The sequence below is a fragment of the Coregonus lavaretus genome (assembly GCF_964263955.1).
Source record: "Coregonus lavaretus genome assembly, chromosome: 33".
NCBI lineage: Eukaryota > Metazoa > Chordata > Actinopteri > Salmoniformes > Salmonidae > Coregonus > Coregonus lavaretus.
The window spans coordinates 12977550-13221665 of NC_140020.1; the positions used below are offsets into that span (position 1 = coordinate 12977550).

The 244116-nt window shown below is 42.5% G+C and overlaps 3 protein-coding genes across 3 annotated transcripts; 1 reads left to right on the forward strand and 2 right to left on the reverse strand.

The window, feature by feature from the left end:
• Window positions 1-6215: 6215 nt before the first annotated feature.
• Window positions 6216-11142, forward strand: LOC311108604 (protein LEG1 homolog). The gene is made up of 6 exons (XM_084151267.1): window positions 6216-6544; window positions 7331-7414; window positions 8113-8294; window positions 8449-8570; window positions 8829-9067; window positions 9427-11142. The coding sequence occupies exons 1-6, from the start codon at window positions 6250-6252 to the stop codon at window positions 9576-9578; spliced, it is 1074 nt and encodes a 357-aa protein (XP_084007393.1). The 5' UTR covers window positions 6216-6249; the 3' UTR covers window positions 9579-11142.
• On the reverse strand, window positions 11042-15261 carry LOC311108603 (protein THEMIS-like; the record flags this gene model as incomplete). The annotated part of the gene is made up of 6 exons (XM_084151266.1): window positions 11042-11232; window positions 11875-12007; window positions 12165-13210; window positions 13749-14210; window positions 14497-14646; window positions 15162-15261. 6 exons carry the CDS (start codon window positions 15259-15261, stop codon window positions 11042-11044), a joined length of 2082 nt encoding a protein of 693 aa, XP_084007392.1.
• Window positions 15262-15870: 609 nt separating this feature from the next.
• LOC311108605 (receptor-type tyrosine-protein phosphatase kappa-like) lies at window positions 15871-219691 on the reverse strand. The gene is made up of 33 exons (XM_084151268.1): window positions 219554-219691; window positions 172357-172479; window positions 163984-164255; window positions 124611-124692; window positions 121649-121764; window positions 120708-120882; window positions 113650-113943; window positions 70987-71289; window positions 57101-57210; window positions 54106-54307; window positions 52981-53086; window positions 50543-50816; window positions 50273-50309; window positions 45431-45566; window positions 44117-44152; window positions 40624-40653; window positions 38462-38622; window positions 31582-31769; window positions 29424-29511; window positions 29061-29194; window positions 28909-28926; window positions 28134-28170; window positions 26190-26287; window positions 25894-26010; window positions 25537-25691; window positions 24684-24819; window positions 24374-24523; window positions 23932-24105; window positions 20332-20463; window positions 20066-20191; window positions 19064-19227; window positions 18735-18870; window positions 15871-17052 (listed from the first exon to the last, which is right to left on the reverse strand). Exons 1-33 carry the CDS (start codon window positions 219624-219626, stop codon window positions 16999-17001), a joined length of 4437 nt encoding a protein of 1478 aa, XP_084007394.1. The 5' UTR covers window positions 219627-219691; the 3' UTR covers window positions 15871-16998.
• Between the last annotated feature and the right edge of the window lie 24425 nt (window positions 219692-244116).

Here is a 244116-nt window from a genome sequence, read left to right on the forward strand (position 1 = left end):
GACCACCCATACGTAAAAATGCATGCGCACATGACTGTAAATCGCTTTGGATAAAAGCGTCTGCTAAATGGCATATTATTATTATTATATTATTATTATTATTATAAATAAAGTAGTCAAACGTTGAGTATTTGGTCCCATCTTCCTAGCACACAATGACTACATCAAGCTTGTGACTCTTGTTGTGTTTCAGATTATTTTGAGCACAATAGAAATGAATGGTAAATAATGTATTGTGTCATTTTGGAGTCACTTTTATTTTACATAAGATTTTAATATATTTCTAAACACTTCTTCATTAATGTGGAGGCTACCATGATTACAGATCATCCTGAATTAATCGTGAATAGTGATGAGTGAGAACGTTACAGAGGGTCAAAGATCATACCCCCAAGACATGCTAACCTCTCACCCGTACCAATAACAGCGGAGGTTAGCATGTCTTGGGTGTATGATCTTTTGACCCTACTTATAAGTGTCTTTAGGTGTGTCAATAATTTGGACCCCTTAAATTTTTTTGAAAAAAAGTATTACTTGTTAAACAAAATCTCTTTCTCTAAGCAATTGTACTAGTATAATTTAAAATAATTTCCCATTTTTTTGGAGCTTACAATATACTGTAGCTCAGCATTTTCATTATTAATTTTATACAGTAATTTTTGCTCATCTTTATCATTTCGAACCCCACTGTATGTACTTGACACCCCTGTTTCGGACTTCTTCTATTTAAGAATGATGGAGGCCACTGTGTTCTTGGGGACCTTCAATGCTGCCCAAAAAATATTTTACCCTTCCCCAGATCTGTGCCTCGACACAATCCAGTCTCGGAGCTCTACGGACAATTCCTTCTACCTCATGACTTGGTTTTTGCTCTGACATGCACTGTCAACTGTGGGACCTTATATAGACAGCTGTGTGCCTTTCCAAATCATGTACAATCAATTGAATTTACCACAGGTGGACTCCAATCAAGTTGTAGAAACATCTCAAGGATGATCAATGGAAACAGGATGCACCTGAGCTCAATTTCGAGTCTCATAGCAAAGGGTCTGAATACTTATGTAAATAAGGTATTTCTGTTTTTGATTTGTAATAAATTTGCAACATTTTCTAATAACCTGTTTTGGCTTTGTCATTATGGGGTATTGTGTGCAGATTGATGAGGGAAATGTTTTATTAAATCAATTTTAGAATAAGGCGGTAACGTAACAAAATGTGGAAAAAGTCAATGCACTGTATGTTAGTGAATCTCAGTGACCCTATAAGTAACAGTTATATACAGTATGTCACAGTTACATCATTATTTATGCTGTACACCAGTACCTGCCAAAGACATTGAACAAAATGTAAAAAACCTTCAACTATTGATATGTACAGTATATGTGTCCTGCTTCATATGATATTTTGAAATAAAGGTGTTATGTATTATTTTTTGTCTGTCAAAGTTGCGTTAATCCTTAAGAGTCTATTGACGCATCTGTGCGTCAATCTAAGTAACACAATACAAATATCCCCCATAGAATTCGTCAGTTCAAGCTAGAGATATCAGTTTTTTTGCATGGGCTGCATCTCAATCCGCCTATGTCGGCCTTCTGCATCTGTTGTGGAAGGTGGCCGAGCTACAGCATTGTTTGTCAGACCATGAGACATCCCGAAAATCGGTCTTCTCATGAAAACGTCTGTAGCGTTTTCGTGAGAAGGGGAGACTCTCACGAACACGATTCTGTTCTCCATTTTGCTCTAAGACCCCTACAAGTTTCACGGGACTCGTCTGAAGGTAACCCATACAAACGAATAGAAGTATGGAGGTAGTTTTGTGTCAACAAAAATAAGGGGTTAAATATGTCTAAAATGTATATCTATATTTCCTGAGCTTTCTTATATCTCCTAGATATAGGACAGGCACTTCAAAACCTTATTCCTTATTAATTCGTTTTTGCCTGTCTTTTTTGCCATTTATGAATGTGTTATTTAATGCGTTTCTATGGGCTATAGCAGTAAAGGCCAAATTCAATACTTTATCAAATCATTTTTTATATATATTTTTTATACCAAAAGGGGTCCTAAAATTCTAAATCAAATAGCTAAATGATCCATGGTATGACCACCTTAAAACCATTCCATGTCAGCTTAGTACCCCCAAATATGTGTTTGTTATTCAAAGACGTATGTAATGGTGTGATGCAATAGAAAGTGTCAAATTAGAGACTGTTAACTTGAGCCCACTCATTATGTCAGTCCCTGTGTGCAGTTCATCCAATGGTAAACTCTACCTCTGGCCCTCACCAGTCATGATGTTCACACCTTCCCAACCAGGGGACTCATTATCTCCTAACACAGCCAGATGTCTAACTGGCTGTTTTGACAACCAGGTGCATTAGCCACGTTTCACACAACACAGTTGAATGAACAAACATCTAGTTTTCCTTTTGAAAGTGTTGCTTCCCACAGGCTTTTTTAAATTTGTTTCGACAACTTTGTGTATATTGCATCACTGAAGAAATAAAGTTAAATGTGGTTAATCTATGGTTAATCAAAAACATGATCAATCTACACTTGATTTGCCTAATACAACAGAGTGTTTCCCTGTTAAGTAAATGTTCTAGGCCTATGTTTTAGGGTCAGGCAGCCAGTCAGTTCACTCTGGGAACCCCAAGACCACATGCAGGAATTTGGCTCAGTTCATCCTAGAGACAACAGTATCTACCCTCATCTTTATCTTAGTCTAGCCTACTGTTGGCTGACCTTGGAGAATATTGCAAAGTAAATATAGACAAGCATTAACAAACGGGAATCACACAGGGGAGTAAAAATCAAATCAAATCAAATTGTATTGGTCACATACATATATTTAGCAGATGTTATTTCGGGTGTAGCGAAATGCTGGTGTTCCTAGCTCCAACAGTGCAGTAGTATCTAACAATTCACAACAATACACAAAAAGCTCAAAGTAAAAGAATGGAATTAAGAAATATATACTGTAAATATTAGAAAGAGCAATGTCGGAGTGGGGGAGACTCTCACTAGAATACAGTAGAATACACTATATACATATGAAATGAGTAAAACATGATATAAACATTATTAAAGTGACAGGTGTTCCATTATTAAAGTGACCAGTGATTCCATGTCTATGTACAGTGAGGGAAAAAAGTATTTGATCCCCTGCTGATTTTGTACGTTTGCCCACTGACAAAGAAATGATCAGTCAATAATTTTAATGGTAGGTTTATTTGAACAGTGAGAGACAGAATAACAACAAAAAATCCAGAAAAACGCATGTCAAAAATGTTATAAATTGATTTGCATTTTAATGAGGAAAATAAGTATTTGACCCCCTCTCAATCAGAAAGATTTCTGGCTCCCAGGTGTCTTTTATACAGGTAACGAGCTGAGATTAGGAGCACACTCTTAAAGGGAGTGCTCCTAATCTCAGCTTGTTACCTGTATAAAAGACACCTGTCCACAGAAGCAATCAATCAATCAGATTCCAAACTCTCCACCATGGCCAAGACCAAAGAGCTGTCCAAGGATGTCAGAGACAAGATTGTAGACCTACACAAGGCTGGAATGGGCTACAAGACCATCGCCAAGCAGCTTGGTGAGAAGGTGACAACAGTTGGTGCGATTATTCGCAAATGGAAGAAACACAAAATAACTGTCAATCTCCCTCGGCCTGGTGCTCCATGCAAGATCTCACCTCGTGGAGTTGCAATGATCATGAGAATGGTGAGGAATCAGCCCAGAACTGCACGGAAGGATCTTGTCAATGATCTCAAAGCAGCTGGGACCATAGTCACCAAGAAAACAATTGGTAACACACTATGCCGTGAAGGACTGAAATCTTGCAGCTCCCGCAAGGTCCCCCTGCTCAGGAAAGCACATATACATGCCCGTCTGAAGTTTGCCAATGAACATCTGAATGATTCAGAGGAGAACTGGGTGAAAGTGTTGTGGTCAGATGAGACCAAAATGGAGCTCTTTGGCATCAACTAAACTCGCCATGTTTGGAGGAGGAGGAATGCTGCCTATGACCCCAAGAACACCATCCCCACCGACAAACATGGAGGTGGAAACATTATGCTTTGGGGCTGTTTTTCTGCTAAGGGGACAGGACAACTTCACCGCATCAAAGGGACGATGGACGGGGCCATGTACCGTCAAATCTTGGGTGAGAACCTCCTTCCCTCAGCCAGGGCATTGAAAATGGGTCGTGGATGGGCATTCCAGCATGACAATGACCCAAAACACACAGCCAAGGCAACAAAGGAGTGGTTCAAGAAGAAGCACATTAAGGTCCTGGAGTGGCTAGCCAGTCTCCAGACGTTAATCCCATAGAAAATCTGTGGAGGGAGCTGAAGGTTCGAGTTGCTAAACGTCAGGCTTGAAACCTTAATGACTTGGAGAAGATCTGCAAAAAGGAGTGGGACAAAATCCTTCCTGAGATGTGTGCAGCCCTGGTGGCCAACTACAAGAATCGTCTGACCTCTGTGATTGCCAACAAGGGTTTTGCCACCAAGTACTAAGTCATGTTTTGCAGAGGGGTCAAATACTTATTTTCCTCATTAAAATGCAAATCAATTCATAAAATTTTTGACATGCGTTTTTCTGTATTTCTTTGTTGTTATACTGTCTCTCACTGTTCAAATAAACCTACCATTAAAATTATAGACTGATCATTTCTTTGTCAGTGGGCAAACGTACAAAATCAGCAGGAGATCAAATACTTTTTTCCCTCAGGGCAGTAACCGGGTGGTAGCCGGCTAGTGACAGTGACTAAGTTCGGGGCAGGGTCAACAATGGCAGTGCAGATATAGACAATGGTCGCGTTCCCATGCTCACGTTGCATGCATCAACCAATGGTTGCGTGCCACGTCATCGACTGTGTCATCGACTGACAGATTGCTATAACATATGATCAGTGGTGTAAATTACTTTAAGATGCACTATGCAGAAATCGCTCCCCCATTTTCTGGTTGCTAAAATTCTAAAAGTTTGCCTAATTTCAGTTTATGTGACAAAACAAGCAAGTATAGTGTAGAGAATCATTGTACCATCTAAACCAATGTGAAATATATTTTCCATAAAGCTGGTGTACAAAACTGAAAGTAAAAGATGCACAAAACGAAACTTAAAGCTGCACTATGTAACTTTTTGGGCGACCAGACCAAATTCACATAGAAATGTGTGTTATAGATCTGTCGTTCTAATTGAAAGCTAGTCTAAGATGCGGTAGATCTGTTCTATGTACGCTATTTATAAGCTTCCCATTCTTTACTTTCGGTTTTGTACACCAGATTCAAACAGATGAAATTGCAATATTTTTTATTATGGAAAATGTATTTCACAGCAGTTTTTACTCCATACATTTTCCCTGACACCCAAATGTACTCGTTACATTTTGAATGCTTAGCAGGACAGGAAAATTGTCCAATTCAGTCACTTATCAAGAGAACATCCCTGGTCATCTCTACTGCCGCTGATCTGGCTGATTCACTAAACACAAATGCTTCGTTTGTAAATTATTAGTTTTGTCTGAGTGTTGGAATGTGACCCTTGCTATCCGTAAATAAAATAAATAAATAAAAACGTGCCCTTTGGTTTGCTTAACATAAAGAATTTAAAATGATTCATACTTTTACTTTTGATACTTAAGTATATTTTAGCAATTACATTTACTTTTGATACTTAAGTATATTTAAAACCAAATACTTTCAGACTTTTACTCAAGCAGTATTTTACTGGGTGACTTTCAATTTTACTTGAGTCATTTTCTAATAAGGTATATTTACTTTTACCAAGTGTGACAGTTGGGTACTTTTTCCACCATTGCATTTGATGCGATTAGCTGATACTTAAAATACCTATGCAGGCGTTGTAAAATCAGGTATGCGTCAGCAACCCCTGGGCAGAGGAACGCGCCCATGCTCTTTTAGAATTATGAATGATGCAATCACTGATGAATGAATGAAGCCTCTCCCATCTCTATAGATCATGTTTGCTGATGTCTCTGTCTCTGTCCATCTGTGAAAATTGATTGGTTGTTTCTCTGACTTCTGTCCAATGGCTCTTCAAAAGTGCAGAGTGGACATTAAACTGCATGATAAGAAATACTGATTACAGTGGATTTACCCCAACTGATACCCTTCTCTATCATGTGGCATTGTAAGGCCAAAGTGCATTGGCCACTCCAGTACAAAAGGGGAGATCTGTTACTTATTTAGGTGTGTAGTTAATAAGTTAGCCAGCATGCAGTGTATCTGGACCCTATCCCTGCTTCAGCTAATTGCCCTGTGGGCCAACGCAGCAGTGGTCACTGAAAATGGCCTCCCCATCCTCTGGGACCAGGCACCCAGCCAGCTGTCGGAACTGCCTCAGGTGGACAACGTGGTCACAATCAACCCCTGGAACTACCTGCAGAGGATGAGTCTGTATAGGATACTGGTGGGATCCACAGACAAGTACATGGCCTCCATGGGAACCAATGAGACTGACAGCCCGTTCTGGGGCCTGCCTCTGCAGCTGGGCTGGAAACTCAGATCAGGTATGTTGGGCAATCATTAAGTAGCTTTGGAGAGTCAAATACAGTGGTCTGAAATTACTGACACCTTTGATAAAGATGAGCAATAATGACTGTATAAAATAAATAATTCCAATACTGAGCTATATTGTATGCTCAAAAAAATTGGGAAATTATATTATTTAATACTAATGCAATTGCGCAAAGAAAGATATGTTGTTTAACAACTAATATTTTTTTTAGCTCAAAAAGATATGGGTCAAAATTACTGACACCCCTAAAGATTCTTGTAAATAAAGTAGTCTGAATTTTAGTATTTGGGTCAAAGATCATACGCCCAAGACATGCTAACCTCCCCTGTTATTGGTAATGGTGAGAAATCATCATGTCTTGGGGTATGATCTTTGTGCCTCTGTAACTTTCTCACTCATCATTATTCACGATTCATTCAGGATTATCCATTATCATGGTAGCATCCACATGTAGAAATGTTCAGAAACATATTATATTCTTATTTTGGAGTCACTTTTATTAGAAATGACAATACATTATTTACCATTCATTTCTCAGCATTTTAATTATTTATTTTATACAGTCATTATTGCTCATCTTTATCAAGGGTGTCAATAATTTCGGACCCCACTGTACATGTACAATGTTTTGTGAACACTATATGCACATTCTTTTTGTGATGCGTACACCAATCATGTTGACTTTGTTCTGGGGCAGGAGTGAATACGTTTCTCAAAGGTTTTCATGTGGAAATAAAAAGCAAAAGTGATGTGACCGGATGCGCTTCTGTTCCTATAGGGCGGTTGGTTGACCCCACTGGCGCTACAACATGTGGAGAGGAAGGAGATCCCATGTGCATTTCCACTAATAGCTGGTGGGCATGTAAGTACTGTTACACATATTCAACCATGCAGGCCATGTGTGTGGCCCTACATGTGCAGTTAAAGGTCCAATGCAGCCATTTTATATCAATATCAAATCATTTCTGGGTAACAATTAAGTACCTTACTGTAATAGTTTTCCATTAAAATTGTCAAAAACAAACAAAAATTGCTTTTTAGCAAAAACAGTTGCTAGGACTGCCTAGGAGTGGTCTGAGTAAAACTAAAAACTAGCTGTTATTGGCAGAGAGGTTTGGAACTCTCTTTGCTATTGGTCTATTAACTAATTTACCGCCTGGTGATGTTACTATGAAAAGCCGACACTCCCACACATGCAAAGGTCCTACGTAGATTGTATTTTCAACCAGCAACTATCAGGAAATAACACTTTTTATTCACACCTTTACAGTGTTAGTTTTATCAGCTATCGTACAATATAATACAAAAAAAATAAAAAATCTCACTCCACTGGGCCTTTGACATTCACAGCTTGTCAATAAAATACCATTAGTAACCTCTCTCTCTCGCTCGCCCTCTCTCTCTCTCTCTGTGTCTCTGTCCGTCTCTCTCTCTCTCTCTCTCTCTCTCTCTGTGTCTCTGTCCGTCTCTCTCTCTCTCTCTCTCTCTCTCTCTCTCTCTCTCTCTCTCTCTCTCTCTCTGTGTCTCTGTCCGTCTCTCTCTCTCTCTCTCTCTCTCCAGGTGTGAACTACTACCTCTCAGTGATCCCGTTCCTGGCTGCTGTGCATAAAGGTGTGATTGGAGATGGTCTCATTCAGGTCCAGGTACAGGCACCAGCTGAGGCAGCAGACTACTGCACCTCCTACACAGACTGCTCTACTAAGTACCCAGGCCTTATGGCCAAGTGGGAAGAATTCTTCCAGGTATTTAATAAGCTTCTACTTTCCTTTTCCCCATAGGAGGCATTTTCCTTCTTGCCATAGTTCCTTTAGTTGTGTAAGTCACTATTCATATGTGACTGATTGCATAGAATTACTTGTTGTTCTTGGTTTTTAACATGCTACCATTCCATTCTAGACTCTGAAAGACGTGAGTGCATCTGAAATTTCTGACTTTGAGAAAAGGGACCAGATTCTGGGTGTCTATTGGGCAGGTCAACAGCTCTCTTTGAATTCTGCCTCAACCAGCTGCAAGGGAAAGTGAGTATTAACATACAGTATCATTCTGCAGGTCATCACCATTTGTCAATGCACTGTTTTTCTTCCTTCATTGTTGGAACTCTGACACCTCATTTTCAGTTTCATTTAAACATATGACTCTCAGTTCAAACTGTATGCTCTGTCCTCCAAACAGCTTTTGCCTCAATATAACAAAATAAAAACATTATTGGATGCAATCACTTTGAGTCACAATTGAGTCCTTACTGTATGTCCAAATTGAACCTTTGAACTTTATAGGATGAGCTACTATTCCAGCCCAGAGGTTTCATTCGCCAACAACTGGATGAACTCTGCAGACTACGTAGCAGCGACATACTTCCAGTCCAACCTGAATAACTCTGTGCTGTTCATGAGCCCTCTGCCCAGCAGGGTGCTTCAGGAGGGGGATAGCGCCCCTAACATTGCTGACCTCAGCACGGAGGAGAACCACACCCTCTATATCTTCGGCTGGATGACCAGAATGAACAGGATTCTGAGTGAGTACTTTTACTTTTAGTCCCCCAAGACAAATATTCAGAAAATATAATGATATTTTGAGATGGTAGACAGACGCCAGTCTGGAGAGCTACCATCCTGTAGGTTTTTATTCCAACACTAATCTAGCGCACTTCATTCTAATAATTAGCTGGTTGATAAGCTGAATCAGGTTAGTTACAAATGGGGTTGGAGCAAAAACCTACAGGAGGGTAGTTCCCCGGGAACAGGGTTGGAGAACCCTGATGTAGTCTGTAGTCTCCCTCTAGTGGGGAAATGTATGAAGTGCATTAGTACCATCTCAGTTGCAGCAAGTTACGCCACATCCTTACACATTTTCCTGTTGTTTTCCTTATGACAGTGGGTTCTCTGGTGAGGATGTGGCGCTCGGCCATGTGCTCTGACAAGGCTCGGGAGAAGGGCCGGGAGCTCCTACAGGATCTGGTCCATGATCCTAAGTTCGCTGCTTCCACCTTCGTCTCCATTCTCAAAGAGATGATACGCAGCTGCTGAGGATTCAGCAAATCAGTCCGACACTAGCCTAGTTTCAACCTGTCCCTATGTTAGCATCATATGCCATTCACAATGATTAATTGTTAAATGTTTCTGAATACAATTCACACAGTAGTATTTACACATCCTGTGTTTTTGTAATTATTCATTTTCCACAGTAGGCAAATGTCCTTGTTGATTAATGTACAAACAATGTATTTCTTGTATCATGAATATAATAATACATTTAAATGGAAGAGTGGCTCAGTATAAAGAGCATAATAGTACATAGAAAAACATTTTGCTTGAAATATGAACATTACAGTGCCTTCAGAAAGTATTCACATGGACTCACTATGTGTGCAATAATAGTGTTTAAGATGATTTTTGAATGACTACCTCATCTCTATACCCCACACATACAATTATCTGTAAGGTCCCTCAGTAGAGCAGTGAATTTCAAACACAGATTCAACCACAAAGACCAGGGAGGTTTTTCCATGCTCGCAAAGAAGGGCACCTATTGGTAGATCGATAAAAAAAAGACAAAAAAGAAGAAGAAGAAAGCAGACATTGAATGCAGCCTGTACAGAATAACAAATATTCCAAAACATGCATCCTGTTTGCAACAAGGCACTAAAGTAATACTGCAAAAAAATGTGGCAAAGCAATTCACTTTTTGTCCTGAATACAAAGTGTTATGTTTCAGACAAATCCAATACAGCATATTACGGAGTACCACTCTCCGTATTTTCAAGCATAGTGGTGGGTGCGTCATGTTATGGGTATGCTTGTAATCATTAACGACTGGGGAGCTTTTCAGGATAAAAAATTAATGGAATGGAGCTAAGCAAAGGCAAAATCCTAGAGGAAATCCTGGTTTAGTTTGCTTTCTACCAGACACTGGGAGATTAATTCACCTTTCAGCAGGACAATAAACTAAAACACAAGGCCAAATTTACACTGGAATTGCTTACCAAGAAGACAGTGAATGTTCCTGAGTGGCCAAGTTACAGTTCTGATTGAAATCTGCTTGAAAATCTATGGCAAGACCTGAAAAAAATAATAATGGACAAATATTGCACAATCCAGGTGTGGAAAGCTCTTAGACTTATCCAGAAAGGTGATTCTAACATGTATTGACTCAGGGGGTTGAATACTTATCTAATCAAGATATATTTGTGTTTAATTTTTCATGAATCTTTTACAAATGTTAGAATTTTTCTTCCACTTTGACATTACAGAGTATTTTGTGTAGATCTTTGACAGAAAAGTGACAATTAAATGTATTTGAATACCACTTTGTAACACAACAAAATGTGGAAAAAGTCACAGGGTGTGAATACTTTCTGAAGGCACTGTATAGTATATCTCACATGCCAACATTTGTATTGATCTTTACACTTAAACAATATGGGGTTAAACTTTGAGCTTGGGTTAGATATGTATTAGATAGTCATAAAAACCATTCATTCACTTCTATACTAAACCTGTTTTGCAGTCTGCATGGCATATGTGTTTCTTGATTTCCTCTTGTCTGTGCTGTGAATACTTTGGTCATTAAATGTTCTCCTGATTCTGTCAAGTTCATCCTCATCAATGTCTTCATAATCATGAGTATCACCATCATCCTGTTTAATTGTCTTGTGCTGAGGTCTGTTTTCTTCAACGATGGCTGAGGAGAGAACCCAAACACAGCAAGGTGTAAGAATCAAAGTCAAGATTTTGACAGAGAGATAAATATATTACACATTTATAAAAAATAAAAATAAACATGTTGCAAAATCTAGAAATGTTTTTATCTTGTTGACGCCCAGCAATTCATTTTTGTCCTCTCTAGTGGATATCAGTTCTTGGTCCATATCGCTCGCTGCAGTAAGAATTTGCAAATCTTATGGAAATGTGATATTCAAACAGTTTCTATTAAGTGAATATCTCAGGAATAGTTAGGTGAGTTCTCAGGACTTCACATGATATAATAGGTAAATAAGAGCTTATCAAGAAGTGTCCTTTGTAGTGCACACCCGGATGCCGCAACCATGTTTTTCACCTACTGTACCCATTGACTGTAATGTTTTTAAAAATATATTTTTACGTCCTTATGACCCCTACAGAGGACAATTTTGCACTGAAATACAATCACAATTTCTTGGTAACAACTTTTTGGGAGGGGTCTTAGAAGGATATTGAAGGTTGAGAATTAAGTTTAGTTGCAAAATAGTCTGCTGCAATATTGCATACCACTATCCCTCCAGCATGTTGAATGACATAATATTCAACAAAACTATTTTGATGGAATATAGAAACATAGACAAACCTTTTTGTGGGCCTGGATCTGGCACTGCGACTAGACTTGTGTTGGATGTTTCATTTCTTGGTATAAAGGTGTTCTGTTCTGCCCAACCAAATGAACTAGGGCTCGGCATGGCTGGTTTGGCTGTATGTGGGCTCTTCAATATAATAACACAGACCACACGCAAAGCATTAGTACCATAATCAACTGAATATAACTTTTCAATTAAATAAATCTGATAGCCAATGTTGTTGTTGTGTTATAGATATTTTATTATTTATTAATGCATAAAATATAATGGATGAATGACTCACCTTTGGAGAGGGGGGGTCTGGTTTCTTTGGCCTGGGAGGCTGCAGTTTCAATGTGTCTTCTGAGGGCTGTTGATGTCTCTTGGGTGGTCGAGGGGGAGGCAGCATGCTGGCGTTGACGTACCTCCTCAGGGTGAAATAGCAGTCCTCTCCTATTTCCTCCACAGCCGAGCAGACGGCCTGGCTCTGGGTCGGCTCTGGGCTGCTCCACTGCTGCAGGAGCTGCAGGGCCATGTTGGTGCGGTTGACAGGCACCTCCCAGCAAAGGGCCAGGTCCGGGGTGGAAACAAGAAGGTATGGGTCAGTGATCTCCTCCTCCAGCTGCAGTCCTGTGGCCCCAGCCAGGAGGTCCTCCTTTACTGAGAGGTCCCTCATAGACACCTTGACGTTGAAGGGCAGGGAGAACCTGTGGCAGACCTCTGAGAGCATGTACTGCTTCTTGTCGTGGACCACCTCCACAAAGCCCCCTTCCAGACACATGGGGATCAGCACGGCCTCGTACTTCTTCCCCACCATCTTCTCACAGGCCAGGGCCTCCACCGTCTTTCTCCTGCCTCCGTAGATCACCTCGCTGGTCTCCCTTTTGTGGACCAGGTACTGGTCTCCCACCAGCACTGAGGACAGCCCCTCGTAGTCGGTCTCAAAGGCCCTGGTGGCCACCACGTGGAGCAGCTCCATGTCACTCTTGGCGACCTCTAGGTCATACGCTGTGGGGAACGTCCGGGGCCTGCGCTTGAACCTGCCGTTGTAAGACACTGGGATGAGGAAGCGTCTTTGGGCTTCGCTGCGGATCTCAGACGCTAGGATCCTCTTGGCCTGGTAGGCACCATGGACAATGACTTGCTTAGAGGACATCAGGAAACTCAATTCCTCCTGAACTTGTGATGGTGGCTCTATGATCTCAGCCATGAAGGGGAAGACCTCGCAAGGCTTGGCAAAGACATCACGGAGTGACAGAGGCTGCATGAAACAGGCACCGTCACACTCCTCTGTTACGTCCAACACCTCAACATCAAGGGTGGACGGGATGAAAACAACGTTATTCCCAACTGTGAACAAAAATGAGATTATTTCTGTTTAGTATGACGGCACAAGCAAGGATGGTCTACTATAGGCTAAATATTCAACTTTGTAAGACAACATTTCTTATAATTTCTGCCAAAAACAAATACCTAATGTATTATATATTTTTTTAAATCAGATAATAATAAAGGTCTGCCATTAGTACATCTGTTTAACTGCTGGTTTGAATCGTTTCTTTATTTTTATTTTTATACAAAGTAGAAATTCATTGTGATTCCCCGACCAGCATGATGGCTACTACACTTCAAAACATCCTCTATTTTCATGTCTGTGCTTCTGAAACAAAAAGTGAATGGCCCAAGACCAGTGTACTGTAGTTGTCATGTTCATTTGTTGTCAGTATTACAATTTGTTCTCTTTAACTTGAAAAAATAAATATAAATTATATAATGAAAAATACAGAGCATCATTGTGTGACTTTTTTTTATCACGCAATTAAAGCGTCCTTCATTCCACATAACTTTGACGTAAAGTGAGAATATTAATGGGCTGTTTGACACTCACACTTGGACACAGTCTGAAGCTCGTAGACAGGTGTGAGAACCAGCTCTCCACTGTAGTCCTCTGGCAACTTAGACACACACTTCTCCTTTGACAGCAAAGACTTGGCCCAACTCACTGTCCTTTTCCTTCCTTTGAGCATTTTCCATTCCACCAGCTCCTTGAGGGTGTAGAATTGGTCGTCGGCACACTCATAGAACTCCCCAGTGTGTGAGAGCTTCACAGTGAAGATGTGCTTGGAGTCTTTCCGCGTGACCTCACAGTCAACATGGCTGTCTCCATGCTCCGTCCTAAGAGCAGTGAGTTTGAAGCTCTCCTCAGCCTGGATAGTCCCCTCAGCCAGTTGTAGCTCCTCAGGGCAGTGGAATTCTGGCTGGCCCAGGCACTCAGAGCTGATATGCACTGAGTCAACAATCTCCTGTATACAAGTGTATGGCCTCTTGTCGGCCACGATCCTGAAAAGGCCTGAAAATACAGACAGGCAAAGCAATATCTGACATTATATGTATTGGTACAATGCACAAAACCACATGTTGATAAGGTCCCTTTCTAACCCGAGAGAGGGGTTTGGACATTTACATGTATAATGTAAACTGCAGTACATGGTAAAGGGCAAGAATTAAGGCAATTATTAAAACATTTACATTTGAATATATCAATCAACATTACATGTCTTTATAAAGGTACAGATTTGACCACAACAATTTTCGATTTCATGTTCAAGGTACAGTTTGGATGTTTCGGGACCCACCTGGGTAGTCGAGAGATAGATCTATTGTCATGGATTTGGATCCCTCAGACTGAAGCTCCACAATGAGTCTGGTGACACTGATCCCAATGATCTTCAGGAGCTCTCCATAGGAGAAACTCCACTCTCTTCCAAACAGCTCATACACAGAACCTGGTAGAAAGACATTTCAATGGATCGATTATTTTGGCACTGAATGGACCTAAGTACAGTCGTCGATGGTCTATTCTCCTTGTAGAGTAATGGATCCAAGTACGTAAGTACATAAGTAAAGGGTGGTAACTCTATAATAATTATCATGAATAAGCATGAATAATTCATGCATTATTAAGAATTTATAAAAAATTATTCATGACAATTATTACGTTTCACCAAACAATATATTTTCAAAGCCCCAGTTAAAAAGAATAATCTCGACATCAGTTTTATGTTGAATTTTGTAACGTGAAATACCTTTTGTTTATATCATTGTATGGTAAGATACTGCATAGCCATGAGCCGTTACTTTAAACTGAAATTATATATATATATATATATATATATATATATATATATATATATATATATATATATATATATATATATATATATATATATATATATATATATGTTTTAATTCCAGTCCAGTGAATAAGGACTTAAGTTAGGGCTAATGTCTTCAGTCTTACCTTGGAAATAATATCCAGATTGTATCTGCAGTACTCTAGGGAGAGACTTGGCATCAAGAGAGCGGGTGAACTTATCCAATGTCATAGCCATCCTTTCCATTTGGTCTCTGGGTGACCCAGACTATTTATACACTGAAGGAAACCTACAGAGGAGATGCCATCTTCTCAGCAAAAGGTTGATCAGAGGTTTTGGTATAACCTAAGAGCCAATGCTTCTATTTTAGTGTGAAGACTCTTTTTCTATACCATACTAAGGCACAGTGAACAATGCGACTCAGTGACACAGAGAGAGCAGCCACATACAGTATGAGTCACTAGTGCTGCAGCAGGGGTTACAGGAGCCCACACTCTGCAGCCGGAAACCAGAGATAACTAACTAACCACAACTCACTAAGTAGCTAGGAGAACAACGCCACAGAACAATAATATATCAGTCACAATACCCATGATTCACATTAAAAATGACACTTGTAAGTCTTTAGTGACTTGCACTTCTGCAAAGCACTGGATTAGAGTGGAACTGACAGCACAAAAAACAGTATCTTCAGACAAAAATATCTGTTGGTATCTAATATGTAGTGATCAGATAAAAATAATCAGGTGAATAGTTTCTGAACAGCTAACATATCACACATATGACCAAACTAAACATCATCTCACCTGTACCGATACTAATGATGTCTTATACAATTACATTTTATTCAATTTTTTAAATGTTTTTATTACAGCCAATAAGCCAACAGTTACAGACAAGACATTTATGAAACATGACTAAACTCCACATGATAATGACTTGCTTCCTTTTCTCCAGGAGGTCCACTCATGTCCCACATCAGTATGGCTGGCCGTACACCTGCCTCTGCTGCGTTGGCTTACATCCTAATAAGCTGTATCTAATACTGATTAGAATTCCTGTTTTTTTCTCCGCCATGTTCCTTTTGTTTTTCCAAATTCCAATACAGGTTGAGAGATCATCAGAAAAAAATATAACTCTTTTATAGTCGCCACATGACCTTCTGATATTCTATCTGCATGGGTAGAATTCACAAGCATTTTTTATACAAATAAACCACTAACATCACATAGAGGATAAGAAAAAATTGAAAACAAGATATACTACTGAAATTTATCACAATACTTAAAAACAACATTAAATGTTTAGGGTTTAAAGTCATATCTAGGTAAAATGGAATGAAGATGATTGTTTTTAGCCTTCAAAAAATAATACAAGTAAACAATAAATACAAACAATATGCTTTATCCATATAGACATATTTACATAAGTCTTTGGCTTATGATTAAGATTTGCTACAAAATAAAACCAAAATGAGTCAGCCATCAGTGCACAATACAAACATTACCAAGCCAATGTCACATGTTAGCACTTCTATTCATGTATAGAGTGCAGTATCTTTTCTTTCACATTTGTGATGGACTTCTATAGATATATATTGTTCGTTGACAATAATGCTGATAATATAGAAGACATTTTTTTTGCTTTTTTTGCATGCAACACCTTGGCATTAGTGTTACCCTTTCTACAATGGCTGCACATAAAAATAACTAAATCTGCAAAAGACATTGAAGCAAATGTGGCCTAAGGGCCGACACTTGTTTCTGTGGCACTGAATACGGTGAAGTACTGTACAATGGAGACATTTACAAACCACTCACATCATACTCCCAGTACAATTAGAAACATTAAAGATTTCTAAAAAAATCCCAAACCATCTATAGCAGTCTGTATGGGCTTAGTCAATGATGCCCGCCTCCACACAATCTGTAGCGGTGGAATGGTTGCCAAGATCCAGAGTTCTGTTCCGTCCCGTCTTCTTGGTTAAGACGTCTCAATGAATTCCAGAGCAAGGTCATAGCAGAAGCGGTACTGATCCTGTTCAGATGAAAACACATCTTGTATTAACCGCTCTGTGGTGCTAAACATGATGCTACAGTACAACAGTATATGATGAACAATACAGTAATAACATGGTTTAATCACTACTGAACGGTATATTCAATTCTTAATATTAAAATATGTTATCTCTAACTATTCTCTGGCAGTGAAATGAGGAGGTAACTTTCACACATGGCTGCATAGGATGTGTAAAGGATGTGGCGAGGAGTCTCATGTTAGCCCACAACAGTTTATTTTATAAACTCAACAGACTTCTGTTCACGTCTCAGTGATCCATAACATTACCATTGTTGTATATTTTTTACAATATCGCTTGGTTAAAATGTATTCAAACACAATCTGCAAAACAAATCTAACGTGAGGTGTTCCTATCTGTTCTCTTAATACCTTCATATTATTGACTGGGTTCTCTCACAATTTCTCAAGAAAATATCATAAGTGAATATCACCAGAAATTAGAGGTGATAAACTCAGCAAAAAAAAGAAACGTCCTCTCACTGTCAACTGCGTTTATTTTCAGCAAACTTAACATGTGTAAATATTTGTATGAACATAACAAGATTAAACTGAGACATAAACTGAGCGACGTTGTTGCCGGTGATGTCTGGTGAGGACCTCCTTACAACAGGCCTACAAGCCCTCAGTCCAGCCTTTCTCAGCCTATTGCGGACAGTCTGAGCACTGATGGAGGGATTGTGCGTTCCTGGTGTAACTCGGGCAGTTGTTGTTGCCATTCTGTACCTGTCCCGCAGGTGTGATGTTCGGATGTACCGATCCTGTGCAGGTGTTGTTACACATGGTCTGCCACTGCGAGGACGATCAGCTGTCCGTCCTGTCTCCCTGTAGCGCAGTCTTAGGCGTCTCACAGTACGGACATTGCAATTTATTGCCCTGGACACATCTGCAGTCCTCATGCCTCCTTGCAGCATGCCTAAGGCATGTTCACGCAGATGAGCAGGGACCCTGGGCATCTTTCTTTTGGTGTTTTTCAGAGTCAGTAAAAAGGCCTCTTTAGTGTCTTAAGTTTTCATTACATTTACATTTTAGTCATTTAGCAGACGCTCTTATCCAGAGCGACTTACAGTTAGTGAGTGCATACAATTTTTTTTATTATTTTATTTTTTTCATTTCATACTGGCCCCCCGCGGGAATCGAACCCACAACCCTGGCGTTGCAAACGCCATGCTCTACCAACATCCCTGCCTGCCATTCCCTCCCCTACCCTGGACGACGCTGGGCCAATTGTGCGCCGCCCCATGGGTCTCCCGGTCACGGCCGGCTACGACAGAGCCTGGATTCCAACCAGGATCTCTAGTGGCACAGCTAGCACTGCGATGCAGTGCCTTAGACCACAGCGCCACTCGGGAGACATACCTGTGACCTTAAAGCTGTTAGTGTCTTAATGACCATTCCACAGGTGCATGTTCATTAATTGTTTATGGTTCATTGAACAAGCATGGGAAACAGTGTTTTAACCCTTTACAATGAAGATCTGTGAAGTTATTTGGATTTTTACGAATTATCTTTGAAAGACAGGGTCCTGAAAAAGGGACGTTTCTTTTTTTGCTGAGTTTATTAGCACCATATAATGAGTCAGAGATGCGTCTGTCTGAAACTCAGTTGGACTGATCTGGAGTCAGTCAGTTGGCCTGTCTTACCGGGCTGTCCACCATGTTGGGCTTGCTGTTCCTCAGGCTCTTGACTGCATGGAACACGTCCACCACATTCTGCCTCTTGATCATCTCACACACAATGCTGATAGCACAGAACATCCCACTGCGCCCGCCTCCGTTCCTACAGCACAGGAACACAAGGGTGGAAGTGTGAGGTTGATTGGGTGACTTTTCCACTGAACTATCAAACTTGTGAAATATAATAGGTGGGTGCAGGTGGAAGAGAGGTGATAGGATTTGTATTTGTATGCATGCATGTAGGTGTTAGTGTGTGGGAGTAGTGGTGGTGGTGGAGGGTGTGTGTGTACACTCACAGGCAGTGGATGATGGTTCGTCCCTCTCCCTCTTCACACTCCTCCTGCCACTTGTCCACCTGCAGTATGAGCTTGAGGAAGGAGCGCTTTGACGCTGGGACTTCTCTGTGGGCGGCCCAGCCCAGGTACTGGAACTGCCTCACCATCAGATAGCCCTCCTGAGGCTGTGGGGAACACAGCAACACACATCAGCAATGGCAGCCATTTTGGCATTATTCTCATCAAACCATCCTAGTATTATAACCTTGACTGGTATTAAAGGGATAGTTCAGGCAAAATCTATATTTGGGTGGAATTACCCTTACCTTGAGTTGTGTCTGAAGGCCCATAGTGACAAAATCCACAATAATTAAATTGTTTACTTCTGCCAAAGCCACACACTAGCATAATTAGCATCGTCCAAATGCATGCATGTAAACAGACAAATAGATGTTAGCAAAGCTGCATTGCAAGCTGAAACTTCCTCAAAAGCACTTCAAACTGAATTCGGTAGTTGGTGGAATTTGCAGGGATCTTCTTTACGTGCATACTGCTGAAATAATCGCTGGAATTTTGTCACTCAAAACTCTGTTGTTTGCTTTAACATGGACAATAAAGTTGTATTGTATTGTATTCCATTCCATTGGGCACTCAGACGTGGATTGATTTAGCAGATGTGAACAAACTCACCGGTGGCTTGATGGAACTATCAGAGAATTGGAATATTCAGATATTAATGCAAAAGTAACCACATTCTTGCGGGGAAGAAAACATGGACAGGTTCTTCACGAGTATTGACGCTACCAAACTTAGTCTGAAGTGCTTTTGAGGATGTTTCTGCATCCAATGCAGCTTTGCTAACATCGCTCCGTCTGTTTACATTCATGAATTTGGACGATGCTAATTATGCTAGCTCCTGGCTGTGGCAGAAGTAAACAATAGATTATTGTGGATTCTGTCACAATTGGCCTTCAGACACAACTTAAGGTAAGGGTAATACATTATGGGATACTAGCTACTTACTCTAGTGAGGTTACATATTCTGAAGAGACGGCTGATGACGTCACAATCCATGGAGCAGGACATGCATTCAACTTGGACAGGACCGTAGCGGAGCATCCCCTCTTCAGGCCAATACTGAGGACAGCCCTGATTGAAAACAACAACCTTAGCAATGACATGTACCTTCACACAAACTTTAGGAACCGTATTCGAAAATGTACAATAATGACATTTGGAATCAGGGTTCACAGCAGTGAATGCAGGAGGGTGAGGTGGTCAGGTATTACCTGCGCTAGGTCAATCTCGTTGAGCATCACCAGGGAAGTGCAGCCATAGTCATAAACCAGCCTCCAGAAGTCCTTGACTGTGTTGGGCAGAGGGTGCTGGGTTACGATGAAGGCTGCTGGCTGTCTGTAGCTCTGCAGTGGATGAAAGTCAACAGGGAACCATGTAACATCTCATAGCACTGAATCTGCAGACATACAGAGAACACATACTAGAAATTATACAACGGGTGGGTCTAATCCTGAATGCTGATTGGTTAAAACTGCATTCCAGCCGGTAACTATTTCACAAATTACCACCGACTAAATCTATGACGTTGAAATGCCTATTTACTCTGTTCCATCTCACTGCGCAATCCACTGTCTCATCAACCCTGCCAGGAAATGTATCACCATAATCTCCACTATAAAAAGCATCAACAACAGAGATTTGTATAAACCTTGCTGTCTTTCTCTACGACCTTTTCAATATTGTTTCAATATTGAATTGCGATCTCGACCGTCCCATATAAAGTGAATGTGTCCGAACGAGACAGACAGCAAATTGAGCTGGTTGTCATAGCAACATACACAACTTCTTCTCAGTTGACTGGCTAAATCGATACTTTGTTGCGAAAACTAAAATGTATTTTGATCTTTTCGGCGGCATGACTATGGATGAATGGGAAAAAGAGATGGCAATAATAGAGAACGCCCTTGCATTTTATCTCCACCCAAGGAGAGGAGAGTGTATCGGGGACTCGATCTGGTACACGTCAGAGCCGATGGGCGTGAACTATCTGGCAGCACTTCAGGATCTGCAGGGCAGCGGGAACAACTACATACAAAAAACACAGCATCAGGACCACGACAGTCCAGAAACTGGCCAATGCTGGTTTAGAAGCGAGGGAGATTATGTCAGTGAGTGGGCATCGGTGCGAAGGTTCGCTCCATAGCTACTGGTGTCCCTCACTGACAGACAGAAAACGCTGGAGCAACATCCTGGCCGAAAACAAAGAGAACACTGCAGCACCATCAACCCCCAAAAGGCTGAAGCAAGGCAGCAGAAATAGTAGCACAGACTCCAATGCACAACCCAGGGGAATGTACAGAGAATTGTGACATACAATAAGTAGCTATAGCTTTTTCAGCTGTGGTGGATAACAAAGAGAATGTATGATTTCATTTATTTAAAATCAGCTCAAATGAATGTAATGGATTGTCTTTCTTTTGTCTGAACAGTGTCCTGACAAGCGAGAACATTTTCTCTGCCAGGCAAATTCGCGCATCATAAGCTCATTGTTATGGATGTATCTAAATAAATCGAATTACAAAACAGCTTAAACAAATGCAAATGCACTACTTTGCTATTATTCTGACTGCACTTTTTGACATGACTGTAAATTAGCCGTAGTTGGCTGGCTAGCAAGCAAGGGATAAGAACGTTGCAAGTCAGTATGGCAATGGAACATTTAGAATGAACGACTGGGTCGCGTCTATAGATACAGAACAAAAAGAACGAACGACCGTGTCAAGTCTCTAGCAACCCTAGATTTGTGTCGGGACTATATCTCGTGGAAGGATGAAATGGTACGAATAAATTAATCAAAATAACGTTTTTAATGAAAATCCTTATTTGAATATGTTGGAAACCCGTTGTATAAAAGTGACAATGCCCTCAAGGCCGGTGTTTGTTGGATATATTGGCACGGTTTGTCGGCCCTCAACTTCTTCTAGGGCCTAACAACACCCGTGCCAATATATCCAACAAACACCGGCTTCGAGGGCATTATCACTTAAATATGGTACATCTCTCACAATGAACAATGTGTGGATATATGACCATGCAAGGAATGTGGAGAACTTTCACGTTTGAATGACAAGTGTGTTCTTAAAACCAGGGCAATCCATGGGGTGGGCATGCGTCTATCAACCTTATATAAATTAAATGAAGTTCTGCTGACATACACCTTAATTAAGCCATGAAACAAATCCAGTATAGTTAGAAGCATTTAATTATTGAGAAGTGAAAAGTTCAGAAATTACCTGGTATTCTTCTGACGGCTTGGTTAGAAAAAGTCCAAAAGTTTATAAAATGTACGAGGAAGTGATTTAAAATTACCCTCCAAATAAAAAAGCTCATAATCTGGCAAAAATCTGCTTCTCTGTGCACATGAAATACCATCTCCCAAGGTCTATGTCAAGACTCATAGGTTTGTATTTATTCATCCAGGTTTGTCTCATTCAGATACAAATTTCAAATTTCTATTGGAGTTCTACAAAGGACTGAGAAGAGGATTTGAATTCAACCTTTGTATAAAATATACTGTATAATATAGAAGAAAAACAGCATGGTCATGTTTAGTAAGGTGTCAAGTCACCAACCACATTCCCTCTGCTATATGCAATGTATTGCAAGGAGGGTACAGCTATGGGGTAGCTTCTCACCCTTCTATCAACTACACATCTATGACAAGATGACTCCCAGAAGATGGATTCACTTTCTGGCACAGATCCTGATATCAAACTAAGATAAACCGGATCCAAGAGGTCTAGTAGTGATGCATACTGTTGTAATATGAGGATCCTGTTGTAATATGAGGATACTGTTGTAATATGAGGATACTGTTGTAATATGAGGATCCTGTTGTAATATGAGGATCCTGTTGTAATATGAGGATCCTGTTGTAATATGAGGATCCTGTTGTAATATGAGGATCCTGTTGTAATATGAGGATCCTGTTGTAATATGAGGATCCTGTTGTAATATGAGGATCCTGTTGTAATATGAGGATACTGTTGTAATATGAGGATACTGTTGTAATATGAGGATCCTGTTGTAATATGAGGATCCTGTTGTAATATGAGGATCCTGTTGTAATATGAGGATCCTGTTGTAATATGAGGATCCTGTTGTAATATGAGGATCCTGTTGTAATATGAGGATCCTGTTGTAATATGAGGATCCTGTTGTAATATGTGGATACTGTTGTAATGTGTGGATAATGTAGTAAAGTTACCAGCTGGACTATTGTTTGAACTAATAATAAAATATAATGTAGTTACACTGTACTTGTTTCACTTACCCCGCCCTTCCATCAAACGGGTCAAACCTTTTGGGGGGACTTTTGTTTTATTTGAAAACCCAAAATTATTAAAAGCGCAAGTGTAATTTAGGACCACATGAATAGCCATCTTGAAGAATAATGTCAACGTGATATAGTTGAAGAGTTAGATTACCAAAACTTTCTAAAAAAAATTATTAAAATGTAGCACATTTTAATTTGGTATTTTCATTAACATCACTACTTGCACTGCCAGAAAATAATAGAAGGATTGCCAAAAAAAGAACTAAAAGCCTTGAGCACACATTAAATATACAATGAATATCAGTCCTTCATTTAGAGTACAGAAAACAGAAGTATACACCTGGATTTGTCTCTAGCTTTCTGTCTCTACTATACATTCAGACAACATCTAGTGCACTTAGTGAGCCGAGTGAGTGTGTATGTGTGTGTATGTGTGTGTGTGTGTTTGCGTGTGTGCGTGCGTACATGCATGTGTATGTGCATTTCTATACTGTGTGTGTGTGCTTACGCGTGCATGAGGGAAGAGGACACTTACATCCATGAGGGCAGCGTTGATGTAGTTACTGCTCTCCCCGTCGATGGTGATGAGGAAGGGCAGACAGCGGTCTGGAGGCAGCATGTCCATGAAGCGGTTCTTCTCGTGGTTCCTGGGGAGCAGGGCGATGCTGCAGTCCTCTGGCTGGGGCTGAGGGGTCACCGAGTTCAAAGTCTGAAAACAACACAAATAACATGAAACCACAAGTCAGGGAACATTGTTTGTTAGGAGACATGGGATGCATCCCAAATGGCACCCTATTCCCAGGTCAAAAGGTCAAAAGTAGTGCACTCTATAGGGAATAGGGTGCCATTTGGAACACAACCATGATCTATTTCCCTGTTTTTATTGTTGTTTTTTATTGTTGTACAAGACATGAAAGCCTGAGGAGTTAAACAGAACTTTGTGCCCCAATAAATATGAAAGGATAGTCCTCCAGTACCTGGAATTCATCTTTGAGGTGTGAGGAGTTGCTCTGTGAGTCTATCCTGATCATGTCGTAGTAAGCTGCTTTGTACTCGCAGGCAGGGATGGCCGTCTCTCCACACAGACAGGCCTCTAGGATGGCGTCATGGATGAAGATGTACTGCTCCTGTGGCCAGACCACAGACACACACTCAGCAAGGGAACGCACTGCATCTCCATACAGTCAATACATACAGTAGCATGAAATGCACAGACAGACAGTAATGGTGAATGGTGTTAATGTTAATTGGTGAGGTGTGTGGCGGTGGGGTGGGCATAGTAGTCACCTCAGTCTGTACCATGTTGATGCGTCTGGAGCGCAGGGCCTTCACACAGTTGTAGATGTCCACCACGCCCTCCCTCTCCGCCATGTCCAGCATGATGTCGATGACGATGTAACAGCCTGTGCGTCCGGCTCCAGCGCTGACCAGGGAGAGAGGGCAGCGAGAGGACAGGAAGGTGAGCATGGCTGCACAGCACTACACTTCAAATCAAATCACATTTTATTTGTCACATGCGCTGAATACAACAGTGAAATGCTTACTTACAAGCCCTTAACCAACAATGCAGTTGTAAGAAAGAAAAAAAAATCACAGCCATTGTGCAGTACACACAACAATGATGCAATGATGCTAAATTTATACACTTGCCCCCTCCCCCATCCCCCCTCCACTGATACATGTGAAAATATTGGACTATAAATTGTGCCTTCCTGTATTATACTTATGCTAAAATGTCTATTCTATTCTACTGAGCCATTTACTTTATGTTCCTATTCTTATCTTATTTCTTATTATTGTTGCATTGTTGAGAAGGAACCTGCTAGTAAGCATTTCATTGGACAATGTATACCATGTGTATCCTGTACATACGACTAATAAAACATGAAACTTGAACTATGCACAAGACTAAATTGACAAGCGTGTGCATTGTTCAACAACATCCATAGCAACCACATCCTGTCAAGGGGCAAGGTGAAATCGTATCTAGCGTAGCTGTGGTTGATATTGAAGCATGCTAGCTAGTCCGTGCGCACACATTTCACATGTGAGAGATCAAAGAAACGTGAATCGGAAGCACCTGTTTTCTCAGAAGATCTGGCTATGAGAGCGTAGAGGAAGCATCGTGTTAGGGGCTTACCTGCAGTGCACCACGATGGGCCCAGCGCTGGGGGGGTTGGAAATCTTGACCCGGCGGATGAAGGAGAGGAGGCCCGTGGCGTGGTAGGGCACTCCGTGGTCAGGCCAGCCGGTAAAATGAAACTGCTTCACCTCGCGTAGCTCGTTAAAGCCTCTCTGATGACAGAGAACATACAGGTTATTAGTTCACAACTGGTCTGGGTTCAGTCTGAATTCCACATTTGCAATATGTGTTGATTTTAAGGGCCAATCAAACAACAACAAAGGAGTGGATGTACCAATCCCAGATTTCCCCTTTAACTGTTATAGATCAAACTGTTGAATACAGAAGTGAGGGGTGGATAAAGGATTGACTCACCCTCTCCAAGGTAAACGTTCTGACCACATATTCAGCAAGGGGTTCCACCTCCACAAATGTCACTTTGAAATCACCATAGACCTCAGCATCATCGGGCCAGTACTTGTAACACTTCACCTACAAGAACATGAGTATTTAATTCATTTAAAACAAAAGATGTCTTTAAATAATACACACACATAAATACACACAATAGGTGCCCAGGTATACAGTATGTAAGATTAATATATGAAGACTGTTCAAGGGCCTACAGTACATTGGCCTCCTGATCTGACAGTAATGACACTATCACCTACCCGTCCAACTTCCACGAGGTTGGTGACCATGACGATACAGGCAGACTGCTCTTGCCAGACCATCCTCCAGAAATCATAGACTGTCTCATGGACAGGCCCTGGAGAGGATAACACATATTGATCAATCAATCAATCAATCAATCAATCAATCAATCAATCAATACAAATACAGTGGGGAGAACAAGTATTTGATACACTGCCAATTTTGCAGATTTTCTACTTACAAAGCAAGTAGAGGTCTGTAATTTTTATCATAGGTACACATCAACTGTGAGAGACGGAATCTAAAACAAAAATCCAGAAAATCACATTGTATGATTTTTAAGTAATTAATTTGCATTTTATTGCATGACATAAGTATTTGATCACCTACCAACCAGTAAGAATTCCGGCTCTCACAGACCTGTTAGTTTTACTTTAAGAAGCCCTCCTGTTCTCCACTCATTACCTGTATTAACTGCACCTGTTTGAACTCGTTACCCGTATAAAAGACACCTGTCCACACACTCAATCAAACAGACTCCAACCTCTCCACAATGGCCAAGACCAGAGAGCTGTGTAAGGACATCAGGGATACAATTGTAGACCTGCACAAGGCTGGGATGGGCTACAGGACAATAGGCAAGCAGCTTGGTGAGAAGGCAACAACTGTTGGCGCAATTATTAGAAAATGGAAGTTCAAGATGACGGTCAATCACCCTCGGTCTGGGGCTCCATGAAAGATCTCAACTCGTGGGGCATCAATGATCATGAGGAAGGTGAGGGATCAGCCCAGAACTACACGGCAGGACCTGGTCAATGACCTGAAGAGAGCTGGGACCACAGTCTCAAGGAAAACCATTAGTAACACACTACGCCGTCATGGATTAAAATCCTGCAGCGCACGCAAGGTCCCCCTGCTCAAGCCAGAGCATGTCCAGGCCCGTCTGAAGTTTGCCAATGACCATCTGGATGATCCAGAGGAGGAATGGGAGAAGGTCATGTGGTCTGATGAGACAAAAATAGAGCTTTTTGGTCTAAACTCCACTCGCCGTGTTTGGAGGAAGAAGAAGGATGAGTACAACCCCAAGAACACCATCCGAACCATGAAGAATGGAGGTGGAAACATCATTCTTTGGGGATGCTTTTCTGCAAAGGGGACAGGACGACTGCACCGTATTGAGGGGAGGATGGATGGGGCCATGTATCGCGAGATCTTGGCCAACAACCTCCTTCCCTCAGTAAGAGCATTGAAGATGGGTCGTGGCTGGGTCTTCCAGCATGACAACGACCCGAAACACACAGCCAGGGCAACTAAGGAGTGGCTCCGTAAGAAGCATCTCAAGGTCCTGGAGTGGCCTAGCCAGTCTCCAGACCTGAACCCAATAGAAAATCTTTGGAGGGAGCTGAAAGTCCGTATTGCCCAGCGACAGCCCCGAAACTTGAAGGATCTGGAGAAGGTCTGTATGGAGGAGTGGGCCAAAATCCCTGCTGCAGTGTGTGCAAACCTGGTCAAGACCTACAGGAAACGTATGATCTCTGTAATTGCAAACAAAGGTTTCTGTACCAAATATTAAGTTCTGCTTTTCTGATGTATCAAATACTTATGTCATGCAATAAAATGCAAATTAATTACTTAAAAATCATTCAATGTGATTTTCTGGATTTTTGTTTTAGATTCCGTCTCTCACAGTTCAAGTGTACCTATGATAAAAATTACAGACCTCTACATGCTTTGTATGTAGGAAAACCTGCAAAATCGGCAGTGTATCAAATACTTGTTCTCCCCACTGTATATACAATATCTGAACTGAATACAATACAATCTAATAACTCTTTATTAGACCATTATTGCTCATTACTGAAAATAAAAATACTATATCAGAATCAAATCATTCTTTAGAGGTGGTGGGGGGGGGGGGGGGGGGGGGGGCGGGGGGGGGGGGGGGGGGTACTTTGTCTTACCTTGAGTTGCAATGTAATGACTTGGCCTCTGATACCCCTGAAAAGTGCAACAATCACAATACTTTAAGATCATTGTGTAAGACGTTTATATAGTGCAGCAACAACAGCAGACTACTACATAGCACACCGTGCCTCAACCCCAGCTTGGACTGCATGAGATTCATCTTCAGGAAAGTCAATGGCTTTATGCGCTAATATGCACAGAGCTGTTCTCGTGTACCAATTAATTCACTAATATAAACTTTCAATGAGAGAACATTTCCTACTTGTGCTTTGAGTATGTGTCAATTAAATGGACATATATTGCTTGGTAAAGCTCAACTCTGGTGTGTTTTAATGCCAAGAATGTTTCATTATCGATTACTTCGTAGGAATACTACATTACTGTAATTGGCTGCTTACTAGCAAGTTCCTTTATAGAGTCAATAGGTCCTAACACTCCAAATGATCCCTATCAGATTTGATCTGGCTGGGTACAGGCACAGTAGGGGAGGCAACAAAGGAAAAACACAGGCGGCCACCATCTTGTAAATATGACAACCATTCCTATTGAGAACAGTAGCACACGGATCAGGGATGTACACGTCGGGCATGAGGACATGTGAAATGAGAGAAGCTGATGAACAACAGCATGGTAGGATCAAATCAAAAAGGGGGGAGATGGGAGAACATCTCATGCGTTTCCGTGCAGATGTTGTTAGAAGTAACCAGAGGTGAACGAGGAGGGAGAGTGGAAAACATGAGGTGTGGTGAGGTCCCCTACAGTGATACTTACATCCCTGTACAGCCATATCTACAGCCCAAATCATAGGCAAGAGTGAAAGAAAGCACAACAATGTCAGTGAGTACAAGCACTTTGACTGAAGGAGGAAAATAAAAGCTGTATTCATATTGTTGACAAAGGCATGCATAGAAGGCCTCACATACGAGAGAAGGACGGTTGTGTCGCACACGTTCGCCAATGGAGGAGGCTGCGCCACTTACGTCAATGTAGTTGGCGTTGATATAGTCAGAGGAAGGGTCGTCTTCCATTGGTTGCAGGATCACTCTAGAATGATCGTCTGTAATATAACATGGGTTAGTAGGCTGGCTAGTTTTATTTGACTAACAGCAAGTCAAATCAAAATGATTCTTCCAAATTTCCTGAGAATAAGAGGAGTCAGGTAAGGATATGATAACATATTGATTTTATGGTTTGCCATATTTAATGAGCTAATTCCTAAAAGTACACAAGCCAAAAGGAGGCATCAACACCTAGCAACTTTATTAGAAGTTAAATACAAGACTTACATGCAATGATGTTTCCATAGCGGTTCTTGGTTCTGTTAGTGTCTTTCTTTGCCACATCCCAGGAAGCGGACTGGCCTTCAAAAAAACTCTGCACACCAAACAGAATGGAACAGAGTGAGTGAGGCTGATAAGAACACACGTTTAGCAAGTATGTACACCACTACTGTCTAGACGGTGGGTAAGGCACTGCAAAATAATCAAAAGGCAGTTTTCTATGGACTTTTCTATTGTATGTCTGTCCAAGAACCATCACTTCAAAGCTTCGATGTCTAGCCTGGTGGGTCTCAGAAAACAATAGACACACAAGGTGGCAAATGCGACACATTTTCTGGCAACAATGTGGCCAATTAAAAAAGTGAAATTAATTATTCTACTGTCCATTGAAGTACAAAGGGCTGGAGAGTAAATGCAGTGTGAGGTTTGATGCTCAAAACCTCTACGTTTGGTCTTCACCACTGTGATCATTATCTAATACTAATGGGGAGATGACTATCAGAGCTGAGCCATATAAGTCTATGTCTGTAACTTTTTTCACAACACTTCTATACTAAACCCTTGAACTTTCAAATGCTGCAGAGCAAGAAACTGAACGTCTCTAAACCCCTGCAGGCAGTGTGGAGCGACTCACGGGCAAACCGCCCCCTGACAGGAAACTCTCTCTCTGCAGGGCTGTGGTCGCCCATCCAGTCGACACAGTGAGCATCGAAGAACCACGACAGGATGTGACATAATCCCTATGACATTTTAGCTTGTTCTCCACTGTAGGAATATTGTATTTTTTTAAGAACCTCCCAATAATGTTGTATATTTCATTTGTACCAGATTAGAATTTTATGAAGTTAAAGGTGTGTTGATGTTTCGAATAGTGAGACTATCAGTAAGACTGTCTTGAGGGCTGAGGAACACATAGATTTATCTAAAATGTACGGTGGCCCTAAGGGTCTGTCACTTCATTTTAAAAGCTACTCTGCCATTTAGGACCACCGTAAATATGCTATGTTATAAGTACAGAATAGAGTCTTAGGGCCTTGTGTTATGTTATGGGTGTACTGTAGACTCGAGTCTTAGGGCCTTGTGTTATGTTATGGGTGTACCGTAGACTCGAGTCTTAGGGCCTTGTGTTATGTAATGAGTACTGTAGACAAGAGTCTTAGGGCCTTGTGTTATGTTATGGGTGTACTGTAGACTCGAGTCTTAGGGCCATGTGTTATGTTATGGGTGTACCGTAGACTAGAGTCTTAGGGCCTTGTGTTATGTTATGGGTGTACCATAGACTAGAGTCTTAGGGCCTTGTGTTATGTAATGAGTACTGTAGACAAGAGTCTTAGGGCCTTGTGTTATGTTATGGGTGTACCGTAGACTAGAGTCTTAGGGCCTTGTGTTATGTAATGAGTACTGTAGACTCGAGTCTTAGGGCCTTGTGTTATGTTATGGGTGTACCGTAGACTAGAGTCTTAGGGCCTTGTGTTATGTAATGAGTACTGTAGACAAGAGTCTTAGGGCCTTGTGTTATGTTATGGGTGTACTGTAGACTCGAGTCTTAGGGCCATGTGTTATGTTATGGGTGTACCGTAGACTAGAGTCTTAGGGCCTTGTGTTATGTTATGGGTGTACCGTAGACTAGAGTCTTAGGGCCTTGTGTTATGTAATGAGTACTGTAGACTCGAGTCTTAGGGCCTTGTGTTATGTTATGGGTGTACCGTAGACTAGAGTCTTAGGGCCTTGTGTTATGTAATGAGTACTGTAGACTCGAGTCTTAGGGCCTTGTGTTATGTTATGGGTGTACCGTAGACTAGAGTCTTAGGGCCTTGTGTTATGTAATGAGTACTGTAGACAAGAGTCTTAGGGCCTTGTGTTATGTTATGGGTGTACTGTAGACTCGAGTCTTAGGGCCATGTGTTATGTTATGGGTGTACCGTAGACTAGAGTCTTAGGGCCTTGTGTTATGTTATGGGTGTACCGTAGACTAGAGTCTTAGGGCCTTGTGTTATGTAATGAGTACTGTAGACTCGAGTCTTAGGGCCTTGTGTTATGTTATGGGTGTACCGTAGACTAGAGTCTTAGGGCCTTGTGTTATGTAATGAGTACTGTAGACAAGAGTCTTAGGGCCTTGTGCTGTGTAATGGGTGTACTGTAGATTAGAGTCATGGGGTCTGACCTCATACTCCTCCTTGAAGCCATAGCTGTCGGAGGTCTTCATCAGGTTGATGTGTTGGAGCAGGTCAGCCACCCTGATGGCTGGGTGCAGTTGACCGGTCTGGTAGGGCGAATCTGTCCCCTCACAGTGGTACCGGGGGACGTCCAGCAGCCGACTGGACTCTGCAGCAGCTGCAGTGTGGTTCTCATCTGTCCAGGGAAATCACACGTTGGTGAGGAATACACAGGCTTGTGAAGGAGCATTATCACTCAACATCACAATCACAAACACTCACAGAGCACATATCTGGCCTGTGTGCAAATCATGACGAATCCCCTATTATAACCACATTGGGTGTGTTTCTCTTACAAACCTACATGTTTTTCTAGCAAAAATGGCAAATAAAAATAGCATTTTCTTTCTGGCAAATAACATGGCTCCTGCCAGTACACTATCTATCTAAAGCAACCCCCCAGTGAGGCCGCTAAGCTGTGAGGGATGTAAGCCACATGGCACCTGGCAGTCACTGACGTGTCGAGTCAGCTTGGTGAGTGGGCAAGACGGAGCTTGATACAGCCGAGGAGTGGTGTGCCTGCCTTTCCCAGCAGACAAACAGACGGACAGACACAGGGGCCTCTCAGTGAAGACTGTGTGAGGGCAGGACACTTTCAGGGGAGAGATGCTGGACTCACAGGCCTGACAGGCACCATATGTGCCCTTTAATGTCTTATCTGAACCATGTCAACCCCTCAGACACACAACCATTTAACAGCCTGCCCGGGAGACAGGAGATGAGTGTGTGTGTGTGTGTCTGTGAGTGCGGCGTGAGTGTGTGTGGGCGTGCGTGTGGGAAAGTGAGGTGGTTGGCTGTTGAGACCCAGGTTCTCCTTAGGAAGAATCTACACCCCTCTAAAGCCCAGCCTGACCTACTGGCAATCACATGACCTACTGAGCCATGAGCTCTACATCCTTCCTGCTTGGCTAGCTCCTGAGCTACTGCCACCCCACAAATGTAGGTTTAGGGGAATGTTAAGTCACGGTTTAAGGACCCCGCACAATTTACTGTCAGTGGAGGGGAAGTCAGCTACTGTTACTGAAACATACATCCATTTAATGGATAAATCATTAACACAATAGCATTGAGATCCAGTATATGTTCTCTGGCAATCAATTTCTTTTCATTTCATTAAACACTTTGGGACACTTTCCACACACACTGGTCACATGCACTTACCGGTAATTGGCACTTTATAATAAGGACAGCAAGAAAAGAAAAAAACAAGAGCTTTTAGCTAGATAAACAGTTAGCACACAGGGTTTGTAGTACATATATAATACAAATGTATACACGCACACACACACACACACACACATACACTACCGTTCAAAAGTTTGGGGTCACTTAGAAATGTCCTTGTTTTCAGAAGAAAAGCAATTTTTTTGTCCATTAAAATAACATCAAATTGATAAGAAATACAGTGTAGACATTGTTAATGTTGTAAATGGCTATTGTAGCTGGAAACGGCTGATTTTTAATGGAATGTCTACATAGGCGTACAGAGGCTCATTATCAGCAACCATCAGTCCTGTGTTCCAATGGCACATTGTGTTTGCTAATCCAAGTTGATCATTTTAAAAGGCTAATTGATCATTAGAAAACCCTTTTGCAATTATGTTAGCACAGCTGAAAACTGTTGTGCTGATTAAAAAGCAATAAAACTGGCCTTCTTGAGACTAGTTGAGTATCTGGAGCATCAGCAATTGTGGGTTCGATTACAGGCTCAAAATGGCCAGAAACAAATAACTTTCTTCTGAAACTCTTCAGTCTATTCTTGTTCTGAGAAATGAAGGCTATTCCATGCGAGAAATTGCCAAGAAACTGAAGATCTCGTACAACGGTGTGTACTACTAAACTAGACACCTCAAAGGTCCTCAACTGGCAGCTTCATTAAATAGTACCTGCAAAACAAATTGACAACTAGAATGCCAAAGGTCTGCAAGGCTGTAATTGCTGCAAATGGAGGATTCTTTGACGAAAGCAAAGTTTGAAGGACACAATTATTATTTCTATTAAAAATCATTATTTCTAACCTTGTCAATAACTACATTTCCTATATATTTTGCTATATTTCCTATTCAAACTCATTTCATGTATGTTTTCATGGAAAACAAGGACATTTCTAAGTGACCCCAAACTTTTGAAGGTAGGGTATATATATATACACACACAAACACACACACACACACAGACATACACACACACACACACACACACACACACACACACACACACACACACACACACACACACACACACACACACACACATATATACAGTACCAGTCAATAGTTTGGACACACCTACTCATTCAATATTTTTTCTTTATTTTTTACTATTTTCTACATTGTAGAAGAATAGTGAAGACATCAAAACTATGAAATAACTCATATGGAATCATGTAGTAACCAAAAAAGTGTTAAACAAATCAAAATATATTTTAAATTTGAGATTCTTCAAAGAGTCACCCTTTGCCCTGATGACAGCTTTGCACACTCTTGGCATTCTCTCAACCAGCTTCACCTGAAATGCTTTTCCAACAGTCTTGAAGGAGTTCCCACATATGCTGAGCACTTGTTGGCTGCTTTTCCTTCACTCTACCGTCTGACTCATCCCAAACCATCTCAATTGGGTTGAGGTCGGGGGATTGTGGAGGCCAGGTCATCTGATGCAGCACTCCATCACTCTCCTTCTTGGTCAAATAGCCCTTACAGAGCCTGGAGGTGTGTTGGGTCATTGTCCACTAAGCCCAAACCAGATGGGATGGTGTATCACTGCAAAACGCTGTGGTAGCCATGCTGGTTAAGTGTCACCAGCAAAGCACCCCCACACCATAACACCTCCTCCACCATGCTTTACGGTGGGAATTACACATCCGGAGATCATCCGTTCACCCACACCGCATCTCACAAAGACATGGCGGTTGTAACCAGAAATCTCAAATTTGGAGACCAAAAGGACAAATTTCCACCGGTCTAATGTCCATTGCTCGTGTTTCTTGGCCCAAGCAGGTCTCTTCTTATTATTGGTGTCCTTTAGTAGTGGTTTCTTTGCAGCAATTTGACCATGAAGGCCTGATTTACACCGTCCCCTCTGAACAGTTGATGTTGAGATGTGTCTGTGACTTGAACTCAGTGAAGCATTTATTTGGGCTGCATATTCTGAGGCTAGTAACTCTAATGAACTTATCCTCTGCAGCAGAGGTAACTCTGGGTCTTCCATTCCTGTGGCGGTCCTCATGAGAGCCGTTTCATCATAGCGCTTGATGGTATTTTCGACTGCACTTGAAGACACTTTCAAAGTTCTTGACATTTTCCGTATTGATTGACCTTCATGTCTTAAAGTAATGATGGACTGTCGTTTCTCTTTGCTTATTTGAACTGTTCTTGCCATAATATGGACTTCATCTTTTACCAAATAGGGCTATCTTCTGTATACCCCCCCCCCCACCTTGTCACAACACAACTGATTGGCTCAAACGTATGAAGAAGGAAATAAATTCCACAAATTAACTTTTAAGAAGGCACACCTGTTAATTGAAATTTATTCCAGGTGACTATCTCATTAAGCTGGTTGAGAGAATGCCAAGAGTGTGCAAAGCTGTCATCAAGGCAAAGGGTGGCTATTTGAAGAATCTCAAATATAAAATATATATATATTTGTTTAACACTTTTTTGGTAATTACATGATTCCATTTGTGTTATTTCATACTTTTGATGTCTTCACTATTATTCTACAATGTAAAACACCAGTCTCAACGTCAACAGTGAAGAGGCGACTCCTGGATGCTGACCTTCTAGGCAGAGTTGTAAAGAAAAAGCCATATCTCAGACTGCCCATCTTAATATTTTATTTTTATTGGCCAGTTCTTTGGAACGCTGCCTAGAAGGTCAGCATCCCAGAGTTTCCTCTTCACTGTTGACGTTGAGACTGGTGTTTTGCGGGTACTATTTAATGAAGCTACCAGTTGAGGACCTGTGAGGCGCCTGTTTCTCAAACTACACACTCTAATGTATTTGTCCTATTGCTCAGTTGTGCACCGGGGCCTCCCACTCCTCTTTCTATTTTAGTTAGAGCCAGTTTGCGCTGTTCTGTGAAGGGAGTAGTACACAGCGTTGTACGAGATCTTCAGTTTCTTGGCAATTTCTCGCATGGAATAGCTTTCATTTCTCAGAACAAGAATAGACTGACGAGTTTCAGAAGAAAGTTATTTGTATCTGGGCCTTTTGAGCCTGTAATCGAACCCACAATTGCTGATGCTCCAGATACTCAACTAGTCTCAAGAAGGCCAGTTTTATTGCTTCTTTAATCAGCACAACAGTTTTCAGCTGTGCTAACATAATTGCAAAATGGTTTTCTAATGATCAATTAGCCTTTTAAAATGATAAACTTGGATTAGCAAACACAACGTGCCATTGGAACACAGGCCTGATGGTTGCTGATAATGGGCCTCTGTACGCTTATGTAGATATTCCATTAAAAATCAGCTGTTTCCAGCTACAATAGCCATTTACAACATTAACAATGTCTAAACTGTATTTCTGATCAATTTGACGTTATTTTAATGGACAAAAAAATATATATATACACACACACACACATATATACACATTATTACACACATATATACACACATACATATATGTGTATATATATGCATATATATACATATATATGCATATATATACATATATACACATATATACCTATGTGTATATATATATATGTGTGTGTATATATATGTGTATATATATATATATATATATATATATATATACACACATATATACACATTATTACACACATACATATATGTGTATATATATATGCATATATATGCATATATATACATATATATGCATATATATACATATATACACATATATACCTATGTGTATATATATATATATATATGTGTGTATATATATATGTGTGTATATATATATATATATATATATATATATAATGACGTGACATGACTGGAACGTTAGGGTGGTGGAAGTGATCACCAAACAATGACGACAGATTTGACTGTACTACATGACCAAAACACAACATTGACTTTCTTACACATTTGCAAATGGCTTTCTAGAAAGCTATGGCGAGACTGACAGACACTTCTGCAGTGGGCGGGATCTAGGAGGAGTGACACTAAGCTTGTGAGAGAACTGCTGCACTCTAGAGTATAGACTATCTAAGCTGACATTTTTACTCATTAGCAAATTCGTATTTCTTAATTCTGTCCTAACATGATAGATTGAGTCACGGTTTGAACTGCACCCTTCACTTCCTATTACCAAGCCCAGCGACAACACAGAGCTAAAATAAGACATTTTCACAGCAAGCACACTGGCCTGAGGGGGCATTTTAATTCCCCATCAAACTCAGGTTTTCAGTGAGCCGTAAAGACCCTCAGCGGTTGCTTGCTTGTTCTTTCAGTGTGGACTACACCGTGTCTAGTGTCACCGTGTCTAACACTCTCCTTCCTGATGCCATGAGTGAACACTGAACTCCATTACATAGAAACTGTCAGATGTGTTTTTTGACTCTCCACAGACAGAGACAAGTCCCAGGGGGGCTGAGGGTGTTGTAAAATGGCACCCGCTCACAAAGTCTGTCTGACGCTATGGACTTACACACAATGACAGGATGACTGGTTTCATTCTATAACAGTGTTATGTAGGAGGTTGATCTTCAGGTTGAGGCTCAGGTGAATGTATCCGTCATATATCAATCTTCACTTTAGTTTGAATTTGTTTTCCCTCTTCATCTCTTAACCAATGCCCTGAGCAGGATATGGAGCTTGTAGACAGTTGCAATGCATACAGTGAGTCTCTGAATGGGGTTTAGCTTCAATCCAACGGCTCATGGGTAGGTTCTAAACCCTGAAGGGTTAGCTCATCTGTTCACTGGAGGACTACCACATCTCCACTCTACCATGGCTGAGGGCCAAGTGCTTTATACTGGCAGCCAGGGGAAATCTACAATCTGGAAACAATTCCTATTTTATCCCCCTTACTGGATAAGTGAATGTGGAGGCCAGTCATTCTGACAGTGATAAATTCTCAAGGCTATCGTGAATTGTGACTGACTACACAGACTTAATACAGAGACAATGGAACAGCTACAGGTTTACAATGGACGGCTACAGGACTGTGACAACGACATATGCATGAGGAACACAAGCCATGGCAGGGCAGATGACATAGCACCAGGGCCTCACCTAGCACTGCCGTTGGCACAAGTGGATCATTAGGCACTGTAGGGAAAAAAATCTTATGAGGAACATTCCAGAAGGCTTGAGTAAGCTGCAGCACACTACTGAATGATAAAGTACCAGGGGCAAGATGAACAGAGCATAAGAATAGAAGTAATTCTACCAAAATATCCTGCACCAACGGTTCAAATCATTAAAATGCATAAAAGGAAATTCCCAAGATATGAATAAATGCCATTAAAGTAAAAACATGTAAGGTATAACTTAACGCCTCTCGTCAGAGCCTGTCTTATAGGACACTTCTCTGTAATAAGGCCTTTTCCATTGTAAGGCAGAGGGGTTATCTAACTGTCAGAAGGCTGGTGGGAGGAGCTATAGGGGGACAGGCTCATTGTAATGGCTGGAATGGAATCAATGGAACAGAGTCAAACACGTTGTTTCCATGTGTTTGATGTGTTTGGTACCATTCCATTGACTCCTTTCCAGCCATTACAATGAGCCCGTCATCCTATAGCTCCTCCCACCAGCCTCCTCTGATCTCACTGTCAGGAGGCTTTCTTACATGTATCATGTGTCTGTTGAGGGAGGTGTTTCCCAGGGATCTGTGGAGGGACTATTATACTTACATCTGTTGCTGAAATTGTGGGAGTCCATGAATGTGACAGCCATGGGATCCTCAGCATGTAGTGTGCTCTGATCAGCATAACTGCGGTCCATGGCATTAACCATGTGGGTCATTTCCTGACGAGTATTCCCGATGGCGTCTTTGCGCTTCTTGGCCAGTTTCCTGAAGGATCGGACAAACCGGTTTAAATATCACAAAAATACCTTGTCGACGATTATTTACAGGAAAGACTAAAGAGAAAGAGATGAAAGAGAAAAGCTTATCTCCATGACAACAGACCACTGGTTTGGCTTCCACATATCGCCTTTTTTAAATGGTGTTTTCATCCAATAATATGTGCAAACCCCACAAATACTGTATTCTTAGGGTCAAATATCCTTCGGTACATACTGTAGAAGAAATATTGCCACATGGCATCCCCAATCTGGGCTCTGACAAGACATTCTGAAAAATGGGGACTCACTGTTTGGTTGATTGTCTCATTATACTTTCATCTGGACAGGAATAGATGGGGTTAATGGGGTTTGACCGATTTAACTGATTGTGTACGCACTCCCTCATTGGCCCCTGGTTGAGAAAAGCTGATTGAACACCTGCAAGACTGGGAGGCTTTTATTTCAAGGGCAATTACGACTGTGCCGGTTTCTCTACATTTGTATTGTAAAAAAGAGTACTGAGATGAAAACACATACCCACTCTATTCTATTCCTAGTTCCTAATTCCACTTTGCGAGCACCCTGAAGAAAGGTGCTGCAGTACAAATGATCCTCTGATTGCAGTTTGCAGTTAGATGAAAGCACTGAGATGAGGTTATTAAGCAGCCGCTCTAGTGAAATTGAAAGGAGGACTCTTTGTACTAGAGAAGAGACAGATGGGTGGACAGCAGGAGAAAGATACCAAATTGTTTAATTTCATACAGTTCTAGTAAAATGACAATTATAGGCAGAATATACTCATTTCTGCCCATCATAAATTTGAAGTGGGACCAAAATAGGTATGCACAGCAGGTTCCAATTTATCAAGAGCCATGAGAAAATTATCTGGTTTCCATGTTTTACCTTTCAATGACCTTTGATAGCGGCAAACTGTGGGATACCTCTCTTTCCCGTTGGGAAAAACAGATTGACAATTTTAATGTAATTATTGGTAACTTTCAGCTGTTCAATTATTCCAATTTAACAGGATATAATTGGCTAAATGTCCCCCAGCGCTAAGAAATTTGATATCCTAACATCGCTTTAAGGGACTATCCGAAGCCAGCATAAGATGGTCACTGCGAAGCTGATACAGTATATTTCATTTTCATGAGAGAAAAATAAATAAATCATACAAAATTATCTTGCATCGGGGGAATCATCTCCGAAATGCTGAAAAGACTCATTCACTTGAATTCACTTGAGATTGAGTGTCACTTCTAGGTATGAAATGAAACATGATTGTGAGAAATACAAAAATGAGAGGAGTGTGGAGGTAAATGCGAGGCCTGTGTAGCATAAAACATCACTCTCACAGAGGTGAGGGTGAAATGGCAAGCATGTCGAATGGGAGCGCATGTGAGAGCATCGGCAGACTTGTCAGGACAACAGATTGGGGATTATTATTTTTTTGCTCTTAGGAAGTGGAAAGCACCACAGTGTGGAGATGATTGTCTACTGTCTACAGCGGAAAAATAACCTACACCAACCCAAAGAGGAAACCTTCTGCAACCAACATTCAGAGCAACCAATTGGAAAGGGCTTATGAGATATTTAAGACATACAACACAAGCAGTGTGCACGTGTAGAGGCACACAGTTTACCCCGTATATATCCTTTCAATGGATAAAGGAGGCCCAGGAGATGAAGAAGAGTGATGAAATACATGAGTTACTGACATACAACCACATGCACACAGATAGAACACAGGACACAAAGTGCAGCATTCTTTTTTCAAATAACACCGCTTTTGGTCATCATGACTTTGGTTTGGAGAGTGTTTCGAAGCATGTTTGAGCTAGTCAATGGCAATGGCAATTGGTTCTGAGCGATATGCGTTTTCACTTGAAAAAAGGATACTGCATCTTTAAAACACTACATAACTAATCAAGGACAAGTGCACTCATTGTATTTTGGGTTTGTTTGTTTCTGTTTTGTTGTTGTTGTTGTTGTTTGTCTGTTTACTTACAGGTAATATGAGTAAGAATAGTAGCTCCTCCTGGTACGCAAATCAGAGACAGCAGGATAAAGAAATATTGGTGAATGCAAAGTGTGAATCAGTCGGATCAACAAAAGCAGAAAAAAGTGCAAGACAACAAAATTAAATCTATGAATTAACTTCCTAATGTTAGAATTTCATTTTTACATGCATTCAAATTGAGCTGCATGCAGTTTTATGTTCCAGTGTAATTGAAGATAGTGTGCAAGAAAATTATTTTAATTACAAATATGCAAATAGTTCATATTTTGTTCTGGTTGAATTTGGAATTGGGCGGAATCATTAATGTCATGCATTAAATACTGTCTCATTCACATGGACAGTCAGACAGTCTTAAGATTGACTGTTGGTGTTATGGACTCACAAAACTATTATCATTAGATTTAGGCTATGGTGTTACATATGAAAAGAAAAGTATTGACAAGCATCGTGGATAAACACAGCTGCAAAACAAATTGCGCCATACTAAAGAACAAGCTTCTTGCTACCTGGAAAACAAGCAATGTCATGGACCACCATTTTAAAGATGCAGTATCTTTTATAGGTTCAGTTCAAAAAGGGAACCACAGATTCATTATTGTATTAGATCAATGAGATGTGTCTTGCCCATAAGTATTGATCTCCTCAGTAACTAGTGTTTGTAATGTAATCATCAGATATCAACTTTCCTAAATGAAAATGAAAATAAATGTGTAATTGAAGATAGTGTGCAAGTAAAATGAAAATAAAAGAAGCATACAAATGTTGCCACTGCATTTATGTTTTGGCTTCAACCTCGATTGTTTCCGTGCAAAGCAACTACGAGATTCCAATATCCACTTCATTAACTTGTATTAAACTGGGTGGTTCAAGCCCTGAATGCTGATTGGCTGACAGCTGTGGTATATCAGACCGTATACTACGGGTATGACAAAACATTTTTTTACAGCTCTAATTACATTGGTAACCAGTTTATAATAGCAATAAGGCACCTCGGGGGTTTGTGGTATATGGCCAATATACTACGGTTAAAGGCTGTGTCCATGCACTCTGCGTTGCGTCGTGCTTAAGAACAGCCCTTAGCCGTGGTATATTGGCCATATACCACACCTCCTCGGGCCTTATTGCTTAAGTATATCATTGAGTTCTACTCTACTGGTCACCTGATTTCGGAAGAAAAGAAACTCGGTGCAACTAACAAGAGGAAGAGAGATTGAGACACAGTGTGTGTGTGAGAGAGAGAGAAATAGACCTCTAATTATCTGTAGAATAGACCGACTGAGAGGATGTCTAGTTGATTACTACACCTTGTTGACTATTACACCAACACCATTAACTACATTCAAGACATCCACAACACGTTAAGCTAACTAGTTCCAAAACAAATCCATATTTTATTGATTTTCACAAGCTTTCTCTTTACTTTGGGGACAAAGGGACATTAGTCATATTTCAGAATTCAATTACCATCAGTACTTTTAATCCATTCCAATGGGATTAGGAGTTTATGGCTCATTAGCACTCAATGTGCCCTATCGCTCCAAACACCAGTCCTTTTTCAGGCTGAAATTACAAACCAGGAAGCCATCCAAAAACTCAAAAGCAGGCGCTGCAATTAATGCCAATGGCTTATATGAAAAGCATTCAATGAAATGAACCCCCTCCCACCTCTCTGAAAAATATTCTAAACCACAGGGAATAGATTCTATTACAAAACATGAAATACTGTGCAACTACAATAGTACACCAACACCAAACCAACACAAACCAATTGTTTGTAATACTGAACAAAGGGGTTTGAATATGCCAGACTTACTGTAGCATACTTAACTATAATTCAAAAGTCACTCCTTTAGTTTTGATCCAGAAGAGCATCGATGAAAAGTAACTTTCTTTCAATATCAGAGAAAGGGAAACTTTGTTATTATCACTCAACCCATGTCTGTCACTCATGACCAGGGAGAAAAGACTCACTTTATAACCTGACCTTTTCCTTTTATCTCCACAAAGCAAGCCTGGACCAGCTCCACTAAATCAAAAATACCCGGTGAAGAAAATGGAGGAGAAAAAGCGTGAGGGAAGGGAAAGAGGGGGAAAGAATGGAGCTAAGGAATGACCTGTGGCAGAATGAGATTTGGCAGAATGAGATTTCTCTGAAGTTGAAAGGTTATGGATCGGGGTATGGAAGGGGGATGGCAGGGGAAATTAGGAGGGAGACGGCTGTAAATGAGCAGTGGTCGTTAGGAACGATGCCCTAATTGGCAGAACATCTACAGAGACACAGAGGCTGCTCTGCCAATTAAGATTCATTTGAAATCCTCACTCATCAGCAGTCACAGGCACCGCTTGACTGTCCAACACTGTGAACAGAACCACAACGTTACAGATATCTCTATCAGGAACAGGTGTATAAACACCTCTCATTCATCAATCTCATTCAAATACACTTCTCCTGAACCCTACAGATGATAGGCACTAATGTCATTCAAGTTAATTGGGATGTGTTTGTTTAACCTGGATGATTAGATATTGTGTAGCTCACTTCTGTGTAAATCTAACCTGAAAACACATTGGTTGAAAAAGCTTTCATCAATGACCCATTCATTGTATGTGGGTGTCAGAATCTTTGTTAAATATGTGAGATAACAAATAAGTATATTCTTACTTACAGTACATGGTAATAGGGTTCTATAGGGTGAATTTCAAACAATCATTCTGCTAAATGGCCACACGATGGTGCCATGTGTCATACAAAGAGAGACAAAGGGTGTGCAGGGTAACGGCTCCTCTCCACACATCACACATCGTTCCTGCTAAACCTGATCAGCATGTAGAGATGTGCTCCGACTGAGGATAAGTTATTTATTTTTTCCCTTTAAAACAATATCAATTTCTTTCCAAAGCATTCATCACAGGTGCTGGAGACAGTTCAGTTTGCCAGTGTTCATTATAAAACCTTATCTGAAAAACTGAACAAAATCAATAGGAGGTTCACAAAGTAATTACAGCACGACATAATTTGCTCTCTCAAGGCCCCAGACTCACCCTGATCTCTGCAACCTGCCTCCTTTGCATGACCCCAACTGAGTGTGAGTGTGTGTGTGTGTGTGTGTGTGTGTGTGTGTGTGTGTGTGTGTGTGTGTGTGTGGACATGTTTAATTATACTTGTGGGGACCAGAAGTACTCACAAGAATAGTAAACTAACAAACAAACATTTGACCAACTGGGGACATTTTGCCAGTCCCCACAAGGAAAAATTATATTTCTAAGGGTTAGGGTTAGAATTTGTGTTAGGGTTAGAATTAGGTTTAGGAGTTAAGGTTAGGTTTAGGGTTAAGTTGATGTTTTGGAGTTAAGGTTAGGGTTAAGGTTAGGGTTACGGAAAATATCATTTTGAATGGGAATCAATTGTGTGTCCCTACAAGGTTAGTAAAACAAGTGTGTGTGTGTGTGCGTGCGTGTGCGTGTGTGTGTGTGTACACACCTGACTGACCAATTCTTCGTAGTAAAGCCTCCATGACTAAAAAGAAAAGTAGCATTTAGACAACATCAAAGGTTTCGGATTGTATATTAGCCCATAACCTTCCAAAATACAGTCCATTCCCCCATAACTTGTCCAAGTAGGGAAATGTTTATGAATACTAACAGAAAAGTATAGTAGAGTAAAATTATGTTGAGCTTGGACTTAATCAATTCCACTAACAGTTAATCCTAGATAGCACAGGAATTAATATAGGCTCAATCCACTGTCTGCATCAGTAGTTATCTATTAGGAATAGCTGGGACCTGTTAGTTAGCCAATTATTGACTTTGATGAATTTAGATGGTCACCATAGTCAAATCCTACAAAATAAAGGCCAGGAAAGATACATATAGCTATACTGTACCAAGCAGTAAACAATATTCTGAATAAGTTTTGAATGAAGCAGCTCCAAGCATTACTGAGTGGGATGAGGTAAGCGAGTGACAAAATGAATGAACTTGAGGCAAGCACAAACTGAGCACAGCTCAATATTGTTGTTACAGTATGTATCCTGAATGCAACCCTCAACAAAAAGCTGTCCACTTTCTTTTGTAAAAACAGCATAAAAGCAGCAATCTTAATAAGCTGCAGTGAAAAACCACAGTAAAACACATCGGAATACCTATTAAAGTATAAGACACCTCTCAAAGACTTCAAAGAAATGTTCCACTTCTCAGCAAAGCAAAGTCTATTAGCATTGTTCACCACTGGTATGCACTTGTGTGAGTTCACATCACCTCCAAAATTCAGCAAAGCCAAATAATCCTGGGTATGTTACATGGCTTTTCAGATCAGCCACTTCAGATATAAAGATGAAATTCTCTGAACATTTTAAGAAAACCTGGGGAAATCTGTATGCTCCTAAATTCACTGTGCTGCTCTGAGAGATAAGCCTTATGGGTCCTCATCTAATTCAAGTCCAGTACTCTGCCTGCCTCCCCTTGAAACTCAATCCAACTCTCTACCAAACCCTGTTATGACAAACCCTGGTAAAACAGCGTTACACATAGTCTTGGCACTCCATAAACAATAACATACAATACTGTAGTCTCTTGTCTCCTCCTCTCACCCCTCTCCCATCCCTCCTCTCACCCCCCTCTCCTCCCTCATTGTGTAGGCTGTCTGATAGTCCTGACCCAGCCTCCACTGTGAGTCATGGTTATGCTGATGGCATGGGATGGAGTACAGCGTTCTAATGGTGTGTATGTGTGTAGGTATGCTATGCTCGCATTGAGCAAGTAACACAGTCTTTACTGTTTACGATGCTCCACTCACCTCTTCTTGACCAGAAGGATGGCCACCAGCACCAGTAGGATGAAAACCAGCACCCCAGCACTGATGCCAGCGATCTTCACCACCCTGTCTGTCTGCTTGGCTGGGTCCGGGATCACCTCTGGTTCCTCTGTAGCTCCTAGGTGACAGGTTAGAAACAAAGGTCAATTAATACAGTGTATGATTGTTGTAGTTTTGACCGTGAAATACAACACTTGAAAGGGCATAGTGCAAAAGTGAGTCTCTTCCAGCAGAACTATACTTTTCTTTGATCATAATGTTTGACCATAAAGTTTGACCATAATGATTACTTCAGTTGACCAGATGGTGGTCCACTACACAGACATTGTGTTCCCATCACACATGATGATATATACACTTCACCATTTACTGAGGACATCTTCCAGATTGAGCCATACCACCTCATGTCACAGCAATGATTTGAGCACAAACACATAAAAAGACAAAGACCAATAGCCTACTCATATTTAAATACATTCATAGTCCCATTACCGTTTAATATCTTTGTGCACTGGTTCTACACACACTAATGTCCTGATTAAATTGGGTTTTCTTCTAAATGCCTTCAGAATTTAATTTCTAATTATGTTTCATACCCCCATGGTCCCACAAGATATTACAAGCATAAATTCGCTATCTGCGTTCTTTTAATATTTTCAAAATCTTCAAAGCCATTAACTTCTGTAAAGCATTGGGTTTGAATACTATAATCGAATATGATATCCTAGTACACAACGTTATTTGCTAAACTGTTTACAAATAGGGGCATACGTAAATACTGTCAAAGGTGAACCAACACAAAACTATGTACCAAATCATAAAAGCAAGAAAAAAATCTAAATATCTCTACATTGATATTGTTGCTGATATACTATGTTATTTTGCTTTTGAGATATTCAAACACAATAATCCTCTTTCTAATGCAAAATACATAAAAACCCAAGTAAAGCATAATCCTTCCTTTTACAGTCCCCTAGCACTTAGTGAAATGCCCTTCCTACAGTAGACTGAGACCATTGTACAATTTCAAAAATATATGTATTTTCCTGATGCAAGTCGAATATCTCCTGACCCCTGCACTCCGACCTTCAGGGCAAATATGATGTCAAAGGATAATTATATCCCTATACAACGCTGAACCTAGTAATTCATTAATATAATAATGTAGCCCTTTTATGTCAATAGCTGAATGATAACCAACAGATGTAGAGTTTCCTAGCAGTGAAAGGAATGGAAGATACGACGACTCCCATCTCATCCATCCACAGATCAAACGGAAGGTCTTTACGGAGACTGATACAATGGCACAGAAATGTATGCCTGGGCAAAGCCCATCTTCAGCCAGCACTCAAGCCATTATTCCTCAGGGTCAATTCAATGGCCTAGTTTCTATCAAGGGAGAAAACAACAAGCTGGCATCTGTGTCACTAGATGGACCACTATTCTGTATTTCACTAACTCACCACCCTGGGGCAAGAACAATCTTCCTCAGACCACATACTAAGACAGACTACCACCACTACCACACTACCAACCCTGCCCCCCTCCCCCACCCTCGGTGAGCAGGTTGCGATAACCTTTACAAATAGAGCGAACCGACTATTTCAGTCGGAAAGACTGTGTTGGAGTGTTTGGTGGTCCCATAGCCATCTTTTTTCCTGAAACTAATCTGTTTTGCTCGTAAAACATAATTTGTGATCAGAGTGATCCCTAACATGTTGTGGATGGATGAAACCACCTTAGAGAGCATATCTAACAGCCACTAAAACACATCTAGGAACAGAAGGCTGGATGTATGTAGCAGGAAGGAGGTCGTCTCTGGGGCTTAAACCCAGATCTCTGTCAGTGTATGGGGGGCTATAGAAGCGAGGGGGGCAGGCCCTTTGGGACTGTCTGTTGTGCTTGACAGTGAGCCCCCCGACTCCCGTGTGCCTCTCCAAATATCTCCCTCTCTCTATCAGGTTGGAAGGCAATGGACATCTACAGAACATGTGTCCCAAAGGAGCAGGACAAACTGTCCTTGTCTCTCACGTTGTCATCCACTGGCCACGCCGCTGGCTTCAACACTTAAACACCTACAGCTCCTCTCCCTTCTCTCTGTTTGACAGCTCTTTCACCCTCACTTTAGCCATGCTATTGTACCCAGGAAAATGATGGTACAGAAACCATTTTCTGGTATTTACAGTCAGTTTCAAACACATTCTGGAAAAGATCTGTGAAATTAACTGAGCAGACTAGATTGTTTGGATCTGCTCAGAGTATGCTTGAACTTGACCCCATGGTGATAAAAAACTAACCAAGTCATTGCTATAATAGAGTTATGTGTTTTTCTGTCAATGGTTGCTTATCATTGCAGCAATATTATGGGGCAAAGAGAAGATGTCACAGAAATATGTCACTCTTTCTCCTGTTTCTTTACTAGATTGTAAAACAGCAGTATTAAATCATCTCATAGGCATATAACACACACTAATCCACTCAATGCTTTACATGCAACAGCCAGACTATGCCATCAAGAGCACTATAACAAATGTAATATCGAGCGCAACAAGAAAAACAATAGCCTTGCTAGTGGAGCAGGTTTCACAATAGATGTTGACACCAGTTAAAAGGTTATTAATCAGTTCTGCAGCCCGGTGTCAAATGTTTTAAGGTATTGCTTGAGACATAATCCCCATCTCGCCTCAAGAATACTTATGTTTCTGTCAGAGCTTATGAGATATATTCATGAAAAAATACCGGAGGAAAATCAAATGGAATTGGATTACAACCATTTCCAAGATAAAACTCACTGCTTAAAATGAAAATCTATTTTCATTCCTAATAGTGGGCTACACGGCGGAGCCCTTATGAAATTCTGTCTGGATTGGTATGACAACCTCCGGGCCAATGCACTTTTAAAACAATTAATGACAAACAGTACAACCAAAAAACAACAACACTTTCATTCCCAATTAAGTTAGGGCAATTAAGGTGGTTTTCAATTCAGAGAATGAGAGCACTTCTGGCATTTAATGTATCAAGGATGGAAAGCGTGAGTGATTGAGTGAGACCGGCACAAGTGGGCAAAGACTACATATACTCCAAGTGGATACAGCATGGACACACACTGGGATAATTGAATTTCTGAGCAGGACAAGGGCAGGTTATTGTTAGGACTAAACAACATTGTTAAGGGAGGATAGAAAAATTGTGCAATATGTTTCATCATGGCTATGACAGAGACAGAGATAACCCATTGGCCACATCAACACGCTCTTAGAGTATGAAGTGACTTAACTGTGGATGACTTTTATTAGTGTCACAATTATGTGTGCCCTTGTTGTCAGTGTCACATCAACTAGGGCTCGGCGGTTTCATGACAGGGAGAAGGAGAATACCAAACGTAGCTAAATCCGGTAATAATAACAAAAAAGGTCTATATGAGAGTACAGTATAAACAATATTACTGTCTCTCCGATCTTTGAAAGGCACAACAAATCCAACCCCTGGTGTGTTAATGCATAGCCAGCTGTTTAGGGATTATAAATACAGCACTTTCCACATCTGATAATCTAATAGCATATGTGGGCTGATTTCTAAGCTTGGCTGTTCAAAAATTATTAACTGATTATTAAGCACTGTATTACTGGGATACGTGAAAAACACACAAACATTAAAATGCATAAATATGAGTCTAATTGATAAGCATAGAAATAAAGCTAAATTAATCTATGGTAGTATTACACCCTTCGGGGTGACATCATCACTGATAATGAGTTCCATGTTGGAACCTGTTCTATTCTATCTATCTGTGATGTCATGTAGTAGATGGAAGCTTGTCATTCCTAGCAAGCCTAGTATAGCAGAAACCTGATGTAGCTAAGATGATTTTTTCAGGCTTAGTGTTATTGATGGGTGACTATGGAGTTAATACATGGTACAGTCACATCTGGCATATTAGCATTAGCAGCCACCTTAGCTGACATCCGAGATCATGAGATGTTTTGCCATTAGCAATATCTTCATATAGCTCTCCACTGAAAAACTGTAGGATTTGGCTAGTTTCATACCTCCTAGTTTTCATACATTCTAGTGGAAATAAAGTTGTTGCTGGAGTATGGTGGATCTCAATGTCCTGATGACTTGATGGGACTATTGTACTATTTAGCCTAGCCAACTAACTTTTGAATGAGATACTGAAGCTCAACTTACTGGCCATTTAATTCATTCTAGTCAGAGACATGACCATAAGCACTTGAATAACTTGGCCAGTAACTCCAATGCACTTCGGAAAATGCATGTTCAGCATAAATGTTGTCCATAATCTATAATGCAGGTAATTTCAATAGTGCAAAGCCAGAGGACAGAGTCCATAAATCGCCAACCTATTTCCCTTCGATTTACGCCACGGATGAGCTGGCACTGTATGAATTGTATCAATTTAATCACTAAAAACCAACAGCATGGGTTTATGATAAAAACCAGTGAGCTCTCGCTCTCTCTGTCTGTTAAATCAGAAGGATTGCCACTGCTAGCCCCCTGTTCTCACAGACACAAGCTGTTCGCCAGAGCAAGGTGCTTTACAAGCGCAAATATCACAAATAAATAAGCTTTCCTTAATTCCGCCTCAATCCAGATCCTCGCTGCACGACACTTCTCTTGGAAGATAAAGTGACACATGCATTATCACGTAACAGTTCTTTATCGGCGCAAGAGAGTGGCCATTTATTGGCTACTGAGAAATGTGATTGAAATCCAACTGTAATGTACAGTCAATTAATTGATACTGGGCAAGAAGGACTTTTATTGTTGTACAAATAAGCAAAAAGAATAAAGTCTTACCTTTTGTTGCAAGTCTCAGACATTGTGTTTTTGTTTCCTTTGAAAGAAAATAAATGAAAATAATAAAAATAGAGTGCAACATGAGAAACAGGAACAAACTAGATAAAAGGGAAACTAATGAACAATAGTAGGGTATCAAAGGGGGGTGGAGTGGAAAACAATGCTCCACAATGCACAAATCAGTTTTAAGACACTTATTTAAAACCCTAATAACCCAATGAGGGAACATTAGAGCGTCCTATTGGCTGACAAAGTGTGGTGTATATTCACCTTCTCCACGCTGCTGACGGCCTGGAAGTAGATATTATAGTTCTTCCTGGGGGCGAGCGGAGGGTTCCAGAAGCCATGGTAAGTCTTGTTGTCGCCCACCGTGAACGGAGAGGGCTCGGGAAGGTTCCCTGGTGGCAGTTCTGCCGCAAAGTAATAAGGCGAGCCACCACTGGAGGCACTGTGGAAGGGGACTGGGACCTGGTAGCAGTCCACGGAGCTGGCCTCCCTGCGTGTGCGATGTGGGTTCAGCTCCTCCACCACGATCTGATAAGCGCTGCGGAGGGGTACAAAACATCACAGGCAATCAGTCCCCACAAAACAACACAAGCAAACAAAGTCAGCTAGCCAAACAATAGGCAGGCTAATCTTAAAGCAATCTCTCACTTCACAAGGCACAGAGAGGGCATGCCAAATGAGCTTAACTCTTGGAATGAGCCCTGGCTTGGCAACGTTGTACGCTACAGGCCCTGATATCCCTACCAGAGCCTATTTATCTGCACATGGCCTTTAACTAATAACAATCCATTCTCTCAGACTGGGAGGCTGTAGAGAAACCCCCCCTGAATGAGAGCTGATGAACCTCAAGTGAGAGTAAACAGGTCAGGTCTCTCATTTGTATTTCAGAGTCACACTGCTGTGCTTCATCTCTCCACCTGAGGGTCTTTGTTAACGTGGCGAGACACGCACAAACCACAGTGCCAGGGCAACTTATTAACACAGTGCAGAGCGAGGAGAAGCCCCTTCACACACCCATGGAGCTGTAAACCTGGCAGACCTACCTTCCTTCCTTCCGCATCCACAGCTCAGAGCCCCCTCCTGGACTTCACTATCCTTAGTTCTGCTCCAAGAGTGTGACCCCCCTCCCACCCTTGGTAATGACTGCCCAGGGGCATGTCTCTGTCCCCCCGTCCACCCTTCCCTCACCATTAACGCCCAAGTGTCCTGACAGCCATCTCCACATCCCTGACCTTCCATAGCTCCTATTTTAGCACAAAGCGCCACAGATCTAAAATGCAAGTGACACTCCATAATGCCGGGCGCAGATGGACACAAAATTCACTTCCACCAAAATAGGGTGAGTGCTCGAGCTCTTTCCTCTACCCTGTATTGCTTGTCAATGACAAAATGTTACAAATTACCTGGGAAAATGACCTGAGGCTTGCTATAGCTCAATCTCTCATACACACCTTAATCCACCCTCTCTAAATTACCGCTGCACAGACCTGCTGCATGATTAGCCAATCGGCTTCCATCAGAGCTTGGCCAGTTTTACGGTGCACTGCCAAAACGGGTCAAATTAAACGATCCCTTTGATAATGCACTCAGGCCACAATCTGTCCCATTCTGAATCATTGTCTATTTTAAAAACACACATCATTGTTTCATTGATACTCCTAAATCCTTTAAACTGGTAAAAACATGACAATCTTATTCGTAGTATATTTCCTCGTACTTTCCTAACACCACCCTCCATTGCATATTTGGTATCTGACTATGCAATTCATATTTATTATATTTGTAACATTATACTGTACACAAAATCTGTATTCCAGAAAAAATAAAAAAATAAAAAAATTGAAATTAGAAGTGGGTGTGACATATTAGCTACAACTGCCACATCTACTGAGTGAGTGCATGTGAGAAAGAAATGCAGTCAGGTGGTTTTGTATTCAGGGCTGCTGTCCTTTCCCTTTCTATACGCAGCCCCTCCAATTTCACAATCAAAGCCCAGGCCCAGTTGCATAATAGGTGATTTACTGAATCTGAGCACAAAGAGTTCTCTCCAAATCCCCTTTATGACAAGTACCTTCAACTCCATATCCCTGCCGATTGTGATAGGGGAGAGGAAATGAAAAGGCACAGGCCAACAATGTCCAAATCAAATGGAGATCGGCAGGGCCATGGACCTGAATATCTAAATTCCCTGCAGAGTCTCTGTAGACATTACCCAGTACTGTGCTCTCTATTTGTGGGATGTGCTACAGGGAGGGACACAACACAAACCTTTTGACAGAGATGTCAGGCAAACAGATGGATGACCTTCATTAAAATGACTAGATGACTAGTCTCCCGAGTGGCGCAGTGGTCTAAGGCACTGCATCGCAGTGCAGTGCTAGCTGTGCCACTAGAGATCCTGGTTCAAATCCAGGCTCTGCCGTAGCCGGCCGCGACCGGGAGACCCATGGGGCGGCGCACAATTGGCCCAGGGGAGGGGAGGGAATGGCCGGCAGGGATGTAGCTCAGTTGATAGAGCATGGCGTTTGCAACGCCAGGGTTGTGGGTTCGATTCCCACAGGGGGTATGAAAAAATAAAAATAAAAAATAAATAAAATAATGTATGCACTAACTAACTGTAAGTCGCTCTGGATAAGAGCGTCTGCTAAATGACTAAAATGTAAAATGTAGACTAAAAGAAAGCCAGGCATTAGGTCTCTCACCTGATAGGGGCACCTTTGGCCTGAGCGGGCTTCAGTAGGACCGTGATGGTGGTGGCTGTCTCATTCAGAAACGCCTCAGACCCATCATACTCCTCCAGTGTTGGGGCTATGGGGAAAAAGCACACCAGACAGACAAGAATTTAGTGCAAAATCACAGATGGAGGAAGATTGTCAGCAATGGGGTGTAATATGTTGAAGTCTTGAGAAAGGCATGCTCCATCAGGACACATTATGTTTAATTTTGAACTTGGCTGACCTTTATTATAGCACTGCAAAGTAAAAAAACACCTCTCTCCTGCTTGGAACATGTTTTCTAAAACACTTCTGGGAATTGCTACCTAACAAATTTACAATAGCAGTTTTGCCAAAACGCAGGAACTGCGTGATTACATCTACATTACGTACATTACATCTCTTTGAAGTAGGCGCATAGCGCAAAAAGCACCAGGTCCCTCTTATTTAAAAAAAGGCTACTGGCCTCATTTGCCATTAAGGGATATGTCGAGAAGCTTTTAGCTTCCATTCACCTGGTAAATTTGATTGATGTGGTTTGCATTATAATCTAATGAGGTCCTAGGCTGTCATTTCAACAGATTCCAAATACATCCCTGTCTAAGGCATGTTGAGTGCTGACAAGATTAGAGTTGGGAAAAACGTGTGCTGGAGAAAATTACTCCAACAGATACAGAGAATCCAGATATTCCATTACGGAATGGAGTCTGACACGATTAACATTACTGAGAGATATCTCAGTGCTGTGCTTAGTGTCATGGTAGAAATTGCTCAGAAAACCGATAACCGAACCAACCCATAACCCAACCAATTTTTTGTTACCCCATTCTGGTTACTTCGCTTCCTAGACCTGCAGCGCTACCAGACCCTTTTTAACAAAACAGCAACAGGCAGGAATTTCTTAAGAGAACAATTACATTATGCATCAATTTAATTTTACTTGATTAATAAACAATACTTTCTCTGGTAGCACTACTAATAGTCTAGTAGCTGTAACACTATGTCCATTATACTGTATACATACTCTACCATACTAAGGAGGTTTCTCTTGGCCAGGTTTCCCTTGTAACCTCAATGGGACTTCCTGGATAAATAAAGGTTAAATAAACGTACCTGAGATGTTGGTGGTGACATTGAGTGTGGTCGGGGAGCCAAAGCCCTTGACGGTGCTGGCTCGTATGAGGAACTGGTAGGTGGTGCCAGGGTGGAGCTGGTTGAAGACGTGGTGAGAAGTGTTCCAGGGCAGAGACACGATCAAAGGAGGGCGCATTATCGGCACCGAGGGGTCAAAGGACCGAATACCACTGTAGCTGATCTGTTAGGGGAGGGAGAGGAGAGGGAAATACAATATTTACCTAATGAGTTGTTGAAAAGTGTTCAAGCGAATGGTAATAGACTTTCTGTAACATTATACTGTGGTACAAACTTTATCTGTGGTTAAGCTCCTGTAAGTCGCTCTGGATAAGAGCGTCTGCTAAATGACTAAAATGTAAAAATGTAAAATGTAAGTAGGTGGAATGCACATACCTAGCAAAGTACAAAGCACAGCTAAACAAATGAGAGGATTTTTGAGTGATTTCACTGCATTGTGTATTGTATTTAAAACATGCAAAAGACTTGAGGTACATATGGAATGCATATGGAAACACTTGTAAGCCTGAACTAAAATGTGTGATAAAAAATTTGAGCATGTGACTTCCCATGGCATTATGTAGAATGTGTGTCATGTTACATCAAATCAAATCAAAATTTGTCACATGCGCCGAACAGGTGTAGACCTTCCTGTGAAATGCTTACTTACAAGCCCTTAACCAACAACGCAGTTCAATAAATAGAGATATTTACTAAATAAACTAAAGTAAAAAATAAAATAAAAAGTAACACAATAAAATAACAATAACGAGGCTATGTACAGGGGGTACCGGTACCGAGTCAATGTGCCGGGGTACAGGTTAGTCGAGGTAATTTATACATGTACGTATGGGTAAAGTGAGGGGGGGGGGGGGGGGGGGGGGGTCAATGTAAATAGTCTGGGTGGCCATTTGATTAATAGAAGCTGTTAAGGAGCCTTTTGGACCTAGACTTGGCGCTCCGGTACCGCTTGCTGTGTGGTAGCAGAGAGAACAGTCTATGACTTGGTTGACTGTAGTCTTTGACAATTCTTTGCCTTCCTCTGACACCACCTAGTATATACAGTGGGGGAAAAAAGTATTTAGTCAGCCACCAATTGTGCAAGTTCTCCCACTTAAAAAGATGAGAGAGGCCTGTAATTTTCATCATAGGTACACGTCAACTATGACAGACAAAATGAGGAAAAAAAATCCAGAAAATCACATTGTAGGATTTTTTATGAATTTATTTGCAAATTATGGTGGAAAATAAGTATTTGGTCAATAACAAAAGTTTCTCAGTACTTTGTTATATACCCTTTGTTGGCAATGACACAGGTCAAACGTTTTCTGTAAGTCTTCACAAGGTTTTCACACACTGTTGCTGGTATTTTGGCCCATTCCTCCATGCAGATCTCCTCTAGAGCAGTGATGTTTTGGGGCTGTCGCTGGGCAACACAGACTTTCAACTCCCTCCAAAGATTTTCTATGGGGTTGAGATCTGGAGACTGGCTAGGCCACTCCAGGACCTTGAAATGCTTCTTACGAAGCCACTCCTTCGTTGCCCGGGCGGTGTGTTTGGGATCATTGTCATGCTGAAAGACCCAGCCACGTTTCATCTTCAATGCCCTTGCTGATGGAAGGAGGTTTTCACTCAAAATCTCACGATACATGGCCCCATTCATTCTTTCCTTTACACGGATCAGTTGTCCTGGTCCCTTTGCAGAAAAACACCCCCAAAGCATGATGTTTCCACCCCCATGCTTCACAGTAGGTATGGTGTTCTTTGGATGCAACTCAGCATTCTTTGTCCTCCAAACACGACGAGTTGAGTTTTTACCACTTTTCCTGTAGGCCACGATCATCTCCTTTGGCTTGCTCACGTTGACGGAGAGGTTGTTGTCCTGGCACCACACTGCCAGGTCTCTGCCCTCCTCCCTATAGGTTGTCTCATCGTTGTCGGTGATCAGGCCTACCACTGTTGTGTCATCAGCAAACTTAATGATGGTGTTGGAGTCGTGCTTGTCCACGCAGTCTTGGGTGAACATGGAGTACAGGAGGGGACTAAGCATGCACCTCTGAGGGGCCCCCGTGTTGAGGATCAGCGTGGCAGATGTGCTGTTGCCTACCCTTACCACCTTGGGGCGGCCCGACAGGAAGTCCAGGATCCAGTTGCAGAGGGATGTGTTTAGTCCCAGGATCCTTAGCTTAGGGATTAGCTTTGTGGGCACAATGTGGGCCCTATAATCCACATTCCCTTGGATTATGTGAGTCAGTGTTCTCATATTCACACAGCTGGATAACACTTGAGATTTAAGAAATGTTATTTCAAATTCACCCCATTGCACACAAGCTACGAATCACTGTGGGTTATTAACTTTAAAAATACAATCCATTCAATGATGGATCAGTACACCTTCTTTGCATACCTAAGAAGTACTGAAAATAGTATTTTGCAACAGTAACATACAATGAGTTCCCCTTAAAACCCACAGTCCCCTTTTTGAGTTACAGTATTTGCACCATAGTCCTGTATGAAATAGGAACAGGACGTTTTTCACTCATATGCGCTGGTTTCCAGAGGGACACTAAAGATTCATAAAACCTGTGAAACATGGTTTAAATATACAAACCCCATGTGGATCCTAGACAGGCCTGTCTACCATCCATCCCGCCCCAACTCTCCCCTCCAGCCCTCCCTCCCCCACCTCCCACCCTCCCTCCCCCTTCTTCTCCCTCCCTCCCACCTCTTCTCTCCCCCCACCTCCCCCTCCCTCCCTCCATCCATCCCCACCTCTCCCCACCTCTGCCACCTCTCGCTCCCTCCCCACTCCCCTCCCCTCCCCTCCTCCTTCCCTCGCCCCACCTCTCCCTCCCTCCACCTCTCCCCTCCCTCCCTCCACCTCTTTCCTCCCCTCCCCTCCTCCTTCCCTCGCCCCACCTCTCCCTCCCTCCACCTCTCCCCTCCACCTCTCCCCCTGGCCATAGTACTTCATTACCTCATACTGAGTGATGATCCCATTGGGCTCCAGTGGTTCCTTCCAGTAAAGGAAGATCCGATCCTCGAACGGTGTGGCTTTCATGGACTGGCTGGGAACGGGGCCAGGGACTGCATTAGGACAGAAGACAGGAGGAGTAGGTCCTAATGCAATCAAAGGAAGGCCACTGTACTGTAATGAATCCTACTCTCACAGAGAGAGCCCCTCCTGAGCCTGTGCGCCTGTAACGAGACCACTGACTATTTTTACTTACAGCAAAGCAGCATGTTGAAAATTGCATAATAATGTAGAGCGCTGCGCGTGCGTTGAATGGGAGACACTTGAATTCCCGGTGGTTTTTATTGAATTTCGACAATGAATTTACATGACATTTGATAATCAAGGTGCAATATCCTTTCAAGAGCATCCCTTCTCTCTGTCATCTGCATGTTTTATGATCAAATTAGTCTCCTATAATTTGGGGTCTCTTTCACCAATAGAGCAAAGCCATCAGCCAGAGAAACCACAGCATGCCAGACCTCTCTGACATTAATTTTGATCAGTGAAGGTATTGAGTATAGAATTTAATATACGCTATATACAGTGCATTCGGAAAGTATTCAGACCACTTGACTTTATCCACATTTTGTTAAGTTACAGCCTTATTCTAAAATTGATTAAACTGTTTTTTTCCCTCATCAATTTACACACAATAACGCACAATGACAAAGCGAAAACAAGTTTTTCAAACATTTTGCTAATTTATTTATTTATATATATATATATATATATATATATATATATATATATATATATATATATATATAGTACTATTCAAAAGCTTGGACACACCTAGTCATTCAAGGGTTTTTCTTTATTTTTACTATTTTCTACATTGTAGAATAATAGTGAAGACATCAAAACTATGAAATAACCCATATGGAATCATGTAGTACCAAAAAAGTGTTAAACAAATCAAAATATATTATATATTTGAGATTATTTAAATAGCCACCCTTTGCCTTGATGACAGCTTTGCACACTCTTGGCATTCCCTCAACCAGCTTCATGAGGTAGTCACCTAGAATGCATTTCAATTAACAGGTGTGCCTTGTTAATGCGTTTGAGCCAATCAGTTGTGTTGTGTCAAGGTAGGGTTGGTATACAGAAGATAGCCCTTTTTTGGTAAAAGACCAAGTCCATATTATGGCAAGGACAGCTCAAATAAGCAAAGAGAAATTACTGTCCATCATTACTTTAAGACATGAAGGTCAGTCAATACAGAACATTTCAAGAACTTTGAAAGTTTCTCCAAGGGCAGTCGCAAAAACCATCAAGCGCTATGATGAAACTGGCTCTCAAGAGGACCACCACAGGAAAGGAAGACCCAGAGTTACCTCTGCTGCAGAGGATAAGTTCATTAGAGTTACCAGCCTCAGAAATTGCAGCCCAAATAACTGCTTCACAGAGTTCAAGTTAGACCAGTGGAAAGCTGTCCTTTGGTCTGATGAGTCCAAATTTGAGATTTTTGGTTCCAACCGCCGTGTCTTTGTGAGACGCAAAGTAGGTAAACGGATGATGTCTGCATGTGTGGTTCCCACCGTGAAGCATGGAGGAGGTGGTGTGATGGTGTGGGGGTGCTTTGCTGGTGACACTGTCAGTGATTTATTTAGAATTCAAGGCACACTTAACCAGCATGGCTACCACAGCATTCTGCAGCGATACGCCATCCCATCTGGTTTGCACTTAGTGGGACTATCATTTTGTTTTTCAACAGGACAATGACCCAACACACCTCCAGGCTGTGTAAGGGCTATTTTACCAAGAAGGAGAGTGATGGAGTTATGCATCAGATGACCTGGCCTCCATAATCCCCCGACCTCAACCCAATTGAGATGGTTTGGGATGAGTCGGATGGCAGAGTGAAGGAAAAAAAAGCCAACAAGTGCTCAGCATATGTGGGAACTCCTTCAAGACTGCTGGAAAAGCATTACAGGTGAAGCTGGTTGAGAGAACGCCCTCCATTTGGCAAATCTGACCATAACTCTATCCTCCTGATTCCTGCTTATAAGCAAAAACTAAAGCAGGAAGAACCAGTGACTCGGTTAATAAAAAAGTGGTCAGATGACGCAGATGCTAAGCTACAGGACTGTTTTGCTAGCACAGACTGGAACATGTTCCGGGATTCTTCAGATAGCATTGAGGAGTACACCACATCAGTCACTGGCTTCATCAATAAGTGCATTGATGACGTCGTCCCCACAGTGACCGTACGTACATACCCCAACCAGAAGCCATGGACTGGCCACCCCTCATAGCCTGGTTCCTCTCTAGGTTTCTTCCTAGGTTTTCGCCTTTCTAGGGAGTTTTTCCTAGCCACCGTGCTTCTACACCTGCATTACTAGCTGTTTGGGGTTTTAGGCTGGGTTTCTGTACAGCACTTCGAGATATTAGCTGATGTAAGAAGGGCTATATAAAATAAAATTGATTGATTGATTGATTGATTACAGGCAACATCCGCACTGAGCTAAAGGGTAGAGCTGCAGCTTTCAAGGAGCTTATAAGAAAACACGCTATGCCCTCCGACGAACCATCAAACAGGCAAAGAGTCAATACAGGACTAAGATTGAATTGTACTACACCGGCTCTGACGCGCGTCGGATGTGGCAGGGCTTGAAAACTATTACAGACTACAAAGGGAAGCACAGCCGCGAGCTGCCCAGTGACACGAAACTTCCAGATGAGCTAAACCACTTCTATGCTCGCTTCGAGGCAAGCAACACTGAAGCATGCATGAGAGCACCAGCTGTTCCAGATGACTATGTGATCACGCTCTCCGTAGTCAATGTGAGTAAGACTTTTAAGCAGGTCAACATTCACAAGGCCGCAGGGCCAGACGGATTACCAGGACGTGTACTCCGAGCATGTGCTGACCAACTGGCAAGTGTCTTCACTGACATTTTCAACATGTCCCTGACTGAGTCTGTAATACCAACATGTTTCAAGCAGACCACTATAGTCCCCGTGCCCAAGGACACTAAGATAACCTGCCTAAATGACTACCGACCCGTAGCACTGACATCTGTAGCCATGAAGTGCTTTGAAAGGCTGGTCATGGCTCACATCAACACCATTATCCCAGAAACCCTAGACCCACTCCAATTTGCATACCGCCCCAACAGATCCACAGATGTTGCAATCTCTATTGCACTCCACACTGCCCTTTCCCACCTGGACAAGAGGAACACCTACGTGAGAATGCTATTCATTGACTACAGCTCAGCATTCAACACCATAGTGCCCACAAAGCTCATCACTAAGCTAAGGATCCTGGGACTAAACACCTCCCTCTGCAACTGGATCCTGGACTTCCTGACGGGCCGCCCCCAGGTGGTAAGGGTAGGTAACAACACATTTGCCACACTGATCCTCAACACGGGGGCCCCTCAGGGGTGCGTGCTCAGTCCCCTCCTGTACTCCTTGTTCAACCATGACTGCATGGCCAGGCACGACTCCAACACCATCATTAAGTTTGCCGACGACACAACAGTGGTAGGCCTGATCACCGACAACGATGAGACAACCTATAGGGAGGAGGTCAGAGACCTGGCCGTGTGGTGCCAGGATAACAACATCTCCCTCAACGTGACCAAGACAAAGGAGATGATTGTGGACTACAGGGAAAAAAAGAGGACTGAGCACGCCCCCATTCTCATCGACGGGGCTGTAGTGGAACATGTTGAGAGCTTCAAGTTCCTTGGTGTCCACATCACCAACAAACTATCACGGTCCAAACACACCAAGACAGTCGTGAAGAGGGCACAACAAAGCCTATTCCCCCTCAGGAGACTGAAAAGATTTGGCATGGGTCCTCAGATCCTGAAAAAGTTCTACAGCTGCACCATCGAGAGCATCCTGACTGGTTGCATCACCGCCTAGTATGGCAACTGCTCGGCCTCCGACGCAAGGCACTACAGAGGGTAGTGCGTACGGCCAAGTACATCACTGGGGCCAAGCTTCCTGCCATCCAGGACCTCTATACCAGGAGGTGTCAGAGGAAGGCCCTCACAATTGTCAAAGACTCCAGCCACCCTAGTCATAGACTGTTCTCTCTGCTACCGCACTGCAAGCGGTACCGGAGTGCCAAGTCTAGGTCCAAAAGACTTCTCAACAGCTTCTACCCCCAAGCCATAAGACTCCTGAACAGCTAATCATGGCTACTCAGACTATTTGCACTGCCCCCCCACCCCCACTCCATCTTTTTACGCTGCTGCTACTCTGTTAATTATTTATGCATAGTCACTTTAACTCTACCCACATGTACAGTGGGGAGAACAAGTATTTGATACACTGCCGATTTTGCAGGTTTTCCTACTTACAAAGCATGTAGAGGTCTGTAATTTTTATCATAGGTACACTTCAACTGTGAGAGACGGAATCTAAAACAAAAATCCAGCATGACAACGACCCGAAACACACAGCCAGGGCAACTAAGGAGTGGCTCCGTAAGAAGCATCTCAAGGTCCTGGAGTGGCCTAGCCAGTGTCCAGACCTGGGGCCAAAATCCCTGCTGCAGTGTGTGCAAACCTGGTCAAGACCTACAGGAAACATATGATCTCTGTAAATGCAAACAAAGGTTTCTGTACCAAATATTAAGTTCTGCTTTTCTGATGTATCAAATACTTATGTCATGCAATAAAATGCAAATTAATTACTTAAAAATCATACAATGTGATTTTCTGGATTTTGGTTTTAGATTCCGTCTCTCACAGTTGAAGTGTACCTATGATAAAAATTACAGACCTCTACATGCTTTGTAAGTAGGAAAACCTGCAAAATTGGCAGTGTATCAAATACTTGTTCTCCCCAATGTACATATTACCTCAACTACCTCTACTAACCGGTGCCCCCGCACATTGACTCTGCACCGGTACCCCCCTGTATATATAGCCTCCCTACTGTTATTTTATTTTACTTCTGCTCTTTTTTTTCTCAACACTTTTTTGTTGTTGTTGTTTTATTTTACTTTTTTATTAAAAAATAAATGCATTGTAGGTTAAGGGCTGTAAGTAAGCATTTCACTGGAATGTCTACACGTGTTGTATTCGGCGCATATGGCCAATAAAATTTGAATTGATTTGATTTGAGTGTGCAAAACTGTCAAAGGCAAAGGGTGGCAATTGGAAGAATCTCAAATTTAAAATATATTTTGATTTGTTTAACACTTTTTTGGTTACTAGATGATTCCATTTGTGTTATTTCATAGTTTTGATGTCTTCACTATTATTCTACAATGTAGAAAATAGTAAAAAATTAAGAAAAATGCTTGAATGAGTAGGTGTGTCCAAACTATTGACTGGTACTGTATATATATATATATATATACAGTGGGGAAAAAAAGTATTTAGTCAGCCACCAATTGTGCAAGTTCTCCCACTTAAAAAGATGAGAGAGGCCTGTAATTTTCATCATAGGTACACGTCAACTATGACAGACAAAATGAGGAAAAAAAATCCAGAAAATCACATTGTAGGATTTTTTATGAATTTATTTGCAAATTATGGTGGAAAATAAGTATTTGGTCAATAACAAAAGTTTCTCAATACTTTGTTATATACCCTTTGTTGGCAATGACACAGGTCAAACGTTTTCTGTAAGTCTTCACAAGGTTTTCACACACTGTTGCTGGTATTTTGGCCCATTCCTCCATGCAGATCTCCTCTAGAGCAGTGATGTTTTGGGGCTGTCGCTGGGCAACACGGACTTTCAACTCCCTCCAAAGATTTTCTATGGGGTTGAGATCTGGAGAATCCAGGACCTTGAAATGCTTCTTACGAAGCCACTCCTTCGTTGCCCGGGCGGTGTGTTTGGGATCATTGTCATGCTGAAAGACCCAGCCACGTTTCATCTTCAATGCCCTTGCTGATGGAAGGAGGTTTTCACTCAAAATCTCACGATACATGGCCCCATTCATTCTTTCCTTTACACGGATCAGTCGTCCTGGTCCCTTTGCAGAAAAACAGCCCCAAAGTATGATGTTTTCACTCCCATGCTTCACAGTAGGTATGGTGTTCTTTGGATGCAACTCAGCATTCTTTGTCCTCCAAACACGACGAGTTGAGTTTTTACCAAAAAGTTATATTTTGGTTTCATCTGACCATTTGACATTCTCCCAATCCTCTTCTGGATGCACTCTAGCAAACTTCAGACGGGCCTGGACATGTACTGGCTTAAGCAGGGGGACACGTCTAGCACTGCAGGATTTGAGTCCCTGGCGGCGTAGTGTGTTACTGATGGTAGGCTTTGTTACTTTGGTCCCAGCTCTCTGCAGGTCATTCACTAGGTCCCCCCGTGTGGTTCTGGGATTTTTGCTCACCGTTCTTGTGATCATTTTGACCCCACGGGGTGAGATCTTGCGTGGAGCTCCAGATCGAGGGAGATTATCAGTGGTCTTGTATGTCTTCCATTTCCTAATAATTGCTCCCACAGTTGATTTCTTCAAACCAAGCTGCTTACCTATTGCAGATTCAGTCTTCCCAGCCTCGTGCAGGTCTACAATTTTGTTTCTGGTGTCCTTTGACAGCTCTTTGGTCTTGGCCATAGTGGAGTTTGGAGTGTGACTGTTTGAGGTTGTGGACAGGTGTCTTTTATACTGATAACAAGTTCAAACAGGTGCCATTAATACAGGTAACGAGTGGAGGACAGAGGAGCCTCTTAAATAAGAAGTTACAGGTCTGTGAGAGCCAGAAATCTTGCTTGTTTGTAGGTGACCAAATACTTATTTTCCACCATAATTTGCAAATAAATTCATTAAAAATCCTACAATGTGATTTTCTGGATTTTTTTCCCTCAATTTGTCTGTCATAATTGACGTGTACCTATGATGAAAATTACAGGCCTCTCTCATCTTTTTAAGTGGGAGAACTTGCACAATTGGTGGCTGACTAAATACTTTTTTTCCCCACTGTATATATATATATATATATATATATATATATATATACATACAGTGGGGAGAACAAGTATTTGATACACTGCCGATTTTGCAGGTTTTCCTACTTACAAAGCATGTAGAGGTCTGTAATTTTTATCATAGGTACACTTCAACTGTGAGAGACGGAATCTAAAACCAAAATCCAGAAAATCACATTGTATGATTTTTAATGAATTTATTTGCATTTTATTGCATGACATAAGTATTTGATACATCAGAAAAGCAGAACTTAATATTTGGTACAGAAACCTTTGTTTGCAATTACAGAGATCATACGTTTCCTGTAGGTCTTGACCAGGTTTGCACACACTGCAGCAGGGATTTTGGCCCACTCCTCCATACAGACCTTCTCCAGATCCTTCAGGTTTTGGGGCTGTCGCTGGGCAATACGGACTTTCAGCTCCCTCCAAAGATTTTCTATTGGGTTCAGGTCTGTAGACTGGCTAGGCCACTCCAGGACCTTGAGATGCTTCTTACGGAGCCACTCCTTAGTTGCCCTGGCTGTGTGTTTCGGGTCGTTGTCATGCTGGAAGACCCAGCCACAACCCATCTTCAATGTTCTCACTGAGGGAAGGAGGTTGTTGGCCAAGATCTCGCGATACATGGCCCCATCCATCCTCCCCTCAATACGGTGCAGTCGTCCTGTCCCCTTTGCAGAAAAGCATCCCCAAAGAATGATGTTTCCACCTCCATGCTTCAAGGTTGGGATGGTGTTCTTGGGGTTGTACTCATCCTTCTTCTTCCTCCAAACACGCCGAATTGAGTTTAGACCAAAAAGCTATATTTTTGTCTCATCAGACCACATGACCTTCTCCCATTCCTCCTCTGGATCATCCAGATGGTCATTGGCAAACTTCAGACGGGCCTGGACATGCGCTGGCTTGAGCAGGGGGACCTTGCATGCGCTGCAGGATTTTAATCCATGACGGCGTAGTGTGTTACTAATGGTTTTCTTTGAGACTGTGGTCCCAGCTCTCTTCAGGTCATTGACCAGGTCCTGCCGTGTAGTTCTGGGCTGATCCCTCACCTTCCTCATGATCATTGATGCCCCACGAGGTGAGATCTTGCATGGAGCCCCAGACCGAGGGTGATTGACCGTCATCTTGAACTTCTTCCATTTTCTAATAATTGCGCCAACAGTTGTTCCCTTCTCATCAAGCTGCTTGCCTATTGTCCTGTAGCCCATCCCAGCCTTGTGCAGGTCTACAATTTTATCCCTGATGTCCTTACACAGCTCTCTAGTATTGGCCATTGTGGAGAGGTTGGAGTCTGTTTGATTGAGTGTGTGGACAGGTGTCTTTTATACAGGTAACGAGTTCAAACAGGTGCAGTTAATACAGGTAATGAGTGGAGAACAGGAGTGCTTCTTAAAGAAAAACTAACAGGTCTGTGAGAGCCGGAATTCTTACTGGTTGGTAGGTGATCAAATACTTATGTCATGCAATAAAATGCAAATTAATTACTTAAAAATCATACAATGTGATTTTCTGGATTTTGGTTTTAGATTCCGTCTCTCACAGTTGAAGTGTACCTATGATAAAAATTACAGACCTCTACATGCTTTGTAAGTAGGAAAACCTGCAAAATCGGCAGTGTATCAAATACTTGTTCTCCCCACTGTACATACACATACATTGAGGGAAAAAAGTATTTGATCCCCTGCTGATTTTGTACGTTTGCCCACTGACAAAGACATGATCAGTCTTTAATTTTAATGGTAGGTTTATTTGAACAGTGACAGACAGAATAACAACAAAAAAATCCAGAAAAACGCATGTCAAAAATGTTATAAATTGATTTGCATTTTAATGAGGGAAATAAGTATTTGACCACTCTGCAAAACATGACTTAGTACTTGGTGGCAAAACCCTTGTTGGCAATCACAAAGGTCAGAAGTTTCTTGTAGTTGGCCACCAGGTTTGCACACAGCTCAGGAGGGATTTTGTCCCACTCCTCTTTGCAGATCTTCTCCAAGTCATTAAGGTTTCGAGGCTGACGTTTGGCAACTCAAACCTTCAGCTCCCTCCACAGATTTTCTATGGGATTAAGGTCTGGAGACTGGCTAGGCCACTCCAGGACCTTAATGTGCTTCTTCTTGAGCCACTCCTTTGTTGCCTTGGCCGTGTGTTTTGGGTCATTGTCATGCTGGAATACCCATCTACTACCCATTTTCAATGCCCTGGCTGAGGGAAGGAGGTTCTCACCCAAGATTTGACGGTACATGGCCCCGTCCATCGTTCCTTTGATGCAGTGATGTTGTCCTGTCCCCTTAGCAGAAAAACACCCCCAAAGCATAATGTTTCCTCCTCCATGTTTGACGGTGAGGATGGTGTTCTTGGGGTCATAGGCAGCATTCCTCCTCCTCCAAACACGGCGAGTTGAGTTGATGCCAAAGACCTCGATTTTGGTCTCATCTGACCACAACACTTTCACCCAGTTCTCCTCTGTATCATTCAGATGTTCATTGGCAAACTTCAGACGGGCCTGTATATGTTCTTTCTTGAGCAGGGGGAACTTGCAGGCACTGCAGGATTTCAGTCCTTCACGGTGTAGTGTGTTACCAATTGATTTCTATTCAATCAATTAGCCTTTTAAAATGATAAACTTGGATTAGCAAACACAACATGCCATTGGAACACAGGACTGATGGTTGCTGATAATGGGCCTCTGTACGCCTATGTCGATATTCCATAAAAAATCAGCTGTTTCCAGCCACAATAGCCATTTACAACATTAACAATGTCTACACTGTATTTCTGATCAATTTGATGTTATTTTAATGGACCAAAAAATAGCTTTTCTTTCGAAAACAAGGACATTTCTAAGTGACCCCAAACCTTTGAACGGTAGTGTATGTAAATGTGATATTCCCATTTATTTTTTTTACATACATTTGCTAACATTTCTAAAAACCTGTTTTTGCTTTGTCACTATGGGGTATTGTGTGTAGATTGATGAGGGGAAAAAACAATGTAATCCATTTTAGAATAAGGCTGTAACGTAACAAAATGTGGAAAAAGTCAAGGGGTCTGAATACTTTTCAAATGCACTGCATACCCAAACGTATATGGACACCCATTCAAATTAGTGGATTCGTCTATTTCAGCCACACTCGTTGCTGACAGGTGTATAAAATCGAGCGCACAGTAATGCAATCTCCATAGACAAACATTGGCAGTAGAATGGCCTTACTGAAGATCTCAGTGACTTTCAACGTGGCACCGTCATAGGACGCCACCTTTCCAACAAGTCAGTTCATCAAATTTCTGCCCTGCTAGAGCTGCCCCGGTCAACTGTAAGTGCTGTTATTGTGAAGTGAAAACATCTAGGAGCAACAACGGCTCAGTCGCGAAGTGGTAGGCCACACAAGCTTACAGAAAGGGACCGCTGAGTGCAGAAGTGCATAGCGCGTAAAAATCGTCTGTCCCTAGTTCCAAACTTCTTCTAGAAGCAACGTCAGCACAATAACTGTTTGTTGGGAGGTTCATGAAATGGGTTTCCATGGCCGAGCAGCCGCACACAAGCCTAAGATCACCATGCGCATTGCCAAGCGTTGGCTGGAGTGGTGTAAAGCTCGCCGCCGTTGGACTCTGGAGCAGTGGAAACGTGTTTTCTGGAGTGATTAATCACACTTCACCATCTGGCAGTCCGACGGATGGATCTGGGTTTGGCGGATGCCAGGAAAACGCTACCTGTCCGAATGCATAGTGTCAACTGTAAAGTTTGGTGGAGGAGGAATAATGGTCTGGGGCTTTTTTTCATAGTTTGGGCTAGTCCCCTTAGTTCCAGTGAAGGGAAATCTTAACGCTATAGAGTCCCCGCAGCAATGTTCCAACATCTAGTGGAAAGCCTTCCCAGAAGAGTGGAGGCTGTCATAGCAGCAAAGGGGGGACCAACTCCATATTAATGCCCATGATTTTGGAATGAGACGTTCAACGAACAGGTGTCCATATTCTTTTGTCATGTAGTGTAGTATAGAAGTACAGTAACTCTCTACGAAGATACTTCCTATCAACTAAATATAACATTTGATCCAAACAAGTATTTTGTCTGTTTTAGCAGTAAAATAGCTGAGATAGCATGGCTTTCAATTGGTAACAGTAGTAGCCTACTATTTTGAGGACCTTTGTAATACGTCCTGGATTGGTGAACACTATGATCTGTCGATGTGCCCTTGAGCAAGGCACTTAACCCTAATCTGCTCCAGGGGCACCATACTACTATGGCTGACCCTGTAAAACAACACATTTCACTGCACCTATCTGTTGTATGTTTTTTTTACCGACTTGACAGCCTTCTCACTACTGATGAAACCTGGCAGTCCCATGGGTCTCTACAGCTGCCACGAGACTGTTCTGCCATGGGGCTGTCTGCCTGCCTGGGCTGTGTTCTAGTCAAGCTGAGTCGGGGACATCCAAAGCCCTCTCCCTCACAGCAGAGAGACAGAGAGCAGAAGCGTGACCAAGTCACATGACTGGGTGATTGTCAGGCCTGTCTGTCTGAAGAGAGGAGCAGGGCTCGGGGTGTTGGGGAAGCTTGTCTGCGGTCTACGGATCAGTCATAGAATCTCTCTTCTCCTCTACTCGCATCGCAGTCAGACAAACTTTTCACTATTGGATGAATCAACTTTTTCCACAACGAAAACTCTAGCATTCCTTCTTCCTGTCTGATGCTGCTGAAAATGGGGTTGGTTTGACATGGGAACAATTCGTGATTTTTCTGAGAGAATACAATGAAGTGTCATACACACCAATCTTAACAAAACAAAAGGTAGAAAGGTGTAGTAACATGTACAGCATGACCTGAATATCACCCCAAAAGCTAAGCTCTGGCTACATGCAGAATCTGTCATTTCACTATCTCAGTCATTTCACTAGCATTATCTCCTGGGTTTGTGAGAACGTGAGGTTAGATTTAAACAGGTCCTCTTCAAGGGACAACATGTCTGCCGGAGCCACAGGATAGAGCTGGTCACCTGGCTGCGTTATTATAATGCTGAAGCATTTAATGTGAGTTACAAATTCCAAGCTGCCGCCAGTGCTGTTATCTCAGCCCTTGGTTAGCATCTCCAGCTAGTGTCTATTCAGAGAGCAGGAGGGAGAAAACGTGCCCTGCTTTGAAATGGCAAACTCAGCCCAGCTGTAGGAATCACAGGGGGCAGTAATAAGCATGAGTCAGTCAACTGGCTACAAACAGAGCGAGATAAATCCATCTTTTCAAAATAAATGAGTATTAGAAAGACATAAAAATATGCAGAATGCCTTCAGAAAGTATTCATACCCCTTGACTTATTCTGATTTTTTTTGTGTAACAGGCTGAATTCAACATTAATTAAATATATTTTTTCTCATCCATCTACACCCAATACCCCATAATGTCAAAAATTTTTGGAATGTATTGAAAACGAAATATAGAAATATCTCATTTACATAAGTATTCAAACCCGAGTCAATACTTCGTAGGTTTGGCTGCGATTACAGCTTTGAGTCGTCTTGGGTACTGTATGTCTGTACCCGTTCTTCCTTGCAGATTTTCTCAAGCTCTGTCATTAGATGTGGAGCGGCGGTGAACAGCAGTCTTTCCACATATTTTCAATGGGACTTTCACATTCTTGTTCTGAAGCCATTTCAGCATTGCTTTGGCTGTATGCTTGGGGTCATTGTCCTGTTGGAACGTAAATCTTTCCCCCAGTCTAAGGGTGTTTGCACTCTGAAGCAGGTTCTCATCAAGAATTTGCCTGTATTTGGCTCCATTCATTGTTCCCTCTATTCTTACCAGTCTCCCAGTCCCTACCACTGAAAAGCATCCCCATAGAATGATGCTGCCACCACCATGCTTTATAGTAGGGATGGTGTTGGATGGGTGATGAGCTGTGCCTGGTTTTCTCCAGACATACTGTAGCGCTTTGCATTCAGGCCAAAGAGTTACATTTTTGTCTCATCAGACCACAGAATCGTTTGCCTTATGCTCTCAGAGTCTTTCACGTGGCTTTTTGCAAACTCCAGGCGTGCTGTCATGTGCCTTTTTCTCAGGAGTGGCTTCCATCTGGCCACTCTCCCATAAAGCCCAGATTGGTGAAGTGCTATAGACTGTTGTCCTTCTGGCAGGTTCTCTCATCTCAGCCAAGGAACTCCGTAGTTCTGTCAGAGTGGTCATTGGGTTATTGGTCACCTCCCTGACCAAGGTCCTTCTTGCCCGGTTGCTCAGTTTGGTCGGATGGCCAGCTCTAGGCAGAGTCTGGGTAGTTCCATATTTCTTCAATTTCCCAATGATGGAGACCACTGTTATCTTCGAAACTTTCAACACTCTAGAAATAGTTTAATCCCCTTCCCCAGATATATGCTTCATCACAATTATTTCTCGGAGATCTATGGACAGTTCCTTGGACTTCATATTATAGTTTCTGCTCTGACACACACTGTCAACTGTGGGACCTTCTAAATCATGTCCAAACAATTTAATTGGCCACAGGTTGACTCCAATTAAGTTGTAATAATAATAATAATATGCCATTTAGCAGACGCTTTTATCCAAAGCGACTTACAGTCATGCGTGCATACATTTTTGTGTATGGGTGGTTGTAGAGACATCTAATGGATGATCAAAGGAAACTGGATGCACCTGAGCTCAATTTGGACTGTTTCATTTTCAATACATTTGCAAACATTTCTAAAAACATGTTTTCACTTCATCATTATGGGGTATTGTGTGTAGATGGGTGAGAAAAAATTGATTTAATCCATTTTGAATTCAGGCTGTAACAACAAAATATGGAATAAGTCAAGGGGTATGAATACTTTCTGAAGGCACTGTATGTGTGTGAGCTTGATCGTTAACAGTCTAGATCTGAAATAGGAATATTAAAAGGAGCCCCGGTTTTATGACAACTATCCTTTATGTACAGTACACATACCATCTTCATCTGTCTGGATGATGGTCTCGTCACTCTCCTTGCGTCCTTCGGGGTTGGTGAGGATCATCTTGAGGCTGACGTTGGTGTTGGGGGGCAGGTTGCCCACCACGTGGCGTGGGGCCTTGGGGTCCATGTCCAGGCAGTCGGCCTTGGTCTGATTGTTGGCGTTGTAGTAACGGTAGCAGATGGTGACGTTGAAGGTGTGGCAGCGGGTGATATTGTAGCCCAGAGACTCCCAGTCCACAGCGATGAATCTGGCCTGGGATTCCGCTATCTTCAGGCTCTTCGGGGTCCGCATCGGCTCTGGAGGAGAGAAAGAAACACATGGTTAAAAATGTGCTCGCAATCTAGCGACAACTATGGCCAACATAGAATCACTGGAGAGACCAGTTTGTGTACAGTATCATCTGATTGGGGGACAGCGTATACTGCCACTAACATGTATGTCACAAATGTGCACATTTAGGCAGTATTAACACATCAGGTCCATGTGTATGCTCTGTCAAAGCGAGGTGTTGATGATGGCGCCCAAAAATTATCCTTCAGCCGCACAGCGGCCAATCAACACAAAGCTCCACCTTTCTTTTCCTCATCCCTGGGTCAGAACATATCCACAGACAAATAATGAGGCCGTTATGAGGATTGAATGTCAATGTGAGAGAGAAGGGGTGAAAGCAAACCAAATGAGCAAACGTGAACTGTGTGTTGAGCTGATGCTGGTGACCAGGAGGACACTCTCACAGCATTTTAAGAGCTTCTGAATTAGCCAATATATCACCCTGGGAGAAAGTCAATATAATCCGAACCGCAATTCATCAAGCAACGACGGCATGCTGGATACTAATTACTCTAATAGTCAAATGTATCTGTGTGATTAAGGCAATGATGCAAGTAGCGCCTTTGTCTCACCGTGGCTATTTGCATTGTGGAGATGCAGCCAACACTGCAGCAAGGGCAGGACTTTAATAGGAACATGACTTATAGACACTTATAACACTGTATATTGCAATGCATTGAGTTAGCCTTTCTGTACATTAATATTTTGATTATCATCAATTATCACGATGAGATTATTATCATGTTGATATTTAGGCTTTATATAAAAAATACTACACATTTCCTGTCCGTACATAAACATGAGTTAGGGGCCAGCTCGCAGGGATAAGGGGCATTCAATTTGTCCTCTATTGACAGATGTGTTCTAGACACCGGCCTAGCAGTGGTTAAAGTGCATGACCTGACATGTAGAGGTTGTGGGGGTTCAATCTCCACTAAGCCCTGGTATCCTGCATACTCTGCAACACTCATTACTTGAGTAATGGGGTAATGATTCTGCCATGGCCAGCCTGGGGGGGTGTATGTGTACACCATGCAGGCTCTTGGCATGGCAGCCCATCCTCACACAAAAGCCTCCCTCTCAAATGTCCTCTGTGGAAACAGACCTTATTCTGTTCAGTCTCATCTCTATGACCACTGCACTGAGTCATAAAAATAAAAAGATTGAAAAACAAAAAGTGAGTTAGGCCAAACTCACAAAAAGAGAAAAGGAGAAAGGTGAACTCTTGTTCACTAAAATACAGATTGTCTCTGCTGGGTGTAATCACCTGCACTTTGAAGAGCGGGGCCCAGGAGAGCCCTTCCTTTCTAGTCTAATTAGAATGAAAAGCTCTGAATAAAGACTGGGGACTTGTTAACATGATCTGATATTGACTGTTTTGGGGGTTATTAAGAATAAAGCTCACTTAACGTGCCGTTGGAGCGATACTGGACCATTGACTTAATTGAGTCGCTTTTCTTAAATTGCTTGTAAATATGTTATGTTTTTATTGCGTTGGAATTGTAAATATTGTGAATTTGTATGATTGTGTGCAGGGCTCCCTTGAAAAAAGGGTATTGGTCTCAGTTGGATTCCCTGTTTTTAAAAAGTATGAATGATAACCATACAGTGCATTCGGGAAAGTATTCAGACCCCTTCACTTTTTCCACATTTTGTTACGTTACAGCCTTATTCTAAAATTTATTAAATTCGCTCTACACACAATACCCCATAATGAGAAAGCAAAAACAGGTTTTTCGATATTTATTAAAAATAAAAAACTGAAATATCACATTTACCTTAGTATTCAGACCCTTTACTCAGTACTTTGTTGAAGCACCTTTGGCAGCGATTACAGCCTCGAGTCTTCTTGGGTATGACGCTACAAGCTTGGCACACCTGTATTTGGGGAGTTTCTCCCATTCTTCACTGCAGATCCTCTCAAGCTCTGTCAGGTTGGATGAGGATCTGTCAGGTTGGATGGGGAGCGTCACTGCACAGCTATTTTCAGGTCTCTCCAGAGATGTTAGATTGGGTTCCAGTCTGGGCTCTGGCTGGGCCACTCAAGGAGATTCAGAGACTTGTCCCGAAGCCACTCCTGCATTGTCTTGGCTGTGTGCTTAGGGTCGTTGTCCTGTTGGAAGCTGAACCTTCGCCCCAGTCTGAGGTCCTGAGTGCTCTGGGGCAGGTTTTCATCAATGATCTCTCTGTACTTTTCTCCATTAATTTCTACCCCGATCCTGACTAGTCTCCCAGTCCCTGCTGCTGAAAAACATCCCCACAGCATGATGCTGCCACCACCATGCTTCACCGTAGGAATGGTTCCAGGTTTCCTCCAGATGTGACACTTGGCATTCAGGCCAAAGAGTTCAATCTTGGTTTCATCAGACCAGAGAATCTTGTTTCACATGGTCTGAGAGTCCTTTAGGTGCCTTTTGGCCAACTCCAAGCGGGCTGTCATGTGCCTTTTACTGAGGAGTGGCTTCCGTCAGGCCACTCTACCATAAAGGCCTATTTGGTGGAGTGCTGCAGAGATGGTTGTCCTTCTGGAAGGTTCTCACATCTCCACAGACGAACTCTGGAGCTCTGTCAGAGTGACCATCAGGTTCTTGGTCACCTCCCTGACCAAGGCCCTTCTCCCCCGATTGCTCAGTTTGGCCGGGCGGTCAGCTCTAAGAAGGGTCTTGCTGGTTCCAAACTTCTTCCATTTAAGAATTATGGAGGCCACTGTGTTCTTGTGGACCATCAATGCAGCAGAATGTTTTTGATACCCTTCCCCAGATCTGTGCCTCGACGCAATCCTGTCTCGGAGCTCTACGGACAATTCCTTGGACCTCACGGCTTGGTTTTTGCTCTGACATGTACTGTCAACTGTGGGACCTTATATAGACAGGTGTGTGCCTTTCCAAATCATGTCCAATCAATTGAATTTACCAATGAAGTTGTAGAAACATCTCAAGGATGAACAACGGAAACAGGATGCACCTGAGCTCATTTTCGAGTCTCATAGCAAATTTCTAAAAACCTGTTTTTGCTTTGTCATTATCGGGTATTGTGTGTAGATTGATGAGGAAAATGTTTAATTTAATCCATTTTAGAACAAGGCTGTAATGTAAAATTTTTTTTGGAAAAAGGGAAGGGGTCTGAATATTTTCCGAATGCACTGTATACAGTGCCTTCAGAAAGTATTTACACCCCTTTACTTTTTCAACATTTTGTTGTGTTACAGCCATTTTGTTGTGTTAAAATTGATAACATTTTGATTTCGTATCACTGACCTACACACAATACCTTAATAATGTCAAAGTGGAATTTTGTTTATAGAAATTTTTTGAAATTAATAAAACATTTAAAGCTGAAATGTCTTGAGTCAATAAGTATTCAACCCCTTTGTTATGGCAAGCCTACATAAATTCAGGAGTAAAAATGTCCTTTAAAAATTGACTCATTCCGTGTTCAATAATAGTGGCTAATTTGATTCTTGAATGACTACCCCATCTCTGTACCCCACACATACAATTATCTGTAAGGTCCCTCAATCGAGTAGTGAATTTCAATGCCTCGCAAAGAAGGGCCACCTATTGGTAGATAGGTCACAACGGTGACCCTGCATGATGAAAAAACTTTTGTTATTTAGTGGCCAGTGTTTCTGAGAATGAGCAGTGCTCGGGTGTAGAGGAGGGGAATTGGTCCTGGGGTGGCCACAGGTTGGCTGTAGTAGCCCGGGAGCAACCTGCTGACCTCCTTTCTTCTCTTGACTGCAGGGGCGCAACTGTCACTGGGGACGGGGACCCCCCTCCCCCACCCCCCACCACAACCCCACCCCACATTCTGAAATTGCATTTTGGTCCCAATTTTATCATTGGAATGTGATACAAACGATGCAACGGTGTGCCTTAGGACCATGTGGACGCCTCCAAGCGGTCGGGTAGGCTGTTTTGAGTGTTTATCAAATGATTTGGGATAAGCCACAAACAAGCCCTCTATGGGAGAGAGGCAAAGCCAAAGCGGTCATTTACAAAACATTACGGTGTCTCTCATCTGCTAGTCAACCTGTTAGTATGCCCCCAACCCACATGATGACCCAAGAGCCAGCTATTCCGTTTGGGGTGAGAAGATAAAAGAGCAGAAAAAATACATGAAAGTACCAGGGAAGAATAGAGTTGGATAGATTCCTGACACCCTCCATCAATTTAAATGTCAACCAGGCAAAATAATTTGCGGGTAGAAATTAATTGGTTCTGACTTCCCATGCCCCATCAACTTTTAGCACATGCGTACACACAAAGAATAAATAACATCTCCCCCCACCCCCTTCTCTCCTCTGTGCTATGTATTCTACCATCCAGGCCCATGATTAACAACGTGTGTACCCTTCAGAGCTGATCAATAGCCGTGAAGTCCTGCATTAACTTCACAGATTAGGCAACCCCCCTATAATAAATTCCATCGATTCCAGCAGGCTCAGATGCTTAAATCCCAGTGCATTTTTCAAGGCTTAAATTAAAAGGAGATATATGGTCCTGGGAGAGGCAAGGTGCCAGATAGGAAGGTGTTCCCGCTCTCCTTATTCTCCTTTTTCAGCATGGATTCAGGCTGCAGCCTCTCCTAACAGGCCAGGATGAGAGACGGGTGGATCCCCTTACTAAACAGGCCAGGGCCCTCCTTTGGCCCCGCAATTCAAACACACGTTTCCCCTCTGACCCTCCTTGCACTAGCCTTCCCTTATCTTCCTTTATCTAAAGCTCACTGAATGGATGGGGTGAGGGGGGGGGGGGGGGGGGTGAAAGGGGAGAGAGGGGAGTGAGGAGTGGGGGAGTCTGGAACGTGGCCATTTGGGATCAGGCCTAGCAATGAGGAGACTTTGGCGTCGTCCCTGGATCTTTAATTGCTGTGACAAATCAACCATTGATGTTGAAAACAGAACCAATTGTTTACACAGCCCGCTCTTTGTGGCGAGCAACAATGCATTCTTTATTTCCACGGGGTTCAGCGGAGAGAAAAAGCAAAATATGCATACAGAGGTAAATATTGCTCTACAGAGTGCTTACATGATACTTAAGCTTGTCTGAAGCACCTGATTAAGTGCATCAAGAGGGCAGCAATCAATTATAATCAAATAAGCAGTCAGCAGAATCCTTAATGGCAAAGAAACCTAATTGAATATCCTGTATTGATTTCAGATTTTCACTCCTTATTTTGCTGCTTGATTCCATTATTTGTTTTGCCAATCAGATTAGCAGGGCCATGATTGCATTATAAGAGAGTTTAAGAATATGTCACCCGTTAGGCTAAATGACCATGAGGATGAGGCCCATGAGGGACCCAGACTGTGACAGGACAGACACTGTCCTTTCTGCTGGATGGCAATCAGTGACGCTGCCAACCAGGCTCCATGGACCATGATTGATGTTGACCATATATTTGATGGAAAGTGCAACGTAATACACTTATGTTCTCTACCTTGGCATAGCTGGACTGTTACTGCTCAAGGCCCTAGAGAAGAAGTGAGAGAATCAAATAACGTTTATCTTGTTGTTATGTGCAGTTATGCATGTAGTCGGTGTAGAAACGTTCAAGAAAGCTGATAAGTAATGTCAATCAAATCTCTAATTGTCGTACAGCAGACACCAGTTGCAGGGAGGGAGGAACATCTCTTCAAGAGATGAGATGAGAGTTGTTCAAAAATGCAAATATTGTTGTCATTCTAGGAACAAACACCAAAGAAACGTGGACCCCACAACAGGTGCTGTTATCGTTGCACAAGAAAACAAGGCACCCATTTCTCCTGTTTGTGGGCATAACAGGCAGATTAGATCTTTAATTGCACCAGAAGTCTCCTGTTTGCTCAAAGATTGCTTCTTCTCTGCTTCCCAACTTCTTAACGTCACTCACAGTTGGCCGGTCTTCCACACTGCTCCACCACTATCTCTCCCAGGCTCCACCGGCTTTCATATGAAATCGGCAGCTAAACTTTTTGGAGCAGAACGGCTCCTTTATCTTCTAGAATGGAAATAATGTGAGCCAGGGAGACGGCTGTGGCTTGCACGGAGTTGCGGCTCTGCAACACGACTTGTCTGTCACTCTTATCATTACAAGGGAAAAAAGTAAATGAAACAGCCCAAAAAGAATGTAATTGGGGATTAGGCAGACAAATTGTAGCTTGTGTAAATCAAATGGAGCTGCTAAACTTTGCAGAAGGTTTTGCACTTTGACCACCCTGGTAGAGAGAGGGTTGCGGACGATCAGGCATAATGGGTGTTTTCCAGAAATGGGCTGATTTGATCGTGGTGACAGCACACAGGGATAGGATCACTGTGGGAGAGGGAACAGAACAACAGGGTCCGGAGCAAACACACTTCAATTCCCTGTAGGCCTTGCTGCCTGAGCTTGGATGGTCACAAAGATGTAGCTAAAAGCCAACAGGCCACTGTGACAGGCATTGGGCCGTCAAGAATAGCATGAAGGACAGTATTTGTATCTCGACACAAAGCACACAAAAGCCTGCATAGGACAAATAGGCCCATTCCAAGGACACATAACATTTCAATAGAGAATGTACACAGCATGAGGCCTTCACACTACACAAGCTACAGTGCCATCAGAAAGTATTCACACCCCTTGACTTTTTCCAAATGTTGTTGTGTTACAGAAGGAATTAAAATCGTATTAAATTGAGATATTTTTTTTCACTGGCATACACACAACATCCCATAATGTCAACATTTTTGCAAATGTATTCAAAATGAAAAGCTGAAATGTCTTGAGTCAATAAGTATTCAACCCCTTTGTTATGGCAAGCCTAAATAAGTTCAGGAGTAAACATTTGCTTAACAAGTAACACAATAAGTTGCATGGACTCACTATGTGTTCAATAATAGTGTTTAACATGATTTTGAAATGACTACCTCATCTCTGTACCCCACACATACAATTATCTGTAAGGTCCCTCAGTCGAGCAGTGAATTTTGATCACACATTCAACCACAAAGACCAGGGAGGTTTTCCAATGACTCACCAAGAAGGGCACCTATTGGTAGATTGGTAAAAAAAAATAAAAATAAAAAAAATAAAAAAAATGACATTGAATATCCCTTTGAACATGGTGAAGTTATTCATTACACTTTAGATTGTGTATCAATACACCCAGTCACTACAAAGATACAGGCATCCTTCCTAACTCAGTTGCCGGAGAGGAAAGAAACCACTCAGGGACTTCACCATGAGGCCAATGGTGACTTTAAATCAGTTACAGAGTTTAATGGCTGTGATAGAACTAAACTGAAGATGGATCAACAACATTGTAAAGAAGGAAGCCTGTACAGAATACAAATATTTAAATAAATATATTCTGTTTGCAAAAAATGTGGCAAAGCAAATAACAAAGTGTTATGTTAGGGACAAATCCAATATAACACATTACTGAGTTTCACTTTCCATATTTTCAAGTATAGTGGTGGCTGCATCATGTTATGGGTATTCTTGTAATTGTTAAGGACTGGGGAGTTTTTCAGGATAAAAAAGAAATGGAACGGAGCCAAGCACAGGCAAAATCCTAGAGGAAAACCTGGTTCAGTCTGCTTTCCACCAGACACTGGGATATTAATTCACCTTTCAGCAGGACAATAACTAAAACACAAGGCCAAATCTACACTGGAGTTGCTTACCAAGAAGACAGTGAATGTTCCAGTGTTGACTTAAATCTACTTGAAAATATATGTCAAGACCTGAAAATAGTTGTCTAGCAATAATCAGTGACTTTGTAGTGACTGAGCACGCCCCCATTCTCATCGACGGGGCTGTAGTGGAACAGGTTGAGAGCTTCAAGTTCCTTGGTGTCCACATCACCAACGAACTATCATGGTCCAAACACACCAAGACAGTCGTGAAGAGGGCACGACAAAGCCTATTCCCCCTCAGGAGACTAAAAAGATTTGGCATGGGTCCTCAGATCCTCAAAAAATTCTACAGCTGCACCATCGAGAGCATCCTGACTGGTTGCATCACCGCCTGGTATGGCAACTGCTTGGCCTCTGACCGCAAGGCACTACAGAGGGTAGTGCGTACGGCCCAGTACATCACAGGGGCAAAGCTCCCTGCCATCCAGGACCTCTATACCAGGCGGTGTCAGAGGAAGGCCCTCAAAATTGTCAAAGACTCCAGTCACCCTAGTCATAGACTGTTCTCTCTGCTACCGCACGGCAAGCGGTACCGGAGTGCCAAGTCTAGGTCCAAAAGACTTCTCAACAGCTTCTACCCCCAAGCCATAAGACTCCTGAACAGCTAATCATGGCTACCCGGACTATTTGCACTGCCCCCCCACCCCATACTTTTTACGCTGCTGCTACTCTGTTAAGTATTTATGCATAGTCACTTTAACTCTACCCACATGTACATATTACCTCAACTACCTCAACTAGCCGGTGCCCCCGCACATTGACTATGCAACGGTACCCCCCTGTATATATAGCCTCCCTACTGTCACTTTATTCTATTGTATATATAGCCTCCCTACTGTCACTTTATTTTTACTTCTGCTCTTTTTTTCTCAACACTTTTTTGTTGTTGTTTTATTCTTACTTTTTTGTTTAAAATAAATGCACTGTTGGTTAAGGGCTGTAAGTAAGCATTTCACTGTAATGTCTGCACCTGTTGTATTCGGCGCATGTGACCAATAAAATTTGATTTGATTTGATTTGATCAACAATCAATTTGACAGAGCTTGAAGAATTCTGAAAATAATAATGGGAAAATGTTGCACAATCCAGGTGTGGAACGCTCTTAGAGACTTAAGGTGTCAGCATGCTTCAGTTCAGCTGGTGCCTAACCGAACTCGGCTAGCCGAACAGAACGGGTGTGCTCGCATACTCCCTTAAAAGACCTTCACTTAAAAAATGAGAAAAAAGCGGCAATAGTACGGTTAGTCAGAATTAATCTAAGATAACACAAGAAATCTATCATTAATTTTTAAGTTTTACATGTAACTAATGCGGTGCAGTATTTCTTAATGAAAAAATTTGCATGAAAACGAGTAATCTCTCGTTGAATGACAAAAAAGTACTTTATTCAAGAATCCCTACTGTTGACCAATCATCGACGATGGGGGCGTAACCTTCGGCCCCAACTCCGGCATGCCTCCGGTAAAAAACTATACGAACGGTTTCGGCTGGGAAGCATGCGAACGCCTCTACCCAGAAAGACTCACAGCTGTAATCGCTGCCAAAGGTGCTTCTACAAAGTATTGACTCAGTGGTGTGAATACTTACGTAAATGAGACATTTCTGTATTTCATTTTCTAAAAACATGTTTTCACTTTGTCATTATGGGTATTGTGTGTAGATGAGAGAAAAAAACATTCAGGCTGTAACACAACAAAATGTGGAATAAGTCAAGGGGTATGAATACTTTTTGAAGGCACTGTATATGATTCCTCAGTGAAGCAGGCTGACGCACTCTCCCCACTGCCGCATGTGCAGCTCTTGCCCCTTCTCAAGGAGACATGGGAGAACAAAGGACAGTTAGCAGAGAAACGGAGCATTTGCAAGGATACGTCCCCAACAATCTGAGAATCACTGTAATTGTGTACACCCTATTGTGGTTGATCTTTTGCCCCTCCGTTGTGATTATTTCTCTCAGACTGCAGACACCTAGCAAAGTGTTTTCTACTTCTTAAACCTGAGAGATGTTTTAAAAGGAACCACAGTCATCTAGTGTTAAATGAAGATCTGACAGTCACCATCAGGCACGTCTCTGGCCAGCCGGGAGGACAGCGAGAGGGTTCTATATGATTAAACTACAGTGGAAATTACTCTGTCCATCTCTCTGCTCTTGTGAGTCAATACAAAAAAGTGGGATGAGTAATAGGAGGCATTTCACCTAATTGATTAGAATTGTCAGGTCAGAAAGCTAAATGAGAATGCAATTTTGAAGTGCCGCTCGCCACTTGTAGGTGGAGCAGTCTCTTCACTCGTGCCGAGCGAGAGAGAGAGACAGAGAGACAGGCAGACAGAGCCAGAGAGTGCCCTTTTTGAGGAGGACTCCCTCTCTCTCTCCCTCTGTGTTCTTCCTGAAATGACTGTGATAAGTGGGGGGATTGAAAATAGATGGCTAGTGGTGAAATCAACTTGGGGCTAAGCTGGCCTTTAGAATAGAGGCATTAATCATGTTGGTTGTTTCCTTCATTTACCTCTCCATTAGGCTGGCCCCGGCACCATTTGGGTGCTCTCCGAGGGCGACCCCATTGATGTACACCTTCCAGGGACGAGGCGGTGGCCAAATCAACAACCAGCTGCCCACACATTTCCCATTATTTCATTTCCCATGGAACCACCGCAGAACATCCACTCCACAATAAAGCTTGGACAACATATATTTTCTACCACACATCACTGACATGGTGATAGGGAAGGGGTGAATCCAACATCATTTATTTTTAATAGCTGCTCAAGTAGCTCCCTATGGACTGGTGAATGCTGAGGCGAACACTGGGATGCACTAGACGCTAGGGCTTTCTAATGTGCTTTGCTCCATAAACCTCTGGTGGTTAAGACATTACATATAGCTAATGGCGCGTACATTACTTAACGGAGAGAAATATACAACCCCCCAAAAAAACACATCAATATAAACCGGGTAGAGGAGAGAGGAAAACTGCAAACTCTCTAGAGGATACAAGTGTATCACATTTAAAAAGAGATTTTGTTTGTTGAACTTTCCACTCAGAGCCAGTGTGTGTGTGTACGTGTGTGCGCATTTCCATGCATGTATGTATGCCTGCGTGTGCTTGAACACAGACATACAGTACCAGTCAAAAGTTTGGACACACCTACTCATTCAAGGGTTTTTCTTTTCTTTTTACTATTTTCTACATTGTAGAATAATAGTGAAGACATCAAAACTATGAAATAACACATATGGAATCATGTAGTAACCAAAAAAGTGTTAAACAAATCAAAATATATTTTAAATTTGAGATTCTTCAAAGAGTCACCCTTTGCCTTGATGACAGCTTTGCACACTCTTGGCATTCTCTCAACCAGCTTCACCTGGAATGCTTTTCCAACTGTCTTGAAGGAGTTCCCACATATGCTGAGCACTTGTTGGCTGCTTTTCCTTCACTCTGCGGTCCAACTCATCCCAAATCATCTCAATTGGATTGAGGTCGGGGGATTGTGGAGGCCAGGTCATCTGATGCAGCACTCCATCACTCTCTTTCTTGGTCAAATAGCCCTTACACAGACTGTAGGTGTGTTGGGTCATTGTCATGTTGAAAAACAAATGATAGTCCCACTAAGCGCAAACCAGATGGGATGGCGTATCGCTGCAGAATGCTGTGGTAGCCATTCTGGTTAAGTGTGCCTTAAATTATAAATATATCACCGACAGTATCACCAGCAAAGCACCCCCACACCATCACACCTACTCCTCCATGCTTCACGGTGGGAACTACACATGCGGAGATCATCCGTTCACCTACTCTGCGTCTCACAAAGACATGGTGGTTGGAACCAAAAATCTCAAATTTGGACTCATCAGACCAAAGGACAGATTTCCACCGGTCTAATGTCCATTGCTTGGGTAGATCAGCTTAATATTGCAGATAGATTGTAACACACATATATATATATATATATATATATATATATATATACATACATACATACATACAGTGGGGAAAAAAAGTATTTAGTCAGCCACCAATTGTGCAAGTTCTCCCACTTAAAAAGATGAGAGAGGCCTGTAATTTTCATCATAGGTACACGTCAACTATGACAGACAAATTGAGAAAAGAAAATCCAGAAAATCACATTGTAGGATTTTTAATGAATTTATTTGCAAATTATGGTGGAAAATAAGTATTTGGTCACCTACAAACAAGCAAGATTTCTGGCTCTCACAGACCTGTAACTTCTTCTTTAAGAGGCTCCTCTATCCTCCACTCGTTACCTATATTAATGGCACCTGTTTGAACTTGTTATCAGTATAAAAGTCACCTGTCCACAACCTCAAACAGTCACACTCCAAACTCCACTATGGCCAAGACCAAAGAGCTGTCAAAGGACACCAGAAACAAAATTGTAGACCTGCACCAGGCTGGGAAGACTGAATCTGCAATAGGTCAGCAGCTTGGTTTTAAGAAATCAACTGTGGGAACAATTATTAGGAAATGGAAGACATACAAGACCACTGATAATCTCCCTCGATCTGGGGCTCCACGCAAGATCTCACCCCGTGGGGTCAAAATGATCACAAGAACGGTGAGCAAAAATCCCAGAACCACACGGGGGGACCTAGTGAATGACCTACAGAGAGCTGGGACCAAAGTAACAAAGCCTACCATCAGTAACACACTACGCCGCCAGGGACTTAAATCCTGCAGTGCCAGACGTGTCCCCCTGCTTAAGCCAGTACATGTCCAGGCCCGTCTGAAGTTTGCTAGAGTGCATTTGGATGATCCAGAAGAGGATTGGGAGAATGTCATATGGTCAGATGAAACCAAAATAGAACTTTTTGGTAAAAACTCAACTCGTCGTGTTTGGAGGACAAAGAATGCTGAGTTGCATCCAAAGAACACCATACCTACTGTGAAGCATGGGGGTGGAAACATCATGCTTTGGGGCTGTTTTTCTGCAAAGGGACCAGGACGACTGATCCGTGTAAAGGAAAGAATGAATGGGGCCATGTATCGTGAGATTTTGAGTGAAAACCTCCTTCCATCAGCAAGGGCATTGAAGATGAAACGTGGCTGGGTCTTTCAGCTTGACAATGATCCCAAACACACCGCCCGGGCAACGAAGGAGTGGCTTCGTAAGAAGCATTTCAAGGTCCTGGAGTGGCCTAGCCAGTCTCCAGATCTCAACCCCATAGAAAATCTTTGGAGGGAGTTGAAAGTCTGTGTTGCCCAGCGACAGCCCCAAAACATCACTGCTGTAGAGGAGATCTGCATGGAGGAATGGGCCAAAATACCAGCAACAGTGTGTGAAAACCTTGTGAAGACTTACAGAAAACGTTTGACCTGTGTCATTGTCAACAAAGGGTATATAACAAAGTATTGAGAAACTTTAGTTATTGACCAAATACTTATTTTCCACCATAATTTGCTAATAAATTCATAAAAAATCCTACAATGTGATTTTCTGGATTTTTTTTCCTCGTTTTGTCTGTCATAGTTGACGTGTACCTATGACGAAAATTACAGGCCTCTCTCATCTTTTTAAGTGGGAGAACTTGCACAATTGGTGGCTGACTAAATACTTTTTTTCCCCACTGTATATAAATATACATACAGTGGGGAGAACAAGTATTTGATACACTGCCAATTTTGCAGGTTTTCCTACTTACAAAGCATGTAGAGGTCTGTAATTTTTATCATTGGTACACTTCAACTGTGAGAGACGGAATCTAAAACAAAAATCCAGAAAATCACATTGTATGATTTTTAAGTAATTCATTTGCATTTTATTGTATGACATACGTATTTGATACATCAGAAAAGCAGAACTTAATATTTGGTACAGAAACCTTTGTTTGCAATTACAGAGATCATACGTTTCCTGTAGGTCTTGAGCAGGTTTGCACACACTGCAGCAGGGATTTTGGCCCACTCCTCCATACAGACTCTCATTTAGCTTTCTGACCTGACAATTCTAATCAATTAGGTGAAATGCCTCCTATTACTCATCCCACTTTTTTTCCTTTAGGTTTCGGGGCTGTCGCTGGGCAATATGGACTTTCAGCTCCCTCCAAAGATTTTCTATTGGGTTCAGGTCTGGAGACTGGCTAGGCCACTCCAGGACCTTGAGATGCTTCTTACGGAGCCACTCCTTAGTTGCCCTGGCTGTGTGTTTCGGGTCGTTGTCATGCTGGAAGACCCAGCCACGACCCATCTTCAATGCTCTTACTGAGGGAAGGAGGTTGTTGGCCAAGATCTCGCGATACATGGCCCCATCCATCCTCCCCTCAATACGGTGCAGTCGTCCTGTCCCCTTTGCAGAAAAGCATCCCCAAAGAATGATGTTTCCACCTCCATGCTTCACGGTTGGGATGGTGTTCTTGGGGTTGTACTCATCCTTCTTCTTCCTCCAAACACGGCGAGTGGAGTTTAGACCAAAAAGCTCTATTTTTGTCTCAACAGACCACATGACCTTCTCCCATTCCTCCTCTGGATCATCCAGATGGTCATTGGCAAACTTCAGACGGGCCTGGACATGCGCTGGCTTGAGCAGGGGGACCTTGCGTGCGCTGCAGGATTTTAATCCATGACGGTGTAGTGTGTTACTAAAGGTTTTCTTTGAGACTGTGGACATTGACCAGGTCCTGCCGTGTAGTTCTGGTCTGATCCCTCACCTTCCTCATGATCATTGATGCCCCACGAGGTGAGATCTTGCATGGAGCCCCAGACCGAGGGTGATTGACCGTCATCTTGAACTTTTTCAATTTTCTAATAATTGCGCCAACAGTTGTTGCCTTCTCACCAAGCTGCTTGCCTATTGTCCTGTAGCCCATCCCAGCCTTGTGCAGGTCTACAATTTTATCCCTGATGTCCTTACACAGCTCTCTGGTCTTGCCATTGTGGAGAGGTTGGAGTCTGTTTGAGTGTGTGGACAGGTGTCTTTTATACAGGTAACAAGTTCAAACAGGTGCAGTTAATACAGGTAATGAGTGGAGAACAGGAGGGTTTCTTAAAGAAAAACGAACAGGTCTGTGAGAGCCGGAATTTTTACTAGTTGGTAGGTGATCAAATACTTATGTCATGCAATAAAATGCAAATTAATTACTTAAAAATCATACAATGTGATTTTCTGGATTTTTGTTTTAGATTCCGTCTCTCACAGTTGAAGTGTACATATGATAAAAATGACAGACCTCTACATGCTTTGTAAGTAGGAAAACCTGCAAAATCAGGCAGTGTATCAAATACTTGTTCTCCCCACTGTATATACACACACATACATATACATATATATACATACATACACATATATACACATATACACACACACATACACCCATACATACATACATACATATCCTATAAAAAAAATTATTCCCCTTTATTACTTTCCAACCCCGCCACCCTTATTTGAGCTGTTCTTGCCATAATATGGACTTGGTCTTTTACCAAATAGGGCTATCTTCTGTATACCCCCCTACCTTGTCACAACACAATTGATTGGCTCAAACGCATTAAGAAGGAAAGAAATTCCATAAGTTAACTTTTAACAAGGCACACCTGTTAATTGAAATGTATTCCAGGTGACTACCTCATGAAGCTGGTTGAGAGAATGCCAAGAGTGTGCAAAGCTGTCATCAAGGCAAAGGGTGGCTATTTGAAGAATTTCAATTATAAAATATATTTTGATTTGTTTAACACTTTTTTGGTTACTACATGATTCCATATGTGTTATTTCATAGTTTTGATGTCTTCACTATTATTCTACAATATAGAAAATAGTAAAAATAAAGAACAACCCTGGAATGAGTAGGTGTGTCCAAACTTTTGACTGGTGCTATATACTACAAATATCTCCTTCACAAAGCTAGGTATGGTCAGGTTGTAACTCCACCAAGGTGCTGCAGTCTGTCTGTACCTGAGGCTAAATATAAACTATTGAGTTTCCTCATTCCTCCTCAACCTGAAACAACTATCATCCACTCCGATTATTATATCCACACCGATTAGTACACAAAGGCTGCTCCAAGATGTCTGACGCCTTAGCATAAAATGCCGTAAACACCTGTAAACCAATTACAGCTGCCAAATGAGCTTGGCTTTACTGATTATTCATAATGGGCATTGCCATCTGTTAATTACCCAACTGAAATTAGCCAATCATTTAGACCCCTCTTTCCCAGACATAATAGGAAAGTTTTTCATTTGCACAAGTTTAAAACACCGCATTAAACCAGTGGTCGTTTTTTTGACACAACTGTGGGAAGCCTTGGAGTCAACATGGGCCAGCATCCCCGTGGAACGCTTTCGACACCTTGTAGAGTCCATGCCCTGACAAATTGAGTCTGTTCTTAGGGGAAAAGGGGGTGCAACTCAATATTAGGAAAGTGTTCTTAATTTTTTTTTACACTCAGTGTATATCAACTAGTTTCTATAATTGATAATGTCCACTGTAAAACAAGGTAAGAGTTCTCTGTATCCCTTGTCAGCCCCTCTGTGTGAAGTCCACATCGGACATACAGTAAATGGTGGTCCTAGAATACTAATCTTCAGTCAGCAATATCCCACATCCAGATGGAGAACGTCTGTTCCTGCTTCTACCATGGCCCTATGGCTGGAGAGCCCAATCAGGGCTGCTTCTCCCTGGGTCATAATCAACCACATAGCCTACACTGTGTGGAAATATCTCACCCTTCACTAACCATGAACTATTTTATCCACAAACGCTAACATGATGTGTGATCATTGCTTCAGATTTGAATATGCATGTGTTTTCAAAATGTGGACTGCTTTTTGAATAGACTTGTTTATCCCAAACTTGCGGAGTAGAGGAGGAGGAGACCGTAATCATTTTGTTGCCGTGCTGACAGTGGTCACTATGATGACACAAGATTTCCTTTACCTGCAATCAACCAATTTGCCATCCATTTTCTGTGTAAGCCATTTCCAGGGGCCGGGATCGCCACCATTCAGACTAACCTCCCAGTCCATCCCAAACTTGATTATATTTCACCTTTTATTCTCCCCAGAAATGAATAAATCACTTCTTCAGGAGAAGACATTTTTAAAAAAAAACTCCTTGTAGAAAATATAATAATAAAATAACTAATTCTCACCATTCCCACCAGGGAAATGAAACGCTGTGTGTGTCATTCTTGTATCAATTACACACACAGTTACCACTAGCACTAGAGAAAATTGTATTGAGGGAGGGGGCGGATATGATTTTCATCTTTGTGATCTTCTGTACCGAACAAAGATTTTCAATGAACAGAGTCAGAGCAGGGCGTTCTCTGGATGGAGCTGGAAATAAGAGCACCGTTTGGTACTACACCTTCAAACATGGAAACTATTATGAGAGATCTAATGAAGAACATACTCTATATACTGTAGCCTGATAGGAGATTTTTTTTAAAGTCATATTTCAGTTTTGCATTTGAAATTAACTGAACTTCAATCTGCATATTCATTTCCACCAGTAATTAATTATCTGTGTTTTTTATATTAAAAAAAGGTAGACTGAAACTGCATCCAGGCTACACATAACTTTCACGGTCTGAGATTTCAGTGAACTACAGTAGTTCAGTGTGTTTGTGCGTGCCTGCGTGCTTATGTACTCTAAATAAATGTTTGGAGGGGTATTCGGCATGCTGCTGTGAAGACATGGCCACCTCATGTGTTTTGATTACACGCACATCCCTTTTTGCTTGCGTCGGGCATACGACCTGACAAACTACACTACTACGGAGTGGATGTGAAATGTTTGTACATATTAAGTCACAGTGCCCAGCCATTCAAAACACAGCAGTCGCTAGACTCGCTACTTCCAAGTCACTGACAATTAATCTAATGCCTTCTGAGGAGGTTTACAGCCCCGGGACAAGCAGAAAGCTGCTCCACTGTCACTATCCATACACATTCCTCCATGCACTTCCACCCATTAAGGAGAGCAGGTCCCTCTTTGACCGTGGCTGATAATGGGTGTAGTAGTTTAACAATAGCCGGTACAGTAAGACTGTTAGCTGTGAAATATGAGGTCTATTCCCAAACGCGGCAATGCCATTTACACAGGAGGCTGAGTGATCCATACTTCCCTATATAAACAGCATCACCACAAATCACTGGGAGAAAGGAACCAGATAAATCCTTAAAACAAGCCCAGGCACAGATTACCCAACGTTGGCAAGAGCAAAATGTTAGGGAGGGCAGCGCGTTCTATCTCTGTCATCTTTTATTAATCTCGAATGTGATGGATGACTATGGGGGCTAAGTGAGTACTAATGTATTATGTGGAGGGATAACTATAGTCTATGTAGAGTCAATCTGATGAATGGAATTACCTACTGTACATTGCATCTCACCTCAGACAACCAAGTCCCAAACAAGTACAGGTACTGTAACTGCCAGAATAAAGGAAACACTTGAGTAAATGAGGGATACAAAGTATATTGAAAGCAGGTGCTTTCACACAGGTGTGGTTCCTGCGGTAATTAAGCAATTAACATCCATTCATGCTTAGGGTCATGTATAAAAATGCCCAGTTGCCCATTATTTTGGCTACCATGGCTAGAAGAAGAGATCTCAGTGACTTTGAAAGAGGGGTCTCAAAGGAGCATATGAGGTTTAAAAGGGTGTGTGTGTGTCACCAGTTCTCAACCCAATTGAACACTTATGGGAGATTCTGGAGCGGCGCCTGAGACAGCTTTTTCCTCCACCATCAACAAAACACCAAATTATGGAATTTGTCATGGAAGAATGGTGTCACATCCCTCCAATAGAGTTCCAGACACTTGCAGAATCAATGCCAAGGCGCACTGAAGCTGTTCTGGCGGCTCTTGGTGGCCCAATGCCTTATTAAGACACTTTATGTTGCTGTTTCCATTATTTTGGCAGTTACCTATAGCTAGTACCTTATCTTACAGAGCATATTGATGTTGTATGGTATTAACCACAGCAGAATGGTAGATGAGTAGAGTTTCATTTACACTGGAATGGAAATTCTCTAACTACAAGTCTATATTCCTGTGATCTTTAATTGTACTGAAACTGCAGCAGTCGGAGGAAGACAGAATGAGAGTGGGAGAAAGAGCCAGAGGGAGGGTGGAGAAGAGAGAGCGAGAGAGAGAGAGAGAGCGAGAAAAAGAGAGGGAAGAGGTGGGAGGAGACCAAGAAATCGCCAGGTACTAAAGCTCAACAAGCCACACGTTTGTCCCCTTTTCCTTGTTTGAAATTCATATTGCAGAGCCTGTGAGGAAGCTGATAAGCAGTCTAAAGGAGTAGAGTAAACACACATCCTTAGATCTAGTACAGGTGGATTATACTGTAGGTAATGAGGGAAAGGGAATAAATATCATTAAGGACAAACAAATCTATCACAGTTCACGGACAGGCAGTCAAAACAATATGCAGAGTAATGGTTTTATGAGGAAGTTCTGGGTAGTAATGATTTAGCATCCTACATTCAATAATACATGTCCTATTATTCTGGCAACTGGTGTATGAGGCACATACATGTTTCTGCACAATATCATAGAGGTATTGACATTCATTACTATTTATGATTCACATGAAAAGCAGCACTGTGTTCATCACATCCGGAGTAATGAGATGGATCCTGTTTTTGAGCGAACAATGAGCGAACAATGTGCGGCTGGATCACAAAAATCTTCCTGAACGGAGCAAAAAAAGAGAGAAGTCATTTACATTTAAATAACATTTCCCTCTCACATACAGATAATCCGAGCAACTTCATAATGTTTGTTGAAAGGATCTGTGGTCCCACTGACAAGTCTTGTTTATGCTGCAGAAGGCGCAGGGCCTAACTGTTGAACAAACATGAATCACTAATCGCCTTTATCTACTCCACAACACCGCCACGCGTACCGCCGTTAGGGAGGCCTCGGCACGCTGCGCGGTGCACCATAGAGCCAGGGCCATCCCTGGCAATTCATTACTACCGCCTATTTAAAAGGCCTCAGCCTGGAAAGATGAGATAGTTGGGCAGGCTGCCGCAGGGCGTTGGGACAATTGCTCAGCTTTATATATTTGTGGACGGACACACGGTGGAATGACTGTAGTTATTTCACAAGAATGAGTGATAACTCCCAGGCATGCTCCTATGGCAGGGAGAGAGAATAAAGAGCTTCCCTGCAATTTAACTATTCAAAAAGAGGCTTTCTGAGGATAACCACCTGTCATAATGGGAATCCAAAGAAGGGTCTGTATCACCAATAATACAATTTAATTTGCTCAGATATGAATGTATGTACGTGGTGAAAGTAGACAGAATAAAATCATACTTTCTTTTTGTTGGAAAAGGCAACAAGACAATCAATATTTGGATTGAAATGTTGAGATGTTTGTCTCTCGACACCTAATCAATACCAAACAATCAATTGTCTCATCATTAGAACTGCTATTCACTAGCTCCTTCCATGTCAATTGTTTGGTACAGCGTGTGAATGTGAATTATTCTAGCTGAGACAATAACATTGCATATTATTCTTTCAACAAAAGCACAAAATCATTCAATAGTGTACAGTGAGGGAAAAAAGTATTTGATCCCCTGCTGATTTTGTACGTTTGCCCACTGACAAAGAAATGATCAGTCTATAATTTTAATGGTAGGTTTATTTGAACAGTGAGAGACAGAATAACAACAAAAAAATCCAGAAAAATGCATGTCAAAAATGTTATAAATTGATTTGCATTTTAATGAGGGAAATAAGAATTTGACCCCCTCTCAATCAGAAAGAATTCTGGCTCCCAGGTGTCTTTTATACAGGTAACGAGCTGAGATTAGGAGCACACTCTTAAAGGGAGTGCTCCTAATCTCAGTTTGTTACCTGTATAAAAGACACCTGTCCACAGAAGCAATCAATCAATCAGATTCCAAACTCTCCACCATGGCCAAGACCAAAGAGCTCTCCAAGGATGTCAGGGACAAGATTGTAGACTACACAAGGCTGGAATGGGCTACAACACCATCGCCAAGCAGCTTGGTGAGAAGGTGACAACAGTTGGTGCGATTATTCGCAAATGGAAGAAACACAAAAGACTTGTCAATCTCCCTCGGCCTGGGGCTCCATGCAAGATCTCACCTCGTGAAGTTGCAATGATCATGAGAACGGTGAGGAATCAGCCCAGAACTACACGGGAGGATCTTGTCAATGATCTCAAGGCAGCTGGGACCATAGTCACCAAGAAAACAATTGGTAACACACTACGCCGTGAAGGACTGAAATCCTGCAGCACCCGCAAGGTCCCCCTGCTCAAGAAAGCACATATACAGGCCCGTCTGAAGTTTGCCAATGAACATCTGAATGATTCAGAGGAGAACTGGGTGAAAGTGTTGTGGTCAGATGAGACCAAAATCGAGCTATTTGGCATCAACTCAACTCGCCGTGTTTGGAGGAAGAGGAATGCTGCCTATGACCCCAAGAACACCATCCCCACCGTCAAACATGGAGGTAGAAACATTATGCTTTGGGAGTGTTTTTCACCGCATCAAACTTCACCGCATCAAAGGGACGATGGACGGGGCCATGTACCGTCAAATCTTGGGTGAGAACCTCCTTCCCTCAGTCAGGGCACTGAAAATGGGTAGTGGATGGGTATTCCAGCATGACAATGACCCAAAACACACAGCCAAGGCAACAAAGGAGTGCCTCAAGAAGAAGCACATTAAGGTCCTGGAGTGGCCTAGCCAGTCTCCAGACCTTAATCCCATAGAAAATCTGTGGAGGGAGCTGAAGGTTTGAGTTGCCAAACGTCAGCCTCGAAACCTTAATGACTTGGAGAAGATCTGCAAAGAGGAGTGGAACAAAATCCCTCCTGAGATGTGTGCAAACCTGGTGGCCAACTACAAGAAACGTCTGACCTCTGTGATTGCCAATAAGGGTTTTGCCACCAAGTACTAAGTCATGTTTTGCAGAGGGGTCAAATACTTATTTCCCTCATTAAAATGCAAATCAATGTATAACATTTTTGACAAGCGTTTTTCTGGATTTTGTTGTTGTTATTCTGTCTCTCACTGTTCAAATAAACCTACCATTAAAATTATAGACTGATCATTTCTTTGTCAGTGGGCAAACTTACAAAATCAGCAGGGGATCAAATACTTTTTTCCCTCACTGTACATACATATAAATACATATACGTATACAGTTGAAGTCGGAAGTTTACATACAGTTAGGTTGGAGTCATTAAAACTTGTTTTCCAACCACTCCACAAATGTCTTGTTAATAAACTATAGTTTTGGCAAGTCGGTTAGGATATCTACTTTGTGCATGACACAAGTAATTTTTCCAACAATTGTTTACAGACAGATGATTTCACTTATAATTCACTCTATCACAATTCCAGTGGGTCAGAAGTTTACATACACCAAGTTGACTGTGCCTTTAAACAGCTTGGAAAATTCCAGAAAATGATGTCATTGCTTTAGAAGCTTCTGATAGGCTAATTAACATAATTTGAGTCAATTGGAGGTGTACCTGTGGATGTATTTCAAGGCCTACCTTCAAACTCAGTGCCTCTTTCCTTGACATCATGGGAAAATCAAAAGAAATCAGTCAAGATCTCAGAAAATAATGTGTAGACCTCCACAAGTCTGGTTCATCCTTGGGAGCAATTTCCAAATGCCTGAAGGTACCACGTTCATCTGTACAAACAATAGTACGCAAGTATAAACACCATGGGACCACGCAGCCGTCATACCACTCAGGAAGGAGACGCGTTCTGTCTCTTAGAGATGAACGTACTTTGGTGCGAAAAGTGCAAATCAATCCCAGAACAACAGCAAAGGACCTTGTGAAGACGCTGGAGGAAACAGGTACAAAGTATCTATATCCACAGTAAAATGAGTCCTATATTGACATAACCTGAAAGGCTGCTCAGCAAGGAAGAAGCCACTGCTCCAAAACCGCCATAGAAAAGCCAGACTACGGTTTGCAACTGCACATGGGGACAAAGATCGTACTTTTTGGAGAAATGTCATCTGGTCTGATGAAACAAAAATATATTTGTTTGACCATAAAGACCATCGTTATGTTTGAAGGAAAAAGGGGGGAGCTTGCAAGCTAAAGAACACCATCCCAACCGTGAAGCACGGGGGTGGCAGCATCATGCAGTGGTGGTGCTTTTCTGCAGGAGGGACTGCTGCACATCACAAAATAGATGGCATCATGAGGAAGGAAAATTATGTGGATATATATACAGAAAAAAAGTATTTAGTCAGCCACCAATTGTGCAATTTCTCCCACTTAAAAAGATGAGAGAGGCCTGTAATTTTCATCATAGGTACACGTCAACTATGACAGACAAAATGAGAAGAAAAAATCCAGAAAATCACATTTTTAATGAATTTATTTGCAAATGATGGTGGAAAGTAAGTATTTGGTCAATAACAAAAGTTTCTCAATACTTTGTTATATACCCTTTGTTGGCAATGACACAGGTCAAACGTTTTCTGTAAGTCTTCACAAGGTTTTCACACACTGTTGCTGGTATTTTGGCCCATTCCTCCATGCAGATCTCCTCTAGAGCAGTGATGTTTTGGGGCTGTCGCTGGGCAACACGGACTTTCAACTCCCTCCAAAGATTTTCTATGGGGTTGAGATCTGGAGACTGGCTAGGCCACTCCAGGACCTTGAAATGCTTCTTACGAAGCCACTCCTTCGTTGCCCGGGCGGTGTGTTTGGGATCATTGTCATGCTGAAAGACCCAGCCACGTTTCATCTTCAATGCCCTTGCTGATGGAAGGAGGTTTTCACTCAAAATCTCACGATACATGGCCCCATTCATTCTTTCCTTTACACGGATCAGTCGTCCTGGTCCCTTTGCAGAAAAACAGCCCCAAAGCATGATGTTTCCACCCCCATGCTTCACAGTAGGTATGGTGTTCTTTGGATGCAACTCAGCATTCTTTGTCCTCCAAACACGACGAGTTGAGTTTTTACCTAAACGTTCTCCCAATCCTCTTCTGGATCATCCAAATGCACTCTAGCAAACTTCAGACGGGCCTGGACATGTACTGGCTTAAGTAGGGGGACACGTCTGGCACTGCAGGATTTGAGTCCCTGGCGGCGTAGTGTGTTACTGATGGTAGGCTTTGTTACTTTGGTCCCAGCTCTCTGCAGGTCATTCACTAGGTCCCCCCGTGTGGTTCTGGGATTTTGTGATCATTTTGACCCCACGGGGTGAGATCTTGCGTGGAGCCCCAGATCGAGGGAGATTATCAGTGGTCTTGTATGTCTTCCATTTCCTAATAATTGCTCCCACAGTTGATTTCTTCAAACCAAGCTGCTTACCTATTGCAGATTCAGTCTTCCCAGCCTGGTGCAGGTCTACAATTTTGTTTCTGGTGTCCTTTGACAGCTCTTTGGTCTTGGCCATAGTGGAGTTTGGAGTGTGACTGTTTGAGGTTGTGGACGTGTACCTATGATGAAAATTACAGGCCTCTCTCATCTTTTTAAGTGGGAGAACTTGCACAATTGGTGGCTGACTAAATACTTTTTCCCCCCACTGTATACACATCACAAAGCCCTGACCTCAATCCTATAGAACATTTGTGGGCAGAACAGAAAAAGCGTGTGCGAGCAAGGAGGCCTACAATCCTGACTCAGTTACACCAGCTCTGTCAGGAGGAATGGGCCAAAATTCACCCAACTTATTGTGGGAAGCTTGTGGAAGGCTACCCGCAACGTTTGACCCAAGTTAAACAATTTAAAGGCAATGCTACCAAATACTAATTGAGTGTATGTAAACTTCTGACCCACTGGGAATGTGATGAAAGAAATAAAAGCTGAAATAAATCATTCTCTCTACTATTATTCTGACATTTCACATTCTTAAAATAAAGTGGTAATCCTAACTGACCAAAGACAGGGAATTTTTACTAGGATTAAATGTCAGGAATTGTGAAAAACTGAGTTTAAATGTATTTGGCTAAGGTGTATGTAAACTTCCGACTTCAACTTTATGTGTGTATGTATATGTATATATATATATATATATATGTGTGTGGATGTATGTATGTATGTATGTATGTATGTGTGTGTGTGTGTGTGTGTGTGTGTGTGTGTGTGTGTGTGTGTGTGTGTATGTATGTATATATATATATATATACAGTGGGGAGAACAAGTATTTGATACACTGCCGATTTTGCAGGTTTTCCTACTTACAAAGCATGTAGAGGTCTGTAATTTTTATCATAGGTACACTTCAACTGTGAGAGACGGAATCTAAAACAGAAATCCAGAAAATCACATTGTATGATTTTTAAGTAATTAATTTGCATTTTATTGCATGACATAAGTATTTGATCACCTACCAACCAGTAAGAATTCCAGCTCTCACAGACCTGTTAGTTTTTCTTTAAGAAGCCCTCCTGTTCTCCACTCATTACCTGTATTAACTGCACCTGTTTGAACTCGTTACCTGTATAAAAGACACCTGTCCACAGACTCAATCAAACAGACTCCAACCTCTCCACAATGGCCAAGACCAGAGAGCTGTGTAAGGACATCAGAGATAAAATTGTAGACCTAGTCATAGTAGTTTTAATGACTCCAACCTAGGTGTATGTAAACTTCTGACTTCAACTGTACATCCTTTTTAAAAATAGATTTCCCTTTATTACTTTCCAACCCCACCACCCCTTCCCTAATTAGAGTAAACTAGTGAACAACAATGCTTAGGCCTCTACTTCCAGCTTATACATACTATATACATTTTATGGACACAGTCAATTCTACAATAATTATATTTAGTTTGTTTTTACTCCTGAACTTCCTCTACCCTCAACCTCCGATCATTTTCATGATGTCCATCCGGTTTGCTTCTATATGCCATATCTTTCTAACTGTGCTCTTTCACAAAAGCTCTCAACCTATAACCTATATACTTATTATGGACACAGTATGCTTTACATTAGTTATCTTGTTGTTATTAGTTGTTGTTAGTTGTTATTAGTCCCATCTTTCAACTCCATTCAACATTTTTCATCTATCTCTTAACACCATCCATATTGGATTTCTATTTGCTATATATTTTTCAACTGTACTGTGATGTTTTAGAAAAGTTCTGAACCCTTCTATTCTCATTGTTTCTACAGATTGTAAAATGAAAATAAACATTTTTGCTAAAAGTATTATTATATTATTGATCGATTGACTATGACTTTTCAGATCACCCAGTAGTGCTATCTGCAGGGTTAGCTCCAGGTAAATATTGCAATCCTTCAGCCATTCCTGGACCTGTGTCCAAAAACAAGCTACAAATGGACAGTACCAAAACAAATGATCTAATGATTTTGTATCTTCGCAGCAAAATCTGCAGAGCTGGGAAGATTGTATCCCCCTTATAAATAACATTCCATTGGTAGCAAGAATGTTGTATAATAATTTAAATTGAAAAATTCTAAGTTTTGAATCCGGCGTCGTTTTGCGTATCAGTTCATAAACACTGCCATGAAATCGGTACGTCAAAAATCTCTTCCCAACTATTTTGCAATCTATATGGGACGGCTGTCAATCCTTTGGTCCTTAAATTAAACTAGTATACTTTTTTATTGATCACAATTTTCTTTAACCAATTATGTTCTTTAATGCAGGGCCGACAGACAAGTTCCTTACTTTTTCCCCCTTCCACTTTCCTCTTCCATTTTGCGGTAATGCTGCAATTATTTGGTTGTAATTTTGGGTAGAGCAGACATCTCCATATGTTTTTGTTAGCTGCATGTGCGACATAACTCCACCAGTCCTACCTATGATATAATTTACGAAGATTATACCTTAAAAAAAAAAAATATATATATATATAATGTTTTTTTATCAATTAGCATATTTGAGTTTAACCACAATATAAGGATGGACTTGTTTTTATGCCGGGCCTGAGTTATGTACAGTGAGGGAAAAAAGTATTTGATCCCCTGCTGATTTTGTAAGTTTGCCCACTGACAAAGAAATGATCAGTCTATAATTTTAATGGTAGGTTTATTTGAACAGTGAGAGACAGAATAACAACAAAAAAATCCAGAAAAAACGCATGTCAAAAATGTTATAAATTGATTTGCATTTTAATGAGGGAAATAAGTATTTGACCCCTCTGCAAAACATGATTTATTACTTGGTGGCAAAACCCTTGTTGGCAATCACAGAGGTCAGACGTTTCTTGTAGTTGGCCACCAGGTTTGCACACATCTCAGGAGGGATTTTGTCCCACTCCTCTTTGCAGATCTTCTCCAAGACATTAAGGTTTCGAGGCTGACGTTTGGCAACTCGAACCTTCAGCTCCCTCCACAGATTTTCTATGGGATTAAGGTCTGGAGACTGGCTAGGCCACTCCAGGACCTTAATGTGCTTCTTCTTGAGGCACTCCTTTGTTGCCTTGGCCGTGTGTTTTGGGTCATTGTCATGCTGGAATACCCATCCACAACCCATTTTCAATGCCCTGGCTGAGGGAAGGAGGTTCTCACCCAAGATTTGACGGTATATGGCCCCGTCCATCGTTCCTTTGATGCAGTGATGTTGTCCTGTCCCCTTAGCAGAAAAACATCCCCAAAGCATAATGTTTCCACCTCCATGTTTGACGGTGGGGATGGTGTTCTTGGGGTCATAGGCAGCATTCCTCCTCCTCCAAACACGGCGAGTTGAGTTCATGCCAAAGAGCTCTATTTTGGTCTCATCTGACCACAACACTTTCACCCAGTTCTCCTCTGAATCATTCAGATGTTCATTGGCAAACTTCAGACGGACATGTATATGTGCTTTCTTGAGCAGGAAAACCTTGCGGGCGCTGCAGGATTTCAGTCCTTCATGGCGTAATGTGTTACCAATTGTTTTCTTGGTGACTATGGTCCCAGCTGCCTTGAGATCATTGACAAGATCCTCCCGTGTAGTTCTGGGCTGATTCCTCACCGTTCTCATGATCATTGCAACTCCACGAGGTGAGATCTTGCATGGAGCCCCAGGCCGAGGGAGATTGACAGTTATTTTGTGTTTCTTCCATTTGTGAATAATCGCACCAACTGTTGTAACCTTCTCATCAAGCTGCTTGGCGATGGTCTTGTAGCCCATTCCAGCCTTGTGTAGGTCTACAATCTTGTCCCTGACATCCTTGGAGAGCTCTTTGGTCTTGGCCATGGTGGAGAGTTTGGAATCTGATTGATTGATTGATTGCTTCTGTGAACAGGTGTCTTTTATACAGGTAACAAACTGAGATTAGCAGCACTCCCTTTAAGAGTGTGCTCCTAATCTCAGCTCGTTACCTGTATAAAAGACACCTGGGGGCCAGAAATCTTTCTGATTGAGAGGGGGTCAAATACTTATTTCCCTCATTAAAATGCAAATCAATTTATAACATTTTTGACATGCGTTTTTCTGGATTTTTTTGTTGTTATTCTGTCTCTCACTGTTCAAATAAACCTACCATTAAAATTATAGACTGATAATTTTTTTGTCAGTGTGCAAACGTACAAAATCAGCAGGGGATCAAATACTTTTTTCCCTCACTGTATGGTATGAAATATTAGATGTAACACACAGGGAGGGAACTCTATTTACCACCCATGCGAAGCATTAAATAATACATCAGAGTCCATGCTTCAGCAGTCCGGTGTGGATTGTCAAAATGTCTGAACAACATTCCTTATGATTCATCTTCCACCCGCTCAGCCTCCCATTTCTTTGACTCCCATGTTGGGGTGGAAAGAGTAATGCCATGCCTATCACGGGAGACTCTCTGGAAGCGCCTGAGGTAAGGAAAGTCATCTACCAACTCCCTGTCCCTTGCCATTCATTGCTTGACAGTCATTTATCAAACTAATTTGGCAGTTGGAATGCATTTCCTCTCCCAAAAATATCATATTCCAGTAGGGAGTCATACCAATACATGCTGTACTCCAACACATACTCTAGAGTATGATCCCAAATGTGACTGCTACCACTAGGACAACGACCAACTATTATTAATATTACTACAGTACAACGACTAATATGTTTTGATCATTCCACACACAGTGGGTCTCACTGTTTCTCTCTCTCACATTCTGATACTGTATCATCGTGTACATTTATTACATAAATAGCCCAATCTCAGCTTCCAGTGCCTTTTAGAACTTCTGGGTATTCTGGGAGGATGATACAGTGTGAAAGCTTCCCCTGGCCCACGGATGACCCCACCACCAGTGGTGTCAGTCTCACTACAGGCAGAGTCAGGGGCAACAGATAAGCTAATGTTATAGGGATTAATCCTTATAGAAGCACTAGTCCCTCTGAGGTAGAGCAGTAGTAACATGTACAGCTGTGGGTGTGTATGTGTGTGGTTATTTTCAAAAGGTGGAGAGTACAGACTGAGTACCTAAATCAATAGTATTAATCCCAGTGTACTCCAGGGTGTTAATAACATCAATGGGGGCCATAATCACCATGACCGTTTTCCAGGAACAATCATCCACACGGCAAAACAAACTAATCTCTATTGCTTTAAGGGTCTTTGAAATGAATGCAGAACTCGAATAATCATTGCCAGATAAAATTAGATCCCTTAATAGTATTTGTGGCTGCAGGGCCCCAACAAAATCAATATCTAAGACTGTGCATTGATAATGTGTGGAAAGTCAATGTTCATATGGGGGTGGAGGCTTGTGTGTTTGCACCTGAGAGGAAATAACCCTAACTGCATCACTAAACACGGCCATTGTGGTGAGAATGTTTGTTGTGAGACTCCTAATTGCCGTTCCATTCGGTTTTCAGCAAATAGATGCTGACAATTAGCGAAAGCATACACCAAATCGAACACCTTGGCAACACATTAGCGAAAAGTGAAAAATTCCTGAATGAATGCGTTCATTTCAGCTCCACAGGCCAGCTTGAACTGCTGACCTCGGCTCTACTTAGGCTGTTATTGGCTCTACTGTTCATCTGAAGGGCTGCCGATGACTTCATTGAAATTGCCTCAATAAAATGCCTGCCACTGCAAACGTCAGCCCAGAGAGGTCATTTAGTACACTTTTTTTTCTGTGTAATCAGCAATATGATGGTCAGCCACTCGTGGTCCTCTATTACCTTTACTAATTGGAATGGTGTCTTGCCACGGGCGTGACGTCCCGACTATCAGACTGACTGAGGTCCTTGGAGAAAACACTGGAGGAGTGGTGTTGAAACACCTCCATCCCAATACGCTTCAAAGTTAAGGGTGATATTACTGAAGCCCATGACTCATCTATCTGGAGGAGTGAGGCTAATGTAAATGGCTGAGGACCAAGCAGTGCGCTAGCTGGTGTTGCTGCAGATACATTTGCTTTTTGAACTGGCTTCAAGAGATTATACTAGCATGTGATGCTCTGAAAACACAACTTGTTCAGACATGTAGAACCATTAACTTAGCCTAAAATTAGCCGGAAATCTAATTAACATAATAATAAAAATCCCCATCAAAATCTGTCTGTTTAAGCTAGAGATGGGCTGCATGGGCTGCGTCTCAATCCACCGCATCTGCCAATATCGCCCATCCACATCTGTGGTAAAAGGTGGCAGAGCTAGAGACGTGTTTGTCAGACCATGAGACATCCCGAAAATTGGTCTTCTCACAAAAACATCTGTAGCATCCGAACGGTATGATGACCAATCTATTGAAAGATGAGACTCTCTCACGAACAAGATGGCGTTCTCCATTCTTTTTGGACTACAGTGGGGAAAAAAAGTATTTAGTCAGCCACCAATTGTGCAAGTTCTCCCACTTAAAAATATGAGAGAGGCCTGTAATTTTCATCAAAGGTACACGTCAACTATGACAGACAAAATGAGAGTTTTTTTCTCAGAAAATCACATTGTAGGATTTTTAATGAATTTATTTGCAAATGATGGTGGAAAATAAGTATTTGGTCAATAACAAAAGTTTCTCAATACTTTGTTTTATACCCTTTGTTGGCAATGACACAGGTCAAACGTTTTCTGTAAGTCTTCACAAGGTTTTCACACAGTGTTGCTGGTATTTTGGCCCATTCCTCCATGCAGATCTCCTCTAGAGCAGTGATGTTTTGGGGCTGTCACTGGGCAACACGGACTTTCAACTCCCTCCAAAGATTTTCTATGGGGTTGAGATCTGGAGACTGGCTAGGCCACTCCAGGACCTTGAAATGGTTTTTACGAAGCCACTCCTTCGTTGCCTGGGTGGTGTGTTTGGGATCATTGTCATGCTGAAAGACCCAGCCACGTTTCATCTTCAATGCCCTTGCTGATGGAAGGAGGTTTTCACTCAAAATCTCACGATACATGGCCCCATTCATTCTTTCCTTTACACGGATCAGTCGTCCTGGTCCCTTTGCAGAAAAACAGCCCCAAAGCATGATGTTTCCACCCCCATGCTTCACAGTAGGTATGGTGTTCTTTGGATGCAACTCAGCATTCTTTGTCCTCCAAACACGACAAGTTGAGTTTTTACCAAAAAGTTATATTTTGGTTTCATCTGACCATATGACATTCTCCCAATCCTCTTCTGGATCATCCAAATGCACTCTAGCAAACTTCAGACGGGCCTGGACATGTACTGGCTTAAGCAGGGGGATATGTCTTGCACTGCAGGATTTGAGTCCCTGGCGGCGTAGTGTGTTACTGATGGTAGGCTTTGTTATTTTGGTCCCAGCTCTCTGCAGGTCATTCACTAGGTCCCCCCGTGTGGTTCTGGGATTTTTTCTCACCGTTCTTGTGATCATTTTGACCCCACGGGGTGATATCTTGCGTGGAGCCCCAGATCGAGGGAGATTATCAGTGGTCTTGTGTGTCTTCCATTTCCTAATAATTGCTCCCACAGTCGATTTCTTCAAACCAAGCTGCTTACCTATTGCAGATTCAGTCTTCCCAGCCTGGTGCAGGTCTACAATTTTGTTTCTGGTGTCCTTTGACAGCTCTTTGGTCTTGGTCATAGTGGAGTTTGGAGTGTGACTGTTTGAGGTTGTGGACAGGTGTATTTTATACTGATAACAAGTTCAAACAGGTGCCATTAATACAGGTAACGAGTGGAGGACAGAGGAGCCTCTTAAATAAGAAGTTACAGGTCTGTGAGAGCCAGAAATCTTGCTTGTTTGTAGGTGACCAAATACTTATTTTCCACCATAATTTGCAAATAAATTCATAAAAAATCCTACAATGTGATTTTCTGGATTTTTTTTCTCATTTTGTCTGTCATAGTTGACGTGTACCTATGATGAAAATTACAGGCCTCTCTCATCTTTTTAAGTGGTAGAACTTGCACAATTGGTGGCTGACTAAATACTTTTTCCCCCCACTGTACTAAGTCATGTTTTGCAGAGGGGTCAAATACTTATTTCCCTCATTAAAATGCAAATCAATGTATAACATTTTTGACATGCGTTTTTCTGGATTTTGTTGTAGTAGTGAATATGTTATTCAATGCGTTTCTATTGGCTAATAGCAGTAATGCCAAATTCAATGTTCCATTCAAAAATATATATATATATTTTTTTTATACCTTAAGGGGTATTAAAATTGAAAATCAAATAGAAATGATCCTTGGTATGACCATCTTAAAACAATTCCATATGTTAGTTTAGAACCCCCCCCCCCGCGTTTTTAGGGTGGCTGAGGTGCAAGTACAAATGCATGAATACAGGCGAATCAAAGCCGTATGGTGCATTAGCGTACTAAGAGCATTAATTTCCCCTGCCTGTCATGCAGGAAACTGTTCTAGTGCAAGTGTCAACTTAAAAACGATACTACTTCCTCTACACTCAATACGGTGTTTCCTGTTTTAATTTAAAAGGCGACAACATTTCAACACTCTCCGGTGAAACCTCCACAGGGCATTTGAAACCGAGTGGTCTGTTCATTTCATTATAGACTATCTAATTTCCAGCTTAGGAGTTTTTTGAGCAGGCAGTGGTATGGAAACCACATTAGGTCCTTGGAGCATAGAGTGAGGTGGACTGCTGAAACTGTCCTTTCAATAAGAAACTGGTCCAATGAAGCCTCTGCTCACTCTACCAATCATGGGACACATTGAGTAACCTAAACTTCATAGCTCAACATGAGCTTATGATGATGAGTTATATCTTATACTTCAAATATCCAGTTGAATGTATTCTTTAAAGTCCCAATGCAGCCATTTTTATAGCAATATCAAATCATTTCTGGGTAACAATTAAGTACCTTACTGTAATAGTTCTCCATTAAAATTATCAAAAAGAAACAGAAATAGCTTTTTAGCAGAAAACTTCAGAGCAATAATTTTGCTAGGATTGTCTGGGAGTGGTCTTTAATGTGGGGAGGGGAAAACAAAAAAAATTGCGGTTATTGGCAGAGAGGTTTGGAACTATCTTTGTTTTTGGTCTATTAACTTACTTACCGCTTGGTGATGTCATCAGGCAAGCCGAAACTCCACTTTTCTCTTCTTGGCAGTGCTTATGGCAGGAAAACGGGGGACTTGCAGGTTAGTTTATGTGGTCTCAGGCAGTCAGGGGGAATTAAGTACAGGTGGGAACCATGGTGGTGCATGACATCTGTTTAATGTGCTGGGACACATGACAACATGGTATGAATGCCACCCCCATAAAATCAACCAGACACTAATGGACCTACCCATTTTCACACTGCTACAATACAATTACACATAATGGTGGGGAAAGAGAAATATCTGGAACGTGAAGTCTATACAGCAATAGATGGTGGCAGGAACACGCACCAGCACTTATTAGCTTTCACTTCACAGCGAAAATTATCAATACGTTATTTTGCTGAAATGGCTTGACATTTTAAAGAAATAAATCACATGGGGAGCATGCAAAAAAATATAAATACAAATACAAACGCAAACTCTCTGGAGAGAGGATTGCCTTGAGCATTTTCATAATGCGTTCGCTCACCCTGCAAATCAGGAAACGTAAGATTGACTGTGGGCCACCCCGCCTCTCTGCTACCCAGGAACCCATGTCATTTTCATTGTCCTTTTTTCCCTTATCATAATAGTAACGCACTGCGAGTGAAAATAAACTGAAGTTCACAGAAAAAGGTTAAACAATGCGACAGGAAGTTGATTTTATTTTTGTAGGCGAAGATGTACATAATACATCGCAGGGGCACCGTTTGCCATTCTTGGCCTGCACTTGCTCACTGCACCCATTCCGGGATTGGGAGGACGATGCTCAGATGCTTAATATTTGTGCTTCAGATAGAAAACAGGATGTCCTGCTTCCTCTGTCCCCTGTCACGTAAGATACACACTATTCGATTGTCACCCATGATGTTACTTTTGCACAACATCCCTAATGACGTCTTCCAATCATTCAACTTGATTCCAGGTACTAGCTGGAAAACATGAAGCTGAAATGATGCGTTACTATGACATTAAAATCGTATTTAAATTCAACTATTAATCTCAAAGGAATCTTAGGGGTCTAATATAAAAGCCTCTATGGCATACATATAGGACATAATAAAAATACCTGAGCGATATATCCTGTTTGTATATATTAGACTAAGATTTGAATTTAGGCTTGCCTCTTTAAGCCCAGTAATCAAAATGTGTCTGCTGTGACCACACAGACGTTTGGTGCCTACATCTCTCAAATGTACTATCTAGTCACCGAGGATGCCTTTTGCTGTGGATATCAGGGTCTGACTACCAAAATATTGAAATAATTTTTCAAACTAATCCCACCTTTTTTGCAAGGTGGGAGAGTGCAGTGAGATTTAGGAAAAACTAAGGTGAAAAGGAAGATATTATATAAAAGCTTACTGTATTACCGTAAACATACAGTATAATACAATCCTGCCAATTCCATGGGCAGAGCATAATTCACTTGGTCAAGGAGAAGATGATTACATGATTGGCTATGATGGATGAAAGCAGGAAAGTATTCAGACCCCTTGACTTTTTCCACACTTTGTTACGTTACAGCCTTATTCTGAAATTGCCGAAATTATTTTTTTCCCCTCATCAATCTACACACAATACCCCATAATGACAAAGCGAAAACAAGTTTTTAGAAATTTTAGCAAATGTATTAAAAAATAAAAAACAGAAATACCTTATTTACATACAGAGGGAAAAAAGTATTTGATCCCCAGCTGATTTTGTACGTTTGCCCACTGACAAAGACATGATCAGTCTATCATTTTAATGGTAGGTTTATTTGAACAGTGAGAGACAGAATAACAACAACAAAATCCAGAAAAACGCATGTCAAAAATGTTATACATTGATTTGCATTTTAATGAGGGAAATAAGTATTTGACCCCTCTACAAAACATGACTTAGTACAGTGGGGGAAAAAAGTATTTAGTCAGCCACCAATTGTGCAAGTTCTCCCACTTAAAAAGATGAGAGAGGCCTGTACTTTTCATAATAGGTACACGTCAACTATGACAGACAAATTGAGGGAAAAAAATCCAGAAAAACACATTGTAGGATTTTTAATGAATTTATTTGCAAATTATGGTGGAAAAATAAGTATGATGAAAATTACAGGCCTCTCTCATCTTTTTAAGTGGGAGAACTTGCACAATTGGTGGCTGACTAAATACTTTTTTTCCCCACTGTACTTCGTGGCAAAACCCTTGTTGGCAATCACAGAGGTCAGACGTTTCTTGTAGTTGGCCACCAGGTTTGCACACATCTCAGGAGGGATTTTGTCCCACTCCTCTTTGCAGATCTTCATTAAGGTTTCGAGGCTGACGTTTGGCAACTTGAACCTTCAGCTCCCTCCACATATTTTCTATGGGATTAAGGTCTGGAGACTGGCTAGGCCACTCCAGGACCTTAATGTGCTTCTTCTTGAGCCACTCCTTTGTTGCCTTGGCTGTGTGTTTTGGGTCATTGTCATGCTGGAATACCCATCCACGACCGATTTTCAATGCCCTGGCTGAGGGAAGGAGGTTCTCACCCAAGATTTGACGGTACATGGCCCCGTCCATCGTCCCTTTGTTGTGGTGAAGTTGTCCTGTCCCCTTAGCAGAAAAACACCCCCAAAGCATAATGTTTCCACCTCCATGTTTGATGGAGGGGATGGTGTTCTTGCGGTCATAGGCAGCATTCCTCCTCCTCCAAACACGACGAGTTGAGTTGATGCCAAAGAGCTCCATTTTGGTCTCATCTGACCACAACACTTTCACCCAGTTATCCTCTGAATCATTCAGATGTTCATTGGCAAACTTCAGACGGCCCTGTATATGTGCTTTCTTGAGCAGGGGTACCTTGTGGGCGCTGCAGGATTTCAGTCCTTCACGGCGTAGTGTGTTACCAATTGTTTTCTTGGTGACTATGGTCCCAGCTGCCTTGAGATCATTGACAAGATACTCCTGTGTAGTTCTGGGCTGATTCCTCACCGTTGTCATGATCATTGCAACTCCACGAGGTGAGATCTTGCATGGAGCCCCAGGCCGAGGGAGATTGACAGTTTTTTTTGTGTTTCTTCCATTTGTGAATAATCGCACCAACTGTTGTCACCTTCTCACCAAGCTGCTTGGCGATGGTCTTGTAGCCCATTCCAGCCTTGTGTAGGTCTACAATCTTGTCCCTGACATCCTTGGAGAGCTCTTTGGTCTTGGCCATGGTGGAGAGTTTGGAATCTGATTGATTGATTGCTTCTGTGGACAAGTGTCTTTTATACAGGTAACAAACTGAGATTAGGAGCACTCCCTTTAAGAGTGTGCTCCTAATCTCAGCTCGTTACCTGTATAAAAGACACCTGGGAGCCAGAAATCTTTCTGATTGAGAGGGGGTCAAATACTTATTTCCCTCATTAAAATGCAAATCAATTTATAACATTTTTGACATGCGTTTTTCTGGATTTTTTTGTTGTTATTCTGTCTCTCACTGTTCAAATAAAACTACCATTAAAATTATAGACTGATCATTTCTTTTTCTTTTTTTTTTTTTAATCTTTTTTTTTCGGGGGGATGGATCAGCTTAATATTGCAGATAGATTGTATCTTCTATCAATGTAATTGTCTGCATCACTTCCAATCCCCCATGTTTTTTTTATTTTTTATATATATATTCCCCTTTATTACTTTTCAACCCCACCATCCTTTCCCTACTTGGAGTAAATTAGTGAACAACAACACCCAGGCCTCTACTTCCGGTCTATACTTACTATCTACACCTTATAGACAGAGTTAATTTTACAATAATTCTATATCTATCTATATATATATATATATATATATATATATATATATATATATATATATATATATATATATATACACACATATATATATATATATATATATATATATATATATATATATATATATATATTTATTTTTTTGCTCCTAAACTTCTTCTACTCTCAACCTCTCCGATCATTTTCATGATGTCCATCCGGTTTGCTTCTAAATGCCATATCTTTCTAACTGTGCTCTTTCCCAAAAGCTCCCAACATACAACCTATATACTTATTATGGACACAGTATGCTTACATTATTAGCTATCTTTGTTATTATTTGTTGTTATTTGTTATTAGTCCCATCCTTCAACTCTATTCAATACCTCCCATCTATCTCTTAACACCATCCATATAGGATTTCTATTTGCCATATATATTTCAACCATACTGTGATGTTTTACAAAAGTTCTGAACCTTTCTATTCTCATTGCTTCTACAGATTGTGAATTAAAAATAAACATTTTTGCTAAAAGTATTATTATATTATTGATTGATTGACTATGACTTTTCAGATCACCCAGTAATGCTATCTGCAAGGTTAGTTCCAGGTAAATATTGCAATCCTTTAGCCATTCCTGGACCTGTGTCCAAAAACAAGCTACAAATGGACAGAACCAAAACAAATGATCTAATGATTCTATCTCTTCACAGCAAAATCTGCAGAGCTGGGAAGATTGTATCCCCCATATAAATAACATTCTATTGGTAGCAAGAATTTTATATAATAATTTAAATTGAAAGATTCTAATTTTTGAATCCGGTGTCGTTTTGCGTGTCAGTTCATAAACACTATGCCATGGGATCGGTACGTCAAAGATCTCTTCCCAACTATTTTGCAATCTATATGGGACTGCTGTCAATCCTTTGGTCCTTAAGTGAAACTGATATACTTTTTTATTTATCACAGTTTTCCTTAACCAATTATGTTCTTTAATGCAAGGCCGACAGACAAGTTCCTTACTTTCTCCCCCTTCAACTTTCCTCTTCCACTTTTGCGGTAAGGCTGCAATTATTTGGTTGTAATTTTGGGTAGAGCAGACATTTCCATATGTTTTTGTTAGCTGCATGTGCGACATAACTCCACCAGTCCTACCGATGATATCATTTACGAAGATTATACCTTTTTTAAACATTCTGTCAAAAAATAAAGGTTTTTTGTCAATTAGTATATTTGAATTTAACCACAATATTTGTTGCATTATTTGTTCTGTCGTTTCTGGAGGATTAAATTGAAATTGCAACCAACTTTCTATGGCTTGTTTTAGAAATAGTGACATTTGGGAGATTATTTCCTTTTCAAATAACTGAAAGTGAGAGGTTGTAATCTGAATAAAGGGAAAAAGGCCTTTCTTGAACAGTGGGTGAGACAATCTTACTAATTTGCTTGAGAACCAGTTCGGATTTAAGTATAACTTTTGGATGACTGAAGATTTTAGTGATAGGTCTAATGCTTTAATATTTAATAATTTCTGTCCTCCGAATTCATATTCATTATATAAATATGCTCTTTTAATTTTGTCTGGCTTGCCGTTCCAAATAAAATTGAATATTTTTTTCTCATATAATTTAAAAAACTGTTTGCTAGGCGTAGGCAAGACCATAAGCAAATAGGTAAACTGGGATAATACTAAAGAGTTAATCAGGGTGATTTTTCCACAAATTGACAGGTATTTTCCTTTCCATGGTAGTAAGATCTTATCTATTTTTGCTAACTTTCTATTAAAATTTATTGAAGTGAGATCATTTATTTCCTTTGGGATATGTATTCCGAGTATATCCACATCACCATCAGACCATTTTATTGGTAAACTACATGGTAATGTAAAAATTGTATTTTTTAGTGATCCAATACGTAATATAGTACATTTGTCATAATTTGGTTTTAATCCAGAGAGGTTAGAAAATGTATCTAGATCCTCTATGAGGCTGTGGAGGGATTCTAGTTGTGGATCTAAAAGAAAACATGAATCATCTGCGTACAATGACACCTTTGTTTTTAAGCCCTGTATTTCTAATCCTCTGATATTATTATTGGATCTGATTTTAATAGCTAACATCTCGATGGCCACAATAAATAGATATGCCGATAGTGGACAACCTTGTTTCACTCCTCTTGACAGTTTGAAACTTTCTGAGAAATAGCCATTATTTACTATTTTACACCTAGGGTTACTATACATGATTTTGACCCATTTTATAAGAGATTCTCCAAAATTGAAATGCTCCAGGCATTTATATATGAATTCCAGTCGAACTTTATCAAATGCCTTTTCGAAGTCTGCTATGAATAGCAGGCCTGGTTTCCCATATTTTCCATAGTGTTCTATTGTTTCCAATACTTGCCTTATATTATCTCCAATGTATCTTCCATGTAAAAAACCTGTCTGATTAGAATGAATAATATCCGACAATACCTTTTTAATTCTATGCGCTATACATTTTGCTAGGATTTTTGCATCACAACACTGAAGTGTAAGGGGCCTCCAATTTTGTAAATGGACTGGATCTTTATATTTTCCACTTGTATCCTGTTTCAGTAATAATGAGATCAGACCTTCTTCTTGAGTGTCAGATAATCTACCATTTACATAGGAGTGGTTAAAACATGCTAATAACGGTCCTCTTAGTATATCAAAAAAGGTTTGGTATACCTCGATTGGTATGCCATCCAACCCTGGAGTTTTCCCGGACTTAAAGTCTTTAATTGCATCCAGAAGTTCCTCCTCTGTAATTTCACCTTCACATGAGTCTTTCTGTGTGGCTGTTAATTTGACATTATCAATAGGAAAAAAATCTCTACAATTAGCTTCAGTTAGAGGAGATGGAGGCGACTGAAAAGAAAACATATGCTTAAAATACTTTGTTTCTTCCTTCAAAATATCATTAGGTGAATTATGGGTGACTCCGTCAATTGTAACCAGTTTCATTAAGTTCTTTTTGGTAGCATTCCTATGTTGAAGATTAAAAAAGAATTTTGTGCATTTTTCCCCATATTCCATCCAGTTTGCTTTATTTTTATAATATATTACACTTGATCTTTCTTGAATAAGTTTTTCCATTTCTTTTTGTTTTTCCTCTAATTTATTCTGAGCCTCTATGTTACAGTTTTTATTGCCATCTATCTGTTCTGTTAGACTTTCTATTTCCTTTCTTAGTATAAACTCTTTTGACCTAAATTGCTTTTGTTTTCAAGATGAGTACTGAATTGCATGGCCTCTAAAGGCACATTTAAAGGTGTCCCATACAATGAGGGGATTCGCTGTACCTATGTTATGTTGGAAAAAGTCAGTTAGACTGATCATTTCTTTGTCAGTGGGCAAACGTACAAAATCAGCAGGGGATCAAATACTTTTTTCCCTCACTGTAAGTATTCAGACTCTTTGCTATGAGACTCGAAATTGAGCTCAGGTGCATCCTGTTTCCATTGATCATCCTTGAGATGTTTCAACAACTTGATTGGAGTCCACCTGTGGTAAATTCAATTGATTGGACATGATTTGGAAAGGCACACACCTGTCTATATAAGGTCCAACAGTTGGCAGTGTATGTCAGAGCAAAAACCAAGCCATGAGGTCGAAGAAATTGTCCGTAGAGCTCCGTGACAGGATTGAGTCGAGGCACAGATCTTGGGAAGGCTACCAAAAAATGTCTGCAGCATTGAAGGTCCCGAAGAACACAGTGGCCTCCATCTTTCTTAAATGGAAGAAGTTTGGAACCACCAAAACTCTTCCTAGAGCTGGCCGCCCGGCCAAACTGAGCAATCGGGGGAGAAGGGCCTTGGTCAGGGAGGTGACCAAGAACCTGATGGTCACTCTGACAGAGCTCCAGAGTTCCTCTGTGGAGATGGGAGTCCCTTCCAGAAGGACAACCATCTCCGCAGCACTCCACCAATCAGGCCTTTATGGTAGAGTGGCCAGACGGAAGCCACTCCTCAGTAAAAGGCACATGACAGACCGCTTGGAGTTTGCCAAAAGGTACCTAAAGGACTCATGATTATCTGGTCTGATGAAACCAAGATTGAACTCTTTGGCCTGAATGCCAAGCGTCACGTCTGGAGGAAACCTGGCACCATCCCTACAGTGAAGCATGGCGGTGGCAGCAATCATGCTGTGGGGATGTTTTTCAGTGGCAGGGACTGGGAGACTAGTCAGGATTGAGGGAAAGATGAAAGGAGCAAAGTACAGAGAGATCCTTGATGAAAATCTGCTCCAGAGCGCTCAGGACCTCAGACTGGGGCGAAGGTTCACCTTCCAACAGGACAACGACCCTAAGCACACAGCCAAGACAACGCAGGAGTGGCATTGGGACAAGTCTCTGAATGTCCTTGAGTGGCTCAGCCAGAGCCCAGACTTGAACCCGATCAAACATCTCTGGAGAGACCTGAAAATAGCTGTGCAGCGACGCTCTCCATCCAAACTGACAGAGCTTGAGAGGATCTGCAGAGAAGAATGGGAGAAACTCCCCAAATACAGGTGTGCCAAGCTTGTAGCATCAAGAAGACTCAAGGCTGTAATCGCTGCCAAAGGTGCTTCAACAAAGTACTGAGTAAAGGGTCTGAATACTTATGTAAATGCGATATTTCAGTATTTTGCTTCGTAATTATGGGGCATTGTGTGTATGATTGATGAGGGGGAAAACCTATTGAATCCATTTTAGAATAAGGCTGTAGGGTAAAAAAAATGTGGGTAAAGTCAAGGGGTCTGAATACTTTCTGAATGCACTGTACAGTAGACATCTCCTCCTAAGCAGACTACAGGGCTGTATCTGGACTATATCCCCTGAAAATATCCCTCTACGCCCTGACAGTAGCCAAGAAGAGGAAATGCAAAACTGCAGAGACTGCCCTCTGAATGTCAATCTGGGAATACAGCTGGTCTATTCACTCCTGAGCACCAGGCAGGGGAATAGATGGATAGTGTCTCAGGCTGATGGACAGGCAATGCCCAGAGTAATGAAACACTGCATACATTCCACATCATTCTTAATAACCACTTTCCATCTTCAGATTCCTTCTCCGAACACAACCGCTCCACTACGTGCTCCCCCATATAACTTATGTATCTAGTCCCGGCCTTGTTGATATGCTGCTTAATACAGATGCCATGGCAACCCAAGCGTGTGGGTATCACGCCGCCCTGGCAGAAATGAATGAGAATACCTTTCGCAGGTTTGTCATCACGGACCCCAGGGTAAATACGGGAAAGGATTGTTCTGTAAAGCATGTTCGTTTATTTCCTTAGAACCCCCCCCTCCCCCCCACATCTGAGAGGAACTCTTGGTGAGTGAGAGCCATGACACTACCTCCACCAGAAACCTTGTTTATTTTTCCTGGCTTTTCCAATTATATTTTATAAGAAGGCCCCAGGCAATTATCTGTATGCAAATATCACAGAACAGTGAGACATGGAGAGAGGTAACAGGGAGGAAAAAAGACAGAATGAAAAACAATTGCGGGAAAAGAAGGAAAAATGGAGATGGAGACTTACCGGCACACTTTGTCCTGGTGATGAGAGGTGGTCCAGGCTGGCCGGTGCCCCCCTCCCCTGGTCTGGTGAGCAGCACACGGATCTCGTACTCTGTGTCTGGGTCCAGGTGCCACAGCTTGTAGTTAGGGGAGTTGACAGCGTGGGTCTCGATCCAGCTCCCTGATGTCATGCGGTACTCCACCTCCTTCAGAATGATGGGGCCGTCCCCGAATATAGAGTTGGCATTGAGCTGGATCAGGAGGTAGGTGGGCCCCACACCCAGCAGTTGAGGGGGTGCGATAGGCCGCGGGGGTTCTGGAGGACACAGGGGGGAAACAAAGCATATGGCTTAGAATAGCATACATCTAAAGGCGTTTCAATTTCGAACATTATCTATTTTTGGCAAAAGATTTCCACATCTGTGTGTTTTATTGCAAATGATTTTTCAATAATCATTTTGGACTCTTCCTTCCAAATTGATAATCAATCTAATGAGATTTGTGTCATTGTCAGACCCCAATGAACTCATCAGCAACAAGTTCAAGTTAGAATCTTCTTATTTTTCATCCCTGAGCAAGACTATCAAACACTCTCAGAATAACCAGATAGTTCCCCTTCCAGTCAGTATGTATAGGTCTGGAGTCTGGCCCAGAGCATGCTGGACTACACCTAAATATCTTATATTGAGTGATAATTCACTTAAAATTAGCGGAGGGGTTTTCAAACCAAGCTAAATTATCTAATATCATTGACAGATAATTTTGCTTATTTTAACCTACAATAGGCTTATTAATACAAGTAATTTATCTTATTTCAAAATATTTTACCTTAAGACGATTAACCGTCAAATATTTTGAAAAATATCTTGAAATAAGATAAATCACAGGAACACCACATCATTAAAAAATTTCCCAAATCACATTTACTACATTCACCATTCTCACTGCAATGGAAGCCAATGAAACCCTCCCCTTAGAGAGTTAACTAACTAATGGAAGCGCCCTATGTAATGTCTGAATAAACATTCTGAGGGACATGAACAGCCATTGTCATGTCATTCCTTCACTGCTCTGCACGTCACGCAGGTCTCTTCTTCTCTCTCCTCTCTCCCGGTCCAGATGGCTGTCGGCCGATTAATTTGTTGCAGCTAATTCAACAGCAGTGGCAATACTCAGAGATCACAGCAAGTCCAATCTGATAGTCACTGTACTGGTGCTAGCCCATCCCACCCATATCATCTTTATGAAGACACGTTACCATCACAAAGTCTGGTATTCAGACTTCTGCATGCAGTACCTTTTATTAAGGTCCACATGTTTACCCTCCACTTAATCATTTGTTTATTCAATACTGCGGGTGGTGCATTTATAATGGCACATTCACTGCTAATCTGAGTTGGAATCCAGTGCTTTGGTTCAGCCTGAAATTTGGATTAATTTTGGCTCGTAGGGCCCCAATCTGACGTGACCCGTGCTTTTGTCTGTTGAACCTAACAAATAGCTGCAAAAAGGCACTGTTTAGTTTTTAGCCCTGCAGGACATACAGTGGGGAGAGCAAGTATTTGATACACTGCCGATTTTGCAGGTTTTCCTACTTACAAAGCATGTAGAGGTCTGTCATTTTTATCATAGGTACACTTCAACTGTGAGAGACGGAATCTAAAACAAAAATCCAGAAAATCACATTATATGATTTTTAAGTAATTAATTTGCATTTTATTGCATGACATAAGTATTTGATCACCTACCAACCAGTAAGAATTCCGGCTCTCATAGACCTGTTAGTTTTTCTTTAAGAAGCCCTCCTGTTCTCCACTCATTACCTGTATTAACTACACCTGTTTGAACTCGTTACCTGTATAAAAGACACCTGTCCACACACTCAATCAAACAGACTCCAACCTCTCCACAATGGCCAAGACCAGAGAGCTGTGTAAGGACATCAGGGATAAAATTGTAGACCTGCACAAGGCTGGGATGGGCTACAGGACAATAGGCAAGCAGCTTGGTGAGAAGGCAACAACTGTTGGTGCAATTATTAAGTTCAAGATGACGGTCAATCACCCTCGGTCTGGGGCTCCATGCAAGATCTCACCTCGTGGGGCATCAATGATCATGAGGAAGGTGAGGGATCAGCCCAGAACTACACGGCAGGACCTGGTCAATGACCTGAAGAGAGCTGGGACCACAGTCTCAAAGAAAACCATTAGTAACACACTATGCCGTCATGGAATTAAATCCTGCAGCGCACGCAAGGTCCCCCTGCTCAAGCCAGCGCATGTCCAGGCCCGTCTGAAGTTTGCCAATGACCATCTGGATGATCCAGAGGAGGAATGGGAGAAGGTCATGTGGTCTGATGAGACAAAAATAGAGCTTTTTGGTCTAAACTCCACTCGCCGCGTTTGGAGGAAGAAGAAGGATGAGTACAACCCCAAGAACACCATCCCAACCGTGAAGAATGGAGGTGGAAACATCATTCTTTGGGGAAGCTTTTCTGCAAAGGGGACAGGACGACTGCACCGTATTGAGGGGAGGATGGATGGGGCCATTTATCGTGAGATCTTGGCCAACAACCTCCTTCCCTCAGCAAAAGCATTGAAGATGGGTCGTGGCTGGGTCTTCCAGCATGACAACGATCCGAAACACACAGCCAGGGCAACTAAGGAGTGGCTCCGTAAGAAGCATCTCAACGTCCTGGAGTGGCCTAGCCAGTCTCCAGACCTGAACCCAATAGAAAATCTTTGGAGGGAGCTGAAAGTCCGTATTGCCCAGCGACAGCCCCGAAACCTGAAGGATCTGGAGAAGGTCTGTATGGAGGAGTGGGCCAAAATCCCTGCAGCAGTGTGTGCAAACCTGGTCAAGACCTACAGGAAACGTATGATCTCTGTAATTGCAAACAAAGGTTTCTGTACCAAATATTAAGTTCTGCTTTTCCGATGTATCAAATACTTATGTCATGCAATAAAATGCAAATTAATTACTTAAAAATCATACAATGTGATTTTCTGGATTTAGATTCCGTCTCTCACAGTTGAAGTGTACCTATGATAAACATTACAGACCTCTACATGCTTTGTAAGTAGGAAAACCTGCAAAATCGGCAGTGTATCAAATACTTGTTCTCTCCACTGTACATAGAAACATTGTGTTCATGAGACAAATTTGTATTTGCTTGAATTAAGCCCCAACAGAAGACCATAAATTATAAAGTAATTGTTTTGCTTTTTTTGTATTATTAATACAAAAATTAGTGGATGTAACACTATAATAAGCTGGTAAGTAGTGTATGGTGGTGGTGATCATAGCGTCCCAGCAGTACTCTCTTTGCGGAACACACAATACCTGAACCCAGGGACACTCCCCTGTAGAGGGTTCCCTATAGTTTTTAAATGTGTTAGCTTCCTGGTTTTCTAAACCAATTCATCTCTCTCAGTCTCAGTGGTTCATGAGACACATGCTGCAAAAATTATTTCAGAATTAGGCTACGCTGGAAAATCAAATAAATCAATAACATAACAGCATTCAAGACGGACACAACTACGGTGGGCCTACTGCACTAGCGCCAGAAAGCATATTTGAAAATGCATGTTAAATGTATTTCTACTTTTCCCTTCAAGGTCACCTCAGGACTTGGGCTACAGGTGGCCTAGTGTTTGAGCGTTGGGCCAGTAACAGAAAGGTCGCTTGTTCTAATCCCAGAGCCAACAAGGTGAAAAATCTGTCGATGTGCCCTTGAGCAAAGCACCTAACCATAATTTGCTCCAGAGGCACCGTACTACTATGGCTGACCCTGTAAAACGACATGTTTCACTGTGCCTATCCGGTGTATGTGACAATAAAACATATACTTTTTTGGGTCTGTGTATTTTCTTTGTTTGAATTCCTGAAACTCTTTTTCTGGGTAAATTCATTGGGTCAAAATACTGGATAACTAGTAGACAACAACTAAAACAAAGCAGAACCATCTTCACAATATATTTGATCAAAAACAATTAATTATTGAAGCCGCTGATGTTTATTAGGTAGAAGTAGTTTTCCAAGAAAACAAACCAACAGAAAAAATAGAAAGAGGAAAAGGGCCATTTAAATGCAGAGGCAATTGCCAATTTAATTTGTACTTGTACCTGTAGGCGAGGACCGTTCTCATTTCATTAAGATGTTTGGAGGAAATGCCGTAAACACAATAGAGGAGGTCTGGAGTAACTGACACACAAAATGGTTTCTTTCAAATGAAAAACTATAAATATGCTTCCAATAAAATGCACAGTAGCACGCGGAAGGTTCTTAGCATGGCAGGCAGGCAGGCAGGCTGACTCTCCCCTTTTGGGGCTTCATAACGGTGGCGTGAAGATAGTGCAGTTGGGCTGAGCAGGTAGATGGTGTGTGTGTGTGTGTGTGTGTGTGTGTGTGGGTGTGTGGGTGAGTGAGTGAGTGAGTGAGTGAGTGAGTGAGTGAGTGAGTGAGTGAGTGAGTGAGTGAGTGAGTGAGTGAGAGAGAGAGAGAAAGTGCGAGAGAGAGAGAGAGAGAGAGAGAGAGAGAGAGAGAGAGAGAGAGAGAGAGAGAGAGAGAGAGAGAGAGAGAGAGAGAGAGAGAGAGAGAGAGAGAGAGAGAGAGCACTGCAGAGGAATCTTTCATCAGCTGGTATTATTGCTTCTCCTCAAGCAGCCCATCCATCATGTGTGGGGTGACAGTGTGGAATGATATCACTGAGCCTTCGCATTACTGCTCCTTGAACCTTGTCTCATCCATCTCTCACATCCTTCAGCAGGCCACGCTAATAAACATTCGCCTTGCAGTCGCACAACTTACTGACTGGCCAACCTGCAGCTCAACTCTGCTGTGACTGCTCTAACCCAGCTCCAAGCAGCCCTGGCACCGGAGCCATTCTAACAGTAACTGATTTTCATTTATTGCCGATGCAGTCGACAGTCTCCAAGGCAGTATCTTGATAAAAAAAGGGGGGAGGAGGAGGAACGAATGTGATGCAGCAACTTCATTTTGTGTGGGAGGAAACGTTCGGGTCCGCTCTGGCTTTTTAAAAAGCTAATGACAAGATATGAGTCGAGAGATGACAGCGATGGGGCAGGCCTTGGAACAACAAAGCGCACGCAGCAATCTCCAGCTGACTGATGGCGTTACAGAACGCGGAGGAGTGATCCCTTCCTCCGTCTCCCCCACTTTACTTCCAGCACGCAGACACTGTTTTAGGCTATCATCTACAAGGTGACAATCATTCTGCCTCTCAAACCCTGTGGTTAAGCAGCAAACACAGTCCACAGGCCGCTAGGAGTTCATTTCATGTAAAATTAGCACACTACAAAAACAATATATTCGTTTGTGGCTTGGAATCAATCCAGTTTCATATTCATATCCTTAGAAAAATATGTTCCTTTGTTGAAGTGTTTCTCTTTTCTGTGTTTTCCAAGTTCTTCCTTTGGCATCATTATGAGGCTTCATCAGAGTTTAACAATCTCTCTGAGCCTGGGGTTGTCAAGCAGGAGCCTTTCTTCAGTGTGGGAAGAGCTGGCAGTTATCAAGTTTGAATCTACTTTTAAGCAGAAAATATCTCCCAGCCTGCTCCTCAGCTGACAGTCGTGTCTGCCACCAATCAGCCTGTTTGGTTACGGCAGGGAACCACTCTGGCCCCCACACATACACACCGGGGAAGATGACAGCACACTATCTACACAACAGTCATTAAAGTGTACACACACAAACACACACACACACAATTGTGTATGCAATCAAATGCACATACACACATGCACAAGAAGACAACATACTCGAACCCCTTAGATGAAGCACATATTTCACATGGTTTCCTTATCATAGAGCCTTGGATAAGAGATTAAATTGAAATACCATGTTGAGAATTGCACCTAAGGTCACCTCAGCAATCTTTTCAATAAGCCATAAGAAATAACTTTAACAATCAAAGCCGTGAACGAGCTGCTTTCATTTCATTTGTTAAAGCAGAGCTCACCAGGCATGTTTGTTTTAGGCTCTGTTTCAATGAGCAACCTTGTCAATAAAGTTTAGTTTCTACTAGGAAGGGGGCAACATCATTACTCAAAAAGCTCTGGGAGCCACGCATACCTCATGACAAAGTCAATTGTGCGCCGCTGTGTGTTGTTTCTCTCACCGCTGGGGGACACATAGATCAATAGTCCTTTGGTGAAAGGAATTTGCCACTGAAATTTTCATTTGTTACAAAGCGGACCAAAATAGCCGGCAGCATCCTCTGTCACTTCGGCTTTGGCAGAGGAGCCACTAATAAACTGCTACCCTTAGGTCATAAGCGACAATGGGCAACTCCATGCCAGCTCTCATTACGAGCCGCCTATATCAATGGCCCCAAAATTTCCTTTAAAATTACCATCTTTCGGATCGGTGTAGCAGGATGTCTGCTTTCAAGCGCTAGTGAGATATCGGACCTGTCAGTGCAGTTAATGTTGAACTACCTTCTAACACCAGGGTTCTGGGGCCCTCTGGCCTAAGCTAACAATAAGATTTGCTTTACCGATGCAAAAAAACTGTCCCTCCCTTTCTCTTGGTTGGGGGCGGAGGTAGGAACTGGGAAGAAGCTAAGATTGTCTGCATTAACACTATATGTGGGCGGAGATATGCAAAGCAGCTCAGAGGGAGAGAAAGACGTCTGTTGAAGCATGGCCGGGAGCCATGCCTCTCTGCTCTCCACTGACCCCATCTGAGAAGCATTTCCACAAGCAGACTTCAGACATCATGACACGAGAACTTGTGTATTTATTCTCCCTTTGGTGATTCTCATTTGAATATCCAAATAATATTCAAATTCCCCTATCTGAATAAACATATGCTAGTTGTGTGTTCCCTCACATATTTATTTTTGATTTCTGCATAATGTTTATGAAGGAATATTTTTGGAGTTTTGCAACTGAGTTGAAAACTACAATTGGCAAAACTGATGTAGACTATTTCTTGTAATCAAATACTTTACAATCAGTCATATGAATATGGCAGATCATACATTTATGAGGTAGTAATCAGATGTGCATGGATGTCTTTACATAACAGGATATCATCTGATGAGGACACACATACCTCTGACAATGAGTCCGGCGAAGTTGGACACACCAGATCCTCTCTCTGATTGGGTGACACATCGGTAAAGGTCTTGGTCCAGACTGGTCACTTCCTTGAGTCTGAACGAGGCAGCGAACCGCCTGTGGTTGATGTTCTTAGTCGACGCCACGGGAATGTCCTCCCCATTTCTCCTCTGCAAGATAAAAACAACAAGGAAAACATGTGTTTTATTGGAAGGTCGTTACATTATCAGGAAGATGACGGCATACCTATCAAATTTGGAGTCATTTATTAAAAACAAACAGAACGTTTGTGTAATCTTTCAACGGCATCAAGGATGCGTCTGGCTGGTAGCACATAAAAGTGTATCTCGGAGGGAGCCAATGAATGGGTCTGTTAAGGCGCCACTTCCTCTTAGAGCTTATCACGGGGATCATTATCAGACAAGTTTGGTGTCACCAGCACTGCCTCTTTTACATATTCACCTCCACGACTGCCGGCACCGAAAAGGTCACATCGCCTCTCTCACTTTTCTATCCATGAGAGGAGTTCTCTTATTCCCTCCCTACCTCCTTCTCACCTCCATCCCTCTCTTTCTGTGGGCCTTATCAGTTCACCCTAGGCATTAGGGAGGGCTTAGACCATGCCCTCACCTGAACAGCCCTAGCTGACAAAATAGATGTTCTATTGTTCTTCATTCTTTCATAATATAAATTTCCCCAAAGAGACGGGGCATTGCCTTGAGCCAGATATTGTATTTGAGAGGGGGTAGAGAGGTGTTTGAGTTTTGAGCACTCAATGCTCAGTGATATACTGAGTGATGGACTGTACTGTGGTATCATTTTAAGGTTACTTTTTGTCTGTTGGTGTGATCCATGAACAACAGTCTGACCCCCATCCTTAAAAATTTGTCCTGAGGTTGTTCAATGGCTAGCCCCGCTCCCAATCCCAGTCCCTACCTGCAGCCACAGCCTGTTGTTCACGGTATCCCGGCCGGTGGCGATGCACTGGAAAGTGGCGTTCTGCCCGGCGTTGACTTCCACGTCTCCCAGGCGCAGGAAGTGAGGCGATTTATCTACGTGGAAGAAAACAATTACAGCAGTCATAAATGCAGCGTACACGACATGATCAATGCAGCCCTGCGGTTTCTCAGCACCCCACTCTCCTCGCCATGTCAGACGGCCAGTCCTAATAACTACCTCATCTGTCACAGCAACACATCCAGAGCTGAGTGGGTGAAGTGGTTACTGGTAAACACTTTCAATAAACATACACCACTGCTGTGAACGGCCTGGATTATTACAATACACACTAGCACCTCATATCAAAAGACACTGGTGTTCTAAGGGGCAGTGGGACAAGAAGAAAAAGGAAAGGAAACCTAGATGTGGCTTGGAAAAAAAAGACCCAACAACAACACTGCACTAACATGAGGAGAAGGATGGAGTCTTTTTTGGAAGAAAGAATATTAACAAGCAGAGTTTTGATCTGGACAGCTAAATGATTCATGGTGATTTGGCAGGTTGGCAGCCCAGATGCTGCGTGGTAGTCTGGAGCGGTGCCAGCGGTAATTGAGCACACGTAACTAGGAGGAACGTTTATGAAACAGAGCTAAACTCTGTCTGAACACAACAGGACCAAAACGGTTGTCTGGCATCACACTGTTGTTAACGTCCTGGGATCCTCGTTACAGATTATCTAACGAGCCAAATGATGGCTTGGCTATTCATACTTTGAATAAATTGACTAGGTCTTTATCAATGTATAGAGACACCAAGTGTTTCTCTCTGTAACTACAAGGACATGTGCAAGTTTAAAATTGCTGCATTTAACATCAATTATCTTTCTTCAATTTGACTTTGAGAAGGAAAACTCAGTCCCTGTATTTTTATTTTTATTATTAGTGTTTTTGAGTGATTCTGAATTTAATTGTATTCTATAATCAAGCAGCGAATTCAAATCACAGCCGGAGGGTAATCCTCCAAATTACCTTGTATACTCTAGCGGAAATACTGATTAGGCATATTTTATATACATACCATACATCCAAAGAGACAGAATCTTAGACTGCGAGAGCACTACAGAGTGTGAGATCTCGAGGCAGTTGTGAAGAGAGGAAGAGAAGGAGAAAATCCAATGGGCTAGTGATGGGACCTTAGAAAAAGCCCCAACCATAGTGATTTAACTAGCTTTACTCTAGGGACCTTTGCTAAAATAGAGACTGTAAATCACTGTGTCCAAGGGTTTGTCAGCTTGGGTGAGTGCTTAGCCAGTTCATTATCATCAGTGCAATGGGTTGATAGAAAGCTGGGTGGTTCAGCACACACTCATTTCACACAGAGCTTAGTTAGAGACCCATCCTAGTGTCACTGCTGCTGAAGAGCTGCAAGCTTCTCTTGAGACAGGGATCAGGAAGAGGCCATGGTGGCAAATACGGCCATGCCAGACACTTTGAACCAAGTTGTGTCATAGAAAGTGCAAAAGAAATTGGCATTTGCTGATTATCCCCTGTTGGTCCCAATCAAGAGCATTTGTTACTGAAGAGCAACCATGCACTTACTAGGACTATGATTGCTTTCCTATAGTGCTCACTAAACACAACACTCCTTAAAAACTAAAATTAGTTTCTCCAAAGTAGTAAATGGTTGAATGATGGAGAGGAATGGGTAATTATTATTTAATTATTATTGTTAAATCCAACAGAAATGACCCTCTGGAGTGACGCCATTAGCAGATTAGCTCCAAATTAGCCTGGGACATATCAGTCCCCTGAATCAATCCATTTACCCTGCTGCCAAATGAGGGGTGGCTAGTGCTCAGTACTGCTCACTGCTCAGATCATTTCTCTGGATGCAGCTGTCAATTTAAATGAAAGCTGCTACTGTGGAGGCTAGGGCTACATCCCAAATGACACCCTATTCGCTACATAGTGCACTAAAGGGCACTATGTAGGGAATAGGGTGTCATTTGGGAAGCGGCCTAGGAGGAGGTAGCAGGACAGGATGCATGACTGGACACACTGGATTGCACCAGTCTAGTCCTCAAAGGGTGTAGGGTACCTAAACCAGCCATTTTACCCTCCCTTTAGAATTAACTGTCACAACTAATCATGGTGGTTAGTGTTATAAAGGTTTATTACACTGTTCAAAAGGATTACAGTCCTAGTAAGGAGCTCTCCTCAGTGAAGGTGAAATCCCTAGCCCTGTGGTTGCTGGTGCTCCTAATTGGGATATCTTTACATTATTTCATGTTAATCCTTTTATCATCCTGGATAGACTATAGAACTGAGGGAATTGTAAAATCAAAATATCTCAATGTTCAGGTTGGACCCCATCGACGTGTAAGAGTGTGAATACAAAACAAACAACTGTGGACAAACACACACTTCCTTTTCTTAATTACACTTATTATTCAATAATGAAAAGTCTATTATTTCTAATGGCGTCTCAGATTCTTGGCATCTGTAGAAACTGTCGGAAACATGCTTTAACTGTGTCTTTGTAAAATGGTCTTTAGCTGAAAATGGTCTCTGGATGAAAATCAAGAAACCCACTACTATATTTAATGGTCAGGTCATCAGGAAGCCAGGGATTTTTGAAGGTTAACGTTCAAGTACCTCATTGTGCTGAAGTGGGTGGAAGCCAGCTATTACAACCAATAAAGCCATGCTGAGAGAGTACAATTATCCTTTATTACACGGCAGATTCATTTATTAGTATATTTATTTATTCCCTCCTACGCTGACACTGATGTTTTCAAATGCAGGTCAGCCACTTAATTATCTTCCAGCAGCAAACCGTGCTCACCTCATCCTCCCCTCTGCTAGAAGGTCACCTTCTTATCTTCATTTGCGGAGCAACGAAAAACCCATCAGCAGCAATGCAGGAGTGTCTGGTAATTACTGCCTGTGTAATGACTTACCACATGGATAGCTCAAAACCTGGATGTCATCAATCGCAATGAAGCCTGTCTTCCCGTCCGAGACCTCCGCCTCAAATATGACCTGTCAGAAAGAGAGAGAGAGGGGAGGGAGAGGGAGAGAGGGGCGAGGAGAGGATGTTTACAACACTCATTTCCATCAAGTTTTCACAGATTGATCCCCAATGCTCCATCATTCTGCCCAGGACACTTGCAGGTTCCGTCAGGAAGCTGTTTGGTACATCCGCTGCGGGCACTTTATGGTGACATGGGATGTGATCATAAACTGGGACTGAAATCAGTCTTGCACTGATCAGTCTCAGTCAGTCTTGCACACAAAGAGGGAAAAAAGGACCAGTTGTGTGGGCAGAACATATGGTTCAGCCTTAATAGGTTGACACACAATGTAAACCTGAGTTTCACGTGTATACCTTTGTGTGAGGGCTAGCAGGCAATGTCTTACATGCATGGCAGTTTTCAATCTCTGCCTCCACATCAGGCTGTCAGAGAGGTGAATACAGTACTGAGGACGTCATGCTGATCAGAGCACTTACAGGACCTGCTGTGGAGACTGGTGCTCAATGGGCCTCTGCTTTTATCCATCAATACAAATTGATGGTTGGCCTCTTTGGCCCACTCACAAATAAATGTGGTTATTTGTTGGAATGTACCCAGCTTTTATAAAGAAAAAGACAGTCCATCACCCTTATCTGCACTTAGGATACATCAAACTGGCTCACATGGTTTTGTTCTATTCTGGACACATAAGCATGCCTAAGTGAAGGTAGGAAACAACACCTCCACTTCACTGATCCTCAACACTGGGGCCCCACAAGGGTGCATGCTCAGCCCCCTCCTGTACTCCCTGTTCACCCATGACTGCATGGCCACGCACGCCTCCAACTCAGTTTGCAGACAACACAACAGTATTAGGCTTGATTACCAACAATGACAAAACAGCCTACAGGGAGGAGGTGAGGGCTCTGGGAGTGTGGTGCCAGGAAAATAACCTCTCACTCAACGTCAACAAAACAAAGGAGATGATCGTCGACTTCAGGCAACAGCAGAGGGAGCACGCCCCTATCCACATTGACAGGACCGCAGTGGAGAAGGTGGAAAGCTTCAGATTCCTCGACGTACACATCACTGACAAACTGAAATGGTCCACCCACACAGACTGTGTGGTGAAGGAGGAGGCTGAAGAAATGTTGCTTGGCACCTAAAACTTTTACAGATGCACAACTGAGAGCGTTCTGTCTGGCTGTATCACCGCCTGGTACGGCAACTGCACCGCCCGCAACCGCAGGGCTCTCCAGAGGGTGGTGCGGTCTGTCCAACGCATTACCGGGGGCAAACTACCCACCCTCCAGGACACCTACAGCACCCGACGTCACAGGAAGGCCAAAAAGATAATCAAAGACATCAACCACCCAAGCCACTACCTGTTCACCCCGCTATCATCCAGAAGGCGAGGTCAGTACAGGTGCATCAAAGCTGGGACCGAGAGGCTGAAAGAATGCTTCTATCTCAAGGCCATCAGACTGTTAAATAGCCTTCACTAGCACATTAGAGGCTGCTGCCTATATACAGTTGAAGTCGGAAGTTTACATACACCTTAGCCAAATACATTTAAACTCAGTTTTTCACAATTCTGACATTTAATCCTAGTAAAAATTCCCTGTCTTAAGTCAGTTAGGATCACCACTTTATTTTAAGAATGTGAAATGTCAGAATAATAGTAGAGAGAATTATTTATTTAAGCTTTTATTTATTTCATCACATTCCCAGTGGGTCAGAAGTTTACATACACTCAATTAGTATTTGGTAGCATTGCCTTTAAATTGTTTAACTTGGGTCAAACGTTTTGGGTAGCCTTCCACAAGCTTCCCACAATAAGTTGGGTGAATTTTGGCCCATTCTTCCTGACAGAGCTGGTGTAACTGTCAGGTTTGTAGGCCGCCTTGCTCGCACACGCTTTTTCAGTTCTGCCCACAAATGTTCTATAGGATTGAGGTCAGGACTTTGTGATGGCCACTCCAATACCTTGACTTTGTTGTCCTTAAGCCATTTTGCCACAACTTTGGAAGTATGCTTGGGGTCATTGTCCATTTGGAAGACCCATTTGCGACCAAGCTTTAACTTCATGACTGATGTCTTGAGATGTTGCTTCAATATATCCACATCATTTTCCTTCCTCATGATGCCATCTATTTTGTGAAGTGCACCAGTTCCTCCTGCAGCAAAGCACCCCCACAACATGATGCTGCCACCCCCGTGCTTCACGGTTGGGATGGTGTTCTTCGGATTGCAAGCGCCCCACTTTTTCCTCCAAACATAATGATGGTCATTATGGCCAAACAGTTATATTTCTGTTTCATCAGACCAAAGGACATTTCTCCAAAAAGTACGATCTTTGTCCCCATGTGCAGTTGCAAACCGTAGTCTGGCTTTTTTATTGCGGTTTTGGAGCAGTGTCTTCTTCCTTGCTGAGCAGCCTATCAGGTTATGTTGATATAGGACTCGTTTTACTGTGGATAAAGATACTTTTGTACCTGTTTCCTCCAGCATCTTCACAAGGTCCTTTGCTGTTGTTCTGGGATTGATTTGCACTACTCACACCAAAGTACGTTCATCTCTAGGAGACAGAACACGTCTCCATCCTGAGTGGTATGACGGCTGCGTGGTCCCATGGTGTTTATACTTGCGTACTATTGTTTGTACAGATGAACGTGGTACCTTCAGGCATTTGGAAATTGCTCCCAAGGATGAACCAGACTTGTGGAGGCCTACAATTTTTTCTGAGGTCTTCGCTGATTTCTTTTGATTTTCCCATGATGTCAAGCAAAGAGGCACTGAGTTTGAAGGTAGGCCTTGAAATACATCCACAGGTACACCTCCAATTGACTCAAATGATGTCAATTAGCCTATCAGAAGCTTCTAAAGTCATGACATCATTTTCTGGAATTTTCCAAGCTGTTTAAAGACACAGTCAACTTAGTGTATGTAAACTTCTGACACACTGGAATTGTGATACAGTGAATTATAAGTGAAATCATCTGTCTAAACAATTGTTGGAAAAATTACTTGTGTCATGCACAAAGTAGATGTCCTAACCGACTTGCCAAAACAATAGTTTGTGAACAAGAAATGTGTGGAGTGGTTGAAAAACGAGTTTTAATGGCTCCAACCTAAGTGTATGTAAACTTCCGACTTCAACTGTAGATTAGAAATTACTGGTGAATTAATGGAACACTAGTCACTTTAATAAAGATGACATATATTGTATTACTCATCTCATATGTATATACTATATTAAATCCTATTCTACTGTATCTTAGTCTATGCCGCTCTGACATTGCTCGTCCATATATTTATTTATATATTCTTAATTCCACTGCTTTACTTAGATTTGTGTGTATTGGGTATATGTTGTGAAATTGTTAGATATTACTTGTTGTCAAGTCTCCTCCCGTTGCTCCCCTCCAGCGCTCTGATTCTCCAGCACCACCTCAGCAACACCAGAATGGACACCCAACGCACCCTAATCACCGCCAGCGCACCTGCACCTCATCATCTCATCACCACCCCTATATAGCCTTGGACTGTTCAGTGTTGTGTTGTGTGATTGTTAGTGTCATGTTCTGTACTCGCTCTTTGTTGTTCTCTTGCTCAATGTTAAGTAAACCTTCACATTGTTGATTCCTGCGTCTGCGTCCTACCTCTTCGTATCCTCAGTACTCGTCACAGAATCACACACCTCACGAAGATGGATGCAGCAGGTAATCCTCCTGGAGTTTCCCAGCACCTCAACCAGCACCAGCAGCAGATTGCCCAGCTGAACGCCTCCATGCAGGAAGTGCTCCAAACGCTGCATAAACTGACCATCGCTCCGGTTCCACCTCAGGGAGCGGCGAGTGCCCCCAGCCCACCTCCTTCCGTGCTATCACCAACGTCTGAGGGACCTCTCGCCCTGCCGGAGTGATTTGACGGGAAAACAACGAAATGTAGAGGCTTCCTGCTAAAGGTTTCACTGTATCTGGCGCGTCAGCGTGGGGCATCTCCATTGGACCAAGCCAGGATAGCGATGGTGATTTTGCTACTGAAGGGAAAGGTGCTGGATTGGGCCACGGCAGTCTGGGAAGGAGGTGAGGCCGCGACGCTTCCCTACTCCACCTTCCTCGATCAGTTCAGGGTGGTGTTCGATCATCCCACGGAGGGAAAGGACAGGGGTGAGCTTCTCCTCCGGCTACAACAGGGAGAGAAGGCCGCGTTCGAGTACGCCCTGAGATTTTGCACGGTGGCGGCGTCATCCGGCTAGAATGAGCGTGCTCTGAGGCTTATGGGAGGACATCACGACGGAACTCGCATGTCGGGACGACGCGATGGACCTTGACACCCTCATCGCCACGTCCATTCGTCTTGACGACATGTTGAGAGACCGATGGCGTTCCCAACACCACCAAGAGCCTCAATGCTCACCCAATCAGAGCTATGGAAGCCACCCTGCCTCCGAGTCCTCACCCATGGAGGTGGGCAGCGTCCCCTACACCACCACGGAGCACAGATCTCCTGGCGGCTCCCTATCTAGGCGGTATGACTCCCGTCGCCGCTCCGTGAGTTATCCGTCATCACCTGTCACCAAACCATTGTTTTTAGTTCCCCTAATGGTGAATGGTTCTTCCTTCTCTTCACTTTCCACGGCAATGATAGATTCCGGATCAGCGGGGAACCTTATCAATAGGGAGCTGGTCTCTGAATGGGGGTTGCCCACCGTGCCACTGCCTTCTCCGTTACACGTCACCTCACTGGACAATAAACCACTTGGATCAGGCACCATTATGCACGTCACTCTCCCCATCACCATCACCATTCCCACACTACCGGAGCACCACGAGGAGCTGTCCTTCCACATCGTCACGTCACCCCTTCACCGGATCGTCTTGGGATTGCCCTGGCTCAGACTACACAACCCCACCATCAATTGGATCACCAAGAGGATCACAGCCTGGTCCCTCTCATGCTGGAGGACCTGCCTGCCGGTGATTTGTTGTTCTACGTCAGTGGAGAGTCCAGAGTCCGCCCTCCAGCCCAACATTCCACGTGAGTATGCAGATCTCTCCGATGTCTTCTCTGCCTCCAAGGCTAAGTGTCTCCCTCCTCACAGGTGCCATTGACCTGCTGGAGGGACAACACCCCCCGAAGAGTCACATTTACTCCCTTTCCATAGCGGAGACTGAGGCCATGGAGAAGTATGTAGCGGAGACCCTGAAACAGGGGTTAATCAGACGCTCTACCTCTCTTGCCTCCGCCAGCTTCTTCTTTGTGGCCAAAAAATACGGAGGACTGAGGCCGTGCATTGACTACCGGGGGCTGAACGGAGTCACCACCAAGTACCGCTAACCCTTTCCTTTGGTTCCGTCGGCCATCGAGCAGCTGTGAGGGGCCCGGTACTTTACCAAGTTGGACCTGAGGAGTGCCTACAACCTGATCCGAATCCGGGAAGGAGACGAGTGGAAGACAGCCTTCAGCACTACCTCAGGCCACTATGAATACTGCGTCATGCCCTACGGCCTCGCCAACGCACCTTCCGTGTTCCAGTCCTTCGTCAATGACGTGTTCCGAGAAATGCTGAGTACACAGGTGGTGGTGTACATCAACGATATCCTGATCTATTCGGCTACGTTCGAGGAGCACATCAGGGACGTCCGAGCGGTCCTACTCCGCCTCCAGGAACACAGCCTGTTGGTGAAGGGGAGAAATGCGAACTCCACAAACAAGCAAAATATCCTTCCTGGGATACAGGAGCAGTCCTTAGGGGGTGTTCATGGAAAGAGCGAAGACGGACGCCGTCAGGTCATGGCCAGTCCCCACCACCATCAAGGGTCTACAGAGCTTCCTGGGCTTTGCAAATGTCTACTGGCATTTCATCAGGTCATTCAGCTCCATAGCCGCCCCGCTCACCTCTCTCCTTAAGGGTGGGCCTCAGAAGCTGGCCTGGAACCCTGAGGCTGACAGTGCCTTCAAGAGGCTGAAGGAGAGGTTCACCACAGCGCCCCTCCTAAAACACCCAGATCCAGCACGTCCTTTCATCCTGGAGGTGGACGCATCTGAGGAGTGCGTGGGTGGGGTCCTCTCCTAGCTGCAAGGTAAGCCAGAGAAAATGTATCACTGTGCCTTTTTCTCGAAAAAGCTTACCCCCGCAGAGAGGAACTATGGCGTTGGAGACATGGAGCTGTTGGCGGTGGTCCTCACTCTGGAGGAATGGAGACACTGGCTGGAGAGCGCAGTCCATCCATTCCGGATTCTCACTGACCACCGGAATTTGGAGCACTTATGGGCAGCGAAACGGATGAACTGGGTCCCAGAATGTGAAAGCCGACGCCCTCTCCAGGATGCACCATACTGGAGAAAGGAAGCCTCTGGGGGGTCCTATCTTGCCTCCGTCTCTCATCGTGGCACCTGTCGTTTGGGATGTGGACGAAGACATCCTCCTGGCGACTCAGGAGGACCCAGCGCCTGCCAACGCGTGTATGTACCCACCAGGGTCCGTGACCACCTGCTGACCTGGATGCACACCACCACCCTTAATGCAGGGCACTCCGGCATTACGCGCACCCTACATTCTCTCTCACAAAAATACTGGTGGCCCACCTTGGCTCCTGATGTCTCCCGCTATATCAACTCCTGTTCCGTATGAGCCCAAATGAAGACACCTCGGAATGCCCCGGCAGGCAAACTAGTTCCTCTCCCAGTGCCTCAGCAACCTTGATCACACCTGTCCATAGACTTTGTCACCAACCTCCCACGTTCTGACGGCTTCACCACAGTCCTGGTGGTCGTAGATCGGTTCTCCAAATCATGCCGTTTTTTGCCACTAACTGGTCTTCCTTCTGCTCTCCAGGTTGCTGAGGTCCTGTTCCAACAGGTCTTCCGACATTATAGACTTCCGGAGGACATTGTCTCGGACCTTGGTCCCCAATTCACCTCCAGAGTGTGGAAGGCTTTCCTGGAGAAGATCGGGGCCACGGCCAGCCTCACTTCCAGGTATAGGACTCAGTCAAATGGGCATGAACCAGGAGCTGGGGGCGGTTTCTTCGTTGCCACTGTCAGGACCGGTAGGGTGAGTGGGCGAGGTTTCTTCCCTGGGCAGAATATTCCCAGAACTCCCTCGTTCACTCCTCCACGGGGCTCACTCCCTTCCACTGCGTCCTGGAGTACCAGCCGGCCCTGGCTCCTTGGACACCCAGCCAGACTGATGCGCACACTGTCGACGAGTGGTTCCGCAGGGCCGGACAGGTCTGGGACGCCGCGCATGTCCATCTCCAGAGGGCCATTTGTCGGCAGAAGGACCAAGCCTACCGCCACGGTCGAATTTATGACCAGGGGGGCCCCAATTTTATTTCTGTTTATTATGGATCCCCATTAGCTGCTTCCAAGGCAGCAGCTACTCTTCCTGGGTCCGGCAAAATTAAGGCAGTTATACAATTTTAAATACATTACAATACATTCATAACAGATTTCACAACACAGTAAGTGTGTGCCCTCAGGTCCCTACTCCACTACCACATATCTACAACACAAAATCCATGTGTACGTGTGTGTATAGTGTGTATGTTATCATGTGTGTGTGTATGCATGTGTCTGTGCCTGTTTGTGTTGCATCACAGTCCCCGCTGTTCCATAAGGTGTATTTTTTATCTGTTTTCTAAATCTGATTCTACTGCTTGCATCAGTTACCTGATGTGGAATAGAGTCATGGCTCTATGTAGTACTGTGCGCCTCCCATAATCTATTCTGGACTTGGGGACTGTGAAGAGACCTCTGGTGGCATGTCTTGTGGGGTATGCATGGGTGTCTGAGCTGTGTGCTAGTCGTTTAAAATGTCAATACCTCTCACAACATGTCAATACCTCTCACAAATACAAGTAGTGATGAAGTCTATCTCTCCTCCACTTTGAACATGGAGAGATTGACATGCATATTTTTAATGTTTACTCTCTGTGTACAGCCGTGCTGCCCTGTTCTGAGCCAATTGCAATTTTCCTAAGTCCCTCTTTGTGGCACCTGACCACACGACTGAACAGTAGTCCAGGTGCGACAAAACTAGAGCCTGTAGGACCTGCCTTGTTGATAGTGCTGTTAAGAAGGCAGAGCAGAACTTTATTATAGACAGACTTCTCCCCATCTTAGCTACTGTTGTATCAATATGTTTTGACCATGACAGTTTACAATCCAGGGTTACTCAATGCAGTTTAGTCACCTCAACTTGCTCAATTTCCACATTATTTAGGACAAGATTTAGTTCAGGTTTAGGGTTTAGTGAATGATTTGTCCCAAATACAATGCTTTTAGTTTTGAAATATTTAGGACTAACTTATTCCTTGCCACCCATTCTGAAACTAACTGCAGATCTTTGTTAAGTGTTGCAGTCATTTCAGTCACTGTAGTAGCTGACGTGTATAGTGTTGAGTCATCTGCATACATAGACACACTGGCTTTACTCAAAGTCAGTGGCATGTCATTAGTAAAGATTGTAAAAAGTAAGGGGCCTAGACAGCTGCCCTGGGGAATTCCTGATTCTACCTGGATTTTGTTAAAGAACACCCTCTGTGTTCTGTTAGACAGGTAACTCTTTATCCACAATATAGCAGGGGATGTAAAGCCATAGCACTGAAGTCTAACAAAACAGCCCCCACAATCTTTTAATCATCAATTTCTCTCAGCCAATCAGTCATTTGTGTAAGTGCTGTGCTTGTTGAATGTCCTTCCCTACCAGCATGCTGAAAGTCTGTTGTCAATTTTGTACTGTAAAATATCATTGTATCTGGTCAAACACCATTTTTTCCAAAACATTACTAAGGGTTGGTAGCAGGTTGATTGGTCGGCTATTTGATCCAGTAAAGGGGGCTTTACTATTCTTAGGTAGCGGAATGACTTTTGCTTCCATCCAGGCCTGAGGGCACACACTTTCTAGTAGGCTTAAATTGAAGATATGGTAAATAGGAGTGGCGATATCGTCCGCTATTATCCTCAGTAATTTTCCATCCAAGTTGTCAGACCCGGGTGGCTTGTCATTGTTGATAGACAACAATACTTTTTTCCACCTCTTCCACACTCACTTTACGGAATTCAAAATTACAATTCTTGTCTTTCATCATTTGGTCAGATATACTTGAATATGTAGTGTCAGCGTTTGTTGCTGGAATGTCAAGCCTAAGTTTGCTAATCTTGACAATGAAAAAATCATTAAAGTAGTTGGCAATATCAGTCAGTTTTGTGATGAATGAGCCATCTGATTCAATTAATGATGGAGCTAAGTTTGCCTTTTTTCCCCAAATCTCATTGAAGGTGCTCCAAAGCTGAAGGTGCTTCTTTATGTCATTTATCTTTGTACTTTCTTCTTCTTTTATTCAGTTTAGTCACATGATTTCTCAATTGCAGCCATACCTATTTGCCATTCCTTTTGCCTCATCCCGCTCAACCATACCATTTTTCAATTCCTCATCAATCCACGGGGATTTAACAGTTTTTACAGTCATTTTCTTAATGGGTGCATGCTTATTAGTAACTGGGATAAGCAATTTCATAAATGTGACAAGTGCAACATCTGTTTGCTCCTCATTACACACCACAGACTAACAAATATTATTTACATCAACAGCTTAGTGACCTCATATACACTATATTAGGTCCAGCATTTGGAACTTAGATTTTCCTAGATATGGTTACTATATTGTGATCACTACATCCGATGGATCTGTATACTGCTTTCAAGCACATTTCTGTAGCATTAGTAAAGATATAATAGGCACATTGTTCTCTCCACCCTATGGAAAAATGAGTAGAATTTAATTAAATGAGTTATAAAATTGCATAGGCCCACCCACTGGGGAGCCAGGCCCAGCGAATCAGAATGAGTTTTTCCCCACAAAAGGGCTTTATTACAGACAGAAATACTCCTCAGCACACCCACCCTCCACCCTCAGACGATCCCGCAGGTGAAGAAGCCGGATGTGGAGGTTCTGGACTGGCGTGGTTACATGTGGTCTGCGGTTGTGAGGCCAGTTGGACTTAATGCCAAATTCTCTCAAATTACATTGGAGGCAGCTTATGGTAGAGAAATGAACATTAAATTCCCTGGCAACAGCTCTGGTGGACATTCCTGCAGTCAGCATGCCAATTGCACGCTCCCTCAAAACTTGAGACATCTGTGGCATTGTGTTGTGTGACAAAACTGCACATTTTAGAGTGCCTTTTATTGTCCCCAGCACAAGGTGCACCTGTGTAATGATCATGATGTTTAATCAGCTTCTTGATATTCCACACCTGTCAGGTGGATGGATTATCTTGGCAAAGGAAAAACACTCACTTACAGGGATGTAAACATATGTATGCATAGAATCTGAGAGAAATAAGACTTTTGTGTGTATGGAACATTTCTGGGATGTTTTATTTCAGCTCATGAAACCATCATTTTACATGTTGCGTTTATATTTTTGTTCAGTATAGAATTGCAGGAAATTAACGCTAAAACTTCAATTTTCTCTCTCCTCTGTCAAGAGGGGGGCTACTAGAATGTTTTGCTCGCAAGTTGGGGGAAACAAAATGTTGCTTAGGGTCCCCAAAAGGCTAGGGCCGGCTCTGGCTACGTGTAGGTATGAATGTGGGGACGCAGACCCGCGAGCCACTGCCGCCCCCATGATTAGTATTTTGTGGCCCCCATCCCTATCAAAGTTGCCCATCCCTGCTCTAGCTTAATGATTGTATTTTTGCTTTTAGCTGAGCTTCATATCCTTTTAAGTGATCTCTCTCTTAATGCATGCGACATTTGTGAAACAAATCTTAAGCCAGCACTTGCGATAATTCCAATGAGAGGATTATGGTATAAATCTTGAAGGGAGCAGTGGATCTAAGTACAGTCAGTGCAGCCATGGGAATCTGCCTTCCACAACTAGTGAAAATGGACAGATGTACTTTATTCGATTACCAGATTTTTCACTCAATAACATAATAACATGATCTAATTAGAACCTGGTCTTCGAACATAGATGAATAACAACACCTATTAGTCTTTGGGGTACAAGGTGATAGAGTAGCCATTTCCAAACTACCGATTGCAATTTTCAGTTGTGACAGTGAAGAGAAGAGGTTGGACATCATTGAAAATTGAACAAACAAGTTCAGAACAAAAAAACTCTGCTGTGACACCCTGTGCTGGAGCAATTATCTTAACTGAGCTAGCTGCAACAGGCTAGTCCTGATGTCACCCAGCCATGAACCAGCAGGCTCACAGAGTGAACTCTCCTCACAGCATCAGCCCCCTGACAGCTTTTGAAAATAACAAACTCTGAACCCCTCCAGGTGGGGAGAAGACGGTGACATATTCACAAAACAGGCTGAGGATGACAGCCAACGGAATAAAAACACTCAGAGTGGATATATGCAAATTGCTGGCTTACCTTTGTTTATCCCATTTTGATTTGAGAAACAGAGTTTATTCAGCAACCCCAAGTCATACTGAGATAAAGTTCATAGGAAGTTCAATTAGCCCAAAATGTCTCCACACAATAAGTCAATACAGACAAAATGTAATGTCTGAAAAGTGAAATGCAAAGCAAACTCAAATCAAATTGTATTTGTCACACGCTTCGTAAACAACATTTGTAGGTGTAGATGGACCAAAAAAATTGTCTGAATCCAGCCACCCAAGTCATAGACTGTTCTCTCTGCTACCGCACGGCAAGCGGTACCGATGCATCAAGTCTGAAACCAACCTGAACAGCTTCTACCCCCAAGCCATGAGACTGCTAAATAGTTAGTTAAATAGGTAACCAAATAGCTACCCCGACTATCTGTATTAACCCTTTTTGCACTAACTTTTTTGACTCATCACATACGCTGCTGCTACTGTTTACCATCTGACACTTTATTCCTAGTTATACGTACATACAGTGCCTTCAGAAAGTATTCAAACCCCTTGACTTTTTAAACATTTTGTTATGTTACAAAGTGGGATTCAAATGGATTTAATTGCAATTTTTTGTTAACGATCTACACAAAACACACTAATGTCAAAGTGGAAGAAAAATTGTAACACTTGTAAAAAATATATATATATATATAATAATTTTAAAAAATAAACACTAATATATCTTGATTACATAAATATTCAACCCCCTGAGTCAATACATGTTAGAATCACCTTTGGCAGCGATTACAGATGTGAGTCTTTCTGGGTAAGTCTCTAATAGCTTTCCACACCTGGATTGTGCAACATTTTGCCCATTATTCTTTTCAGAATTCTTCAAGCTCTGTCAAATTGGTTGTTGATCATTGCTAGACAACCATTTTCAGGTCTTGTCATAGATTTTCCAAGCAGATTTAAGTCAAAACTGTAACTCAGCCACTCAGGAACATTCACTGTGTTCTTGGTAAGCAACTCCAGTGTAGATTTGGCCTTGTGTTTTAGGTGATTATCCTGCTAAAAGGTGAATTAATCTCCCAAGTGTCTGGTGGAAAGGAGACTGAACCAGGATTTCCTCCACAATTTTGCCTGTGCTTAGCTCCATTCCGTAAATTCTTTATCCTAAACAAAATAAAATAATGCCCAGTCCTTAACGATTACAACATTACCCATAACATGATGCAGCCACCACTATGATTGAAAATATGGAGATTGGTACTCAGTATTGTGTTGTATTGGATTTGCCCCAAACATAAAACTTTTGTATTCAGGCCAGAAAGGTCATCGCTTTGCCAATTTTTTTGCAGTATTACTGAAGCCCCTGGGCCCAGGCCCATGGGGGGCCCGAGAGGAAGCATTTTTTTTTTTATAACATATTTTTTTATTATATATACAGTATATATTATATATGTAGTATATATTTGGTATGTTTTTACTGCAACCGCCAACCACATTCAATGAGTGTAGACAGCCTTGATTGGGTAACTGATTAATAAATGTTTTTACTGCATAATAAATAAATATGACTGGTCAATTGTGAGAGTCAGGGGCTGGGCCCAAGCCCGTAGGGGGCCCAAGAGGGCAAATATATATATATATATATTTAAACATTCTAATTTTTTATCCAACCACAGGAGCCCGCTCTCAATGTTCAAAATACACCAGAGAGCATAATTTAGCGACAGAGGATCTAGAGTTTATAAAAGATTACTGTGGATTAAGTTATCACAAGCACATACAGGTATCTGCCAAAATAAAGGAAACACCAACAAAGTGTCTTAAAAGTGACTACCTGGCCTGATGACTCCTAGCTGTCCCCACCTGGTCATGCTGCTACTCCAGTTTCAACTGTTATGCCTGGGGCTATGGAACCCTGACCTGTTCACCGGAAGTGCTTCCTTGTCCCGGACCTGCTGTTTTTGACTCTGACTCTGTCTCTGTCTCTGTCTCTCTACCGCACCTGCTGTCTCGACCTCTGAATGTCCCTGCTGGTCATTTATGAACATCTTGAAGAACAATCTGGCCTTAAGGCCATGTATTATCTCCACCCGGCACAGCCAGAAGAGGACTGGCCACCCCTCAGAGCCTGGTTCCTCTGGTTCTTGCCTTTCTAGAGAGTTTTACCTAGCCAGCATGCTTCTACATCTGCATTGCTTGCTGTTTGGGGTTTTAGGCTGGGTTTCTGTATAGGACATCTGCTGACATTTTATTGATTGATTGATCGTTGGGCCACCACGAGATGCCAGAACAGCTTGAATGCGCCTTGGCATAGATTCTACATGTGGACCTAAACCATGTCAGAAAAATGCAACCCACACCATAACATGTACTTTGTATCCCTTGTTTGCTCACATGTTTCCTTTATCTTGGCAGTTACCGGTATGCCTACAGTCGGGAAGGCTGCAGTTTGGGCAGCATGCGAGAAAAATATACACATTTGGCAAAGCGATGACCTTTCTGGCCTGAATACAAAAGTTTTATGTTTGGGGCAAATCCAATACAACACAATACTGAGTACCAATCTCCATATTTTCAATCATAGTGGTGGCTGCATCATGTTATGGGTAATGTTGTAATCGTTAAGGACTGGGGATAATTTTATTATGTGTTGTTGCCATAGAAATATAATCCATAGAAGGGTTTTGTAACTTCTTACCCTGGCAATTTGACTGTTAAACTCATTGGTACACTAGCAATGGATGCCAGTCCTGACTTGAATGGGAACTGCCATCTATGGGTTATATTTCTATGGTTGGTTGCAGCTGTCGGTTTGCATTTTGCAGATTTCAAAATAAAATCGCAGGAAAAACAAATGCCTACTGCTGAAAAGAGAATAATAATATGTCTGAAAAACAAATAGAAAAAAACTAATCTAAACTACCCATTTTTTGCGAACTGCAGCACTGTTTTTCAAAGTAGCTCATCGTGAGATAAGCCATTACCACGACGAGCGCATTGGCCATTACCGTGAGAAGCCTATGGCTTCATCTTCATCATTAGGTGAGTCAGTGTGCCACTGGACATTTTATTTAGTAGCCTACTGTAGCCTATGACATATATACTGTATATACACTACAATACCAAAAGTATGTGGACACCTGCTCATAGAACATCTCTTTCCAAAATCATGGGCATTATTAGGAGTTGGTCCCCCTTTGCTGCAATAACAGCCTCCACTCTTCTGGAACATTAGAACATTGCTACGGGGACGTGCTTCCATTCAGCCACAATAGCATTAGTGAGGTCGGGCACAGATATTGGGTGATTAGGCCAGGCTCGCAGTCGGGGTTCCAATTCATCCCAAAAGTGTTCGATGGGGTTGAGGTCAGGGTTCTGTGCAGGCCAGTCAAGTTCTTCCAAATCTCGACAAACCATTTCTGTATGGACCTCACTTTGTGCACGGGGGTATTGTCATGCTGAAACAGGAAAGGGCCTTCACCAAACTGTTGCCACAAATTTGGAAGCACAGAATCATCTAGAATGTCATTTTATACTGTAGCATTAAGATTTCCCTTCACTGGAACTTATGAGCCTAGCCCCAGACCATTATTTATCCTCCACCAAACATTACAGTTGGCACCATGCATTGGGGCAGGTAGCGTTCTCATGGCATCCGCTAAACCCAGATTTGTCCGTCGGACTGCCAGACGGTGAAGCGTGATTCATCACTCCAGAGAACACGTTTCCACTGCTCCAGAGTCCAATGGCGGCAAGCTTTACACCACTCCAGCTGACGCTCGGCATTGTGCATGGTGATCTTAGGCTTGTGTGCGGCTGCTCAACCATGGACTCCCATTTCATGAAGCTCCCGAAATAACAGTTATTGTGCTGACATTGCTTCCAGAGGCAGTTTGGAACTCGGTAGTGAGCGTTGCAACCAAGGACAGACAATTTTTACGCGCTTTGCGCTTCAGCACTCGTCGGTCCCGTTCTGTGAGCTTGTGTGGCCTACCACTTCGGGGCTGAGCCGTTGTTGCTCCTAGATGTTTCCACTTCACAATAACAGCACTTACAGTTGACTAGGGCAGCTCTAGCAGGGCAAAAATTTGACAAACTGACTTGTTGGAAAGGTGGCATCCTATGACGGCAAGTTGAAAGTCACTGAGCTCTTCAGTAAGGCCATTCTACTGCCAATGTTTGTCTATGGAGATTGCATGGCTGTGTGCTCGATTTTATACACCTGTCAGCAACGGGTGTGACTGAAATAGCCGAATCCACTAATTGAAGAGGTGTCCACATACTTTTGTATATATATTGGAAGTAGCAAGGAGGAGCTATATAGATTGGAAGTAGCAAGGAGGAGCTATACACAGTGCCTTCGGAAAGTATTCAGACCCCTTGAATTTTTTCCACATTTTGTTACGTTACAGCCTTATTCTAAAATGGATTAAAAAATCACATAAAATCAGAAATACCTTATATACATCAGTACTCAGATCCTTTGCTATGAGACTCGAAATTGAGCTCAGGTGCATCCTGTTTCCATTGATCATCCTTGAGATGTTTCAACAACTTGATTGGAGTCCACCTGTGGTAAATTCAATTGATTGGATATGATTTGGAAAGGCACACACCTGTCTATATAAGGTCCCACAGTTGACAGTGCATGTCAGAGCAAAAACCAAGCCATGAGGTCGAAGGAATTGTCCGTAGAGCTCCGAGACACAGATCTGGGAAAGGGTACCAAAACATTTCTGCAGCATTGAAGGTCCCCAAGAACACAGTGGCCTCCATCATTCTTAAATGGAAGAAGTTTGGAAACACCAAGACTCCTCCCGTCCAAAATGAGAAGGGGCTTGGTCACGAACCCGATGGTCACTCTGACAGAGTTCCAGAGTTCCTCTGTGGAGATGGGACAACTTTGAGAAGGACAACCATCTCTGCAGTACTCCACCAATCAGGCCTTGGAGTTTGCCAAAAGGCACCTAAAGACTCTCTGACCATGAGAAACAAGTTTCTATGGTCTGATGAAACCAAGATTGAACTCATTGGCCTGAATGCCAAGCATCACATCTGGAGGAAACCTGGCACCATCCCTACGGTGAAGCATGGTGGTGGCAGCATCATGCCGTTGGGATGTTTTTCAGCGGCAGGGACTAGGAGACTAGTCAGGAACGAGGCAAAGATGAACGGAGCAAAGTACAGAGAGATCCTTAATGAAAACCTGCTCCAGAGTGCTCAGGACCTCAGACTGGGGCGAAGGTTCACCTTCCAACAGGACAACGACCCTAAGCACACAGCCAAGACAATGCAGGAGTGGCTTTGGGACAAGTCTCTGAATGTCCTTGAGTGGCCCATCCAGAGTCCAGACTGGAACCCGATCGAACATCTCTGGAGAGACCTGAAAATAGCTGTGCAGCAACGCTCCCCATCCAACCTGACAGAGCTCGAGAGGATCTGCATAGAAGAATGGGAGAAATGCCCCAAATACAGGTGTGCCAAGCTTGTAGCGTCATACCCAAGAAGACTCGAGGCTGTAATCGCTGCCAAAGGTGCTTCAACAAAGTACTGAGTAAAGGGTCTGAATACTTATGTAAATGTTATATTTCAGTTATTTATTTTTTATAAATTAACAAACATTTCTAAAAACCTATTTTTGCTTTTTCATTATGGGCTATTGTGTGTAGATTGATGAGGGGGGAAAAAACAATTTAATACATTTTAGAATAAGGCTGTAACCTAACAAAATGTGAAAAAGGTCAAGGGGTCTGAATACTTTCCGAAGACACTATAGATTGGAAGTAGCAAGGAGGAGCTAGCTATATAGATTGCAGTTTGTTTATCTGAGTTGTGCTGATGACATTTGACTTGCTATCATTTCATATCGTCATCTGCCTCACCTAAAGCTCATTGTTGTGTGAAGCTACTGTAGACCACCAAGTGCTAACAGTCAGTATCTGGATTACATGATATCAACAGAGAGGTATATTTTCAGGGTGATTTAAATATTGACTGGCTTTCATCAAGCTGCCCACTCTAGAAAAAGCTTCCAACTGTAACCAGTGCCTGGAACCTGGTTCAGGTTATCAGTCAACCTACTAGGGTAGTTACAAACAGCACAGGAATGAAATCATCAACATGTATTGATCACATCTTTACTAATGCTGCAGACATTTGCTTTAAAGCAGTATCCAAATCCATCGGATGTTGTGATGACAATATCTAGGAAAACCAAAGTTCCAAAGGCTGGGCCTAATATAGTGTATAAGAGGTCATACAATAACTTTTGTAGTGATTCCTATGTTATTGATGTAAATAATATTTGTTGGTCTGTGGTGTGTAATGAGGAGCAACCAGACGCTGCACTTGACACATTTGTGAGTGGAAAATGACTGTATAAACTGTTAAATCCAAGTGGATTGATGAGGAATTGAAAAATTGTATGGTTGAGAGGCATGAGGCAAAATGAATGGGAAATAAGTCTGGCTGCACAACCGATTGGCAAACATACTGCAAATTGAGAAATCATGTGACTAAACAGAATAAAAAGAAGAAGCAACTATACTATGAAACAAAGATAAATGATATAAAGAATGATAATAAAAAGCTTGGGAGCACCTTAAACAAAATGTTGGGCAAAAAGGCAAAACTCTGCTCATTCATTGAATCAGATGACTCATTCATCACAAAACTCACTGATACTGCCAATTACTTTAATGATTTTTTCATTGGCAAGATTAGCAAACGTTGCCTCCTGAGTGGCGCAGCGGTCTAAGGCCCTGCAGTGTTTCAGGCGTCACTACAGATCCCGGTTTGATCCCGGTCGCGACCGGGAGACCCATGAGGGGATGTACAATTGGCCAAGCGTAGTCCGGGTTATGGGAGGGTTTGGCCAGCCGGGATGTCCTTGTCCCATCGCGCTCTAGCGACTCCAGTGGCGGGCCGGGCGCATGCACGATGACACGGTCGTCAGTTTTACGGTGTTTCCTCCAACACATTGGTGCGGCTGGCTTCCGGGTTAAGCGAGCAGTGTGTCAAGAAGCAGTGCGGCTTGGCAGGGTTGTGTTTCGGAGGATGCATGGCGCTCGACCTTCGCCTCTCCCAAGTCCGTATGGGAGTTACAGAGATTGGACAAGACTGTAACTACCAATAGGATATCACGAAATCGGGGAGAAAAAAGGTTTAAAAAAAAAAAAGATCCTACACATCCAAGTATACTGTAACTGATCAAATTATAAAACACAAGCGTTAATATTTTTTTGTCTATCAACAATGACAAGCCACCGGGGTCTGACAACTTGGATGGAAAATTACTGAGGATAATAGCGGATGATATTGCCACTCCTATTTGCCATATCTTCAATCTAAGCCTACTAGAAAGTGTGTGCCCTCAGGACAGGAGGGAAGCAAAAGTAATTCCGCTACCCAAGAATAGTAAAGCCCCCTTTACTGGTTCAAATAGCCGACCAATCAGCCTGTTACCAACCCTTAGTAAACTTTTGGAAAAAACAGTGTTCGACCAGATACAATGCTATTTTACTGTAAACAAACTGACAACAGACTTTCAGCACGCTTATAGGGAAGGATATTCAACAAGCACAACACTGACACAAATGACTGATGATTGGCTGAGAGAAATTGTGGGAGCTGTTTTGTTAGACTTCAGTGCGGCTTTTATCGATCATAGTCTGCTGATGGAAAAACGCTTTGAGTAAAGCCAGTGTGTCTATATATGCGGATGACTCAACAATATACACGTCAGCTACTATAGCGAATGAAATGACTGCAACACTTAACAAAGAGCCGCAGTTAGTTTCAGAATGGGTGGCAAGGAATAAGTTAGTCCTAAATATTTCTAAAACTAAAAGCATTGTATTTGGGACAAATCATTCACTAAACCCTAAACCTCAACTAAATCTTGTAATAAATAATGTGGAAATTGAGCAAGTTGAGGTGCCTAAACTGCTTGGAGTAACCTTGGATTGCAAACTGTCATGGTCAAAACATGTTGACAGAACAGTAGCTAAGAAGGGGAGAAGTTTGTCCATAATAAAGCTCTGCCTTTTTAACTACACTATCAACATGTAGAATCAGATTTAAAAAAACAGATAAAAATACACCTTATGGAACAGCGGGGACTGTGAAGAGACACACACACAGGCACAGACACATGTACACATAATAAGACATGCAGTCCACACACACGTAAATTTGGATTTTGTATTGTAGATATGTGATAGTAGAGTAGTGGCCTGAGGGAACACAATTGTGCAAGTTCTCCCACTTAAAAAGATGAGAGAGGCCTGTAATTTTCATCATAGGTACACGTCAACTATGACAGACAAATTGAGAGAAAAAAATCCAGAAAATCACATTGTAGGATTTTTTATGAATTTATTTGCAAATTATGGTGGAAAATAAGTATTTGGTCACCTACAAACAAGCAAGATTTCTGGCTCTCACAGACCTGTAACTTCTTCTTTAAGAGGCTCCTCTGTCCTCCACTCATTACCTGTATTAATGGCACCTGTTTGAACTTGTTATCAGTATAAAATACACCTGTCCACAACCTCAAACAGTCACACTCCAAACTCCACTATGGCCAAGACCAAAGAGCTGTCAAAGGACACCAGAAACAAAATTGTAGACCTGCACCAGGCTGGGAAGACTGAATCTGCAATAGGTAAGCAGCTTGGTTTGAAGAAATCAACTGTGGGAGCAATTATTAGGAAATGGAAGACATACAAGACCACTGATAATCTCCCTCGATCTGGGGCTCCGCGCAAGATCTCACCCCGTGGGGTCAAAATGATCACAAGAACGGTGAGCAAAAATCCCAGAACCACACAGGGGGACCTAGTGAATGACCTGCAGAGAGCTGGGACCAAAGTAACAAAGCCTACCATCAGTAACACACTACGCCGCCAGGGACTCAAATCCTGCAGTGCCAGACGTGTCCCCCTGCTTAAGCCAGTACATGTCCAGGCCCGTCTGAAGTTTGCTAGAGTGCATTTGGATGATCCAGAAGAGGATTGGGAGAATGTCATATGGTCAGATGAAACCAAAATATAACTTTTTGGTAAAAACTCAACTCGTCGTGTTTGGAGGACAAAGAGGGCTGAGTTGCATCCAAAGAACACCATATCTACTGTGAAGCATGGGGGTGGAAACATCATGCTTTGGGGCTGTTTTTCTGCAAAGGGACCAGGACGACTGATCCGTGTAAAGGAAAGAATGAATGGGGCCATGTATGGTGAGATTTTGAGTGAAAACCTCCTTCCATCAGCAAGGGCATTGAAGATGAAACGTGGCTGGGTCTTTCAGCATGACAATGATCCCAAACACACCGCCGGGCAACGAAGGAGTGGCTTCGTAAGAAGCATTTCAAGGTCCTGGAGTGGCCTAGCCAGTCTCCAGATCTCAACCCCATAGAAAATCTTTGGAGGGAGTTGAAAGTCTGTGTTGCCCAGCGACAGCCCCAAAACATCACTGCTCTAGAGGAGATCTGCATGGAGGAATGGGCCAAAATACCAGCAACAGTGTGTGAAAACCTTGTGAAGACTTACAGAAAACATTTGACCTGTGTCATTGCCAACAAAGGGTATATAACAAAGTATTGAGAAACTTTTGTTATTGACCAAATACTTATTTTCCACCATAATTTGCAAATAAATTCATAAAAAATCCTACAATGTGATTTTTTGGAGAAGAAAAATCTCATTTTGTCTGTCATAGTTGACGTGTGCCTATGATGAAAATTACAGGCCTCTCTCATCTTTTTAAGTGGGAGAACTTGCACAATTGGTGGCTGACTAAATACTTTTTTCCCCCAATGTATTTCTATTCTGTACAGGTTTCCTTCTTTTCACTCTGTGAATTAGGTTAGTATTGTGGAGTAACTAAAATGTTGTTGATCCATCCTCAGATTTCTCCTGTCACAGCCATTAAACTCTGTAACTGTATTAATGTCACTATTGGCCTCATGGTGAAATCCCTGAGTGGTTTCTTTCCTCTCCGTCAACTGAGTTAGGAAGGACGCCTGTATCTTTGTCGTGACTGGGTGTATTGATACACCATCCAAAGTGTAATTAATAACTGCACCATGCTCAAAAGGATATTCAATGTTTGCTTTTTTTTTTACCAATAGGAGCCCTTCTATGCAAGGCATTGGAAAACCTCCCTGGTCTTTGTGGTTGAATCTGTGTTTGAAATTCACTCCTCGACTGAGGGACCTTACAGATAATTGTATATGTGGGGTGCAGAGATAAGGTAGTCATTCAAAAATCATGTTAAAACAATGCAACTTATTATGTGACTTGTTAAGCAAATATGTACTCTTGAAGTTATTTAGGCTTGCCATAACAAAGGGGTTGAATACGTATTGACTCAAGACATTTCAGCTTTTCATTTTTAATTAATTAGTAAAGAATTATAAAAACATCATTCCACTTTGACATCATGGGGCAATGTGTGTAAGGCAGTAACAAAAAAATATCAATTTAATCAATGTTAAATTCAGGCAATAACAAAAGAGAATGTGAAAAAAGTCAAGGGGTGTAAATACTTTCTGAAGGCACTGCATCTACCTCAATTACCTCGTATTCCTGCACATTGACTGTACTGGTATACCTTATATATAGCAAAGTTATCGTTACTCATTGTGTATCTATTATTATTTTTATTATTACGTGTATTAGTTTTCTATTATTTCTCTATTTTATTTATCTCTTTATATGGTGTCGAGTAAAGCTTAAACCATGTATTTAGATTGTAGGTAGGTATTGTAGTTAGGTATTGTAGGTAGTTTATCTAGGTAGTTATTGTAGGTAATTATTGTAGGTAAGTATTGTATTCGGCTGAGCCCGGTGAAGCACGAGGCTAGCTAACCCACTACCTGGACCAATAAAGCTAGCTAGCGGGTAGCTACTGGTAACTATTAGCAACTGTGGATAGTTGTTTCCAATGTTATTTCATGCTTAAGAGTATCTGTAATTATGCCAGCTAGCTACCTACCATTCAGCTGTTTTTCTAATCTCATTATCTGAAGCATTAACGTTAGGTAGTTAGTAGCTACTGTACTCGAAATGTAGCTAGCTTGTTGCTACCTTGATAGCTAACTAAAGAGACGCTTTCTCTCCGTTGGGACAGACGCGAACTGGCTAAATCGATTCAGTAGCTAGCTTTATACTTAACTAGCTAACAGTAGCTACTAAAGGTAAGTTATAACCTACATTTATTTTTACATACTGGTAACCAGAGTCGTTCAAAAGGAATTCAAGACATGGGTGACTAGTTAACGTTAGCTTGGCTCTCTCTGTGTGTTTCATACCGTGGGAGGAGGGGTTGGTTTGTTGACAGAGAGCAATGGCTAGCTAATATGCTAACTATTCTAGCTAGCTAACTAACTGGCTGAATAAGTTGACGACGTACTCACTCAAACTGTCAAAACTAACCCCAAAACTTTACACAACGTTAGACACGGAGACGAATGATCTGTTTAGCGTGTTAACAAAACTAACCCCAAAACTAACCCCAAAATCCAGGTCCTCTGTAGCTCAATTGGTAGAGCATGGCGCTTATTTTTTTATTTGTGTTTTTAATGTAAAAAAAAAATAATCTTCTTTTTTGTCATTTAGCAGACACTCTTATCCAGAGCGACTTACAGTTAGTGAGTACATACATATTTGTATTTATTTTTCATACTGGCCCCCCGCGGGAATCGAACCCACAACCCTGGCGTTGCAAACACCATGCTCTACCAACATCCCTGCCGGCCATTCCCTCCCCTACCCTGGACGACGCTGGGCCAATTGTGCGCCGCCCCATGGGTCTCCCGGTCACGGCCGGCTACGACAGAGCCTGGATTCGAACCAGGATCTCTAGTGGCACAGCTAGCACTGCGATGCAGTGCCTTAGACCACTGCGCTTGTAACGCCAAGGTAGTGGGTTCGATCCCCGGGACCCCCCGTACGTAAAAATGTATGCACACATGACTGTAAGTCGCTTTGGATAAAAATGTCTGCTAAATGGCTTATTATTATTATATTATTAACACACTATTGGTAGTTTGTTGTAACCGAGTATTGGTGCAAACCATGTTATTGGAAGCTAGCATGCTAGTTAGCTATGGCGTCATAGGATACGGTGCCCTGGGCGGTTTTCAGCTGAATAAACTAAGTTAGAGTCTATAACTAGAAAACATTGAACCGCTGTAGTTTACAACAATGATAATTTCTAAAGTGGAAGTTGGGAGAATTATATTTGAGTGTTTCAGTGAAATGTAAGTGAGGGAGGCCCCACTCTCTCGCTTTTCCAGATGTTTAGTTAATTTCATTCCGATCTCCTTTGCATTAATGTAGCCTTTTCTGTAGCCTGTCAACTATGCGTCTGTCTATCCCTGTTCTCTCCTCTCTGCACAGGCCATACAAACGCTTCACACCGCGAGGCTGCTGCCACTCTAATCTGGTGGTCCCTGCGCGCACGACCCACGTGGAGTTCCAGGTCTCCAGCAGCCTCTGGAACTGCCGTTCTGCGGCCAACAAGGCAGAGTTAATCTCAGCCTATGCTACCCTCCAGTCCCTCGACTTCTTGGCGCTGACGGAAACAAGGATTTCCACAGAAAACATTGCTACTCCTACTGCTCTTTCCTCGTCTGATCATGTGTTCTCGCATACCCATCTGTCTATCTCCTCATTTGAATTCCATGCTGTCACATTTGAATTCCATGCTGTCACAGTCACTAGCCCATTCAGGCTTCACATCCTTATCATTTATCGCCCTCCAGGTTCCCTTGGAGAGTTCATCAATGAGGTTGACGCCTTCATAAGTTCCTTTCCTGAGGATGGCTCACCCCTCACAGTTCTGGGTGACTAACCTCCCTATGTCTGCATTTGACTCATTTCTCTCTGCCTCCTTCTTTCCACTCCTTTCCTCTTTTGACCTCACCCTCTCACCGTCCCCCCCTACTCACAAGGCAGGCAATATGCTTGACATCATCTTTACTAGATGCTGTTCTTCTACTCATCTCACTGCAACTCCCCTCCAAGTCTCCGACCACTACTTTGTATCCTTTTCTCTCTCGCACTCCTCCAACACTACTCACTCTGCCCCTACTCAGATGGTAATGTGCCGTCGCAACCTTCGCTCTCTCTCTCCCGCTACTCTCTCCTCTTCCATCCTATCATCTCTTCCCTCTGCTAAATCCTTCTCCCTCCGATCTCCTGATTCTGCCTCCTCAACCCTCCTCTCCTCCCTTTCTGCATCTTTTGACTCTCTATGTCCCCTATCCTCCCGGCCGGCTTGACGACTCATTGTGAGCTCACAGAACAGGGCTCCGGGCAGCCGAGCGGAAATGGAGGAAAACTAGACTCCCTGCGGACCTGTCATCTTTTCACTCCCTCCTCTCTACATTCTCTTCCTCTGTTTCTGCTGCTAAAACCACTTTCTACCACTCTAAATTTCAAGCCTCTGCCTCTAACCCTAGGAAGCTCCTTGCCACCTTCTCCTCCCTGCTGAATCCTCCTTCTCCTCCCCCTCCCTCCTCCCTCTCTGTGGATGACTTCATCAACCATTTTGAAAAGAAGGTTGACGACATCCAATCCTCATTTATTAAGTCAAATGACACCGCTGGTCCTGCTCACACTGCCCTACCCTATGCTTTGACTTCTTTCTCCCCTCTCTCTCCAGATGAAATCTTGCGACTTGACCCTATCCCCTCCTCTCTTCTCCAGACCATTTCCGGAGACCTTCTCCCTTACCTCACCTCGCTCATCAACTCATCCTTGACCGCTGGCCATGTCCCTTCCATCTTCAAGAGAGCGAGAGTTGCACCCCTCCTCAAAAAACCTACACTCGATCCCTCCGATGTCAACAACTACAGACCAGTATCCCTTCTTTCGATTCTCTCCAAAACTCGAGCATGCCGTCTCTAGCCAACTCTCCTGCTATCTCTCTCAGAATGACCTACTTGATCCAAACCAGTCAGGTTTCAAGACTGGTCATTCAACTGAGACTGCTCTTCTCTGTGTCACAGAGGCTCTCCACACTGCTAAAGCTAACTCTCTCTCCTCTGCTCTTATCCTTCTAGACCTATCTGCTGCCTTTGATACTGTGAACCATCAATCAATCAATCAATTTTATTTTATATAGCCCTTCTTACATCAGCTAATATCTCGAAGTGCTGTACAGAAACCCAGCCTAAAACCCCAAACAGCTAGTAATGCAGGTGTAGAAGCACGGTGGCTAGGAAAAACTCCCTAGAAAGGCAAAACCTAGGAAGAAACCTAGAGAGGAACCAGGCTATGAGGGGTGGCCAGTCCTCTTCTGGCTGTGCCGGGTGGAGATTATAACAGAACCATGCCAAGATGTTCAAAAATGTTCATAAGTGACAAGCATGGTCAAATAATAATCAGGAATAAATCTCAGTTGGCTTTTCATAGCCGATCATTAAGAGTTGAAAACAGCAGGTCTGGGACAGGTAGGGGTTCCATAACCGCAGGCAGAACAGTTGAAACTGGAATAGCAGCAAGGCCAGGCGGACTGGGGACAGCAAGGAGTCACCACGGCCGGTAGTCCCGACGTATGGTCCTAGGGCTCAGGTCTCTCAGTTGGCTTTTCATAGCCGATCATTAAGAGTTGAAAACAGCAGGTCTGGGACAGGTAGGGGTTTCGTAGCCGCAGGCAGAACAGTTGAAACTGGAATAGCAGCAAGGCCAGGCGGACTGGGGACAGCAAGGTGTCATCATGCCCGGTAGTCCTGACGTATGGTCCTAGGGCTCAGGTTCTCAGAGAGAAAGAGAGAACGAGAGAATTAGAGAGAGCATACTTAAATTCACACAGGACACTGGATAAGACAGGAGAAGTACTCCAGGTATAACCAACTAACCCCAGCCCCCCGACACATAAACTACTGCAGCATAAATACTGGAGGCTGAGACAGGAGCGGTCCGGAGACACTGTGGCCCCATCCGAAGAAACCCCCGGACAGGGCCAAACAGGAAGGATATAACCCCACCCACTCCGCCAAAGCACAGCCCCCGCACCACTAGAGGGATATCCCCAACCACCAACTTACAATCCTGAGACAAGGCCGAGTATAGCCCACAGAGGTCTCCACCACAGCACAAACCAGGGGGGGGGCGCCAACCCAGACAGGAAGATCACGTCAGTAACTCAACCCACTCAAGTGACGCACCCCTCCCAGGGACGGCATGAAAGAGCACCAGCAAGCCAGTGACTCAGCCCCTGCAACAGGGTTAGAGGCAGAGAACCCCAGTGGAGAGGGGAACCGGCCTGGCAGAGACAGCAAGGGCTGTTCGTTGCTCCAGCCTTTCCGTTCACCTTCACACTCCTGGGCCAGACTACACTCAATCATATGACCTACTGAAGAGATAAGTCTTCAGTAAAGACTTAAAGGTTGAGACCGAGTCTGCGTCTCTCACATGGGTAGGCAGACTGTTCCATAAAAATGGAGATCTATAGGAGAAAGCCCTGCCTCCCGCTGTTTGCTTAGAAATTCTAGGGACAATTAGGAGGCCTGCGTCTTGTGACCGTAGCGTACGTATTGGTATGTACGGCAGGACCAACTCGGAAAGATAGGTAGGAGCAAGCCCATGTAACGCTTTATAGGTTAACAGTAAAACCTTGAAATCAGCCCTTGCCTTAACAGGAAGCCAGTGTAGGGAAGCTAGCACTGGAGTAATATGATCAAATTTCTTGGTTCTAGTCAGGATTCTAGCAGCCGTATTTAGCACTAACTGAAGTTTATTTAGTGCTTTATCCGGGTAGCCGGAAAATAGAGCATTGCAGTAGTCTAACCTAGAAGTAACAAATGCATGGATTAATTTTTCTGCATCATTTTTGGACAGAAAATTTCTGATTTTTGCAATGTTACGTAGATGGAAAAAAGCTGTCCTTGAAACAGTCTTGATATGTTCGTCAAAAGAGAGATCAGGGTCAAGAGTAACGCCTAGGTCCTTCACAGTTTTATTTGAGACGACTTTACAACCATCAAGATTAATTGTCAGATTTAACAGAAGATCTCTTTGTTTCTTGGGACCTAGAACAAGCATCTCTGTTTTGTCCGAGTTTAAAAGTAAAAAGTTTTCAGCCATCCACTTCCTTATGTCTGAAACACAGGCTTCTAGCGAGGGCAATTTTGGGGCTTCACCATGCTTCATTGAAATGTACAGCTGTGTGTCATCCGCATAGCAGTGAAAGTTAACATTATGTTTTCGAATAACATCCCCAAGAGGTAAAATATATAGTGAAAACAATAGTGGTCCTAAAACGGAACCTTGAGGAACACCGAAATGTACAGTTGATTTGTCGGAGGACAGACCGGTGGATAGAGAGCTGTTTATTATGTTCAACATAGGAGGGCCAAGCACAGGAAGCAGCTCCTTCAGCAGTTTAGTAGGAATAGGATCCAGTATGCAGCTTGAAGGTTTAGAGGCCATGATTATTTTCATCATTGTGTCAAGAGATATAGTACTAAAACACTTAAGTGTCTCTCCCGATCCCAGGCCCTCGCAGAGCTGTGCAGATCCAGGACAGCTAAGCCCTGGAGGAATACGCAGATTCAAAGAGGAGTCCGTAATTTGCTTTCTAATGGTCATGATCTTTTCCTCAAAGAAGTTCATGAATTTATCACTGCTGAAGTGAAAGCCATCCTCTCTTGGGGAATGCTGCTTTTTAGTTAGCTTTGCAACAGTATCAAAAAGAAATTTTGGATTGTTCTTATTTTCCTCGATTAAGTTGGAAAAGTAGGATGATCGAGCAGCAGTGAGGGCTCTTCGGTACTGCACGGTACTGTCTTTCCAAGCTAGTCGGAAGACTTCCAGTTTGGTGTGGCGCCATTTCCGTTCCAATTTCCTGGAAGCTTGCTTCAAAGCTCGGGTATTTTCTGTATACCAGGGAGCTAGTTTCTTATGACAAATGTTTTTCGTTTTTAGGGGTGCAACTGCATCTAGGGTATTGCGCAAGGTTAAATTGAGTTCCTCAGTTAAGTGGTTAACTGATTTTTGTCCTCTGACGTCCTTGGGTAGGCAGAAGGAGTCTGGAAGGGCATCAATGAATTTTTGTGTTGTCTGAGAATTTATAGCACGACTTTTGATGCTCCTTGGTTGGGGTCTGAGCAGATTATTTGTTGCGATTGCAAACGTAATAAAATGGTGGTCCGATAGTCCAGGATTTTGTGGAAAAACATTAAGATCTACAACATTTATTCCATGGGACAAAACTAGGTCCAGAGTATGACTGTGGCAGTGAGTAGGTCCAGAGACATGTTGGACAAAACCCACTGAGTCGATAATGGCTCCGAAAGACTTTTGGAGTGGGTCTGTGGACTTCTCCATGTGAATATTAAAATCACCAAAAATTAGAATATGATCTGCTATGACTACAAGGTCTGATAGGAATTCAGGAAACTCAGAGAGGAACGCTGTATATGGCCCAGGAGGCCTGTAAACAGTAGCTATAAAAAGTGATTGAGTAGGCTGCATAGATTTCATGACTAGAAGCTCAAAAGATGAAAACGCCATATTTTTTTTTTTGTAAATTGAAATTTGCTATCGTAAATGTTAGCAACACCTCCGCCTTTGCGGGATGCACGGGGAATATGGTCACTAGTGTAACCAGGAGGTGAGGCCTCATTTAACACAGCAAATTCATCAGGCTTAAGCCATGTTTCAGTCAGGCCAATCACATCAAGATTATGATCAGTGATTAGTTCATTGACTATGACTGCCTTTGAAGTGAGGGATCTAACATTAAGTAACCCTATTTTGAGATGTGAGGTATCACGATCTCTTTCAATAATGGCAGGAATGGAGGAGGTCTTTATCCTAATAAGATTGCTAGGGTGAACACCGCCATGTTTAGTTTTGCCCAACCTAGATCGAGGCACAGACACAGTCTCAATGGGTATGGCTGAGCTGACTACACTGACTGTGCTATTGGCAGACTCCACTAAGCTGGCAGGTTGGCTAACAGCCTGCTGCCTGGCCTGCACCCTATTTCACTGTGGGGCTAGAGGAGTTAGAGCCCTATCTATGTTGGTAGATAAGAGGAGAGCACCCCTCCAGCTAGGATGGAGTCCGTCACTCCTCAGCAGGTCAGGCTTGGTCCTGTTTGTGGGTGAGTCCCAGAAAGAGGGCCAATTATCCACAAATGTTATCTTTTGGGAGGGGCAGAAAACAGTTTTCAACCAGCGATTAAGTGCTGAGACTCTGCTGTAGAGCTCGTCACTTCCCCTAACTGGGAGGGGGCCAGAGACAATTACTCGATGCCGACACATCTTTCTAGCTGATTTACACGCTGAAGCTATGTTGCACTTGGTGACCTCTGACTGTTTCATCCTAACATCGTTGGTGCCGACGTGGATAACAATATCTCTATACTCTCTACACTCGCCAGTTTTAGCTTTAGCCAGCACCATCTTTAGATTAGCCTTAACGTCGGTAGCCCTGCCCCCTGGTAAACAGTGTATGATCGCTGGGTGATTCGTTTTAAGTCTAATACTGCGGGTAATGGAGTCGCCAATGACTAGGGTTTTCAATTTGTCAGAGCTAATGGTGGGAGCCTTCGGAGTCTCAGACCCCGTAACGGGAGGAGTAGAGACTAGAGAAGACTCAGACTCAGACTCCGACTCGCTACATAATGGGGAAAACCGGTTGAAGGTTTCTGTCGGCTGAATGAGCGACACCGGTTGAGCATTCCAACAGTATTTCCCTCCAGAAGCCATGAGAAAGTTGTCCGGCTGCGGGGACTGTGCGGGGGGATTTATACTGACGTTACTGTCTGTACTTACTGGTGGCACAGACGCTGTTTCTTCCTTTCCTACACTGATATTACCCTTGCCTAACGATTGCGTCTGAAGCTGGGCTTGTAGCACAGCTATTCTCGCCGTAAGGCGAGAATTCTCCTGTATATTATGAGTACAGCGACTGCAATTAGAAGACATCATGTTAATGTTACTACTTAGCTTCGGCTGTTGAAGATGTTGATGAACCATGTCCAGATAAAGCGTCCGGAGTGAAAAAGTTGAATAAGGGAAAAAAGTTGCGATGGAAAAAAGGAAAATAACGTAAAGTTGGCAGCTAAAACGCACAGGAAAATGACTCTTCTGTCTCGGGATAAACGTCCGGGGTGAAAAAGTTTAACGAAAAAAAGATGAGTGAGGACAAAACTAAAAAGTTGGTAAATTTGTTGAACACAGAGATTGATTAAACGTTTATTAAAAGTAAAACGTGAATAGTTTGGCAGGTAGCCAAGTAGCAACAAACAGCACAGCAGTACGGAGACAATGCGGAAGCGAGACGGAAGTCGGAAGTCACCCTCTCCGAGTTGGGCATCTCCGGCGCTGCTCACGCTTGGATTGCGTCCTACCTGACAGGTCGCTCCTACCAGGTGGCGTGGCGAGAATCTGTCTCTGCACCACGTGCTCTCACCACTGGTGTCCCCCAGGGCTCAGTTCTAGGCCCTCTCCTATTCTCTCTATACATCAAGTCACTTGGCTCTGTCATATCCTCACATGGTCTCTCCTATCATTGCTACGCAGACGACACACAATTCATTTTCTCCTTTCCCCCTTCTGATACCAAGTTGGCAAATTGCATCTCTGCATGTCTGGCAGACATATCAGTGTGGATGTCGGAGCTGCTCTTCCTCCCGGGGAAGGACTGCCCGCTCCATGATCTCGCCATCACGGTTGACAACTCCATTGTGTCCTCCTCCCAGAGTGCAAAGAACCTTGGCGTGACCCTGGACAACACCCTGTCGTTCTCCGCTAACATCAAAGCGGTGACCTGATCCTGCAGGTTCATGCTCTACAACATTTGCAGAGTACGACCCTACCTTACACAGAAAGCGGCACAGGTCCTAATCCAGGAACTTGTTATCTCCCGTCTGGATTACTGCAACACGCTGTTGGCTGGGCTCCCTGCCTGTGCCATTAAACCTCTACAACTTATCCAGAATGCTGCAGCCCGTCTGGTGTTCAACCTTCCCAAGTTCTCTCATGTCACCCCGCTCCTCCACACACTCCACTGGCTTCAGTTGAGGCTCGCATCTACTACAAGACCATGGTGCTTGCCTACGGAGCTGTGAGGGGAATGGCACCTCCTTACCTTCAGGCTCTGATCAGACCCTACACCCAAACGAGGGCACTATGTTCATCCACCTCTGGCCTGCTAGCCCCCCTACCTCTACGGAAGCACAGTTCCCGCTCAGCCCAGTCAAAGCTATTCGCTGCTCTGGCACCCCAATGGTGGAACAAGCTCCCCCACGACGCCAGGACAGCGGAGTCACTGACCACCTTCCGTAGACACTTGAAACCCTACCTCTTTAACGAATACCTGGAATAGTATAAAAGTAATCCTTCTACCCCCCCTCCCCCACCCCCCCCATAAAAAAAGTGGTTGTCCCACTGGCTATCATAAGTTGAATGCACCAATTTGTAAGTCGCTCTGGATAAGAGCGTCTACTAAATGACGTAAATGTAAATCTCTGCATTGTTGAGAAGGGCCAGTAACTAAGCATTTCACTGCTAGTCCACACCTGTTGCTTTCGAAGCATGTGGCGAATAATATTTGATTTGAGACTGCAGCTGGGCTGGACCTGCATGCGCTGCACATACAACCATGATGTCAGCAACTCCTGCCATCCAGGCTGGTTATTGTGTGTGTGTGTGTGTGTGTGTGTGTGTGTGTGTGTGTGTGTGTTTGTGTTTGTGTGTGTGAAAGAGGGGGGAAGCTGTAATAGATTTTTTGCTCAATATTATCAATTTGTTCACTGTGATTACATTTACATTTTAGTCATTTAGCAGACGCTCTTATCCAGAGCGACTTACAGGAGCAATTAGGGTTAAGTGCCTTGCTCAAGGGCACATTTACGTCATTTAGCAGACGCTCTTATCCAGAGCGACTACAAATTGGTGCATTCACCCTATAACCACTTTACAATTATACTTTTTTTTTTTTTTTTTTTTTTTTTGGGGGGGGGGGGGGGGGGGGGGGTAGAAGGATTACTTTATCCTATCCCAGGTGTTCCTTAAAGAGGTGGGGTTTCAAATGTCTCCGGAAGGTGATTGTAACCCAGTTCTATCAAAAATTCATACTAGACACTTCTGTGGTCTGCAAGTGAATAATATACAATACCGTTCAAAAGTTTGGGGTCACTTAGAAATGTCCTTGTTTTCGAAAGAAAAGCAATTTTTTTGTCCATTAAAATAACATCAAATTTATCAGAAATACAGTGTAGACATTTGTAATGTTTTAAATGGCTATTGTAGCTGGAAACAGCTGATGTTTAATGGAATATCTACATAGGCTTACAGAGGCCCATTATCAGCAACCATCAGTCCTGTGTGCCAATGGCACGTTGTGTTTGCTAATCCAAGTTTATCATTTTAAAAGGCTAATTGATCACTAGAAAACCCTTTTGCAATTATGTTAGCACAGCTGAAAACTGTTGTGCTGATTAAAGAAGCAATACAACTGGCCTTCTTGAGACTAGTTGAGTATCTGGAGCATCAGCAATTGTGGGTTCGATTACAGGCTCAAAATGGCCAGAAACAAATAACTTTCTTCTGAAAATCAGTCAGTCTATTCTTGTTCTGAGCAATGAAGGCTATTCCATGCGAGAAATTGCCAAGAAACTAAAGATCTTGTACAACGCTGTGTACTACTCCCTTCACAGAACAGCGCAAACTGGCTCTAACCAGAATAGAAAGAGGAGTGGGAGGCCCCGGTGCACAACTGAGCAAGAGGACAAATACATTAGAGTGTCTAGTTTGAGAAACAGGTGCCTCACAGGTCCTCAACTGGCAGCTTCATTAAATAGTACCTGCAAAACACCAGTCTCAACGTCAACAGTGAAGAGGCGACTCCGGGATGCTGACCTACTAGGCAGAGTTGCAAAGAGAGAGAGAATAGAGAGAGCAAGAGAGAGAGAAGAGAGAGGAAGAGAGAGAGGAAGAGAGAGGAGAGGAAGAGAGGAAAAGAGAGATAAAGAGAGAGAGGCAGAGAGAAATGAGAGGAAGAGAGAGGGAGAGAGAGATTAGAGGAAGAGAGAGGGGAAGAGAGAGAGGGAGAGAAAGGAAGAGAGAGGAAGAGAGGAAGAGAGAGAAAGAGAGGAGAGGAAGAGAGGAAGAGAGAGAGGAAGAGAGGAGAGGAAGAGAGAGAGGAAGAGAGGAGAGGAAGAGAGAGAGAGGGAGAGAGAGAGAGGGAGAGAGAAAGGAAGAGAGAGAGAGGAAGAGAGAGAGGAAGGCATTCTTTATTTAATTTTTTCTCTCAACTTGATCCATTGATTCCAGAAAGAGCTCTGCTTATCAATATTAGCACATATGCAACCAACCCAAGTAGGAATATCAGAAAATGATACTCAATCCTCGAGAGTCTTTAAACAAACTACGGCTGTGACTTGGAAATATACAGCAAACATTGTTGGAGATGCAAAGACGCGCGTGCGAACTCTCTCTCTCTCTCACACACACACACACACACACACACACACACACACACACACACACGCACACACACACACACACAATCCGTCTGCCAGTCACCCACTCATCACATGGGGGGATGTATCACCTTACCTGCCAGAGAGAGAGAGGCCTGGAGAGGAGATGAGGGAGGGAGGGAGGAAAGTAGGAGAGGAGGAGAGACACTCTGCTGGAGGATCTACACAACCCTCCCCCCATCACCCATCTGCATTTATTCCGCTGATCATTACCACAGCACTCACAGAGTAAACACTGTCAGAAGAAATATCACAATTGATACAAATGTGACAAGGGAAAAGCCTTTTTTTTCTCCGCAGGAGCAGTCCGGGAGATGTCACTCATTATGTCTACGGGGGGAGAAAATAAAATATGTGTTGAAATGTCTGCCTTTAAAGTAAGATGCAGCACCCTGTTTTAAGGTCTCCGATGGGATGTGCACTGCTGCGCAGACTCTCTCTCTCCTCCAGGATGGCCCATTAGAAGCAATATATTCTGGATTCAGACTCCCTCCCATGATTCCTCACAGGGCGGTTCATAGGAGGCGCATCCCTCATAGTTGAAGAGTAATCTCTAGCTTTTTGTGATCAATTTCAATGTATCATTTCACCCGCTGCATGCCGGCGGAGGAGCAATCTCCATAAGCGCTGATTAAGCCATACATTACCTTAATACGGCAGAGAGTCCCGACAATAATGAAGTAAGGGGCTTCAGAAAACATAAAAAATGTTTTGAGGTACAAAAGTGATACTCTACCTTATTAACATTGATTGTTTCCGTATTCAGATCAATGGCTGGGGCCAAATTAGAGTGATTGCACTCGGAGAGATCGAGTCTGAAGCGTGATGAGAGGGAGGGAGGGGAGAGGCCTGTAGTGTGTGTAGATGTTCACTCAGATTGTAGCTAACTGAGAACAAATTAAATGACCAAAATCAAACCACTAAACCAGGGATAGGATATCTACCGAATATAGAATCAACACTGACCACAATGGAAGGGCCAACTCAAGTCTTTTCAAGGGCTCAGGCTCATTTCACTTCAATAAGAATTAGACTCTAGAATCCATAGCGAGTGTGGCTCTAATCATGTTAATCATCTTAAGAGTGTGTCATTAACACTAATTAAATGACCCTAATGAATTTATTGCATCGCTCTGCTCCGGCTGGAGAAAGCCCTCGGTGCAAGAATGCAATTTAACTCAATGTAGCACAGTCAGCACCTTCCAAGAGGTCAGATATGGACTGTCATGATAAGACCTGTTATTTGTACTCAACAGGAGGGCTGCATTCACACACACACAGCCTTCTGCAGGCCATCTATAGGTTCAGACACAGTCAGAGAGTCAGGAATGAGTCTGAGTTGGGAGGGCAGAAAGCCAAGATAATGAGGGGGAACGGGGGGTGGAGGGTTGACGAGAGGAGGTGGAACGATCTTGACAAGAGATGCCAGCCCTCAGCCTTCAGACCTCAACTCTCCCCAACAACATGTTCCTTCCTTTCCACTCACATACACACACATTTGCACAAACCAACCCCCACCCACACCAAGTGTACACAACCAGGAGTGGCTTGCCCTCTCTCACACTCCTTGTGACTCACACTCCTGTAAGACCTCACTTGCCACTCCATTAATTAAAACTTTTAGGAAGAAGAGCACACACCCCTGAAGACAACTAGAGCGGACGGCTCTGGACAGCAGGTAAGGCCATTTAGGTCAGTATCCATGGAAATTAGTCAACATTGTCTGAAGAGACACACAAATACTCTATTGATACATCACACATGCATGACCATTTCACTAATGTGTGCTCAGCTGCTAACATTCCATTCTGGAATAATACCTGAAAATATTCTATGTTTAACACTCCCCAGAAAGTATGTAATCTCACTTCTAACATATCATTAACCATTCCTTATGACATGTTTAATCAACCCTATTTAGTCATTTATTTAAATGCACATGCCAGAAATAAAGACCTATTATAAAGGTAAAATCACATGATTCACTATAGTAACAGACAATATTTACACACAAAATGACCAGCTGTCAAATCAAAGGTGACAAAGACACCAAAGTTCAAAGTGATGTGGATTCAGAGAAATGCAGACAAACATAAAATAAACAGCAGCCTCAGAGAGGGAAAGAAAAAGAGAGAGAGAGAAAGCGAGAGAGACGGAGAGAATGAGAGAACCAGAAAGAGACACGCTGGCACTGGCCCTAATGCTTCATTAGTTTCTCACCTCTGATATTAGAGGCTATTAATTATAAACGCACTGCTCTCCTAAATGATCCCTAATCCCCTGTGTGTAGTCTAATTTACAGGCTAAATGATCCCTAATCCCCTGTGTGTAGTCTAATTTACAGGCTAAATGATCCCTAATCCCCTGTGTGTAGTCTAATTTACAGGCTAAATGATCCCTAATCCCCTGTGTGTAGTCTAATTTACAGGCTAAATGATCCCTAATCCCCTGTGTGTAGTCTAATTTACAGACTAAATGATCCCTAATCCCCTGTGTGTAGTCTAATTTACAGGCTAAATGATCCCTAATCCCCTGTGTGTAGTCTAATTTACAGGCTAAATGATCCCTAATCCCCTGTGTGTAGTCTAATTTACAGGCTGAAATGTCTAAGCTTGCTCCGCTCTCTGCAGGGGATCCGGGATGGGGGTGTGGGGCTGTCAGGTGTCTATGAGGGGATCCTTTCCCAGCACACCTTTTGGAAGACAGCAGCTCAGTGGGAGACGCAAAATGTCTTTCAGCAGGGGAGGAAAAATGGGTTGATGAGTCACCCACTAAATCTCTGGCCTACAATAAAAAAGTATTTGTTTTACCCGAATGTGGTTTATACTGTTTTAGTAAGCTGCTTTTGTAAAATAGCTAGAGTTATGAATCAACACTGAAAAATACTAAATTGATGAGTTGATGATGGGATATATGGATGGACCCTTTTTTTAAATAATCTTGATTGAATAAATTGAAAATCTAGATGTGTGCAATGCACTTATTACAAAATGTGCTTAATTTAGAATATATAAAAAATGTAATGACTACTTGTGACCAGCAGAGGCAACCATCTACAATGAAACAAAGACACAAGCACACACACACCTGTGGCCAAGCCTCTTTTCCTATTCCTCAATAGCTCACTCCAATGTATGTACACCTCCTTATCTTTTCAGATGCTTTATCAAATTAAACATGTCATAACATGCTCATGGAATTGAATGGTCCTATTTCATCTCTCACCTCTGACTACACTACTATTCTGGTATTACAGCAAAGTGTCATCACAGACGCATGTGGAAACACAGGAGTGTCCAATTACACTAGCCAATGTCAGCATGACAGCATGTCAGGCCTTTACAAATCTAGCTCTGACACCACGGGCAAAGGACACCAAAAAAAACTCAAATCTGATTGGAATAATAAGAATACGCACCAGCCACTTAAAATTCCCCATCACTCCTAGATGATGTGTTGACCAGAGTACTGAATCATTAATTCCTTCCAATTAGTGACATGACAGGCCACGGGTTTCATTAACCACACAGAGAGAAGAGGAGACAGCAAAATGCTAACGAAAGGGAGGCGAGCTTACGGAATCAAATCCCATTCCAAAAGGCGGATAAATAAAGTATCTGAAGAGCGAAAGGAAGGAGAGAGGGAGAAGAGGCGAAAGGAGAGAGGACACCAGGTACATGGCCATTTGATAATCACACTAAATCTAGTCCAACGTCTTTAGCTTTCAAAGTCTCCGCTCTTATCAATCAACATGCATTCTGAATATTCAAATCAGTTTTTAGTCATTTACGGCATCTTGCATGGTTACATTGGAGGGGAACTGCAAGGGAAATAAAACCTGCCTCCGCTTATGTTATAAGCTGCAGCAGCGGCAGCAGCAGCGATTAACAGGACTCTGAGGATAAAGAACCTGGCTATCACCCTTGTTCCTGTTTCACAGCCTTTCAGAGGTATAGCTCTGGGCAGTTAGGATTGTCACCCCTGAATACCTCACTGAGAACCCATACTTAGGGCTGGGATGTTAGGGTTGTCAGACCGGCTTTAGATGGGACAGAGTGATATGCAGCTATCCTGCCGGGCCCCTCCGGCATACACAGCCACACACATTGCCTGTGTGCCCCAGTATCCACTCCTGAGTCCTGAGTCCCGGTCAACACTGATAAATCAGTGACCTAGCTTGAGCTCCACTCAGCCACATTGCTACAAGCCAAGTCCTCATTACTGTGTGTGTATGTGTGTGTGTGTGTGTGTGTGTGTGTGTGTGTGTGTGTGTGTGTATGTATGTGTGACTCTGTGTGTGTGTTTGCATGCATGTGTGCGTGCCTCTATGTGTGTGTGTTGTTGGACTTATTAGTACCAGTCATTCCTTATTTTAGGACCACATCCCTGACAGGTGAACCCAAGGGCAGAACAGTGCTGTAGGTCTTCTTCCCCTCTCCATACCTCCTCCTTAACTATCCATTCTCATTACAGAGCTGGCTACTTGAGAGCTTTGCTTATCAGTTGTAAATCTGACTTTAAGGAAGGATTAATGATCTTAATCTTAAGTGATTCATAATCACTCCCCAATTTACACTCCTCCTAAAAAAAAAAGTATTTACCTGGGAGTAATTAACCACTTTTTCTATTCATGGTGCATGATTATGCATGACATTATACTATAGGTAATAATTTAAGGGAGGCAACAATTAGTTAAGCAGTTTATTTGCCCAAAACGGAGCAAAATGAATAGGCAATAAAAATGAATAAATAAACAAGAAATCAATTGAATGACCACACTGACATTTGGAGAACTATGCATTTGCCTATGTTCATGACGATTAGACGCATCACAATCAATATGACATTTGAGAAATTAATTCCTATTGATATGGAATCAGTTCATTGCCCGTGCCCTCTCAATAATAATTATTTTAATAAATAAACGACCATCATTTATATTCTTTATGTTATTTTCCGGATCCTGACTAATTGGAGAATATAATTGTGAGTGGTAAAGAAAATAACAATTCAAGATCATCAATTTTCCCAAGCCTTAACATAGACATAAATTAACATTCACTCAGACCAGTGAACAAGAGACATACAGCCAATAGGTTAATCTCAATATCACTGCTACAGAGGCCTTGGTCTATATGTATAAAGTGTCTCAGAGTAGGAGAGCTGATCTAGGATCTAAAAGTAAAAACTTATCCTAGATCAGCACTCCTACTCAGACATTTGAATGGCCCCAGATGGATACTAGCATTTTATTCTATTTTATCTATATTATTATTATTATTATTATTATTATTATTATTATTATTATTATTATTATTAATAACTGCATTGTTGGGAAAGAGCTCTCAAGTAAGAATTTCACTGTACTGTTTTACACCTGTTGTATCCTGTGCACGTGGCAAACAAACATTGAAACTTAATAGGTAATGCAGTGGTGTAGGGTCTATGTACCTGATACTCGTTAGGCCAGAAGGTACTGACGGCCAGCTCAGCCCGGAGCCAGTCCTTCCCGGTGAAGATAGTCACATTCCAGATGGGATTAGCCAGGGGACCTTTGTTGACCTTCACCAGGATGTTCAGCGTCCCCGGGCTGGAGCCATCTTGGGTGTACAATAAGTAGTTGAAGTCAATACAGTGGGTGTCGTTTTCCTTCATTACTGGCAGCTGAATGCGGGCCTTCTCTCCAGCATCGTGCTGGGAGGAGTCCACCATCATGTAGGAACCTGAGGGGGGATAGGAGAAAGAGAAGATGGGGCATTATAGGACATGGAGAGAAGAAGGGCCTAGAGTCAGACGTTCAGCGAGCTAAGTGTTTCCCACTCCACTTTAAGTGGTCCAATCCCATTGCGCACACACTGGTTGAATCAACATTGTTTCCACGTCATTTCAATGAAATTACATAGAACCAACATGGAATAGACGTTGAATTGACATCTGTGCCCAGTGGGATGTTTCTTAGTAGCAAACTTTGGGTAAAGAGCAAACAAAGAAAAACATTTCAAAGGACATTTAATTGATTGAATACAGTTTGATCCACTAAATGAGAACAAATAAGATTATTTTTTGAACATGTCCATGTAGAGTTCAATGCAGGTAATTTACCTTTGAAGGAACAAACTACACTGAACAAAAATATAAATGCAACATGTAAAGTGCTGGTCCCATGTTTCATGAGCTGAAATAAAATATCCCAGAAATGTTCCATACACACCAAAAAAAGCATATTTCTCTAAAATGTTGTGCACAGATTTGTTTACATCCCTGTTAGTTAGCATTTGATCCTTTGTCAAGGAGGAGTATTTCTGTCTGTAATAAAGCCCTTTTGTAGGGAAAAACTCATTCTGATTGGCTGGGCCTGGCTCCCCAGTGGGTGGGCCTGGCTCCCAAGTGGGTGGATCTATGCCCTCCCAGGCCCACCCATGGCTGTGCCCCTGCCCAGTCATGTGAAATCCATAGATTAGGGCCTAATTAATTCATTTCAATTGACTGATTTCCTTATATGAACTGTAACTCAGCAAAATCTTTGAAATTGTTGCATGTTGCGTTTATATTTTTGTTCATCAAATATCATTCCTATTGGAAGCTTTCTTCCAATATTTTGCTGATATCCCCTTAAGCAAGACACCAAGGCCTCATTTTATAACCATTTGTCACAAAAACAGTACATCTGTTCACCATTTTCAGGCCTGTCAAATCAAAATATCAAATTGCATTCCTATTGGAAGCTTTCTTCTGCATGATTTGAATCAGTTTTGCTGATATTCCCTTAAGCAAGACACCAAGGCCTCATTTAATAACCATTTGTCACAAAAACAGTACATCTGTTCACCATTTTCAGGCCTGTCAAATCAATGAATCCAATTCAAGCTCAGTTCTGATTATCCATATTGCAAGAAAACTCTGAACCAACATCGCGTGTATAGCTCCAAGCAAAGATACATTTGTAAGAAATATTTTAGGAACCCATCTGGCAGTGTTTTATGTGTGCTGGGTTTTTTAAATGAAGATGATTTGCTGTGAAGTGGACAATATTTTCAAGGCATTGGTCTGAATGATTGATCTGCTTTCATCTAGGTAGGACAAATACAGAGAAAACAGGAGGGTCTTTGGAGTGCTGCAGTGGTATACATCTTCTTGATTTGTGGTACAACAAACAGCTTTTTGGAAATTTGCATTTTTATTTTATTTTTTTATTTAACTAGGCAAGTCAGTTAAGAACAAATTATTATTTACAATGACGGCCTACACCGGCCAAACCCGGACGACGCTGGGCCAATTTTGCGCTGCCCTATGGGACTCCCAATCACGGCCGGTTGTGATACAGCCTGGAATCAAACCAGGGGGTCTGTAGTGACGTCTCAAGCACTGAGATGCAGTGCCGCTGCGCCACTCGGGAGCCCATTCACGAATAGCTAATCGTTGAAAGGTATACATTTCCAAACATTTCAGTCAAAGACCTAAGAAATGGTTTGTGTTCAAAGGCAAGTTTTTGTCATTGGGAACAATGGGAGTTTGACTGTTCAAAGTTTGTTTTAGGAAAACTTAAAGAAAGCCTACCTCTCCAAAGCTAGGTGATCGGCACTCCCCTCTCAACACCCCTCTTCCCCCTCCCTACCCCCTCCCTGACTAACCGTTCCAGGCCAGGCAGTGTTTCTCATCAAGGTACAAAATAAACATGAGGCCTAAAAAACGTGAAGAAACGTGTCTGTTTCTCTCTCATGCATTACTTCTTTATGAGAGAGCGATCAGCAAGCTGTCAGAGGAAAAACGAAAGAAACGGCAACAGAATTGCCAACAGTCAAAAGCTGTTGGCAATTCTATTTCGCAAAACTATGATTTTATTTATTTATTTCACTTCCCCACTAAAGCTCAAACATAGGAAGTCCAAAGATGAACAAAATCAATACTTTTTTTCCTATTAAAAATCATTGGACTTTGTTCTGAGAGGGAAATAATCGTACAGCAATAATGAAAATGGTAGTAATGGGAATAATTTGCTAAACAGCGTTTGAAATCATCTTTGATTCAGGTAGATTCAAAACAAACAAATTCACCACATCTCTTCTGTTTGTGCCTCCAAATTAAAACTTTAACATGATAGTCTGTCATCTCTCTGAATTACACAGCCTCAAAAAGCACTATCCTAATGTTTGAAAACTGCACTCCTTACGCTCAACTTTACACAACACATATGCACTCATTTAGCCTACATGTAAGTCTTTCACATCAACCCCCGGACTCTCAATGAGCTGAAAGGTGTGTTGAATGTACAGTGTTGAAAACCATTCCTGAGGTAGCCCTGGGAGGAGAAACACCTCAGGGAACACATTTCTGTCAGTTTAATAGCCACTCGTCTCCAATCTGCATCAGAAAGACTATTTTCCAGAGAATGTGAGCAGCTTCTACCCATATGGCCCGTCCTTGTTGTGGTAATTGTTGGGTAAACACCCATTTATCAAACCAGGTCATGAACAACATGGTGATCAGGGGTCAGGAGTAAAGTGGCTTTGTGAAATGACTATGGTGATCCACCGTATCATTTTACACATGAATGGTCACTTGTGTCTCAATGCAAATTGCTATGGGTCACAGTCTAGTAAATATATTGTGTCTGTTTTATGATTGATTCCACATTTAATGTCGGAAGAACCACTTAGGCCCCTTAGAATGGCGTTTTTTACTTGAGGCATGACATGATGACAAACCAAGATCAAGCAATGTGTCTCAATGAAGGCTAAGCAGTATTTCAGGATGCAGCTGAGTCCACTCTTAAACCAGGGCTGAAAACACCAGAAACCAGGCCTCCCCTCAACTACTGCTTTACGACAAATTACAAACCTACATTTTCTAAAAAGCAACAACCTGCAATTAAGATCGGGCCAAACCCTGGTGTTGAGTTGAATACAGCGCTGCTCTGCCATAAAGCACTGGTTTCTCAATAGTGTCAGGGGAGGGAGTGCCACAGACTAGTGATGTGGTGGTATTCCTCTGCAGCACTCCAGAACATTGGATCTGATAAAGCCTTTGGCCTGGGGAACAGGGGAAGGCCTAAGCCTGCTATCTCACTCAGAGCTCAAGCCCTCAGGGCTCTCTCTCACTAACTCAGCCTGGCCTGCTATCAGTCTACATCAACTCTGGGCCAGATAAACCCAGCTGAAATATGAGATTCTCAAAAGGTAGAATAGCTCATTCTCTTCGGGGGGGGGGGAGGGGGGGGGGGTCGCTCCTCAATGTTTATCTGGAACAAAGAGAAAGTGAGCTAGAAGTCTCTCTGCTTATGCCGGAGCGATCAGATTGCAGGGAAGACCCAACAAAGCTCGTAAAAGGTCATATCGCCTGATTCAGACAGGCTTTTTACAACAGGGAGGGAGCTGTGTTTATTTGATGTGTCTGGATTATTCTAATGCGGTGATTGGCAATGGTGTCTAATCAAGAGCTGAAACTAATGACGGTGGAGCCCGAGCTCGAGCCGAGCTGAGCTGCAGTGCTGGCTGAGGCTGAGCAGCACATGAAAGAAACATGGAGCAGTATAACAGAGAGTGAATGATGGAGGTCCTCTTCACTCGTACACAACCAACCAACCAACCCACCATCAGGCAGGCAAGCAAGCACAAATCACACAGGGAGGTTCACAGATCTCCCACAATCCACTCCTGTCATACATCGACCCCTTCTTTAAAAAAAACACCAAATGATGGCAGCCAGAAACAACCTGAACGAACCATTCTGAAACAAAAGAGGAATAGTCCCTAACCTGTGGGTGAGCTTGGCACATTTAAAAGGATCTGATGTTGTTGGATCTGATGCGAGTGTAACAAGCAGAGTTTGAAACAGAAGAAGTAGCATGTTGGGTAATTTCATTTTAACTAACCATATGGAATGAGTTAATTGGACGACTTTGTTCCACATGTTACTAGCTGTTTCAACCAGGTTCAGATGCCAGGCCACAAACATGAATCCTGAATGGGCCTATCCCAAAAGCTTATTAAAGACATTACAGTGCCTTGCAAAAGTATTCATCCCCCTTGGCGTTTTTCCTATTTTGTTGCATTACAACCTGTAATTTAAATGGATTTTTATTTGGATTTTATGTAATGGACTTACACAAAATAGTCCAAATTGGTGAAGTGAAATTAAAAAACTAACTTGTTAAAAAAAAAAGAAAAAAAAAGGAAAAGTGGTGCGTGCATATGTATTCACCCCCCCCTTTGCTATGAAGCCCCTAAATAAGATCTGGTGCAACCAATTACCTTCAGAAGTCACATAATTAGTTAAATAAAGTCCCCCTGCATGCAATCTAAGTGTCACATGATCTGTCACATGATCTCAGTATATATACACCTGTTCTGAAAGGCCCCAGAGTCTGCAACACCACTAAGCAAGGGGCACCACCAAGCAAGCAGCACCATGAAGACCAAGGAGCTCTCCAAACAGGTCAGGGGAAAAGTTGTGGAGAAGTACAGATCAGGGTTGGGTTATAAAAAAATATCTGAAACTTTGAACATCCCACGGAGCACCATTAAATCCATTATTAAAAAATTGAAAGAATATGGCACCACAACATACCTGCCAAGAGAGGGCCGCCCAACAAAACTCACGTAACAGGCAAGGAGGGCATTAATCAGAGGCAACAAAGAGACCAAAGATAACCCTGAAGGAGCAGCAAAGCTCCACAGTGGAGATTGGAGTATCTGTCCATAGGACCACTTTAAGCCGTACACTCCACAGAGCTGGGCTTTACGGAAGAGTGGCCAGAAAAAAGCCATTGCTTAAAAAAAAATAAGTATTTAACAGGCACAACCACAGAGTTGGTTTTTAAAGTTACAATGACGAAAATAGGGATAAAACAGACAATAGTACTCTACCAACAAAACTACACCAAAAAAAACTTGTACTACTGTACCCCAATAACAACACCCCGTCAAAAAACGATTTCCCCAACTAAGTGGAATCTTGTTATGTTGGCAGACTTGGCACACTGTTGTTGACGTGGCCATTTCTGTTCCAACTTCCAACTGTAAAAATCCTACTTATTTTCCATCCTTCTATCCAAGTTTGCTTCTATATCAGCGGTCATACAGAGATTATTTTTGCTCAGAAAGAGTATAAAAAACAACCCAAGAAAGACTAATGGGAAGAATATCGTTGCTAGATTTAGACGTACAATACTAAAACTGAATGTAACAGGGTATAATTTTCTTTCCTATTACTTAACAATTACTCATCCAAAGTCGGAATATTAAATAAATATGTATTTTAGAGCAGAGGTTTCTTCTTCACATCAATGTCAGGTATCCAGAGGATGAATGCCAGTCCACAAGATGGCTGTCATCAGATTCATGCCAGTCCACAAGATGGCTGTCATCAGATTCATGCCAGTCCACAAGATGGCTGTCATCAGATTCATGCCAGTCCACAAGATGGCTGTCATCAGATTCATGCCAGTGTACAAGATGGCTGTCACCAATCATGGCCTCAACCGCTGGCAGAATCAAACCATGCTTTTTTAAAAGGACTATCTAATCTAAAAAAACAGGCTTCACCTCGTAATACACTGCCCTGCCTCACATTAGGGATGAGCCTGTATTAACAGGGGAGATGTAGGTCTACCCAGTAGCACCAGCACTCAGAGAGAGAGGCGTGGGGTTTGACACAATGGTGCAGTAAGTGCCTTACACCCACTCAGCATCTCCAATGGGAGGCTAAATAGAACTACAGGGGCTGACACTGGCACAGCACTGAGCCAAGCCTGAGCCGAGCCTAACCGCACCAGGGCCAAACTATAAGCACAGCTCCAAATGAATATTGATTGAGGGAGTCTCAAGCATTTGTTTTTCAGTGTTGAGAATGCCTGTTTAGAGGCGTGTTCTTGGACTGAACCTTTCCCAAAATGTCAATCAAAATGTGGTTTTCAGAGAGATAAGGACGAAAGGTTTCTGCGTGGTAAATAGCACTTGTTATCTTCTCATGGCAATAATATAATAATAATATGCCATTTAGCAGACGCTTTTATCCAAAGCGACTTACAGTCATGCGTGCATACATTATTTATTTTTGTGTATGGGTGGTCCCGGGGATCGAACCCACTACCTTGTCGTTACAAGCGCCGTGCTCTACCAGCTGAGCTACAGAGGACCACGGCAAGGCAACTCCTGATGGGTTTGTTTTTCATCCACCCTGGCTGAGAAAATATGTTAAGCTACTTTATGATAAAGCTTATTTCATTTGCGAGATCTGGTTGCTAGCTGGAAAACATTGGAGGCTGATGAAATCATACTGGAGGTCTGTTTGCTTTGTTATGAAGGGGGGGGGGGGGGGGGGGGGGGGTAGAGAGTGGTCCTGCAGTCAACCTCATGTCCTTTCACCTACTAATATGGAGGATCTCAGCTAAAGAACCCCTCACATTCTTCTCAGGCAACCGCAATGTGAGAATATTCTAGTTGGTCAGTACATAAGTCTCTCTGAAGTAATTGATTATCCAGCACATTTACAAGAGGGGTTTACAAAAAGGTGAGGATTTTTTCGCTAGCGAGATAATCATTCCACCTGCTTTAGTTCACGCTTGAAGTCATGATGAATGAAACAATGATTTTCTCTCATTATCACTGCCACTGCGTATTTTCAAACAAACCCGACAGGCCCGGTAATGGAACTAATTCCCATTGGAATGGAAGCCAACTCATTCCTCCTCTTTAGATTAAATAAACATTTGCTATAATGTTCACTGCACCGTCTCTACCTGAGAAACTAGGTGATTCAACATAACTGACATAGTTAACCACCACAGAGGAACAAATGAAAACAAAATACTAGTGTGTCATCCTCCAACAATGGTAGGATAAAGATCCTCAGAGCCAGAACGATCCCTGTTAGACATGTTATATGCTATTGCTTTTTCCTCATGCCATCTGTTAACACTACAGTGACAAGTGCAATAATAAATTCCTCAAATCCTACGAGAGAACTTTAACCAGATATTTCTGGTTTCTGGTCAAGTCGTTTTGTTAAATGTGCCCAGCCATCATTTTTGGGCCAGACAAAGGCATTTGGCTGCCTTATTGTGGAACATTGTAATGGGACACAACCTTGTTCAGACAATCTGCTGATTACCTTTTCTGTTCCCTTGCATGATTAATTACCTTAGATCTTATTAATTGGGCAATTTAGCTGAAAGTGAAATGCTTTAATTTCCTATGCACATCATTCCTGTCTGAATGCAAGTGATTAAGCTGTGGAGAGGTGAATAGACAAGGTCACAGGGCCCATGCTCTCCACGCACTCACCACGCCGCCTTCCCTGATCTTATTTAAAAACCTTAATTGTTCCGTGTATGACAGTCTTCAAACCTAAATAGACATTTTGCTGCGGCGCACAAAGCTTTTTCTCTCTCCCCGGGAAATGAAAAAACGTTTGTATTACAATTGTGAAAGGCTGGAATTAAGACTGCTTTGTGGGAAGTAACAAAGACAAAGAAGACCAGCAAGACCCTAAGATTAATTTCCTTCCATCTATTCATTGTTTCACATTTCTTCCTTCTCTCCGAAAGGAGCAGCTCTCTGCATTTCCCTCATCAGCTACACTTACTCTGGTCAGTTTACACATTAGCCCAACATTCTACTTCACTTGTTTTCACGTTGGAAGCACTAAATAGATGGCCCTGCCCATTTAGCTGCAAATATGAGTCTAAAAAAACCTCTGTTGGTTTTTCTACATAGCAGGTGTTGGGAACCTGGTGTGGTGGCCTTGGTCATGTTTGCCTAACACAGTGCAGGAAGGGGACAACGTTCATTAGGTTTGTGGACATGGTGGCAGAGTTAGTCTCACCTTGAGGCAGTTCAGATGATAAGTATGGCACTTCCTGTGCGCTGACATGGGTCCAGTCAAAGTCATCGTAGGGATCCTGCTGGTAGTCACACTGGGCTGGGCCATCGTCAAATGTACAGCCACCTGGAAGGACAAAAAAATTAGTTAATTTACTTCGTTAACCCCATATTACCGATTAATAACATTGTTTCCTTTATTAATTTACAAATTAATTACCACCAGTTGCAACAGCTGAGCTCAGTGGTACCTTTGAGCAGTGGTGTAAAAAGTACTCAATTGTCATATTTGAGTAAAAGTAAAGATACTTTAATAGAAAATGACTCAAGTAAAAGTCACCCAGAAAAATACTACTTGAGTAAAAGTCTAAAAGTATTTGGTTTTAAATATACTTAAGTATTAAAAGTACATGTAATTTATAAAATATACTTAAGTATCAAAAGTAAAAGTATAAATAATTTATATTATAATTTTGATATTTTTTTCTACAGATAGCCAGGGGCACACTCTCCCGTTCGAATCCAGGCTCTGTCGTAGCCGGCCGCGACCGGGAGACCCATGGGGCGGCACACAATTGGCCCAGCGTTGTCCAGGGTAGGGAATGGCCGGCAGGGATGTAGCTCAATTGGTAGAGCATGGCGTTTGCAACGCCAGGGTTGTGGGTTTGATTCCCACGGGGGGCCAGTATAAATAATAATAATAACTGTATGCACTCACTAACTGTAAGTCGCTCTGGATAAGAGCGTCTGCTAAATGACTAAAATGTAAAATGTAATTTAAAAACAAATACTTTTTGTTTAGTGAGTCCGGCAGTAGGGATAAACAGGAATGTTATCTTGATAAGTGCGTGAATTTGACCATTTTCCTGTCCTGCTAAGCATTAAAAATGTAACGAGTACTTCAGGGAAAATGTATGGAGTAAAAAGTACATTATTTTCATTTGGAATGTAGTGAAGTAAAAGTAAAAGTTGTCAAAAATATAAATAGTCAAGGATAGATACCCCCAAAAACTACTTAAGTAGTACTTTTTAAAGTATTTTTACTTAAGTACTTTACAACACTGCCTCAACCAGCCAGGCGGTATAGGCCTTCTACCCCCCTTCCTTCCTACCCAGATAGAGTCTCCTTTGTTGGGTAATACAGCATGTGCTAAGATCTGACAAGTGAGTAAGCATGAGGAGGCCAGGCTGCCAGACAGCTCTGTCACACAGCGCTCTCCTTTTTGGGTTTCAGGCATAACTCGGAGCCAGTCATCTGTGAGATGGTGTGCAACAACAAAGGCCCTCCTGCAGGCCCTGTCTGGAAGTCGACATGTCAGAGGCCCTGAGCCGAGCAGAGCCGAGAGGAGAGACAGGCCTCTAATGGCTTTGACATGGGTGCCTGATACATGTAACCAATTCCACCTGAGGTCACTGGTGGCTTATGGGAAGAGATACTCATTCCAAGTTCTCTGGATGAATCATCGCTTGTTGCCGGAGAAGAGAAAGAGGATTGTGTTCGGCGTTATTCTTCCTCGGAGTGTTCTAGCAAGCTATGAAGCTGAACTGCCAGGTCTGTATTTAACGGTAAAATTTGAACATGGGTAAGTGTAGGTTAAATCCCAATGACCGGAAAGGTGCATATCAATGACCCGTACCTCTCTGCTCATTACCAGGAGAGAGTTCTTCACAAATGGAAAAAGGTCACCCTATCTGCGTACAACTGCTGACCTTTCAAACCTCAGTGATGGCACACAGAAACATCACAATTTGCATTTTAATTCCAGGACAAAAAACGATGCTAATTACACTGGCTAACAGAAGGTTATAGCTAAAATAAAATAATATTCAAATTCCCACAGGAGGATACATTGTGTTTTCTAAGATATCAGAACCTCAAATGAATCTACATTGAAGACAAACTATACAGAGGAAACATCAAGCGGACACTTAGAATTGCAGTTTACATCGACTCATCTTTCCAAGGGTTAATTAAAGTGGGGTGGAATAAACCCAAGAGATAGACTAGGCTACATCTTAGCAATGAGAACAAATCAAAGCTAGAGTCACTTCCAGATAGGGTGTCCCTGTACAACATATCCTGAGAAATACAGGAATTTACCATTGACAAAGAGGAAAATCACATTACAGACAGAAATACACTTTCTAATTTATCTGCAGATGATCGATATCTGGAGGTCAAAAAGCAATAGTAACAGTATACAAATCAAATGAACAGCTCTTTCAGATATGCGATTCGGTTCCCGACTTTCACCAAAAACAGCAGTTCAAAAAGAGCCGTACGTTCTCAAACGACCAATCACTATCGTTGCGCAGCTGCTCCTAAACCATGCTTGAAACTCCGGTTGTAACTGAATTTGTAAAACAATGCCACTCGTGCAATTGAAGGAGTAAATAAATAAAATGGTCGCAATGGAAAACAGGGACCCCACTCTTTTTTTAACAAAGGCCAAAACTGCTTTAAAAATACATTTGCCAAAACTGCTTTCAAAAGTGTTTTCCCGCAATTGCATTAAGAATTGTTCTGCATTGACTGCTTGTCAGAATAGATGTTTCCCTCCCTATCGCAACTTGAATGTGCCTTGAAATGAATATTTCTCACACATAGAACACACAACAACAAGTCGACTAGGTAAACTATTCTACTATGGGGATGTCTGATTTTGTTTTAATAACAACATTACATGCCAAAAATAGTAGCACTGGAAAATTACATCCTGAGTGATAAAGTAAAGGCTTTAAATGTCTGAGTTGAGCGCCGCATCTGAACATCAGAGTGTCAGCAACAATCATGCATGTCAGTTCAGTGCACACAGTGTAACAGATTACATAAAATATTTGGGAATATATACTGAACAAAAATATAAATGTAAAGTGTTGGTCCCACGTTTCATGAGCTGACATAAAAGATACCAGAAATGTTCCATACGCACAAAAGCTTATTTCTCTAAAATGTTGTGCATAAATTTTTTACATCCCTGTTAGTGGACATTTTATTATTTGTCAAGATAATCCATCCACCTGACAGGTGTGGCATATCAAGATCATTACACAGATGCACCTTGTGCTGGGGACAATAAAAGGCCACTCTAAAATGTGCAATTTTGTCACACAACACAATGCCACTGATGTCTCAAGTTTTGAGGGAGCTTGCAATTGGCATGCTGACTGCAGGACTGTCCACCAGAGCTGTTGGCTGATCATTTAATGTCAATTTCTCTACCATAAGCCGCCTCCAACGTCATTTTAGAGAATTAGGCAGTACATCCAACCGGCCTCACAACCGCAGACCACGTGTAACCATGCCAGCCCAGGAACTCCACATCTGGCTTCTTCATCTGCGGGATCATCTGAGTAGTATTTCTGTCTGTAATAAAGTCCTATTGTGGGGAAAAACTCATTCTGATTGGCTGGCTCCCATGTGGGGGGCCTATGCCCTCCCAGGCCCATCCATGTTTGCGCCCCTGCCCAGTCATGTGAAATCCATAGATTAGGGCCTAATGAATTTATTTTAATTGACTGATTTCCTTATATGAACTGTAACCCAGCAAAATCTTTGAAATTGTTGCATGTTGCATTTATATTTTTGTTGAGTATATTTCTTACTCTAATACAGAAAGAAGCATGTCATCTCCAAACTAGCCCATAACTGACAATCATGTGGCGCTCTTCTGGATGTGCTTACATTTTCCCCACATAAATCTACTTTATGAGAGTACTATATGTTATAGTGAGTTTGACTAATCCATGAAGAGGAGAGGGTCTGTTGGATGCATGGCACTGAGGGACTAATGTGTGTGAAAGTGTCTGCCCACACAGGCAGAGGAGCCACCCTCCAGCCCACGTCTTAGCAAACACCTTCTCCTCTCTCTCAGTGTTCTGCCAGTAAAACCAGTGTGCCACCCCACCACACAATCTGCAAGCACACCACACACACAGCCATCTGACAGTCTCTGGCACCTGAGCATCGTGCATCTCTGGCCAGGGTATTCTGGTAGACTTGCAAGCATTTATCATCTTTGTCTAGAGTCGTGTTCTTGTCTTCTGTTTAATTTAGTGACACTAAACTAAAAAATTCAAGATAACAATATAAAACCCTCCATGTGTTGACAAAACAGAGTTTGAACAAAGCCCAGGTAGACGCTAGTCATCGTTGAGGGTAAAACAAAGCCTCAATAATAGTCACCCTGCCGCTCGCTCTGCATTGCTTATGCAAGCATACATCACATCACAAGTCAGTGGTGTTATAATTGCATTAATAGCTAGAGAACAACTATAAATGAGTTGTAAATCCCCCAGCCTTCTGCAAGGACAGCAATGAGATGATTTGCATAATAATCTGAGGACTCAAATTTGGAAGTCTGCTAATGAAATGATAGTATGCGCTTCATTTACATAATACAATAATGATTGTGGCTGATAAACCTCAAGAGCAAACAATGTTCACATCCCTGATAAAAGTGGGTTAACAGCTCTATCACAACGCATACATAAAATATACTGTAGCAGCTTGACGCCATTTGTGTGAGGGATATGGGGACAAACTGTTGGCAGTTATTGGGCAATGTAATACAAGCCTCATTCTTGGGAATAAATATTTATGCCGATTAAAGGGACTAAGTTAATGCAGGGTTCAGCCAAACTGGCAAACATTCAGTAAAACATTCAATTGATATTCAAATTTTATTTGTCACATACACATGTTTAGGATATGTTATTGTGGGTGTAGCGAAATGCTTGTGCTTCTAGCTCCGACAGTGCAGTAATATCTAACAAATTTCACAACATATACCCAATACACACAAATCTAAGTAAGGAATGGAATTTAAGAATATATACATATATGGACAAGCAATGACAGAGCGGCATGGACTAAGATACTGTAGAATTGTATAGAATAGAATACAGTATATACATATGAGCTGAGTAGTGCAAGATATGTAAACATTATTATAGTGACTAGTGTTCCAGTGATTTCAATAGGCAGCAGCAGCCTCTAATGTGCTAGTGATTGCTATTTAACAGTCTGATGGCCTTGAGATAGAAGCTGTTTTTCATTCTCTGGGTCCCAGCTTTGATGCACCTATACTGACCTCGCCTTCCGGATGATAGCGGGGTGAACAGGCAGTGGCTCGGGTGGGTCCTTGATGATCTTTTTGGCCTTCCTGTGACATCGGGTGCTGTAGGTGTCCTGGAGGACGGGTAGTTTGCCCCCGGCAATGCGTTCGGCAGACCGCACCACCCTCTGGAGAGCCCTGCGGTTGCGGGCGGTGCAGTTGCAATACCAGGCGGTGATACAGCCCGACAATATGCTCTCAATTGTGCATCTGTAAAGGTTTGTGAGGGTTTTAGGTGCCAAGCTACATTTCTTCAGCCTCCTGAAGTTGAAGAGGCTCTGTTGCGCCTTCTTCACCACACTGTCTGCGTCAGTGGACCATTTCAGTTTGTCAGTGATGCAAAGAAAAAGTTGCAAAGAAAAAGTCCAGTGTCTGTGTTCTTTTGCCCATCTTTGCTTAATCTGATCCACTGCGGTCCCGTCGATGTGGATATGGGGGTGCACCCTCTGCTGTTTCCTGAAGTCCACAATCATCTCCTTTGTTTTGTTGACGTTGAGTGAGAGGTTATTTTCCTTGCACCACACTCCCAGAACCCTCACCTCCTCCCTGTAGGGTGTCTCGTCATTGTTGGTAATCAAGCCAACTACTGTTTTGTCGTCTGCAAACTTGATGATTGAGTTGGAGGCGTGCTTGGCCACGCAGTCATGGGTGAACAGGGGGTACAGGAGGGGGCTGAGCACCGACCTTTGTGGGGCCCCAGTGTTGAGGATCAGCGAAGTGGAGATGTTGATTCCTATCTTCACCACCTGGGGGCAGCCCGTCAGGAAGTCCAGGACCCAGTTGCACAGGGCGGGGTTCAGACCCAGGGCCTCAAGCTTATTGATGAGCTTGGAGGGTACTATGGTGTTGAATGCTGAGCTATAGTCAATGAAAATAATTCATACAACTGGCAGCTTCATTAAATAGTACCCGCAAAACACCAGTCTCAACATCAACAGTGAAGAGGCGACTCCGGGATGCTGACCTTCTAGGCAGAGTTGCAAAGAAAAAGTCCAGTGTCTGTGTTCTTTTTCCCATCATAATATTTTCTTTTTATTGGCCAGTCTAAGATATGGCTTTTTCTTTGCAACTCTGCCTAGTAGGTCAACATCCCGGAGTCGCCTCTTCACTGTTGACTAGACACTCTAATGTATTTGTCCTCTTGTTCAGTTGTGCCCCGGTGCTTCCCACTCCTCTTTCTATTCTGGTTAGAGACAGTTTGCGCTGTTCTGTGAAGGGAGTAGTACACAGCGTTGTACGAGATCTTCAGTTTCTTGGCATTTTCTCGCATGGAATAGCCTTCATTTCTCAGAACAAGAATAGACTGACGAGTTTCAGAAAAAAGTTATTTGTTTCTGGCCATTTTGAGCCTGTAATCGAACCCACAATTGCTGATGCTCCAGATACTCAACTACTCTCAAGAAGGCCAGTTTTATTGCTTCTTTAAATCAGCACAACAGTTTTCAGCTGTGCTAACATAATTGCAAAAGGGTTTTCTAATGATCAATTAGCCTTTTAAAATGATAAACTTGGATTAGCAAACGCAACGTGCCATTGGAACACAGGACTGATGGTTGCTGATAATGGGCCTCTGTACGCCTATGTAGATATACCATTAACAATCAGCTGTTTCCAGCTACAATAGCCATTTACAACATTAACAATGTCTACACTGTATTTCTGATCAATTTGATGTTATTTTAATGGACAAAAAAAATGCCAGATGGGATAGGGCAGTGTACAGTGTGATGGCGATTGCATCGTCTGTGGATCTATTGGGCCGGTAAGCAAATTGAAGTGGTTCTAGGGTGACAGGTAAGGTAAAGGTGATATGATCCTTGACTATTCTCTCAAAGCACTTCATGATGACAGAGGTGAGTGCTACGGGACGATAGTAATTTAGTTCAGTTGCTTTCTTGGGTACAGGAACAATGGTGACCATCTTGAAGCATGAGGGGACAGCAGACTGGGAAAGAGAGAGATTGAATATGTCCGTAAACACACCAGCCAGCTGGTCTGCGCATGTTCTGAGGACGCGGCTAGGGATGCTTTCTGGACCGGCAACCTTGTGGGGTTAACACGCTTAAATGTCTTACTCATGTCGGCCACAGAGAAGGAGAGGCCACAGTCCTTGTTAGTGGGCCTCGTCGGTGGCACTATGTTATCCTCAAAACGGGCGAAGAAGGTGTTTAGTCGGTGTCGGCGACGTGGCTGGTTTTCCTTTTGTAGTCTGTAGACCCTGCAACATATGTCTCGTGTCTGAGCCGTTGAAATGCGACTCCACTTTGTCTCTATACTGATGTTTTGCCAGCTTAATTGCCTTGTGGAGTGAGTAGCTACACTGTTTGTATTCTGCCATATTCCCAGTCACATTGCCATGGTTAAATGCGGTGGTTCGCGCTTTCAGTTTTGCGCGAATGCTGCCATCTATCCACGGTTTACGGTTAGGGTAGGTTTTAATAGTCACAGTAGGCACAACATCACCTATACACTACCTGATAAACTCAGTCACCATTTCAGTGTATTCGTCTAAATTATTTTCGCAAGCTACCCGGAACATATCCCAGTACGCGTGATCAAAACAATCTTGAAGCGTGGATTCCGATTGGTCAGACCAGCGTTGAATAGTCCATAGCACGGGTACTTCCTGTTTGAGTTTCTGCCTATAGGAAGGGAGGAGCAAAATGGAGTCGTGGTCAGATTTGCCGAACGGAGGGCGGGGGAGGGCCTTATAACCATCCCGGAAGTTCAAATAGCAATGGTCGAGGATTTTAGCAGAGTACAACAGTCGGGTACTTCCTGTTGATAGAACTTCGGCAGCCTAGTCCTCAAATTTGCTTTGATAAAAAATCCCCGGCTACAATAAATGCAGCCTAAGGATATGTGGTTTCCAGTTGGCATAAAGTCCAGTGAAGTTATTTGAGGGCCGTCGTGGTATCGGTTTGAGGGGGGATATAATGGCCATGACTATAGCCAAAGAAAATTATCTTGGGAGATAATACGGTCGGCATTTGATTGTGAGGTATTCTAGGTCGGATGAAGAAAAGGACTTGAGTTCCTGTATGTTACTACAATTACACCATGAGTCGTTAATCATGAAACACACACCTCCACCCTTCTGCTTCCCGGAGAGATATTTATTTCTGTCTGCACGATGAACTGAGAACCCATCTGGCTGGACCGATTTTGACAGAATATCCCCAGAGAGCCATGTTTCCGTGAAACAAAGTATGTTACAGGCCTTGATGTCTCTCTGGAAGGAAATCCTTGCCCTGAGCTCATCGACCTTGTTATCCAAAGACTGAACATTAGCGAGTAGTACACTTGGAAGCGGCGGGTGGTGTGCGTGCCTCCTAAGTCGAACCAGCAGGCCACTCCGAGTGCCTCTCCTCCACCGGCGATGTTTTGGGTCAGCTGCTGGAATCAGTTCAATTGCCCTGGGGAGAGTAAACAAAGGATCTGCTTCGGGAAAGTCGTAATGCTGGTGAGTTACCACCGCTCTGATATCCAATAGTTTTTCCTGGCTGAATGTAATGATACAACCCTCAGAGAACATTAAAATAGTATAAATATAGCAACAGCAACCTTGGCCCGAATACTTTGATAATAGTTAATGTCTTGCAATTTGTACTGTAGACAACCTGGGTAAATTATTTCCCATTATCATAGGGACGAGACTATTGATCATTACCTCGACTAACCTGTGCCCCCACACTTATCAATTTTTTACTTAACACTTATTTTTCTTAAAACTGCATTGTTGGTTAAGGGCCTGTAAGTAAGCATTTCACTGTAAGGTCTACACCTGTTGTATTCGGCGAATGTGACAAATACAATTTGATTTGATCTGCATTATAGCTCTGAGAAGTAAATACAGTGGGGGAAAAAAGTATTTAGTCAGCCACCAATTGTGCAAGTTCTCCCACTTAAAAAGATGAGAGAGGCCTGTAATTTTCATCATAGGTACACGTCAACTATGACAGACAAAATAAGAAAAAAAAATCCAGAAAATCACAATGTAGGACTTTTAATGAATTTATTTGCAAATTATGGTGGAAAATAAGTATTTGGTCAATAACAAAAGTTTCTCAATACTTTGTTATATACCCTTTGTTGACAATGACACAGGTCAAACGTTTTCTGTAAGTCTTCACAAGGTTTTCACACACTGTTGCTGGTATTTTGGCCCATTCCTCCATGCAGATCTCCTCTAGAGCAGTGATGTTTTGGGGCTGTCGCTGGGCAACACGGACTTTCAACTCCCTCCAAAGATTTTCTATGGTGTTGAGATCTGGAGACTGGCTAGGCCACTCCAGGACCTTGAAATGCTTCTTACGAAGCCACTCCTTCGTTGCACGGGTGGTGTGTTTGGGATCATTGTCATGCTGAAAGACCCAGCCACGTTTCATCTTCAATGCCCTTGCTGATGGAAGGAGGTTTTCACTCAAAATCTCACGATACATGGCCCCATTCATTCTTTCCTTTACACGGATCAGTCGTCCTGGTCCCTTTGCAGAAAAACAGCCCCAAAGCATGATGTTTCCACCCCCATGCTTCACAGTAGGTATGGTGTTCTTTGGATTCAACTCAGCATTCTTTGTCCTCCAAACACGACGAGTTGAGTTTTTGCCAAAATGTTATATTTTGGTTTTATCTGACCATATGACATTCTCCCAATCCTCTTCTGGATCATCCAAATGCACTCTAGCAAACTTCAGACGGGCCTGGACATGTACTGGCTTAAGCAGGGGGACACGTCTGGCACTGCAGGATCTGAGTCCCTGGCGGCGTAGTGTGTTACTGATGGTAGGCTTTGTTACTTTGGTCCCAGCTCTCTGCAGGTCATTCACTAGGTCCCCCCGTGTGGTTCTGGGATTTTTGCTCACCGTTCTTGTGATCATTTTGACCCCACGGGGTGAGATCTTGCGTGGAGCCCCAGATCGAGGGAGATTATCAGTGGTCTTGTATGTCTTCCATTTCCTAATAATTGCTCCCACAGTTGATTTCTTCAAACCAAGCTGCTTACCAATTGCAGATTCAGTCTTCCCAGCCTGGTGCAGGTCTACAATTTTGTTTCTGGTGTCCTTTGACAGCTCTTTGGTCTTGGCCATAATGGAGTTTGGAGTGTGACTGTTTGAGGTTGTGGACAGGTGTCTTTTATACTGATAACAAGTTCAAACAGGTGCCATTAATACAGGTAACGAGTGGAGGACAGAGGAGCCTCTTAAAGAATAAGTTACATGTCTGTGAGAGCCAGAAATCTTGCTTGTTTGTAGGTGACCAAATACTTACTTTCCACCATCATTTGCAAATAAATTCATAAAAAATCCTACAATGTGATTTTCTGGAAAAAAAATCTATTTTTGTCTGTCATAGTTGACGTGTACCTATGATGAAAAGTACAGGCCTCTCTCATCTTTTTAAGTGGGAGGACTTGCACAATTGGTGGCTGACTAAATACTTTTTTTCCCCACTGTAAGTGGCGTAGCATCTTCTCCACAAGCAAGTGCACTTTAAATAATACATATACAACATTTGTAGAGCTCAAAAGGTATGCCCATGTATACTATTAAATACTTTTACAACTGTCTAGACCAGAGAGAGACACAGCGGAAAAACACAAACTAATAATCGTTGAATTGTGGTCAGGGATTATTCAACCATGGCTATAGAACACAATAACTGTATGAAGATAGAACAATTTATTGAATTCATGTCATTGTGCTCAAAGTGCAGAAACCAATACATTTAGGCAAAACCTAGACGTTCATATAGCCTAATAAAAATGTTACAAAATCCATTTTTAATAAAGCCAACTAACAGTGTAGAAAACGCAGAGGAAAAAATAATAAATCATAAAACCATAATCTGTTGAACTACACTGAACAAAAATATAAACACAACAACTTCAAAGATTTTACTGATTTACAGTTCATAATATATTATAAGGAAATCAGTCAATTGAAATAAATTAATTAGGCCCTAATCTATAGATTTCACATGACTGGGAATACAGATATTCATCTGTTGATCACAAATACCTTTAAAAAAAGGTACGGGCGTGGATCAGAAAACCAGTCAGTATCTGGTTTGACCACCATTTGCCTCATGCAGCGCAACACATCTCCTTCGCATAGAGTTGATCAGGCTATTGATTGTGGCCTGTGGAATGTTGTCCCACTCCTCTTCAATGGCTGTGCGAAGTTGGTTGATATTGGCAGGAACTGGAACACGCTGTCGTACACGTCGATCCAGAGCATCCCAAACATGCTCAATGGGTGACGTGTCTGGTGAGTATGCAGGCCATGGAAGAACTGGGACATTTTCTGCTTCCAGGAATTGTGTACAGATCCTTGCGACATGGGGCTGTGCATTATCATGCTGAAACATGAGGCGATGGTGGCGGATGAATGGCACGACAATGGGCCTCGTCAGGGTATCTCTGTGCATTCAAATTGCCATCGATAAAATGCAATTGTGTTCGTTGTCCGTAGCATATGCCTGCCCATACCATAACCCCACCGCCACCATGGGGCACTCTGTGTTCACAACGTTGACATCAGCCCACACGACACCATACCAGTTGTCTACCATCTACCCGGTACAGTTGAAACCGGGATTCATCCGTGAACAGCACACTTCTCCAGCATGCCAGTGACCATCGAAGGTGAGCACTTGCCCACTGAAGTTGGTTACGACACCGTACTGCACTCAGGTCAAGACCCTGGTGAGGATGACGAGCACGCAGATGAGCTTCCCTGAGACGGTTGTGCAAACCCACAGTTTCATCAGCTGTCCGGGTGGCTGGTCTCAGACGATCCCGCAGATGAAGAAGCCGGATGTGGAGGTCCTGGGCTGTCGTGGTTACACGTGGTCTGCGGTTGTGAGGGCGGTTGGACATACTGCCAAATTCTCTAAAACGAAGTTGGAAGCGGCTTATGGTAGAGAAATGAACATTAAGTTATCTGGAAATAGCTTTGGTGGACATTCCTGCAGTCAGCATGCCAATTGCACGCTCCCTCAAAACATGAGACATCTGTGGCATTGTGTTGTGTGACAAAACTGCACATTTTAGAGTGGCTTTTTATTATCCCCAGTGCAAGGTGCACCTGTGTAATGATCATGGTGTGTAATCAGCTTCTTGATATGCCACACCTGTCAGGTGGATGGATTATCTTGGCAAAGGAGAAATGCTCACTAACAGGGATGTAAACAAATTTGTGCATAAAACTACACCAAAGCCCAATCACATCGAGCATACTAAATAGGACACTGAAAAATATACTAATGTGATTGTATCTCAAAGTGGGGTCAATATGCTGTCAACTGGACAATTACAACATTCCAAAACAATTTCGATCTCAAAAACTGGAGTTCACTGCTGTTTTCAACAAAACATAGCTGACTACTGTACCATGAAAATTGTGAAAAGGTTTAGTCAACCTAGAAAAAAGTTGTAAACTGGACACAAATCAAAGAGCTTCATTTAAAACATTCTCCAAAGCCCACTGTCTGACTTTGAAAACACAAAAAATACAGTATTTTTTACCAAATCCTGATTTATGCCCTTGCTTTACATGAGAAAAGGTGAAATGGCTCAGAAATGATACAAGGTGACATTTTTCTGCCTCTACAAACATTACAGGCCCACTTACTTTATATTCTGTATATGACCATCGTGCCTCAGTTCACTGCAAGTGCAGCGCTGTCATCAAAAGGATGGCCCAGATAAAGGCAGGGGGAGCAAAGCACACCTCACCTCGCTTTTGTTAAACAAGAGCGTGACATTGGCAGGAATTCAATTACGCGGGCCCCAAGATGAGGGAGGAATTCTATGCTACTGCCCTGCAAAGCCAAATTCAAACCCATGATTTAAACATGAGGAGTTTGTCAAAATGTTTTTGGCCCAGTTTCCTTTTTGGCCCTTTCCTCCTCTGTGGCCCTGTGATGATGCCCTGTGATGATGTATTAGCCACAATGCTTCACCCTCCGTTTCAGCTGAATCGGGAGATTTCATTCACTCTAAACATGGCGCCTGTTTGAATCCCAACTAATGACCACCTCTTTTTTTTTTCATTCTTGATCACTCTCGGCTCCTCAGCTCTCCCCCTATGATTCACCCCGTGTTCTGATACACATAGCTTTGCACTTTTTCCCCTGTTTGCAATGTCATGAATTTAATACAAATCTGCTTCCACTTCTGCTGGCAGAGGGCGTGGGAAAAAAAACAACCATGGCGTATGGCTTCTCCCGGTTAATGAGACGGAGCGCTGGCCCAGGCCTGTTCAGATGCCACAACATCACTGTGGACGAGGAGTGGGATATGTCCTGGGCATTCTGGGCCACCATTGAGTCAAACTCAGTTCTACCTACGGTTGTCACTAGTAACTCCAAAATTGGCTATATTGTAAAAATTCATGGAAACAAAAATGTGCTTTTTAAGGTTAGGCATAAGGTACGGTTTAAAATCAGATTTTAAGAAGAGAAATTGAAGAAATGGGTGGGGTTTATGACTTTGTGGCAACTAGTGACGACCCAGTTCTACCTGAAAAAAACAGGACCACTGAGGGATCACAGCTGTAGTTAACTCAGAAACCCCACAGTGGCCACTCTGCAGGGAGGCAATATGAACAGCCATGAAACCAACCTCTCCCGAAACTCTCCTACTGAGGACGGCTGGAGCCATTGATAGGTTCCAAAAAAAGTGCTAGGTCACTCCCCTGAGTGGTGTGATGGCAGAGAAAGTCGCAAATCACAGGACTTGGAAATTGAAAATAGGAGAGAGAGAAAGGGGAGAAGGACAGAAACAGACAGAACATGAATGAGAGAGAGAGAGAGAACGCTCCCTGACTCAATTATTGTGAGTTAAAAGAAACCTGATTCTCTCAGGGGTTAGAAATGTGAACATATTCACAGCGAGTATTGGGGGGAAATAGCTCACTTCCTCAGGACCCCTAAGCCAACTGACTTAGAAAAGAACACTGTAGCAGTACAATAAGCAGCTGTAACTGGAGACCAACAAGCCCTCTGGAAGTGTCTGGGTTCATGAGTGCTTTACACAAAATGATATGTTGGACTTACCGACATTGGTTCCATTTCTAATAGCCTATTTGTGTGTGTTAGTCTTCCAATTAAAAATTATGTGTTTCTTGTAGGAGACATTTTAAAACTAAGCCAGATAGGATGACACAATATTCAGTAAGTGTGAGGTTGCTGTTATCCTCTCTCATAAAGTACAACATTGTGATACAATACAAGCTTCTATTGGTGAAAGCCCACACTTAACAGACAAAAAGGGAACTTCAACAGCAGCCACACCTTAGCAGGTGCCATTTCCACGTCTTCTGGAAATGATGGCAACAACTTAAGACTACTTGATGAAGAGAGGATAATGGCCAAATCAGTCACTTCACATCCTGCAATGTTGCTTTATGCACGTTGCTGTAAAATGTATCTTCCTTCGGTTAACCTGTCTTTCCCAAACACCTCCACCCCTATTATGCAGCATGTTACGAAGAACAAAGGAAAGTGAAACGGCAGCAGCATATAATTATAGAGAAAGTGTGGGCTGCACTGTTCTCGTGTTCTTGGACACACATTGTGTGAATCTCTCTCTGCTCCTGGTTCAAATGCTCTGTAGTGACTTCCAACAAGCTTATCTAACAGCTAGGGTTGCACAGGTTCTTTTTTTTTCCATGGGGAGACAATAAGACAGAATTTTCGAGAAGCACCAAATGTCAAGATTTGAATAGTAATACAAATCTATGATATGGAGACAAGAACCTTTCCATAACCATTTGTCTGATGGCATAACCCCAGCACGTCTCCAGCCTTGTCTTGCGCTTTGCAGCAGCTGGCTGAAGCCTCAGTGCAAACAAATCCAAAACGCTCACTTGGAAATGCTAAGGGGGCAAGTAGGGTCGCTCACAGGGGCGGTGTGTTCAATAGGGCGATATGGGCGACGCACTGCCAAACGGGAAAAGGAAGGGATTTTTTTTCTAATCAATTATATCACGGCAACAGTAGTTATCAGTGTTGTAATCTAGACGTCTGATCTGCCACAGTGCCACTAAATGTCCAATCAGGCTAAAGTCGTGCTTCAAATGGCCCCCCCCCCTTTTGGGGCGATTTCAGTCAGGTTGAAAATCGCCCAGAAGTCTGTCATAGACTCCCATGTAAAATCTATTTTTTTCAAATATCAGAGCTTTCAATACAATCTCTATGGGTTTCTGAGGGCTTGCACTTACGCGCTTTCGTCATACGTAACGTAACCATGAACGTAACTAAGAAAAGAGCGGGTAGCCTCATCAATCAATTCACGTACTACTATCAAGATGGCTATAGCGTTCAGTGCAACTCGATTGTCTCTTTGAAATAAGTTACTTTTTGTCGGCGAACAAATCAAGATAAATTGGCAACGAAACAATTAGGACCTCCCAGACCAAATTTAATAATTCAACAGGTTTCTACTAAAGGGGGGAAGTCCTACACCCGAGGATTTTCCAAAAATTGGTACGAACGAAAAACCTGGCTAGCAGGCTGCGATGTAGCTAATGCAGTCTTCTGCTACCCCCTGCTTACTCTTTCACCCTGAAGGCGGCACGGCAGACAGCACCGCTTGGACAGCGACTGGTGTGTAACGGACATGCACCATCTTTCAGGAAAGATTAAGAAACATGAGCTGTCAAAGACCCACATGGATAGCTGTTTGAGATTGTCTGCTTTGGGGAGAGTGAACATTCCCACTCAACTGGATGAGGGATACAGGCTAGCTGTCCGCCGCCACAACGATGAGGTTAGTGTTGATAATCACAAGTTTACTGGAGAACTGAAACTGACAAGGCTGACAAGATAGGACCCTTTTGTCCATTGTTATTGGATAGGAACAGAACTTATAACCAGCTCCTGACCTAAATAGATCTTAGCACAACATTTTACTCAACATATCATATTCCATATTCACTATAACAAATATATTTACTACGACATTAGCAAGAACCGCCACATCCTCAGCCGGCTAATCCAGTGTGTGAAGTTTTGCGGAGTGTTTGAGTTAGCTTTGCGAGGCAAAGATGAAACTGAGGGCTCCACCAACCCTGGTAAGCCAACACTTTTGAGATCAGTCAATAAATGCTTCTGGTATTGACTTATATGCTGCCCCTGTCTTCATGTTGTTGCTGGACATATCTTTTTTAAAATGTGTGTAGGTCACCTAAATCATCAGAAAAATTGCCCCCCCTGAGAATTTTTTCAGGAGCCGCCACTGGTCGCTCACATTGTGTATAAGACATTTAACTTCATTTCAGAGAGGTGTTTACATTAGAGAAAACGCTTTCTGGAAAAAGGGAGAAAAATGATGGACTGGGATTTGGACTGGGATTGGCTATGATCCACCTTGACACAGCATCGCAACGCTTTCAGGAGAGGAGTGTTTTCTTTACAAGGCCATTGTAACAGACACTGTGTTTGAAATAGCTCAGATGGATGGGGGAAATTGCAAACAATCTAGTGTGGTCCAAATGTGTTGAGTTAAACAGCCCTCCACTGTTGTGATGCACAAACTGTAATCCCTGCCCGGCAGCATGTTAGCCCATAATACTGGGTTGGAATATTAGCATGAACACCTAGCTCCACAACAACCACAGTGAAAATGTCATGGTTTCCTGGGATGGGTATTGGTTTAAATGCCACAATAAAATAGCCAAGAGGGTGAAATTAGGGTGGCTGTTTTGAGGTCATTCCATGTGGAGTGAAGAGCTTTTTAACCTCTGACCAACTCTGTTGATCCCTAAAGCTATTGTCAAGTAGATAATTACTGTGCCACTGCAAGCACCATGTTTGAATACGGTGTGGTATTTTTCACTCACATTGACTAATTTAGAGAGGACTCAAATGGTTGCTGTTGGTTTTTGGTATCCGTGCTTTTACATGTTTGAAGAGCCACTTAACCTGAATGAGAAGCAACAATATTCATTTAAAACAAAGTTAACGGATTCATAAGTCCAATTAGTGTTGGGATCTCAGACATCCTCAAGCAACCTTGAGGCTTCTAGCCAAGAGTGACTATACAACCCTTTTATTGAAATTTGAGGTAGCAGTTGAACATGAAAAATGTGAAACATTCTTGGAATGAAAGCATACAGAACAGCAAACATGTAAATTGCCTACACCATCTGAGACACAATAATTTACAATAAGGTGTTTGTTTATTTTGGAAATAAAAGTAGGGGGACTTGGAGGCTTTAGATCTTGGAGGCTTTAGGAAACTTTGCGGGATAGGTCAAAATGTCTAGGGATGTGACGTCAAATAGTATATTTAGGCTTAATGGACATTTTCTAGGTGGTTGAACTCAGTGATTGGTGATTGATGGTGGTGGAACTGCATACCCCTGGTTACAGCACTTTAAGGTGCAACAGTGTTAGACTTTAGGACAGAGAGCGTCCACTTTTTAAAATCAAAATACTACATTTGTTTTGATGTTTAAATATTTAAGTTGGAACAAATACTCTGTTTTAATCTCTCAAAACAAATGGCGAAGGTAATTGCTACTGCTACTGAGTCAAAATTCGGCACAGCACGAACAGGTCAAAACTCGCTTGGCAACACTGCCGTTTTACAAAATGGAGGCCCAAAATAAATGCAGCGATTAAACAGTGAAGTGAGAGAAAGGGTTTGTATTGTCCCATCCAGGGCCAGGACAGACGTTTTCTGGTCAGGCAGCAGTTTTACAGCCTCGTCTGCAGAAGGTGATAAGCCTTTAAAATGTCCAGAGTTCGGCAGGGGGCCTAGACACTCACACCCCGGACCACACTGCCAAAGCCCCTTCACCACAAACCTCCATTCTGAAATAGCACACCCATACTAAACATGAGCAGGCATGGCTTAGTGGCATCTTCCATCAACGTAAGCATGCCCTAGAGTTCACCTGTTTAGATAAAGGTTAGGTCGGGATAGAGGGATTGAGGGAACAGAGAGAAAGGAGGACAGTGGGAGGAGAGGAATTCAATCTGAGCGCAGCAGAAAATACGTGTCTGAATCGATGCACAGCAAACGCTCGCATTGCAGGTTAATAGAACGTCTGAGGTGACATAATGCAGACCCCCCTGACTGCAGCTCACGAGTGCTCTTTCCTCTGGCACAGCATTTTTGTTGTTGATCTGCTGCTGGTGTGGCTTTTATTCAGGTTGGGGATGTGACTGACAACGCCACAAAGAACCCCCTGTAACAGCACAAACTTGATAGTGAGGCCTGCCTTTCATGCTGCCGAGAGCCAAGCCTCCCGTTAACCATTTCCAGCGCACACACAGAGACAGTTGGTAGAGCGATCTGCTGGCTGGCTCCTCTTTAGACAGGAGCTCTGCATCACTGCAGTGAAGTACAGTACCTTCAGAAAGTATTCATACCCCTTGACTTACTCCACATTTTGTTGTGTTACAGTCTGAATTCAAAATGGATTGAATGAATAAAAAATCTCACCCATCTACACATACAGTGCCCTCCACTAATATTGGCACCCTTGGTAAATATGAGCAGAGCAAAACGGGTGGTGAAAAACATTTATTTGCTGTTTATCCTCTTTCATTCAAAATATTCACAAAAATCAAACCTTTAATTGAAGTGAAATGATTGAGAAAAAAAAGTGAAATAAATTAAATAAATATTTTTATCCGAAACGTGTGCCCCTAGAAATTCTTATGAGCAAAATCTAACTGAAGTATATTCCCATTCATATTTTACGTTTTAAGTTCACCTGAGTAATTAGGAACTTTCAATGGGACCAGGTTCGGTGTAGACAGAAAGATAGCCATGCAGAAAAGTACCTCATCCCCACTGTGAAGTATGGTGGTGGATCTTTGATGTTGTGGGGCTGTTTTTCTTCCAAAGGCCCTGGACAACTTGATAGGATACATGGTATCATAGAATCTAAGTACCAGCAGATATTAAATCAAAACCTGACTGCCTCTGCTAGGAAGCTTAAACTGGGCCGTGGTTGGATCTTCCAGCAGGACAATGATCCAAAGCATACCTCAAAATCAACACAAAAATGGTTCACTGACCACAGAATCAAGGTTTTGCCATGGCCATCCCAGTCCCCTGACCTAAACCCCATAGAAAACCTGTGTGATGAGCTGAAGCGGAGAGTCCACAAGTGTGGACCTCGGAATCTAAAGGATCTGGAGAGATTCTGTATGGAGGAATGGTCTTAGATCCCTTGCCATGTGCTCTCCAACCTCATTACGCATTATAGGAGAAGACTCAGAGCTTTTGTCTTGGCAAAGGGAGGTTGCACAAAGTATTGAATGAAGGGGTGCCAATAATTGTGGCACACATACAGCTGTGGAAAAAATTAAGAGACCACTGCAAATTGTTCTTAAATCAGCATCTCTACATGTATGACAGCCATTCCATTCCTGTGTCTGTTGAATTCCAACACAGGCACACCTCATTCTACTGAATTAGGTACTGATTAGGTGATCACATGAACCAAATCTTATTTAATGAGGAAAAGTATAAAAACCACTGCTGTGGTCATCACTATGCTCTTGCAATAGGACCAGCTGGATGGAAAAAACAGTGCTAATAGTACCTCAAAAGTAATATTAATCAAAAAAATAACTATTGACCATGCCAAAAGAGTTGAAAAGGAATGTTTTGAGTGAGGAAAAGAAGGGTTCAATTCTGGCTTTACTGGCAGAGGGATACAGTGAGCGTCAGGTTGCTTCCATCCTTAAAATTTCAAAGACGGCAGTTCAAAAGAACAAGGCCAAGCAGCAGACATTGGGGACAACAAAGCTACAGACCGGCAGAGGGCGAAAACGACTCTACTGACCGGGATGACCGCCAACTAATTCGAATGTCACTCAACAACCGTAGGATGACATCAAGTGGCCTACAAAAAGAATGGCAAACGGCAGCTGGGGTGAAGTGCACAGCAAGGACGGTTCAAAACAGGCTCCTAGGGGCAGGGCTGAAGTCGTGCAAAGCTATAAAAAAGCCCTTCATCAATGAGAAGCAAAGAAGAGCCAGGTCTGCAAAAGGCCATAAGGATTTGACCGTAGAGGACTGGAGTAAGGTCATCTTCTCTGATGAGTCCAATTTTCAGCTTTGCCCAATACCTGGTCATCTAATGGTTAGACGGAGACCTGGAGAGGCCTACAAGAGAAGTGTCTCGCACCCACTGTGAAATTTGGTGGAGGATTGGTGATGATCTGGGGGTGCTTCAGCAAGGCTGGAATAGGGCAGATGTCTTTGTGAAGGACGCATGAATCAAGCCACGTACAAGGTTGTCCTGGAAGAAAACGTGCTTTCTTTTGCTCTGACATTGTTCCCCAACTCTAAGGATTGGTTTTTCCAGCAGGCCATGCCACACATCCAGGTCAATCAAGGTGTGGATGGAGGACCACCAGATCAAGACCCTATAATAATATAATATGCCATTTAGCAGACACTTTTATCCAAAGCAACTTACAGTCATGCGTGCATACATTTTTGTGTGTGGGTGGTCCCGGGGATCGAACCCACTACCTTGGCGTTACAAGCGCCGTGCTCTACCAGTTGAGCTACAGAGGACCACCCTGTCATGGCCAGCCCAATCTCCAGACCTGAACCCCATTGAAAACTTCTGGAATGTGATCAAGAGGAAGATGGATGGTCACAAGCCATCAAACAAAGCAGAGCTGCTTGAATTTTTGCACCAGGAGTGGCATAAAGTCACCCAACATCAATGTGAAAGACTGGTGGAGAGCATGCCAAGACGCATGAAAGCTATGATTGAAAATCAGGGTTATTCCACCAAATATTGATTTCTGAACTCTTCCTATGTTAAAACATTATTATTGTGTTGTTTAAAAATGAACATTAACTTATTTTCTTTTCATTATTCAAGGTCTGACAACACAACATATTTTTTTGTTATTTTGACCAGTTGTCATTTTCTGCAAAGAAATGCTCTAAATGACAATATTTTTATTTGGAATTTGGGAGAAATGTTGTCAGTAGTTTATAGAATAAAACAAAAATGTTATTTTTACCCAAACACATACCTATAAATAGTAAAACCAGAGAAAATTATAATTTTGTGGTGGTCTCTTAATTTTTTCCACAGCTGTATATTTGAGAAAAAATATTTGTTTTATGATAATTTATTTTTTCTTTCATTAAAAGGTTAGATTTTTGTGAATTTTGAATGAAAGACCAAGAGGATAAATGTTCACAGCCCATTTTGCTCACATTTACCAAGGGTGTCAATATTAGTAGAGGGCACTGTACCCCATAATGTGAAAACATGTTTTTAGAAATGTTTGCAAATTTATTGAAAATGAAATGCAGAAATATCTCATTTACATAAGTATTCACACCCCTTTGCTATGACACTCCACATTGAGCTCAGGTGCATCCAATTTCCTTTAATCACTCTTGTCACTACAACTTGATTGAAGTCCACCTGTGGCCAATTCAATTGTTTGGACATGATTTAAAAATCAACACACCTGTCTATATAAGGTCCCACAGTTGACAGTGCATGTCAGAGCAGAAACTATACCATGAACTCCAAGAAACTGTACGTAGATCTCCGAGATGAGTAATGAGGCATATATCTGGGGAAGGGTATAAAACTATTTCTCAAGTGTTGAAAGTTTTCAAGAGCACAGTAGTCTCCATTATTGGGAAATGGAAAGAATATGGAACTACCCAGACTCTGCCTAGAGCTGGCCGTCCGACCAAACTGATCAACCGGGCAAGAAGGACCTTGGTCAGGGAAGTGGTCAAAAACCCAATGACCACTCTGACAGTACTACAGATTTCCTTGGCTGAGATGGGAGAACCTGCCAGAAGGACAACAGTCTATAGCACTTCACCAATCTGGGCTTCATGGGAGAGTGGCCAGACGGAAGCCACTCCTGGGAAAAAGGCACATGACAGCACGCCTGGAGTTTGCAAAAAGGCACGTGAAAGACTGATCTGATGAGACAAATATTTACTCTTTGGCCTGAATGCAAAGTGCTATGTCTGGAGAAAACCAGGCACAGCTCATCCCTACCGTTAAGTATACCCCCGTGTAGCTCAGTTGGTAGAGCATGGCGTTTGCAACGCCAGGGTTGTGGGTTCGATTCCCACGGGGGGCCAGTATGAAAATGTATGCACTCACTAACTGTAAGTCGCTCTGGATAAGAGTGTCTGCTAAATGACTAAAATGTAAATGTAAAGTATGATGGAGGCAGCATCATGCTATGGGGATGCTTTTCAGCGGCAGGGATTGGGAGACTGGTAAGGATAGAGGGAACGATAAATGTAGCCAAATACAAGCAAATCCTTGATTAGAACATGCTTCAGGTTCCAGCCACAATGTGTGAACCTATGATCATCCTGCAAAAGGAAATCAATATATACTCTCTACGCGGTATCAATTGAGTATCCATGCTCTGTTGATGTATTGAAGGTGTCTGATAACCTCATGGAAAAGGCTGCCCATCAGTCTCTCTTTGTACAGCGGTTATCTTCCAGACTCAGTCCACGTGGCAAGGAAACTCATCTGACACCAGTATCTTCATTTCATCCTTTTAATTGCAGCCCAACACTAGTCGCTCATCCTGTTTAGACTTGGCCCTTTAGTGGAGCACATGAGTACAATTCAGAACATAATGTCCTGAATCATGAGCATATTGGAATGGCTGAACTCTAGTTTGAGTTTAGTAATATCAGGGGAGTAGAGGGATGGATTCGGTGCCAGGCCACCTCGTATCCATTAAGCTGAACAATATTTCAGGCTGGCTGAGGATTTTAGGGCTTATACTCCAGGATCCACTGGGCCAGGTTTTACACTATCTCCACCAAACAAACACTTGGCACCGCCACTGCCAGAGCTGCTGAGCTAGGTCGATAACGTCCGAGCAGCCTGCTAGTGCTCCATGGCATAGAGTAATTTATTCATTGATTGACAAGAGCAGTTACAGTGCATTAATTTGTGCTCCGAGGACAGGAAGTCCATTAAGGCAGCATCAGTTAAACAATGATCAGCAACCTCCGATATCACACAGGGTATAAAACAAGTGGACACACTGTGATGGAACAGACCACAGGTATGCTGTTTGGTCCCATTCAGAGACACACATACATATCCATGGCAATGACTGAGCCAGTTGGGCCAGTTGTAATTCCAGACTATTCAGAAAAATAAAAAATATATTTTTTCATATTTTCATATTTGAGATGGCAGGTTATGAATGCAAAGGAACATCATAAATGATAGTATACCTTTACAGCAGCCATTAACATTATCCAGTAAAAGAAACCATCAATGACATCTTGGGTGGATTCAGTAATAAATAATATGGAGACAATACAGGTTGGGGAGGGGGGCTCACCTTCAGTTGTAAATTTGATCAAACGTCACTTAGGGGCAGAAAAAAACGAAAGATTCTGCTTTCAAAACGGTCTGAGCCACGAGGCACCTGGTTAAATTAGGTTTGGGAGTTGGAACAAACTTTATGAATATCATTAAAGGGCTGGAAATAGTTTGCTTTACACTTAACATACATGAATCACCAGCAAGAGAAGAGGATGCTAGAAAGTCAGCCCTACCTCATCTGTGACTGGCTGTGCCGCTGTGCACGGGAGTGGCTCAGGGAGTTTGCAGGGGCATCTGGGGTCTATTGTGCAATGACAATGTTAGACTAGGAAATGAGTCCAACCCGTCGGACTCATTTAGTGTGTGTGAGACATTCAGGTAAGAGGACACAGCCTCGAGGCAGAGACACACAATACCCCTCCATTTAGTCACCAGAGGCACTGTTGTTCTGGGATTAGCCCCCCAACCGCCCCGCCTCATATGTCCTTTTTCAAAGGGAAGAGTACTATTACAGTGCTATTAAGAGTCCTCTTCAGGCCCAAAGCCCCTTGAGAAGTTAGCTGCACCACAGTTCTTTTTAAAGCTCTGTCCCTCCACATTATGATCATTTGTGGAGGCACAGAGGCATACACGTCCCTCCTCAATAACATCACCCACAGCTGATGAGCAGTGATTATGAGTAAAGGATAGAAAATAATTTAGAATCATTACTATGAGAATTTGCTACATGTTTTTGTAAAATGTTCTATAGGCTTTCCGAGGCTACAGTTCTGGAAAGATGCATTTCGTTGGATGTTTGTTCACGCATCCATACATAAATACTATAGGCCACAGCTAGAGGGATTCACTTTGTGGGGGCATTGGTGTAAAAAAAATCCTCCATGCGCAGCCTCCTCTGCCTCCTAGACCTTTTATGTATTTCCAGGCATGAAGCAATCCCATTGCACAGTTGCCTGAGGACAGCCACAGAGGCTTGACGGACAACCCAGATATAAGAGGAAACCACCCAAGGGCTAGACATTCAGTCCAAAAAGCTGTTTACACTTAGCCATTGTTGGAAAGGATTTACCCTCCTCATGGCATTAAACACACACACACACTTTCAGTTCATATCGCCTCAAATGCAACCCGCAGTGATAGTGGATTGTGTTCTACTGTTCTTATTCAGTATGTATTGAAACTAGCCAGTGAACAGTCTTTGTTCATTTTCAAACAGTATGCTTTAGATTCCAGCTCATGCTCCAGCAGAATTCTGCAAATCTCTCTCCCTACAGGACACTGGCAATGACCAGGTCTAATGCAAAAAGAAAGCCAAAATAAATTCCTTCCATCTGTTGTGAAAATGGAAGCACAATATTCTTCAATCATCTTTTTCATATAATTTGACTTCAAATACCCATACAGAGTCAGCACCCAAGAGAGTCATATACGCGATATGAAATGATAGCAAGTCAAATGTCATCAGCACAACTCAGATAAACGCACTCCAATCTATATAGCTCCTCCTTGCTACTTCCAATCTATATAGCTCCTCCTTGCTACTTCCAATCTATATACACTATATATACAATAAAGGTATATGGACACCCCTTCAAAATAGTGGATTCGGCTATTTCAGCCACACCGTTGCTGACAGGTGTATAAAATCGAGCACACAGCCATGCAATCTCCATAGAAAAACATTGGCAGTAGAATGGCCTTATTGAAGAGCTCAGTGACTTTCAACGTGGCACCATCATAGGATGCCGCCTTTCCAACAAGTCAGTTTGTCACATTTCTGCCCTGCTAGAGCTTCCCCAGTCAACTGTAAGTGCTGTTATTGTGAAGTGGAAACGGCTCAGCCGCGAAGTGGTAGGCCACACAAGCTCACAGAACACGACCACCGAGTGCTGAAGCACGTGGCGCATAAAAATGGTCTGTCGTCACTCACTACCGAGTTCCGAACTGCCTCTGGAAGCAATGTCAGCACAATAACTGTTCGTCGGGAGCTTCATGAAATGGGTTTCCAAGGCAGAGCAGCCGCACACAAGCCTAAGATCACCATGCGCAATTCCAAGCGTCGGCTGGAGTGGTGTAAAGCTCACCGCCATTGGACTCTGGAGCAGTGGAAACGCGTTCTCTGGAGTAATGAATCACGCTTCACCATCTGGCAGTCCGATGAACGAATCTGGGTTTGGCGAATGCCAGGAGAACGCTACCTGCCCGAATGCATAGTGCCAACTGTAAATAATATTCTGGGGCTGTTTTTCATGGTTCGGGCTAGGCCCCTTAGTTCCAGTGAAGGGAAATCTTCACATTCTAGACGATGCTGTGCTTCCAACTTTGTGGCAACAATTTGGGAAGAACTTGACTGGCCTGCACAGAGCCCTGACCTCAACCCCATCAAACACCTTTGGGATGAATTGGAACGCCAACTACGAGCCAGGCCTAATCGCCCAACATCAGTGTCCGACCTCACTAATGCTTTTGTGACTGAATGGAAATAAGTCCCCGTAGCAATGTTCCAACATCTAGTGGAAAGCCTTCCCAGAAGTGTGGAGGCTGTTATAGCAGCAAAGGGGGTCCAACTCCATATTAATGCCCATGATTTGAGATGTTTGACGAACAGGTGTCCACATACTTTTGGTTATATAGTGTAGCTCCTCCTTGCTACTTCCAATATTTATAGCTCCTCCTTGCTACTTCCAATCATAAAGCAGGAAAATAACTTTTTATTTAGAGGTTGAGGCAGACACAAACCCGATGCCTCTTGGCAGCACGAATGCAAATGTCCAGTTTCATTAGTTACATTAAACTGGACAACTACAGAGAGCCCTGTATCTCTATAAGAAAGACAATCCACCTTCTGGTGGATGGGTGCAGGGGCATGATGCCCTAGTCGGCCTGTGTTCTGTCTCTGTGTGGCTCCCCAGTGAATAGTGGTGACAAGCCTCGTCACATGACAACAAACAACGTCCGAATTGTCCATCCCTTGGATAATTATCCAGTCCACAGAGGAGGAAATGTGTCCAGCCTCAGCCATGCATGAAGCTTTTTTCCTCTAGAGGAGGACTAGGAAGCTGATGAGAATAAAGGGCATTTATACACTTCTTTTCCATACACACGATGAACAATTCATTTGTTCAAAGTGTACACTTGGTTAATTAATTGGCACTGTGTCAATTTCAGCGGGAACAAACGCACTGTGGGATGTTGTCTAAGATGAAGAGACAGTGTACATCTTCCCTTGTTCTGAATATGCCTATCAGACAGAGAATGTTCAAAACACAGTACTGGTTAATATTCATTTGCATGGGCAAATATTATTGAGAACGGAAAAGCCTTCCAATTACTAATGAGCATTTTTATCTAAGGTGAGGAAGCACATTGGGCTGATTTCATTATAGATAAAATGTATTGTACTCTACTCTCACTGTAACCATAGAAATAGGAATTTTAAAATAAGGTCAGTGGAGTGTTTAACATTACTGTACATGGCCTGATTCTCAGTGAAAAACACTTAGAAATGTCATTAAATAACACATCCAACTGTTCAGTTTGATCATTTACTGGAGGCATTTCCATCTAAAAGAAGTTCAGGGCTGCGGACACAGGGAGAGAATATTTATGTGGTTTAACTGTTAGAACACAATGTATTCTGTATTAGGAAATAGCTGTAGGGACTTACTGCAGACTCTAGTGGCCTTAATTAAAAATATTCCTATTATGAAGTTGGAATGTCAAGAAGTGCAACAATCCCATCATTTTTAGTCTCTGTGGCTGGTACATTCTACACCTAACATTCTATATAAGGAAGCACTCTCCCAAAAATATAATTATTGAACGTTTGAGGAGACGACTGCTGACCATATAAAAAAACATTGCCCAACATGAAACAGCTGAGCTAATGCAGTCACATAAGATTCATCTCTAGGTATGGGTGTGCATGGCACAATTACAGTGTACTGTATATTGTTTTTCTCAGTAATAAAATAAGAGCTAGCTGTTTCACTGTGAGGAGCACGGCTGGTTGAAAGAATAAATGGATATCCTTAGAGCTTATATGAAGTCCAACTGCGCTCATCAACCTCTCATCCCCATCTCATCAGTGCCGGGCCAGTGGTGATGATGGTTTCTCAGTGAGCTGGATATCAATACATCAAGCTGTCACAGGACTGAGCCACCAGCCAACCTGCAGGATGTACTCTATAATGGCCGGTCAATGCCACCGCAAGTATTTCCACGGACAACCCCAAATGTTGAGACCTCAATTTCTCCTGATTCAGTGATGCACCAATAACCACAGAGATGTTCCCTTTCTCTCAGACTCCACCTGCACCCTCACTTGACTACACTACGCTTAATAAGCTATATTCAGACCCACTCCTTCTTACTCTATTTAATGGGCTGAGCATGAGGTCCAATAGAGCTCAGTGGGGAAAAAAATGAAAACTTAATCTTTTGGTTTTTGTTCCTATTGAAATGTAATCATGTCATCCAAGATTATGCCCTTATACTTTGCATGTGGGAAGAAATGCAGATTAACATGATGAGTGTAGGATCTGATTCCATTTCCTGCATGGGCACCTGGAGGAGAGGTCCTGGGGCAGAGAAAGTGCCTCTGGTGAAGTGAAGCCATCAGGGCCATTAGAGTGAAGATGCCATTTGCTATCTGTCTTCTGGGAGTTGGGGAGGAGGGACTGTGGGCCATCTGGTGAGACCCCCTGTTCACCACCCTCCAGCCCCGGACCCATACGGCCGCCCCACACCACACATCACCTACTGGACAGTACAGTACCGAGTCGGACAGGGAGGCAGGCAAGCTGTGGTGGAGGACCAGTGTATGGAGAAGGGCACGGAGACCGGCTGCCTCTTACCCTCAAATAATGTCGATATAAAATATCAAATTACAGGAATTTATGACTATGCTTCAGTTCAGGGATCAGTGACTGTACTTTGCAGATAAAAGTATGCAAATGTTTATGTTCTGTAATATATATTCCATTAACATAACAGTGGTCTAAAATGCACGGGTATGGTAAGTCAAATGGCTTGGGTCTTCAAATGGCAGGAGTCTAAGTGATGGTGACCAAGGCACAGAGGGTTCGATCCAACTGCATTTAAACACGTGACCCCAGGCCTCATAATAAGCCTTCTCTGCAGTATGGCTTTATAATCAAGGAGGGGGAGCGCATCAACAATGCTGAGCCAGGCTGATGGTATTATGTCCACTGTAATCTGCACAGGAGAACGCGTTGAGGTGACAGCCTCGGCCCACACCCCCCACGCCCCCTCTCCACTGGTGGCACCATGCCATCGTGCCAGTGGATCCACAGCCATGGGACGTGACCTTAATGAGGGCATCCATCAAAGCCAACTAATAGGTTTCTTATCCACAGAACCTCACCTGTTCAGTTCAGCCACTGGCTACATCCATAAGACAACGAAACCTATGATAGCACGAGAGGCATTAAAATATCTCAACAACACAAAAACTACAGCAAGGCCCGAGCCTGACAGATCCAGTTCACAGAGCATCATGGGATGCAGTTGAGTGATCCCAGACAGTTGAGTGATCCTCCTCCCCCCAGTTCTGCATCAGCGCAGTACCATGTACCACTCCATCGCATGACCTTAGTTCTCAGCAGGACTTTTCATCCTGGTTTTAAGATGGGGGGGGGGGGCAACACAAACAGTGTGGGCCTGTCTTCAGTCAACAGGAGGGGTAGAGCTGTATGGAACAGACATTTCCGCCATCTGTCTCCTTGTGACACTCCCACATGCTGCATCCACACTCCCTTGTGCTGACCCCAAGCCCGTCGCTCCAAAGAACAGTAAACCTGATTTAAAAAACATTGACAAAACTACTTTGGGACTTTAACTAACTGCTTTCATTTCAATTAGCCTGTGATCTCCTTTCATTTGGGTAACAGCCTCTGATGAGTCGGCATTGATGATTGATTAAATAACCACCTCTTTCACTGTGAATCAGCGTGAGAGACCTGCTTCATCAATTCATCTTCATTTCCACAGAGTAATTGACTACTGTCAGCCATAGGTTCAGCCATGCTAACGACAGCACATAGCCAGGAAGGGTGAAGGCAACACGCAGTCAGAGATCATCCAACTATGTCTGAATCCTGACTGGTAATGATTCAACTCATCTAAAAAACAATATTCAAACTCCCCCAAATCTGTTTTCTCCATCAGTGACACCATGGGCAAATGTGTGTCAAAGTTTAAGTGTGTCACCTGTCAAAATTACTTCAATGGGGGGGGGGGGATATAATGTCCAATATAGCTATAGACGGATCCTCTGAGCAATGCCATTACCTCTTTAATGTTCTTTCCTACTTCATCACGTGAAGCTGCAGCGATCCTTGAGATAAAGTTGTGGCTATTGACCCCACTATTAACAATGCATCTGTGTCACTCAAGTGCCAAATCAATTTTACTTTCAACAGGAAACTCTGTCCCATATAGGTTGCAAAATAGTTGGGAAGAGATTTTTGACGTACCGATCCCATGGCATAGTGTTTATGAACTACTACGCAAAACGACGCCGGATTCAAAAAACGTAGAATCTTTCAATTTAAATTATTATATACAATTCTTGCTACCAATATAATGTTATTTATATGGGGGATACAATCTTCCCAGCTCTGCAGATTTTGCTGCGAAGAGACAGAATCATTAGATCATTTGTTTTGGTACTGTCCATTTGTAGCTTGTTTTTGAACACAGGTCCAGGAATGGCTAAAGGATTGCAATATTTACCTGGAGCTAACCTTGCAGATAGCATTACTGGGTGATCTGAAAAGTCATAGTCAATCAATCAATAATATAATAATACTTTTAGCAAAAATGTTTATTTTTAATTCACAATCTGTAGAAACAATGAGAATAGAAAAGGTTCAGAACTTTTGTAAAACATCACAGAACAGTTGAAAAATATATGGCAAATAGATGGGTGGGTGGTGTTGAATGGAGTTGAAGGATGGGACTAATAACAACTAACAACAACTAATAACAACAAGATAACTAATAATGTAAGCATACTGTGTCCATAATAAGTATATAGGTTATAGGTTGAGAGTTTTTGTGAAAGAGCACAGTTAGAAAGATATGGCATATACAGTGAGGGAAAAAAGTATTTGATCCCCTGCTGATTTTGTACATTTGCCCACTGACAAAGAAATGATCAGTCTATAATGTTAATGGTAGGTTTATTTGAACAGTGAGAGACAGAATAACAACAAAGAAATCCAGAAAACGCATGTCAAAAATGTTATAAATTGATTTGCATTTTAATGAGGGAAATAAGTATTTGACCCCCTCTCAATCAGAAAGATTTCTGGCTCCCAGGTCTTTTATACAGGTAACGAGCTGAGATTAGGAGCACACTCTTAAAGGGAGTGCTCCTAATCACAGCTTGTTACCTGTATAAAAGACACCTGTCCACAGAAGCAATCAATCAATCAGATTCCAAACTCTCCACCATGGCCAAGACCAAAGAGCTCTCCAAGGATGTCAGGGACAAGATTGTAGACTTACACAAGGCTGGAATGGGCTACAAGACCATCGCCAAGCAGCTTGGTGAGAAGGTGACAACAGTTGGTGCGATTATTCGCAAATGGAAGAAACACAAAAGACTGTCAATCTCCCTCGGCCTGGGGCTCCATGCAAGATCTCACCTCGTGGAGTTGCAATGATCATGAGAACGGTGAGGAATCAGCCCAGAACTACACGGGAGGATCTTGTCAATGATCTCAAGGCAGCTGGGACCATAGTCACCAAGAAAACAATTGATAACACACTACGCCGTGAAGGACTGAAATCCTGCAGCGCCCGCAAGGTCCCCCTGCTCAAGAAAGCACATATACAAGTTTGCCAATGAACATCTGAATGATTCCGAGGAGAACTGGATGAAAGTGTTGTGGTCAGATGAGACCAAAATGGAGCTCTTTGGCATCAACTCAACTCGCCGTGTTTGGAGGAGGAGGAATGCTGCCTATGACCCCAAGAACACCATCCCCACCGTCAAAAATGGAGGTGGAAACATTATGCTTTGGGGGTGTTTTTCTGCTAAGGGGACAGGACAACTTCACCGCATCAAAGGGACGATGGACGGGGCCATGTACCGTCAAATCTTGGGTGAGAACCTCCTTCCCTCAGCCAGGGCATTGAAAATGGGTAATGGATGGGTATTCCAGCATGACAATGACCCAAAACACACAGCCAAGGCAACAAAGGAGTGGCTCAAGAAGAAGCACATTAAGGTCCTGGAGTGGCCTAGCCAGTCTCCAGACCTTAATCCCATAGATAATCTGTGGAGGGAGCTGAAGGTTCGAGTTGCCAAACGTCAGCTTCGAAACCTTAATGACTTGGAGAAGATCTGCAAAGAGGAGTGGGACAAAATCCCTCCTGAGATGTGTGCAAACCTGCTGGCCAACTACAAGAAACATCTGAACTCTGATTGCCAACAAGGGTTTTGCCCCATGTACTGATATCCAGGTGGCAAATCGCATCTCTGTATGTCTGGCAGACATATCAGTGTGGATGACGGATCACCACCTCAAGCTGAACCTCGGCAAGACGGAGCTGCTCTTCCTCCCGGGGAAGGACTGCCCGTTCCATGATCTCGCCATCACGGTTGACAACTCTGTTGTGTCCTCCTCCCAGAGTGCAAAGAGCCTTGGCGTGACCCTGGACAACACCCTGTCGTTCTCCGCTAACATCAAGGCTGTGACCCGATCCTGTAGGTTCATGCTCTACAACATTCGGAGAGTACGACCCTGCCTTACACAGGAAGCGGCACAGGTCCTAATCCAGGCACTTGTCATCTCCCGTCTGGATTTCTGCAACTCGCTGTTGGCTGGGCTCCCTGCCTGTGCCATTAAACCCCTACAACTCATCCAGAATGCCGCAGCCTGTCTGGTGTTCAACCTTCCCAAGTTCTCTCACGTCACCCCGCTCCTCCGCACACTCCACTGTCCATGGTGCTTGCCTACGGAGCTGTGAGGGGAACGGCACCTCCGTACCTTCAGGCTCTGATCAGTCCCTACACCCAAACGAGGGCATTGCGTTCATCCACCTCTGGCCTGCTGGCCCCCCTACCTCTGCGGAAGCACAGTTCCCGCTCAGCCCAGACAAAACTGTTCGCTGCTCTGGCACCCCAATGGTAGAACAAGCTCCCTCACGACGCCAGGACAGCGGAGTCACTCACCACCTTCCGGAGACACTTGAAACCCCACCTCTTTAAGGAATACCTGGGATAGGATAAAGTAATCCTTCCCCCCCCAAAAAAAACATATTGTAAAGTGGTTATCCCACTGGCTATAAGGTGAATGCACCAATTTGTAAGTCGCTCTGGATAAGAGCGTCTGCTAAATGACGTAAATGTACTAAGTCATGTTTTGCAGAGGGGTCATATACGTATTTCCCTCATTAAAATGCGAATCAATTTATAACATTTTTGACATGCGTTTTTCTGGATTTCTTTGTTGTTATTTTGTCTCTCACTGTTCAAATAAACCTACCATTAAAATTATAGACTGATCATTTCTTTGTCAGTGGGCAAACGTACAAAATCAGCAGGGATGGTGAGCTGGCCAATCAGCAACCTACTCACATGAATATTTTTAATGACCGGCATACGCCCACACCATTCTGTTGTTGGAATACGCCCACACCATTCCAACACAGAAAATATGCTTTTTAACATACTTAATTACCATTTTTTGGAAGGAAAACTTAACTTATATTGTAATTAATTACAGGTCATATTTCATAGAAATCTGGAAACACTGGACAGTTAATTTAAGGCAAATCTACATCTCCCAAAATATTATTCAGCCACAGAGCAATTCAATCGGTCGTTTTCCACGAAGCAAGACGTGGCATTTTGTAGATTCTGTGGACGTTTCAGTAGGTTAGAGGTTAAACTGCGGGTAATTAAGATTAATTGTGGTCTTCAAATTGTCAAAATATGTGAGTGCGCAACAGAGGCAGAAACACTAGCAAACCCTCCACTTATACAGAGTCATCACTGTCTATTAGATTAGCCTTTAAATTCAGGGCCACACTGGGCTGGCTGTGGGATTTACACAAGGGTGTCTTGTGTCTACTGAAGCATCACTACACCATCTCTCCCTGCATACACACAGAGCCACAGAGATCATTGGCCTCACAGTCATAGAATTACATATAGAATAAATAACAAATTAGGTAAATTATAGGATCTTTCTAGAGATAGATGCATAGAGGATATATGTATATAGAGCATAGTTGATGGACAAAGAACAAAGAATTCACAAAATACGTTTTTATCTATTACCAGAGGCTGAGTGACTGTTTTTTTGCTGGCACCATGAGGGTTTATTAACACATTATCTGCGTGAATAAAAATATAATTGGATAGCATATATAATTTAATGTTTTGTAAAAGTAACGCTTTGACAATGGCCAAACCAAAGTAAAGTCAGACATTATTTTGAGATATTTCAATGTGCTTCAAATAACTTACTTTTCCAGAGTGACATTTTACTGTCTATAATAGTTGAACCACTTGAGCGAAAATATATGTTGTGTTGAAAATCACCATTTGATAGCATAACTGCCATCCTCACTCCCTGGAATTTGCCTCTGGCTCTGTGTTGGCAATCACCAACACAATTTCCTTGAGCAAACTGTGTGCCCGTTTAAAAAAAAATTAACTACCTGGGGTTCAAATCTCACAATACAAAGATATTTGTAATGACGCACCGCAGCTGAGCTGGCAATCAAATATTAATAGAAACCTGGAAATATGTGAGAGGAAGTCAGGTTTTAGCTATCTCTGTTTACGACTTCCTCTGCCTACAGGAAGGTGATAGGAAGGCCTTTTCAATCACACTAGTTAAAACAATTTGGTGATACATCAAGCAGGAGAAAAATTAACTACCTGGGGTTCAAATCTCACAATACAAAGATATTTGTAATGACGCACCGCAGCTGAGCTGGCAATCAAATATTAATAGAAACCTGGAAATATGTGAGAGGAAGTCAGGTTTTAGCTATCTCTGTTTACGACTTCCTCTGCCTACAGGAAGGTGATAGGAAGGCCTTTTCAATCACACTAGTTAAAACAATTTGGTGATACATCAAGCAGGAGAAAAATTAACTACCTGGGGTTCAAATCTCACAATACAAAGATATTTGTAATGACGCACCGCAGCTGAGCTGGCAATCAAATATTAATAGAAACCTGGAAATATGTGAGAGGAAGTCAGGTTTTAGCTATCTCTGTTTACGACTTCCTCTGCCTACAGGAAGGTGATAGGAAGGCCTTTTCAATCACACTAGTTAAAACAATTTGGTGATACATCAAGCAGGAGAAAAGGGGGGAAGTCAGGTTTTAGAGATCTGGGCTAACCGCCCTTGACAGGGTTTCTGACGGGGGATATGATGGATCACATACACAGGGGCTGCGAGAACAGACCTCCAACTTCCCTGCATGCACTCTGGTTCCACGCTGGAAGACTGTCACCCCGTATCATCCCCACAGTTCAGACAGCCTCCTCATTAAGACAGCCTGTCAGGCCTGGGAGTCCACAGTCTTACAATTAAATACCTGCCAAGACGCATTACTGTAAACAACATGGCACAAACCACTCATAAAAAGCCTGCTATGACATGCACATGGGTAAATGAATGGGGGGTCTTATTAATGAAACAGTGTTTCCTTCCTGTGATAAAAACCACACACATAACAACAGGTTTTGGGCAAACGAGTTGGTAAGGATGAATCATACGAACACTAGTATTGATAAGGATCAACAAAAAGCTGAATTAGGTAAAACTACACACAAAACTACAAATGTAATTTTCCATGTCAAGCCTATGGTTCAAAATATTTTAGTGTTCAACAGAGTCCTCCCCTCAAACCCCTCTCTATCAAAGGAGAGACTGGTATTCATGGTTCTGTGCTCCTTTGATTGACATAGAGTGACTCTGGCCCACAACATACAGAAGTGGACAGGAGCCAAGGCCCACAGACACTTTGGGAAGACCTGATAAGCTGCATGGCTAGGGAATAGGGGATGTGTTTTAAACCACCCTCCCCCTAAATCAACTTGCCATGGCATGTTCATACAGGTCAAAAGTGTTTTCTTAGCATTAAAAAGCTGTCTCTTTCTTGAGGCCGAGACTGTTTTGGCAGTTGGGGAGAAAACATTGAAATCTGAGGGCTCCCAAGTCTAGAGGCATTGAGGAACAGATTACAGAGTAAAGATCCTCAGTTATGGACGATTTATCATAATTCCCCACCACTTCTGCTAATCTACTTCACTGAGAGGACAACTGTGGTCTTGTGTCCTGAACCATGTCCTGTTTCTGAGGAGAGACTGTGACTAAACAATGTGCTCACATCAAAGACCCAAGACGATCACGGCACTGGCAGGTTCAGGTGGCATCCAAAACCCAAGCTACTTGCAAAGGATCTGAGAAATAATTTAATCTGCCACAAAAGTCCACTGCTGCATCCACTTACACAGTATTCAGACCCCTTGACTTTTTCCTAATTTTGTTACGTTGCATCCTAATTCTGAAATTGATTAAATTGTTCCCCCCCCCCTCATCAATCTACACACAGTACCCCATAATGACAAAGCAAAAACAGGTTTTTAGATTTTTTTTCTTTTTTCTTAAACTGAAATATCATATTTACACAAGTATTCAGACCCTTTACTCAGAACTTTGTTGAAGCACCTTTGGCAGCGATTACAGCCTCGAGTCTTCTTGGGTATGACGCTACAAGCTTGGCACACCTGTATTTGGGGAGTTTCTCACATTCTTCTCTGCAGATCCTCTCAAACTCTGTCAGGTTGGATGGGGAGTGTCGCTGCACAGCTTTTTTCAGGTCTCTCCAGAGATGTTCGATTGGGTTCAAGTCCGGGCTCTGGCTGGGCCACTCAAGGACATCCAGAGACTTGTCCCGAACCCACTCCAGCGTTGTCTTGGCTGTGTGCTTAGGGTCGTTGTCTTGTTGGAAGGTAAACCTTCGCACCAGTCTGAGGTCCTGAGCAATCTGGAGCATGTTTTCATCAAGGATCTCTCTGTACTTTGCTCCGTTCATCTTTCCCTCAATCCTGACTAGTCTCCCAGTCCCTGCTGCTGAAAAACATCCCCACAGCATGATGCTGCCACCACCATGCTTCACCGTAGGGATGGTGCCACGTTTCCTCCAGACGTGAAGCTTGGCATTCAGGCCAAAGAGTTCAATCTTGGTTTCATCAAACCAGAGAAACTTGTTTTTCATGGTCTGAGAGTCCTTTAGGTGCCTTTTGGCAAACTCCAAGCGGGCTGTCATGTGCCTTTTACTGAGGAGTGGCTTCCGTCTGGCCACTCTACCATAAAGGCCTGATTGTTGGAGTGCTGCAAAGATGGTTGTCCTTCTGGCAGGGACTCCCATCTCCACAGAGGAACTCTGGAGCTCTGTCAGAGTGACCATCAGGTTCTTGGTCACCTCCCTGACCAAGGCCCTTCTCCCCCGATTGCTCAGTTTGGCCGGGCGGCCAGCTCTAGGAAGAGTTTTGGTGGTTCCAAACTTCTTCCATTTAAGAAAGATGGAGGCCACTGTGTTCTTCGGGACCTTCAATGCTGCAGACATTTTTTGGTAGCCTTCCCAAGATCTGTGCCACCACACAATCCTGTCTCGGAGCTCTACGGACGATTCCTTTGACCTCATGGGTTGGCTTTTGCTCTGACATGCACTGTCAACTGTGGGACCTTATATAGACAGGTGTGTGCCTTTCCAAATTATGTCTAATCAATTGAATTTACCACGGGTGGACTCCAATCAAGTTGTAGAAACATCTCAAGGATGATCAATGGAAACAGGATGCACCTGAGCTCAATTTCGAAGAAAACTCAAACCCTTTACTGAGTAAAGGGTCTGAATACCTATGTAAATGTGATATTTCAGTTGTTTTCCTTTTATACATTTGCTAAAATTTCTAAAAACCTGTTTTTGCTTTGTCATTGTAGGGTATTGTGTGTAGATTTATGAGGAAGAAAATATATTTAATATTATTTTAGAATAAGGCTGTAACGTAACAAAATTTGGAAAAAGTCAAGGGGTCTGAATACTTTCCGAATGCACTGTATGTCAAGCCTTATGCATAGTGGTTTTCAGTTGAAAGCTTAGACAAGTAAACAAGTAAACATTTAGAAAAGCACCGGTTTACTTTGGACTTTTCTTGGCATTTGTTTGTTTGTGTTTGATACAACTCAAACTGGCGCAAACAATACAAACGGTATGAGCAACAAACCTTAACTTGAAGGTCGACGTTGCCCAGACAGAGAATGAGAAAAGGAAGAGGCCAATTTCCTGATTAATCTAGTGTAAAAGTAATCTGAGGAGGGCAAGTCAGTGAATGGTGAGTGATTTTCCTAATGACGCTCCGAGGTTAAATGTGGGCCAATGTTAATGGAGAGTGGAGGCACAGGCACAGAAATGCCAGGACCCTGAAGCATCACTTCTCTGAACTTTGCTCTAATTTATCAGCTTCTTAAAACAGTTCGATGCTTTCCCTTTCTTTACCTCAGATAAGTTTCTGCACTAATGTTTTAACCTCTTAATAAAGACCCTGACATAGAGGACAAACTCTCAGACAAAAACAAGGATAAAGACAACCTCTGAGAAATACTTGGAATGCCTTGAAAGTAAAAATGTTCCTATTTCAACACTCAGAACAAAGGAGCAAGGTCAAAAAGTTTGCTGAATTGGCTGTCCACAAAGAGGTATGCTGGACTGAAACAATATACATGAAATATGGTTCTCTTTTCCCTCCTCTGATTCTCAGCTCCTCTGTTGCCTGTTTTCACCCTTTAGGAGAGGTAGGAGAAACAACAGTCCAATGTTATCCATGGAGAAAAAACACCCCGTTGGAAAAGGCTTTTAGGCATTAACATACAAACAGAGCTAGAAAAATATGCTGCTTTCAGGATAATATTTCAAATAGAGCTGTGCAAATACGCTTTTTTTATTCCACCATCATCAATACACACAGTATGAGCTACCTTTGAAACATTGCATTAAGCATGACAGAGCCATTGTTTTCCAAGCGACAGAATTCTGATTGGGTAATCAGATTGGGCTTCTCCCAAGCAGCAGAATCACAGCTATTTAACCCTCATTTCTAGGCATTTCTTCATTAGAGATGGACTGCCATGAGATAATGTTAACCTGCTGGGTTACCTTGACCCTATCAAAGTTCTCAGCTGGATGTAAATGATGTCACTGACAAACAAGGGATGAACTTCCAGCACCCGCACCTCCATTCAGAATACTAATGAGGCATGAAGCCAAGGTGCGTTTGACAGCTTCAAATTCAGCCCGTTATGTCAGATGAGGAGAATCTACATGTATTTTTTCCCCTTTGTGTATTTACAATCAAGTTTTTATGTCTCCAGGGTAAGGGTTAGTCTATCCCAGAAATATACAGTGTTCTGTCCTTCAAAATGACTGGCTTTACCCAAATGACCCTGTTAATTTCAGTTCAAACCCACAGAGCTGGTTAACCTAAACCTCATGTGGGGGGGGGGGGGGAGTCCTGAGTGGACCCTGAGAACATAAATACTAGAGTCAGTTGGGGGCCTTTTAGGAGTCGCAGGGAGGGGAGTGTGGGGGGCACTACTTTTCTCGAACCTCGTCAAGTATACCACACAAGAGGGGGAGAAATAAACTAAGGCCTAGGACAGAAACATCCCATGGGCTCTGTTATTCATACAGTAAGCACATCTCTTCTGGACATAACTCGCCAAGACATACAAAAGCAGACTATTTTAACTTAATCTACATCAAGAGCACATTCTTCCCTGTCCAGTTTACTGCTTCTGACTAAACTATCTTAGGCATTTACATACATAAATAAACTGTGCACATCATTTACCAAGACCTATCATAACATTTGCGTTGAGGCAAAACTTGAAAATGTACATCAATGCAGAAAACAGACTGGGGGAGGTGGGAGGGGCCACGGGGGTCATGATTCAAATCTATATCATTAACATTGATTTGCGCCGACTTAACAAGCAAATCCTCTTTTATGAAAAGCCTCCCTATTAAAATTCAACAAATAACACAACAACAGTGATCATGAGGATCATGTGTAGCTTAAAGCTTTGTCGTCTGCTTTTCCAAATGATATTAAGCGATGCTATTTATTTTCTTGAAAATAATGATACATTGAGGAAATAAACATGAAGAACTGTAAAATATCAAATGCTACATAATAAATTACCAAAATGATGATTGGTTTGCACTGTTAACTTTACCCTTGTACAAACAATCCAGACAATTACAGTGCCAGACAGACATGTCCTGAGGGGAAAACATAAAGCCTCCCAGACAGAAAAGGCAGCAGTCTTCTTCTGTTATCTGTTTTCAGCCCTGAGCTGGTGTGGCTGTGGGAGAATTCCACTTTAATATGATGTTGAGACTTCATTCCTCAGGAGGTTTTCAGACGCAGGTATAGAGCAGTTAAAGGCAGATGATATTTAGACTGCTGATTGATTTATTGAAATTTGACTCCACCTGGGAGACAGACAGGAGGACGGAAGTGGTGGTGTGGTAGATCACTGTGTGTCAATCACACACAGCAGCTCCACGCTGTAGCAACATGTCGACTACACACACTCAACCATTAACTGCAGACATGTCTACAGAAAGCAAAGTCATTCACAAGGAGCAGACAGGTCTACAAACGGCATGACATTCAATAGGAATGAGCATTTGCTATCTGAGGTACTGAGCTTGTATGTAGGTCATATTCAGTAATTCAATATCTCCAAATGGCTATAAAGAAATCTGATCACAGACAATTATTGGACTTTCTTTTCCACACTGCCAAGAATATGGTCTCATACACTTTAGCTATAAGCAGTTGAATTAACTTGTCAACTGTGAAGCATGTTGTTGTTCGCCACTAAACGCCAACTTTTAGACCATGGGCATACAGTGGGGAAAAAAAGTATTTAGTCAGCCACCAATTGTGCAAGGTCTCCCACTTAAAAAGATGAGAGAGGCCTGTAATTTTCATCATAGGTACACGTCAACTATGACAGACAAAATGAGGAAAAAAAATCCAGAAAATCACATTGTAGGATTTTTTATGAATTTATTTGCAAATTATGGTGGAAAATAAGTATTTGGTCAATAACAAAAGTTTCTCAATACTTTGTTATATACCCTTTGTTAGCAATGACACAGGTCAAACGTTTTCTGTAAGTCTTCACAAGGTTTTCACACACTGTTGCTGGTATTTTGGCCCATTCCTCCATGCAGATCTCCTCTAGAGCAGTGATGTTTTGGGGCTGTCGCTGGGCAACACGGACTTTCAACTCCCTCCAAAGATTTTCTATGGGGTTGAGATCTGGAGACTGGCTAGGCCACTCCAGGACCTTGAAATGCTTCTTACGAAGCCACTCCTTCGTTGCCCGGGAGGTGTGTTTGGGATCATTGTCATGCTGAAAGACCCAGCCACGTTTTATCTTCATTGCCCTTGCTGATGGAAGGAGGTTTTCACTCAAAATCTCACGATACATGGCCCCATTCATTCTTTCCTTTACACGGATCAGTCGTCCTGGTCCCTTTGCAGAAAAACAGCCCCAAAGCATGATGTTTCCACCCCCATGCTTCACAGTAGGTATGGTGTTCTTTGGATGCAACTCAGCATTCTTTGTCCTCCAAACACGACGAGTTGAGTTTTTACCAAAAAGTTCTATTTTGGTTTCATCTGACCATATGACATTCTCCCAATCCTCTTCTGGATCATCCAAATGCACTCTAGCAAACTTCAGATGGGCCTGGACATGTATTGGCTTAAGCAGGGGGACACGTCTAGCACTGCAGGATTTGAGTCCCTGGCGGCGTAGTGTGTTACTGATGGTAGGCTTTGTTACTTTGGTCCCAGCTCTCTGCAGATCATTCACTAGGTCCCCCCGTGTGGTTCTGGGATTTTTGCTCACCGTTCTTGTGATCATTTTGACCCCACGGGGTGAGATCTTGCGTGGAGCCCCAGATCGAGGGAGATTATCAGTGGTCTTGTATGTCTTCCATTTCCTAATAATTGCTCCCACAGTTGATTTCTTCAAACCAAGCTGCTTACCTATTGCAGATTCAGTCTTCCCAGCCTGGTGCAGGTCTACAATTTTGTTTCTGGTGTCCTTTGACAGCTCTTTGGTCTTGGCCATAGTGGAGTTTGGAGTGTGACTGTTTGAGGTTGTGGACAGGTGTCTTTTATACTGATAACAAGTTCAAACAGGTGCCATTAATACAGGTAACGAGTGGAGGACAGAGGAGCCTCTTAAAGAAGAAGTTACATGTCTGTGAGAGCCAGAAATCTTGCTTGTTTGTAGGTGACCAAATACTTATTTTCCACCATAATTTGCAAATAATTTCATTAAAAATCCTACAATGTGATTTTCTGGATTTTTTTTCTCATTTTGTCTGTCATAGTTGACGTGTACCTATGATGAAAATTACAGGCCTCTCTCATCTTTTTAAGTGGGAGAACTTGCACAATTGGTGGCTGACTAAATACTTTTTTCCCCACTGTATGTTGGCTGCCTGTATACTGCAGTCGTGATTCGAAGTGAAAGTGTAAGGCAGGACAGGCTGAATCTCTGTTTTGAATCACCAGACACTGGCTGTGGAATAACGTTTTTCTTTCTCTCAAGCATGTCTGTGAAACCTGTCAGACGCACCTCTTGCACAGCATGCTGTCTGAGAAACACAGGCCAATATATAAAACACCACAACCCAGTAGAGTTCAAGACCGTGCATGGAATACACTTCCTCCAAATAGTATGTGGAGCCAAAGAGAATAATGTTAAGTGATTTAAACGGGGTGTGCCCGTGGTTTCCGCACACAGATCCTCAAAAAGTTCTACAGCTGCACCACTGAGAGCATATTGACTGGCTGCATCACCGCTTGGTATGGCAACTGCTTGGCATCCGACCATAAAGGCACTACAGAGGGTAGTGCGTACGGCCCAGTACATCACTGGGGCCGAACTCCATGCCATCCAGGACCCATATACCAGGTGGTGTCATAGGAAGGCCCTAAAAATTGTCAAAGACTCCAGCCACCCAAGTCATAGACTGTTCTCTCTGCTACTGCACAGCAAGCGGTACCAGAGCACCAAGTCTCGGTCCAAAAGGCTCCTGAACAGTTAATCAAATGGCTACCTTGACAATTTACATTGACCCCCTTTTTATATGCACTGACTCTCTTTCACCGGCTCTACCCACACACTCACACATACTACACTCACACTCCAACACACACATAAACACAGACGCTCACACAAATGCATATTGACGCCACACACACACTTTCACATACGCTGCTGCTACTCTATTTATTACCAATCGTAATTGCCTAGTCACTTTTACCCCTACCTACATGTACATATTACCTCAACTACCTCGTACCCCTGCACATTGACTCGGTAGCAGTACTAGATCTCCTTAAACCCTCCAACCAGAACAAAAAAAGCCAAAATACCAAAAATCTAATCCATCAGAGTTTTTTTTTTTCTCTCCCACTCTCCTCTTAGGAAAGTCCAGTCAGCTTTCAAAAGAAGCTTAAGGGCAGGCATCAGAATAGACCACCAGAAATGCCATTACGGATTTAATCTCCAAAATGCTGTGATGACAAAGACTGGGGATAACTGGGGTCTGAGACATTCACCGGGGCCCGGAACACGAACAATCACAGAACATTTCTCCATGTCCCAAATACCAAGCAGACAGGAGCATGATGCATGCTGAGAGCAGAAATGTCCTCCCATGAAGAGCTTCAAGTGCAACTCCACAAGGCCTTTGTTGCCTTGCGTGTTACAATAGGCCCAGAGCCAGTGTTGCTGTGGGCCTGAACAGGGATGAAATGCTCCTATTAGTCCAGTTCAGAATACATCTGTCAGAGTGGGCACCTCCTGGGGCCAAATAAACACTTACAGCCCAGGGCCTTGGAAACACCACAGACATTTGATACTGTATGGTAAAAGGGTCATTGGATGCGTTATTCAAGGCGGTAGGCCTGTGTTTAACACATATTTCGGGTTTATAACAAGAACAAACTTGCTTATTAATTCGTAATCCCGAGAAAAACTGGCAGATGGGTAACATGCTGACAAAACATTTACAGGTGCAGGTCTGAATAAATAAATAAATAAGAGAAATGAGACGGAGGCTGCTGATTTTGAGGAAAACGACATTTAAAATCCATACAGTTGCAAAATCACTTGACACATTTTGTCAGGTATTGATTCACCATGCATAATCTAAAGCTTCAGAAAATGAAGGGAACAATACCTGCCTGCATGCTGCAAATAGATTTTGTTAAGGCTACGCATAAAAAAACATACATTTCTCTCACAGGTGCTGAGATAAGCAACTTCTCTCACTGTCACCTAACCTGTAGCCTAATAAAACTAAGATATAAGACTCCTTGTGGTACTCTGAGTCATCAGCAACTTCCGCTCTTAGAGGAGTCTTATTGTTATTGAATGGTGGGGGGGATTTTCCTCTGTATTGCCTCACTCACTAGACCATGGTCTACCATGACCTATGTTTTAATGAGGGGGCATGATCGTTTTATGAAACCATGTTGCCTTTTTTAAAAGAAGTGGTTAAACCAGACCAAGATGGAAACACTGGACGAATCATGCAATAAACATACTCTAGGGAAAAGATATGTGCATGAAAAACTGGAAGCTGAGATGTAGTGAAGGATACCCCATTGGAGCAACTGAAAATACTCACTCTCCTGTGCCCAAGTCACAAACAGATCAAAGTAATCAAAGACAAATGTACTGGAAATAAAAGCATTACAATGAATTGTTTGTGAGATTATCCAATAAGACTGAAGTTAGGCTAGTTCTTGCTAGTGCTGACTGACCATATGAAAGCCTGAATAGTGTTCTTCTAATTAGGGGTCCATTTTGAATACATCTCACCCAGTAACAGCTGTTCCTCTCCTGCAGCGTCTATCTTTTGGTTAATGGCCATCTCTCCCGACAGTCATTCACACCTGATTCTCTGATAGGTGAGCAAATAAATTAGTTTGCTACTCTGTTACTTAGGCAATGACAGAGATATTACAAAGCACACACTAAATGGTAACTGCAGATGAATATCATTTAAAAAGACTGTAACAACTGGAGTTATTTCATGTTATTGCACACACACATCACAACTAAATGAATGTGTGGTATTTGGCCAACTTCATGTGAACTGTAGCCAGAAAAGGTTTTAAAATTGTCTATTTTACAAGAAAGAATCGAGTTAACCTCTTACATGCTGTGGTTTATTGTCCCAAATCATGTGAGAGCAGAACTAGCCTTTTCTGGAGAGAGGGCCATTAACAGAGCGCTGCAGTGAGACAACTGCACAGAGACCATATTGCGCATTCAAGGTAGCATAGTACAACAGCCAGGAGTCATCAGGTCACAATGAATCAGGACAGGGGCTCCTGTCGAATGATAGCACAGCTCAGTAACTCACCCTTCACCGGTTGTCCCATTTGCGCTGCGGCCAGATGGAAGCAACAGAAAATATATAAGTGGATTAGCACACGATTTGTGTCTTTTCATCGCAGAGCAGCATTGCTTTATGAAATGTAAAGTGATCTTCCAGTTCATTTCTGTAATATCGCCAGCATTATCACATTATTTACAAATCAATCATCCTGTCATCCTGTTTTTTTCGATTGCTCAAATGTATTAATCCGTGGTTAAGACTTTCTGATGAATTAATCAGCAATTATATAGACAGCTGTATTTTCTAGACAACTGTATCCCCCCCACCCACCAGTGGTGAATTAATCTGATGATGCAGGTTACACTCATACATACCAATGTAAGGAATGTGTGTGTGCGCTTTGAAGAGAAAGACTTATGGAGTCCCTCAGTTAATCAGCAATAAAAAGAGGTATATTAGGCCAATAGGTTATAGAGGCAGTGGCTAATGATTATGGGCTACATATCTGACTACATATATGAACAAGTCGAATTCTTAAAGGGGCAGTGCAGTCAAAAATGTGATTTTCCAGTTTCGCTTTATGATACTTCCACACTAGGAGGTCAAAATAACACTCTGAAATTGTGAAAAAGATTATTAAAATTCCCCTTTTTGTGTAAGAGCTGTTTGAAAAAAACAATCCTGGAATTTCAGCCTGTTCAGGTGGAATGGAGTTTTTGGCCCAGATCATGGCATCACAATCTGATCTGGTTAATCATGACCAGTCATCTTTTATCTTCCTACTATGAAGGGGTAAGCGGGTAGGCTCTAGACGATCCTATCCGCCAATCAGGGCTGTGTAAGTAAGTATATAAAAATGTGTATTAACATGCCAACACGATCAGACTGAGCTATTTCTTTATGGCAAAAGGAGGCTCAGGGAAATAAATGCCCCAAAATATATTTTGAGTTATTGTCATGAACACAGTGATTTATTAGACATACAGTGATTATAAATTTGTTTTATTTAAAGACTGCATGGAATAGGCATTCCAAAAAATTGCTAATTCTTTCAAAACTAAAAGAGATCAGATGGATTAAATGAGAGAGCAATTATTAAAAGTAAATCCGAAGTGATTGGAACTTTGAGGAAATTGAATTTACATCTATTTAAATGACAGACAGCATTTCACAGGTTTCTTTGGAATGAGCATTTTAAATAGTTTATAGACAACAGGACTCCACCTCCTGCTGTTTCTCAAGTCCCCAGGGACAGGGTATGAGATGAGATGGTCAACAGTATCAGATTTCATATACACATAAGAAAAAACTAATAATGTTTTTGACCATTCCAAATAGTCTAGTAGTAAGCGTATACATTAGACTACAATAAATAAGTCGTTCGAATTAGTGGTTTAGCCATTAAAACTGGTGTTTTTTTTTTTTTTTTAATCTAGAGCACTTATTGAAGAACAACAGTTTTGTCAATTTAGATGAAAGTGTTGCAACTGAAGGTGAAAAGCATTGGACCCTCAGAGTTGAGACGAATACAAAAAAAATGTAAACCTGAGAATAACTTTGTAATGTAGTATTGAATGGTTCCATCGGCCTATTTATTGAAAGGTCATTGCAGAATGAAAGTTTTACCATTTGAACTTTGGCAATCACAAGTGTGCACCTATAGACCTAATTAATGTTCTTTCTAAACCAACGGACTTTTACTTTTGGTTCCAGGTAATATATATATATATATGAGTCATTAGTGACCAGTCTTTCTCATGTCCAAAAAGTTGCTCATTACTGTACAACCATCCCATATTTCAGGCAACATGATCGAAGTGTCCATACAGACCATTTCAATGTTGTGATCAAGCAGAAATCATGGATCCGACAACTTCTCAAATAGGCTACGTTGTTTTATTTATACGGATGCGTGCAACCACGAAAGGATGGACTCAAATACTTTCGTTCAAGGTGGCAGGCAACATTTTGGGACGTAACCGTATATTTTTTATGCAAATTTGCTCGCTATTTGCCTACCTGCAATAAAGCCACGCCAGGAATCGGACCCGATTTAGGAGTAATGATTCGGAACGTTCTCATAAAGATTAACATAAAAAATATATTAACTTTCGCATATCAACTTTTTTCCGGATCAACGAAATGCAACAAAGCACACCTTGATTTAAATTACTCCAGCTCAAACATTCACCAACTTTCTTCTTCGCTCCGCTTCTACAGTCTCTCACAGAAAGGTTTAAAGATCCTTACCTGCAGTGAATTGAGCCCCGACGCTTAGAATTGAAAAGTAGAGTAGTATGAAGCCAAGTCTACACGTATCCATGTTTGTTTATTGAGTTTTTAAAGTTTTAAAGCAGTTTGAGACGCGTATTATTCCTGTGGATTCACGCGCTCCATTCTCACCGCTTCACTCTCGCAGACAGCCTACTTTGTTTCTCCGTGAGTGGAGTGAAAGTCCATGACGTCAGTATTGTCCCCTATTCAGCTCTGCTCACACTTGGCGCTCTGGAGAGCGACTGCAGTCTCCCCCTAATGTCGACAAAGCGCTATAACCGCATAGGTTTAATGCGTATTTTTCTCTCCAAACGGAACAGAAAGTGTGTCCAGTTGAATTTGTGTTGCATTAAATTGTTGATTAACCTGAATTGAATGAATATGAAGCCTTTGGAATAGTAGCTCCAAGAAATGCATTCAGTAAAAACGGCATAGCCTTTGTGACCCATCCACAATTACAGTGTCACTTATCACCACTATATAATTCACAGAGAGTGGTGCACGAGTGCCACTATATTCCACCTGTTTACTGGAGGGGGGAATCATAGATGTGTCTCATGAAAAGAAAAGGGGACGCATTACAGTTGCAGAGTGAGCTGTTTTGTGATTGGACAGGGTAGCCTACTTGTAATAACTCAGTAGAATCCCTCTGTAGACACTATAGGGACTTTAAATGAATTGTAAATATGCGTTGCAGATGAATGAGATATCAAACCTCGAAATCCCTGATTACAATAACATACCAATCACTCAACAGCAGCAATTTACTGTACTTCCCCATTAATTCATAGGAAGTACTTATCTCTATTTATTGGTCCCTTTAAGGAGATTTGAGGATGACTGCTGACAATTTGCTGCCTTCATGGGTGTCAAGTCAGTCTGATTCATGAAACGATAGAGCGATGTCAGGAGAAAGGAAATGTAAAATGATTGTATTTGATCTGGGCTTGTAATCATACACCATGGACAGTGAGTATGTGAGTCTGTCAGACTAGGCTTACCATACTTGATGCTCAGTTCAGCTCTGCTCCAATGAGACTCACTGACTCTTCAGCAAGGGTTTGAGAAGCAGGCCTGGCTGCCATGTAAACAGCTGCTTCTGCATCTCCCTGCAAAGGGTGGGTGGGCTGAAGAGCCTTTGGAAGGTGCCAAACTCAGGTATAAAATTTTTTTGGACAGCATAGTCAGCTCTGCTCTGCTCTGCTCTTGCCTTGCAACACTTACCAAATAACCCTGCTTTGCTCTCTCTGTAACACACAGAGGAAACCTATTTGGACTGACTAAGTTTGAAATGGAGAGAATGGGGAAAAGAAAGAAAAAGCCAAGTAGACAACACAGTGAATGTGTTAACGGTGCTCAAGGTTGCAGGTCAAACCTCGGTATTCGCTAAATAAAAGGGAAAGAAATATAAACCCACTCTTCTTTTGTTCCAGTGGGCTGTAGGTAGGCCAGGCCCATTAAAATACATATTTTCCTTGCTAGGAAAATTCAGAAGAGCAGTCATAGATTAAATGAATTCACATCCAGTCAGCAAGCAAATGCAGGCTAATGTTTGACTATTACATCAATTCATTGACATTAAATCATAAGTCGGTAGCAATGAGTATTTACAGTTACTTCAGCTGTACGGTAACCTCAAGACTAGCTGAAGAACAGCAAATATGGGCAGGCTACTCTATTTCTGTGAAGATATTCATGAGATTTGGACGGTTACTGCTTTGTTTGACATCACATGTTGCATTTCAATGGGCTTGTTTCATTTCGCAGACTGAGATGCAGGCTCATGGCTACGTGAACCACTGTTTTCAAGCATGATGTGTAAAGAATGCATGACTGGATGAGCACACCAGACCACACCCTTCAGAATGTCACAATATGTTATACACAACACAATACAGTATTAGTCCCCTGTAGCTCAGTTGGTAGAGCATGGCGCTTGCAACGCCAGGGTTGTGGGTTCGTTTCCCACGGGGGGCCAGTATGAAAATGTATGCACTCACTAAGTTGCTCTGGATAAGAGCGTCTGCTAAATGACTAAACTGTAAATGTATTATATCATTCTCCCCCTGAAATACCACATGGCATTTCAACACATCATCAATGAGTTGAATGTATACAAATGTTGTATTTTATTTATGATCATTTGGAGTAAGTAAAATTCCCTTTATATAACAATAAACAACAAACAATAATGTGACAGTACTGATTAAAAACCGGAGCCTCCAGAGTCGCACCAAAGCAGTCCAACTGTAGGACTATGTCACGGAAACATAAATACTCCCAGCTCACACTCTGCAGCAATAACAGTATTTATGAAGAAAAGACATGTCAATGCCAACCATTTTTTCAACATCAGTCTTAATCATCTTCATTTCCTTTTGGCGTTTGTTGTGTTTGTTTAATCTCTAAAGTAATCTTGTTTCATAACGGTGTTTGTTGTCTATTCACGTCACTTTTGTTTACATTCTGATGCTTTCACACCCAATCCTTATGAATACGTGGTAAGTAAGTACAGTCCAAGCTTTTGCATTTTAAGGATGACATAGTTGTTGAGACAGCACACACACACAGACACACGCTAGCGCTTGCATGCATGTACACACACACTTCACAATGAATGTATGAACATGTACATAAAAATGACAAATTAGCTTAACAGGTGTATACATGTAAACAGCATAGGGATGATTAATTGCTCCCCATATACTTGCTGGTAATGTTCTACCACAGTGACTGACTGGTGTATTCAGATATCCAAGGAGAGGTGAATGCAGTGTGACCCATTTTAAATGAGGAGTCTGTTAAACATATCTACCCTGGAACATACACAGTATGTACTGTACCCTATCATGTTTGGATACATTTTACCACGCACCAATACAGTGGGGAAAAAAGTATTTAGTCAGCCACCAATTGTGCAAATTCTCCCACTTAAAAAGATGAGAGAGGCCTGTAATTTTCATCATAGGTACACGTCAACTATGACAGACAAATTGAGGAAAAAAAATCCAGAAAATCACATTGTAGGATTTTTAATGAATTTATTTGCAAATTATGGTGGAAAATAAGTATTTGGTCACCAACAAACAAGCAAGATTTCTGGCTCTCACAGACCACGGGGTGAGATCTTGCGTGGAGCCCCAGATCAAGGGAGATTATCAGTGGTCTTGTATGTCTTCCATTTCCTAATAATTGCTCCCACAGTTGATTTCTTCAAACCAAGCTGCTTACCTATTGCAGATTCAGTCTTCCCAGCCTGGTGCAGGTCTACAATTTTGTTTCTGGTGTCCTTTGACAGCTCTTTGGTCTTGGCCATAGTGGAGTTTGGAGTGTGACTGTTTGAGGTTGTGGACAGGTGTCTTTTATACTGATAACAAGTTCAAACAGGTGCCATTAATACAGATAACGAGTGGAGGACAGAGGAGCCTCTTAAAGAAGAAGTTACAGGTCTGTGAGAGCCAGAAATCTTGCTTGTTTGTTGGTGACCAAATACTTATTTTCCACCATAATTTGCAAATAAATTCATTAAAAATCCTACAATGTGATTTTCTGGATTTTTTTTCCTCAATTTGTCTGTCATAGTTGACGTGTACCTATGATGAAAATTACAGGCCTCTCTCATCTTTTTAAGTGGGAGAACTTGCACAATTGGTGGCTGACTAAATACTTTTTTCCCCCACTGTATGTAATGGAAATATGTCAAAAATGTGTCACAGATATGTCATATGTTTTCTTCAGCAACACAAGGTAATGTTTTGAGGCAATAAACATACACTAGTCAAAGGACCAATACATTTATCTTAACAACATAGTGTTGTTGGTGCTGTTGAATTTCTAAGGAAGTCTACACTTAACTTTTAGCAGGTGTGTATAGTGCATTTCATCATCCAGGGGAATGGAGAAAACAGCCTGCTGTTGGAGGTGTAGTAAAGGCCCTTGGTGTTGGCTCAGTGTGGTGTGCACAGCCGTGGCCACAGCCAGGGGGCCTTGGGGCGAAGCTGGACCAGTAACAGAGATATATCCCCCACAACAGAGCCCTGGAGGAAATAACACAGGCCTAGAAACTGGGAACCAGACACTGTGGAAGCCAGGTGCTACAGCAAAAATCAAGCGCTCTCTAACAGTAGCTGGTTACTACAGATAAGTACTGTATGTATCGATTGTCTTAGAATACATTTTTCTGATGTGGAGTGTTACTCATTGTCAAGTTAGTAATTAGTTAGACTTATGAAGATGTAATTAGATAAAGGATAGAATGTTTATTATCCAACAGGGATGATATTTAATTCAACCAACATTTTAGTGAAGCCTCTCTCCTTCACTCTCTAGCACTGTACAAGTATGAGTGGACTTGACCTCATGTCCTCAATGGCAGGTCTCCTGAAATGACTTCAGCCACCTCTCTGGCTCGTAATGAAAACCAAGCTACTGTTTCTATCATCAATCACACTTGATCCAGGTCTCCAAGAACCCGCAGGAGGAGACCTGGCTGACAGGTAGACATGGGAGTAATAAAGAAGGCTAACAGTGTCACAGAAACAACAAGAGAACAAGAGCAAGCTTTCCTTTATAAATGTAATGAATGGAGCCGTGGTACGACCCTGTGATTGCAACCCTGGCTCAGATCTAAATTAATTTGTATCTCTAAAGCATAATCTAACATTCTCAGAAATGATTGTGGTGGCAAAAATGTGCTAAATTAGAAAAGAACAGGGGTTATTAAAACAGTCGTAAATGCTCTCGCCTGCAGCGGCACCAGACTTCATGCCAACTATGGATTTCCTGGCCAAAATTCCTTTCGACTTGAAAAAATACATGATCTTATTAGGCCTATGTACCCTTGACTTTATTGTATACAATTTATCAAACTAGACAAAGCAAACTCTTTGCTCTACCCTTGATATATTGGTGTGTGTAACATCTCTTTTTAATTTTGCCTTTTAATTGCATTTGATATTGATCTAGCATTCCAAAAGTTGGGAAAGTTAACTTATCCTTTGTAGTTCCTTTTCTGTAATTAATGTATGTCAGCAGTGTCAATCTCTCTGATGCAGAATGGTGTCATCAGAGAAATCAAGTTTCTGTATCCTATCTGCCAATTGACACAGCTGATGGTGAATAACAATGACCAGTTGATCTTGTAATGGGTGTGTCTGTGATGATGCTCAGAGGAATTGCCTGAAAGAACAATATCACAATGCTTACAGTGGGGAGAACAAGTATTTGATACACTGCCGATTTTGCAGGTTTTCCTACTTACAAAGCATGTAGAGGTCTGTAATTTTTATCATAGGTACACTTCAACTGTGAGAGACGGAATCTAAAACAAAAATCCAGAAAATCACATTGTATGATTTTTAAGTAATTCATTTTTTCATTTTATTGCATGACATAAGTATTTGATCACCTACCAACCAGTAAGAATTCCGGCTCTCACAGACCTGTTAGTTTTTCTTTAAGAAGCCCTCCTGTTCTCCACTCATTACCTGTATTAACTGCACCTGTTTGAACTCGTTACCTGTATAAAAGACACCTGTCCACACACTCAATCAAACAGACTCCAACCTATCCACAATGGCCAAGACCAGAGAGCTGTGTAAGGACATCAGGGATAAAATTGTAGACCTGCACAAGGCTGGGATGGGCTACAGGACAATAGGCAAGCAGCTTGGTGAGAAGGCAACCAAACACACTAGCACTGAGATGCAGTGCCTTAGACCGCTGCGCCACTCGAGTTTAAACTCAAGTTTATGGACTGCTTCTCCTGTGACTGCTGTCTTCCCATCGCCCCTATGCAGTGGTGTAGTGGTGCCTGGATGTTACGTGTGACATGTTTTTCTTTCTCCCAATCGTCCTTTGTAGTGTGTGTTTGGTTCAGAGTGGTTGTTCTGTTTGTGTGATCTGGTTATTACAGGTGTGCTGAGATATGGCTGACGATGGTGGGCGTGGCTTCGGTCCGGAGTCCTGGCAGCTGTGGTTGAGTGACTGATTGACTAGAGCATATAAACTGTTTGTCGTGTGAGCTAGAGAGAGAGGGCACTTTTTGGTTATTGGTTGTTTTGATTTATCTTTGTTTGTGTTCAAGCCTGTCCTCCTGCTGTATTCCACCCTACCTGGGTCCTGGAGAAGGGAAAAGTAGTTCTGCCCATGGGTGTACATTCACACGTAGATAACCCACTGTTTTACACACTAGGTTAGCCGGGCGGGTGTCACCCCTGTATTTGTGGTAACAGGTAGGAAAGCGGGTTAGGGCTTAGAGTGTGTTAGGAAGGATTAGGTGTATAGAGGAGGGACCTTTTGTTTATTTTCATTACTTGGACCTCGTTCCCAAACATTCCCTTCTCTTACCTTCCCTGGTTTGTTTGATTGGTCTTTGGTTTATTACTGTTTCTTTATGGGTGTTGTATATGTTGTTCAGTACTTTACTAAACGACCCCAGAGGGCTAACATTGAGTTCTGGTTGTTGTGTCCCATTATTTTAGTTAGTTACACCCCACATTTCTTCCCCATCCATCTAGTTTACATTGTGTGCATAGGCACGGGCATTTACGTCTCCTCCTCAGACGAACTACACCCGAGGGGAGAACGTAACATGGGGGCTCATCCGGGATCTTTGATCCAGCTTGTGCCCGCACACTTTGGTAGTAGATGTGGATTGTGTGGTTGTTATGTTGGGTGTAGTGTTTAATTCTGTGTTGGGTGTTGTAGTTAGGTGGTGGATTTAGAACATGGCCACCTTTTAACCTGAAGTTTTTTCTGGATAACCCTCCGTGGGAGGGTTTTGAGAATTGTAGGAGAGTGGATTTAGAGACTTTGGCAGACCATTTCGATATCTCCGTGCCAAGGGGTTTTGTTAAGGCAGAGGTAAGGGCATTGGTGTTAGCGGCACTAATTGAACAGCAGGTGTTGGTATACTCTAATTTTGCCAAAAAGTTCCCTAACGGCCCGCCCAGCGACGGAAAGGCCCCCTGTGTGAAAAATCGTATGTTTTCCTATGTTTCTTTAATGAGTTTTCCTATAGACTTTTCAGATTTTCACTCTCAAAACCACACTTTCTTAAATAGAAAAAAATACAACAATTTGATGGTCTAAGTCCACAACAATGCTTAACCCACATCAATTTGATTGGGTGGGCCTGGCTCCCCAGTCGGTGGGCTTCAGTCCACCCAGGCCCATCCATGTCTATGCAAACAGTGCATGATTGTCACGCCCTGACCTTAGAGATCCATTTTATTCTCTATTTGGTTAGGTCAGGGTGTGATTTGGGTGGGCATTCTAGTTTGTCTATTTCTTTGTTGGCCGGGTATGGTTCCCAATCAGAGGCAGCTGTCTATCATTGTCTCATACTTAGGCAGCCTTTTTCTAACCTTAGTTTGTGGGATCTTGGTTTTGTGTATTTTTTTTGCCTGCAGTACTTTACGTTTGTGTGTATTTTGTTGTGTTCATTTATTGAATTAAAATGTTCGCCTACCACGCTGCACCTTGGTCTGAGCCATCAATCAACGAGCGTGACAGAAGATCCCTCCACAAACGGACCGAGCAGCGTGGCCAGGAGGAGCAGACAGCGTGGACATGGGAGGAGATCTTGGATGGAAAGGGATCCCGGACGTGGGAAGAGATCCGGGCAGGTATGGATCGCCTTCCATGGGAGCAGACGGAGGCAGGGAGGGAGGATCAACGGCGACTCCGAAGGTCACGACCACGACAGAAGCCCGAGAGGCAGCCCCAAAGATTTTTTTTGTGGGGGCACACAGGGTGGTTGGCGGAGCCAGGTTTCAGACCAGAGCCAACTCCCCGCACTCGCTTTAAGGAGCGTGTGACTGTTCAGGCACCCTGTTATGCGGTGATATGCACTGTGTCTCCAGTGCGCATTCACAGCCCGGTGCGCTTGGTGCCCGCACCCCGCACTTGCCGGGCTAAAGTGAGCATCCAGCCAGGACGGGTTGTGCCGGCTCAGTGCTCCTGGTCTCCAGTACGCCTCCTCAGGCCAGTATATCCTGCTCCGGTCCTACGCACTGTGTCGCCAGTGCGCCTTCACAGCCCAGTGCGTCCTGTGCCCGCGCCCCACACTTGCCGGGCTAAAGTGAGCATCCAGCCAGGACGGGTTGTACCAGCTCTACGCTCCAGACCTCCATCGCCCTGGCTCGGGGGACTCTCGTATGTTGAGCCAGGGTGTTAGTTTCTATGTTTTTCATTTCTATGTTGGCCAGGGTGGCTCCCAATCGGAGACGGCTGTAGCTCGTTGTCTCTGATTGGGAGTCATACTTAGGTAGCCGTTAGGCTTTCATTCTTTGTGGTTTCTTGTTCTTATTTGATTTGTGTTAAACCGTAGACGTCACGTTATCGTCTGTTGTTTTGATCGTGTGATCATCCTAATAAAATAATATGTTCACCTTCAACGCTGCGCCTTGGTCCTCCTCCTTAGACGATCGTGACAATGACTTAGTACTTGGTGGCAAAACCCTTGTTGGCAATCACAGAGGTCAGACGTTTCTTGTAGTTGGCAACCAGGTTTGCACACATCTCAGGAGGGATTTTGTCCCACTCTTTGCAGATCTTCTCCAAGTCATTAAGGTTTCGAGGCTGACGTTTGGCAACTCGAATCTTCAGCTCCCTCCAAAGATTTTCTACTTGATTAAGGTCTGGAGACTGGCTAGGCCACTCCAGGACCTTAATGTGCTTCTTCTTGAGCCACTCCTTTGTTGCCTTGGCCGTGTGTTTTGGGTCATTGTCATGCTGGAATACCCATCCACAACCCATTTTCAATGCCCTGGCTGAGGGAAGGAGGTTCTCACCCAAGATTTGACGGTACATGGCCCCGACCATCGTCCCTTTGATGCGGTGAAACACCCCCAAAGCATAATGTTTCCACCTCCATGTTTGACGGTGGGGATGGTGTTCTTGGTGTCATAGGCAGCATTCCTCCTCCTCCAAACACGGTGAGTTGAGTTGATGCCAAAGAGCTCAATTTTGGTATCATCTGACCACAACACTTTCACCCAGTTCTCCTCTGAATCATTCAGATGTACATTGGCAAACTTCAGACTGCCCTGTATAAGTGCTTTCTTGAGCAGGGGGACCTTGCGGGCGCTGCAGGATTTCAGTCCTTCACGGCGTAGTGTGTTACCAATTGTTTTCTTGGTGACTATGGTCCCAGCTGCCTTGAGATCATTGACAAGATCCTCCCGTGTAGTTCTGGGCTGATTCCTTACCGTTCTCATGATCATTGCAACTCCACGAGGTGAGATCTTGCATGGAGCCCCAGGCCGAGGGAGATTGACAGTCTTTTGTGTTTCTTCCATTTGCGAATAATCGCACCAACTGTTGTCACCTTCTCACCAAGCTGCTTGGCGATGGTCTTGTAGCCCATTCCAGCCTTGTGTAGGTCTACAATCTTGTCCCTGACATCCCTGGAGAGCTCTTTGGTCTTGGCCATGGTGGAGAGTTTGGAATCTGATTGATTGATTGCTTCTGTGGACAGGTGTCTTTTATACAGGTAACAAACTGAGATTAGGAGCACTCCCTTTGAGAGTGTGCTCCTAATCTCAGCTTGTTACCTGTATAAAAGACACCTGGGAGCCAGAAATCTTTCTGATTGAGAGGGGGTCAAATACTTATTTCCCTCATTAAAATGCAAATAAATTTATAACATTTTTGACATGCGTTTTTCTGGATTTTGTTGTTGTTATTCTGTCTCTCACTGCTCAAATAAACCTACCATTAAAATTATAGACTGATCATTTCTTTGTCAGTGGGCAAACGTACAAAATCAGCACGGGATCAAATACTTTTTTCCCTCACTGTAGTCAATATAAATATTTGTTCAGCGCTTTTAAAATGTACAGCGACAGAGTTCAGAACATGGGTCATTCTTACAGTATTCTCCCTGAGCACAAGTCAGAACCGTATGATAAATAAAGGGGGCATATAAGCAGACAATGAAAGCTCTTACAATATTCAATGATTACATTTCTCTAAAACAGGCTATAGGCTACATGTGCACCACCAAGTCAGAACAGTAGGCTACTTTATGAGGGGGAAAGGGATCAAATGATTAGGGTAAGGCACATGGGCTACTAACAGCTTACTACACAACATACACTTAGTATTACTTTCTCAGCTACAGTATACATATCTCCCTGGCATATTACATCATTTATGCAGCAGCATACAATACATTTTTGGACTCGCCTTGTTGTGCTGTGCTCGCTTGAACAGGAAGGTGGCGCGGCGGTCCTTGTGGGCAAATTTTGTCATCAAACTTTGTCATCAAAGTCTGGCATTCTCTGGATTTATGGTGTTTTCAAGACAACTGGGAACTCTGAAAAAAACAAGGTTGAACCATGACATCAGTGATCTTCAGGTCGGAGCGCTAGAAAGAGGCCAGAGTTCCAGACTTGGAATTCCGAGTTGGATGACTGTTCAAAACGTATTTTCCCAGTCGGAGCTAGTTTTTTTCCCTGAGTTCCAGTTGAACTCACTGAAGTCTGAGATTTCCCTGTTCCGAGTTTCCAGTTGTTTTGAACGCGGCAGAAATCATGCTGGATTGACAGCATGGCCAATGTATTCAACCTTTTCTAGCCCATGGTGTTTATCCTTTTAAGCGTTGAAAAGAGAACCTTAAATCCAGACTCCTATGACACACCCACTCCACTGAATAGCAGGCTAGTGATTGCTTTGTAACACTTGCAGTTAGCCACTGATTCCTTCCAAACCACTCATTGTTGAATTTGCCATTTCCAACTTGTTATGTAATGTTTATGTCCAATGGCCAATGAGCACTGATACGTTTTATCTATAATTTATCTTCACATGACAAGGATTGAAAAGGATTTGCCAGTAGATTGTTGATGTGATTCATGATGATGACTGCATGTCTAGCTTGCTAGCTAAGATTTTGAAAGTATGATGTTGACATGATCAGTCCAATCAAAGCTACAGTAGACATAACGTGATTTGATGTCATTTTATCTGTGGCCAATGACCTTGAGCCTTCTTGGATGGGCGCTTCTAATGTAACTCTATGGCAGCACCCAAGGGCCTCGAATTTTCGAGCTCTTTCCGTAGATGTTGCGTTGACGTAGTGTCGCCATGAGTGACAGAACATTGAGTCAATCACGGCGCAACTAGAGAACATTACCAACCCCTACTCTCCATATTTTCCTCTGGCTGCCCCACCACCACAGAAAGCACTGAGCTAGGCTGAAACACCTGCATTTTGGAGCTGCCTTCCTCAAGAAAGCAAAAAATAGATAATGTTTGTATGCGGCTTTATTAACTAAATTATTAGTTTTTTGACATTGTTTGCAAAAAGATATGTGACACGTATTAATTAATATATACTGTATATATATATTTGTATAATTATTTGTCTGTCATTCACCTGCCCTGAATGAAAGGTCGCCACTGCCTACCCGCCACCGATGTCATTCTTCTGTGAGCTGCTCCATGTCAAAACCAGTTGAGAGCTGCACACTCTTGCTGCCTGCAGATGATATTCCGCTGAAACTAGGCTGTGTGCAGCCCGCATGTGAATATATTTCACATGCTTTGTGATTGTGTTGGCTACTTTGTGCATGATTTCTCTATTGTACTACATAATTGATAAATCGTATACCTCCACGACACTACTTTGATACACATCGGTAGGGATCAAGAAGTGAGTATACGCAATGCCCACTGAAAAAAAAGTGGGTATACGGTTTATACCTGCGTATAGCCTCCACTACACCACTGGCCCTTTGTGTTTTACAGAAAGTGCACTCTCATACGTGAGTGCGCTGTACGGTTGCTGTCCTTTCAGAATCACGAACCTGTCACACACTGAAGGCCTATAGGTTCGCCACTACACAAACATGTCTATAATAGACATACAGGCTGGTAAAATACTGTATTAATGTTTCAAGATTATTTGGCCTGGAGAAGCGATTTCGTGCGCTGACTGAATGAAAGCTGTTAATTGTGAGTTTTTTACTTCGCCGGTCTCGGCTGGTCTCGGGAAAAATTAAGAGTCCTCACTGTCTGAGACCGAGTCAAAACTGAGTACAAATGTATCGGATAACGAGACAAGACCGAGACACTCAATATATGGTCTCGAGACCGAGTACTACAACACTGGTAAATACAGAATGCATCCTATCTATTCCCTAATCGATGTGAATATTAATGAATTGTTCCTAATGGAATAAAATGAATTATATGTCCCTGGTTGATCTGTATGTCTACTGTAACATTGTCAGGGAAAGGAACTGCTGGGCATTTCATAGGTTGATTTTATGCATTATTTTCTTTCTTCTCTGTTGACGGTATTGTAGCCTAATTATTATGGGATCCCCATTTTAATGAGTTGTGACAAAATGTCAGCTTGCTTATTGATTAAAAGGTTGGCAACAGAAAGTTGAAATCACAATCCAATTATATGGACATTTTAACTCTGCTAATTCCATTTGTGAGTATGATTGGTTTGGCTGTGTTCATAACTCGATTACGATAAAGCTACACAGTCATGCTAATAAGATTTCCGCTTATTGCTGCCTTCCTTTATCAGATTGCTTGTTCAGTAAATTAAAAACGGTGCCTAGTTATTCCTGAACACAGGAATAACAAATATGATCAAACTGAACTGAGCAGGAGAGTGTCTCCAATGCTTGGCAAATCATTAACTAGCAATGCCATGGGACATATTTAAGGGCTGAGAGCACACTGGAAAAATGCCCAAGCCCACATAACCCTTGTGCCAACTGTATTCTCAAGGCTGAAACCAGGGGCAGGTTTCCTGTTTTAATCATAGTTTGAAATGTAATTTGCCCTATTCACTTTTGATTTCGTAATAATTATCTAGTCATGCAATTATCATCTCAGCAACTAGAATGATGACAAAATAAGGGTGTGTCTTATGAAAGGTGATAATGAAAAGCCCTTTATAGTAACAAATTAAAGTGTTATTTCCATCTCCTATTCTTCTTTTACAGTCTCTCATCTGAAGCTAATGAGTAGACTGGGAGAAGAGATTACAAAAATATTACTGTTCTGCATGTAACCTTTTCATATCAGATTATCATCCAGTGGCTGGTTGGGTTTGCTTTAGGTGATACATGTGTTCTTCAACATATAGAAACGTCATACTAAATGGATTTGTCATGTTCTAAAAATTCATGCGACTGTACCTATTTTCTCTTTGGAAAACCTATAGGCCCTACAGTTCAAGCGAACATCACACAAGGGTATGATTAAATTAAAGTTGAAACCCCACAAGGTGATTGGTATTCAATAGTTTTTCTGTTACTGTAACACAAAGACTACATGATAGTGTAGTAGAACATAAATTACAGGGAATAGCTACATTAGCACAATAGGGAGGGAATGCACATTCCCAGCACAGTAGTTGCATGGAATAACTTGCATATGGGGGCCGATTCAGACTTAGGAAATGTATGCCTTACCTACACATGCTTCTCCTTTGCACTTCTCTTATCCAGACTTACCTTATGCAGGCACTTCTCATATTCAGACTTACCTTATGCAGGCACTTCTCATATTCAGACTTACCTTATGCAGGCACTTCTCATATTCAGACTTAATTTATGTAGGCGCGGTTCCTTTGCGCAGGCTGAATACATGTTATTCAACCGCTGAAAACCCTCCCACTTGCTGGCCAACATATTTTCTTGTGGAGTTTTCATTCAATAGAGTTTTCAGTACATGTATCTTAAGCCATCCCTTTAAATACCTTGTACCTTTAATTAGAATTTTGTCTACAGACTCACTAGAATACATAGAGAGAACGGCTTCAGAATATTAGGGATCAATGAAAGGAAGCAATCTAAATATATGCATATTTGTCTCCGTTTCAGCACCAACTGGTTTAAAAAATACTCTGATCTTGTAGATTATTTAGGCACATTTTAGGGTTTGGATAGTATGTTTGACTCATAAAAATTAGGTTTTGAGAGCCTTTAAGCACTGAATATATCGATGAATAAAAAATACAGTGGTTTGATTCATCCTGAAAGTTGCCAAACAAAAAAATATATATATAACGGCACAGCTATATTTATAGCCTACTTCACTGTGGAAAAGGGGCCGCAATACATATGACTCTTTTCACATTCTCCAGGGATCATAAGGAAAAATCATCTAAAGCAATTGCTATTTGTATTTACAATCCCCTTCTCCAAATTGATTACTTATTTACCTAGCTCTTATCAATAGCTCTTATCGATTTATAAATTACAGTGCATGGAAAATGCGGTTATTTCTATCAGAAAAAAAGAAAGAAGATGCTTTTCCAGCATGGAACACTCAACCTTATTCATGGTTTCCTCGTGGGCAAAGGTGGTGGAATTGAGAGGGAATTAAGTCAAATTCAGAATAAGGCATATCTGTAGACACGCCTCCACCACACCTTAATTTCTTTGATTTCCACCTCAAATGAATAGCGGGTGAATAGCATGCTATTCTCATGCTTAAGTTCAAGGTCAGAATACGTGTAGCGAGAAAAGTGCATAAAAGGGAATTACGTTCCATTTACACACTCTTAACTCGGGTCAGAATTCCCCCCATGGAGCACAATAGAAACTAAGTGTCTGTAATCCACCACTGCATATTTACAAACAGAGTAGGAGCCAGCATTTTGCTACCATCATAATGGAATTAATCATAATCAGTCATTTCTCCTTAATTATACCCACACACACTAAAATGCCTTAGTTAAGAGGTTGAATAGCAGTGAAATCTGCTCCATTCCTAGCGATTTCTATGGTGAAATGAACAAAGCTGAAGGTTTACAGCTGAGAGACTTTTGTTTTCAACACCACAATGCATCTATTGTTTGTGTTCCACTTAACACTCTGGAATAACTCAGCAATCCCAAACACTGTGAAATACTCTTAATGCCACATGATTTCAATCTGTTGTTTTTTTCTTCATTGAATAATTGTTTGTTTTTCCATCTCATCAAACATTACAGGGATTCATCCTGTCATCATTAATGTTTTTCCCCCTTGGGTTATCTTCTGTTTCACACAATACGCCCATTCAGGTTTGATCATGATATGAGCTCTAGCCGCCATGTCTCTCAGCGGAGGGCATTATTGGACTGAGTACAGGCCCTGTTTTCCTGGTTAGCATTTCAGTTAGTCAAATGCTGTGGTTGATCTTGTTGTTGTAAACTGCAAATAACATTTGGATAGGACAGCTACTTTTTGAATGATCCTTTAAGGGCCCTGTAATCTGCATGTGTGCTACTAAGATAATATACAGTATGGCCTGGGTTGATGGATTTATACACTGAGAATACAAAACATTAAGGACACCTGCTCTTTCCATGACAGACTGACCAGGTAAATCCAGGTGAAAGCTATGATCCCTTATTGATGTAACTTGTTAAATCCACTTCAATCAGTGTAGATGAAGGGCAAGAGACAGGTTAAAGAAGGATTTTTAAGCCTTGAGACAATTGAGACATGGATTGTGTATGTGTGCCGTTCAGAGGGTGAATGGGCAAGACAAAATATTTAAGTGCCTTTGAATGGGTTATGGTAGTACGTGCCAGGCGCACCGGTTTGTGTCAAGAACTGCAACGCTGCTGGGTTTTTCACGCTCAACAGTTTCCTGTGTGTATCAAGAATGGTCCACCGCCCAAAGGACATCCAGCCAACTTGACTCAACTGTGGGAAGCATTGGAGTCGACATGGGCCAGCATCCCTGTGGAATGCTTTCGACACCTTGTAGAGTCCATTCCCCGACGAATTGAGGCTGTTCTGAGGGCAAAAGGGCTGGTGCAACTCAGTATTAGGAAGGTGTTCCTAATGTTTGGTATACTCAGTGTATTATTGCAGTTATACGAATAACTGAAAATGCTGAATCAGGAAGAATCTATTACCATTAGCACAGTATTGAACCTTTTTAATGTTATATTGGATATAGAATTCAAATATCCGTGAGTAAGCCCTCTTACCAATAATGGCAGAGACATTACATCACAGTACTATTTTCACTTTATTAAAGTCCTTTCCAATTAACACTAAGTATCATCATCACCGCTGTGAGGTATTACTAGGATGTCATGGTAGGAGTGTACGCTGAGCGGGTACAGTAGCAGCCTGTGTCTGACTGTGCCAATGTAGAAAACCCCTGGCAGGGTTGGAGCCACCCAGCCCATCCTCCTGGCTGGCACAGAGAGAGGATAATCACCTCAGGGTCACTGAGCTGCAGTGGAGACCTGGGATGCATCCCAAATAGCACCCTATTCCCTATATACTGTAGTGCACTACTTTTGACCAGAGCCCTATGGGCCTTTGGGGTGCTATTTGGGACGCAGACCCACTGCAGCCTGCAGACAACAGACAGATGGGCCACATATGTCCCTCCTGGTCCTGCTGTGACACCAGGGGGTTAGGCTCCACCATGATCCAGCACTCCTCTGACATCTGCTGCTACCAATATCTATAATTGCAGAATTGGCTCAAATATACAAAGACCCTGAAAAATATATATTTTTGATGTCATGAGAAGAGAGCAGCGTCATCAGATCTGTATCAGATACATTTTGGGATGTTTTTTGATGGTATGAAACCTATTGTTCAATGTATGCATTACTCTTGACTTCCGTTTTCACTCTAACTTAGATTGGGTGTTCAGGGGAACGACCGACCGGTTGGATTCAGACACGCCAGACCGACAGATGTTGATTATGTGGTTTCAGATCACCTCTGCCTTTCGCTGGCCCCTTTTATTACATACCAGATGAAGAAAAAAATCCAATATCTGGTTCAGAAATAGCCTTTGCCGAGTCCCGCACAACTGGATGTTCCAGTTTTCAAGGGAAATGGAAAGAGAGCCTGTGAAGCGACATCCACTTTTGGACGTTAACAAGGTGACACTCCATCTTAACTCCTCCTCCACATTTACTGGATTGGTTGAACATTGCAGAAGAGAACCTCCCCCAACAGTTTTTTTTCTTCTCGTCAAGACCAGTATATAGGGGATTTAGTTTCAGGCGTTTCTTTTATGCTGCTATGTTAGATTAGTTCAGGACAGACAGAACTCATAAAAGTTCAGGGCCAAACTGAAAGACATCCTGCTCAAAAAGCGTTGTCCAATGAGAAAACAATAGTGTGGGCCACGGGGTTGAAGGCACTTAATGGCCTCATTACGGCTGCAGATTGAAGCGGAATGGAAAGAGATGCAGCCAAGAGGGGGTGAATTGAAAACAGCACTCTCCTGCTCTCCCTCTTTCTTTGGTCAGGGACCCCAATCGATACCTTACAACTGGGTTAATGAAAACACACTATTAATTCACTCTAAACTGCACATCCAGATAATAGGTTCCCAGTGTGTGCATAGTGAGGGGTACTGGACTGGAGTTAGAATGAGGCCTGGTGCACTCTGTTGGAGTTATCGCACAGCACAGAGCAAGCCCCCGAAACGGTCCCAAGATCTCATTTCTACGCCTCTTGACAAGGATCTAATGTTCGGAAGCACTTGGTGAAATCTCATGTTTCGGAACAAGTTGAGCTGTTTTCAGTAGTTGCTGTTATGCCAGCTGTACCAACTCTTTGGGAAAGGCCAGTGTATCAGGACAAAACAATGCCAGCCCACACAAGCCTGTCATCATGTACAGTCCTCGGGAGCATCAGGGACCTCTCCAGGTTATACAGAAACCAAGGCCTAACTAATCGATTAATGACGCTGCTCACAGTTCTGTTTTTCTCAAGGCAACATGCAGAATGTTAACGGAAAACCATTGCCTGATGGAAAACCATTGTTTACAACTTATCCTACGTTGCTCTGCTATATGGACATATTTTAGAGGCCATTATTACATTGTTAAAATTTGTGGCCTTTACTCAGTAATAGTAAAAAAAATTTCCTTAAAAATCTGACAATATCTTTGGACTATTTGGATATCATTCAGGAATTTTCTTGAAGGCACAGCTGCAATTCCCTGCTTCTCAGGAAAACACTCTGAATCATGGGTCTGTGAGTCACAAGTTTAGTATGTTATAATTAATGTGTTCCAGTAAGGGAGTTTGCTCAATAATGATAATACTAATAGCCTAATCGAATGTCTCTTCATACGGACTGAAGTATCCTTGAGTTAATAAGACTGAAAAATATTGAATTGGTGGTCCACTCTGTTGTCACAGCAACAAGAAAACAAACAATACATAACACTCTGAAGTATTCACATTTCATGTACCCATATAGCCAGCAAATAACTATAAATTATAAACATTTTGTACATGTAGTTTTCTTGGTTATCATTTTTAGTTTATTTTTAACATAGATTAAAGTAGAAATTAAAAACCTCTACTACCTCAGTATTATTGTCTTGTACCCTGCAAAAAATGATATGTGATTACTGGCTCCTCTTGCCCTTGTGCTCTCTAGCTCTGGCCAATACTACTGTGAACTGAAGTGGAGGGCCCGGACCACATGTGGTGGCCTATAGCCGTGCTGCGTGAGGGGGCCTTTCAGACAGCTTTAGGAATAAATTTCAGCTCTGAGAGCAGCTGAGACGTGGCAGCTCCAACAATCCGCTTCTTGACATTTCTTGCTGCTTCACAATTCCCCTAATCTCCCTCTGCAGAGCCCTCCACAACCAGGTGGCTCCCCTAATCACACCACATCACATGGATGCAAGGATAATTTGGTAACCTGTCTGGCATTTAATGGTACCACTACGTGACCAACCCAGGTAGAGGTACTGTGGTGGAAGAGCAAAAAACTAAAATCAAAAGCAGTGGAGGTAGGCCTACAGGCATGTTGCCATGTAAACCAAAGCACATAGAATTTTATGCTGTGGATATGTCTCCAGCAAGAGCCCTGGAGCTGTCTGCCAATGTTGCAAATCTGTCTGAGCATTTGTGCACATATTGGCTTAGGATGATATACATTCAAAGGACAAGATGAGTTGCCCTGGATTGATGATGATAATGTTATTACAGGAAAGCTGACCAAACACCACTGAGCCAAAACCTTATGGAGACACTCTCAACTCATATGTATATACCCATTTAACTAACTGGACTAACTCAAACAAAACAACTCTACACATTATCCAAATTGTATGTCTAATGTTCATTGTTTCAGTTAGATACAGTTCTACAAATGTATTTTATTTTGTTCAGCATATCAGAAGACTTCTGTCTCTTCTCTTTTCTCTAGAAAAGGAAATGATTGAGTGACAGACTTAGCGGAGGATGGGAGATCATTCAACAGACACAAACTGTGAAGAGATGGTGGTGGGTGGAAGAGAGGGAGGTGGGGAACAAATCATGCAGACAACATGGAACATGATTGTATACACTTATGTTATAAATCGTCCATCCAAGTTTGAGTATCCCTTTGCTTCAAGTCATGTTATTGAGTGGCAGCACTTGCTAATGTTCATGCAAATAAATTGAGATGAAATTGCATGGATCAAAAGGTCACCTACAGAAATCTGAAGGAATTAAATAAGCAGTAAGAAGGTGGAAAGACCACCACAGCTCTAAGCAACAACATAGCAAGAATTGTGTTTTTCTCTGTCACATTTTTCAATTTCCCATCACTTTCATGGTGCACAGAGTCCGAATTCACCGTGATCTTCAGGTATTTCAAGACAAAGTAAATGTGAAAGTACTGTAGATTAAATCTGCCTTCCACCTAATTTAATTTAGTGCTGGGCAGGGATCTCTCATTAGCCTAAATGGACCAGAAACATGAGTGCTTATGTAAAGTGTATCATATATTAAAGGTATTAGATTTAAAAAGAAAGCTTGGCCTACCTCATATTTATCACACATTTTACACTTAAACTTTGTCCAGTTCAATTTAGAAATGCAGTATGCACGGTATGTTTTAATAATTCTTACTGGAACCCTGGATTTCTCTCTGGTATGAAAAGGACCCTGAGTTTTAAGCTTTGACTCACCATGTGTTATGTGGGTAACAGTAACAGTAAGGTCTACTGGAATCTCCCTGTGTCTGCCAAGCAGGGACTTGGAGAGGTGCACCAAGACGAAACAAGTCTGGGAATGGAGGACTGGCAGGAATAGTCCATTATTATTCCGATTTCCTCTCAGCTCTCAGACAATACGCCGGAAACACCAATTGCTCTGAGTTTCCTTGTTCTGACTAACACGTGAACAAGGCAAAATTGTCTTTCCACCACATAAAAAGACGCCATCTTGGATATTTTTTGTTGCTACTGCCTCTTTGTTGATTCCACCGTTTTGATTGGACGGCCCCAACTGACATTGATGGGCTGTCCTTTTGACAGAAAATAGGCCTATATTTGTGCACACCATTATTGATTACTTTGATTTCCACATGCCGGTCTCTTTGGATTAGAGGCTTAGATTACATTTAAAATCCTTTACAATGTATTGTATTTTATTTCTGCAAATCCTTGCAAAAACTGTTACATTTAATATCTTATCAATTAGAAATATGTCTTTACAATGCAATTATGTTCCATATTGTTTGTAAAACAGATAAACAAGTACATTATAATAGGCTGAGTGTCATGAATGTCTGTGGAATGCGGTAGGCCAGAGTCAAGCGCAGGACACAGAATGAAATGAAAATCTACTTTACTGAATAGTAAAGAAACAAGCAAAACCTCCAAAAACAGGGAGGAGCAACCCGCTCACAAACGACACTCGTAACAAGTAACAAACACGCACAACACACAGTGGGGGCGAACAGGTTAAATAGGGAATGACATAATACTATAATGGGAAACAGGTGCGCAACACTAGACAACAATCAGGTGAACATAGAAACATAAAACCTAGATCGGCAGCAGCTAGAATTCCGGTGACGAACACCGTAGCCTGCCCGAACCAGAAGGAAGGGCAGTCTCGGCAGAATCCGTGACACTGAGATACTGTTGGAAAGATATATTTCCCTACATAAGTAGTGTATATTCATTGCCATACCTTTCAGTTTCAAGTGTAATAGTAATTAACAACAGATTGTGAATTATGCTATAGACAACAAAACTAGTAAGGGAGGAATCATAATGACTTTGCCATGATAAGCAGCAGAGCAAACATCTGCTCACCAGAGGCAGCTGGTGGGAAGAGCTATACGAGGACAGGCTCATTGTAATGGCTGAATTGGCCACCAGGTAGCCTAGTGGTTAAGAGCGTTGGGCCAGTAACCGAAAGGATGCTGGTTTGAATCCCCAAGCTGACTAGGTGAAGCGTCTGTTGATGTGCCCTTGAGCAAGGCTCTTAACCCTAATTGCGCTTGTAAGTCGCTCTGGATAAGAGCGTGTGGAAAATGTAAATATGTGGTTTCTATATGTTTGATAGCATTCCATTCCAACCATTACAATGAGCCTGTCCTCCTCTGCTGCTCACACTAGATCGTTTACCACCATTTCCAATCACGTCTTTATTTTACAAGATGCCTTGGGGTCAATCACTCAAATCAACTCAATTAAAGTCAAACACACAAACAATGGCTTGGTATCATACTGTCATACATATAATATCTGTGCCTTAGACGTACTTGCAGGTTCCAGAACATTGATACAGGGAAATTAAATAGGGGACCATCAATAAGTCTTGATGTCTTCATACAGAGTTTGGGCTAATGAACTCCTAAAAGCCTGAATCAATCCCATGATGGAGCAAACCACCCTCGATACACTACACAGAGATCCCAGAGTTAAGATGAGAAGGTTCATGGTGGTCCATTTGAGCTGCAGGTGGAAGAGATGGCAGGATGAAGGTCACGCTGCTCATCAGCCCCATGAGCAGGGAGAAGTGGGGCATGTAGAGAGCCATGAGGAAGGTCAACAGGTGACAGCCCTGCAGAACCAGAGTCCCTGTCTCCACACCCCCTGGCACTGCTTCCAGCCTCAGAACACTGCTCTGGAGGACCTCAGCCACAGCGTAGAAGGGCAGGGGGTAGGAGAGGAGGGCCTTAGCTAGGAGACACAGGTTGACCACCATGCGTAGGCCAGTGGGAAGGTTATCAATGATCACCTCTTTGATATCTTCGCCCCCAGGTGAGGAAGGCCAGCACAGAGATGGTGGTCTTCAATACACAAGCCAGGGAGTATGTCCAGCTCATTATGTCGGAGAAGTCCCCCTTGTCCTCCATGCTTCCCTCCAGGGTGGGCAGGAAGATCTGGGAGGTGTAGCTGAAGATGATGACCCCCACGGACACCAGGAACCTGTCAAAGTCCACCAAGAGGACCGTCCTCCTCCAGGACCAGCGGTGGGCTTGGTGCAGGCAGTAGGCTACCACGATGAAGGTGATGAGGAACTGGGCCAGGGAGCAGAGCAGGCTGAGTCTGGAGACCACGACCACCCTCAGTTCCCGGATCAGCATGCAGGGCACCAGGGTCAGGAAGGTCACCACGGACCAGGCAGCGGGGGGCAGTGGTAGGAAGGAGAAGCTGTGACACATGATGTTGGTGCTGAGCACCAGGTAGAGGATACATCATCAGCTCCACCACCTGTGCTGCGTTCACCACCCGGCCGCCCAGCAGGGGGCAAATGCGCTTACAGCAGGTGTTGGCGATGTCCTCGTAGGTGTCCTGCACTCGTATGGGCTGGCCCTCCTCGTTGTCCAGGCAGGATACGAGGATCTTACCTGTGTAGTTGCAGATGACCGCAGCCAGAACGAGCAGAAGCAGTCCTAGGTAGCCACTCTGAAGGAGTGCGTAAGGCAGCCCCAGAAAAAAGACACCCTAGGAGAAAGGAAAAAACAAGTGAACAACAGAAAGAGTGGGAACATGCAGTGATTTTTCTAATAAAGTGTGAGTCATCACCAAGGAGAGTGTAAATTACAGATCTTTGCCTGAGACATGATTGTTTGAAAATTGACACACATTAAAGGATGATTTCTTCATGTACTCTAGACTAATCAGTACACAACATTAACACAACAATCAAATCTGGCAACAAACTCCTAATTGGATAGTCTGAGCACAGTCTGGCTTCTAGTCAAATCACAATGCAGAACAATGTAGCTAAGTAAACAAACTCTGTTTATAATGCGATTCTGAGTAAATATGTAGATGCAGTACATAGATAGAGTCAGGAAAGACAATAGGACACTGGGTAATTAGTGTTGTTGGAAAAGTATGATGATGGTATGACAAGATAAGATCTGAACAGATGAAGTTGTGAACAGATTTTCAATTAATCATGCTCTGGCATAGAAAATGTTGTGAACACAAACACAAGTAAGTAGCCTAATGATCATATTAAAAAGGCTGGGACACTGTTGATTCGAATACGAATAGGGGGAAAACTGCTGAAATGCACATTTACTTACACACTACAATTATGCTGTAGTTATTGAAATGGCCTAGTTTACAAACATTTTACACATGATTATTCTCAGCTTTTCTGTTTCTTCCATTAAATATATTTCCAATGCATCCTCTAGGCACAATAACAACAACAACAACAACAACAACAACGCAATACCGGTAATGCTCATCCAGTGCACTCTCTAACATTCATTATCATCCACAGACATTTCTTGAGAGTGGGAAAAACACATAAAACATAAGGTCAGAAGTCTGAAATCTAGGTACCTGAATGGCATTGGTCACGTTCCATCCCACCTCCCAGGTGGTGATTTTGAGACAGTTGCTGCTGGAGGGACTGGTAAGTGTCTCATCATTCCCCCACTATTGGCTGGAGGTGGTCGGGGACTCCCTGGTCTCGTCTTGGTTCTCTCCATAGGTCCTGCTCAACTCATCCCTCTGGGTGAACCCCAGGCTCATCTCATCCCCATGAAGGAACCTGGAGGTCCACAGCAGCTCTGCCCGCGACCCCAACCAGTCTAGCCTCATAAAATACATCATAGTGTGAGTTTAGAGGGCTTTGCCTTCAGCAAATGATACTGTAAACAGCCACTCAGGTCAGAATGAGATAGGCTACCAGCGTAAGTGAATGGTCGCCTCCCCATCACAAACTCCAACCCCAGCAGACAGTGTTAATCTCAGGGCTCAACCCCATGCAGTTAACGAGGACCACTGCACACAACATGAACCTGAGAGGCTAAATTGGCTCTCCCTGACATTTAAATGGTCTAACAGGTGAGACATTATGAGGGCTATTGACAGGCTGTTACAAAGGATAATCCCTTCCGGCTTTTAAGGTGAATAATGAGGCCATCATACAAGAATATTGTGATATAATTGAATGTCTGGCCTCTGCAGAGGGCCTGAGAGAGTCTCACTGAATTTGTAAACTGTAATTTCTATTTTTAAACAACAAGATATGATAATAGTTGAGAGCTTTTGTGCAAATAACTTACATTTGTTGCAACTCAAATAGCTGCCCTTGGTTCAACTATGGCAGTTAGACTTAACACCTGAGGGAGCAATTGATCAGTGGTTCCCAACCAGGGGTACTAGGACCTCTGCAGCGGGTACTTGGCGGGTACTTGGCCTATCCGCAGTGGGTACTTGAGAAGACTCATGAGCCAATAGGCCTACTGGTAAAATGCACAGGGGTACTCCAGGCAGAGCAACATTTAGTTGGTGGTACAGTAACCAAAAAAGGTAGGGAACCGCTGCA

Coding starts and splice junctions, on each gene's coding strand:
- LOC311108604 (XM_084151267.1), top strand. CDS start 6,250: ATGCAGTGTATCTGGACCCTATCCCTGCTTCAGCTAATTGCCCTGTGG. Junction 8,295..8,448: donor AGTGGGAAGAATTCTTCCAG/GTATTTAATAAG, acceptor ATTCCATTCTAG/ACTCTGAAAGACGTGAGTGC. Junction 9,068..9,426: donor CAGAATGAACAGGATTCTGA/GTGAGTACTTTT, acceptor TCCTTATGACAG/TGGGTTCTCTGGTGAGGATG.
- LOC311108605 (XM_084151268.1), bottom strand. CDS start 219,626: ATGGATACGTGTAGACTTGGCTTCATACTACTCTACTTTTCAATTCTA. Junction 121,765..124,610: donor GGTTTTGAGCTATCCATGTG/GTAAGTCATTAC, acceptor TCTTCCACGTAG/ATAAATCGCCTCACTTCCTG. Junction 57,211..70,986: donor CATCCAGACAGATGAAGATG/GTATGTGTACTG, acceptor GTCCTAATGCAG/TCCCTGGCCCCGTTCCCAGC.